The sequence below is a fragment of the Thalassophryne amazonica genome, chromosome 22 (genome assembly GCF_902500255.1).
Source record: "Thalassophryne amazonica chromosome 22, fThaAma1.1, whole genome shotgun sequence".
In the NCBI taxonomy this organism is placed as follows: Eukaryota; Metazoa; Chordata; class Actinopteri; order Batrachoidiformes; family Batrachoididae; genus Thalassophryne; species Thalassophryne amazonica.
Window position 1 is genome coordinate 801997 of NC_047124.1, and position 288358 is coordinate 1090354.

The 288358-nt window shown below is 42.0% G+C and overlaps 8 protein-coding genes and 2 pseudogenes across 10 annotated transcripts in view; 6 read left to right on the top strand and 4 right to left on the bottom strand.

The window, feature by feature from the left end:
• Nucleotides 1-824: 824 nt before the first annotated feature.
• On the bottom strand, nt 825-21357 carry LOC117503885 (NADH-cytochrome b5 reductase 3-like). Its single transcript, XM_034163171.1, has 9 exons — nt 21282-21357; nt 20956-21078; nt 5955-6027; nt 5752-5858; nt 5536-5665; nt 4234-4317; nt 2979-3064; nt 2797-2896; nt 825-1072 (listed from the first exon to the last, which is right to left on the bottom strand). Exons 1-9 carry the CDS (start codon nt 21300-21302, stop codon nt 900-902), a joined length of 897 nt encoding a protein of 298 aa, XP_034019062.1. The 5' UTR covers nt 21303-21357; the 3' UTR covers nt 825-899.
• An 823-nt stretch (nt 21358-22180) lies between these two features.
• Nucleotides 22181-27404, top strand: LOC117504434 (annotated as a pseudogene).
• A 7636-nt stretch (nt 27405-35040) lies between these two features.
• On the bottom strand, nt 35041-55774 carry LOC117503894 (annotated as a pseudogene).
• Nucleotides 55775-66434: 10660 nt separating this feature from the next.
• On the top strand, nt 66435-133728 carry ntn4 (netrin 4). Its single transcript, XM_034163159.1, has 10 exons — nt 66435-66798; nt 72707-73260; nt 83434-83712; nt 102109-102235; nt 105772-105957; nt 123248-123461; nt 124068-124156; nt 127882-127950; nt 128469-128642; nt 132816-133728. The coding sequence occupies exons 1-10, from the start codon at nt 66753-66755 to the stop codon at nt 132953-132955; spliced, it is 1878 nt and encodes a 625-aa protein (XP_034019050.1). The 5' UTR covers nt 66435-66752; the 3' UTR covers nt 132956-133728.
• Nucleotides 133729-163793: 30065 nt separating this feature from the next.
• Nucleotides 163794-175966, top strand: usp44 (ubiquitin specific peptidase 44). 2 transcript variants are annotated; one of them, XM_034163157.1, is made up of 6 exons: nt 163794-163858; nt 169440-171144; nt 171542-171740; nt 172439-172547; nt 172963-173195; nt 174116-175966. In XM_034163157.1, exons 2-6 carry the CDS (start codon nt 169594-169596, stop codon nt 174217-174219), a joined length of 2196 nt encoding a protein of 731 aa, XP_034019048.1. In that variant the 5' UTR covers nt 163794-163858; nt 169440-169593; the 3' UTR covers nt 174220-175966. The 2 variants fall into 2 exon arrangements, with proteins under 2 accessions (XP_034019048.1, XP_034019047.1); XM_034163156.1 differs by lacking the exon at nt 163794-163858 and having other exon boundaries at nt 169398-171144.
• A 353-nt stretch (nt 175967-176319) lies between these two features.
• Nucleotides 176320-191930, bottom strand: metap2a (methionyl aminopeptidase 2a). The gene is made up of 11 exons (XM_034163165.1): nt 191728-191930; nt 180022-180117; nt 179888-179950; nt 179607-179709; nt 179213-179374; nt 178889-179070; nt 178673-178767; nt 178503-178599; nt 178213-178316; nt 177101-177216; nt 176320-176989 (listed from the first exon to the last, which is right to left on the bottom strand). The coding sequence occupies exons 1-11, from the start codon at nt 191885-191887 to the stop codon at nt 176737-176739; spliced, it is 1431 nt and encodes a 476-aa protein (XP_034019056.1). The 5' UTR covers nt 191888-191930; the 3' UTR covers nt 176320-176736.
• A 13099-nt stretch (nt 191931-205029) lies between these two features.
• Nucleotides 205030-230857, bottom strand: vezt (vezatin, adherens junctions transmembrane protein). Its single transcript, XM_034163155.1, has 12 exons — nt 230726-230857; nt 226451-226588; nt 221358-221447; nt 221013-221197; nt 219509-219793; nt 217828-217972; nt 217412-217561; nt 216242-216594; nt 215896-216089; nt 210215-210318; nt 207502-207709; nt 205030-206539 (listed from the first exon to the last, which is right to left on the bottom strand). Exons 1-12 carry the CDS (start codon nt 230759-230761, stop codon nt 206016-206018), a joined length of 2412 nt encoding a protein of 803 aa, XP_034019046.1. The 5' UTR covers nt 230762-230857; the 3' UTR covers nt 205030-206015.
• Nucleotides 230858-235959: 5102 nt separating this feature from the next.
• fgd6 (FYVE, RhoGEF and PH domain containing 6) lies at nt 235960-272747 on the top strand. 2 transcript variants are annotated; one of them, XM_034163143.1, is made up of 21 exons: nt 235960-236159; nt 238537-240634; nt 248697-248811; nt 253325-253392; nt 253524-253554; nt 257603-257754; nt 257885-258041; nt 259871-259958; nt 260164-260214; nt 260351-260409; nt 260504-260575; nt 261202-261270; nt 261398-261481; nt 265038-265117; nt 265214-265316; nt 269174-269317; nt 269413-269515; nt 270184-270278; nt 270364-270492; nt 270597-270745; nt 270822-272747. In XM_034163143.1, exons 1-21 carry the CDS (start codon nt 236150-236152, stop codon nt 270865-270867), a joined length of 3903 nt encoding a protein of 1300 aa, XP_034019034.1. In that variant the 5' UTR covers nt 235960-236149; the 3' UTR covers nt 270868-272747. The 2 variants fall into 2 exon arrangements, with proteins under 2 accessions (XP_034019034.1, XP_034019036.1); XM_034163145.1 differs by having other exon boundaries at nt 253328-253392.
• Nucleotides 272748-278412: 5665 nt separating this feature from the next.
• Nucleotides 278413-284983, top strand: ndufa12 (NADH:ubiquinone oxidoreductase subunit A12). The gene is made up of 4 exons (XM_034163175.1): nt 278413-278541; nt 283744-283829; nt 284492-284579; nt 284714-284983. The coding sequence occupies exons 1-4, from the start codon at nt 278453-278455 to the stop codon at nt 284892-284894; spliced, it is 444 nt and encodes a 147-aa protein (XP_034019066.1). The 5' UTR covers nt 278413-278452; the 3' UTR covers nt 284895-284983.
• Nucleotides 284984-287278: 2295 nt separating this feature from the next.
• tmcc3 (transmembrane and coiled-coil domain family 3) overlaps nt 287279-288358 on the top strand; it is a 39461-nt gene continuing 38381 nt past the window's right edge. Inside the window, exon 1 of the mRNA XM_034163161.1 lies at nt 287279-287399. Coding sequence (XP_034019052.1) covers nt 287280-287399 — 120 coding nt within the window. The 5' untranslated portion in view covers nt 287279. The remainder of the gene's footprint in view (nt 287400-288358) is intronic.

Genomic DNA, 288358 nt, shown 5'->3' on the forward strand with positions numbered 1-288358 from the left:
GGTTAATTTCCATTATTTAGCCATTTTTAACTAATGCTCTCTGAATAATGTAATGTACAGCATCACTAAATCCTACACATTGTAGCTTTAAGGATTCACAACTTAATTATTTAATCTATTAGTGAGTAAATCTTTTTGACCAAGTCAAATTATTCAAGTGACATTATAATGAATCACTCACAGCCACATTGTTAGTTTCATTCCTAAGAAGTCCATAACTATCCAAAATTCAACCTTTAGAGATGAGAACAGTGGCTTTTTATATATTCAATCGGCTTCCTTTTTACAGCTATACATGTGATAATCAGCACCCTAATTAGACTAATTTAAAGCTTTAAAGGTGCAGCAGTAAGATCCAGTGCTGCTGAAACAAAAAGGGGAAACATTTATGGTGCAGGAGCCATTTTTAATGTTGCATAATCAAATATTTTTTGGCCAGTGTTGACAGACTGAGGGGAAAAAAACACCAACAAATAAAGTCAACACTGAAGAACGTTTGATCATAATAATGATTGTGCATGACGATTTATCAATGGCAGATCAGACTAACGTTGTCAACAATGCAATGATTCTATATAAATGACGCAAACCTTAAAGTGTGCAAAAAAAAAAAAAAAAAAAAAAACTGCATGTGTTAAGGCACTCGGACAAAAGCCAAGTCTTCAGTCAAACTCGGGGTGCTGCGTTCCATTGGCAACAGCGTGAAAACTGTCAGGAATCGAACAGCCAATGAACACATGATGCCAATGACATGAATTGGTCCGTACTGCAGTTCTGCAGTGTGACGACCATCGGAGCATAAATACCAAACGCGTAGTGCAACACCCACTGCAAAAGTGCTTTAAAGCTTCGGGAGTAGGAACGATAAGCGAGCCGCTTGACACCCAAACCTCCATTCCTCAGAAGATGAACCTGCGGCTGCTGGAATGGCCGACTTTGTCCAGGTTGGGGTTGCAAGCAAACTGGATCATGGGTGGAGGGCCGCACATCAGGATGAGGGTGTGGTCACTGGGTGGTGGCAGGTGGTCCCTCACCATGTCTTCACTGATGAAGCCTTGGCTGTACTCCCAGTCTGAAACACATGTCAGCCAGAATTACAATCTCACAGCGAGCCCTGGATCAAAATATGTGAGCAGGGCGTGACTGAAACACACAGCTGATTAGATAGACAGCTGCAAGTGTATCAACGTTTGTGGTCTGTACAGGAGCAGACGGCTCAGCTCACTTTTTCCTCACTACGCTGGCATGAGCAGGACTTTGACAGCAAACGTGTATCTGAGTGAATCAGTTCATCCAGCCATCTTATGCAGACAAGAACTCAAACAGTAAACACCATCATCTGGTATATCTACAACGTAACCAAGACAACCTGCTCTAAATCTGATCATCAACCCAAAAAGCTATTTTCCTTACAGTAGAGAAGATGTATAAAATCTGTGATTGTGCATTTTATGGTAAAAGTACCAAATCTGAGAGACAGACTTAAAAAAAAAAAAATTAAAATTGAGCTTTGTTTTTTTTTTTTTGTCACAAATTAAGTCTCATTTTTTATGGTTCTTTATGGTTATGGTATCCATTACAACCACAATTACAATTTTTGTTGTTTTGTTTTTTCCTTACACTTATCTATTCCCACAGTGGGGCCTGCCATGCCCCCCCCCCCATTTTGTTAAAAAAAATGTTTTTATTAAAATCTAATCACACATAATGAAACAAAGTTGTGCAATATAAATTTTTATTCTTTACTTATCTGACCAAATTAAACATATGGAAATACTTCATCTCAGCATCTGGTGATTAAAGGTCTGCCAGCTGCTGCAGTGACGCCAACTGCTTCTTCAAATTGTGCGACGCGAGTTTTAACCAGAGAGTCTAAGTCAGTGGTCTCCAAACTATTCCAGAAAGGGGGCAGGTTTTCTTTGCAGCCACTGACTCCAGCAGGTGATTTCACTGATTAACATCACTTTGAGCAGATGGGACGAGTTCATCAGTGAAATCACCTGCTGGAGTCAGTGGCTGCAAAGAAAACCTGCACCCTCTCTGCCCTTTCTGGAATAGTTTGGAGACCACTGGTCTAAGTGGTCCAAGTTGATTTGGTCCACTCCAATCATTTATGTCATGATGACACACTAAAATGACTTCAGTTTCTGAACACAAAACCTCAGTGGAGTCAAACCAGCAGCAGTACCAACTTTGAACACTAGGGTGTGCACCAAGTCCACGTGAGGAAGCTCAAAGGGAGGAGCACCCCACTCAGAGTGCCGCTCTCGTTGGAGTGACAACACACAGAACGTGTCTCTTTGTCCCAGACTGATCTCTTTCAGTTCTGACTTTAACACCAAGTTAACCCCCAAGTCTGTCGTCTCCAACTGGAAATGGTCATCAAAACATTCCAATCATATCTTTCTGAACTCTTCAGCATCGAACTCCATTGTGCCAATGTTTACAATGTGCTTGAACAATAACAGGTGAAGTTGCTCATGAAGTTTAAGTTTCTTAAATATTTATTACTGCCGCTCTTAAAACTTCAGTGATCTTTATAATTTTATTACTGGTAAATTTTAGAATTAATGTAGATGAGATATACTCATTATCTCACAATTATCTGGGAACTACTTTTTGTGTAGGAATTCATCAAGCATGTTGGCCGTGGGCACGCACTGACACAGAATCCCCTGTGGAAAGTTGTTCGGCCATAACGAGAACGTCCACTTTTAGCTTGTCATAAGCTAAGATAGTGGCACTTGTGAGAGTGTGAGGGAGGAGACTGGTAAAGGGTTAGTTTGGTGGTGGTACCGTTGGGAGCTTTGTCCAGTGTGAACCACAGCCTGAACCGGTCTGGATTACTGACCAGGATTTCTTCCAGCTCTGGTCGCAGCAGAATGTCTTTCTCAGTCTGTGGACATGCAAATGTGGTTTTACGGTGTGTCCACTGTTCAGGAGCAGATCACAGTAGGAACATCACTTCTGAAACTCACCTGGTTGGCAAAAAGCAGGTGGCACACAGTGGGGTCCTGATGATCCTTCATCACAGCCTGAATGAGCTGGAGCATGGGCGTGATCCCTGACACAGATGACAAACCAACACAAAGCTCAGCCAACCCCACTTATTTAAAAAATAATCATTATCACACCTAGGAAGGAATAAATTATGGTGCATCCACAAACTATTCACAATACTTCACATTTTCCACATGTTATGTTACAGCCTTATTACAGAATGGATACTTTTTTTTTTTTTTTTTTTTTTTTTACTCAGACTTCAACTCACAACACCCCATAATGGCAATGTTTTTTGAGATTTTGCTAATTTATTGAAAATAAAAAAACTAAGAAATCACATGTACATAAGTATTCACAGTCTTTGCCATGAAGCTCAAAATTGAGCTCAGGTGCCTCCTGTTTCCACTGATCATCCTTGAGGTGTTTTTACAGCTTAAATGGAGTCCACCTGGGGTCAATTCAGTTGATTGGACATGATTTGGAAAGACGCACACCTGTCTACATATAAGGTCCTACAGTTGACAGAGCACAAACCAAGCATGAAGTCAAAAGAATTGTCTGTAGACCTCAGACAGGATTGTCTGGAGGCACAAATCTGGGGGAGGAGGCTTCAGGGCAAGATATCTCAGGAGAGACCTGAAAATGTCTGTGCACCAACGCTCTCCAGCCACCCTGATGGAGCTTGAGAGGTGCTGCAAAGAGGAATGGACCAAACTGCCCAAAGATAGGTGCACCAAGCTTGTGGCATCATATTCAAGAAGACTTGAGGCTGGAATTGCTGCCAAAGGGGCATCAACAAAGTACTGAGCAAAGGCTGTGAATATGTATGGACATGTGATTTCTTAGTTTTTATTTTTAACAAATTTGCAAAAATTTCAAAAAACATTTGTCATGTCATTATGGGGTGTTGCAAGTAGAATTTTATCCATTTTGGAATAAGGCTGCAACATAAAATGTGAAAAAAGTGAAGCTTTGTGGATGAACTGTGTATTTAAACTGAAGTACATGATGAGAACTGTTCATTTACTTCAGCTTCACACAAGTTAGAAGCCCCATTTTACCAAAACCACAAGTTTATCTTTGACTCAGACCCTGAAACAAACAGCTTCACCATATTTTTCTTTTTCAACAAGAATATGTCCAACTTGTAGTTTTTAAAATGTTGGTTTTGGTCTAAGTAAGCTGTTGTACAGTAGGATTTGGACTTTGGAGACTGGAACTTTTCCTTACCCGTCCCTCCGGCAATCATTCCCACGTTTGTGGCCTTCTTGATCTCCGCTGGAGACTTTTTGTCAGACTGGATGGCAAACACACCTGTGGACACAGAGCGGCACACGTGACATTAAAACCGTTCAGCAGCCAGGTTGTGTGGCTTCACTACGTAGCTACGAGCTGTAACCAGAGCGCTGCACGCCTGCCAGTCTGTCCTTTGCCATTTTTGACTGATCACAGCTGCTGGTGGTATTCAGACATTCGTACCAACCCCAGTGTGCATCTTATCAACTTTCAGCTTTAGTTCATTTAAGTGTTGAGGAAAAATGCCACACTGGCCATTTAGGAGTTGCAGCCATTTTTTTTTTTTTTTTTTACACACTTAAAACCTAACTTCTTTTTTGGAGCCCATAAGGAATTGTACAAGCTAAATCTAAGTTATTGTTCACAGAAATGATCTCTTCTCCAGCCTGTCTCCTTTAGGTAAGTCAGAGGATTGATACAAGAACATTTGCAAGTCACCAAATGGACTTAATTTCCATAAATCATTAAGAAATGCAAACAGCAGTATGTGCAAGAAGGAGACCAGTGAGGGAAGCCAACAAGACGCATCTGAAGACCGGTTTGAATGGAAGAACTGTGTTTCAACTTTTATCTGTTATGGAACAGAGAAGGTTTTTCTTAAGATTTCAGCTTGTTTGCTAGAAGACACATGGGAGACTCAAATCCAGATTAAATCAGTTTCTTTAACTTATAAGCATGAATCTGACTGAACACACATAGGTGTCCTGAATTTTCCCCTACATATCCACAATTCAATATTTCTTCTGATCACTGACAAGACACCATTGGTGACAACGCATGTTGAGGGCTATGATTGGCTGAACTTAGTAGCATTTATGATCAACTGAGACAATCACATGGCTTTAATGGCAAAAAATAAAAAAAAATGCCAGAAATCTGCCCCCCCAAATGTTCAAAATAAAATGTAATATTTTGCATACTGAAAGTCAAATATGTAGCATTTGTAGCAAATGCTACATATTTCTGAAGGTTAAATTCAAAAAAATCATCACGGCATGCTGAGGGCCAGAAACTACTGGATTAGGAGCCTAGTCTGGCCCTCGAGTCAGCAGACTGTAATATGTTAGAACACTCATGTTAGCCCTACATTAAAAAAAAAAAAAAAAAAAAAAAAAAGCTGAAAATCCCTGAAGTCAGACTTTATACTAATGTTTTGTGAAAAAGAAAAGTTCCCATTTCTGGTTACCAAAGGTTCCTTTCAGCCATCTCTCATAAGCTGCAGTTCATGAAGCTCACCTTTGCCTTTGTATACAAGAAGTCCGCTGGGTCCTCTGAAGTCGACGAGGTCGTTGATCTTCAGGCTCTCCAGGTACTGACTCATCTTTCCACCCTCTGGGAATTTGGAATTGACACCTTTAAAGTAAATCTGAGACAAAGGAGAGACTTCTTTTAAATTAATGCTTTACAAAATATTTAAAAAAAAAAAAAAAAATTGTTGTGTGATGTCTTTACTTTCACCACCAAGTCCACGTAGCCTTTGTCATCGTCGCTGGACACTGGCGTGTACGGACGAACCACCAGCTGTCCATTGATTCTTGCAGACAAATAGATGTGCTGTCCTGAGAAAGAAAAAAAAAAAAAAACAAGACTAACGACAATCTGCAAATGGTTTCCATGAACGCTGAAGGAAACGAGGTGCAGCTGAAGCTGCTCACCGATGGGCAGACCGAGGACGTGCTCCGGGGAAGGCAGAGCAAAGCGGAATCTCCTGGTGTCATGGCTGACAATCTGAAAAAGGAGCAAACATCTGATCTTCACACAAAATCAGTTTTCTGCTTTTTCAGTCCAACAAACTTTGCTCAATTTCCAGAACACAACATTCGTTTAGGACCAAATACGTTTGTCCATCTTGTGCTTTAAGAGAAAATATGTTTGATTCCAGGGATAAAAACAGCACATTTGAAGGTAACGTTTTTATTCTTCTGAGCATACTTCTTTTCTTCGTCTTTCGGCTGTTCCCGTTAGGGGTCGCCACAGCAGATCAATCGTTTCCATCTCACCCTGTCCTCTGTCACACCAACCACCTGCATGTCCTCTCAGCACATCCATGAACCTCCTCTTTGGTCTCCCTCTTCTCCTCCTGCCTGGTGGCTCCATCCTCAGCATCCTTCTCCCTATATACCCTGGGTCCCTCCTCTCCACATGTCCAAACCATCTCAGTCTCACCTCTCTGACTTTGTCTCCAAACCATCCAACCCGGGGCTGTCCCTCTGATATGTTCATTCCTAATCCTGTCCATCCTCGTCACTCCCAAAGAGAATCACAACATCTTCAGCTCCGCCTCCTGTCTTTTTGTTAGTGTCACTGTCTCTAAGGTGTCCAACATAGCTGGTCTCACTACTGTCTTGTAAACTTTCTCCTTCACTCTTGCTGATATTCCTCTGAGCATACAAAGACTAAAAATAACCAACCAGAGTTAGTTCACTGTTTTACCAGCTCACTTCAAAACTATCACAGGACACAAATGACAGTGCAGCAGATAGAGTGTCTACAGAGAAATCCTGCGAACAGTGACACAAAGCACCAAATGCAGTACAAACACTCAGACATTAACCCTTTCGAAAAATCCTGACTGGCCACTTGAATTTTAAATAGGCGGCCAAGTCAGGGGTCTAAATTTACAAATGCTCCAATCATATTGCAAACTATACCACATTATTTGTCTAATCACAAGGACTCCAAAAAGGTACAGTTTGGACTAAAGGCACCTTGATACTTGCATGTATTTATTCCTCGCACTGCAGCAAAATTCGTCCTGCCAATGCAACCCGCTTTGTTCCGCTAGATGCTGCGCTTTGAGCCACTGAACACTGAAATATATAAAATAATTATTTTGTAGCGGACTAATCATTTGCTCTCAGAATTTGGCTGATGAAACCACCTCTAATCACTCCGGAATCACAGAGGAATTATCTACATGATATGGAGAACACATATGGAATCATCTCAAAGAGTAATTATTTGTAAGATTTATATTGTAATGGCTTGGTAAAACAGTTGCATTTTCATTCCTTCTTATGAGTATCAGGAAAATTATGTTTATTGTAGATTTAACTTCTTGTCACAATTGTTCAGATGAGCTGTGATGCGATGCACTGATGCAGTGTTTTTTTTGAATAAATTGCCCAAGTTTACGTGTGGGTCACAAAATTAATGAGTGCCAGAGATTTTGAACATTTCAAAATTCTCTTTGCGCACGCAGCCATGCACAGTTTACTCTCCAGTGCAGGGATCAAATCTGTGCAAGTGTCAAGGCACCTTATCTATGACAATGTTCGAGGGTAAAAACAGCAACAATGGTGACAAAGGTCCACTTCAGCTTGTACAGGGGTCAAGGGTTAAAGTTGCTTCAATTTTGGTTTTAAAAAAATATGATGCAAATTATTGGTTGAGTAAATAGGATTTTAAAAAGGAATAGTTTGCACCATGTGTCACATCTGTCTGTCAGTATCAGCATCACGGGTGAGATTAGTTACATTTCTGTAAGTTTGATACTTTCACAGCACGCTAACGCACTTCGTACGGCCAAGTCCAGGAAGTCTTGATGTAAGACAATTTGCCAGTTTTGAGTTTTCAGTGCCACAGTGGCTGCTGGGTAAGTTCAAAGGTCAATGCATAAACATTGCACATTCCCAGGATCATGGTGGCGAAGTACGGTCAAGTCTGTCTGTAGAATGGGAACGATTCCAGAAGTTTATTCATGCAAGGGGTTTATCAGTGACGGGGAGAGTGGAGGAGCTTCGAGCTCAGTGTGCCGGTAAAACCCACAGAAAAAGAGGAGAACCGACTCCGAGCAGATCAGTTTACTGACAGTCGACAGCGTCGTCTTACTCCGTCCATCCGCCGACGTCCTGAACGGTTCGCTTGGTAGGTTAGTGCACTTATAGTAGAGATGAATCTTATCGCAGGCTGGAACTTCTAATATGTTTTTATTTTCCTTCTGCACGTGTGTCGTGGCTGACGTCACCCAGAAAACTCAACTCGCCAACAAAAATAAAATATTATCATAAATAAAGTTCAGTCATCACTCAGTTGAAGTTAATTCAGAGAAGTTTAACTCTAAACAGACGGCACTGTTAAACCAGTTCAAGTCAAGTTTAAGTTTGCTGGCTGGTGCAAAACTGATGACTGCTTTAAAAAAAAAAAAAAAAAAAAAAAAAATGTAGTAGTGATGCGTGTTCTCAGCAGTGCATCAACTTTATGTTCATCTGTCTCAATATTTTAATTTTGAGTATAAATTTTTTTTAGCCATTATCCCCATTTCCATTTTTATTCACACATTGTGTACATTTGGTCACGCGTTGTCTGACATGCAATGAATGAAGTCAAACAATGTCTTTTATTATAGTATATACTTTTATTTTATTCAGGAGAGGAGAAAGGAATCCATCACTGGCCACCATGTCTGTCCTGAGACATATCATGTCCTCAGTGGACAGGAGACGGACCTGCAGACCAGGCTCCTTACAGACGACAGAGGAGGAAAAGACCAACTCATACTTTGATTCAGAGTGGCTGAAGGACGTGTATTAGCCCTTCTATGAACATACACAGGCTTCCACACAAAGTTTGGGTGTGTGTCATAAAGAAGACGGTGAAGGTTGCCAGTGGCTGCTGCACTTGCTTTGCTTGGATTGTCAGCCAAATGATTAAGAACTGTATTATAGATGCTCATGTACAACTATAATATTGAATTTCAATAATATGAACATTACACATTACAGTGACGGTGTTCTGCTGACCAAGGTCTCATCTGCTCAATCTTCATGCAGATCTCTCCCCCCAGTCACCATATAAATAATAATAATAATAACAACAAAATCTTCTGAAAATTAAATGTTTGACTTTGTGTTTGAGTTGCATTGAAAAGGGGCCCCAAAATATCTCTTGGACTGGAAACCACTGCCCATCACATTCAGTGTGCAAAGTAAGTATGACATATCAAAAAGACAAAACTCTGCGGGATAAGACCATTTTTAATAAATGTATCTTGTAGTTACATTTGAATGAATGAACTATTGGGCACACAGACAACAACAACAATAAAGTCACCAATAAATTTTCTGTTCTATTACTGTAAACTGGCCAATGCCTGTGTAGTGAAACCTGGTCATTTCAAAACTGCAAGGCGAATGTCTTTTAAATAACATTGAAGCAGAGAAAAAAAAATGAGCACTCACAGGGACCAGGAGCGGAGGTGCACGGCTCAAAAACTAAGGCAAAAATATAGCCAGCAACACTCAAATGTCCTTCTTAATAAAGGTTTTAATGACTCACAAGGCGAAAGGATCAGGAGCACACACGCGTCTTCATCAGTGTGTGAGGCCGTTCAGGAAATGACATCTTTTATGGTAACACCAATCAAAAACAGGTGTAGAAACTCCACAAGACATGCAAATGCAGACATTACTAATAATAAACCAAAACATTCAAAAGTGGATAATATAATAATAAGAAGAAGAAGGAATAATAAAAGAAAATAAGTAAGAAAAGCCCACTGTAGAGAAAATACACTACAAAAAAAATTTACAATGCAAAAAAATTTTTTACACTTCAAAAGAAAGAGGGGAAAAAAAACAAAAAAAAAAAAACCCATCCTCAACACGTAAGAGAACCAAAATGAGACCTACCAATATATAAAGGTCTACATCAACAGCTGTGGCTTGTATATACCACATATGGACACCAGTGAAAAAAGGCTCAAACTGAAACTACTGTCCTTAGGGCTACACACTTACAAAAAAAACAGTATATAAAAAGTCATGAACAAATACAAAACATAATCAATAACAATGAAGCTCATAGATAGAACAATACAAAAAAAAAAAAAAATCACATCAATCCTTAACAAAACCAAATAGGCATAGTAAAGGATAAAAACACACCTCAAAAAAAAATATAGTACAAGCCCAAAAAGTAGGCACAAATAGAAAACCTATGACATTACAAACTAAAGCATGGTTTACCATAGACGGTTTTGTCAGCGGGTAGTACGTAGACACCGAAGTTCGCGGTAGGTTCCAGCTGTTTTCGCGGTGGAAAGGGGTGGAGCCATTTCGCCGGCGTTTTGAGCAGCTGTACTAGCGCAAAAACGCGGATAAAACACCGCTAAATCCACCAAATAAGCGCCGTTTTGACGCCGTAGCATCCGGCACACGTCAGTCAACGGGGGTTAATACCCAGTTCTATCCTTTACAATCGCAGGTTAAGACGCGCGTGAGAACGGCGGTGTTCTGCTGCCGCCGATAATGCCCTTGTACCGCTGGATTTATCCAGGCAAATCCTGCGTTACTCCAGGAAATTTTGCATATAGGCACCGCCCCCAGAGTATAATTTGCTGAAGCAGCAGGAAAACATGCCTCTGTCACTGCAGGGGGAGGGAGATCATACTCAGCCTTTTCTTCTCCTTTTCCCCTCCTCACGTGTTGCTCTGTCTCCAACCACAGGGCTACCCTCTGCTTCTGAACCAGACCTCTTGGTAAGTCCTTGCCACTGCCAATTTTCTTTAGGAGACATACTGGCGCTTCTCTGCAAAAATATCTGGAGCTGGCCACAAGTGAGAGGCCTGCATGCAGCGCGCTAGCGTTTTTTTTTATATTGACCGCCGCCTATCGGCCGTTTGGAACACCATTAACTGGGAGGTAGCATTTAGAACAACGTACTGTCCGCTAGCGCCACCATTTTTGTCTGCCTCTGTCGCTGGTTAAAACGCCCTTGAGACGCCGATGTGGGCTCTATCGCCATTTTACACGCCGTTGATTGGGATACAACGCCGGCCGCCAATTACGGCGGTGTAAATTGCGGCACTACAGGAAAGGGGCAGGATGAAACGCGATTAAAAGTATCAAAACGCCGTTGTTTGCGTTGTCCTCCGTCGTCACACACGAATTGTCCCGGAGCGCTCCCGGAATTATTCGACAATTCCCGGTAAAGCCGGAACTAAGCCACGCCCCCTAGTGCCGGCGTTAACAATGGCGTGTGATCCTTAAGACGGCCAAAAACTCTTCCAGGACGCTTCCGGGAGCTCTTACCATCTATGTGTAAACGGGGCTTTAAAGAAAGCAGCCCAACAGTAATTCGTCATTCATTCCCCTCGGAAATTCAGTTTACAGTGTATGTATCCAAAATGCGTCCCGCTGTAATAGAAGCTTCTCCCTATTACCTCCCCATCTAGGGGTTCAACCATTTCTATACCTTGAAATCTGAGAGAACATACATCGTGGCCAGCACTCAAAAAATGTCTCCCCACTGAAGACTTTTCAACTCTGTTCCTAATGTTACTTTTATGTTCCGAGATGCGAGTCTGTACTTCTCTCTTAGTCTTGCCCACATAACACAGGCCCCAAGGGCATTTTAGCAACTAAACAACAAACTTAGTTTTGCAGGAAATCCTGCTCTTCACCAAATATTTACGGTCGGAATGTGGATGTGTAAAGTACGAGGGCTGTCCATAAAGTATAGGTCCTTTTTATTTTTTTCAAAAACTATATGGATTTCATTCATATGTTTTTACGTCAGACATGCTTGAACCCTCGTGCGTATGCGTGAGTTTTTCCACGCCTGTCGGTGACGTCATTCGCCTGTGAGCACTCCTTGTGGGAGGAGTCGTCCAGCCCCTCGTCGGAATTCCTTTGTCTGAGAAGTTGCTGAGAGACTGGCGCTTTGTTTGATCAAAATTTTTTCTAAACCTTTGAGACACATCGAAGTGGACACGGTTCGAAAAATTAAGCTGGTTTTCGGTGAAAATTTTAACGGCTGATGAGAGATTTTGAGGTGATACTGTCGCTTTAAGGACTTTCCCACGGTGCGAGACGTCGTGCAGCGCTCTCAGGCGCCGTCATCAGCCTGTTTTCAAGCTGAAAACCTCCACATTTTCAGGCTCTATTGATCCAGGACGTCGTGAGAGAACAGAGAAGTTTCAGAAGAAGTCGGTTTTCAGCATTTTATCCGGATATTCCACTGTTAAAGGAGATTTTTTTAATGAAAGACGTGCGGGCAGATTGCAGCGTCGGCTCGCAGCCGCTGCGACGCTCCGCCCACAGGAAAAACACCTCTGTTGGAAGCCTTAAGGACAAGTTGGAACATGTCCAGCTGTTAACAATTTCTCATATACTCACTCCACTGAAAGCCATCAAAAGCTGCCTGGATTTTACAAATGGTTATCAACATGGAGGTGTTTTTTCCTGTACCGCCGCACCGCGTCGGCTGCGTCCCGACGCACGGACCCATCCGCACGTCTTTCATTATAAAATCTCCTTTAACAGTGGAATATCCGGATAAAATGCTGAAACCGACTTCTTCTGAAACTTCTCTGTTCTCTCACGACGTCCTGGATCAATAGAGCCTGAAATGTGGAGGTTTCAGCTTGAAACAGGCTGACAACGGCGCCTGAGAGCGCTGCACGACGTCTCACACCGTGGGAAGTCCTTAAAGTGACAGTATCACCTCAAAATCTCTCATCAGCCGTTAAAATTTTCACCGAAAACCAGCTTAACTTTTCGAACCGTGTCCACTTCGATGTGTCTCACAGTTTAGAAAAAATTTTGATCAAACAAAGCGCCAGTCTCTCAGCAACTTCTCAGACAAAGGAATTCCGACGAGGGGCTGGACGACTCCTCCCACAAGGAGTGCTCACAGGCGAATGACATCACCGACAAGCGTGGAAAAACTCACGCATGCGCACGAGGGTTCAAGCATGTCTGACGTAAAAACATATGAATGAAATCCATATAGTTTTTGAAAAAAATAAAAAGGACCTATACTTTGGACAGACCTCGTAGTCTCCCTTAATCATAGCGTACACTGAACACAACCCTGGCAAGGATAATTCCATTAGGCAGTGAAGACAAAAAAAAAATGTTCCGGGTGCATATATGTGTCTGTCTAACAAGCTTGTCTCAGGTTAGGGGCTCTCTTATGGGCAACTATAGGCAACTCTTGAAACAAATGGCCAACTTGTGGACACTTGACAAAATGTACCAATATTTCTTAACACTGTTTTTAAGATCTTGCGTGATATCTGAGAAGTAAGTGGCACAGACCAACCGTGAAGTATTGGATGGACGAGGTTTAGAGTTAAAAGTGACCGTCTGTCAATTTGTTTGACCCTGTGCCGGCAGTCCACCAGTGTCTTTTTGTCATATCCTTTTACTAGAATCTATTATAGAGTTCCTCTGCTGTACATCAAATCTCTCCTCCGTACTAAAATTCTCCTTACTCTCAAAAATTGACTGAAAGGCAGACTCTTTTTAGGCAGATGGATGATAACTGGTGAAATGCAAATAACTATTAGTGAGTCTTTTTCTTATACAGACTGGTACTAAAATAGTCATCTTACACATGTTGTATGTTCTCTCAGATTTCAAGGTATAGAAATGGTTGAACCCCCTAGATGGGGGAGATAACAGGGAGAAGCTTCTATTACAGCGGGAAGCATTTTGGATACATACACTGCAAATGGAATTCCGAGGGGAATGAATGAGGAATTACTGTTGGGGCTGCTTTCTTTAAGTTTGTATGTGTCATAGGTTTTCTATTTGTGCCTACTTTTTTGAGCCTTGTACTTTTAGTTTTTTTTTTTTAGGTGTGTTTTTATCCTTTACTATGCCTATTTGGTTTTGTAAAGGCTTGATGTGTGATTTTTTTGTATATCTGTATTGTTTCTATCTATGAGCTTCATTGTTATTGATATGTTTTTGTATTTGTTCATGAATGTCTTTTTATTTACTGTTTTTTTGTAAGTGTGTAGCCCTAAGGACAGTAGTTTCAGTTTGAGCCTTTTTTCACTGGTGTCCATGTGTGGTATATACAAGCCACAGCTGTTGATGTAGACCTTTATATATTGGTAGGTTTATTTTGGTTCTCTTACGTGTTGAGGATGTTTTTGTTTTGTTTTTTTCTTTTGTAGTGTAAAAAAATTTTTTTGCAGTGTAAATTTTTTTGTAGTGTAATTTTCTCTACCAGTGGGCTTTTCTTATTTTCTTATTATTATTATCCGCTTTGAATGTTTTGGTTCATTATTAGTAATGTCTGCATTTGCATGTTTTGTGGTGTTCTACACCTGTTTTTGATTGGTGTTACCATAAAAGATGTCATTTCCTGAACAGCCGCCTGGGTCCCACCGAATAATGAAGGATGAAGAAGGAGCCACGCATGGGTGTGGAGTGATTATCAAAGAATGACCCACGTTTTTCATCTAACACGTATCCACTACTAAAGTGCCCTCTCTATCAGTGGTGGGCACAGATAACCAAAAAATTAACTTCGATAAAGATAAAACAATAAACCACCCAAAAATTTATCAGAAGTTACAGATAACCGATAAATTCCATATTATCTCTGGCACATTTACAACTACTAGTAAAACAAATTTAATAGCTTCTAATAATATTAAAAATAACAACAGACCCAAACAATAAGACCATACTTTTTTCTTTCAACATTCAGCCCCTGCTGGAAGCTCTTGTTTATTTCAGCCCTCCCAGCACAGAGGCACTCAGAGCAGCCATAAAGCCAGCTCTCTATCAATGACAACCGACAGGTCATTAGAGCCTGGAATGGCTCGTATCAGCCATGCTAAGCCACGCATGAGCCACGCAGTGCTGTGTAGCGTGATGTTATCAAGCTATAAAAACATTAAAAATAGTTTACCTTAAGCTGTTCAAAATATATTCCACATTGAGCAGGAAAGAGAGGGAAAAAAAAAAAGCGTCCAGATGAAACAGTCCTCTGTGATTCCAGAAGTGATTAGAGGTGTTTTCAGCATCCAAGGTTTCCAAGGTGGAACTGTGTGCAAGAGAAGAGCCGCTCCAAAAATAGCCTCTCAGGTCCTGCGTAACTGCCAGGTGCATGGATAATAGGCTTTTAGCAGACTCGTAATCACCACGCAAATGCCTCTAACCCGTCGCAGTAACTCGAACACAAACTGCGCCACGCTGTTGTTGCTAAATTTTGAACATCTTGAAATTAGCGCCACGCTCAGAGAGGAGCCTCGTTAAACTGAAGATAATGCCTCTAAGAGCCACTCTGAGCCACTATACTGCCACGATAGCTCACGAAACAAAAAAAAGGGTGCGTGGCTCCTTCACTCGGTGGGACAGAGGTTTACACACTGATGAAGACCTAGTTGAAACGCGTCTGTGGTCCTGATCCTGTCGCCTTGCCGTGAGTCATTAAAACCTTTATTAAACCACACTTGAGTGTTGCTGGCTATATTTTTACATTGACTTAGTTTTTGAGCTGTGCACTTCCAGTCCTGGTCCCTGTGAGTGCTCGTTTGTTTTCTCTGCTTTGATTGTCACTGAACGTAGCACCACTCTCACTGGCATGTCCAAAATGGCTACATATGAGGATCTTGATAAGCTAACACAGGAGCGGGCTACTACGCTGGCCTTTACAGACACTGTCTCAGAAAGTATTTTGAGTCCGTTTCCTGAGGACATGCTATCTTCCTCCAGCTTTGATGTGGACTCTGCAGCGTTTTTTTTCTCAGCGTTATGAGGATTTGTTGAAAGTGAAGTACGCATACATCTGCATGGCTCGACGTTGGCTCATTACTGGCACAACCAGAGGATTCCCAGAGGCTTGAGAATCCACAAGGAACCAGCGCTTGGCAGAGGTGACAAAGACTTTTGTGCGAAGTGGTGTGAAATCCTTAATAAATGCTCCTTCGACCTCATGCTTCTCATTATGAAATATGCTGACTCTGAACTTTTCTAAGATTCAGACTGATATCGCGGGTTTGTGTGATTGAAATGAACAAGAACTTCGACACGCCCCAGCTAGAAGAGATATTTACAACTTGTTCTGAATCGAGGACTCTTATAAGAAGCAGTTGACAGAGAAAAAAAAAAAAAAAAAAAAAGGGAAAAAATACCGGAGGGATACCATGGACTATAAGAATGGTAAGATCTATCCATGGATGTCTGCAGTTGGCTTCACACAATGGGTAGGGCGCCAACGCCGAGGGCAGTACATGCCTTGCGCCGGTGCTCGACCTCATGGTGGATCCAGCAGTGATACATCTACAGATAACAGCCGCGGTCACCGTTTTTTAGAGAGACATACCGGGAGATATCATACGAGGAGCACTGGTCGAAGCGGCGGACAAGGAGGGGGCTGGAGACGGAACCATCCGCACTTGATACCGGATACCATAGTCCTGAGAGCGGCTTGTCACTGGTCAACTTGTCCAACAGACCCTTATCTGAGGAGGAAGCCTCAGTCTTACAAAAAGGTCTTTCTTTTGTTCCCTTCACAAAAAGCTAAATCTTTGAAACTAGAGTTGAAATGTATACGTTTTTAAGAGTTGTGAAGCTGAAAGCTTTTTTCTACAAGGGGCCGACTCATGCTCCATCTTTCTCACAGAGGTGTAATGTCCAGTCTGTCCAACTCGAATTGTCTTCTGACCCGTCCTCCAGTTATCCTGCTCTGAAAGCGGGACTGAGGGCCAAAAGTACATTTGTTCCTCCTGCGTTGAATCCAGCAGTGGCCACGTTTTGTACACTTATGGAAAAAAGGTGATTGATTTAACTAAAAACGCTAAGAAGCTGCATTCCAATTTAAGCCCACAAGAGCAAGAAGCCTTGCGACGTCTATCTAGTGATACTGATATTGTTATTCGGAATGCGGATAAGGGGGTGCTGTGGTTATTCAGAGTAAAGTCTGTTATAGAAATAAGATTCTTCGGCAACTGAGTGATAATTCTTTTTATGTCCTCTCTCATATGATCCCACTGTTAGATTTCAAGATGAAATTTATTCTTTTCTCAAAAATCAGTGGATGAAAAACTTACCACACTACATTAATTTTCTTTTTCAAAGATATCCAGTGCGTCCTATTTTTTACACTCTTCCTAAGATACATAAGAGTTTGGTTGAACCAGTACCTGGACGTCCCATTGTTGCAGGCAATGACTCTTACAGAGCCTATTTATATTTATCAACATATTAAACAACTGTTTTTTCAGCTACTGTCATTTATTAAAGACACTACTGATTTTCTTAATAATCAGAGGTGATACGAGGTTACAAAAGAGGACTGTCTGCACAATGGACGTAGCCAGTCTGTATACAAATGTACCACATGTTGAAGGGCTACTAGCATTGAAAATTTTCCTTGATACAAGAGAAATCCTGTCCCTCCCACGAACTTCCTTTTGGACATGTCCTGAACTTATTTTGAATAGAAATTATTTCAAATTTGAGGATTCCTATTTTTACAATGTCAAGGTGTTAGTATGGGCAGTGTATGTAGTTCAAATTATGCCAATTTATTTATGGCAAGTTTGAAGAATTTTGTATACAATAATAATCCATTTTAACCGTTTTTGAAGTGTTGGTTTCGCTATATAGATATCTTTTTCATTTTTTTCTGGAACTGTGGCTCAACTTGAGGATTTTAAGGTTTATATTGATTCTAGGATGCCAGGTAGCAGGGGGTGGCCAAGTGGTTAATGGCTTGGTTTCAGTTCAGAAGTTCCTGTTCAAATCCCACCCCTGCCACATTTCTCCATGTAATGTGGAGTGGCGTCGAGGGCATCCGGCGTAAAACTTGTGCCAATTCAACATGCAGATCCCCTTGGATTTGCTGTGGCGACCCCAAGTGCAAACAAGGGAGCAGCTGAAGGACTTACTTTACTTTTACTATTGATTCTAGTGACTACTATCAAGTTTACGCTAGAATTTAGCTCTGATTCTGTTTCTTTTCTTGATGTGAATGTGTAAGGATGACTATTTTAGTACCAGTCTGTATAAGAAAAAGACTGACTAATAGTTATTTGCATTTCACCAGTTATCATCCATCTGGCCTTAAAAAGATCTGCCTTTCAGTCAATTTTTGAGAGTAAGAGAATTTGTAGTACTGAGAGAGTTTGATGTACAGGCAGAGGAACTCTAAATAGATTTCTAGTAAAAGGATATGACAAAAAGACACTGGTGGACTGCTGGCACAGGGTCAAACAAATTGACAGACGGTCACTTTTAACTCCTAAACCTCGTCCATCCAATACTTTCTCAGATATCACGCAAGATCTTAAAACAGTGTTAAGAAATATTGGTACATTTTGTCAAGTGATCCACAAGTTGGCCATTTGTTTCAAGAGTTGCCTATATTTGCCCATAGAGAGCCCCTAACCTGAGACAAGCTTGTTAAGACAGACACATATATGCACCCGAATATTTTTTCTTCACTGCCTAATGGGAATTATCCTTGCCAGGGTTGTGTTCAGTGTAACGCTATGATTAAGGAGACTACTTTACACATCCCATTCCGACCATAAATATTTGGTGAAGAGCAGGATTTCCTGCAAAACTAAGTTTGTTGTTTACTTGCTAAAATGCCCTTGGGGCCTGTGTTATGTGGGCAAGACTAAGAAGAGTACAGACTCGCATCTCGGAACATAAAAGTAACATTAGGAACAGAGCTGAAAGTCTTCAGTGGGGAGACATTTTCTGAGTGCTGGCCACGATGTATGTTCTCTCAGATTTCAAGGTATAGAAATGGTTGAACGCCCTAGATGGGGAGGTAACAGGGAGAAGCTTCTATTACAGCGGGAAGCATTTGGATACATACACTGTAAATGGAATTTCCGAGGGGAATGAAGGAGGCATTACTGTTGGGCTGCTTTCTTTATGTTTGTATGTGTCATAGGTTTTCTATTTGTGCCTACTTTTTTGGGCCTTGTACACATACATACATATAATACATACATACATACATACATATATATATATATAATTATGTACAAGTACATAAGTACATATATATTTTTTTTTTGAGGTGTGTTTTTTATCCTTTACTATGCCTATTTGGTTTTGTAAAGGCTTCATTGTTATTGATATATGTTTTTGTATTTGTTCTTGAATGTCTTTTTATGTACTGTTTTTTTGTAAGTGTGTAGCCCTAAGGACAGTAGTTTCAGTTTGAGCCTTTTTTCACTGGTGTCCATATGTATATACAAGCCACAGCTGTTGATGTAGACCTTTATATTGGTAGGTCTCATTTTGGTTCTCTTACGTGTTGAGGATGGGTTGTGGTTTTTTTCCCCCCTTTCTTTTGAAGTGTAAAAAATTTTTTTGCAGTGTAAATTTTTTGTAGTGTATTTTCCCTACAGTGGGCTTTTTCTTACTTATTTTCTTTTTTATTTCCTTCTTCTCTTATTATTATTATCCGCTTTTGAATGTTTTGGTTTATTATTAGTAATGTCTGCATTTGCATGTCTTGTGGAGTTCTACACCTGTTTTTGATTGGTGTTACCATAAAGACGTCATTTCCTGAACGGCCTCACACACTGATGAAGACCTAGTCGAAACGCGTCTGTGCTCCTGATCCTGTCGCCTTGTGAGTCATTAAAACCTTTATTAAGAAGGACACTTGAGTGTTGCTGGCTATATTTTTACATTTTAAATAACACTGCTCATACTGTTCTTATGAAAAACATATCTACATTTTTTTGGTAACACACATTGTTATTTGTTAATTATTATAGTGGGGGCAGCAAATTGCAAAGTGCTGCACGGACTAACACAGTGTCATCCAGGACTAGAACAAGAGGAACTGGCACCGTGTTTTTAATATGGCAACCCATTTCATCCTCCCAACAGCCCGTTCAACGTGAATCTGGGCATTTGCAATTTTTCTCTCGTCTTTGCAACATCAGCAGCAGTTTGTTGATCAAAGCCTAAGCTGGGAGAAGGGATGTGCAGTTTGGCACGGCGCATAAAAAGTTCACATCATTTCTGGAGGAAAAGTGAAAAACATTAGCCTTTTCTTAACCCTCTTACATTAACCCTACATTTGTGGCCAAGCCCCCCCAAAATCTACCTTTTTGCAGTGTAACTACAGTAAACCCAGGATTGTAAAATTTTTGACCTCTAGTCTAAAAGTGAAAGAAGCTTCTTGTTTCAATGACAATGTTACAAATGTGATTCTTAATGTATTGAGAACAAAATTTATCTTGTCTGCTTTTTTTTTTTTTTTAGATATATTAAATAAGAAAAAAAGTCTACCTTTATGATAACCTAGTATGGTGTGTGCATAAGTGAAAAGCTGATACAAAGAGAAAAATAACAATTAATAACGTTAAACATAATATGCAACAGTTTAACTGTTCTAAGGAGAGTGTGAGAACTACAGACAGTAAAGTGTTCACAGTCTGATCATTTTGCTGCTTTGTTTCCTAACCCTGGAAGTGTCTCGTCATAGAACAGAGCCGACGTGGTCCAACTACTGACTTTAGAAATGTTTACATACCGTTTTCTGTCCACACCGGGACTTCTCTCGGCTCTTTAAGCTGTTATGTTGCTCAAAAACAGTCTTATCAACGTGAATGGCGGTCTGTTTAAATGCACTGACCTTTGAACCGGAAGTGTTATGAGCTCTGTGCACATGCGCACTGAGAAACTCGAAAGTGGCTGATGTCACACCCCTCCAAGTCGTCACTCATCTCTCAAGTGCTACAATCAGAGCAATGACGCGGCACTACAGCTGCTGGTTTCCAGAACCAAATACCCCAAAATCTTGTCAGCGCAATAACTTCTTTCCTGAATGGCTAACTGCCACCAAAGTTGACATGTGTGTTAGGCACAGTGACCCCAGAAAACTGTTGATTTTAAAAGCCAGACTGCGCCACGGTTGGAAGCAGACAGTCGGTCTCACCTGTTTGTCAATGAGGCGCAGCGCGTACTTGATGTTGGGGTCTTGCAGGGTGATGGCAGGTCTCCTCTTGGAGAAGAGCCTGAAGAAGAAGTTGATGATGCTGTCCAAGCCGCCTCGGATCAGCTGTGGACCAGAGCACAGCTCAGTGAGCGAACATTAGCCTCCGTAGGGCCTCGGCGGGGCGTTGTCTGCCTGGACACGGAGAGCCGCCGTGACTCTCCGTGTCCTGCCTGTTAGCTTTGCTAACAAGCGAGAATGAACTAACACACAAAAAGCGGCTAAAGTAAAAATAATTAAATAAATAAAAATCTTAAAGTTATACTTACGCCAATGATGTAAGACAGCATGTTTAACCCGTTCAGATAACTGGAAAGTTGTTAGTTAAAGCAGAGAATCACCGAGGATGGGTGTGGTATTTTGTACTGGAGACCCTCCTGTCCTGTGCGCCAATAGCATTTCTTGTATATTCGTTTTGTGAATTGTTCTGTAATTTGTGTCTGTATCATGGCCCAAGCAGAGGGTCACCCCTCTGAGTCTAATCTGCTTGAGGTTTCTTCCTCAGAGGGAGTTTTTCCCTTACTACTGCTCTGGGGGTTAGTAAAGTTAGACCTTACTTGTGTGAAGCATCTTGAGGCACCTCTGTTGTGATTTGGCGCTATATAAATGAAAATAATTTGAAATTGAAGAAACTGTTTAAAATGGCTCACCCACGTGTCTACTGTAGTTCTGATTTTGTTTAATTGATATGACACTAATAATGTGAAATCCTCCCAAGCTAAACAATTTCAGTTTCAAGTCTTCTCACGTGCAGAATCTTTGGTTTGAATATATGCACCCATGTTTCAACAAAAATGTAGTATGCACAGAATATTGTCTTGTAGCAGTGTGTGTGTAATGCACTACTGGGATAAGTGGGGCTGTGAGCATGTGTCCATGTATGAAAACAGTGTTTATGTTTAATCTGCTGTCCTATTTAAAACATTCACATCCTCTGCATGTTATCTGATTCTGACAAGAAAAAGTTAACACAAGAAAACTCATATGACCCAGATTTCTTTGAAAATAAAAAGCACTTCCTCTCTAGTTCCTCACCACATTCAAACTTTGTAGTGATGTCATTATTTCCCCAATTTATCACATGCGACCGTAACAAGTTTTTTTTTTTTTTTTTCTTTCTTTCCCCGCCATCTCTGGATTTTAATTCTCAGTTTGTGTCCAGAACAACATGACACCAGCAGCAGTGTCGCAGTGGACCAATCACAGAGTGATGGAGTGGCTCCGCTCCGTGGATCTGGCAGAATACGCGCCCAACCTGAGGGGCAGCGGCGTGCATGGGGGCTGATGGTGAGAGGCTTCAGACTCTGGAACCTCATAATGGTGACAAAATGAAAAGAACACAGAGTTCCTCAAACATGTTTCAGTCCTACGCCAGCAAGATGTTGGCTGCAGGTTATGTTTTCACTCGTCTGTTTTTGAACAGCCTGGAACCCACAATTCTTCATATGTTGTTAGAATTATTTATTTTTTACAGAGGATTCATATCCTGATAGACAAGAACTAATTCAATTTTCAAGGTCAAAGGTCAAAGTCAGGAAAAAATCAAGAAAAATGGGAAAAATCCCTATTTGAGTCATGTAGGATGGTATCCTTTATCAACCAACAGTCTGATCCAGATTCCAGTTTTTGTGGCCATTTAAATGGAACACTGAAAACCCCATTTAATGTATATTTTACATTATCTTAATCAAACGTGCTTCAGTCACTCTCATATTTGAAATTGAGGTGCAGACTGACACTCACTGTCACCTGACAGTTTCATCTGGATTAGGCAGGTGGAGATTAATCGATACGAATCGGTATCTAGATACAGACGTGCGATCCAAGTGCATCAGTTCATTTGATGGGTTGAATCATGTTGCATCACTCGCTGCCTGCTTGCGTTGATTTTTTTCCTCTTTCCCCGATGCACATTGAATGCACCATAGACGGAAGCTAGAAAGCACATTTCTAGGACATCGGAAGCCTTGTTGCTTAATGATGTCCTTATCGACCCTGCAGTTTGGGACAACGGAGTGGCCGTTGTTTTTGAGGGTGTTAATCGGGAAATTAGCATTTCTCTATGTTGATTGCAGACTGCAGTGGGGTTGCTGAAGCAACGAAGCAGCACTTCAACCCGCTGTTTGCTGGTTCTCTGCATCGCTTCCAGCAGCAGGTCTTCATGAACCCTTCTCAAAGCCATTTAAAGATGTCAATCATGAGTCAGCTTTGTGTGGATTAAAGTCACCAACTGGGACTCTTGTTGCGGGCAAGAAATGAGAACCGTCCTCTGTTCCACACCAGAGTTTTACGCGATGGTTCTGGTTCTCTGGTGTGAGCACCGTGTGAGGAGTTCAGCCTGAAGTTGTCCATCAGGTGAAGGAAATAATCATAATTATTATTATTTTGTGGCACTAAGTGCACAGCTCCAAAGAGCCACGCAGATTTCAGACTGAAATCAACCACCGTTTTAAATCAAATGACACCTCTTTCCAAACGGTATAATACAAACTACAGCCAACCAAAACCGGGTTTTTTGTCCACAAAATGAGACTTCCTGCTTTTTTTTTTTTTATGAATTACATCCTGACGTGCAGCGCAGCCGGCTGTAAGAGCTCAGCTCAGAGTTTATGGTTACATTTGTGTCATAAATGTCTGAAAGGAAATGCTTTAAACAGAAATTACAGATTTTATTAATTTTTATTTATGTAAAAAAAATCGATCCAGTGACCAATTTCATATTTATTTACTTTAAGACTATAAAATATTAGACATAGAAAACCTGTAAAGCCTACTTTTAGTACATAGAAAATTCACAAGAGGTATCCATAAGGGAATTGATTTTGCTCAAATCTTATCAATACCTATCATTAATCATATCGCACCAAATCTCATTGTGAGGAATTGAATTGCCATCAGATGCATATCAAATCGGGAACAGGGGTGAACCTTACCGTCAGTATCGTACTGCTGGTAGTGAATCGAGGTGTGCATCGAATCGTTGTCAGTGATGAGACTCTCATGACTCATCTGGATCTGATCTGGATTGTGTGGACATTTGACTTTAATATTAAAAAGCCCATTTGGTGTACATCTTTCATTACATCGCAATCAAAAGGGTCTCAATCACTCATTTTTCTATTATCCATTTACCTACAACACCAAAATTGGACAAAGGTTCCAATTTTATTAGTCAGAAATGAAGTGCCAATAAGCAGTGACAAACTGTGCACAGCAGAGATGACCAATGTTCTGCGAAAATTATCTGAATAACAAATCAGAAACCAAAGAGGTTGGGGGGGGGAAACAAAACCTGACAACACCACAAAAACAATTGAAGTGCATGACCTAAATACATCCTCCTGACTTTTGATCACATGTAATTTAGCTTATGAAAAGTCTGTTCTAACAGGACTTTGAGCTTGAAAATATTTACAAGGCAAAAATGTGTGGAACTGGAAACTAGTGTTGGTGGGAGGTTGGTGCTCTGACCGTGGTCCTGTAGTTTAATTATACATTCCCTTTTCTCAACTCTGTTCTGAAGGTGTTGGAACCTCGCTTCAATGTCGAGTCATTTGCCCTTCTGCTCAACATCCCTCCAAGTAAAACCCTGTTGAGACGCCACTTGGCCACACACTTCCACCTGCTTATTGGCACTGAGGCCCAGCGCCTCAAACAGGACTGTCTGGAAAATCCTGACTACACCGTCCTTACTGCCACTGCCAAGGTCAAGGTAACAGCCCGACCACCAAATGACAACCACAATGTGTGCAAGGACATTTTGCAAATACTTTGAGACCGTAAATCCTGATTTATGCTTCAGCAATGCCGCAGGGCTGTTGATACGCAATGATGTTGACATGGACATGACCCTTTCAAAGTTCTCTGTCATGTTAGTGGGTGTCAATGCAACTTACCGCCAGAATACTAGGGGGCATGACATAGCGAACAAGGCAGAAGTTTCTTTCCGCCTGCACCGTCACTGGTTCTGGTTGTTTTTGGTAAACCCCCCCTTTTTTTTTTTTCTTCTGGACTAATTTGTCCCTCAATGAGCTCCACTTCTTACGCAATCATCAACCTCCATACCAGCGTTGCGTGCAATTTCCATGTACTGCAGGTCATTTGAGCGTCTGTAGTTTTTTGACTCTGTTGTAAAGTTGCTCATATTTGCGGACTTCTCTGCCAAACATTCCTCTATTTGATCCATGATTGAAATGTAATCGGCATGCGCATTGCAAAAACCTTTAATTATGATGGGAGAGTCAGGAGTGAAAGCAGAAGTGACAAACCGCAGCTTTTGTGGTCTCTGTCGTTTCAACGTGTAGAGTAAGTGCACCCGTAAGCCCACTTTAAACTTTGATGTCAACTTACAAAAAAAGGAAAATATATATTTTGCCATCCATTACTTCATCCAATCAATGGTTTGTTACTTCTATGATATTTTTATGGCATACAGATCACATTTTCCGTTGTTGACTTGGCCCCACCCCAAAGTACACAGGCTCAGGACCCCTGACTAGAAGACACCCACAAACTTTTGTTTTGGTGTTTTGGAACTTGTCATTCATTTTCAGCAAATTTCAGCCACATCTTTGGTAAATACATTATGTCAAGTAAAAGGTAAATGTACTAATTTTGATTTCTAGATAAATAGTATTTTGCCAAATTCTATGATTTCCCTTCAAATGGAAAGATGAGTTTTATGAGCGAGCAAACATAGCTGATGTCATGCTAACACGCCTAGCCCTGTTAATGCTACTCTGCTACAAGAACTAAGGTTGTCAGCTACATCAGATATATTCTGATACATGATCCTTTCTCATTTGTCATATTGTATCACATGTTGGAGACAAGCTGGACAAATGGGCATGAAACCACTGGAATCTCTGAAGAAACAAACCACTGCAGGATTTGTAGAAAAGCGTCATCTGCTGAGCTTTGAGAATTTAAACTGTTTTCTAATGTGTCTTACTTTTAAGATTTAAATGGCTCGGCTCCTTCCCCATGACATCAGTTTATTAATCCTCTTCAGCCCAAGTAAAATTATAATTTTTTTTTTTTTTTTTTTTTTTACACATTTTACAAACTTCATGTCTTGACAGTAGCAAGGCTCCCATTTTGACTTAAATGGGAATTAGTAATTAGATATGCGTACAGTTTGTCCACAGTAGGTTCTGTGATGAATGATACGTGCACAGCTTAATCATCGGTTTTATCAGAAAAGTTGGGAGGGAGGGGATTTTTGTCCGGAGCAGTCCATAAACTCTACCAGAATATCTTCAGTAAGAGCCTGTTCTGTGTGTTTTGGTCAGTCAGCTTTCTCTGTAAAAGTCTCGACTCAGTGGAACCAACGCTCTCCCTGACAGCATTAGGAACTCTGATTCTACTGGAAGCTTCAAGAACAAACTCAAAAATGTACTCGGACACTCAACTCTGTAACCAATGGTATCAGAACGTCATGTTAAATACGTCGGTGTGGGTGAACTTTGAGATAATGTTTTTGTTCCTTATGTTTTAATTGTGACCTGCTAAGGGACTGCAGGTGTAAATTAGCTTTAAGATAACTCTGGTACGATGCATCAAATGAAAACATTTGTTTTTTTTATTGTACATGGTCCCTTTACAATTAAACAAATAGGAGGAGGCGTCGTAAGCTCTTATGTCTGTCACACTACATTGAAGGCAGGTTTTATGATTTCAGTTTTAATCTGTTTTATTTGCTGTGTCTGTCTGTGTGTCATCCCTCGTTTCTCTGCAGAAAGATTTCCCAGCAGGGACAAAGTGGATTTGATTTGATTTTGTGGTGGAATTTCTGGGCTCCTGAATAAATGCGTTTGTTCTCCTTCAGCCAAGACGTCTTTCGTTTGGTGGATTCGGGACTCTTCGCCGGAAACGCCAGGAGATGGTGAAGAATATGTCTGCCCCATGAATGTGGAGATGCCACAGAGCTGCAGCGCCCGGATCAACAAGGATGATATGGATCACCTGGAGCAGGTAGGAGGGAGGGAGGGGAAACTGATTCCTGACCATGTCATCACATGAAGGTTGTTTCTTGAACGGTGGTGCGATTAGGTTGAGGTGTAACCTTGGACTTGTCTTTCGTCCAACAGTTTGATGGTTTTTCATCTGTTTGTTGCAGATGGAAGACTCTGAAGGGACAGTCAGACAGATTGGAGCATTTTCTGAAGGCATCAACAACTTAACAGTGAGATAAATCCCCCCCACAGAACATATTTGTGTGGTCCCCCAAAAAAACCGTTTCTGTCCTGTTCCAGAGCATGCTGAAGGATGACCAGTTTTTTCAGGAGATTCCAATCGGTCCTGCAGAGGTCAGCATGGCACAAACTGAAGACCACTAACATCTCAATCTCCAGATGGAGAAAAAATAATAATCCCTTTGGCTCCGTGTCAGCGCTGTCACCAATGTGACTTTCAGTTTGCATCAGTCTGGATGTGCAGCCGTCACCTCAAATATATTTATTGAAGCTGCCCAAAACTTAATGCATGAACTGAGATATTTTTGCTTTCTGCATGTTTATTTTATTGTTTGGAGAATAATTTGAAGGTCTGCATCTTGTAGCGGCACAGAGATTCTGCTGTTGCAGCCTTTAGGAAGGTCAAACCTTTTAAGGCCGTATGAATCATGCTGACATTTCAGAGTTTATTTCTGTTACAGGGGAGTATTCACAGTATACTACACTCAAACTGTACTACCAAACACTTTGTGCCTTCAGTTAGGCTTTTGTGGTACATAGTTTGGATTTTCTTTTCATATTGATACCAAAGAATGTCTCACTCTCTATATTTTTTTTTTCATCTTTTACCAAATACTTTAGACTGTTTTTTTTTAATGCACCAGTATCAATAATTAAAAATTATTCTGAAAGCCTAAAATTTAGTGTGTGTGATTTAGGGGCGTTATTAGCATGAATAGAATGCAGCATTCATAATGTGTTCATTAGTGTAGAATTACTGACAAAAGCTCTTCAGATCACCATGGGTCGCACCGTTTTTTTTCTTTATTACCAGCTCTTAGTGTACTTTATTAATCTGCATTTATTCGTTTATTATTAGCTTGTTTAGTGCTTTGATTCCTGGGAAAGTCTGTCATCACTTACTGACTGCAGGATTTTTCATTACCTAAAGCCTCGGTCCCATGGAGTGAAGAAGGAGCCACGCACCCTGTTTTTTTTTTTGTTTGTTTGTTTCGTGAGCTATCGTGGTAGTATAGTGGCTCAGAGTGGCTCTTAGAGGCATTATCTTCAGTTAACGAGGGCTCCTCTCTCTGAGCGTGGCGCTAATTTCAAGATGTTCAAAATTTAGCAACAACAGCGTGGGCGCAGTTTGTGTTACTGCGACGGCTTAGAGGCATTTGCGTGGTGCTTACGAGTCTGCAAAAAGTCCATTATCTGTACGCCTGGCACCTTTGCAGGACCTGAGAGGCTATTTTTGGAGTGGCTCCTCCTCTTGCGCACACAATTGCACCTGCTCTGTGCGCTGGACTCTATATTTGTAGTGGATTAATCATTTTCTGCCAAACCTTGGATGGTGAAAACACTTCTAATCACTTCTGGCATCACAGAGGACTGTTTCATCTGGAACACTTTTTTTCCTCTTTCCTGCTCCATGTGGGATGTATTTTGAGCAGCGTAAGGTAATTATTTTTAATGTTTTTTATAGCTTGATAAAACAGTTCCTTGCTATAAAAGTATGTCTGTAGTTGATTTAATATCTTGTTAATGGATCACTGTGTGTGGCGCACTGAGGCAGGACCTGAGAGGCTATTTTTGGAGCGGTTCTCCTCTTTGCACACCAAATTCCACCTGCTCTGTGCGCTGGACTCTATATAAAATAATTATTTTGTAGCGGATTAATCATTTTCTGTCAAACCTGGATGCCGAAATACCTGTAATCACTTCTGGAATAAATGTATCACATGAGCTCCGCTGTGTGCGCGCACTGAGGCAGTGACTCATCATCACGCTTCAAACGAGCATTTAGGCAGAACGCCAGCTCACAAAAGAATGATATTTCAGTCAATATTGGACGAACACAAAATTTGGGTGACTGCGTGAAAGTGGATGTGTGTTTAAAGCCATGGAAGATAACTCCAGTGGAGCAGCTAGAGCTGTGCGGCAACACAGGTGGAGAGCGTGCAAAAGAGCGATTTTGAAGACATAACACAACACAAAGTTTAAAAGTTGTATCATCGTGACTTGTAAGCTGCGGAAGAAATAAAGAAATATATATATTGAAAATGATCCACAGGTGTATATAATAAAACGGCCACCTCATTCTGTATGCAGAACGGCACTGCGGGCAAAAGAGCGCTTTTGCAGAAATAAACAGACGAACAACAAGTCAAAAATGGATTCACGTTGTAAAAATGATTGTTTAAAGCCAGGAAAAAATAAAGCCAGCAAGCCACGGATGGAACGGAAGCCAGAAAGAGCAGAGAGGCGGCTGTCCATGAAAGGACAACAGCAGCGCGCGTGCAAAAGAGCGATTTTGCAGAAATAAACGGACAAAGTTTTGTGTGTTTAAAGCCGCAAAAAAAAAAAAAAAAAAAGCCAGAGAGCCGCGGAGCCAGCGAGGAGCACAGAGGCGGCTCTCCAGGAACCCGTGGTTCGGGTCTAGCTGGTCTGGTGCATTACAAGGGGACAGCAGCCTGGCGCACAGCGCACAACCTGTGGAACTGTGATGGAGTATCTATTTTTGGACTGCGTTAAAAAAAAGGGACATCTTTAAATGCTGCTGTGAATCTGTGAATTGAAAACTCACACTTTGAAGGGACCAGGTGTGGGAGGGCTGGAGGTTTGGACCAAACTCATGCCTAAACGTGCGCCAACATGGCGTTATCATGGCGCTATCATGGCACTACGTGGCTTAGTGTGGCTGATGCGAGCCATTCAAGACTGTAATGACAGGTGGTCATGGCTCACTAGAGGCTGCTACGCGGCACATGCGGGGTACAGAGAGGCACACAGTGGCACCTTCATAGTGGATACGTGTTAAGATGAAAACGTCATTCTTGAAATAATCACCCCACACCCATGCGTGGCTCCTTCTTTGGCCTTTATTATTCGGTGGGACTGAGGCTTAAGTCACACTAGGGCTGGGTGATATGCCTTAAAATTCATATCACAATACAAATTGAATCCCTTCACGGTAACTGTATATATCACGATATAATGTAAGTGTAAAGGCTATAATGAGCAGCCCATTCTCTGGCCTGTTAGACATGTATTTTTGTGCACTGGAATCATCTCATTTCGCCATTCCTGCTTCTGTCCAGCAGGAACCATTGTTAGTCTGCTTTTGATGATGTTTGCTGCAGAAAGACCTCAGAGATGCCACCACATGGGTTGATGATCCTGAGTGGCTCATGTCGGGGGGGGTCCACCAATGATAGAGCAGGAGGCGTGGGTTTTATTTCTCTGCTCTCCTGCCCCGAGACGGAGCTCTCAGCTCAGCTGAATGAGGAAATGTGAGGACCGTTTACTGCAGCTTTCTGCAAATATGTGCACCAAATATGACCATAAAATTCACAAAAAAAATTGCGGAAATTATTAATCATAATTTAGGTTATACGACCCCTGGCAAAAATGATGGAATCACCGTCCTCGGAGGATGTTCATTCAGTTGTTTAATTTTGTAGAAAAAAAGCAGATCACAGACATGACACAAAACTAAAGTCATTTCAAATGGCAACTTTCTGGCTTTAAGAAACACTATAAGAAATCAGGAAAAATAATTGTGGCAGTCAGTAACGGTTACTTTTTTAGACCAAGCAGAGGGAAAAAAATATGGAATCACTCAATTCTGAGGAAAAATGGAATCATGAAAAACAAAAGAATGCTCCAACACATCACAAGTATTTTGTTGCACCACCTCTGGCTTTTATAACAGCTTGCAGTCTCTGAGGCATGGACTTAATGAGTGACAAACAGTACTCTTCATCAATCTGGCTCCAACTTTCTCTGATTGCTGTTGCCAGATCAGCTTTGCAGGTTGGAGCCTTGTCATGGACCATTTTCTTCAACTTCCACCAAAGATTTTCAATTTGATTAAGATCTGGACTATTTGCAGGCCATGACATTGACCCTTTGTGTCTTTGTGCAAGGAATGTTTTCACAGTTTTTGCTCTATGGCAAGATGCATTATCATCTTGAAAAATGATTTCATCATCCCCAAACATCCTTTCAATTGATGGGATAAGAAAAGTGTCCAAATATCAACGTAAACTTGTGCATTTATTGATGATGTAATGACAGCCATCTCCCCACTGCCTCTACCTGACATGCAGCCCCATATCATCAATGACTGCAGAAATTTACATGTTCTCTTCAGGCAGTCATCTTTATAAATCTCATTGGAACGGCACCAAACAAAGTTCCAGCATCATCACCTTGCCCAATGCAGATTCAAGATTCATCACTGAATATGACTTTCATCCAGTCATCCACAGTCCACGATTGCTTTTCCTTAGCCCATTGTAACCTTGTTTTTTTTTTCTGTTTAGGTGTTAATGGTGCCTTCCTTTTAAATTTTCTGTATGTAAATCCCATTTCCTTTAGGCGGTTTCTTACAGTTCGGTCATAGACGTTGACTCCAGTTTCCTCCCATTCGTTCCTCATTTGTTTTGTTGTGCATTTTCGATTTTGAGACATATTGCTTTAAGTTTTCTGTCTTGACGTTTTGATGTCTTCCTTGGTCTACCAGTATGTTTGCCTTTAACAACCTTCCCATGTTTGTATTTGGTCCAGAGTTTAGACACAGCTGACTGTGAACAACCAACATCTTTTGCAACATTGCGTGATGATTTACCCTCTTTTAAGAGTTTGATAATCCTCTCTCGTGTTGGAGCCATGATTCATGTCAGTCCACTTGGTGCAACAGCTCTCCAAGGTGTGCTCACTCCTTTTTAGATGCAGACTAACGAGCAGATCTGATATGATGCAGGTGTTAGTTTTGGGGATGAAAATTTACAGGGTGATTCCATAATTTATTCCTCAGAATTGAGTGATTCCATATTTTTTCCCCTCTGCTTGGTCTAAAAAAGTAACCATTACTGACTACCACAATTTTTTTTTTCTTGATTTCTTATAGTGTTTCTTAAAGCATTTGAAATGACTTTAGTTTTGTGTCATGTCTGTGATCTGCGTTTTTTTCTGCAAAATTAAACAACTGAATGAACATCCTCCGAGGCCGGTGATTCCATAAGTATTGCCAGGGGTTGTAGTAGGCCTATTAACGTAATTTAAAAACTCGTATAAAGCTCAGGTGTGCACTTTTAAAACAGACTGAGTCTGAATTTAATGGGACAATTGCTTAATTTTGTCATGTGACTTTTACGTGACCAAGTTCAGTCGGCCAACTCCAGTTAAAATAGCGTTTAATTTTACACTCTTACAAGGAGAGGTTTTAATCTGCAGACAGCATTTTCCAGTCGTTCAGAGTCACTGAGGAAGATACCATGATGTCATCGACAAACACTACCGTGATTGATCAGTGGAGGCTAAATCTCTACCATCAGCCAAATTTATACCGTGAACTAGATAAACCAGAGGAAAATCAGTATTTGAACACACTGTGGTTTTGCAGGTTCTCCCACTTAGAAATCATGGAGGGATCTGAAATTTTCATCTTAGGTGCATGTCCACTGTGAGAGACAATCTTAAAAAAAAAAAAAAAATCCAGAAATCACAATGTATGATTTTTTAAAAAATAATTTATTTGTATGTTACTGCTGCAAATAAGTATTTGACCACCTACCAACCAGCAAGAATTCTGTCTCTCACAGACCTGTTAATTTTTCTTTAAGAAGCCCTCTTATTCTGCACTCTTTACCTGTATTAATTGCACCTGTTTGAACTTGTTGCCTGTATAAGAGACACCTGTTCACACAATCAATCACACTCCAACCTGTCCACCATAGCCAAGACCAAAGAGCTGTCTAAGGACACCAGGGACAAAGCTGTAGACCTGCACAAGGCTGGGATGGACTACAGGACAACAGGCAAGCAGCTTGGTAGAAGACAACATCTGTTATGATTATTTATTAGAAAGTGAAGAAACACAAGATGACTCTCAATCTCCCTCGGTCTGGGATTCCATGCAAGATCTCACTTTGTGGGTAAGGATGATTCTGAGAAAGCTCAGAACTACACAGGAGGACCTGGTCAATGACCTGAAGAGAGCTGGGACCACAGTCACAAAGATTACATTAGTAACACATGATGCTGTCATGGTTTAAAATCCTGCAGGGCAGCAAGGTCCCCCTGCTCAAGCCAGCACATGTCCAGGCCCGTTTGAAGTTCACCAGTGACCATCTGGATGATCCAGAGGAGGCATGGGAGAAGGTCGTGGTCAGATGAGACCAGAATAGAGCTTTTTGGAATCAACTCCACTTACCATGTTTAGAGGATGAGAACATCCCCAAGAAAACCATCCCAACCGTGAAGCATGGAGGTGGAAACATCATACTCTAGGGGTGCTCTTCTGCAAAGGGGACAGGACGACTGCACCGTATTTAAGGGAGGATGGATGGGGTCATGTATTGAGAGATTCTGGCAAACAACCTCCTTCCCTCAGTAAGAGCATTGAAGCTGGGTCATGGCTGGGTCTTCAGCATGACAGTGACCCCAAACACACAGCCAGGCCAACTAAGAGGGGCTCCGTAAGAAGCATTTCAAGGTCCTGGAGTGGCCTGGCCAGTCTCCAGACCTGAACTCAATAGAAAATCTTTGGAGGGAGCTGAAACTCCAAACCTGAAAGATCTAGAGAAGATCTGTATGGAGGAGTGGACCAAAATCCCTGCTGCACTGTGTGAAAACCTGGTGAAGAACTACAGGAAACGTCTGACCTCTGTAATTGCAAACAAAGGCTACTGTACCAAATAACACTGATTTTCACAGGTGTTCAAATATTTATTTGCAGCAGTAACATACAAATAAATTATTAAAAAAAAATCATACATTGTGATTTCCAGATTTTTTTTTTTTTTTAGATTATGTCTCTCGCAGTGGACATGAACCTAAGATGAAAATGATGATTTCTAAGTGGGAGAACTTGCAAAACCGCAGGGTGTTCAAATACTTATTTTCCTCACTGTATGTTTATACCCCCTCCTCCCAAACACACACTTGTGGCTTTTTCTAAATCTGAGTGTTACCATTTTGGGTTTAGGATTTTCTACAGACCTGTTCTTAAAATTTCAGCTTGTTCTGGTTAATTTCCATTATTTAGCCATTTTTAACTAATGCTCTCTGAATAATGTAATGTACAGCATCACTAAATCCTACACATTGTAGCTTTAAGGATTCACAACTTAATTATTTAATCTATTAGTGAGTAAATCTTTTTGACCAAGTCAAATTATTCAAGTGACATTATAATGAATCACTCACAGCCACATTGTTAGTTTCATTCCTAAGAAGTCCATAACTATCCAAAATTCAACCTTTAGAGATGAGAACAGTGGCTTTTTATATATTCAATCGGCTTCCTTTTTACAGCTATACATGTGATAATCAGCACCCTAATTAGACTAATTTAAAGCTTTAAAGGTGCAGCAGTAAGATCCAGTGCTGCTGAAACAAAAAGGGGAAACATTTATGGTGCAGGAGCCATTTTTAATGTTGCATAATCAAATATTTTTTGGCCAGTGTTGACAGACTGAGGGGAAAAAAACACCAACAAATAAAGTCAACACTGAAGAACGTTTGATCATAATAATGATTGTGCATGACGATTTATCAATGGCAGATCAGACTAACGTTGTCAACAATGCAATGATTCTATATAAATGACGCAAACCTTAAAGTGTGCAAAAAAAAAAAAAAAAAAAACTGCATGTGTTAAGGCACTCGGACAAAAGCCAAGTCTTCAGTCAAACTCGGGGTGCTGCGTTCCATTGGCAACAGCGTGAAAACTGTCAGGAATCGAACAGCCAATGAACACATGATGCCAATGACATGAATTGGTCCGTACTGCAGTTCTGCAGTGTGACGACCATCGGAGCATAAATACCAAACGCGTAGTGCAACACCCACTGCAAAAGTGCTTTAAAGCTTCGGGAGTAGGAACGATAAGCGAGCCGCTTGACACCCAAACCTCCATTCCTCAGAAGATGAACCTGCGGCTGCTGGAATGGCCGACTTTGTCCAGGTTGGGGTTGCAAGCAAACTGGATCATGGGTGGAGGGCCGCAACATCAGGATGAGGGTGTGGTCACTGGGTGGTGGCAGGTGGTCCCTCACCATGTCTTCACTGATGAAGCCTTGGCTGTACTCCCAGTCTGAAACACATGTCAGCCAGAATTACAATCTCACAGCGAGCCCTGGATCAAAATATGTGAGCAGGGCGTGACTGAAACACACAGCTGATTAGATAGACAGCTGCAAGTGTATCAACGTTTGTGGTCTGTACAGGAGCAGACGGCTCAGCTCACTTTTTCCTCACTACGCTGGCATGAGCAGGACTTTGACAGCAAACGTGTATCTGAGTGAATCAGTTCATCCAGCCATCTTATGCAGACAAGAAACTCAAACAGTAAACACCATCATCTGGTATATCTACAACGTAACCAAGACAACCTGCTCTAAATCTGATCATCAACCCAAAAGCTATTTTCCTTACAGTAGAGAAGATGTATAAAATCTGTGATTGTGCATTTTATGGTAAAAGTACCAAATCTGAGAGACAGACTTAAAAAAAAAAAAAATTAAAATTGAGCTTTGTTTTTTTTTTTTTGTCACAAATTAAGTCTCATTTTTTTATGGTTCTTTATGGTTATGGTATCCATTACAACCACAATTACAATTTTTGTTGTTTTGTTTTTTCCTTACACTTATCTATTCCCACAGTGGGGCCTTGCCATGCCCCCCCCCCACCCCTGTCGCCCCCCCCCATTTTGTTAAAAAAAATGTTTTTATTAAAATCTAATCACACATAATGAAAACAAAGTTGTGCAATATAAATTTTTATTCTTTACTTATCTGACCAAATTAAACATATGGAAATACTTCATCTCAGCAATCTGGTGATTAAAGGTCTGCCAGCTGCTGCAGTGACGCCAACCTGCTTCTTCAAATTGTGCGACGCGAGTTTTAACCAGAGAGTCTAAGTCAGTGGTCTCCAAACTATTCCAGAAAGGGGGCAGGTTTTCTTTGCAGCCACTGACTCCAGCAGGTGATTTCACTGATTAACACACTTTGAGCAGATGGGACGAGTTCATCAGTGAAATCACCTGCTGGAGTCAGTGGCTGCAAAGAAAACCTGCACCCTCTCTGCCCTTTCTGGAATAGTTTGGAGACCACTGGTCTAAGTGGTCCAAGTTGATTTGGTCCACTCCAATCATTTATGTCATGATGACACACTAAAATGACTTCAGTTTCTGAACACAAACCTCAGTGGAGTCAAACCAGCAGCAGTACCAACTTTGAACACTAGGGTGTGCACCAAGTCCACGTGAGGAAGCTCAAAGGGAGGAGCACCCCACTCAGAGTGCCGCTCTCGTTGGAGTGACAACACACAGAACGTGTCTCTTTGTCCCAGACTGATCTCTTTTCAGTTCTGACTTTAAACACCAAGTTAACCCCCAAGTCTGTCGTCTCCAACTGGAAATGGTCATCAAAACATTCCAATCATATCTTTCTGAACTCTTCCAAGCATCGAACTCCATTGTGCCAATGTTACAATGTGCTTGAACAATAACAGGTGAAGTTGCTCATGAAGTTTAAGTTTCTTAAATATTTATTACTGCCGCTCTTAAAACTTCAGTGATCTTTATAATTTTATTACTGGTAAATTTTAGAATTAATGTAGATGAGATATACTCATTATCTCACAAATTATCTTATCTGGGAACTACTTTTTGTGTAGGAATTCATCAAGCATGTTGGCCGTGGGCACGCACTGACACAGAATCCCCTGTGGAAAGTTGTTCGGCCATAACGAGAACGTCCACTTTTAGCTTGTCATAAGCTAAGATAGTGGCACTTGTGAGAGTGTGAGGGAGGAGACTGGTAAAGGGTTAGTTTGGTGGTGGTACCGTTGGGAGCTTTGTCCAGTGTGAACCACAGCCTGAACCGGTCTGGATTACTGACCAGGATTTCTTCCAGCTCTGGTCGCAGCAGAATGTCTTTCTCAGTCTGTGGACATGCAAATGTGGTTTTACGGTGTGTCCACTGTTCAGGAGCAGATCACAGTAGGAACATCACTTCTTGAAAACTCACCTGTGTTGGCAAAAAGCAGGTTGGCACACAGTGGGGTCCTGATGATCCTTCATCACAGCCCTGAATGAGCTGGAGCATGGGCGTGATCCTGACACAGATGACAAACCAACACAAAGCTCAGCCAACCCCACTTATTTAAAAATAATCATTATCACACCTAGGAAGGAATAAATTATGGTGCATCCACAACTATTCACAATACTTCACATTTTCCACATGTTATGTTACAGCCTATTACAGAATGGATACTTTTTTTTTTTTTTTTTTTTTTTTTTTTTTTTTTACTCAGACTTCAACTCACAACACCCCCATAATGGCAATGTTTTTTGAGATTTTGCTAATTTATTGAAAATAAAAAAACTAAGAAATCACATGTACATAAGTATTCACAGTCTTTGCCATGAAGCTCAAAATTGAGCTCAGGTGCCTCCTGTTTCCACTGATCATCCTTGAGGTGTTTTTACAGCTTAAATGGAGTCCACCTGGGGTCAATTCAGTTGATTGGACATGATTTGGAAAGACGCACACCTGTCTACATATAAGGTCTACAGTTGACAGAGCACAAACCAAGCATGAAGTCAAAAGAATTGTCTGTAGACCTCAGACAGGATTGTCTGGAGGCACAAAATCTGGGGGAGGAGGCTTCAGGGCAAGATATCTCAGGAGAGACCTGAAAATGTTGTGCACCACGCTCTCCAGCCACCCTGAGGAGCTTGAGAGGTGCTGCAAAGAGGAATGGACCAAACTGCCCAAAGATAGTTTGCACCAAGCTTGTGGCATCATATTCAAGAAGACTTGAGGCTGGAATTGCTGCCAAAGGGGCATCACAAAGTACTGCGCAACATGCTGTGAATCTGTATGGACATGTGATTTCCTTAGTGTTGTTATTTTTAACAAATTTGCAAAAATTCAAAAAACCATTGTCCTGTCATATGGGGTGTTGCAAGTAGAATTTTATTCCATTTTGGAATAAAGGCTGCAACATAAATGTTGAAAAAGTGAAGCTTTGTGGATGAACTGTGTATTTAAACTGAAGTACATGATGAGAACTGTTCATTTACTTCAGCTTCACACAAGTTAGAAGCCCCATTTTACCAAAACCACAAGTTTATCTTTGACTCAGACCCTGAAACAAACAGCTTCACCATATTTTTCTTTTTCAACAAGAATATGTCCAACTTGTAGTTTTTAAAATGTTGGTTTTGGTCTAAGTAAGCTGTTGTACAGTAGGATTTGGACTTTGGAGACTGGAACTTTTCCTTACCCGTCCCTCCGGCAATCATTCCCACGTTTGTGGCCTTCTTGATCTCCGCTGGAGACTTTTGTCAGACTGGATGGCAAACACACCTGTGGACACAGAGCGGCACACGTGACATTAAAACCGTTCAGCAGCCAGGTTGTGTGGCTTCACTACGTAGCTACGAGCTGTAACCAGAGCGCTGCACGCCTGCCAGTCTGTCCTTTGCCATTTTTGACTGATCACAGCTGCTGGTGGTATTCAGACATTCGTACCAACCCCAGTGTGCATCTTATCAACTTTCAGCTTTAGTTCATTTAAGTGTTGAGGAAAAATGCCACACTGGCCATTTAGGAGTTGCAGCCATTTTTTTTTTTTTTTTTACACACTTAAAACCTAACTTCTTTTTTGGAGCCCATAAGGAATTGTACAAGCTAAATCTAAGTTATTGTTCACAGAAATGATCTCTTCTCCAGCCTGTCTCCTTTAGGTAAGTCAGAGGATTGATACAAGAACATTTGCAAGTCACCAAATGGACTTAATTTCCATAAATCATTAAGAAATGCAAACAGCAGTATGTGCAAGAAGGAGACCAGTGAGGGAAGCCAACAAGACGCATCTGAAGACCGGTTTGAATGGAAGAACTGTGTTTCAACTTTTATCTGTTATGGAACAGAGAAGGTTTTTCTTAAGATTTCAGCTTGTTTGCTAGAAGACACATGGGAGACTCAAATCCAGATTAAATCAGTTTCTTTAACTTATAAGCATGAATCTGACTGAATCACACATAGGTGTCCTGAATTTTCCCCTACATATTCCACAATTCAATATTTTCTTCTGATCACGACACGGACACCATTGGTCGACAACGCATGTTGACGGGCCCTTATGATTGGCTGAACTTAGTAGCATTTATGATCAACTGAGACATCCCATGGCTTTAATGGCAAAAAAATTAAAAAAAAATGCCCGAATCTGCCCCCCCCCCAAATGTTCAAAAAAAAGTGTAAATCTTTTGCATTACTGGAAGTCAAATATGTAGCATTGTAGCAAATGGATCACTTTCTGAAGGTTAATTCAAAAAATCATCACGGCATGCTGAGGGCCAGAAACTACTGGGTATTAGAGCCTAGTCTGGCCCTCGAGTCAGCAGACTGTAATATGTTAGAACATCATGTTAGCCCTACATTAAAAAAAAAAAAAAAAACCAAAAAAAAGCTGAACAATCCCTGAAGTCAGAAGTTTATACTAATGTTTTTGTGAAAAAGAAAAGTTCCCATTTCTGGTTACCAAAGGTTCCTTTCAGCCATCTCTCATAAGCTGCAGTTCATGAAGCTCACCTTTGCCTTTGTATACAAGAAGTCCGCTGGGTCCTCTGAAGTCGACGAGGTCGTTGATCTTCAGGCTCTCCAGGTACTGACTCATCTTTCCACCCTCTGGGAATTTGGAATTGACACCTTTAAAGTAAATCTGAGACAAAGGAGAGACTTCTTTTAAATTAATGCTTTACAAAATATTTAAAAAAAAAAAAAAAATTGTTGTGTGATGTCTTTACTTTCACCACCAAGTCCACGTAGCCTTTGTCATCGTCGCTGGACACTGGCGTGTACGGACGAACCACCAGCTGTCCATTGATTCTTGCAGACAAATAGATGTGCTGTCCTGAGAAAGAAAAAAAAAAAACAAGACTAACGACAATCTGCAAATGGTTTCCATGAACGCTGAAGGAAACGAGGTGCAGCTGAAGCTGCTCACCGATGGGCAGACCGAGGACGTGCTCCAGGGAAGGCAGAGCAAAGCGGAATCTCCTGGTGTCATGGCTGACAATCTGAAAAAGGAGCAAACATCTGATCTTCACACAAAATCAGTTTTCTTTTTCAGTCCAACAAACTTTGCTCAATTTCCAGAACACAACATTCGTTTAGGACCAAATACGTTTGTCCATCTTGTGCTTTAAGAGAAAATATGTTTGATTCCAGGGATAAAAACAGCACATTTGAAGGTAACGTTTTTATTCTTCTGAGCATACTTCTTTTCTTCGTCTTTCGGCTGTTCCCGTTAGGGGTCGCCACAGCAGATCAATCGTTTCCATCTCACCCTGTCCTCTGTCACACCAACCACCTGCATGTCCTCTCAGCACATCCATGAACCTCCTCTTTGGTCTCCCTCTTCTCCTCCTGCCTGGTGGCTCCATCTCAGCATCCTTCTCCCTATATACCCTGGGTCCTCCCTCTCACCATGTCCAAACCATCCTCAGTCTCACCTCTCTGACTTTGGCTCCAAACCATCCAACCCGGGCTGTCCCTCTGATATGTTCATTCCTAATCCTGTCCATCCTCGTCACTCCCAAAGAGAATCACAACATCTTCAGATCCGCCTCCTGTCTTTTTGTTAGTGTCACTGTCCTCTAAGGTGTCCAACATAGCTGGTCTCACTACTGTCTTGTAAACTTCTCCTTCACTCTTGCTGATATTCCTCTGAGCATACAAAGACTAAAAATAACCAACAGAGTTAGTTCACTGTTTTACCAGCTCCCTTCAAAAACTATCACAGGACACACAATGACAGTGCAGCAGATAGAGTGTCTACAGAGAAATCCTGCGAACAGTGACACAAAGCACCACATGCAGGATCAAACACTCCAGACATTAACCCTTTCGAAAAATCCTGACTGGCCACTTGAATTTTAAATAGGCGGCAAGTCAGGGGTCTAAATTTACAAATGCTCCAATCATATTGCAAACTATACCACATTATTTGTCTAATCACAAGGACTCCAAAAAGGTACAGTTTGGACTAAAGGCACCTTGATACTTGCATGTATTTATTCCTCGCACTGCAGCAAAATTCGTCCTGCCAATGCAACCCGCTTTGTTCCGCTAGATGCTGCGCTTTGAGCCACTGAACACTGAAATATATAAAATAATTATTTTGTAGCGGACTAATCATTTGCTCTCAGAATTTGGCTGATGAAACCACCTCTAATCACTCCGGAATCACAGAGGAATTATCTACATGATATGGAGAACACATATGGAATCATCTCAAAGAGTAATTATTTGTAAGATTTATATTGTAATGGCTTGGTAAAACAGTTGCATTTTCATTCCTTCTTATGAGTATCAGGAAAATTATGTTTATTGTAGATTTAACTTCTTGTCACAATTGTTCAGATGAGCTGTGATGCGATGCACTGATGCAGTGTTTTTTTTGAATAAATTGCCCAAGTTTACGTGTGGGTCACAAAATTAATGAGTGCCAGAGATTTTGAACATTTCAAAATTCTCTTTGCGCACGCAGCCATGCACAGTTTACTCTCCAGTGCAGGGATCAAATCTGTGCAAGTGTCAAGGCACCTTATCTATGACAATGTTCGAGGGTAAAAACAGCAACAATGGTGACAAAGGTCCACTTCAGCTTGTACAGGGGTCAAGGGTTAAAGTTGCTTCAATTTTGGTTTTAAAAAAATATGATGCAAATTATTGGTTGAGTAAATAGGATTTTAAAAAGGAATAGTTTGCACCATGTGTCACATCTGTCTGTCAGTATCAGCATCACGGGTGAGATTAGTTACATTTCTGTAAGTTTGATACTTTCACAGCACGCTAACGCACTTCGTACGGCCAAGTCCAGGAAGTCTTGATGTAAGACAATTTGCCAGTTTTGAGTTTTCAGTGCCACAGTGGCTGCTGGGTAAGTTCAAAGGTCAATGCATAAACATTGCACATTCCCAGGATCATGGTGGCGAAGTACGGTCAAGTCTGTCTGTAGAATGGGAACGATTCCAGAAGTTTATTCATGCAAGGGGTTTATCAGTGACGGGGAGAGTGGAGGAGCTTCGAGCTTCAGTGTGCCGGTAAAACCCACAGAAAAAGAGGAGAACCGACTCCGAGCAGATCAGTTTACTGACAGTCGACAGCGTCGTCTTACTCCGTCCATCCGCCGACGTCCTGAACGGTTCGCTTGGTAGGTTAGTGCACTTATAGTAGAGATGAATCTTATCGCAGGCTGGAACTTCTAATATGTTTTTATTTTCCTTCTGCACGTGTGTCGTGGCTGACGTCACCCAGAAAACTCAACTCGCCAACAAAAATAAAAATATTATCATAAATAAAGTTCAGTCATCACTCCAGTTGAAGTTAATTCAGAGAAGTTTAACTCTAAACAGACGGCACTGTTAAACCAGTTCAAGTCAAGTTTAAGTTTGCTGGCTGGTGCAAAACTGATGACTGCTTTAAAAAAAAAAAAAAAAAAAAAAAAAAAAATGTAGTAGTGATGCGTGTTCTCAGCAGTGCATCAACTTTATGTTCATCTGTCTCAATATTTTAATTTTGAGTATAAATTTTTTTTTAGCCATTATCCCCATTTCCATTTTTATTCACACATTGTGTACATTTGGTCACGCGTTGTCTGACATGCAATGAATGAAGTCAAACAATGTCTTTTATTATAGTATATACTTTTATTTTATTCAGGAGAGGAGAAAGGAATCCATCACTGGCCACCATGTCTGTCCTGAGACATATCATGTCCTCAGTGGACAGGAGACGGACCTGCAGACAGGCTCCTTACAGACGACAGAGGAGGAAAAGACAACTCATACTTTGATTCAGAGTGGCTGAAGGACGTGTATTAGCCCTTCTATGAACATACACAGGCTTCCACACAAAGTTTGGGTGTGTGTCATAAAGAAGACGGTGAAGGTTGCCAGTGGCTGCTGCACTTGCTTTGCTTGGATTGTCAGCCAAATGATTAAGAACTGTATTATAGATGCTCATGTACAACTATAATATTGAATTTCAATAATATGAACATTACACATTACAGTGACGGTGTTCTGCTGACCAAGGTCTCATCTGCTCAATCTTCATGCAGATCTCTCCCCCCAGTCACCATATAAATAATAATAATAACAACAAAATCTTCTGAAAATTAAATGTTTGACTTTGTGTTTGAGTTGCATTGAAAAGGGGCCCCAAAATATCTCTTGGACTGGAAACCACTGCCCATCACATTCAGTGTGCAAAGTAAGTATGACATATCAAAAAGACAAAACTCTGCGGGATAAGACCATTTTTAATAAATGTATCTTGTAGTTACATTTGAATGAATGAACTGATTTGGCACACAGACAACAACAACAATAAAGTCACCAATAAATTTTCTGTTCTATTACTGTAAACTGGCCAATGCCTGTGTAGTGAAACCTGGTCATTTCAAAACTGCAAGGCTGAATGTCTTTTAAATAACATTGAAGCAGAGAAAAAAAATGAGCACTCACAGGGACCAGGAGCGGAGGTGCACGGCTCAAAAACTAAGGCAAAAATATAGCCAGCAACACTCAAATGTCCTTCTTAATAAAGGTTTTAATGACTCACAAGGCGAAAGGATCAGGAGCACACACGCGTCTTCATCAGTGTGTGAGGCCGTTCAGGAAATGACATCTTTTATGGTAACACCAATCAAAAACAGGTGTAGAACTCCACAAGACATGCAAATGCAGACATTACTAATAATAAACCAAAACATTCAAAAGTGGATAATAATAATAATAAGAAGAAGAAGGAAATAATAAAAAGAAAATAAGTAAGAAAAAGCCCACTGTAGAGAAAATACACTACAAAAAAAATTTACAATGCAAAAAAATTTTTTACACTTCAAAAGAAAGAGGGGAAAAAAAACAAAAAAAAAAAACCCATCCTCAACACGTAAGAGAACCAAAATGAGACCTACCAATATATAAAGGTCTACATCAACAGCTGTGGCTTGTATATACCACATATGGACACCAGTGAAAAAAGGCTCAAACTGAAACTACTGTCCTTAGGGCTACACACTTACAAAAAAACAGTATATAAAAAGTCATGAACAAATACAAAAACATATATCAATAACAATGAAGCTCATAGATAGAAACAATACAAAAAAAAAAAAAATCACATCAATCCTTAACAAAACCAAATAGGCATAGTAAAGGATAAAAAACACACCTCAAAAAAAATATAAGTACAAGGCCCAAAAAAGTAGGCACAAATAGAAAACCTATGACATACAAACTAAAGCATGGTTTACACATAGACGGTTTTGTCAGCGGGTAGTACGTAGACCGAAGTTCGCGGTAGTTCCAGCTGTTTTCGCGGTGGAAAGGGGTGGAGCATTTCGCCGGCGTTTTGAGCACTGTACTAGCCGCAAAAACGCGGATAAAACACCGCTAAATCCACCAAATAAAGCGCCGTTTTGACGCCGTAGCATCCGGCACACGTCAGTCAACGGGGGTTAATACCCAGTTCTATCCTTTACAATCGCAGGTTAAGACGCGCGTGAGAACGGCGGTGTTCTGCTGCCGCCGATAATGCCCTGTGTACCGCTGGATTTATCCAGGCAAATCCTGCGTTACTCCAGGAAATTTTGCATATAGGCACCGCCCCCAGAGTATAATTTGCTGAAGCAGCAGGAAAACATGCCTCTGTCACTGCAGGGGGAGGGAGATCATACTCAGCCTTTTCTTCTCCTTTTCCCCTCCTCAACGTGTTGCTCTGTCTCCACCACAGGGCTACCCTCTGCTTCTGAACCAGACCTCTTGGTAAGTCCTTGCCACTGCCAATTTTCTTTTAGGAGACATACTGGCGCTTCTCTGCAAAAATATCTGGAGCTGGCCACAAGTGAGAGGCCTGCATGCAGCGCGCTAGCGTTTTTTTTATATTGACCGCCGCCTATCGGCCGTTTGGAACACCATTAACTGGGAGGTAGCATTTAGAACAACGTACTGTCCGCTAGCGCCACCATTTTGTCTGCCTCTGTCGCTGGTTAAACGCCCTTGAGAACGCCGATGTGGGCTCTATCGCCATTTTACACGCCGTTGATTAGGGATACAACGCCGGCCGCCAATTACGGCGGTGTAAATTGCGGCACTACAGGAAGGGGCAGGATGAAACGGCGATTAAAAAGTATCAAACGCCGTTGTTTGCGTTGTCTCCGTCGTCACACGAATTGTCCAGGAGCGCTCCCGGAATTATTCGACAATTCCCGGTAAAGCCGGAACTAAGCCACGCCCCCTAGTGCCGGCGTTAACAATGGCGTGTGATCCTTAAGACGGCCAAAAACTCTTCCAGGACGCTTCCGGGAGCTCTTACCATCTATGTGTAAACGGGGCTTTAAAGAAAGCAGCCCAACAGTAATTCGTCATTCATTCCCTCGAAATTCAGTTTACAGTGTATGTATCCAAAATGCGTCCCGCTGTAATAGAAGCTTCTCCTATTACCTCCCCATCTAGGGGGTTCAACCATTTCTATACCTTGAAATCTGAGAGAACATACATCGTGGCCAGCACTCAAAAAATGTCTCCCCACTGAAGACTTTTCAACTCTGTTCCTAATGTTACTTTTATGTTCCGAGATGCGAGTCTGTACTTCTCTCTTAGTCTTGCCCACATAACACAGGCCCCAAGGGCATTGTAGCAACTAACAACAAACTTAGTTTTGCAGGAAATCCTGCTCTTCACCAAATATTTACGGTCGGGAATGTGGATGTGTAAAGTACGAGGGCTGTCCATAAAGTATAGGTCCTTTTTATTTTTTTCAAAAACTATATGGATTTCATTCATATGTTTTTACGTCAGACATGCTTGAACCCTCGTGCGTATGCGTGAGTTTTTCCACGCCTGTCGGTGACGTCATTCGCCTGTGAGCACTCCTTGTGGGAGGAGTCGTCCACCCCTCGTCGGAATTCCTTTGTCTGAGAAGTGCTGAGAGACTGGCGCTTTGTTTGATCAAATTTTTTCTAAAACCTTTGAGACACATCGAAGTGGACACGGTTCGAAAAATTAAGCTGGTTTTCGGTGAAAATTTTAACGGCTGATGAGAGATTTTGAGGTGATACTGTCGCTTTAAGGACTTCCCACGGTGCGAGACGTCGTGCAGCGCTCTCAGGCGCCGTCATCAGCCTGTTTCAAGCTGAAAACCTCCACATTTCAGGCTCTATTGATCCAGGACGTCGTGAGAGAACAGAGAAGTTTCAGAAGAAGGTCGGTTTCAGCATTTTATCCGGATATTCCACTGTTAAAAGGAGATTTTTTTTATGAAAGACGTGCGGGCAGATTGCAGCGTCCGGCTCGCAGCCGCTGCGACGCTCCGCCACAGGAAAAACACCTCTGTTGGAAGCCTAAGGACAAGTTGGAACATGTCCAGCTGTTAAACAATTTCTCATATACTCACTCCACTGAAAGCCATCAAAAGCTGCCTGGATTTTACAAATGGTTATCAACATGGAGGTGTTTTTCCTGTGCCGCCGCTCCGCCCCGCGTCGGCTGCGTCCCGCGCACGGACCCATCCGCACGTCTTTCATTATTAAAATCTCCTTTAAACAGTGGAATATCCGGATAAAATGCTGAAAACCGACTTCTTCTGAAACTTCTCTGTTCTCTCACGACGCCTGGATCAATAGAGCCTGAAATGTGGAGGTTTTCAGCTTGAAACAGGCTGACAAACGGCGCCTGAGAGCGCTGCACGACGTCTCACACCGTGGGAAGTCCTTAAAGTGACAAGTATCACCTCAAAATCTCTCATCAGCCGTTAAAATTTTCACCGAAAACCAGCTTAACTTTTCGAACCGTGTCCACTTCGATGTGTCTCACAGGTTTAGAAAAAATTTTGATCAAACAAAGCGCCAGTCTCTCAGCAACTTCTCAGACAAAGGAATTCCGACGAGGGGCTGGACGACTCCTCCCACAAGGAGTGCTCACAGGCGAATGACATCACCGACAAGCGTGGAAAAACTCACGCATGCGCACGAGGGTTCAAGCATGTCTGACGTAAAAACATATGAATGAAATCCATATAGTTTTTGAAAAAAAATAAAAAGGACCTATACTTTATGGACAGACCTCGTAGTCTCTCCCTAAATCATAGCGTTACACTGAACACAACCCTGGCAAGGATAATTCCCATTAGGCAGTGAAGACAAAAAAAAAAAATGTTCCGGGTGCATATATGTGTCTGTCTTAACAAGCTTGTCTCAGGTAGGGGCTCTCTTATGGGCAAATATAGGCAACTCTTGAAACAAATGGCCAACTTGTGGATCACTTGACAAAATGTACCAATATTTCTTAACACTGTTTTTAAGATCTTGCGTGATATCTGAGAAAGTAGTGGCACAGACCAACCGTGAAGTATTGGATGGACGAGGTTTAGGAGTTAAAAGTGACCGTCTGTCAATTTGTTTGACCCTGTGCCGGCAGTCCACCAGTGTCTTTTTGTCATATCCTTTTACTAGAAATCTATTATAGAGTTCCTCTGCCTGTACATCAAATCTCTCCTCAGTACTACAAATTCTCCTTACTCTCAAAAATTGACTGAAAGGCAGACTCTTTTTAAGGCCAGATGGATGATAACTGGTGAAATGCAAATAACTATTAGTGAGTCTTTTTCTTATACAGACTGGTACTAAAATAGTCATCCTTACACATGTTGTATGTTCTCTCAGATTTCAAGGTATAGAAATGGTTGAACCCCCTAGATGGGGAGATAACAGGGAGAAGCTTCTATTACAGCGGGAAGCATTTTGGATACATACACTGCAAATGGAATTTCCGAGGGGAATGAATGAGGAATTACTGTTGGGCTGCTTTCTTTAAGTTTGTATGTGTCACTAGGTTTTCTATTTGTGCCTACTTTTTGAGCCTTGTACTTTTAGTTTTTTTTTTAGGTGTTGTTTTTATCCTTTACTATGCCTATTTGGTTTTGTAAAGGCTTGATGTGTGATTTTTTGTATATCTGTATTGTTTCTATCTATGAGCTTCATGTTATGATATGTTTTTGTATTTGTTCATGAATGTCTTTTATTTACTGTTTTTTTGTAAGTGTGTAGCCCTAAGGACAGTAGTTTCAGTTTGAGCCTTTTTTCACTGGTGTCCATGTGTGGTATATACAAGCCACAGATGTTGATGTAGACCTTATATATTGGTAGGTTTATTTTGGTTCTCTTACGTGTTGAGGATGTGTTTTGTTTTGTTTGTTTTCTTTTGTAGTGTAAAAAATTTTTTTGCAGTGTAAATTTTTTTGTAGTGTATTTTCTCTACAGTGGGCTTTTTCTTATTTTCTTATTATTATTATCCGCTTTTGAATGTTTTGGTTCATTATTAGTAATGTCTGCATTTGCATGTTTTGTGGTGTTCTACACCTGTTTTTGATTGGTGTTACCATAAAAGATGTCATTTCCTGAACAGCCGCCTGGGTCCCACCGAATAATGAAGGATGAAGAAGGAGCCACGCATGGGTGTGGAGTGATTATTCAAAGAATGACCCACGTTTTCATCTAACACGTATCCACTACTAAAGTGCCTCTCTATCAGTGGTGGGCACAGATAACCAAAAAATTAACTTCGATAAAGATAAAACAATAAACCACCCAAAAATTTATCAGAAGTTACAGATAACCGATAAATTCCAATATTATCTCTGGCACATTTACAACTACTAGTAAAACAAATTTAATAGCTTCTAATAATATTAAAAATAACAACAGACCCAAACAATAAGACCATACTTTTTTCTTTCAACATTCAGCCCCTGCTGGAAGCTCTTGTTTATTTCAGCCCTCCCAGCACAGAGGCACTCAGAGCAGCCATAAAGCCAGCTCTCTATCAATGACAACCGACAGGTCATTAGAGCCTGGAATGGCTCGTATCAGCCATGCTAAGCCACGCATGAGCCACGCAGTGCTGTGTAGCGTGATGTTATCAAGCTATAAAAACATTAAAAATAGTTACCTTAAGCTGTTCAAAATATATTCCACATTGAGCAGGAAAGAGAGGGAAAAAAAAAAAGCGTCCAGATGAAACAGTCCTCTGTGATTCCAGAAGTGATTAGAGGTGTTTTCAGCATCCAAGGTTTCCAAGGTGGAACTGTGTGCAAGAGAAGAGCCGCTCCAAAAATAGCCTCTCAGGTCCTGCGTAACTGCCAGGTGCATGGATAATAGGCTTTTAGCAGACTCGTAATCACCACGCAAATGCCTCTAACCCGTCGCAGTAACTCGAACACAAACTGCGCCACGCTGTTGTTGCTAAATTTTGAACATCTTGAAATTAGCGCCACGCTCAGAGAGGAGCCTCGTTAACTGAAGATAATGCCTCTAAGAGCCACTCTGAGCCACTATACTGCCACGATAGCTCACGAAACAAAAAAAAGGGTGCGTGGCTCCTTCACTCGGTGGGACAGAGGTTTACACACTGATGAAGACCTAGTTGAAACGCGTCTGTGGTCCTGATCCTGTCGCCTTGCCGTGAGTCATTAAAACCTTTATTAACAACACTTGAGTGTTGCTGGCTATATTTTTACATTGACTTAGTTTTTGAGCTGTGCACTTCCAGTCCTGGTCCCTGTGAGTGCTCGTTTGTTTTCTCTGCTTTGATTGTCACTGAACGTAGCACCACTCTCACTGGCATGTCCAAAATGGCTACATATGAGGATCTTGATAAGCTAACACAGGAGCGGGCTACTACGCTGGCCTTTACAGACACTGTCTCAGAAAGTATTTTGAGTCCGTTTCCTGAGGACATGCTATCTTCCTCCAGCTTTGATGTGGACTCTGCAGCGTTTTTTTTCTCAGCGTTATGAGGATTTGTTGAAAAGTGAAGTACGCATACATCTGCATGGCTCGACGTTGGCTCATTACTGGCACAACCAGAGGATTCCCAGAGGCTTGAGAATCCACAAGGAACCAGCGCTTGGCAGAGGTGACAAAGACTTTTGTGCGAAGTGGTGTGAAATCCTTAATAAATGCTCCTTCGACCTCATGCTTCTCATTATGAAATATGCTGACTCTGAACTTTCTAAGATTCAGACTGATATCGCGGGTTTGTGTGATGAAATGAACAAGAACTTCGACACGCCCCAGCTAGAAGAGATATTTACAACTTGTTCTGAATCGAGAGACTCTTATAAGAAGCAGTTGACAGAGAAAAAAAAAAAAAAAAAAAAGGAAAAATACCGGAGGGATACCATGGACTATAAGAATGGTAAGATCTATCCATGGATGTCTGCAGTTGGCTTCACACAATGGGTAGGGCGCCAACGCCGAGGGCAGTACATGCCTTGCGCCGGTGCTCGACCTCATGGGGGATCCAGCAGTGATACATCTACAGATAACAGCCGCGGTCACCGTTTTTTAGAGAGACATACCGGGAGATATCATACGAGGAGCACTGGTCGAAGCGGCGGACAAGGAGGGGCGGGAGACGGAACCATCCGCACTTGATACCGGATACCATAGTCCTGGAGAGCGGCTTGTCACTGGTCAACTTGTCCAACAGACCCTTATCTGAGGAGGAAGCCTCAGTCTTACAAAAAGGTCTTTCTTTTGTTCCTTCACAAAAAGCTAAATCTTTTGAAACTAGAGTTGAAATGTATACGTTTTTAAGAGTTGTGAAGCTGAAAGCTTTTTTCTACAAGGGGCCGACTCATGCTCCATCTTTCTCACAGAGGTGTAATGTCCAGTCTGTCCAACTCGAATTGTCTTCTGACCCGTCCTCCAGTTATCCTGCTCTGAAAGCGGGACTGAGGGCCAAAAGTACATTTGTTCCTCCTGCGTTGAATCCAGCAGTGGCCACGTTTTGTACACTTATGGAAAAAGAGGTGATTGATTTAACTAAAAACGCTAAGAAGCTGCATTCCAATTTAAGCCCACAAGAGCAAGAAGCCTTGCGACGTCTATCTAGTGATACTGATATTGTTATTCGGAATGCGGATAAGGGGGGTGCTGTGGTTATTCAGAGTAAAGTCTGTTATAGAAATAAGATTCTTCGGCAACTGAGTGATAATTCTTTTTATGTCCTCTCTCATATGATCCCACTGTTAGATTTCAAGATGAAATTTATTCTTTTCTCAAAAATCAGTGGATGAAAAACTTACCACACTACATTAATTTTCTTTTTCAAAGATATCCAGTGCGTCCTATTTTTTACACTCTTCCTAAGATACATAAGAGTTTGGTTGAACCAGTACCTGGACGTCCCATTGTTGCAGGCAATGACTCTTACAGAGCCTATTTATATTTATCAACATATTAAACAACTGTTTTTTCAGCTACTGTCATTTATTAAAGACACTACTGATTTTCTTAATAAATCAGAGGTGATACAGAGTGTTACAAAAGAGGACTGTCTGCACAATGGACGTAGCCAGTCTGTATACAAATGTACCACATGTTGAAGGGCTACTAGCATTGAAAATTTTCCTTGATACAAGAGATAATCCTGTCCCTCCCACGAACTTCCTTTTGGACATGTCTGAACTTATTTTGAATAGAAATTATTTCAAATTTGAGGATTCCTATTTTTTACAATGTCAAGGTGTTAGTATGGGCAGTGTATGTAGTTCAAATTATGCCAATTTATTTATGGGCAAGTTTGAAGAAGATTTTGTATACAATAATAATCCATTTTTACCGTTTTTGAAGTGTTGGTTTCGCTATATAGATATCTTTTTCATTTTTTTCTGGAACTGTGGCTCAACTTGAGGATTTTAAGGTTTATATTGATTCTAGGATGCCAGGTAGCAGGGGTGGTGGCCAAGTGGTTAATGCGCTTGGTTTCAGTTCAGAAGGTTCCTGGTTCAAATCCCACCCCTGCCACATTTCTCCATGTAATGTGGAGTGGCGTCAGGAAGGGCATCCGGCGTAAAACTTGTGCCAATTCAACATGCAGATCCACCTTGGATTTGCTGTGGCGACCCCAAGTGCAAACAAGGGAGCAGCTGAAGGGACTTACTTTACTTTTACTATTGATTCTAGGATGACTACTATCAAGTTTACGCTAGAATTTAGCTCTGATTCTGTTTCTTTTCTTGATGTGAATGTGTAAGGATGACTATTTTAGTACCAGTCTGTATAAGAAAAAGACTGACTAATAGTTATTTGCATTTCACCAGTTATCATCCATCTGGCCTTAAAAAGAGTCTGCCTTTCAGTCAATTTTTGAGAGTAAGGAGAATTTGTAGTACTGAGGAGAGATTTGATGTACAGGCAGAGGAACTCTATAATAGATTTCTAGTAAAAGGATATGACAAAAAGACACTGGTGGACTGCTGGCACAGGGTCAAACAAATTGACAGACGGTCACTTTTAACTCCTAAACCTCGTCCATCCAATACTTTCTCAGATATCACGCAAGATCTTAAAAACAGTGTTAAGAAATATTGGTACATTTTGTCAAGTGATCCACAAGTTGGCCATTTGTTTCAAGAGTTGCCTATATTTGCCCATAAGAGAGCCCCTAACCTGAGACAAGCTTGTTAAGACAGACACATATATGCACCCGGAATATTTTTTGTCTTCACTGCCTAATGGGAATTATCCTTGCCAGGGTTGTGTTCAGTGTAACGCTATGATTAAGGGAGACTACTTTACACATCCACATTCCGACCATAAATATTTGGTGAAGAGCAGGATTTCCTGCAAAACTAAGTTTGTTGTTTACTTGCTAAAATGCCCTTGGGGCCTGTGTTATGTGGGCAAGACTAAGAGAGAAGTACAGACTCGCATCTCGGAACATAAAAGTAACATTAGGAACAGAGCTGAAAAGTCTTCAGTGGGGAGACATTTTCTGAGTGCTGGCCACGATGTATGTTCTCTCAGATTTCAAGGTATAGAAATGGTTGAACGCCCTAGATGGGGAGGTAACAGGGAGAAGCTTCTATTACAGCGGGAAGCATTTTGGATACATACACTGTAAATGGAATTTCCGAGGGGAATGAAGGAGGCATTACTGTTGGGCTGCTTTCTTTATGTTTGTATGTGTCATAGGTTTTCTATTTGTGCCTACTTTTTTGGGCCTTGTACACATACATACATATATACATACATACATACATATATATATATATATATATATATGTATGTACAAGTACATAAGTACATATATATTTTTTTTTTTGAGGTGTGTTTTTTATCCTTTACTATGCCTATTTGGTTTTGTAAAGGCTTCATTGTTATTGATATATGTTTTTGTATTTGTTCTTGAATGTCTTTTTATGTACTGTTTTTTTGTAAGTGTGTAGCCCTAAGGACAGTAGTTTCAGTTTGAGCCTTTTTTCACTGGTGTCCATATGTGGTATATACAAGCCACAGCTGTTGATGTAGACCTTTATATATTGGTAGGTCTCATTTTGGTTCTCTTACGTGTTGAGGATGGGTTGTGGTTTTTTTCCCCCCTTTCTTTTGAAGTGTAAAAAATTTTTTTGCAGTGTAAATTTTTTTGTAGTGTATTTTCCCTACAGTGGGCTTTTTCTTACTTATTTTCTTTTTATTATTTCCTTCTTCTTCTTATTATTATTATCCGCTTTTGAATGTTTTGGTTTATTATTAGTAATGTCTGCATTTGCATGTCTTGTGGAGTTCTACACCTGTTTTTGATTGGTGTTACCATAAAAGACGTCATTTCCTGAACGGCCTCACACACTGATGAAGACCTAGTCGAAACGCGTCTGTGCTCCTGATCCTGTCGCCTTGTGAGTCATTAAAACCTTTATTAAGAAGGACACTTGAGTGTTGCTGGCTATATTTTTACATTTTAAATAACACTGCTCATACTGTTCTTATGAAAAACATATCTACATTTTTTTGGTAACACACATTGTTATTTGTTAATTATTATAGTGGGGGCAGCAAATTGCAAAGTGCTGCACGGACTAACACAGTGTCATCCAGGACTAGAACAAGAGGAACTGGCACCGTGTTTTTAATATGGCAACCCATTTCATCCTCCCAACAGCCCGTTCAACGTGAATCTGGGCATTTGCAATTTTTCTCGTCTTTGCAACATCAGCAGCAGTTTGTTGATCAAAGCCTAAGCTGGGAGAAGGGATGTGCAGTTTGGCACGGCGCATAAAAAGTTCACATCATTTCTGGAGGAAAAAGTGAAAAACATTAGCCTTTTCTTAACCCTCTTACATTAACCCTACATTTGTGGCCAAGCCCCCCCAAAATCTACCTTTTTGCAGTGTAACTACAGTAAACACCAGGATTGTAAAATTTTTGACCTCTAGTCTAAAAGTGAAAGAAGCTTCTTGTTTCAATGACAATGTTACAAATGTGATTCTTAATGTATTGAGAACAAAATTTATCTTGTCTGCTTTTTTTTTTTTTTTAGATATATTAAAATAAGAAAAAAAAGTCTACCTTTATGATAACCTAGTATGGTGTGTGCATAAGTGAAAAGCTGATACAAAGAGAAAAATAACAATTAATAACGTTAAACATAAATATATGCAACAGTTTAACTGTTCTAAGGAGAGTGTGAGAACTACAGACAGTAAAGTGTTCACAGTCTGATCATTTTGCTGCTTTGTTTCCTAACCCTGGAAGTGTCTCGTCATAGAACAGAGCCGACGTGGTCCAACTACTGACTTTAGAAATGTTTACATACCGTTTTCTGTCCACACCGGGACTTCTCTCGGCTCTTTAAGCTGTTATGTTGCTTCAAAAACAGTCTTATCAACGTGAATGGCGGTCTGTTTAAATGCACTGACCTTTGAACCGGAAGTGTTATGAGCTCTGTGCACATGCGCACTGAGAAACTCGAAAGTGGCTGATGTCACACCCCTCCAAGTCGTCACTCATCTTCTCAAGTGCTACAATCAGAGCAATGACGGCGGCACTACAGCTGCTGGTTTCCAGAACCAAATACCCCAAAATCTTGTCAGCGCAATAACTTCTTTCCTGAATGGCTAACTGCCACCAAAGTTGACATGTGTGTTAGGCACAGTGACCCCAGAAAACTGTTGATTTTAAAAGCCAGACTGCGCCACGGTTGGAAGCAGACAGTCGGTCTCACCTGTTTGTCAATGAGGCGCAGCGCGTACTTGATGTTGGGGTCTTGCAGGGTGATGGCAGGTCTCCTCTTGGAGAAGAGGAGCCTGAAGAAGAAGTTGATGATGCTGTCCAAGCCGCCTCGGATCAGCTGTGGACCAGAGCACAGCTCAGTGAGCGAACATTAGCCTCCGTAGGGCCTCGGCGGGGCGTTGTCTGCCTGGACACGGAGAGCCGCCGTGACTCTCCGTGTCCTGCCTGTTAGCTTTGCTAACAAGCGAGAATGAACTAACACACAAAAAGCGGCTAAAGTAAAAAATAATTAAATAAATAAAAATCTTAAAGTTATACTTACGCCAATGATGTAAGACAGCATGTTTAACCCGTTCAGATAACTGGAAAGTTGTTAGTTAAAGCAGAGAATCACCGAGCGCAAGACTCACGAAGAACTTCACTGCCGAAGATAGCCGAACGGACAGATCACGTGACAAGCTGAACCGAACTGATGACGACACGTCTTGCGTTCCGCCCCTTTAAAGCGACAGTGACTCTCTTGTCTTTGCTGTGTTCCAGAAGTTAAATATATAAAACCACAACAACCTGATACAGGTAAAGGCACATTTGTGGGTAAGATTAAAGTGTAGGTGACACAATATGTCATGTATTTTTGAGTATTTAAGACTAAAATTAAACAACAGTTTTAAAATTCATCCTTTTCCTGGTGCACACTTACTGAAGAGATAAATATTCGGATTTTGAACTGTGCACTGCTAAAAACCAGGAACTTCCGGGCGACTTCTGACATTGGAGAAGACGGAGGAAGTGACATCAGCACGAGAACCATTATCTTAATAGTCCTATTAATTTATGGATTAATTTATGGATTTTACAGGCTACTGACAGCCCCGTTTCCACCGAGTGGTTCGGGTCGGTGCTGCACGGTGTCATATGTGTCAGAACAATTCATTCTCACAGGCAGAATTCTTTTGAATGGCAGGTGGAAGACATATATTGATGAGCGTGAACGCACAGTGTCTGTGGCGTCTCCACTCGACACAGAGGCAAAAACTGAGGATTTTATTTTAATAATTTTATTTTATTTTATTGTTTTGTGGATCATGGTAAATGGACTGCATTTATATGGCACTTTTCCATCTGCATCAGACGCTCAAAGTGCTTTACAATAATGCCTCACATTCACCCTGTTGTCAGCCATACAAGGTACTCAATACACACCGAGAGCAACTAGGGCATTAAGGACCTTGCCCAAGGGCCCTTAGTGATTTTCTGGTCAGGCTGGGATTTGAACCAAGCATCTCAAGCCCAACACTGAACCATCAGACACCACCTCCCCAATCATGGGATAATTTCGTCGCATGCAGACTGAGATGTTATGTAGATGAGGGACTGTGTGTCTTTCAGCTTGAGACGCAAAGCGGACCCGTGGTGGAAGAGGTCCACTCACAGCAGAGACTCGATCCATCAGCCGCACACACAATCAACAGATTACTCCTGTAGCTGACCGTGCCAGTCCCGGATCAGTACAGCAGAGACTCAACCCATCGGATAAGTTTTCATCAGACTGAAGATGATCTCATTGAAACGGACAGGTAAGACGATATTATTTACTCCTTGTGTGAATGGTTTTAATATTTAATAATAATGTGTTACACTACTAACGTACAGTACACTAACTGTATTCAAGAAGGAAACAAGATTTATTTAAAAAATAGCTGATATTTTCAGTGTTGTGTGGGCCGCTGAAGAGGAGGTACTGCTGGCCCACCACCATCAGATGGCGCCCTGCTTGAAGTGCAGGCTTCAAGCACGAGAGGGCGTCATAACAACCGGGAGTGACAGCTGTCACTCATCCACATCACCACCACCATAAAGGCCGGACTGCAACTCCACCTCCCTGCCGAGAAATCAGCTACCTTGGAGGGAATTTCTCTGCTGTATTTAACGCTGACTTATAGTCTGAACTTCTTTGCAGCCATTTTCCTGTGGTGTTGCCTTATCTGTGGGATTGGCGTTTGGTGTGATCAGCGACGGCTTTGCTTCACACCCCAACCAGATAAGTGGTTAGACAGGAGCTGCACGAGTGTGTGATTGGAGGTGGAGGTGCTCCCTCCCAAAAGAACACAGACTGTGGGATTACTGAGTGTGCGAACTCACACTCATCAATACTGTTTCTGTTCTCTGCCAGCAGTACCAGGTCTGACAGCTGGAGACGGTGGCCACCTGGGGCTCCAGGACTTGGCGGCTCCAGTGTTCTTCAGATCTGTTGGCGTTGAAGGCCGTGTGGGATCCGCCTCGGTTCAGGACGGACGTCTCCTATCCTCAAGCCTGCCCACACGTAACTCAACATTTAATTGTCTGTGGTACCAAAACTGTATTTGTCTGTATTCCGTTGTGCACTTCACAACATTAAATTGTTACTGTTTAGCTTATCCATTGCCTGTTCATTTAACGCCCCCTGTTGTGGGTCCGTGTTCCTACACCTTCACAACATTCAGTCCCTTTTCAGGTACATACACTTCAGATTTGAAATGCATGTACCTGTTTCTAAGAAAAAACCATAAATAAAAATCCACACTTCTTCATCACTTTTTTTTCTGATGTCACAGATAGCACTATGTAACAAATTTTTATTTTTGTTTTGTTCCTGGGTACACAGTGTGTTTTCTTAACCTGTTGTGCCTTAAATAAATAGAAAATAGCTGTTATTCCACAGAAACTTTGCTTCTGTGATCAGGACAATGATATTTTGAAATTTGTCTGTTTTCAAGAATATTCTCGATTCGCCTTCACTACTACTGAGTAGTCTTCTAGAATATTCTTGAACTGCTAGAACTGCCCAGAATTTTCTAGAAGTTTCCAGAATTATCTAGAAATTTCAAGAAACATTTAGAAGTTTCTAGAACGTAAAAAAAAAATCAAAGTTTGTGCTGAATGTAGTCATTTTTCCATAGACTTTAGACATAAGCAGTTTAAATATAACACTTAGAAGCCAGGAACAAAAATTGTGTTACATAGTGTAGTAAAACAAAATATTTTTTAATCAGTTGATTATGACCAAAGAGCTGGCAAAAAAAAATCATCACCTGCATGCTGAAATTGCCTACATTATTTATTTTAGAATCACCACTGTGTGTTCTGAACTCTCCAGTATCATCACTGTTGTTAGACTGAAGGTTTCTTCTCCCTCATTGTGGTCTAAATAAGGCTCTAAGCCATCAGGCTGTGTGTGTCCCCCACAGCTTCTTCAGACTGGACTGAAAAAAAAAAAAATCCTCCAAAAACAGCTCGACCTCCGCCGTGTTTAAAGTTGATTTGGGCTTGAACCAGCAGGTTCGTTCTGGTGATGACGTAGAAACATGAGGGCTGAAACAGAGCGCAGGCTTCAGACAGCTGGAGTTTATCCTTCACCTGCGCACTTTCATCAACTTTTATTGTTCGGGATTTTTTTTAATATCAACATTTCATAATTTTTTTTTGCTGTCACCTACACTTTAAAGTTATGAAAAACAAATATTAATATTAAGGTTGTGAAAAACAAGTCCATGAACATTTACAAGGTCATTTTTTATTTGTTATCATGTGTATATATCAAGTAGTTTTCATCATTTCCATACTTCGACTTGACCACTAGGTGTCGGTAAAGTCACTGCTTGTTACTTCATTGTCCCCAAAATCAAGACTAAACAAATGCATGGGTCAAAGTTTTGGAAAAGGGTGGTCCTGTCCAGGGTGTACCCCCCTCCCCCCACCCTGTGACTGCTGGGATAGGCTCCAGCCCCCGTTAAAGATGACTGAATTTTTACACAGTAAACGTGACAATTAAAGGTCATGGGGGGCAGAGCCTATCCCAGCAGTCATAGGGCGTGAGGCAGGGTTCACCTTGGACAGGACACCAGTCTGTCACAGGGACACAGAGAGACAAACAAACACATACATACCTACAGACGATTTAAAGTTCCCAATCCACTTAACCTGCATGTCTTTGAATGTGGGAGGAACCCACACAAACACGGGGAGAACATACAGACACTCCACACAAAAAGGTGGGTGGGAATCAAACCCATGACCTTCTTGCTGTGAGGCAACAGTACTAACCACCAAGCCACCATGCTTGGTAAAATGAAAAATGAAAAATAAAATAAAATTAAGATAGGGGAGAAGAAATACTACAAAAAAGCTAGTAGTGCGTAATCAAAAAATATCATCAGGAAGAGTAACAGGAAGACAGAGGAAGGGAAGGAGAGGAACAGTAGTAAATAAAAATGGTAAATGGGCTGCATTTATATAGCACTTTTCCATCTGGATCAGAAGCTCAAAGCACTTACAATGATGCCTCGCATTCACCCATTTACACACCAATGTCAGGGTGCTGCCATGCAAGGTACTCACTACACACCGGAAGCAACTAGGGGATTAAGGACCTTGCCCAAGGGCCCTTAGTGATTTTCCATTAAGGGTGGGGTAAACCCCACCAGTATGTCTGGTATTTATATTTGTGTATTTCTATTCATATTTGCAACTTTGTTTTTTGTTTGTTTGTTTGTGCCGCAACCAAGATAAAAAAACGTGCTCCAGGAGTACGGGGTCCTTTGTTAAGGGCTATCCGGTCCCTGTACGACCACAGCAGGAGTTTGGTTCGCACTGCCGGTAGTAAGTCAAGCCTGTTTCCAGTGCACGTTGGCCTCCGCCAGGGCTGCCCTTTGTCACCGGTTCTGTTCATTACCTTTATGGACAGAATTTCTAGGTGCAGCCAAGGTGTAGAGGGGATCCGGTTTGGAAACCACAGAATTTCATCTCTGCTGTTTGCAGATAATGTGGTCCTGTTGGCTTCGTCAAACCAGGACCGTCAGTGTGCACTGGGGCAGTTTGCAGCCGAGTGTGAAGCGTCCAGGATGAAGATCAGCACCTCCAAATCCGAGGCCATGGTTCTCGACCGGAAAAAGGTGCCTTGCCCTCTTCAGGTCGGTGGTGTGTCCTTGCCTCAGGTGAAGGAGTTTAAGTATCTCGGGGTCTTGTTCATGAGTGAGGGACGGATCGGTGCAGCGTCTGCAGTGATGCGGTCGCTGTATCGGACCGTCGTGGTGACGAGAGAGCTGAGCAGGGGGGCAAAGCTCTCGATTTACTGATCGATCTACGTTCCGACCCTCACCTATGGTCATGAGATTTGGCTCATGACTGAAAGAACAAGATCGCAAGTACAAGCGGCCGAGATGAGTTTCCTCTGCAGGGTGGCTGGGCGCTCCCTTAGAGATAGGATGAGGAGCTCGGTTACTCGGGAGGAGCTCGGAGTCGAGCCGCTGCTCCTCCACATCGAAAGGAGTCAGTTGAGGTGGCTCGGGCATCTTTTCAGGATGCCCCCTGGATGCCTCGCTGGAGAGGGGTTCTGGGCACGTCCCAGCCCCCAGAAAGACCCAGATCACACTGGAGGGATTACGTCTCAGCTGGCTTGGGAATGCCTTGGGGTTCCCCCGGAGGAGCTGGGGGAGGTGTGTGTAGATTGGGAGGTCTGGGCGGTTTTGCTTGAGCTGCTGCCCCCGCGACCCGACCTAGGATAAGTGGAAGAGGATGGATGGATGGATGGATGGATGGATGGATGGATGGATGGATGGATGGATGGATGGATGGATGGATGGATGGATGTTTGTTTTGTTTTGTTTTTTTACTTTCACTTTTGATACTCTGTGTGCTTCTTACCCTATGTGCTGCTATACAATGCTGCTGGAACCTCAATTTCCCTGAGGGAGTCTTCCCAAGGAATCAAAGTTATATCTAATCTAAGATAATTAAGATATCAAGAGAAAGGACTCTCATCTCCCTTTACTGACACCAAGTTGTTAAACTGAAGAAGTATGGAAAATTTTTAAGTTGTACTTAGATAATATTGACTACACTATGTTGAGTCTGATGAAATAGGTTTGAGGTTCGGGTTGAAATAGGCTTGAGGTCCGGGTTGAAATAGGTTTGAGGTCCACGCTGAAATACTTTTGAGGTTCGGGTTGAAATAGGTTTGAGGTTCGGGTTGAAATAGGTTTGAGGTTCGGGTTGAAATAGGCTTGAGGTTCGGGTTGAAATAGATTTGAGGTCCGCATTGAAATAGGTTTGAGGTTTTCATTGAAATAGGTTTGAGGTCCGCATTGAAATAAATTTGAGGTCTTCATTGAAATAGGTTTGAGGTCCGCATTGAAATAAATTTGAGGTCTTCAGTGAAATAGGTTTGAGGTCCGCATTGAAATAAATTTGAGGTCTTCATTGAAATACTTTTGACGTTCGGGTTGAAATAGATTTGAGGTTCGGCTTGAAATAGGTTTGAGGTCCATGTTGAAATAGGTTTGCGGTCCATGTTGAAATAGGTTTGCGGTCCATGTTGAAATAGGTTTGCGGTCCGGGTTGAAATAGATTTGAGGTCCATGTTGAAATAGGTTTGCGGTCCGGGTTGAAATAGGTTTGAGGTCCGCATTGGAATAGGCTTGAGGTTCGGGTTGAAATAGGTTTGAGGTTCAGGTTGTAATAGATTTGAGGTCTTCATTGAAATAGGTTTGAGGTTTGCATTGAAATAGATTTGAGGTCTTCATTGAAATAGGTTTGAGGTCTACGCTGAAATACTTTTGACGTTCGGGTTGAAATAGGTTTGAGGTTCGGGTTGAAATAGATTTGAGGTTCAGGTTGAAATAGATTTGAGGTTCGGGTTGTAATAGATTTGAGGTCTTCATTGAAATAGGTTTGAGGTTCACATTGAAATAAATTTGAGGTCTTCATTGAAATAGGTTTGAGGTTCACATTGAAATAGGTTTGAGGTTTGGGTTGAAATAGGTTTGAGGTTTGGGTTGAAATAGGTTTGAGGTTCAGGTTGAAATAGGTTTGAGGTTCACATTGAAATAAATTTGAGGTCTTCATTGAAATAGGTTTGAGGTTCACATTGAAATAGGTTTGAGGTTTGGGTTGAAATAGGTTTGAGGTTTGGGTTGAAATAGGTTTGAGGTTCAGATTGAAATAGGATTGAGGTTCGTTTTGGAGTTGTTAGTTTGCACTGTCTGTGTCCTTCTACTTCCCTCTTGTCATCACTTGAATGTTATTTTCTTTGGGGGGGTATAAATTGTACTTTTTGTGTCTTGTACAGTGTCAGCTGTCAAATATATGCAGTGAGTCCTCAAAACCCTTCGATGTGAACCTGACCAAATGTCCTTGTTTGAAGTAGGAGCTAAACATGAACTCTGGTCCTGTCTTTCTGTCCGGGCAGCTCTTTCTCTCCAGGCGCAAACATTCAGAAGATTTCACTCATTTTTTTGTGCTGAAGTGTTCATCTGTTACTGAAGTGTCTGACAAGTTCAAACCTGATATTTTGAATAAAAACACCATCTAACTTCCTACAGTAAAAGGGCTGGGTTCTGGCACAAATTCCTGAGAAATTGCACTGGAGCTTTGTGTGCATGTTTGGAATCCTGCTTCCCTTACATCAGAGTCTATTTTCTTCACCTGCATCTGTGGAATGAACTCATCCATCAGTCAGTGTGTGTGTGTGTGTGTGTGTGTGTGTGTGTGTGTGTGTGTGTGTGTGTGTGTGTGTGTGTGTGTGTGTGTGTGTGTGTGTGTGTGTGTGTGTGTGTGTTAGCCACAGCGTGATGACAGTGGCTGTGTGGGAGGGAGCATGTTAACCGGACAAACATATGTCAGTGCATCCATGCAAACACACGTTTGGCTCTTACTGTAAATGATTGGTGAGTCTGTCTGCGTGTAACTCATTTTTTAAAAAAAACTGTTCTGCAGAATAACAGGAACATTATATACAGGTTTGAGTGAAAGCTGTGGGGCTATGAAACCAGACCAGTCAGAGAATGGTGATGATCTCTATTTTCTTGTGGTGTCATCATGAGGCTAGGGAACATACTGGGGTAGGAGTTACACTCGTGCACAGTGATAGTGCATGCAGGGGTTTTACTCTCAGCACTTTTCGTCCATCTGTCTGCCTGTGAGCAAAATAGCTCCAAGTGTTTTGATCCAATTTGGTCTAAATTTGGTGAAACGACTGAAGGTCCACAACGTGACTATGAGAAAAATCTGTTAATGGTGGAAGTCAAGTCAAGTCTGAGAACATGTGATGGTGCTGTACTTTGCTGCATCCACACCACCACAGAGCTGCCCTGGGTCCTGGATAGTAACCACCCAGGCAGACAACCAATCCATTCCCACATCTCTAAAATAACCATCTGTTTGCCGGAGCCTGGTGAAATGTTGACATCCCTTTGGCCTTCTCCAGCTACCGAGATCCTCAAAACTCAAAACGTCTTAGCTGACCTTAACCCTCCCTTAGAATACAAGTCATCCTCCTCATCCTAGTCTCTCTCAGTAACCACTCGTTTGATACAAAGTCATTCAGCACCAGGACCCAAAAGACTTGGACCTTTGTTCATCTGCAACGATATCAGCATCGATAAATCACCTTTGATCTCATGACTCCTTAAGCTCTTCCCAGGCACTTTTCGATCTCAACGGCTTCGCACCAGAGACATGTATGTCAAGGCTGAGATAAGTGAACGTCTCTAGACGTTCAGCTCCTTCACCACATGCAGAGGCACGTGATGAGGTCAAAATATTTGCTAGATGTTTATGTATTGAATGACTGTTTTGAGGGATTTGTTAAAGATTCACTTATGTGGTCATATGTTTCCTTTCTAGTGGTCAGATAACCTTTGACCTTGGAAGGTCCCAGTAGTGGCCTGTATTGTAGAGGTCTGTTCCAGTCAGACCAGTCCAGTGCTCAACAGCTCTTTGATGTCTGCAGCAGTTTCTCTAACAGAGCCAAGCAGACACCGGCTGAGCCTGAGGAACGGCAGTGCACGGGACTCGTCAACCCAACAGCTGGATGCGAGCTCCACAGAAAGAACCCAAAACAAGGTGCCAGTGTGTTTAAGAGGCTAGAGCGTCCACTACACCTCTGACAGAGGTCAAAGTTCCTGATAACAGAGCAAGCAGGTGAGAGGCTCACTGCTCATTTGGCACAGGTCAGAAGCACAGAAAGCAGGTCATGGTCCAATTACACAGCAGGTGGAAGAGCCAAAGCCCAGCTGGGCTCTGTGGAACTTGACCCAAATGGGCTGAAGCAGAAAGAAATGTTTTTCCAAGTCCCCCAACAAAGATTCATTTCTTGAATCATTTGGTGAGCTGCAACACAGTGTGTCAGGTGTTAAGATTCAGAACATGAAGGTGGTGCTGGGTTCATGTTTCACATATCTGGTTATCCCCTTCCTGTCTTCTTTTCAGGGGCCATTGTTGAGCATGTGGACAGGAAAGCAGGAATTAAAAAGCCTCACATATTTCATCGGTTCTCTACGGACACAGACATTGTTGTGGATAATGACCTCAAATGGCCGCTCCGTGCGTCATCATAGTCAACTTGTCCAAAGCCAGTTAGTCAGAAATGGGTCTATGCACAGTATTCATGTGGTGCATCAGCTGTTCTGGAGACACCACGTGGTCTGTGACTAAAGGTTTTCAGTGTGTGTAGAGGCCATGACCCAAACTGATGACCTTTAACGGTGTCACGTTGTGCAGTGTCACACTGACACTTCCTTCCACAGTTCTTCATCCATCCCCTGGAACAAGCTTGTTTTATACTTTTGTGTCACACCTAATACAAGTCCAGATGTGGCTTCCTGCTCTCAGACACATCAACTGAGCTGGTCTCTGTTCTCGGGTCAGCGGTCAATGTCTAGTGTGTACAGCAACATGTTTAAAACAGACTCCAGTTTCAATCAAACAGTGGCTCACATTCTACTAACACAGGCCATGTCAAGGTCAAAGGCCAAGGTCAAATCTGGGGTCATCGTACACCGTCCAATGCGACTGACAATTTGATATGGCGCAGATTTGGTCAGCATGTGTTTATGCAGATGAGGACTCTGGAAGAATGTTCCTGAACAGTGTTTGCCGTCTGTCAATTCAGTTCAATTTATTCATTTTATATAGCGCCAAATCACAACAGTCGCCTGAAGGCGCTTCACACAAAACAATTCAAAAAACAAAATAAAATGAATTAAAAGATTTAAAAAGCACAATAAAAAATTAACAAGTAAAAAGCACAGTAACATACTATGTCAGTATGCTGCCATATGAAAGGGAAAATAAGTGCGTCTTAAGTGTGGACTTGAAAGTCACCACAGAATCTGACTGTTTTATTGATGCAGGGAGATCATTCCACAGAACAGGGGCACGATAAGAGAAAGCTCTGTGACCTGCAAACTTCTTATTCACCTTAGGGACACAAAGTAGTCCTACAGCCTGAGAACACAGAGCCCGGGCCGGTACGTAGGGTTTATTCAAGATTCAAAGATTCAAACATCTTTATTGATCCCTAAAAGGGGCAATTCATTCTTCCCACCCGATTACCTAAAAAAAATACAGCAATTAATCCACAATTATTACTAGTTGAACGTAATAATTTTTCTTCTGTTTGGATCTGAAGGGAATCTGTACATCTTGAAGCCCTTGTTGTGTCTATTTGTGCCTCCAAGTGCACAACAACCCAGCATTTTCAGCAAATAAACAAATAAATAAAATAGCTGGATTTACATGCAGACAGATTAACAGCCAAGGCTATTTTGAACCCAAGATGGGACCACGAGTCACATGACCGATTTTTTTTTTTTTTTTTTTTTTTTGGATTCGTCATGGCTACTCTCTCTAATAAAGGCACTCTACCACAAAGCATTTGTGCTCAGGGCACCCGCATTGCTGGCACCGGCCCTGTCTAGCCTTACTTTCCTGTTCTGGTGCATATTCTCCCCCACAGCTGCAAACAGGTGCCCAGCTGAGCGTGCCATGTGCCCAGTGTTTCACCCAACAGGTGACAGGCACATCTGTGGCACATCTGTGGCACAAAAGCAAAGCTGTGTTTTGAGGATGGTGGCTCTTTAAATCGGATGACACAGCAGATAATAGAATGGATTATTTTTCAGTTCTTGTCTGGGAGACAATAACTCACTCACATCTACTTTCTGGGATATTTTCTTTCTTTTAAAGCTGTCTTCTTGTTTTGACGGTGTTTTACAGTGAAAGCTCCTCGTGGCGGCGCTGCTCAGACACTTTGAATCCTCTCTAGTATCATTTCCGCTGGATTCATGTCTGGACGCCCTGAAGCGCTCAGCGAGCCCCCCGGAGGTCCCGGCTCCTCACGTCGGGAACCCCCGGTGAGAGCAGGAAAACACTCTGGAATGTTCCTTTAAGTGGAGGGGAGGCGGGGCTCGCTGTCACTGCACCTCCGTGGATCCGCGGGGCTTCTTCAGGCTCTCTGACATGAAACCGGACCCAGACGGTCACCTCGCCTCAGATCCGGTTCTCTCTCAGCCTCGAACCGTCCGGGATCGCGGCAAGTGGATTTCAAACCTGCGCACTTTGGTTTTTGACGCGTGAATAATTAGCCCAGTGGATATTTTTAGTTTCCTTTTGGATTACATCCGGAAACCAGGAGCGATGTTCGCGTTAATGCTGCTCAGTCTGACTGTGACGTCACAAACAGGTCAGTGTGCTTTGATTTGATGACAGTTCAGAGAAAGACGTCCTGTTCACACTTATTCTTTTGATTTCTCTGATATGTAGGACAAACGTGTGTATTTTTCCAGCATAAGTGTTGTTATTATTAATCAATAAGTTGAATGTATTTGGTAGATTTTTGCACTGCATTTTGAGATTTATGTGGCCAACTATTCGTAAAATAAATTGAGTAAAAAAACCTGACACATTAATTGATGATAATCAAAGAATAATAAATAAATAATTGATTGACTGATTGATTTGCAACCATAAACTATGCACTTGTGAATGTGTGTAAGCACTTTTGCAGTGTGTGTGTGTGTGTGTGTGTGTGTGTGTGTGTGTGTGTGTGTGTGTGTGTGTGTGTGTGTGTGTGTGTGTGTGTAAAACATAATTTTTTTTTTTGGAATGCTTGTGAGCAACAGTTGGTGTCTGATCCTCACTGTATTTTGGAGATTAGTCTTCATTTATGACATATATTTAAATTAGTTTGAAAATAAGAGGGATGATTTTTTTTAAAGCATTACATATAACTTTTACTTTAAAACATGGTAACAAATGAATTTGTACTTAAGTAAAGGCAGCTGAAGTGCCCTGAATTTTTTTTTTTTTTTTTTTTTTTTTTTTTTTTTTTTTTTTGCATTCATGGATTTGTAAGTTACAACTCAAACTGAATTCAAACCAGATCCAGGATCACATACACATGCACATGTTCTCCTTGAATTGCTGGCTGTCTGAGTGGTGTCCAAAAAATGAGGTGGGCTTCATAGATAATTGGCAAAGCTTCTGGGGAAAACCTGGTCTTGTTAGGAGAGACGGCATCCATCCCACTTTGGATGGAGCAGCTCTCATTTCTAGAAATCTGGCCAATTTTCTTAAATCCTCCAAAACCGTGACTATCCAGGGTTGGGACCAGGAAGCAGAGTTGTAGTCTTACACACCTCTCTGCAGCTTCTCTCCCCCTGCCATCCCCTCATTACCCCATCCCCGTAGAGACGGTGCCTGCTCCCAGACCACCAATAACCAGCAAAAATCTATTTAAGCATAAAAATTCAAAAGGAAAAAATAATATAGCACCTTCAACTGCACCACAGACTAAAACAGTTAAATGTGGTCTATTAAACATTAGGTCTCTCTCTTCTAAGTCCCTGTTAGTAAATGATATAATAATTGATCAACATATTGATTTATTCTGCCTTAGAGAAACCTGGTTACAGCAGGATGAATATGTTAGTTTAAATGACTCAACACCCCCGAGTCACACTAACTGTCAGAATGCTCGTAGCACGGGCCGGGGCGGAGGATTAGCAGCAATCTTCCATTCCAGCTTATTAATTAATCAAAAACCCAGACAGAGCTTTAATTCATTTGAAAGCTTGACTCTTAGTCTTGTCCATCCAAATTTGAAGTCCCAAAAACCAGTTTTATTTGTTATTATCTATCGTCCACCTGGTCGTTACTGTGAGTTTCTCTGTGAATTTTCAGACCTTTTGTCTGACTTAGTGCTTAGCTCAGATAAGATAATTATAGTGGGCGATTTTAACATCCACATAGATGCTGAGAATGACAGCCTCATCACTGCATTTAATCTATTAGACTCAATTGGCTTTGCTCAAAATGTAAATGAGTCCACCCACCACTTTAGTCATATCTTAGATCTTGTTCTGACTTATGGTATGGAAATTGAAGACTTAACAGTATTCCCTGAAAATCCCCTTCTGTCTGATCATTTCTTAATAACATTTACATTTACTCTGATGGACTACCCAGCAGTGGGGAATAAGTTTCATTACACTAGAAGTCTTTCAGAAAGCGCTGTAACTAGGTTTAAGGATACGATTCCTTCTTTATGTTCTCTAATGCCATATACCAACACAGTGCAGAGTACCTACCTAAACTCTGTAAGTGAGATAGAGTATCTCGTCAATAGTTTTACATCCTCGTTGAAGACAACTTTGGATGCTGTAGCTCCTCTGAAAAAGAGAGCTTTAAATCAGAAGTGCCTGACTCTGTGGTATAACTCACAAACTCGCACCTTAAAGCAGATAACCCGTAAGTTGGAGAGGAAATGGCATCTCACTAATTTAGAAGATCTTCACTTAGCCTGGAAAAAGAGTTTGTTGCTCTATAAAAAAGCCCTCCGTAAAGCTAGGACATCTTACTACTCATCACTAATTGAAGAAAATAAGAACAACCCCAGGTTTCTTTTCAGCACTGTAGCCAGGCTGACAAAGAGTCAGAGCTCTATTGAGCTGAGTATTCCTTTAACTTTAACTAGTAATGACTTCATGACTTTCTTTGCTAATAAAATTTTAACTATTAGAGAAAAAATTACTCATAACCATCCCAAAGACGTATCGTTATCTTTGGCTGCTTTCAGTGATGCCGTTATTTGGTTAGACTCTTTCTCTCAGATTGTTCTGTCTGAGTTATTTTCATTAGTTACTTCATCCAAACCGTCAACATGTCTATTAGACCCCATTCCTACCAGGCTGCTCAAGGAAGCCCTACCATTATTTAATGCTTCAATCTTAAATATGATCAGTCTGTCTTTATTAGTTGGCTATGTACCACAGGCTTTTAAGGTGGCAGTAATTAAACCATTACTTAAAAAGCCATCACTTGACCCAGCTATCTTAGCTAATTATAGGCCAATCTCCAACCTTCCTTTTCTCTCAAAAATTCTTGAAAGGGTAGTTGTAAAACAGCTAACTGATCATCTGCAGAGGAATGGTCTATTTGAAGCGTTTCAGTCAGGTTTTAGAATTCATCATAGTACAGATACAGCATTAGTGAAGGTTACAAATGATCTTCTTATGGCCTCAGACAGTGGACTCATCTCTGTACTTGTTCTGTTAGACCTCAGTGCTGCTTTTGATACTGTTGACCATAAAATTTTATTACAGAGATTAGAGCATGCCATAGGTATTAAAGGCACTGCGCTGCGGTGGTTTGAATCATATTTATCTAATAGATTACAATTTGTTCATGTAAATGGGGAATCTTCTTCACAGACTAAGGTTAATTATGGAGTTCCACAAGGTTCTGTGCTAGGACCAATTTTATTCACTTTATACATGCTTCCCTTAGGCAGTATTATTAGACGGTATTGCTTAAATTTTCATTGTTACGCAGATGATACCCAGCTTTATCTATCCATGAAGCCAGAAGACACACATCAATTAGCTAAACTGCAGGATTGTCTTACAGACATAAAGACATGGATGACCTCTAATTTCCTGCTTTTAAATTCAGATAAAACTGAAGTTATTGTACTTGGCCCCACAAATCTTAGAAACATGGTGTCTAACCAGATCCTTACTCTGGATGGCATTACCCTGACCTCTAGTAATACTGTGAGAAATCTTGGAGTCATTTTGATCAGGATATGTCCTTCAATGCGCATATTAAACAAATATGTAGGACTGCTTTTTTGCATTTGCGCAATATCTCTAAAATTAATTCAATTCAATTTTATTTATATAGCACCAAATCACAACAAACAGTTGCCCCAAGGCGCTTTATATTGTAAGGCAAGGCCATACAATAATTACGTAAAAACCCCAAAGGTCAAAACGACCCCCTGTGGGCAAGCACTTGGCGACAGTGGGAAGGAAAAACTCCCTTTTAACAGGAAGAAACCTCCAGCAGAACCAGGCTCAGGGAGGGGCAGTCTTCTGCTGGGACTGGTTGGGGCTGAGGGAGAGAACCAGGAAAAAGAAATGTCCTTGACAGGGACTAGGAGAGTGCATATCTCACCCATATTGGCCTCTCTTCATTGGCTTCCTGTTAATTCTAGAATAGAATTTAAAATTCTTCTTCTTACTTATAAGGTTTTGAATAATCAGGTCCCATCTTATCTTAGGGACCTCATAGTACCATATCACCCCAATAGAGCGCTTCGCTCTCAGACTGCAGGCTTACTTGTAGTTCCTAGGGTTTGTAAGAGTAGAATGGGAGGCAGAGCCTTCAGCTTTCAGGCTCCTCTCCTGTGGAACCAGCTCCCAATTCAGATCAGGGAGACAGACACCCTCTCTACTTTTAAGATTAGGCTTAAAACTTTCCTTTTTGCTAAAGCTTATAGTTAGGGCTGGATCAGGTGACCCTGAACCATCCCTTAGTTATGCTGCTATAGACTTAGACTGCTGGGGGGTTCCCATGATGCACTGAGTGTTTCTTTCTCGTTTTGACCGTTGGGGTTTTTACGTAATTATTGTATAGCCTTGCCTTACAATATAAAGCGCCTTGGGGCAACTGTTTGTTGTGATTTGTCACTGTGTATCTCCGTAGAAACTACCCAAACAATCTTTCATACAAACTGTTTAAAGGGACATTACAGTGTTGTGGTGGAAATTACGGCAATAGTGTGGGACAACTACATTTTGTTTAAAAAATCACAACAGTTGTATGACATTGAATACCCCAGTTATGTTTTGATTATTTTACTGATATTTATTTAGAGATATTTTAAAACATTAGAAAAAACGTTTCTTTACCATTCATTTTTATCATTGAAGATCAAAAGTCTGGGTGTGGGACAAGCACAAAACGGCAATATTTGCATATAATGATGCTGGAAAAAGGTGAAAAAGTCATCATAGACTACTAGAACAAATTTCTTAACACACTTTCATTGTAAAGATAACTATAAAAGTGTGAAATTTCCCCTTTTTTCTGTTTTTCATACAATATGATTAAAGGACATAAGTGCCCGTAGTCTAAGAATCACCTATCAATTCCTGTTCAGCCAAAACAACAACAGAGATGGTTTTCTGTAAGAATCGACACTGTGCAGGTAAAATGTGTTTCTTTCTGTGAGACTGTTGGTGTGGACCCCAAACAGAGCTTCAGGCTCACACGAAACATCCCATCGCAGAGGTTGTATTAGTGCAGGCGCAGGGGGCCGTGCAGCGTCCTTAGAAACTCTGTCAGAGACCAGGCCGGCCACAGGTGCACAACGCCTCCATTATCCCTTTGGCATAACATTTCCCATTCAAAATCACTTGACTCCTGTATACGCACACGTTCACGCATGCGCACACACAATCTATTACTGAAACACCAAAGCCAGAACATATTTTAAACCTCCAAAATCTGGTTACAATGAGAGATGGAATTTATGAGGTCAAAGTGAAACAATGTCTGCTCTCAGGACATTAATATTTGGAGAACACGGTCAATTATGAGACAAATATCACAAAGCGTCAGCTTGGCGAAGAGCTTGGAACCTGTTGTATTTGTGTTATTCCATTTTAAATACTTTTTTTTTTTTTTTACCAAATTATCAACAGCATTCTCCTTTTGAATACTTGCAAATTCTAAAAGTTGATTAATGCAGTAATGTTCAGGCTGATTGTACAGAGCACGTGGAAGGTGTTCACAGCATTTCACTTTTTTGTTGTTACAGCCTTATTCCAAAGGATCAGTGGAAACAGGAGGCACCTGAACTCAAGTTTGTCTCTGAATACTTATGTTCTTAGTTTTGTTGTTTGTTTTTTTATGTTTAATAAACGTGCATCAATCTTAAAAACATTTTTCACATTGTCATTATGGGGTATTGTGTGTAGAATTTTGAGGAAAACAATGAATTTCATCCATTTGGAATAAGGCTGTAACACAACAAAATGTGGAAAAAGTGAAGAGCTGTGAATACTTTCCGGATCTACCAAACATTTGAGCTGTTTCCAATATTTTCATCTACCACACTCATTAGTAAGACACACGTTGTCAAAAATATTTTAACAATATTATTTAAACACAATGATTAATGTTCTCTCAGAGAGCAGAGAGTGAGGAAAGGGTAAAGAGAAACTGAGGCACGTATGGGCTGTAGTGGTTAATACATCTCCTGACATTTGTCCAGTCCACCTGTAAACTTCTGTCTGTCCCTGCAGGCCTGTCAGTGGAGGTGTTTCGTGCAGGTGTGGCCCCTCGTTGCGAGAGCCGGGCCTGTAACCCCCGCATGGGAAACTTGGCCCTGGGCCGTCGGGTTCTCACCCAGACTGTCTGCGGCAACAACAGCACTGAGTTCTACTGCTCATACACTGACTCCTCCTCCAGCGTGGCCTGCAGCGCCATCAAGTGTGCCAAATGCAACGCTGGACTGCCTCTTGTTTCCCACCTGGCCAGCGCAATGTCTGACTCCTCCTTCCGGCACCCCAACACCTGGTGGCAGTCAGCTGAGGGGGTGCAGTCTGAGACAGTGCAGTTGGACCTGGAGGCGCAGTTCTACGTCACACATCTCATTGTCGTCTTTCGCTCACCCCGGCCCGCTGCTATGACCCTGGAGCGCTCGCAGGATTTCGGCCGGACGTGGAAGATGCTGCAGTTCTATGCTAGAAACTGCAGCACCACTTTTGGACTGGAAGAAGGAAGAGCAGGTTCCGGCCATGGTGGTGTGATTTGTACCTCTAAGTACTCGGGGGCTCATCCGTGCACACGTGGAGAGGTGAGGATTACTCTGCATGCTTTTCCAACAAGCACTTAGCAATAAGATAATCATTAGTTGCATCCTGATTTTGTACATTTTACATTAGATTAGATAGAACTTTATTGATCCCTTGGGAAGGCTGCCTCAGGGAAACAGAGGAGGAGTACCAGCAACAGGTGGGATGTTGATTGGACACATGGGCAGTTTTTCCTGCTGAATAGGTAGCAGTAATGACATCATAACATACATGTCATGTATGGTGGGCAAATCACAAGTTCTACCTCTTCGGGACCTACCTGTACTGTCCATGGACTCACACATAAGTTATGTGTGAGTGTGAGCATTGTTTTTGAGTAAAATTTTTACTGGTTTACTGTGCAGTAACAATAAAGGTGATTCTTATTCTGACATAGATTAAAGTCCCAGGACAGACTGCTTTAATTTCAATTAAGAACTCGTTTTTTTTTTCTGTTTCTTCTGTTTGTAAGGGCGTTGTTGTAAATTCTGTAAAAACCTTGTAACTGTTAGAATGGTCTAAGCAGTGGGTCACTCCTCTGGCTCTGGTCTGCTTGAGGTTTCTTCCTCATTTTCACCAGAGGGAGTTTTTCACTGTTGCTCGGGGGGGGTGTTAAGGTTAGCTCTTACTTGTGTGAGGCACCTTGAGGTGGTGGTGTTGTGATTTGGCGCTATATGAATAAATTAAATTGAAATCATGCTCCCAGACAGACATCTAGGCTTTTCAAAAGAAAGCATGAAGATCAATGATAAATGGACTTCATTTATATTGCACTTTTCCGTCTGCATCAGATGCTCAAAGTGCTCTACAATAATGCTTCACATTCACCCCAATGTCAGGCTGCTGCAATACAAGGTGCTTACTACACACCGGGAGCAACAAGGGGATTAAAGACCTTGCCCAAGGGCCCTTAGTGATTTTCCGGTCAGGCTGGGATTTGAACCGAGGATCTTCTGGTCTCAAGCCCAACACCTTAACCACTAGACCATCACCTCCTCTACATAAGATATTAATTTATGTCTCATTTATGTGGCTGCAGATCAAGCCACACAATACAGAAGACCCAAACAGTGACCATGACACACTGAGAAGAGTAGGTGCAGCCAGGTGGGGGTTTGTCTGTGTGCAACTATTTATTAGGTGCTGGGACTGATGCATGGAAACAGTTTATGCTGCGGCACACTCCAGGAATGGTGCTGTTCTGGGCCCACTGCACTTTTCTCACACAGTGTCATATAAAGGTGTGTGTGTGTGTGTCTGTCAGAGACATTAAATGTCTCAGCTGCTCACACAAATTTAAAATGAAGTCAATCCCAGTCCGCACTAAATCCTGTTTGTAAACTGGACAGTGCACGTCCATCTTTGGTATGATGCTGTGTAACGTTCCACTGCTCATCAGAAGCCGATAACTCTGAGTCAGTGTTTCTGACATGCAGTCTAAATGCATTACAGTCCATCTCCTTGGAAACATGGATGTGTATGGCAAAGGAATGTCCAAGGTTGTTTATGCAACATCTTCATCTTCCATTTTCCGAGTTTATGATACACCACCATACTGACAGCAACACTAATATCCACCTCTCGAAGGCAGACCTCATCAGATACATTTATTGTGTAAAACACACCATCGAACACTACATACAAGTCAAAATTAATGAAAAGGGATTTCTGCTTACTTCTCACTGTGACGTCAGATCAGTGAACTCAGTCTACATAGATCTTGCCTGAGGTCCTGACTTGGAATTCCGACGTGATTGGCACTTGATTGACCATTGCACTTTTCTAAGTTCTGATTACAGTGGAATGCAGCATTATTCCCTCCACCAATTTTTCACCAATGTTTTCAGAAAAATATCTCAACATCTTTGTGGCATCATAAGATGTCCAAAATAGATGAACAGACCTCTTAGCTGGCAGTGATCAGCTTTGTGTTGATGTGCACATGCTGTTGTATGTCTTCTTGCCTTTAGAGTTTGCCACTGGGGGCAGTGTTGTGTACAGTAGCCAAAAGTGTAGCAGACTGTTCCTGGAGAGATAATATATGTTAAGAGGATGCCATTACCTGTTTTTCCACCTCTAAATGTAGAATGTCTGAATTTTCTTCATTATTTTGTCATGTTTCAAGCTGTGCCATAGAGATGGTACCCTGTTTTAAGTCGGCAAGTGTGCACGTCAGCGTGCCACATGCTGCCGGTGTTAATGTGCTGACGCGTGCGACAAGGACGTGCATAACAGACTTTTTCTCTTTTACATTGCACTTCCAGTCCACTACTCCTGTCTGGAGTCTGCAGTTTTTACTTTGGCTTCCATAAAAAGCTCTGCCACCTGTGCAGAGCATGAACTTTGACTTCAACTGATGACCCAAAGGTCAGGAGAGGTCGAGTGGTGGTCTGGCCGAGTGCATACAGCCGCAGCTCAGCTGTTCACACGTCCAGAGTGTCTTTTCTTTCTTCCATCCTGTCCATTATTTATTTATTTGTGAACAAAAAGATGCTTTCAAAAATAACTCTTATTTTAGCACCTGTTAGATTATTTATAAATAAAATTTCACATTGTAACATACAGACCTTGTGCACTATTAAGCGGCACTAAAATGACAAAAATGTGCCTGTTATCAGGTCTGGTTAATGGAGAGGGCTGCACACAAATGCTGGACTCGACATCAGAGCTATGTGTGTAAAAACAGTTTACTGAAGCAGTAAACAGGGTCTAGTACACAAAAAGGCAGTCCAACAAGAGCAGAAGCTACATGGAACATCAGGCTTAGGCATGGTCAGTAATACAGGCAGGTGGTCAAAACGAACGAGAGGCAAGCAGGTCGAGAATACACAAAACAGAGCTGGAGAGAAGCCACGAGGTGCATCAATCTGGTGAAGGAGCAGAGCAAAATGAGGAGCTTATATACACCCAGGTGATAAGCTGCAGATTGAGAACAGGTGTGCGTGGAAAGCACCAGAACGAGGGTGTGGCCAGAGGGAGTGAAACGCCCACCACCAAGGATCAAGAGACAGACAAGAGAGACAGTGACAAACTCAAGCAGGAAAAACCCAACAAGAGAATAAGCATATAGGAACAACACAGAACCATGACAAAATTAACCAAAGCATGAAAATAAAACAAAGCAAACACTCACATCCTGATAGTACCCCCTTAAGGGCGACTCCAGACAGCCCAGGAGCGGCAGGATTGGCAGCATGAAAATCATGGATAAGACTGTGGTCCAGGATGAATTGGGAGGGAATCCACGACTGCTCCTCGGGGCAGTACCCCTCCCAGTCAACCAAGTACTAAAACCCATGGCCCCAGTGGCGTGAGGCAAGAAGCCGCTGCACAGAAAAAAGCATTCCCCCTACGCCCCACTGGGGAATGGGCAGAGGACACAAAGAACTAGTCTTAACTAGTTTAACATGACTAACATGAAAAGTGGGGTGAATACGCATGGACCTGGGTAACCGGAGACAAGATTGATGACTTTAGACATGGGAAAGGGTCCCAAAAAACCTGGGAGCAAATTTACGCGGAAGACTACGGAGTGGCAAATGACGGGTGGCCAACCAAACTCTTTGGCCTGCCGTGTAGGCAGGAGCAGAAGACTGCCTACGGTCAGCTGCTAGCTTGTACAGTGCCGAAAATCGCAAAGGGGTCGTCGAGCCCGCTCCAAGGTTCTCTGGCACCTGATGACCAAACTAAGGGCAGATGGAATCGGGAAACCAAACAGTTGTGGTTGAAAACAAAGAGGGCTGATAATTGAAGACTACATGGAATGGGGAATAACTGCATGAAGCAGAGGGCAAACTGTTATGTGCTAATTCTATCCAAGATGGCTGTGATGACCAGGTAGACGGATGTTGTGAGCACGAAATTCTAAGACTCTTTTTCAACTCCTGATTAAAGCATTCAGTCTGACTGTTAGCTTGTGGATGATACCGAGACGTAAGACTGGAGATGGCTCAGAGGAAGCGGCAGAACTCCCTCCAAAATCCAGAGATGAACTTTGGACCCCAGTCGGAGACAATATCCTGAGGGAAACCATAATCTCAGCTAATTCCTTAGCAGAAGGCAACTTACGCAATGGCACAAAATGACACATCTTAGATAAACGGTCGACTACAGTCAGAATAACCACATCAGCTTCCACGAACAAACACGTTTGAGCACGTGCACGTACAGTCAGATAAAAGCATGTGGTCAGCTCCCTGTCCATCTGCAGGGGAGGAAATCTGCTGCTCTGATGGATGTTGGTACTGCTGACTAGACCTCCCCATTTGTGTGTTGCTCTCCTTCCATCTATGCCCATTGTGCCTGTTTACCAGATTACAGTCCACAATCCTTTGATGGAATTAGGCTCCTTCAGACCAGACTTACTTTTAGCCAGAAACAGGAAGGAGGATTACGAGTGGCCACATGCCCCACAGTGAACTCGCTGCCATCTGTGCAATAAACTTAAATATGGAGATCATTTGTGCCGCAAATTGAAACAGGTATTTGATCATTGGTGTAAAGCGTTCTTGCTGTGATGGGATTCCTTTCAACTTTGTCTTTATTTTCCACATTCTCCTTACACAAAATAAATGAGACGGTAGCATTTGTACAATAAATGTCCAACAGGGTCCAAAAATTCTCTCTGTGTAGTTCTTGACAACAGAGGAAAAAGTAACAAGGATATCCTTGCGGTCAAGTTGTCACTGCTTTTCTTGTCTTATGTGCATTTACTGAAGGAAAAAGCTGAAGATGGTTCAAGGCTGACCTGGACAAAAATGCACCCTGTCTACTCAAAACTTTGAGACCTCTTGACTGTTCATCATTAACATGCCAGCTTTTAGGTTCCACACAATAACTAAAGAACTCCTCGTCTCATCAAAGCCATTTCTTGGTGGTGAATTGGGGAGGATGGAGAAAGGATCCTTTTAAAAATAGGGGCGAATACACCATATACCACCTTTAAAGCACCAGTCTTAAACTACAGAAATAATTTCTAGACTTCATTATCATCTCTGCTATAAAAGCAAACACCAAGTTAACACATGAGTGGGGGCATATACATACAACCCCAATTCCAATGAAGTTGGGACATTGTGTAAAATGTAAAAAAAAAAAAAAAAAAAACAGAATACAATGATTTTCAAATCCTCTTCAACCTATATTCAATTGAATACACCACAAAGACAAGATATTTAATGTTCAAACTGATAAACTATTGTTTTTGTGCAAATATTTGCTCATTTTGAAATGGATGCCTGCAACACGTTTCAAAAAAGCTGGGACAGTGGTATGTTTCCTACTGTGTTACATCACCTTTCCTTCTAACAACACTCAATAAGCATTTGGGAACTGAGGACACTAATTGTGAGTGTCATGATTGGGTATAAAAGGAGCATCCCCAAAAGTCTCAGCCATTCAAAAGCAAAGATGGGGTGAGGATCACCACTTTGTGAACAACTGTGTGAAAAAAATAGTCCAACAGTTTAAGAACAATGTTTCTCAATGTTCAATTGCAAGGAATTTAGGGATTCCATCATCTACAGTCCATAATATAATCAGAAGATTCAGACGTCTTTTTCAGGGACGTCCCTGCTTATTTCAGCAAGACAATGCCAAGCCACATTCTGCACGTGTTACAACAGTGTGGCTTCGTAGTAAAAGAATGTGGGTACTAGACTGGCCTGCCTGCAGTCCAGACCTGTCGCCCACTGAAAATGTGTGGCGCATTATGAAGCGCAAAATACGACAACGGAGACACCGGACTGTTGAACAACTGAAGTCGTACATCAAGCAAGAATGGGAAAGAATTCCACCTACAAAGCTTCAACAATTAGTGTCCTGCGCTGTGCAAACCCATCACACCCTCTCACCGCAGGTACCGGCCAAACTCCAGGTGACAGCACAAATGTCTAACACTGCTTGCATGACACTTAGAAAATGTGTGGCCAGTCACTCTCTTGGCACAACAGCAGTCTGCAGACGACCGCTGTCATAGTGGGAGTGAACTTTGTCTAAGTTCCACGTGATTGTGGCGTGCCGTCGGCTCCCCCACAACACATATGTGTGTCGCGCGATCCCGCTCCCCCGCCCCCACCCCTCCAACATGTGCATGCATGTGGTTCACCCCCTGCAGGCGAGGTGCATCTCATCTGATCACAGAGGGACACTTTGGTCTATGCGCTCAATGGACGGGGGCGTGGCAGTTGTTCACATCTCTGGAACTGGACATCAGAGCTGCAGAACACACACCATGTGTTGACGGACACACGCGTATGTGCGTGCTTGCTGTACTCACATCAAAAACATAAAAACATATATCACTTGCGACGGGCTGGAGAGCGCACACACTGACAGGTCCAGCTGGACCGGAGCGTCAGTTTATGTGGACACGCAGCAGGTGATCTGAACGTCACGTTTGTCTGACAGGACAGTGAGCGGCGCACCACAGGACCATATGACAGGCCAACAGTATGACAAATACACCACTTTCAGTCACATATCAGCAGAAATACACCATAGCACACGCTGTTTGGTCAATTATCACAACGGGTTTTTTTTTTTTCTTCTTTTTTTTTGAGAAAATACATTTGTTTGCTTGTTGAATTTAGCCATTTCACACTCTGTTTATAGGACAGTGATTGTGGCACAGTGGTAGAGTTGCTGTCTGGTAATTAGGATGTGTGGGTTCAAATCCTGTGAATGTTGTTTTTTTTGTTTTTTTTTAACTGTGGAGTTCTGTATTGCTTCCTCTTTTATGTATTATTTATATCAACCCAGTGATATTCACTAATTAGACAGCTGGTTTTATTTCATTTTCCTCCAAATCAACAGTGCGATGTGGTGCAGCTCGTTCTATGGAACACAATGCAAGCTGCTGTTCCTGCTCGACAGACACCATCACACACACAAACAGTCGTGCTGGCATCGTACATGCCTGTTCATCAGTGCGATGTTTCGTGGTGCGCTAATTTTGAACTGTTTCGCACTGTTTTACCGTTTTCGTCCACACGTCATCCACACTTCGCACTATGTGTGAAGGGGCAATTAATAAGTGACATAAATATGAGTGTCATCAGCATGTTTGCGAATGCTAACATGAGGTGTAAATGGAACAAACACTCCAAAAAAAAAGGCCTCTTGTGGAATCTGTGTTGTGTTAAGAGTGAACAGCATTGTGTGCTTTGGTGCACATCAGTATATGTCTGTGTGCCAATGAGGGTGCATGTGTGTGCTGGTGTTGCTGTGGTGTCGCTGGGCTGTCACAAGTCTTTTGTCCCTGTCTGAGTTATGTGAAGCTGCATGTCTGTCCCCGTCTTTTCCGGCCCTGCTCTCCGGTGCCCTTCGTCCTATTTGTTGTGTTTTCTTAATTGCACACTACAATGCCTTGACCCTGTGACTTTTTTCATCAACAGAGAAATTAATAGCGTTCCTCCCATCACACTCATAGTCAGTCACCTAGCCAATGAGGGAACAGTGTGAAGTCTTCACTTGCTTGTCGTCCAAATGGTAAAAGGGCTGGGTGTTGATAAGCTTTTCCTTCTGCCTGCACCCTTTGTTTTTTTACAAGAGTTTTTTTGTTAAGTATGTGTGTGTATGTGCGCTGAGTAAAATTCATTCAATTCATTCATTCAAATCTTCCACCACATATACACATACTTTTTCCACCCAGGCAACAGCAACAGTGTGAGTTGCAGTGAGTAGCAGTAGCCATGGTAACGGCAGCAGCGAGAGGACGGTTATAAAGTAATCTAGCCATGGCTGCATGAAATCATCCAGCACCCTCATGGTCACGTGACAACTGTGATGGTGACGCACAAGGTCAACAGTACAAACGTGTTGTTGTGTGGGCCACTGAAAAGGAGGTACTGCTGGCCCACCACCATCAGATGGCGCCCTGCTTGAAGTGCGGGCTTCAAGCACGAGAGGGCGTCATAGCAACCGGGAGTGACAGCTGTCACTCGTCATCAGCACCAGCTGTCACTCATCCACATCACCACCACCATAAAGGCCGGACTGCAACTCCACCTCCCTGCCGAGAAATCAGCTACCTTGGAGGGAATTTCTCTGCTGTATTTAACGCTGACTTATAGTCTGAACTTCTTTGCAGCCATTTTCCTGTGGTGTTGCCTTATCTGTGGGATTGGCGTTTGGTGTGATCAGCGACAGCTTCGCTTCACACCCCAACCAGATAAGTGGTTAGACAGGAGCTGCACGAGTGTGTGATTGGAGGTGGAGGTGCTCCCTCCCAAAAGAACACAGACTGTGGGATTACTGAGTGTGCGAACTCACACTCATCAATACTGTTTCTGTTCTCTGCCAGCAGTACCAGGTCTGACAGCTGGAGATGGTGGCCACCTGGGGCTCCAGGACTTGGCGGCTCCGGTGTTCTTCAGATCCGTTGGCGTTGAGGGCTGTGTGGGATCCGGCTCGGTTCAGGACGGACGTCTCCTATCCTCAAGCCTGCCCACATGTCACTCAACATTTAATTGTCTGTGGTACCAAAACTGTATTTGTCTGTATTCCGTTGTGCACTTCACAACATTAAATAGTTACTGTTTGACTTATCCATTGCCCGTTCATTTAACGCCCCCTGTTGTGGGTCCGTGTTCCTACACCCTCACAACACGTATTGTAACAACATCTAATCACTCAAAAACATGAAGTGGAAGTGCACGGGAGAAACGTTTTCCTTCTCCAATTTTGCAAATTCATTTTTTTTTTGAAAATGCTACACATCCTCATTGTTGAAGTGACGATCCTGGAGATCTTAGACCTTAGGCCATTTCGTTTATCCCCAAATTGCTCCCAGTGTGCAATTGATTGCCTTGTACGGTAACACTCATATCAGTGTGTGTGTGTGTGTGTGTGTGTGTGTGTGTGAAGCATCATTGCAAAGTGGTTTGAGCATCTGCATCAGATGGAAAATCTCTATAGATATACAGTCCATTTACTTCTAGTGGACATGTCGAAGGGAGATAGGGTGAGAAGCTCAGTCATCTTCCATGGAAAAAAAAGACTTTGTGTAGTTCCTCAGTCCAGCCAAAAATCACGTCAGCTTTTCATCTGAATAGTTCTTCATGCATCCAGATGGCTTACAGCAGAGTGGATTTTGTGTGTGTGTGTGTGTGTGTTACAAGAATTAAAAGCATCAGTTAGCTCAATCCAATCATGCCTCGGTAGAGTCGTTGTCCCCCACGCAACCACGTCGGCACTTGTACGTGCGTGTACTACCAAAAAAAGACTGTGTACATCCCCAGTGCAGTGAAAAATTAGTTTAGCTTTTCATTCTTTCTTCCTGCTAACAGCCTCCAGACAGCACAGTGGATTTGTTTTGTGTGTGTTGTGTGCGCAAGCTTTGTGTGTGTGTGTGTGTGTGTGTGTGTGTGTGTGCGCACATGCACGTGTGGGCGCGTGTGTATGTGCATGCATGTGTGCACGCGAGCATGTGCATGTGTAGGTGCGCATGTGTGCATGAGCACGAGTGCGTGTGCATGTGTGCATGGGTGTGTGTGCACGTGTGCAGAGTGCAATGGTACCAAACGTATGGAACCAAATTTGCACTGTAAATGGAACCAAACTGCACTCTAAATGCAGTGCAACACAAATGGGATGAATTAATCCACATCATGTGACATACACAGCACCAATCAAATGACAAGGATACTTCATTGAGCAGTACTAGATGTCAAATACAAGTGACCTAAGTGTCAAGGGTAAGAAATTACTGGGGAAAAAACTTCAAAATTGGCCCAGACAAGCAATAATGGTGGAGAGGTCAGTTTGTTGAAAATCTCCCAATTTGTTAATGGGCTGTTTCAATGATCTGAATTGATCATTTTGGATGTCATGTCAAAAGCTGAAGAGCATGTACCTCAGTCGGATAAGGAGTTCGGCACCCAATATATAGATCTGGGTTTGATTCCCAGTCACACGGTCATGCTTCCTGTCTGTGTCTTTGGACAAAGATGCTTCATCTGCATTGTCCCAGTCCACCCAATACCAGACTTGGCTGGGGAAATAATCTGCGTCAAATTGGCATCCCATCCAGGGGAAGTCATAGATGGATTCCAGGGATACGTAGGGCACCTGGGCCTCAGTGCGTTTATAGGACTTACTGAGCTCAAAAGCTGACACAACCTCTTCAGCTGATCTGCTATGAAATCTAACCATGACTTTATTTCTCTGACTGACAGGTCATCTACCGTACCCTCCCACAGTGGGAGTCCCTGGACCCGTTTGGGGTGGAAGGACAACAGCAGCTCCGAGTAACCAACATCCGAATCCGACTGCTGGAACATCAGTTGTGTCCCTGTCAAGTGAAAGACTCCACCCATGAACATGAAGCTCTCCCCACTCGTCATTTTGCCATCTATGACCTAATAGTGAAAGGAAGCTGTTTCTGTAATGGACATGCCGAGCAATGTGTTCCCACACTGGGATACCGGCCCATCAGAGATCGGACTAACCAAGTGGTAAGATGAGGGCTACATTTTAACATTTTTACATTCTTCATTATGTGTTAAAACATGAATGTATTTACAAAATGAAAGGCATTGGAGGGCTGCTACACACCACACGCGCGCGACACACCACACGCGCGCTACACACCACAATATAAATGTGCAAGTAATCCACATTATATGTGTACACACACTTTCCACAAACAGGCCCACTGGACTCATTTGAAGCTACAATCAGAGGAAAGTGAGCGTGAACAGTGGCAGTTTCCTACAAAGCAAAGACGTTCAGACAAAGAGCAGCGCATAAACACACGGAGCACTCAGTAGAGTTCTGACTTACACATTTGAGGAGTTTTAACCGTTGTAACACCATCCTCTGGTGGCTGACTTGAACTACAAGCACTTTGAGTCAAACCAAAACAAACTGTGCATATTGTACTTGAGGCACCTGCACACTGGACCTTCCCCAGAGGAACATGGCCAAAATACCATAGCTGACATTACCCTGACAGTGCAGTGTAATGCACCTCATCTGAGTTGTTTGGCACATTTCAGCTGTAGCCAAGCATCCTAGTACCAAAGGGATCCAGCCACTGCTGTCGGTCACTGGTCAGCATCCAAGACTCACAACCATAGTCACCCCTGTCCAGAGACAGGACCCTTTTCCAGAGATGAGGCTCTAAATGGATTTTCTCCATTTCTTTCATAGAGCATGTAGCTCAGTGGGAGGAGCCGGGCCACCAATCTGTCGACCTGGGTTCGATTCCTGGTCATACTATGTGTCTATGTCCTATCAATGTATGCCTGTCACCTTCAGCAGAGTTACTCCCTTGACTGCCCAAAAGGGAATTCAGCAGTTTCACAACATGATGTGCCACCTATGGTTTGGTAGAGATAGGCTGTAATGTACAGAGCATCATGGGAAATTATCGATATCAGAAACCCAGAAGTGTCATTTGAACAAATCATGTTGACAGTTTTTATGCAGATTTAAATGGTAAATGGACTGCATTTATATAGCGCTTTTCCATCTGCATCAGATGCTAAAAGTGCTTTACAGTTATGCCTCACATTCACCCCGATGTCAGGGTGCTGCCATACAAGGTGCTCACTACACACCGGGAGCAATAGGGGATTAAAGGCCTTGCCCAAGGGCCCTTAGTGATTTTCCAGTCAGGAGGGGATTTAGAATCTGATCTGATCTGTTTTAGAATCTGCTCCTTTCTCTGCCTCTGACCCAGGCAGCATCTACACATATAGAGTTGGTCCCTGGTCACCAGACTCTGGCTGTCCACTGCCCCTAGTGGTTGGACTGTGTCCAACTGTAATTAGGATGGTTAAATGCAGAGAACAAATTTTGTTGTATGTTTGTATGCACCACAATAAAAGTTCTTTGTCTTCTTCTTCTTATACATTTTCAATCAATTCCACAAAGCTTTTAATGTTATTCCCATTTACAGCACATGTACTCTGTCTACACTCTTTGCAACCCACGCTTAATATCACCGTGGACTCCAGCAGCGACCACTAGTGGCACACTGAATTGTCTGCAGGCTGGAGTCAGGGAGCAGAGACACTAGCAACACAAATGCAATGGATTCACAGAGTAAGACACACTGTGATAAGGCAAAGGGAATTTATGAACTAAAAGAGACCCGTTAAAGCCTCAAGGAGCAATAATCTAACGTCAAAAACACAACGACCTCAATAATAAAATACAACTTAGGAAGGACATCAGAACAAAACCCAAAATAGTCCCAATAAACATGGGACTTTAATACAAGCAAGCCAACATGACAAACAATGTCATAAGTCCAAAAGCTGGCTCAGTGGAAAACAGAAAGTCAATGGAAGGAAATACTTATCTGAGGGAATCACCAAGGACTCGAGGAACAAGGAGTTAACAGGAGCTGACACACAAACAGGAAACAAGCATGAGAGATCAAGGAACCAGGAAACTTTGAATGGTACAGCAACAGGTTACTCACTGAGAAGACCAAAACCACTCCGACAGTGTACTTCAACGAACCCGCCCCGCGCGGAAGACCAAAACCATTCCGACAGTGTACTTCAGCCAACCCGCCCCGCGCGGAAGACCAGAACCACTCCGACAGTGTACTTCAGCCAACCTGCCCCGCGCGGAAGACCAGAACCACTCCGACAGTGTACTTCAATGAACCAGCCCCACTCTGGGAAGTCTGTGCTGCTGTCAGCCACTAGACACCATTTGCTGCTAAACTTTGCTGTGTGCTAAACTTTGTTGTGTGTGCGCGCACATGCACGTCAGCCACTGGCCACCTTTGCTGAAAGTTTGCTGGCAATGGGCCAAGATTTCCCACCATTCATCAGACGCAGCCTTCAGTGAATTTTTTTTTCTTTTTTTTTTTTGGCATGAGAGGGTCTTCACCACAGGCTGTAGTCCTGGCTCCTGTCTGCCCTACACTGTGAAATGCTCCTGGTTCCATGCCGGAGGTGAGATTCATGTTTAATAATGGTGTCATGACCAGGCAATACAGTTCCACATCATACCTCCTACAGAGTTAGATGGTGATCAAGTAATACTATGTATATTACAGCCAAGCCTCTGACGCGTGCAGTGATGCATGACACAGTGGTGGGGCACACCTGCCAGTGGTGTCACAGATATGATGGCCACAATATTTCACATTATTTATGTAGCCTATGGGAAGGAATGGAAATTCATCAGTACTGTAAGGTCTATTATGCATAAACAGCCTGTTCAGATCTGCGGTGGCGTGCGCTGTACGACGCATTGACCTGCAGTGGCACACGGTATTTTCAGTTTGATTGCATGCTATTCAAATCCACTGCACATGATGAATGTGTGCCACATACATGTTATTACATCATATCAACACTTCCTTTGCTCTTCCTGGCTGGGTTCCAGTGGTGGTGGACATACGTGGCACAACATCCATTCCCATATTTTAACACACTTTTGATCAATGGCTCAAGGGGCATTGCAACCCCCTCAACTCCCCCTTAGAGCTCTCACTGGTGGGACACTAAATCTGGTGCTGAGACGTGTGCGCGACTGCAGCTTTTGCTTCAATGCTTAATACAAGAAAAATGTTTACATATATCTCAAAAACGTGATGTGATTGGCCAGTTTTGTTTTTTTGTTTTTGTTTTTTTTTACTGACTTTAGCACTTTGAGATTTACTTAAATGTAAAGTGCAATAAAAAAAATGTATTATTAGTATTAGTATTAAAAAAAACTAACACCAGATTCGGATGAAAAACTCCATGCAAGAAAAATCGTGTTGACCAGTGTGATTTTATTCAGTTGGACTAAATCTACGAAAGAACTCAACAAAGATGAGCAAATCATAGCCTCCTTGGTGGAATAACAGTTAGTTAGAGGCTGAAATGAGCACACTACCAATCAGTTAATAAAACTAAAGTTTGCATATTTTAAAGTGATTTGAAAGAAAAAAAGATGTTTGCTTGCTGATGCTGGTTGCTCTGGAATGAAGCAGCTGAATGCGGTTCTTCAGATCCAAGCGTCTGTGTTCATGCCAACAAATTCCAAGTGGCTCTACTGAGTGTTTTTATCAGGATTTCCTTCTTCTCAGGGGAGAAAATCCCCTCAAACAGAACTGAGACCACGGGACCACGAGCTAATACTCTGAGCTACACTCCAGGATGGCAGAAATAAAACATTGTGCTGAACGCACCGCCGCCCGGCTCATATGAACTTTCAGCAACATCAACTAATTTAATTTAATTTATTAATTTATATAGCACCAAATCACAACAAAGTCACCCCAAGGTGCTTCACATAATTCACAACAACACAAATTAATCTAAATTCAAAATTAAAAGCAAGAAAAGCACAGTTAAAAGATAAAACACAGTAGAATAAAAAGAAATTACAAAGCAAACACAAACAGATTAAAAACTTAATGATAAGACAATCTAAAAAAGTGGGTCTTCAGTCTTGATTTAAACATCTCCACCGTGTCAGACTGCCGAATAACAGCAGGTAGATCATTCCAAAGAGCCGGACCATGGTAGGAAAAGGCTGTATACCCCACAGACTTTTTGTTCATCCTCGGAACACACAGAAGCCCTGCGCCCTGCGAACGCAAAGGCCTCGCAGGTACGTACGGCTTAACCAAGTCCGCCAAGTAGGAAGGCGCCAGTCCATGAACAATTTTATAAACCAACAATAAAACTTTAAAATCCAATCTGGCAGAAACCAGTAGACAATGAAGGGATGCCAGAATGGGAGTAATGTGGTCAAACCTTCTACTTTGTGTCAAAATTCTAGCAGCAGCATTCTGCACCAACTGAAGTCCTCGAATGCTAGACTGTGGCAGACCAGAAAATAAAGCAGTACAATAATCCAATCTAGAAGAGACAAATGCGTGAATCAGAGTCTCAGCATCAGCCATAGACAGGATGGGGCGAATCTTTGCTATATTTCTCAGATGAAAGAAAGCAGTCCTCGTAATGTCCCTAATGTGGAGGTCAAAGGACAACGTAGGATCAAAGATTACCCCAAGGTTCCTCACTTTGTCAGTATGATGTATAACACATGAACCTAGGCTAAGCGCCAGCTGATCAAATTGGTGCCGATGTCTTGCTGGGCCAAGAACCATCATTTCAGTCTTATCAGAGTTCAAAAGTAGAAAGTTGCTAGACATCCAACTTCTCACTGCTGCAAGACAGTCCTGTAAAGATTTTATGTGGACAGGATTTCCAGCAGCTATCGGCATATACAACTGAGTATCATCAGCATAACAATGAAAAGCAACCCCGAAACGCCGCAAAATGTTCCCAAGGGGTGCCATATACAGGGAAAAAAGCAAGGGACCCAGAACGGATCCCTGCGGAACCCCGAACTTCATGCCCTTAAAGTCAGAGGTAGTGTCATTGCACAAAACACAATGGGAACGACCAGACAGATAAGACGTCAGCTCATTCAAGATTTCCGGTTTAAGCAGTAAATCCCTCGGAGGAGCGCCACCTCGGGTCATCGTAGTGCCGCCGCACAGGGGGAGCTCAGTAAACACACACTGAGACCAGGCAAACACACAGAGGTCACACAAGTCTTTTTCCCAGCTCACAGAGGTTTGTTTTGTGTCTCCATTTCGACCCAGAGCCTCCGTTTTTGCAAACCCAAACAAGCCAAGCAGCAGACGGGAGATGAGGGCAGATTACAATCACTCAGCCAGGGAAGGGACGGGCGTCTGTGCGGGTGCTTCACACTGACACACCTCACAGCCGACGCAGAGAGATATCCTACTTCAACCCTGCCGAGTACTGATGGGGCATTTCACAGCCGTTCTTCTCAGTGAACCCTATTTAGAGCATTTTACTCCTTTCTCACCAAAAAGAACTTACTTTTAAGCAAATGGCCAGCTACATTTCAGAAAGAAAAGTGGCAGGACTTTGTAATGTCATTCCTTCTCACAACATTTAAAAGACTTTTTGGAGGAGAGGGTACTCAGCTAGCAAGTATTCCAGGTGACATTTTCCCCCATGCTTTCTGCAAACATGTCTTAAGTTGTGCAATAGTACAGGGTTGCTGTTGTTGCACTTCTCATTTCCAAATGTTCCAAACATTCTCTAATACAGCTAGGTCAGAACTGCGGTAGGACATTCCAGTAGCCTTTCCCTCTTCTTCTGCTGCAGTGTCTCTGTAATGTGTGCAGAATGCGATTTTGCATTGTCTTGTTGAAGAATGCATGGACATCCCTGAAAAGACATTGTCTTGAAGGCAGCACATGTTGCTCTACAATCTCAGTGTACTTTTCTGCATTCATGCTTCATCACAGATTGTAAATTACATTTTACCACTGACACAACTCATCACATAAGGAAGATTTAAACCTTACCCACCCCATGAGCAAGCATATTGCCAACAGCGGCAAAAAAACTTCCTCAGAGGTTTTTGATTATAAAAAGAAACCTCAAGCAGACTGGGCTCACTGGGGGGTAACTATCTGGTTTAGCCATACAAACAACATCAAATTGTCAGAACATACAGTGATATAAATGCTGCAGCTAGAAAACTATACATAGTCCAATTTTCGCAATGAGAGATGGTCTGAAAGGACAGCCTGAAGATGAGGGGCGGAGTACCAGCTGCTCCAATCAGTGACTTGCACCAAAGCCAGATCAAGTGGCTATTCCCCTGTTCAGCTCCATCCCAACTATTGCTTCAAACCCACATCTCCATCCCACAAGCAGGTTTTGGGGTGCAAAAGCTACAACACAAAATTCACACATCCCGTGTTCAAGGGATTCCAACCAATACAGTTGTCATTTTCATGTCAAGCATTCGCATTCTTTAAACACTGAGTGCACTTCACTCTTCTGCGCACCCATTGGCTTTGGTCTTAAAATGAAGTGTGGTCAGGCACAGTGAGTGTGTCAAAGACCATCAAAAACCTAGCAGGCTGACATCGTTAAATAGGTGGCTGCCGCAATTTTGTAGACAGCAAGGCTTAAGCTTTATTGATAACTGGCCTTCGTTCTTGGGCCGCTGTGGCTTGCTGATGCCGGAGAGCATTCACCCTACTAGGGAAGGCGCCGCCATCTTGTCTGCGAACATACATAGAGCTCTACAGGGAGAGTAACATTAGAACTTGACAGCAGGCCACAGAGCAGGTAGTTAGAAACCCTGAAAGGCTTATGACAAATGTGGTTGTGGAATCCATTACCTTAGCGGGGAAATTTGTGCAGAAAAACCACTATGTTGATAATGCAGTTTATCTGCCAGGGAGGGAAGTTCAACAAGTTGAGACTGTGGCCTGTCTCTGTAGATGTGTCCATAAAAATCATAGAGGGATATGCTTTGCAAACTTAATACCATTACTACATTGGATGATGTTGAAATTGAGGATGGCCCGCTGGTTGTTCCAGCAATATCAATGATTTTGTGTCTGCAACCTACAACGCACATGGAATGTCTCAAACCTAAACCTACTTCTAGGCATCTTCTATATGCTACTGTGGAACCACCCCTAAACCCAAACAGTTCAAGTGTCAAACCCACTGAGGTCCTTAGACTGGGTCTCATTAACATAAGATCACTGTCCTCAAAATCATTGTTGGTTGATGATCTAATTATTGATCATCACTTAGATATGATTGGGCTATGTGAAACCTGGCTTAAACCTACAGCTGTCCCCCCCGTGATGTGAAGCAAGGCGGGGGTGTTGCTCTTATTTATAAATCTAGGTTTAACTTATTAGCTGTTGGGGGTCACAAATATAACTTGTTTGAACATCTGATTGTCCACTCTGCTCAGGATATTACACATTGCCAAGATCAGAAGAATAAAAATCAGCCGTATTACTTTGTCACTGTTAGGGTTGGGTATCAAGAACCGGTTCTTTTTGGGTATCGTTAAGAAATTATTCGATCAACCGACATCAATAGCCTTTTTACTTAATGATTCTCTTATTGGTCCTTCAGAGTGGCCATTGTTTTTGGGGTGTTTGTCGGGAAAATGATCATGTCTCTATGTTGATTACCCTGCAGGGTCTGTAATCAACCGTTTCTGCAGCCCAGCTCTTCTATGAAGCTTGAAGCAATGAAGCATTGGTCCTACCCGCTGCTTCGTTGATTCTTTGTTTTATTTTGCTGCATCTTAATTTTTCCCTGTTAAAACCCCAAAGAGTATATGTCTGTGAGTAATATTTACCTTTTTTTATGTTAAACTGACCTGTTATGGTCTTCTGAAACAGTTGATAGATATACAGTGAGGAAAATAAGTATTTGAACACCCTGTGATTTTGCAAGTTCTCCCACTTAGAAATCATGGAGGGGTCTGAAATTTTCATCTTAGGTGCATGTCCACTGTGAGAGACATAATCTAAAAAAATTCCGGAAATCACAATGTATAATTTTTTAATAATTTATTTGTATGTTACTGCTGCAAATAAGTATTTGAACACCTGTGAAAATCAATCAATCAATCAATTTTTTTTATATAGCGCAAAATCACAACAAACAGTTGCCCCAAGGCACTTTATATTGTAAGGCAAGGCCATTCAATAATTATGTAAAACCCCAACGGTCAAAATGACCCCCTGTGAGCAAGCACTTGGCTACAGTGGGAAGGAAAAACTCCCTTTTAACAGGAAGAAACCTCCAGCAGAACCAGGCTCAGGGAGGGGCAGTCCTCTGCTGGGACTGGTTGGGGCTGAGGGAGAGAACCAGGAAAAAGACATGCAGTGGAGGGGAGCAGAGATCGATCACTAATGATTAAATGCAGAGTGGTGCATACAGAGCAAAAAGAGAAAGAAACAGTGCATCATGGGAACCCCCCAGCAGTCTACGTCTATAGCAGCATAACTAAGGGATGGTTCAGGGTCACCTGATCCAGCCCTAACTATAAGCTTTAGCAAAAAGGAAAGTTTTAAGCCTAATCTTAAAGTAGAGAGGGTGTCTGTCTCCCTGATCTGAATTGGGAGCTGGTTCCACAGGAGAGGAGCCTGAAAGCTGAAGGCTCTGCCTCCCATTCTACTCTTACAAACCCTAGGAACTACAAGTAAGCCTGCAGTCTGAGAGCGAAGCGCTCTATTGGGGTGATATGGTACTACGAGATCCCTAAGATAAGATGGGACCTGATTATTCAAAACCTTATAAGTAAGAAGAAGAATTTTAAATTCTATTCTAGAATTAACAGGAAGAAATCAATGTTAATATTTGGTACAGTAGCCTTTGTTTGCAATTACAGAGGTCAGATGTTTCCTGTAGTTTTTCACCAGGTTTTCACACACTGCAGCAGGGATTTTGGTCCACTCCTCCATACAGATCTTCTCTAGATCTTTCAGGTTTGGAGTTTCAGCTCCCTCCAAAGATTTTCTATTGAGTTCAGGTCTGGAGACTGGCCAGGCCACTCCAGGACCTTGAAATGCTTCTTACGGAGCCCCTCCTTAGTTGCCCTGGCTGTGTGTTTGGGGTCATTGTCATGCTGAAGACCCAGCCACGACCCATCTTCAGTGCTCTTACTGAGGGAAGGAGGTTGCCAAAATCTCACAATACATGACCCCATCTATCCTCCCTTCAATACGGTGCAGTCGTCTTGTCCCCTTTGCAGAAGAGCACCCCTAGAGTATGATGTTTCCACCCCCATGCTTCACGGTTGGGATGGTTTTCTTGGGGTTGTTCTCATCCTCTAAACATGGTAAGTGGAGTTGATTCCAAAAAGCTCTATTCTGGTCTCATCTGACTACATGACCTTCTCCCATGCCTCCTCTGGATCATCCAGATGGTCACTGGTGAACTTCAGACGGGCCTGGACGTGTGCTGGCTTGAGCAGGGGGACCTTGCTGCCCTGCAGGATTTTAAACCATGACAGCATCATGTGTTACTAATGTAATCTTTGTGACTGTGGTCCCAGCTCTCTTCAGGTCATTGACCAGGTCCTCCTGTGTAGTTCTGAGCTTTCTCAGAATCATCCTTACCCCACAAAGTGAGATCTTGCATGGAATCCCAGACCGAGGGAGATTGACAGTCATCTTGTGTTTCTTCCACTTTCTAATAAATAATCATAACAGTTGTTGTCTTCTACCAAGCTGCTTGCCTGTTGTCCTGTAGTCCATCCCAGCCTTGTGCAGGTCTACAGTTTTGTCCCTGGTGTCCTTAGACAGCTCTTTGGTCTTGGCTATGGTGGACAGGTTGGAGTGTGATTGATTGAGTGTGTGAACAGGTGTCTTTTATACAGGTAACAAGTTCAAACAGGTGCAATTAATACAGGTAAAGAGTGCAGAATAAGAGGGCCTCTTAAAGAAAAATTAACAGGTCTGTGAGAGACAGAATTCTTGCTGGTTGGTAGGAGGTCAAATATTTATTTGCAGCAGTAACATACAAATAAATTATTTAAAAAAATCATACATTGTGATTTCCGGATTTTTTTTAGATTATGTCTCTCACAGTGGACATGCACCTAAGATGAAAATTTCAGACCCCTCCATGATTTCTAAGTGGGAGAACCTGCAAAATCACAGGGTGTTCAAATACTTATTTTCCTCACTGTATTTTATAACTTAAAAATGGGACCGATGCTAACGCGTTAAAACATGTCTATGACATTTTCAATGTTAAAGTTAGCATTAAGCTGTTCGCATCTCAGCACGTTTGTGTGCATTTGTTTTCTGTATAATAATTAATGGGTCAGCGTTCGTTGTCATTATAGTCAAATGTATTACAAATTGTAATATTTTTTAAATTTATTTTTGTTTATATATTAGTAATTCGTATTAGTACCAACAACAACAGTAATAGTAATAATAGCTAATAATGCTACAGTACAATTTTAGAGAAAGAGACAAAAAGAACCTGATTAACAACACAACAGAAAATATAAAACCAACTAACAATGATCATAAATAAATCTAGAAATAAATATTCCTCCAGAACTATCTGCCAAGTTAGAAAACTGCTGCATCCTAGTAAGAGCAGAATACTACTGGAATGAATCTGAATAAGGAAAGTTGTATTTTTTTTTTTCTCACTAAATGGATGCTGCACTCACTCCAGTTTATCGTCTGGAATAGTCCCAGATTGCATTTCAGAGCTTCTAGAATTCTAACATTTTCCTGCAGGTGGTGTTGGGGGGTAATTTTGGGTTTCAGCTTTTTTTGTTTTTCACCACTTTCATCCCTGAATATGTCAATCGTGAGTCACTTTTGTGCTGATTAAAGTTACTAACTGGGACTTGTGTCTTGTTGCGAGAAAGAAACGAGAATCATCCTCCGTTCTGTTCACACAGCTCCAAACATTGCGCAGCTCTCTGCTGAGTCAAGTTAGAACGATAGAGTCCAGTCGGAATTAATAACTTCAAAGAGAAACGTCATTTAAATCCAGTGGTGGGCACACTTCCGATAATCTGATAACAGATAATTATCAAAGATAATGTTTTCATTATCGGATTAACTTTTTAGATAACTTTAAAAACCCATCATCGGACTAATTATCTTCCGATGAATTGCCGACCGATAACTTTTACACCGATAACGTAGTAACAAAGCTGAACAGTGAAAAACATTTTTAAAACTTAAAAGCAGTTGAGACCTACCTGTTAAAAGTTTCCTAATCAGTATATTGTTCTACCCTCTGCAAACAGAAGAGAGCTGTTTTCAGAAAAAACTACTCTGTCCTCTGTAGGCAAGGAGAACTGGTGACCCAAAAAAAAAAAAATTTTTCTTTAACACCATACTGGTATAACCGCAATATCACCCAAGTCATCCAGAGGCATACATTTTTAACATATTCACTGTGTTTTGTACAGTAACAATACCTCTAACCTTAGTGACATGAAATTTGGGGTTCCACAGGGGTCCATCTTAGGCTCCCTGCTTTTCTCCCTTTATATAGCACCTCTTGGGCATACGGCATTTTGGGATTACCTTTCACTGCCATGCGGATGATACTCAGTTATACATGCTGATAACTGCTGGTAATCTCATCCACATAAAATCTGTAGAAGATTGACTTGCATCAGTGAGAAGTTGGATGTCTAGAAACTTCCTACTTTTAAACTCTGATAAAACTGAAATGATGATTCTTGGTCCAGTGAGACATCGGCATCAATTTGACCAGTTAACGCTTAGCCTAGGACTCATGTGTCATACATCACACTGACAAAGTGAGGAACCTTGGGGTAATTTTTGATCCTACATTGTCCTTTGACCACCACATTAGAGATATTATGAGGACTGCTTTCTTCCACCTGCGAAATATAGTGATGGTTCGTCCCATCCTGTCTATGGCTGATGCTGATACCCTGATTCATGCATTTATCTCTTCTAGATTGGACTACTGCAATGTTCTATGTTCTGGTTTACCGCAGTCCAGCATTAGGGCACTCCAATTGGTTCAAAATGCTGCTGCCAGACTTTTGACACAAAGTAGAAAGTTCGACCACATTACACCCATTTTGGCGTCTCTTCACTGGCTTCCTGAACCAGTGAGATCAGATTTTAAGGTTCTGCTACTAGTCTGTAAAATTGTTCACAGACTACCTAGCTGACCTAATTAAACCTTACGTACCGGCCCGGGCTTTGCGTTCTCAGGGTGCAGGGCTACCTTGTGTTCCTAGGGTGAATAAGAAGTCTGCGGGTCATAGAGGTTTCTCTTATCATGCCCCTGTTCTGTGGAATGATCTCCCTGTGTCAGTTTCTGTGGATACTTTCAAGTCCAGACTTAAGACACACTTGTTTTCCCTTTCATATGGCTAGCATACTGGCATAGTATAGTTCTATGCTTTTTACTCTTTTAAATTAATTTTATTAGTAAACAGTGTGTGCCGTGGCATCCACTAACAGCACTTCCTGTATATTCATTTTGTGAATTGTTCTGTAATTTGTGTCTGTATCATGGCCCAAGCAGAGGGTCACCCCTCTGAGTCTGATCTGCTTGAGGTTTCTTCCTCAGAGTGAATTTTCCTTACCACTGTTGCTCTGGGGGTTAGTAAGGTTAGACCTTACTTGTGTGAAGCACCTTGAGGCAATTCTTTTGTGAGTTGGCGCTATATAAATGAAAAAAAATTGAAAATTGAAATTGACATGTTAAATTTTTCATAAACATTATCGTACATGTGTAGGGACAAAAGGTAATAAATATACTGTTAGCCAAAGTGACAAAAACAAATGTGCAGTGTGTACTCTCTAAAGTACACAACATCCAGCAGTGAAAGTGGTCCTGATAAGTTCACGCCTGTTTTTTCTCAGACAGTTTGGTGTACAGATGAAGAGATTAGATAGTTTTCCTGTGTTTCCCGCATGTGGTTTCAAGCTCCACGATGGTTTTAATCCTTTGTTCCCCGGGCCATTCAGCTTTTTAACTTTTCCCTGAAGGGGCGGGGAAACATGGATTATTGGGTTTGAGTTCCTGACTTTTTAAAATATTTATTTATTTATTTATTAGAATTTTTAATGCATTGAAAATCCTTATTGTGTTTTTAAGATTCATCCCTATAGACCTATAGTATGGACACACTGACCCACCCTTTGCACTGCTCCCCTACTGGTGCACTTACAGTGACTGAACGGGGACTGTACCCTCACCATGAATGTCCATTCTATTGGTGTTTGTGCTTTGTCCTTGTCCTTGTGTGTGTTGAATGTACTGTATAAAGTACAAGTATGTGTCTTGAGCTACGCGGTGTTTAAATTTCCTTTTGGATCATTAAAGTATCTATCTGTCTATCTCATATCTGTGGTCGTTACACACATATACACACACATGCACGGTTTACTTTTGCAACATGAGTTTTTGTACTATTCAAGTCACATGCACTGAAATGGTGGAATCTGGTCAGAACACAGAGTTTGTATTTAAAACGGAACTTCTTTCAGTAGCTGACTGTTAATTTGTCTGAATCTGTGCCATTCAAGAGCTACACCAGTGTGAGAAATTTGAAGTCTGCCCTGCGTCTACACTGTGCATGGTTGCGTGTGTGCAGCTCTCATCGTGTACATGTTAATTGTCCCGTATCACGGTATAAGAAAGGCCTTCAAATGCCAGCTGTCTGGCACTGGGCCAGTGGCTGCTACCCTTTTCCTCTTCATCTCCTTCCTCCTTTGCATTTTTTCCTCTTGCTGCTTTGTTGTTAGTATTGGGTCTTTTTTTTTTTTTGCTTTCAGATGTGCAGCTCTGTTATGGAATTTAGCGTTCTGGTAAACACTGAAGCAAAGTCCCATCAAGTGAGCCAACCTGCACTTCCACCACTTTAATAGGCTGTTGTTACATTCTCAATGCGCATGCTCACTAGTGTGTAAACCTCGTGTGACTAAAGGCCCTGACACTTGCACGACTTTGATGCACGCACTATCGTGCAGGAGAGTCAATTCGTCGTTAACTGGTGTAGACTGAACGTGAGAGGGGCACACTGCGTGCAATTGTGCAAAGAGAATTTTGAAATGTTTAAAAAATCTTTCGCACATAAATCTCATGCAGCGTGGCACAATCTGCTCACCAACACTACATCCAGCTCGTCAAGTAAAGAAGTGAACAGTGTGAGTGATTGCGTCAGCGCATCGCATCAGAGCGCAGCTCGTCTGAATGGTTATAACAAGATGTTAATCTGTCATAAACATACTTTTACAGCTGCACACAAGAAGGAAAGAATATGCAACTGTTTTACCAAGCCATGACAATATAAACATGACAAATAATTACCTTTTTAGACGGCTCCAAATGCTTTCTCCACATCTTTCAGCGATGGCTGAATGACTGGAGTGGTCCTCTGTGATTCAGGAAGCGATTAGAGCCTTTTTCAACAGCCAACTCACAGAGAAAATGATGAATCCGCTACGAAATAATTATTTTACAGACGCAGCATCCAGCGCACAGCGTGTGGCAGCGGTGGAACAAAGCACAGCGTCCAGCTGGGAACACAAAGGGTGAGATCGTCACGACGATGTGCGTGCAAGTGTGCGGATCAAAGTCACGCAAGTGTCAGGAGGCCTTAAGCATGAGCTCCCACCTCCACTTGTGGGGGGGGGGGGGGGCTCTGTTTGCCTATTTGTCCAAAACACGTACGAGTGGCTCTCGCACCATGTTCTACAGAAGCGGTTGCAAAGTACTCAGTGCACATGCGTCAAATAATGTAACAGTGTATTAAAAAGTACCTAATGTCACTATGATTCCAACTTTACATCATACTGTTTCTTGGTTCTGAGAGAGAACCAGATGTTGTCCTTTGAATGTTTTTTTGATCATCCATCCATGCATCTGGATGGATATGACCTTTTCAATGGGGACACCACTGCGGGACAATCAATGTGCGAGACGAGCAAAGCCATTGAAACAATGAAAGTTGTGAGATTTGTTGCAAATATCCTGTTCATTACCCTTTGACAATATCAATCAATCAATCAATCAATCAACTTTTTTCTTATATAGCGCCAAATCACAACAAACAGTTGCCCCAAGGCGCTCCATATTGCAAGGCAAGGCCATACAATAATTATGAAAAACCCCAACGGTCAAAACGACCCCCTATGAGCAAGCACTTGGCAACAGTGGGAAGGAAAAACTCCCTTTAACAGGAAGAAACCTCCAGCAGAACCAGGCTCAGGGAGGGGCAGTCTTCTGCTGAGACTGGTTGGGGCTGAGGGAAAAAACCAGGAAAAAGACATGCTGTGGAGGGGAGCAGAGATCGATCACTAATGATTAAATGCAGAGTGATGCATACGGAGCAAAAAGAGAAAGAAACAGTGCATCATGGGAACCCCCCCACAATCTACGTCTAAAGCAGCATAACCAAGGGATGGTCCAGGGTCACCCGATCAGCCCTAACTATAAGCCTTAGCGAAAAGGAAAGTTTTAAGCCTAATCTTAAAAGTAGAGAGGGTATCTGTCTCCCTGATCTGAATTGGGAGCTGGTTCCACAGGAGAGGAGCCTGAAAGCTGAAGGCTCTGCCTCCCATTCTACTCTTACAAACCCTAGGAACTACAAGTAAGCCCGCAGTCTGAGAACGAAGCGCTCTAATGGGGTAATATGGTACTACGAGGTCCCTAAGATAAGATGGGACCTGATTATTCAAAACCTTATAAGTAAAAAGAAGAATTTTAAATTCTATTCTAGAATTAACAGGAAGCCAATGAAGAGAGGCCAATATGGGTGAGATATGCTCTCTCCTGCTAGTCCCCGTCAGTACTCTAGCTGCAGCATTCTGAACCACTGAAGGCTTTTTAGGGAACTTTTAGGACAACCTGATAATAATGAATTACAATAGTCCAGCCTAGAGGAAATAAATGCATGAATTAGTTTTTCAGCATCACTCTGAGACAAGACCTTTCTGATTTTAGAGATATTGCGTAAATGCAAAAAGGCAGTCCTACATATTTGTTTAATATGCGCTTTGAATGACATATCCTGATCAAAAATGACTCCAAGATTTCTCACAGTATTACTAGAGGTCAGGGTAATGCCATCCAGAGTAAGGATCTGGTTAGACACCATGCTTCTAAGATTTGTGGGGCCAAGTACAATAACTTCAGTTTTATCTGAGTTTAAAAGCAGGAAATTAGAGGTCATCCATGTCTTTATGTCTGTAAGACAATCCTGCAGTTTAGCTAATTGGTGTGTATCCTCTGGCTTCATGGATAGATAAGCTGGGTATCATCTGCGTAACAATGAAAATTTAAGCAATACCGTCTAATAATACTGCCTAAGGGAAGCATGTATAAAGTGAATAAAATTGGTCCTAGCACAGAACCTTGTGGAACTCCATAATTAACTTTAGTCTGTGAAGAAGATTCCCCATTTACATGAACAAACAATATGAGGGCTTATGAATAATTTCAGAATAGATTTTCATCTTAAGTATCCAACCAGCTTAGAGTGCCTCCAGAAAATATTCACAGTGCTTCAATTTTTACAGTTTATGTTATAGCCTTATTCCAAAATGGAGTAAATTCATTTTTTCCTCAAATTTCTACACACAATACCCCATAATGACAATGTGAAAAAGTTTTTCTGAGATTTTGGCAAATTTATTTAACAACAACAACAAAAACTAATAAATCACATGTCCATAAGTATTCACAGTCTTTACATGAAGCTCAAAATTGATCTCAGGTGTCTCCTGTTTCCTCTGATCATCCTTGAGATGTTTCTACAGCTTACTTGGAGTCCACCTGGGGTAAATTCAGTTGATTGGACATGATTTGGAAAGACACAGACCTGTCTACATATAAGGTCCCACAGTTGACAGTCAGAGCACAAACCAAGCATGAAGTCAAAGGAATTGTCTGTAGACCTCTGAGACAGGATTGTCTGGAGCCACAAATCTGGGGAAGGGAACAGAAACATTTCTGTTGTTTTGAAGGTCCCAGTGAGCACAATGGATTCCATCATCTGTAAATGGAAGAAGTTCTGATCCACCAGCACTCTTCCAAGAGCTGACTGCCTGTCTAAACTGAGCGAGAAGGACCTCAGTCAGGGAGGTGACCAAGAACCTGATGATCACTCTGTCAGAGCTCCAGACATTCCTCTGTGGAAAGAAGAGAACCTTCCAGAAGGACAACCATCTCTGCAGCAATCCACCAATCAGGCCTGTATGGTAGAGTGGCCAGATGGAAGCCACTCCTTAGTAAAAGGCACATGGCAGCCCACCTGGAGTTTGACAAAAGGCACCTGAAGGACTCAGACCAGGAGAAACAAAATTCTCTGGTCTGATGAGACAAAGATTGAACTCTTTGGCTTCGTGTTTGGAGGAAACCAGGCACCATCCCTACAGTGAAGCATGGTGGTGGCAGCATCATGCTGTGGGGATGTTTTTCAGCAGCAGGAACTGGGAGACTAGTCAGGATTGAGGGAAAGATGAATGCTGCAATGTACAGAGATATCCTGGATGAAACCTGCTCCAGAGCGCTCTGGACCTCAGACTGGGGCGACGGTTCATCTTTCAACAGGTCAGTGACCCTAAACACACAGCCAAGATACCAAAGGAGTGGCTTCAGGACAACTCTGTGAATGTCCTTGAGTGGTCCAGCCAGAGCCCAGACCTGAATCTGACTGAACATGTCTGGAGAGATCTGAAAATGTCTGTGCACCGACGCTCCCCATCCAACCTGATGGAGCTTGAGAGGTGCTGCAAAGAGGAATGGACCAAACTGTCCAAGATAGGTGCACCAAGCTTGTGGCATCATATTCAAGAAGACTTGCATCAACAAAGTATTGAACAAAGGCTGTGAATACTTATGGACATGTGATTCCTTAGTTGTTATTTTTAATAAATTTGCAAAAAAATAAAAAATAAAAAATTCATGTTGTCATTATGGGGAATTTTGAGTAGAATTTTGAGGGGAGAAAAAATAATTGATTGCATTTTGGAATAAGGCTGTAACATAACAAAATGTGTAAAAAGTAAAGCGCTGTGAATCCATTCCAGAGACACTGTAAATTGCCATGAGACATCACTCACTGTGGGAAACAAAAGCTGGAATTTCTGTACTTTTGTCATCATTTTCTATGTGAGGGTGAGTTGCCCTAAATTACAGTTGCACGGTGAAACGCAAACAAATAACGAGCTTCTTCAGATGCCTTGTCTGTTTCAATCATTATCCAGCATGCATTGCATTCCAGCTCACAGGAATGACAAGGAGACTGTTATTGTGCTGAGGCTGGTGCAGGCTTCCACTCTGCAGCCTTTTCAGACTGCAGGCCTGTTCTCATTTCCTCGTTTCCAGTGATGAAGCCAAACAATAAATCTCCAGTCACTCATTCCAGGCAGCAGAACAAGAAAATGTGAGAGACAAAAAACGAAATGGAGAATGGGTGAAGTCCTCACCTCCAAAGGGAACATTCTGTCCATCACACTGTCCTTTTTGTTTGTCCCATCCACCCATCATCCATCCATCCATCATTTGTCATGTGCTTATTGCTAATGAGCTTTCTGTCTGTCGCTCTGTCAGGTCCATGGGAAGTGCGTGTGCAGACACAACACAGCGGGTCATCACTGTGAGCGCTGCGCTGAACTCTACAATGACCGACCGTGGCAGCCTGCTGATGGCCTGACTGGGGCGCCACACGAGTGTCGGCGTGAGTCAAATATTGATGCTTACAGCTTTTTTCCCCACAACATTAATACTATCAACAGACATTTTCTGAGGGGTTCAGTTTTGTTTTTTTGTTGCTGAGAAGTTGCTGGAGGCAAATTTCAATAATACGAAGTCTGTTAGAAAACTATCCGACCTTTTTATGTTTTTCAAAAACCATATGGATTTGAATCACGTGTGATTGCATCAGCCAAGCTTGAACCTTCGTGCGCATGCGTGAGTTTTTTCACGCCTGTTGGTTGCATCATTCGCCTGTGAGCAGGCTTTTTGTGTGAGCAGTGGTCCACCCCTCTCGTCGGATTTTCATTGTGAGGAAAATGTCTGAACAGCTGGAGCAGCAATGCATCAAATTTTTCCAGAAACTGTAAGACCTCCAGGTGGACACTGTTCGGAAAATTCAGATGGCTTTCAGGGACGATTTTATGGGCATCACAGAGATTAAGGAGCGTTACAACCGGATTAAAGACGGCGTACAGTGGCGGAGGGCGTGCCGTGGTCCGAGTGGCGTTTGACAGGCTGAAACGACCAGATCATTTCCAAAGTGAAGGCTGTGATGATCCTGGATGTCGTCTCACAGGACATGTTGTGACATGCCCAGATCTTCAACAATTTCTCGGATACTCACTCGACTGAAAAGCCACCCAAAGCCGCCTGAATCTTCCAAATGGTGGAAGAGCTGGGCATGTCACAACATGTCCTGTGAGACTTCCAACACGGAGGTGCTTTTTGTTCTGCGCCATTAGCGGGTCCGTCCTGACGCGCGAATTCCTCCGCACGTCTTTCATTACAAAAACTCCTGTAACAGTGGAATGTGCCGAAAAAGTGCTGATGTCCACCTCTCTTGCCATTTCTCTGGTAGTCAGACAACGTCCCGGATCAACACAGCCTTCACTTTGGAAATGATCTGGTTGTTTCAGCCTGTCGATCACGGCGTGCCCTCAGCCGCTGTGGGCCGTCTTTAAACCGGCTGGATCACTCCTTAATCTGTGTAATCCCCATAAAATCGTCGCTGAAAGCCATCTAAATTTTCCAAATGGTGTCCACCTGGAGGTCTCTCACAGTTTCTGGAAAAATTTGATGCAGCAAAGCTCCAAATCGTTCAGACATTTATTCGCAATAAAATCCGACGCGAGGGGTGGACCATTGCTCACACAAAGACTGCTCACAGGCGAATGACGCAACCAACAGGCGTGAAAAAACTCACGCATGTGCACAAAGGTTCAAGCTTGGCTGATGCAATCACACGTGATTCAAATCCATAAGGTTATTGCAAAAAATAAAAAGGTCCGTTACTTTTCTAACAGACCTCGTAAATGTTTAGTCAAGACAGAATGGGGGCAGAGTTTGTGACTTTTCCCCTTGAATTGTGGAGTTCCTCAGGGATGTATTCTGGTCCCTACTCTCTTCAGTGTTTGCCTTGACTGGGTGTTGGGTAGGACTGTAGAATGCAGCAACATAGATTTTTTTTTTTTTTGTCAAAGAAGAAAGGGTTACCGTCCTTAAATTTACAGACTTTTCTGTGATCTTTTTTGCTGTCAATGGATTGCATCGTCTGTCATTATCCTGGATCAAGACTAAGATCAGTAGTAAATGGACTGCATTTACATATATAGTGCTTTTCTATCTGAAGCAGAAGCTGAAAGCACTTTACAGTGATGCCTCACATTCACCCATTCATGCATACACTCTCACACAGAATCAGCGTGTTGCCATGCAAGGCAACTCATCTGCACACTGAGAACAATTTGGGATTAAGGACATTGTCTGAGCATCTTTTCTGATTTTCCAGTATAATGGGGATTTGAACCAGATATCTTCTGGTTACAAGCCAACCTCAAGATCATCATCATACCAAACATGGCAGCCTGCAAAGTCACAGCTGAGATTCACCTCTCTCAGCAGTGACATTCATGTCTCTGGGTACTCAGCCTTTAAGGGTGAGAGATGCCTGGGAAGAACTGTGGGAGTCATGAGATGGCTGGACAGAGGCGTTTAGCGATGGTGATACCTTCACAGGATGCTGAAGGTCCAAGTCTTTAAAGCTGGGCTTACACTGTGCGAGTTTTGGCCCTTTTTCAGCAGATTTTTGACTCGTGTGAGTGTTTTTTGGATCATGCTGAGTTTCAGCTTAATGGCGCGTTCTGCATTGTGTAGTCTACATGGAGTAACAAGCTGCGTTTAACCTCTCACGACCACCTCCCGATCGGCAATCGTATGGTTGGATGAAAATCAAACCTGTTTGATATTCTGGTCGGCCGTCATGAGGGTATCCCGCTGCTGAAGTGCTACAAGCGTCTCTCGTACTGTGCCTGTGCAAAGACCGCAGAGAGCTTAAACAGTGATCATCTCTTTGGGAGAGCAGCTTCTGTTTCTTTTTCCCTTCTTTCTTCAACTCATGTACTCTGGTATTGTTTTTTTTGTTCAAACTTTGATGTCTCCCATCGAGAGTTTTTGTAAAAATAAGAAATGTAAATAAAGTTTGAAAAAAAGCTTCCGTTTACGTTTTGCTTCTGGAAACACGAGTCCCACGTGTGGTTTTTGAACATACAATGTGAGCAGTCAGATCGTATCAGAGCATCGGGCCGTACAGTGTGAGAACATAAATCATGTCCTCTGAACTTTTACACCGTGTGGTTTTGTCGTACAGTTTGACGTGGAGCCGCGTACGACGATTGAAAATATGGTAGAGTGTCTGCCCAGCTTTAGGTACTGGTGCTTCATGTCTCACTGTATGGCTGTGCGATTTACACACTAACCACTAACCTAATAACTGGACATTGTTGGTACCAGGTCTCTTGGAGGATCCTTAGGGACCGTTTGAAAAACTTTGTGACAAATGAGCAGTTACATACATTATGAGACTCAGATGAGCAGTATCACTGTGAGGGCTATGACATGTTTGCCACGTGGCGCTCTTCTCTGGGTGTGAACCAGTGCACAGGTGCTTCAGCACTGAGGACCCCATAAACTGGAAAAGGCCAAAGAGATGCTCATGCATCACCTGGCTGTGATAAATAGATGGCTGCTTTCAGGCCATGGGGATGCACCTGTTGTCTGTCTGGGTGGTTGCCATCCAGGAAACAGGACAGTTCTGTAGCATGGTGGATGCAGCAACGTGTGGTACCAGTGCATGCTTCCAGACCTGATCTGACCCTAGACATGCCAGCCTAAAAAATAATAAAGAGAAAAGTAACTTTTTGTCTCAAGTTTAAGATCCAACTCTTAAAATAGTTACAAAAGAAAGCTAATGCTAGTGCTAATGCAGCAAGGCAAAATGCAGGACATGTCCACTCCAGCAGTGCAGGAGGTCGATGATTTGCATTAATTTATGGACGTGTGCAGTTCCTGAACTGCTTCCACGAAGTGACCACTTTTAATTTCTACAAAACACGCCAGCAGGTGATTTCACTGACAAAGTCTTTCTTAACCCTCTTGTCCACGTTTTGGAGCCATTTGAAGACCACAAACATAAATACTTGTCAAATGTGCTGATATATCCATTTTTTCTCTCCAACCCAGAGTGTAAGTGTAATGGACACGCACACAGCTGTCATTTTGATTGGTCAGCGTGGCGGGAGTCCGGACAGCGAACCGGAGGCATGTGTGACTGTTTGCACAACACCGAAGGACGCCAGTGTCAGAACTGCAAGGCCGGCTTCTACAGAGATCCACACCGACCCCAAACGGCCCCAGACTCCTGCAAACGTACGACTCACAACTCTTCCACTCACAAACTTGTTTGGTCGTAGTTTAAGGCTAAAAATTTTAACATAAGATACTTATGGCATTGACCACTGGTTCATAGTAGCGGACATAAATGAGGCAAGTTGTGCCAAAATCAACTATGTCAACATCTGAAAGAGGGTTGTTGTACCTTCACACGTCTGTTTGTCGGTAGTCCTGTGACCTTTATCACGGTATATAATTGATGCTGTCACTCTGTCCTTTCAAAAATTTTGTGTGTATAAATCAGTCTAAGATAGCTGAGTACATAGATACGAGGTCTCTTAGATAATAAACTGACCCTTTTATTTTTTTATTTTAACTATATGGATTTGATTGACGTGCGATTACACCAATCATGCTTGAACCCTCGTGCGCATGCGTGAGTTTTTTCACGCGTCGGTGACATCATTTCCCTGTGAGCAGGCCTTGAGTGAGATGTGGTCCCGCCCTCTCGGCTGAATTCCTTTGATTCACACGCTGCTCGAGACGGCGCGCGTTGCTTTATCAAAATTTTTTCTGGACCTGTGAGGAATATCTGAGTGGACACTATTCGAGAAATTAAGCTGGTTTTCGGTGAAAAGTTTATCGGCTGATGAGAGATTATGGGGTGTTTCTGTCGGTGTAAGGACTTCCCACAGAGCGGGACGTCCTGCAGTGCTTCCAGGTGCCGTCGTCGGCCTGTTTCGACCTGAAGACATCCTAATTTAAGGCTTAATTTACCCAGGACGTCGTGAGAGAACAGAGAAGATTCAGAAGAGGCCGGCATGAGGACTTTATGCGGACATTCCACTGTTTAAGGACATTTTGTAATGAAAGACATGCGCACAAATTCGCCAAGTCGTTTCAGTGACGATTCGACGAATCTGTGTGCGCCGCGACAGGAAAAACACCTCCGTGTTGAAAACCATTTGTAAAATTCAGGCGGCTTTTGATGGCTTTCAACAAGTGAGTAACTGAGAAATTGTTTAACAGCTTGGGCATGTTCCAACTTGCCCGTTAAGGTTTCCAACACGGAGGTGTTTTTCCTGTCGCGACCCCCCGCGGTCGGGTCCGGCCCGACATGCGACTCTGCCCACACGTTCTTTCATTACAAAATGTCCGTTAACAATGGAATGTCCGAATAAACTCCTCATGCCGACTTCTTCTGAAAGTTCTCTGACGACTTACTGGGTCAACAGAGCCTGAAATGTGGAAGTTTTCAACTTGAAACGGTGAGATGCTGCCGCCTCGAAGCGCAGATCGCCATCAGGCGCTGTGGGCCGTCCTTACGGCGACACTAACAGACCAAAATCTCTCATCAGCCGTTAAAATTTTTACCGAAAACCAGCTGAATTTATCGAATGGTGTCCACTCAGTTGTGCCTTACAGTTTTGAAAAAATTTTGATCAAACAAAGCAGCAGTCTCTGAGCCATTCCTAAACAATGAAAAAACGACGAGAGGGTGGGCCACTCCTCACTCAAAGACTGCCCACAGTCCGACAGGCGTGAAAAAACTCTCGCATGCCCACGAGGGTTCAAGCATGTCTGATGTAATCACACGTGATTCAAATCCATATGGTTTTTGAAAAAAATAATAAGGTCAGATACTTTTCTAACAGACCTCGTAGTCTGCTCTATGTAGAGCAGGCAGCTGAGTGGAGAAGGAGCTGACCTGCCAAAATGTAGACCTGGGTTCAAACCCAGCTTATGCAAATGGAAACCATCCAGGCAGATAACCAGGTCATTCCCTTGTCTCAAAAGTAACCACCTAACTGCCACAACCAGGTTAAAGATGGCTGTCACCTTGGCCTTTTCCAGTGACTGCGTCTGGGTCACATTGAGGCACCTGCGTGCTGGATCATGCCCAGAGAAACATGCCACATGACCAAAATGATCCCGCTGACATTCCCTCACACTGTAGGTGGTACTCCTCATCTGAGTCTCCCAAATACAACCCCAATTCCAATGAAGTTGGGACGTTGTGAAAAATGTAAATAAAAACAGAATACAATGATTTTCAAATCCTCTTCAACCTATATTCAATTGAATACACCACAAAGACACGATATTTAATGTTCAAACTGATAAACTTGATTGTTTTTGTGCAAATATTTGCTCATTTTGAAATGGATGCCTGCAACAGGTTTCAAAAAGCGGGACAGTGGTATGTTTCCCACTGTGTTACATCACCTTTCCTTCTAACAACACTCAATAAGCGTTTCAGAACTGAAGACACTAATTGTGAGCATCATGATTGGATATAAAAGGAGGATCTCCAAAAGTCTCAGCTGTTCACAAGCAAAGATGGGGTGAGGATCACCACTTTGTGAGCAACTGCATGAAAAAATAGACCAACAGTTTAAGAACAATGTTTCTCAATATTCAGTTGCAAGGAATTTAGGGATTCCATCATCTACGGTCCATAATATAATCAGAAGATTCAGAGAATCTGGAGAACTTTCTACACGTAAGCAGCAAGGCCGAAAATCAACATTGAATGCCCGTGACCTTCGATCCCTCAGGCGGCACTGCATTAAAAACCGACATCATTGTGTAAAGGATCTTACTGCGTGGGCTCAGGAACACTTCAGAAACCATTGTCAGTTAACACAGTTCATCACTACATCTACAAGTGCAAGTTAAAACTCTACCATGCAAAGTGAAAGCCAAACATCAACACATCCAGAAACGCCGCCGCCTTCTCTGGGCCCGAGCTCATTTGAAATGGACAGACACAAAGTGGAAAAGTGTGCTGTGGTCTGATGAGTCCACATTTCAAATTGTTTTTGGAAATCATGGACGTCGTGTCCTCTGGACAAAAGAGGAAAAAGATCATCCAGATTGTTACCAGCGCAAAAAAAAAGCCAGCATCTGTGATGGTATGGGGGTGTGTTAGTGCCCATGACATGGACAACTTACACATCTGTGATGGTATGGGGGTGTGTTAGTGCCCATGACATGGACAACTTACACATCTGTGATGGTATGGGGGTGTGTTAGTGCCCATGGCATGGACAACTTACACATCTGTGATGGTATGGGGGTGTGTTAGTGCCCATGGCATGGACAACTTACACATCTGTGATGGCACCATCAATGCTGAAAGGTACATCCAGGTTTTGGAACAACACATGTTGCCATCCAAGCAACGTCTTTTTCAGGGACGTCCCTGCTTATTTCAGCAAGACAATGCCAAGCCACATTCTCCACGTTACAACAGCGTGGTTTCATAGTAAAAGAGTGCGGGTACTAGACTGGCCTGCCTGCAGTCCAGACCTGTCGCTCATTGAAAATGTGATGTAACACAGTGGGAAACATACCACTGTCCCAGCTTTTTTGAAACATGTTGCAGGCATCCATTTCAAAATGAGCAAATATTTGCACAAAAACAATAAAGTTTATCAGTTTGAACATTAAATATCTTGTCTTTGTGGTGTATTCAATTGAATATAGGTTGAAGAGGATTTGCAAATCATTGTATTGTTTTTATTTACATTTTACACAACGTCCCAACTTCATTGGAATTGAGGTTGTAAAACCAGTCATTTGACAGAGTCATTCTAGTGGTACCCAAGGATTCCCTGAAGAGACCTAGTACCGAAGACATCCAGTCATCACCTTAGGTCAGGGGTTAGTGTCTTACAGCCATTCAGGAAGCCCCAGGACCCTAAAGACTAGGATATTCTACAGAGATATTGACAAACACCTCTGTCCACATCCTCATGACTCCATAAGCTCTTCCCAAGCATTTATCAATCTAAAAGTCAGAGGATCCAGAGACATACAGTAGTGTTCAGAATAATAGTAGTGCTATGTGACTAAAATGTTTAATCCAGGTTTTGAGTATATTTCTTATTGTTACATGGGAAACAAGGTACCAGTAGATTCAGTAGATTCTCACTAATCCAACAAGACCAAGCATTCATGATATGCACACTCTTAAGGCTATGAAATTGGGCTGTTAGTAAAAAAAAAAAGTAGAAAAGGGGGTGTTCACAATAATAGTAGCATCTGCTGTTGACGCTACAAACTGCTTGTTTAGCAATCCTGTGAATCACTAAACTAGTATTTAGTTGTATAACCACAGTTTTTCATGATTTCTTCACATCTGTGAGGCATTAATTTTGTTGGTTTGGAACCAAGATTTTGCTGGTTTACTAGTGTGCTTGGGGTCATTGTCTTGTTGAAACACCCATTTCAAGGGCATGTCCTCTTCAGCATAAGGAAACATGACCTCTTCAAGTATTTTGACATATCCAAACTGATCCATGATACCTGGTATGTGATATATAGGCCCAACACCATAGTAGGAGAAACATGCCCATATCATGATGCTTGCACCACCATGCTTCACTGTCTTCACTGTGAACTGTGGCTTGAATTCAGAGTTTGGGGGTCGTCTCACAAACTGTCTGCGGCCCTTGGACCCAAAAAGAACAATTTTATTCTCATCAGTCCACAAAATATTCCTCCATTTCTCTTAGGCCAGTTGATGTGTTCTTTGGCAAATTGTAACCTCTTCTGCACGTCTTTTATTTAACAGAGGGACTTTGCGGGGGATTCTTGCAAATAAATTAGCTTCACACAGGCGTCTTCTAACTGTCACAGCACTTACAGGTAACTCCAGACTGTCTTTGATCATCCTGGAGCTGATCAATGGGTGAGCCTTTGCCATTCTGGTTATTCTTCTATCCATTTTGATGGTTGTTTTCCGTTTTCTTCTATGTGTCTCTGGTTTTTTTGTCCATTTTAAAGTATTGGAGATCATTGTAGATGATCAGCCTATAATTTTTTGCACCTGCGTATAAGTTTTCCCCTCTCCAATCAACTTTTTAATCAAACTACGCTGTTCTTCTGAACAATATCTTGAACGTCCCATTTTCCTCAGGCTTTTAAAGAGAAAAGAATGTTCAACAGGTGCTGGCTTCATCCTTAAATAGGGGACACCTGATTCACACCTGTTTGTTCCACAAAACTGACAAACTCACTGACTGAATGCCACACTACTATTACTGTGAACACCCTCTTTTCTACTTTTTTTTACTAACAGCCCAATTTCATAGCCTTAAGAGTGTGTATATCATGAATGCTTGGTCTTGTTGGATTTGTGAGAATCTACTGAATCTACTGGTACCTTGTTTCCCATGTAACAATAAGAAATATACTCAAAACCTGGATTAATATTTTAGTCACATAACACTACTACAACCCCTGGCAATAATTATAGAATCACCAGCCTCGGAGGATGTTAATTCAGTTGTTTAATTTTGTAGAAAAAAAGCAGATCACAGACATGACACAAAACTAAAGTCATTTCAAATGGCAACTTTCTGGCTTTAAGAAACACTATAAGAAATCAGGAAAAAAAAAATGTGGCAGTCAGTAACAGTTACTTTTTTAGACCAAGCAGAGGGAAATCAAAAATTCTTGAAAGGGTAGTTGTAAAACAGCTAACTGATCATCTGCAGAGGAATGGTCTATTTGAAGAGTTTCAGTCAGGTTTTAGAATTCATCATAGTACAGAAACAGCATTAGTGAAGGTTACAAATGATCTTCTTATGGCCTCGGACAGTGGACTCATCTCTGTGCTTGTTCTGTTAGACCTCAGTGCTGCTTTTGATACTGTTGACCATAAAATTTATTACAGAGATTAGAGCATGCCATAGGTATTAAAGGCACTGCGCTGCGGTGGTTTGAATCATATTTGTCTAATAGATTACAATTTGTTCATGTAAATGGGGAATCTTCTTCACAGACTAAAGTTAATTATGGAGTTCCACAAGGTTCTGTGCTAGGACCAATTTTATTCACTTTATACATGCTTCCCTTAGGCAGTATTATTAGACGGCATTGCTTAAATTTTCATTGTTACGCAGATGATACCCAGCTTTATCTATCCATGAAGCCAGAGGACACACACCAATTAGCTAAACTGCAGGATTGTCTTACAGACATAAAGACATGGATGACCTCTAATTTCCTGCTTTTAAACTCAGATAAAACTGAAGTTATTGTACTTGGCCCCACAAATCTTAGAAGCATGGTGTCTAACCAGATCCTTACTCTGGATGGCATTACCCTGACCTCTAGTAATACTGTGAGAAATCTTGGAGTCATTTTTGATCAGGATATGTCATTCAAAGCGCATATTAAACAAATATGTAGGACTGCTTTTTTGCATTTACGCAATATCTCTAAAATCAGAAAGGTCTTGTCTCAGAGTGATGCTGAAAAACTAATTCCTGCATTTATTTCCTCTAGGCTGGACTATTGTAATTCATTATTATCAGGTTGTCCTAAAAGTTCCCTGAAAAGCCTTCAGTTAATTCAAAATGCTGCAGCTAGAGTACTGACGGGGACTAGAAGGAGAGAGCATATCTCACCCATATTGGCCTCTCTTCATTGGCTTCCTGTTAATTCTAGAATATAATTTAAAATTCTTCTTTTTACTTATAAGGTTTTGAACAATCAGGTCCCATCTATCTTAGGGACCTCGTAGTACCATATCACCCCAATAGAGCGCTTCGCTCTCAGACTGCAGGCTTACTTGTAGTTCCTAGGGTTTGTAAGAGTAGAATGGGAGGCAGAGCCTTCAGCTTTCAGGCTCCTCTCCTGTGGAACCAGCTCCCAATTCAGATCAGGGAGACAGACACCCTCTCTACTTTTAAGATTAGGCTTAAAACTTTCCTTTTTGCTAAAGCTTATAGTTAGGGCTGGATCAGGTGACCCTGAACCATCCCTTAGTTATGCTGCTATAGACTAGACTGCTGGGGGGTTCCCATGATGCACTGTTTCTTTCTCTTTTTGCTCTGTATGCACCACTCTGCATTTAATCATTAGTGATTGATCTCTGCTCCCCTCCACAGCATGTCTTTTTCCTGGTTCTCTCCCTCAGCCCCAACCAGTCCCAGCAGAAGACTGCCCCTCCCTGAGCCTGGTTCTGCTGGAGGTTTCTTCCTGTTAAAAGGGAGTTTTTCCTTCCCACTGTAGCCAAGTGCTTGCTCACAGGGGGTCATTTTGACCGTTGGGGTTTTACATAATTATTGTATGGCTTTTGCCTTACAATATAAAGCACCTTGGGGCAACTGTTTGTTGTGGTTTGGCGCTATATAAAAAAATTGATTGATTGATTGATATAGAGACACTTCTAATGGCCAGGTCCAGGAAGTCCTTGAAAGTCCGGATCTTAGTCTTGATCTAGGATAGTTGCAAACCCAGAGGCTCCTCATCTCTGAAAAAAGACTAAACAGAAGAGCACCAAGGGTCTTGTATTTGGAGGGTGGTGACTGGTGTGCATCTGAAGGATCGTCGACTCCACGGTGGTGCCCAAGTACAAACGTGAAGAATCTGGAAAATCCTTCACCTGAGCAAGGATGACCATCAAACTGATTTATTGATTAACTGGTTTGTTATTCAGTGGGGAATAACCATCATCTCTCTCCTCGGGGTCTAATATTTTGTCATTAGCCTATTTGACCCATAATTGTTCAAATAGCAGTAGCGTTAGATTTTAGGACTTTTATGGGAATATAGATCATGTGACAACGTAGGACTTTGATTTTTGACAAACTGATACCCTGAAGGCAAAAGCACATGTCAAACATGCTGTAAAATGTCATTCAAAAGTGTAATTAGTCACAGCAATGTTGACAAAGTGCTGCTGATGTGAATCATAACCTTGTGCACGTCACACTGGCAGTCTCATCCTTATGAGGAATGCTGGGAACTGGATCACAAGCCGGGACTTGTTGGATACCGTCAGTCTCTGAGGGCCACCTGATTTTTTTAGGAGTGTAAAAGACTCAGACATCTCGCGCTTCATCCGAGCTTACGCCATCCATGGTGGCATAGTGACGGTTTGACTCGAACACGCCGATTGTCCATTTCATTTTTCAGCTGTGACTCAGAACAGAAGCATCTTCAGACCGTCTCGTGTGAGGGTGCGCGTGTGGGCGGGTTGCGTGGTGTGCTGCCCTCTGGCGATAAGACAAGTCTTAAGTAAACATGAGATAGTCGGTAAACAGAGTGACGGCTACATTCTCCCTCTGATTATCTGTCAGATTTGAACCAATCAGCACCATCCTGCTGGTTTGCCGGACTCATGAATGCTGGAGTAAGTTCTTGTGTATCTAAAACAACCATCAGATTAAAAACACCAGGGTGTCAGCGTTTGCTCCCTAAGTACAGTTTTATCACTAGCAGATGACGTTTTGTGCATTTTTAACTCAGCCGTTGTTTCCACCCATGAATGTTTGTTGGATTGTTAGCAGGTTATTATTCTTTCTGTGCACACTGTCTGTGCATTTGTGAACAAAATAACTCAATGAGATTTGATTGGATTTGAACCAACATTGGTGGAATGATTGGGAGTCAGCCAAGGACAATCTGGTTAAGCGTCAAGGTCAAAATATGGGCCCAGTACCATTTAGATATATGGGGAGCTTTGGAACATCTATTCTGAGGAACTGCTTAAAGACCCACTTATGGTGACTATTATTTTTAATATTTGGATGACCCTGAAAGGTCAAACACAACATCATAACTGCTTAACTCTGTTTAGTCCATAGGCCAAACAGGTTTTCAGTACCACTAAAGCTGACGAAACAACACTTACAATCCAGTCTCAGTGTACCTTGAAAAAAATGTATAGTGGCCATCTCAGAGTGGCAGCTGAAACCAGGTAGGAGCCAATGAAGGAATACACAGTGGTCAACATTTAAAATGCTCCAATTATATTGAAAAGTATACCACATTATTTATTTTCTAAGATTCTAAAAGGTATACACTCACCGGCCACTTTATTAGGTACACCTTGTACAAGGTTGGACCCACTTTTGCCTTCAGAATTGCCTTCATTCTTGGTGGCATAGATTCAACAAGGTGTTGGAAACATTCCTCAGAGATGTTAGTCCATACTGACATAATGACATCACACACCAGTCTGACCATCATCCTCTGAACTCTGACATCAACAAGGCATTTTTATCCACACAGCTGCCACTCACTGGATATCTTCTCTTCTTCAGTTCATTCTCTGTAAACCCTAGAAATGGTTGTGGACCAGCAGTTTCTGAAATACTCAGACCAGCCTGTCTGTCACCAACAACCATGACCGTGTTCAAAGTCACCACTATTTGTGTTAACAAGCAATTGAACAGGCGTACCTAATAAAATGGCCGGTGAGTATAGTTTGGACTGTCCGTGAATGAATGGAGTTATTGAGTCAAAACAGGAAAAAATTGTGACAAAGGTCAATATCACTTTGTACAGGGGTCAAAAGGTAAAGTTATTCCAATTGGTAAAAAAGTGATACAAATTATTGGTGAGTCAATAGGATGAATAAATGGAACAGATCTGACCATAGTGAATGTTGGTCTCCAAAGCAAAGGTCAAACAAGGTGTGACTTGGATTCTATGACACATTTGATCCCATAAGGTGATAACTAAGCGAGCATGACCATAGACTGAACAGACTGTCTGCAGGATTCTGCATCGTAGTACAGAACCAGGTTGGGATCCAGATCAGTTTTGCACCTGTCAAACTTACCTGTCGGGGAGCTGAAGGGCTAGTGATCCAAACTGACAGGTGATTGACAGAAGGACGTGCTCGGAGAACCTGCAGACGAAGGTGCAGGTTGTAAAATCTTGCTGCAGCTGGTCACTGACAGTGGAGGAATTTCCCACCGTGGCAAGGACCATTTTTTTCATTCCAGACGCTCCAGACGCTGAGGGGCCTTAGAAAGAAAATACTCTCCTCCAGAGCCACGCACGCTCAGGCACTGAAACACTTCAAGCAGGGAAAGTTACACTGTGCACGTGTGTGTGTGTTTGTTTAGTGCACTGGGGTTTTTGGTGGCTGTTCAGGCAGGTCATAAAGTCTTCAGCTGACATTGTAAACTGAACATCAGATGCTCATAAATTCTCACACTGATCTGCAAACACACGTTTATCAAACACTTGCTGTGTAACTGACTGTTAATTATCAATGTGAGGAGGCTGCTCGCTGAACAACAGCAGGCATGTGGCCACTGAAAGGAAGCAGAAAGCACTCACAGAGTGCACACCTCCGCCAACACCAGGTAAAAAATGTTGTGTGCTGAAACTGCATCCATCCCTTCTTGACACTGATCTCAAACTGGTGGTTGAGGGGCCAGATAAGCCTGTGGTGTAAGGGCCTGTGGCACAGCACAAGCCATGAAAGAAGAGGCTTTGATTCAATGACCATGGAATTCCTTGAAATGAAAGAATAAGAAAAAAAAAAACCTGTAAGATAATTGGGGAAAATATGTAAAATTATAGATTTTTAATGTATTCATGTTATTTCTTTTCCCTGCCATGTCCCAAGACTAGAACTTGAACTGACTGAGGTATTTTTTCCACTGAGTGCACAAGCGGCCACGACTCGAGCTGAGTCTGAGACCACGACTCTGACATACATATCTGTGTCCAAGTCTGCAAATGTCACAGCTTTCTGATTTTTAATTGATGTTTTATATCATCCTCTTGGGTGCGTCTGAGCGCTCACACTGATGTAACAGCATCATTACTGTTTAATCTGTCACATTCCGGCTCCTTTGTGGCTCGGCAGCTGAGGCGGTGTCCGCAGCAGACGTGTCAAAGTGACCTGACAGCTTGGCAGAATTTCACCTGTTATCTCTCCTGACAGCCTGTTCTCTCTACGGACACAAAGTGATCCTCAGTTGTTTCTTCAGCGCACGCTTTTGTTCAGTGACACAAATTAGAAACAAATGTGATGTGTATGATATACTATAATGTAAATGGATTATATAGACATATAGAGCTTTCATGGTCAAAGCGCTTTACAGTGGTGCCTCACATTCACCCATTCACACACACTGATGTCAGGGTTCTGCCATGTAAGGCGCTCACCACACACCAGAGGCAACTTGGTGATTAAGGAAGGACTTTGCTTAAGGTCCCTGAGTGTGTGTGTGTGTGTATATATACACACACACACACACACACACACACACACACAAAACCCCCTCTACACACGTAACCTCTCCCACAAACACGCCACCCATAATATCCTTTTGGGGAGCACGCGTGGCCCCTTGTTCAGTCAGACAGCGTTGCGTACAGTCATCTGTGTTTCCAGAAGGTAGAAAGCAGTGAAATCAGTCACCTCCACATAAAGACGATGGCGTATTTGCCACCACTTATCTGGTGCCAGGTCATTTTGTCAATGAGGTCAGCCAAACATCCTCTACCCTAGATACATCTTGAGTTCTCTTGAGGGATCCCAAGGTCTTGTGAGGCCAGATAGAATATTTAATCCTTCCAATGTATATCTATGTAGGGAACAGATACCTCCATAGGGAGGATTCTAACCATACCACCTCAGCTGATTCCTTTTCAAAGTTCTGCACTGAGCTCCTTCTGGACATCAGAACTCCTCACCCTCTTTCTAAGGGTGTGTCCAGCCACCCTATGAAGGGTGCCCTGGTATTTCTTCCAAGGTCTCATCACTTGTTTCCGGTTGCGATGCCATTGGACAATTTTGGCCAAAAGCTGAAATATTCATGAAAGCAAAGCCTAAATCAAAAAACCCATTAAGTCCAAAGATCTTTCTGATCTGAGAGTTTGTCAACTTGTACCATGTAATTTAGAACATGCTGACAAGTATTTCAGCACCCCTCAGTTGTTCTGTTTGTCTGCTGTTGGAGCCAGAACTTGGAATACAAAGGCCTCTCTCATGTTCTTATCTTGCGCGCACACACACACGTTTCACCTTCGCTCATGTAATTGTGTGCTGATAGTGTGTTCTTTAAACAACCTCCAAACACACACACACACACACACACACACACACACACACACACACACACACACACACACACACAGGAACACAAACACATCCCCACCCACTTTCCCACTGGCAGTCCCAGAAAGTGACACTTGTGTATCCTGAGATCCAGAGCCCTGCAGGAGGTGTCGGGCCTCCCTCATAAATCTGTCCCTGTCTCTGGGCCAGACAGAGAGGAAGGAGAAGGGGGAGCTGTGGGGACAGAGACCATGAGGACTTGTTTGGATCCATCTGTTTGCTGCTTCATGATGTTTTGAGCTCTCCTGGCGGTAAATAACTCTGGTTATTCATCTGTCTCTCACTCTGTCCCATCACCTGCATTTTATTAGCTGTGTTTGATTATTGGCCCAGAGAAACTGAATGATTTTACCACTACAAGTAACAATATCACACCAAATCTTGCAACATTCTACAGTAATAACAACATGGCTGTGGTCAGTGAAAGTTCTCACTTATCCAAGTAGAACATGCACCATACCTCCACACCTATCAAAAAAAGCATCATGAAGAACCACTGCGGCTCATCATATACTAAAAAATAATGACAAACACTTCCACTTCTGTGGAAAAGAAACCAACCGGTGACGGCGTCCTGTCGCAAGCAGTGTTGCCAAAGTAACTTTGAAAAGTTACTTTATTAGTAATTTTATTAGCAGCTGCCAACAAGTTGTCCATGGAAGTGGACATCAAACCTGCTTTCCTTTTCAAGACGTCAGCCGTGAGGCAAATGTCTTGAAAAGGAAAGCAGGTTTGAATTATGGGTGTGATTTATAAATCAAAGTAATCCAGATAGAATAACTACATTAATGTAAACTCTCAAAATCTACAAAGTGAATATAAAACGCATATCTGTTAATTTTAAAGTAATGCACTAATTCTGAAGATTTGAACATTAACACACAGATGCTCAAAGGGATTGTGGGTACACTGAGCCTCCGCTCAGACTGATTGGTTGACTAATTCATTCTGTATAAAAACCAACACAAGTTAATGTAACATGTGTTTGGTGTTTACAAATAAATGTGCTTTTGTGAAATATGTCATTTTTTTCAATTGTAAAAAAAAAAAAGAAAAAAAGGCATTTGCAAAACTGAAAAGTCTGTTAAGTTGTGATTCAGGTCACCAACCATGTGATATAACTGGGGTCAAAATGGATAGAACACTGCAATCTACTGACGCCCAGTTATATCACACTGTTGTTGACCTGAATCACAATTTATTATTTTTTATTATCATTTTTTTTTACAAATGAAAAAAATGACATATTTTACAAAAGCACATTTATTTGTAATCACAAGCTTCCTCCCCTCCCAGCAGATCCAACTCACCACCAGGTGGTGATCGGTTGACAGCTCAGCCCCTCTCTTCACCCAAGTGTCCGAGACAGGTGGCCAAAGGTCAGATAATACGACTACAAAGTTGATCATCGACCTCCGGCTTAGGGTGTCCTGGTGCCACGTGCACTTATGGACACCCTTGTGCTCGAACATGGTGTTCGTGATGGCCTCGGACAGTGGACTCATCTCTGTGCTTGTTCTGTTAGACCTCAGTGCTGCTTTTGATACTGTTGAACATAAAATTTTATTACAGAGATTAGAGCATGCCATAGGTATTAAAGGCACTGCGCTGCGGTGGTTTGAATCATATTTATCTAATAGATTACAATTTGTTCATGTAAATGGGGAATCTTCTTCACAGACTAAGGTTAATTATGGAGTTCCACAAGGTTCTGTGCTAGGACCAATTTTATTCACTTTATACATGCTTCCCTTAGGCAGTATTATTAGATGGCATTGCTTAAATTTTCATTGTTACGCAGATGATACCCAGCTTTATCTATCCATGAAGCCAGAGGACACACACCAATTAGCTAAACTGCAGGAATGTCTTACAGACATAAAGACATGGATGACCTCTAATTTCCTGCTTTTAAACTCAGATAAAACTGAAGTTATTGTACTTGGCCCCACAAATCTTAGAAACATGGTGTCTAACCAGATCCTTACTCTGGATGGCATTACCCTGACCTCTAGTAATACTGTGAGAAATCTTGGAGTCATTTTTGATCAGGATATGTCATTCAATGCGCATATTGAGCAAATATGTAGGACTGCTTTTTTGCATTTGCGCAATATCTCTAAAATTAGAAAGGTCTTGTCTCAGAGTGATGCTGAAAAACTAATTCATGCATTTATTTCCTCTAGGCTGGACTATTGTAATTCATTATTATCAGGTTGTCCTAAAAGTTCCCTGAAAAGCCTTCAGTTAATTCAAAATGCTGCAGCTAGAGTACTGACGGGGACCCATATCACCCCAATAGAGCGCTTCGCTCTCAGACTGCAGGCTTACTTATAGTTCCTAGGGTTTGTAAGAGTAGAATGGGAGGCAGAGCCTTCAGCTTTCAGGCTCCTCTCCTGTGGAACCAGCTCCCAATTCAGATCAGGGAGACAGACACCCTCTCTACTTTTAAGATTAGGCTTAAACTTTCCTAAAGCTTATAGTTAGGGCTGGATCAGGTGACCCTGAACCATCCCTTAGTTATGCTGCTATAGACGTAGACTGCTGGGGGGTTCCCATGATGCACTGTTTCTTTCTCTTTTTGCTCTGTATGCACCACTCTGCATTTAATCATTAGTGATTGATCTCTGCTCCCCTCCACAGCATGTCTTTTTCCTGGTTCTCTCCCTCAGCCCCAACCAGTCCCAGCAGAAGACTGCCCCTCCCTGAGCCTGGTTCTGCTGGAGGTTTCTTCCTGTTAAAAGGGAGTTTTTCCTTCCCACTGTAGCCAAGTGCTTGCTCACAGGGGGTCGTTTTGACCGTTGGGGTTTTACATAATTATTGTATGGCTTTGCCTTACAATATAAAGCGCCTTGGGGCAACTGTTTGTTGTGATTTGGCGCTATATAAAAAAAAATTGATTTCATTTCATTTGAATATATATTTATAATACTATATATATATATATATATTATAAATAATTACCTTTCAGACAATTCCAAATGTGTTCTCCACCACATGAAGTGCATGACTGAAGCTACAGCAGCAGATAATTTCTCTGATTCTGGGAGTGATGAGAGATGGTTTCATCAGACAAGTTCTGACAGCAAATGCACCACTGGCTACAAAGTGAATGTTTTATATAGTGTGGCTTCAAGCAGGACAAAGCAGGACGCACTGGCATGACAACTGCACAGCAGTGCAAGGATCAAATTTGTACAAGTATCAAGGTTGCGTGCGCAAAGCCCTGTGGTGCACATACAACCCCTGGCAAAAATGATGGAATCACTGGTCTCAGACGATGTTCATTCAGTTGTTTAATTTTGTAGAAAAAAAGCAGATCACAGACATGACACAAAACTAAAGTCATTTCAAATGGCAACTTTCTGGCTTTAAGAAACACTAAGAAATCAAGGAAAAAAAATTGTGGCAGTCAGTAACGGTTACTTTTTTAAACCAAGCAGAGGGAAAAAATATGGAATCACTCAATTCTGAGGAATAAATGATGGAATCATGAAAAACAAAAGAACGCTAACGAGCAGATCTGATTTGATGCAGGTGTTAGTTTTGGGGATGAAAATTTACAGGGTGATTCCATAATTATTGCCAGGGGTTGTAGTCATAATCCCACAGATGGTAGCTTTGCACCATTGGCTCCTCAGCCAAGCACATACAGCAAATTGTGAAGAAATTCATATTTTGCAACTAACATTTTGTGAGACCTGCATTCATGTTTTGGGAGATTTTTTCAGTATTCATGTTTTGCTATTCACGGTTTGCGGATAATTCACGATTTGTCACCGATTCACATTTTTGGGGTTAACAACCAACACAAATACAGGGAGAACATGCAAAAAGGCCACAACCTTCTGGCTGTGAGGCATCAGTGCTAACCACTAAGCCACCGTGTTGCCTGCATGAATTCAGTTAATGCTAATGAAAAATTCCAGTTTTTAATCAACTTTAAGTCTGTCTGTATTTGGACGGCTTCACCATTTTTGCAATTTTGCCTCTATACACCACAATAGAGCAGAAATTTAAAAAACACTGAAAAATTGCTTGACCATGCAAGAAGCAGACTTATGAGGGAAGCCAACAAAACAACCATGACAGCTGTGAAGGAGTTGTGGGTTTCTGTGGCTGTGACTGGAGAAACTGTACAACGTGCCACTTTTGTCTGTTGCATTGCCAGTTATACAGCTTAATGGGGGAATGGAACAGGGAAGGATTTTCTTAAAAAGAAGACATGAAATTTCAGCTGCAGTTTGCCAGACATCAAGTGGGAGACTGGAGCCTAGATTTGATCTGTTTCATAGTATTAAGATACTTGTCTGTTCCACTACCTAATCAAATCAATTTTATTTATATAGCGCCAAATCACAACAGTCAGTCGCCCCAAGGCGCTTTATACTGTAAGGCAAAAGCCATACAATAATTACAGAAAAACCCCAACGGACAGTGGGAAGGAAAAACTCCCTTTTAACAGGAAGAAACCTCCAGCAGAACCAGGCTCAGGGAGGGGCAGTCTTCTGCTGGGACTGGTTGGGGCTGAGGGAGAGAACCAGGAAAAAGATGGAAGACATAATGAAGATGGAACACTGGTGGTACAACACACAACAGTGCACAATGAACACTTTTTCAAATCACAGACACAGAAGTCTGAAAGTCCTTCTTGATGGCTTCCCTCACTTGTCTCCTTGCATGGCCACACAGTTTTCCTGGCCCTCCATACAGCTGTACCATAACATTTCTTCAAAACTGATGTAAATGAAGTCCAAGACATATTGAGTGGCCAGTAAATGTTCATGTTTTCATCCCCTGACCCACATAAAGAAACTTGGGTGTGACTGTGTGTAGTCAGAGTAGTCCTTAGGTCCTGTTTTATGGGCTGTGAATATGGAGGGAAGGCGTATAAAACTGGCTGTAATTTCGTTATTCTTAAACCCCTTCAGTGCACATCAGTGTACAGAATGACATCGCTGCCCAAATACTTATGGAACTGCTCTGAAAACCACGACAGGAATTCAGTTTCTTTTTGGTATTTGTTTTTCATCTGTCTTCCATGTTTGCTGTCAAAAATAAGATGAATGTTGTGTTTGTTAAATGATACTGTGCTGAGCCAGCTGTGTGTCAGATTTCCTCCTCTCCTCCCGTGTTTCCTTTGACTCATTCAAACAAATGGAAACTAATCTCTGGTGAAACCAGATTTCCCCAAAAGCCCCTCGTGCCTTCAAGTGAATAACAAGGAAACGCTCCCTGCCTGAATCGTGATCTTGTTCTCTTTTAATATCTATACAAACACTCTTTTCTGAAGGGGGATTTTTACATCTGTCAGAGAGTCATCTTCAGATTTCTTGCTAAATTCATTTCAAAGGTGGATGCTGTTTGTTTTTCTTATCCTGTTTGTATCAAAATAACAGTAATTTTCTATGTATTATAATTTTGCTTTTCTGTTTTCTCTCCCAGCATGCAACTGCCACCCCTTGGGCTCCATGCCTTTCCACCTGGCTGACAGCTCACCTTGTGACCCGTCCAATGGAAACTGCGTTTGTAAGCCGGGAGTAGGCGGAGCCCACTGCGACAGGTGCATGGTGGGATACTGGGACTTCCACGACTATGGTTGCCGTCCATGTGACTGTGCAGCTGACTGTGATCCTTTCACTGGAGACTGCATGTTTGGGTGAGTGAAAAATATTAGCAGACATGAAAAAATATATTATACCTTCATTAATGGTAAATGACCACCAGGAAGAGATATTGCTTCATTTCAAGAACCTTGAGTATAGGCTGCTGTGGGACACCATCAGCAATGACCAACCTGTTGCTTATATTAGTAGATCAAGCACAATAAACAAAATGTACATGATACAATGTGTTTTCGACCTTGGCAAAGGTTAGCGTTAGGGCTGGGTTAAAAACTGAGAATGAGAGCAGAAATGAGAGACAGAAATTGAAATGTAGGCAGAAAGAAACCAAAAGAAGAATGTGAGAAACACAGCGGGACAACAAAAGAATTAGGGAAAAGAAAAATGAGAAAGACCTAAAAAGAACTGGAGAGACAGACAACGCAAACAAGAAAATGACATCAAGAGGGCAAACGGTGGATCTCAGTCACAGAGAGGGAGGGGCTAGGAGGGGCGTGGCCTGACACGCCTTCCTCAGCTCCAACATGAGCAGAGTAAAAATAAAAATACTTTATCAAGTCATGTGCCTGACACTCCCAGTGATTTAGTGAACACTGCAGATTATTTGTCATGATTTTGAAATATATGAAGTGTTTGTGCAGCTCTGACCTTTACAACTTGGAGGGAAACTCCAGCCACCCGGTCCAGATCTTCAGAGCCGAAGAGCTCTTCTCAGCCCTCCATTATTCAGGTGAGATCATGTTGCGGACACACAAATTTGCAGTGTTCCCAAAAAACCTGAGAGTTAAGATGCAGCTTTAGGGTTAGGGATAGGTTCAAATTTAGGTTGGGGTAAGAGCTGATGTGAGCTGCTGAGTCTGGTCTAGTTGTGGAGTTTGAGCCTGTTTCAGAACCCCAGCAGTTAGGAATTCTGCCAGTTAACCCATTTTATGGAAACCTGGGAGAATGGTTGGGCATGGGTGAAGGAAGAACACATGAGATTTTGGTGCAGATCTGGATGAAGGTCCATCTCAAAGGACAAAAATCACAATCAAAAGTGGATTAAGTGGATTAATTAAGGATCAAAGTTCAGTGATTTAGATCAAAGAGCAACAGCAGCAGTTCACCAGTTTTCTGTTACAATGTGAAGTCAGGAATTCCTTTTTTAAGCAAACAAGTCACAGTTATACAATTCAAACGTACCACAGTGCTGCTGTTTCACCTGTTCTTTAAACCAGATATTTGACATTTTTTAAACAGCTCCTGATGTATGTTGGCACAATTACACTACCCACTGGGCGCCTGTACTGGAGCTCTCTGATGTAGATGTCTGGGATAATTACAACCCCAATTCCATTGAAGTTGGACGTTGTGTAAAATGTAAATAAAAACAGAATCCAATGATTTTCAAATCCTCTTCAACCTGTATTCAACTGAATACACCACAAAGACAAGATATTTAATAAAGAAGAAATAACTGGTCCAGCAGTTTCTTCTTATTTCTTCTTTTTTACAAATTAGTCCTGCCTGGTTGCACCAGATTTGTTTGTGCTGTGCAGAAGCACGGTGAACTCTTTGTTTTTGCTTTACAAGATATTTAATGTTCAAACTGATAAACTTGATTGTTTTTGTGCAAATATTTGCTCATTTTGAAATGGATGCCTGCAACATGTTTCACAAAAGCTGGGACAGTGGTATGTTTCCCACTGTGTTACATCACCTTTCCTTCTAACAACACTCAATAAGCGTTTGGGAACTGAGGACACTAATTGTTGAAGCTTTGTAGGTGGAATTCTTTCCCATTCTTGCTTGATGTACAACTTCAGTTGTTCAACAGTTCGGGGTCTCCGTTGTTGTATTTTGCGCTTCATAATGCGCCGCACATTTTCCATGGGTGACAGATCTGGACTGCAGGCAGGCCAGTCTAGTACCCGCACTTTTTTACTATGAAGTCACGCTGTTGTAACACGTGCAGAATGTGGCTTGGCATTGTCTTGCTGAAATAAGCAGGGACGTCCCTGAAAAAGACGTTGCTAGGATGGCAGCATGTGTTGCTCCAAAACCTGGATGTACCTTTCAACATCGATGGTGCCATCACAGATGTATAAGTTGTCCATGCCATGGGCACTAACACACCCCCATACCATCACAGATGCTGGCTTTTGAACTTTGCGCTGGTAACAATCTAGATGGTCTTTTTCCTCTTTTGTCCAGAGGACACGACGTCTATGATTTCCAAAAACAATTTGAAATGTGGACTCATCAGACCACAGCACACTTTTCCACTTTGCGTGTGTCCATTTCAAATGAGCTCGGGCCCAGAGAAGGCGGCGGCGTTTCTGGATGTTGTTGATGTTTGACTTTCACTTTGTATGGTAGAGTTTTAACTTGCACTTGTAGATGTAGCGACGAACTGTGTTAACTGACAATGGTTTTCTGAAGTGTTCCTGAGCCCACGCGGTAAGATCATTTACACAGTGATGTCGGTTTTTAATGCAGTGTCACCTGAGGGATTGAAGGTCACGGGCATTCAATGTTGGTTTTCGGCCTTGCTGCTTACGTGTAGAAAGTTCTCCAGATTCTCTGAATCTTCTGATTATATTATGGACTGTAGATGATGGAATCCCTAAATTCCTTGCAACTGAACATTGAGAAACATTGTTCGTCAACTGTTGGACTATTTTTCACGCAGTTGTTCACAAAGTGGTGATCCTCACCCCATCTTTGCTTGTGAATGGCTGAGCCTTTTGGGGATGCTCCTTTTATACCCAATCATGACACTCACCTGTTTCCAATTAGGTGTTCTTTGAGCATTCATCAATTTCAATTTATTATTTCAATTTATTAATTTATACAGCACCAACTCACAACAAAGTCGCCCCAAGGCGCTTCACACAATTCACAACACAAATTAATCTAAAATCAAAATTAAAAGCAAGAAAAGCACAATAAAAAGATAAACTACAGTAGAATAAAAAGAAATTATAAAGCAAACACAAACAGATTAAATTAATGATAAGACAGTCTAAAAAAGTGGGTCTTCAGTCTTGATTTAAAAGTCTCCACTGTGTCAGACTGCCGAATAATAGCAGGTAGATTGTTCCAAAGAGTCGGACCACGGTAGGAGAAGGCTCTATACCCCACAGACTTCTTGTTCATCCTCGGAACACACAGAAGCCCTGCACCCTGCAGTCAACTTTCCCTGTCTTTTGTTGCCCCGTTCCAACTTTTTTGAAACATGTTGCAGGCATCCATTTCAAAATGAGCAAATATTTGCACAAAAACAAAGTTTATCAGTTTGAACATTAAATATCTTGTCTTTGTGGTGTATTCAATTGAATATAGGTTGAAGAGGATTTGCAAATCATTGTATTCTGTTTTTATTTACATTTTACACAACGTCCCAACTTCATTGGAATTGGGGTTGTATGTCAAATGCTGAAATGTAATCGACAAAGAGCTTCCTCACGTACTTGTTCTAGGCGGTTTGGGGCAGTATGAAGAGATATGGAGATGGCATCATCCCTCGATTTGTTCGCTCTGTAAGCAAACTGGCAAGGGTCCAGGGTCGCCGGGAGACTGGTTTTGATCTACTTTAATAAGAGCCTCTCAAAGCACTTCATAATCACAAGTCTATAGTCATTCAGACTGCTGGGAGAGGGCTTCTTTGGGACCGCAATGTCTTCAAGCAGGACGGAATGACGGCATGGGCGAGGGATAGGTTGCAAATGTTGGTGAATGCAGCAGCAAGCTGGTCAACACATTCTTTACTGACCAATATCAATATTAGGGTGAAAAGTCAATAATTACAATCAAACATGAGGATTAAATATTAAAGTTCAGTAGTCAGGAACAGCAGGCAGCAATCAGGGCCAGTGAACAGGATCAAAGGTCCAGATCAAAGACCAGAAGTAAGTATTAAAAGTCTGGTACATGGCATCTGGATCAGGATCAAAGAACAGTAATCAAGGTAAAATGCAGTCTACTGAGTGCCATTCTAGTATGTAATAAAGAGTTATGTGCAGTGTAGCAGGATTAATTCATTCGACTGTAACAAAGAGCACATCAAAGCATGAAAAGTTAATGGACTGCATTTATATAGCAGTCCATTAAAAGTCGACACAGGTGATGCCGTGTACCTCTGCATGTTGAGAGATGACTTTAGAAACAAGTACGGCGTCATTTTAGAGTCAGGTTGGTTCTTTACTTCATTTATTGTTCTCTGACCCCCAGTTTGGGAATGACTGGACGGGGGCCGTGTGTTCCATCACTGAGCATCCCAGAAGGACACATGAAGGAGACTGTGTGTGCGTGCATGTGTAGTTGCCAAATGCTTCCCCACACACACTATCATGTAACTGCAGCTTCCATAAGCACATTCCTCACGGCGAGTGCATTCTTAGAACGCCACATATGAACCCACACGCGCGCCTCAGGTTCCAAACGTTAACCTGCAGCCGTGTCTGTCCCCTGCAGAGAAGTGCGAGTGCAAAGAACAGGCCTTGACCAACAGTAAACTCTTCTGCACCATGAACTATGCATACGGTAAGAACTCATCTCTCATCAGCTCGCTTCTGCTGCAGCAGTTTTCACAAAACTTGCACACATTACTGAAGAGGTTCTGATGAAGGTGTGGCCTAATTGTCAGCCTCATTTACCCAACAGTTTCATCAGAACTGTCATCTGGAATCAGACAGGTTCTCATCCTAACGTGTTAACATAATGATGCCAAGCAGACATGATCGGGGCTAGTTCCTATCTGGTCCATGTGTCTGAATGCTCGTGGTTCTTGTGATCTTTAATTACAACAGTGCAAAATGGCTGTAGTTGAAAGTGCAAAATCTGACTTAAGAAAAAAATCATCTGTGTAATGTGAGGGAAAAAAGATAAGATCGGGACCACTTCAGCTTGAAATGCAAACGCAGCCCCTGTCAGATAAACTCCTGCAAAACACGGGTTAGCATCACCCTCATCCTAAAGTTTAAATCTGAGATGAAGCTGCTCGTCAGTTTAACACGTATTTGCTGCAGGCAGCTTATCGTCTTCCTCTTTAATTCACTTAGTGCTGAAGGTGAAGGTGCTGTCAGCCCACGATAAGGGCTCCCACGCTGAGGTGGAGGCCAAAGTTCAAAAGATCCTCAGTCACAACACCAAGGTGAAGCTGCAGCAGGGTCAGGTCACCCTTTACCCAGAATCTTGGACCGCACGAGGCTGCACCTGCCCCATCCTCAACCCAGGTCAGATACATACACTACAATGGTCTTGCTGCTTCCCAGTACCCTCGGGGGTTGAGGTGCCTAAATCCAGTTTTAACTGTGCTTTATGTTTAAAACACTCTTTCATGAGAAATTGCTGTTCAGGGCCCAGTTTTAAGAAGTAGTACCAACGGGGACAGACTGAGAATGACACTAAGGCTTAGTACTCAAGCTTCAAAGACTAAAAATGGCGGAGTGCTATAGGAACAGATGAGGCAAGTCAGACCCGTTTAATGCTACTCCAAAGGTTTAAAATTTAGACCACCTATTTGAGGCGGTTTAAGCCTGTTTGTCCTGGTATCCAAAAGAGCAGCAGTTGTTGTGCTTCAAAACATAGACAGGAGGCGACATACACTGAGGAAAATCAGTATTTGAACACACTGTGGTTTTGCAGGTTCTCCCACTTAGAAATCATGGAGGGGTCTTAAATTTTCATCTTAGGTGCATGTCCACTGTGAGAGACATAATCTAAAAAAAAAAAAATCCAGAAATCACAATGTATGATTTTTAAAAAAAATAATTTATTTGTATGTTACTGCTGCAAATAAGTATTTGACCACCTACCAACCAGCAAGAATTCTGTCTCTCACAGACCTGTTAATTTTTCTTTAAGAAGCCCTCTTATTCTGCACTCTTTATCTGTATTAATTGCACCTGTTTGAACTTGTTACCTGTATAAAAGACACCTGTTCACACACTCAATCAATCACACTCCAACCTGTCCACCATAGCCAAGACCAAAGAGCTGTCTAAGGACACCAGGGACAAAACTGTAGACCTGCACAAGGCTGGGATGGACTACAGGACAACAGGCAAGCAGCTTGGTAGAAGACAACAACTGTTATGATTATTTATTAGAAAGTGGAAGAAACACAAGATGACTGTCAATCTCCCTCGGTCTGGAATTCCATGCAAGATCTCACTTTGTGGGGTAAGGATGATTCTGAGAAAGCTCAGAACTACACAGGAGGACCTGGTCAATGACCTGAAGAGAGCTGGGACCACAGTCACAAAGATTACATTAGTAACACATGATGCTGTCATGGTTTAAAATCCTGCAGGGCAGCAAGGTCCCCCTGCTCAAGCCAGCACATGTCCAGGCCCATTTGAAGTTCACCAGTGACCATCTGGATGATCCAGAGGAGGCATGGGAGAAGGTCATGTGGTCAGATGAGACCAAAATAGAGTTTTTTGGAATCAACTCCACTTACCATGTTTAGAGGATGAGAACAACCCCAAGAAAACCATCCCAACCGTGAAGCATGGGGGTGGAAACATCATACTCTGGGGGTGCTCTTCTGCAAAGGGGACAGGACGACTGCACCGTATTGAAGGGAGGATGGATGGGGTCATGTATTGTGAGATTTTGACAAACAACCTCCTTCCCTCAGTAAGAGCATTGAAGATGGGTCATGCCTGGGTCTTCAGCATGACAGTGACCCCAAACACACAGCCAGGGTAACTAAGGAGGGCCTCCGTAAGAAGCATTTCAAGGTCCTGGAGTGGCCTGGCCAGTCTCCAGACCTGAACTCAATAGAAAATCTTTGGAGGGAGCTGAAACTCCAAACCTGAAAGATCTGGAGAAGATCTGTATGGAGGAGTGGACCAAAATCCCTGCTGCAGTGTGTGAAAACCTGGTGAAGAACTACAGGAAATGTTTGACCTCTGTAATTGCAAACAAAGGTTACTGTAGCAAATATTAACATTGATTTTCACAGGTGTTCAAATACTTATTTTATGCAATAAATGCAAATGAATTATTTAAAAATTATACAATGTGATTTACTGGATTTTTTTTTTTTTTTTGATTCTCTCTCACAGTTGAAGTGAACCTACGATAAAAATTACAGACTTCTCCATTCTTTGTAGGTGGGAAAACCTGCAAAACTGACGGGGTCAAATACTTATTTTCCTCACTGTATAGGGATCCCCCCCCCCCCCCAAATTCCTCACATCTGTGATAGTTTGTCTGATTTTGATTGAAAAAATTCTTTGAATCATATCAACCCAGGTACCAATCTAAAAATGTGTGGTTCACAGCGAAATGATTCCTGTTTCCATCTTCAAAACTGCCATGCAGTTTTCTGGTGGGTGAAGATAAGGAAATCGCAATAAAAACTTTAGTTTTGGGGTCTTGAACTTCACACCATAGTGTAGAGAGTTCCTTACAGTATCCTCTAAGTACCACAAACAAGAATCTCGCAGTATTTAGTTTAACACAGTAAAATTTTAACCAAAGAATATACGTAGAACTGACCTTGATTTTGCGTTTCTCTTACAAACTACATTTCCTGAGGAGAGTGTATGTTTTGACATTGATAAAAATTTCGTCTCTCTTCCTTTCATATCATTTCCCAGCACAACCACTCAAAGAGAGGTTCACATGCACAGAATATGCACTGACAGATGCAAAAATATCAAGCATGTGCAAAGGACAAGAACATTCAAGAACAACTAGTTCATACACAACTTTAGTTGAGAAGGTCCTTAATCCCCTAGTTGCTCCCGGTGTGTAGTGAGCGCCTTGTATGGCAGCAGCCTGACATCGGGGTGAATGTGAGGCATTATTGTAAAGTGCTTTGAGCGTCTGATGCAGATGGAAAAGCGCGATATAAATGCAGTCCATTTATCATTTAACTTGCCTAATGGCCCAGTCACACGGCACTTAATGAAGGGCAACGAAGCTCTAACAAAACAAGAAATCTGGACTTTCATTGACTTTCGTTGGCATCATATAACGTTTGCCCAGCTTTGTTCCTCGTCAGGATTTAAACTGTTGAAAAATTTGAACGAAGGACAACGAAAACGTCAATTAGTCCGTGTTACATTTTGCTGTCGTTCTTGACATTTTTTAATTGTTTGCTTAGTTTTTGTAACATTAGTGTTTAGTTTGACTTCGTTCGACCAGCTGAATGTTTACACACAGTGCAGAAGCCGTTTCTGAGCGCTGCTGCTGACGCTGCGTTCATGTACCGTCGGAAATTACAGGGCAAACTCAGCCTGCTTGCTTGAATTTTTTTATCTGGGTGGGGGGTCAGTTTCAATGGGCTCAGGCACCTTATATAGGGGTTGAATTAATCTTTTGTGTGGATACAATTAATTATTTTGCCACAAGCAACTGCTGACTTTGAAACAACAAAAAAGATGTGTAAATTCCAACGGTACTTGAACGCAGCGACAGCGACAGCTGCAGCTCCTGCATGCACTTATTATTTTTTATTAAATATAACAATATGTGTGTAGGAATGACAGTCCAGCCCTTCTGTACATGTGGCAACAGGTAGATGATTCAGATGATTATACAAAGAGCTTTTCTGAAGGAAGAATTCACGTTGTGGATCAGCTGCAGCTGGTGGAAATAACCGCACGAGTCAATGCGTGTTCACATGGACAGATCAATTTACTGCTCTGATATATTCAATCATCTTTACACTTATATTTATTCCCCGTTTTAACAGTTTTCTGTTATAAATCAATATATATGGCTTAGTAACGTAATACAGTGATACAGCAGTGACCACAGCACACCAGAGGGTTTTTTTTTTTTTTTGTTAACTGGAGCAAGATTTAGCACCCAGCGTGTCGTCAGACAGTGTGGATTCTGATGATGAAGGGGATGATCCCTCTTTTGTTCTGGATGAGGAACCAGAGCAGGTGGGTCCACCAACGTGCGCACAGATCTCCACAGCTTCTGTTTGCAGTTTCTCCAGGACTCAGGCGCTATGAGCTCCGTCCCAGCACCGAGTCCTGGAACTCAGAGATGCAGACACACACTTGCTTCAGTTTTGTTTAGTTCCTCTTTTGTCCCTTTTGTGCTCTTTCTTCACAGGCTATTTGGTGATAAAGCTCTTTTGTCCACCTTTTCTCAATGAATTGTGACTTTTTTTTACTTTTTTCCCTTCGTTCAGGAATCGTCATGTGCTGTGTGACTGGGCCATTAGTCAGACTTTTGTGTGGAACCTGAAAACCGCTCCTAGCATAATTACTTTTTGCTACCTTTATCCACTGGCCTAGTGAGTCTAGAACTATGACTTAACCCAAGACTGTTTAGTACCACCACAAAAGAAACTGGGCCCTGGTCAGTGGTGTGGGACTAATTCTTCTTCTTCTTCTTCTTCTTCTTCTTTGTGGTTGACCTTTGCCTTCATCTCTTAGGGGTAGAGTACCTGGTGGCTGGACACTCGGACCGTAAACAGAGTCGGCTCTTGGTCAACATGAAGAGCTTCGTGAAGCCTTGGAGAGCCAGTTTGGGACGGAAAGTCCTCATGCTCCTCAAGAAAGACTGCAACTGGTAGAGAGCCAGTGAAAACTCTTGAGGACAGATGGACATGTGGACTGAGACTGTGCCTTCTTGTCTTCCAGATGTGGAATGTTGTGCAGCACACACCGGTGGGGGGGGTGGGGGGGGGGGGTGGGGACAAGTTTTAGGGAGATGGCTGAAAGCCATCTTTGCTCTCTTGTCCAATGAAAGCATAAGGCTACTGGCGGACTGCCTCAGAGATGAAGATCTTGCATGAGTAGACATTCTGCGCCGTGGCTGAGCGCTCTCTATTTTGGGTTTCTGAACGCCCCCCTGGACCCGTTGACACACTGAAACCCAGCGGACTCGGTCTCTTCCTCTCTGCAGCACTTTAGCCTAAAATGGACTGGTGTTCTGAGAGAATGTGGACACACGGAGAGAGGCAGAGATACAGCATGTGACCCCTGACGCGGACGATGGACAGAGCACGTCTATTCTCTGTGTGGACACGTACAGAGGCTGAAGCATCCCCAGTGATACCGAATAAGCCATACAAGCCACTGCAGGCGGTCAGATCTCAGCCAGTCCAGGGTGTCGGTGTTGAATTGGGGTTTGGCATTTCACCCCAACGTGAATGTACAGTATTTGCCTGTTCTGAAAATGTGCAGTTGTGTAAGAGCGAACGTTTGAATTCAGAGGTATTTCTGAGCACGGTCCAGCTCTGTTTGTTTTTGTCTACCAGTGGTTTTGTACACACTGAAAATATTTCCACGTATACACATAATGACTTCTCCTCATATGAATTCACTAAATCACTCTTATTCTTTTCTTTGTGCTCTTGTACAGTGTCATTTGTATGAATCAATCCGAATATTATTGCTTGTTTCTTCTTCACTTTTTTTCTAACTTTGTCTTAAGGAGGCAATAATACCCACGGCGATGACGCGGGCAAAGTCAGACAGGTATAAATCTGATCTTTGACCCCACTGACCTTAGGGCCCTGTCCCACTGGCGTTTAGGAGGATTTGCAGATGGAATGCGCACAAAAGTGACCCACATCTGCCAAACAACCACAATAACCGTGTAACATTCCTGTATGAGTCGGCCGCCATCTGAACACGTCTGTGATCATCCGCAGAGGCACGCATGAGATCCGCATCACTGCCTGATCACATACTGAAGACATACGCAGGACATACACAACCAACGCGCCGCATATCCCCTGTCATCCGCTGATATCCGCAACCGACAGGTTTGCGCGGCTTGGCGGCGGACCGGGACAGCATGCAAAACAGATATGACGCGTGCCCAGCACGGCCACATCACGGTCGCAAATGGTATGTCGCGCATGCAGACAGAGTGGGCACGGATGAAGAGAGTGCATCACAGACACTGTGCCCCTCATGGGGGCGCCTCCGCGGTCGCCTTCGCTTCTGTTCCCTGTTATATCTGCTTTTCTTCCTCATGTATTCGCTGATCCACCCCGGGATATTTGTCATTTCCACCCACCTTTGTTGCGGACGCTCAGCTTTTGTCTCCTCATTTCATGTGCAAATCCTCCTAAACGCCAGTGGGACAGGGCCCTAAACCCAAATGATTCAACTTTGGCTGATTACCAGGGCAAATCCAGAATCCACCTACATGTGTACCACATTTGGTTTAAATCAGGTTGAAAATCTAATTCCTTGACCTTGACCTGCATAACAAGATTATCTGACGTGTGCCAACAAAAACACAGACATGTCCTTGACCTCACTGATTGACTTTGGCACATTTCACCCCCCATGAGCAATACGTGGGTCAAATGTGGTGCAAATTATAGTAAAAATTCAAATGTTCAACCTTTGACCCCAGTGATGGTCTTTTGGCAAATTTGAACTCGCCTGGGCAATTCAGGAACCCACCTCCGATGTGTGCTACATTTGCTGGAGGTGAAATTTTGCCCTTTGACCCCAATGACTTTGAACAACAACCAAAAAAAGAGAGAGTTTTTGAAAGGCAGTTCTGGGGTTGACCTTCAAACACAAAGCAATTTAATGGAAACCAGCCACAGAACCTGAACACACGACATCTTACTCACAACACACTGGTCAACACAATGTTTCCTACATGGAGTTTTTCAGTGGATTTTGGGTCATTTGGGGGCGCTGAATCCCAGTTTGGTGTTAGTTTTTGCCCATCACTTCACGTTTTTGAGATATGAAAACATCTTTCTCGTATCAAGCATTGAACAAAAGTTGCAGTCTCACACGCCTCTTCAGCGCCATAAACAATATTAAGGCTCTTTGTTCACATTTCCTGAACCTGGTTTAAATACGATGCTTTTGAAGCTGCTTTTGTGTGATTAACGGCCTCAAACTTGTGAGTGAATGAGCAACTTTTGCATAATCCAACAATAGGGAACATGCAGACTGCAAAAAACGTGATGTGATAGAGGAAATGTGAGCTCAGATTCAGATTCAACACCCCAAAATTACCCTGAATCAGTTCTCAAAGTCCAAGCAAGAAAATATTTATTTTTTTATTGACCAGTGTTATGTATTATTAAAGGTGTGTTCAGATGATGTTCTGGGTTCCAACTGCATGTTTTTATAAGCCAACACCTGTTGTTGCCGCTACACTGTATGGCAACAACAGTACGCGCGCTCTGATTGGCCGATTTCCGGTCTGATATTTTCCCATATCAGACCGTTACCATGACAATCGGTCCGGATCGTGTATCAGATTTGCGAATTTGTTTACCATTTTCACAGCGTGAAATAAAACAAAACAAAAAGCAAACAAAGCAATGATGAGCGACGAAGAGGACCATCCCCCAAGTGAATCTGATTACACTAACAAATTGGAGGAATTAACAGCAAATGAGCTCAAAGTGGACAAACAAGATGAAAACACAGCTCCCAACAACAGCCATATAATAAACTAATGATTAACCTCGCTTGTGCGGTTAATAATCCTTTATTATATTTTGTTTCCCTGCCCAGTTTGCCAGAATTGTCTCAGGTACGGCTGTTGGTTGCGTTTATAAAATTCACTTATTCCCCAGCAACACACCAAATCCACAATGGAGGTCAGGTCTAAGGTGTCGCATGTTTCTGCAAACATGTTTCATGTGTTTGGGGTGCAACTGGTGACCAGGGATGCAGATCTGCAGTGCCTCCTTATCTCCTCAATGTAACCATCTATCCGCGAGGAAAATGTACCACACGTGTCACAGCTAATGCACCGTCAAGATGCACACAACAGGCTTGTGCAAGGACTCTTCAAAGGGACCTGGTACTAAAGATCCAGTCATCGTCTTAGTGACTCTGGAGACTTGGACCTTTGTCCTGCTGCAACCTCAAGCTCTTCCCACTCATCTTGTCTGATCATCTGTGTTCACTGGAAAACACCAGTTGAGGATTTCACTCAGAAAGAACAACCTTGCAGTTAGACATTTGTGTATGATTAACTTCAAACAGGCGACCTACAAGAAGTTGAGCCCTCTGTTCCTTTGTTAGAGTCACCGTCCACGTGCAGCCGACGCCTCTTTGTTCATGAAACCTTGTTGCAAATCTGAATTATTCCCAATAAATCAACACCACAGCTGCTAGAATGGCTCAGGCTCCGGAATACCTCACATAAATCAGACGGAAATGTCCTCATCACGCTGCGTTCCTATGCACACGCCTCCCATCACGCTGTGTGTCAGCCATCACTGACACAAACCAAAACATGCGTACGTTCACACAGAACAGACAGGCGGCGGTGGGGTTTGGGTTTAGACCGAGTGCCTTCTACACCCCTTCTCACTTGCTCGCTGTGGTGCAGTTGGCTGAGAGCCGTGGACACATTCCTAGCATGTCATGCTGCACTATGTGGCAGACGGGGTCAAAGGTCACTCACCTGTCTGCTGTTCTCACCCCAATCAAGCTTCTGTCCTGATTCACGAGGATTTGGGTTGTGCTCAACCCAGACAGGGTGGAAAGGGTGAATGAGTATATACGGAAAGAGGAATGTGACTCGAACGCCAAGGAATGGTGCTTTTTTTCTGTGGTGGGAACCGGCCTTGAAGCGCAGACGCAACAGGGAAGCGCTAACACACACAGCTGAACTGTGGACCCGTCTCTGGCTCTCGCTCGCTCATTGTCCCCACGCTGACTGGCCTTTCTCAGCCTGTGATGGAGATGTCCTGTAGGGGGTCGCATGCTGTGGGAAACGGGCTGATGAATGAGTATTTGGCATGCTTGCACACATGCATACTTTGCGCCGGTATAGTTTGTGATGGTATGAATGTGTGCGAGCCTGTATGAACACAATGGTCCGTTTGTGTCGCTATAGAACAGAGTTATGGCCTTTGTCCCATCAGCAGTGTTACTATTGGCCCAAAGTGTGTGGCAGATCCTGCAGGCTCACAATAACCCACCACCCCCACACACACCCGTCCCTCCGCTCTGGGGGAGTCACAATGCTCCTCTTCGGCAGCGGCCGTCACCCTGACACGGACGCCCTGGCTGTCGGACAACAGCCATCAGCCAGAGGTCCTGAGGAGGGCAGAGGTGGGAAAAGATAACCAGTGTGATGATCAATTAATTCTTTCAATATTTTATTCAGTTCTGTTATTAAAGCCAGTTAAAGGCTAAAACATTCGGTTGGAGGATTTTGACATTTCTGTGGCACTGCACCTTATTCTAGAATAATGTTGAACTGAGGGGCCCTATCTTCCACCTGGTCCAAAGTGGCACATGGCACAAGTGTAATTACCAATTTCCAAATTACATAGTTGTCATTCCCATGTTGTTTAAAGCTAAAATTCTCTCCACGGCACAGCCACTATTTCTGGACAGTCACTCAGTCGCCTGACATTTTATTTGTGAGGAAGACTGCTTTAATTGTACTGGTCCAATTGTCACCAAAGTTAGTATGTGCATTATGCCTACGGACCTCAAGAAGCCTACACAGTAAAATAACCAGTGTTAGTTTTATACTGGTGATTTTAAAGTGTATTGACTTTGACATCAATAGGTCAGAGTTCAAGGTTAATGGGATGTACTTTGTAAAAATATTTTGAGCGTAACAATTTCTTACCTAATTGCCTGATTGTCACCAAACTTGGTATGTGTGTTAGGCATGGTGACCTCAAGATGCGTATTGATTTTGGAGTTAAAAGGATAAAGGTCAGAAATCACCAAACTGTCTTCTTTCAGCTGCTCCTGTTAGGGGGCGCCACAGCAGATCATCCGTCTCCATCTCACCCTGTCCTCTGTGTCTTCCTCTGTCTCACCAACCACCTGCATGTCCTCCCTCAGCACATCCATAAACCTCCTCTTTGTCCTCCCTCTTCTCCTCCTGCCTGGTGGCTCCATCCTCAGCATCCTTCTCCCTATATACCCTGGGTCCCTCCTCTGCACGTCTGAACCATCTCAGTCTCTCCTCTCTGACTTTGTCTCCAAACCGTCCCACCTGAGCTGTCCCTCTGATGTGTTCATTCCTAATCCTGTCCATCATCGTCACTCCCAAAGAGAATCACAACATCTTTAGCTCCGCCTCCTGTCTTTGTGTTTGGTGAATCTAACTTAAAGACAGGAGGCCATACAACATAGCTGGTCTCACTACCATCACACTGGTGTCGCTTCTGCACACGGAAACACATTTTTTACTTTGTAAGGGCCCCTTCACACATAGTGCGAATTTGGTCAAATTGCGCATTAAGTGCGCACAAAGCAGGAATTGTATGCAAACCATGTAATTTCGTAACTGCCTCTAATGCTTCGTACACCTATTGCTACAACTATATGCGCACACCAGCGGCTAAAAGACAGAGTGTGCACTCTGTGACCCCATCAAACCCTCTCACGGCAGGTGTCGGCCAAATCCCAGGTAACACACACGAACATCTAACACCGCTCGCATGGCACTTAGAAAATGTGTGGCCATTCACACTCTTGGCATGACAGCAGACTGCAGACAATCACTGTTGTACTCGCAGTGAAATCTGTATAAGTGCCCCATGAGTGTGGCTTTGTGTTTGCGCTGAACTGACAGGAGGTGTGGCTATGACAGAAGTGGCTGTGGAGATCTGTCATTCTGGGCATCCCAGCTGGGCAGTACTGTGTTTGGATGGACATGGACTAACAACTGACTACTGTGATGTGCGTGTGTCTGTTTGCTGTCATCAACTGGACATAAATAAAAACATATGTCACTGTGCCGATGGGCTGCAGCAAGCGAGCATGCATGTGAACGGCACACACATGGACAGGCTGCCCCTGGGTTGAAACAGATGGTCAGATCATAACACGCAGCAGGCAATCTGACTGTCACATCACACAAGTGAACTCTGTTTTACATGACCCGGTATCCTGCGGCGCACCATCCACAAGACGTGTCGGCAAGACACACGCGGGCTGGCAGGACAAGCGCCAGCAGATGTGGACATGAATGAGACAAGCGAATTGCTTCTCATTCATGTCATTTGACTGTACATTAGTGACCATAGGTCATCACCAGAGGAACAGACAGATCATACTTGTATTGCTCACTTGATGAGAGGGATTTAATACAATGAATTGACTATAGCAAATTGACTGATTTATGAGAAATTTCAAATTTTCCGCTCACCCAGATTTGGCCCTGAAAGTGCTCACCTATAGGATTCAAAAAGTGTCAATTACAGAAATATAAGGAAATATGCCACAGAACAAACAGTGGTTTTTGAAGGTCACTGGCCCCCCGTATGAGGAATCACACTCACTTTTTGTGTCTCCCTGTTGAGAATTGAGAACGAATATGTTGAAGTTGGCCATTTATACTATATTATTAATGTAACACAATCTGAGGCCATTTTGACATCAAATTTTGATCTGACCAAAATTCAAGTAAAATTTTGGCTGATGGAAAAACTAATGTTGCCATTCCTAATCAATCTGCTTGAAGGGTATATGGTGAAAATTAGGGTTAGGGTTAGGCTAACCCTAACCCTAACCCTAAGTCAGAGTCGGTCATCCAGCCACGCCTGCAGGATTTTCTTAATTTTAATTGTTTAAATGATTTTCTTTTTTTAATTGTTCAAAGGGACAAAATAAGTAGTAGCAGTGGAGGACACAGGGACAGACTACTTAAAATATTTCTCTATGGTGAATGTGTCAAAGTCATTGTCATTAATCCATCAGGAGTGATTGATTTCTAGAGAACATGAAAAGATAAAGGCAGAGGGAAGGACACTGTCCTGAAGAGACATCTGGAAGACCTGATGTCCTTCACTCAGACTGCAACAAAATTATCTCACCAGTCACGTTGATCCCTTCAAAACCAATCATGCCCTCTCCAGCTTTACTTAACTGCATGCACACACAGAAAAACACACATGTATGTGTGCACGCATGAGGAATGCTCCCTTACCACGAGCACGTCTGAACAGGGACATATTGACACAACTGAGCAATCAAGCAGCCAGTTGCTGCTGATTATTATACAGCCCCGAAACAAAACCAGGACCTGATGTCATCGAGCTGTGACGACCAAATAGACAAATTAAAGTGAAAACAAGCAATACAGCAACCACACACTTAAAAATAAAAGTTATCAGCTCAACGTTTCCAACTGCGTGACACAAAAAGCACAGAGTGCAAATTCCAAGCAGTGAGTTTACGTGTCTGACACCTGTGTTCTCACCTGCCGTGAAACCAGCACTGTGTCCAGGTGCAGTAACGCCACCATAAAACCACTGGAATCACTTCCTCTCGCTGAAATATCAACCACCTTTAACAAAGACTGCAGAGCTGCAGGGGCAAGATACCGTCATCAGCCGCGTGCACACAGTTTCACCAAACCTGGTGTGGATATTACCTGGTCAAAGGTAAAGTCATGGTCAAGGAAACACAGCCCAAAAGAAACATGTTTGCCTTAATATCTCTTCCAGTGCTGCTAGAGATTTGATCTGCGTCACCATGGCGGCCTCCATGAGCGGCCCGCTTCCGTGTAGCCATGAAGTGCTATTCTAAGCTCATGAAAACACATAGATTTTGTTATTATTGTTGTTGTTGTTGTTGTTGCAACTAATACTGACACTCATGAGCAGATGGCTGAGAATGCTATGTTGCATTTCCATGGAGTAAGACAGCTGCCAAAAAGATGTGTGCAGAATTCTAACCATTCATATTCGTAACTCTAATTGCACTGTGAATACAAATTCAAGTTTATGGGTACGAGCAGAAAAGTGTTGAAATGACATCATGTAGGTTACAGGGTCACAGGTGAAAGTAATCAAACCGCAATGTCTCCAAACGTGCATGCGTCAGAACCAACGATGGCAGACAACGATGACAGTGAATCGGGTGGAGCTGCCACCTCAGGTAAACACCCCTAAATCGTGCACACTGTAGCTTTACACGAGTGAAGTGTCGCACAGTGGCACAAAGCTCACTCATGGTACAGGGAGTCCCAAACAGGAAGTGACAAATTTTAATCCACAGTAAAACAGGAAATGTTCACTTGGATTGACAGACAAGATCCCATGGAATCTCACGGGAACTCAGTGGTAAGCTCACACTCAAACAGGAAGTGCCACATTCTCAGTCACAGTGAAACAGGAAAAGTTCAAATGTCAAACACTTCCTGACATGGGTGGAGCTAGAGCGGAGGCCGGGGTTTCACTGGACTCCCCTGAAATCTGACTGGACACAGATGATTGACATGTCACAGCACCACATGTCTGGTTGAAAGAGCTGCATTTTCAAATCAGTGAGTCACATCGACTACTAGGTTCCTCCTGTCCAGTAGTTGGTGCTGTGTACCACAAAAAGTTCTAATCCACCTTAGTAGAAGAAGAAAAATGTTTGCCTCAGATTTGAACTGAACACGTCGTTTGAACTATGGACTTCCAATCACACCAAATTTATATTGGTGAGTAAACGATCATATTTTATGACAGAAATGAGGTCCAGGTTGTTAAAGGCAGCATTTCTCCTTTATTCAGGTTGACTTATATATGCATGTGTAGCCCACGTGTTAAAATGAAATCTCTGTGATATTAAAACCCTTGTTTTAATATAGTTCATTTAATTTTAAAATAAGCAATTCATTTTAAAAAGGCTATTAAAAATCCTTAAAACAGTTCATTTTTATTGTGAAATAAATAAATAAATAATTGAGATTGATTTAAGTGGCTTAAAAAGTGTTCAAAGTGAAGAAAATAAGAGCAAAAGAAAACAGTTACAACCAGTGCTGCATTTTACAAGCTGCTCTGAAGGGCTCAGAGCAGACTTCCTAACTAGCCAATCAGTGAACACTGTGAGCCCCAGGTGATCAGCTGCGTAATTCTACTTCCTTTTTTACGGGCATTTTTCATGCTAGCTGCCTCGTGTGCTGTCCGATTGATACAGAGATTAAATCTGTTGCCATCCACCGGAGCACTGGAAAGACCAGATGATATTTGCCGAACTGGCGAGGTGAAACACTCATTCATAGATTCCCAGCGGTCGGGTTGTTTGGTGACATTCTTAAGAGGTCGTAGCCACGATCCACCTTTGATGGGGTGCCTCCTGCTGAGTCCATGAGAGACGTCCATGTACCAGAACCAGAGGTTGTTCCCCGATTCCAGGATCCACAGGTTCCCAGCGTGAGCTGGGTGGCAAGCCACAGTGAACTATTACTGTTCAACCCCCCCCCCCCCCCCCCCCCCCATGGATTGTGTGGTAGGATAAAACACGCTGACATTGATTGGGAAGATAAGGGCCCCAACTTTACCCTTGGGAACTGAGTTTTTTCTCTCTCTTTTTTTTTTTTTTTTTTTTTGTTTTGCCGGCTTTATTATTTTAGTTTATTATTTTTCATTGAATGTTGTATATATATTAAACTGTTGTATATTTCAATGTTTTATTACTCCTTAACAAGTGGCCATAAACAAAACTCAAGCCATTGTTGCCTGTGTCTTTTGGATATTCAAAAATAAGGGCTCCCACAAGCTTAAAATCTTCTGTTATTGGTCCAGCTATTAATGTTAATGATTACTTACCTGTGCTCTGATTATTACATGATAATTAGGGTTACACATGTTTAAGCTAACAGACAGCAGCTGGTTCATGCTCTGTTGTCTTATTAGTGCAGCAGATAACTGAAACAATACTTCTAATGATGATACAAGCATCAAATTCAGCACAAATACAGCTTAGACACTACACTTAAAAAAAAAAAAAAAGGAAAAATCATTGACTGGCCACTTGAATTTTCAATAGGTGGCCAGATAGGGGTGAATTGAAGAATTACACAGCAGTCAAAATTTAAAAATGCTCCAATCACATTGAAAATTACATCACATTACTTGTCTGATTATAAAGATTCCAACAAGGTATAGTTTGGGCTATCTATGACTGAATGATATAGAGTTATGGGGTAAAAACTGCAAGAATGGTGACAAAGATCAATTTCAGTTTGTAAAGGGGTCACAAGTTAGAGTTGCTCTAATTTTGATTTTCAAAAAAGTGATGCAAATTACTGGTTGAGCTAATAAGATTAATAAATGGAATAGTTTTAAACAGTGCTGAATGCTTGGTCTCCAAAGTAAAGGTCAAACAAGCTCAATGTCCATTGGATTCTATGACATGTGACATATGTTACCTCGTAACATGAACTAAGCATGACACATGATGCAAACTGTTACTTTTTTCCAACTTTCTTTATTGAATTTTTAAGAACAAAACATACAACATGACGAGTCAAGACAAAATAACCATGATTAAAGATGCGATTGTATGTTAATATCACCCTGCCCCCCACCCCCAGAACTCACATAATGACCTAGAAAAATAATTAAATAGAAAGAAAAAAAAACAAACATAAAAAGATAGTTAAGCACATGTAGTCTGCCACCATTTCAGGTAGAAGTGTAATGGTGTCAGTCAACAAAATGCTTTCCAAGTTTCTTTGAATTTGTTGATTGAGACTTTCAAAGAAGATCAAATTTTTTCCAAGTTCAAATTAAACAGGACTTCCTTCACCCATTGATCATGAGATGGAGGGCTGGGCAACTTCCACTTAAGCAAAATAAGTCTACGTGCTAGCAAAGTAGTAAAAGCCAACACTTTGCGTAGGGAGCCAGAGAAACTTACATCAGGAGAAATACCAAAAATAGCTGAAAGTGGATTAGGGGGAACCATTTCCTCATATGTTTGGCTCAGTGTATTAAAAATGTCACACCAGAACTTATTCAATTTAGGGCAGGCCCAAAACATGTGGACATGATTGGCTGGTGATTGTCCACATCTGTTACATGTATCTCTGACTGTTGGGTACATTTTAGCTCATTTTGCATTAGTATAATGGATTCTATAAAATATTTTGCACTGGATCAAGATATGACGAGCGCAAATTGAGGATGAATGTATTAATTTTAGAGCTGAATCCCACTGCTGATCAGTCAGAATTATCTGCAGCTCTTCTTCCCATCCTGTTTTCGTATAGGACATAGACTTAGCTACTGCTTTATCAAGCATTTTGTATAGCATCGAAATGCTTTGAGGTTGTTGTGGGTCTATATCTAAAATAGTGTCCATATAAGTTTCAGGAGGCCGATTTGGGAAATGAGGAAATTGTTTCTTAACAAAATCGCTTGCCTGAAGATAACGGAAAAAATTTGATTTTGGTAGTTCGTATTTAGAAGAAAGGTCAGCAAAGGAGAGAAAAATATCATTCTGGTACAGATCTTTAATCTTTCTAATTCCTTTATCATGCCAAATTTTAAAGGCAACATCAATAACTGAAGGTATAAAATTACATTTTTTTAATAAAGGTGATAATACTGATGGTCCAGCTAATACAAAGTTTTTCCTAAACTGTGCCCAAATGGCTAATGAATCCTTAACTATTGGGTTATGCTCTACAAAAGGAAGAGATGAAGTGAGTACTGATAATAAGGAGTGGTGGCAAGACGCCTTTTCTAATTGTACCCAGGAAGGTAAGTTGAGACAAGTCTGTATATCATCATCATACAGCCAAAATAAAATCTTGTGTATGTTTGCAGCCCAATAATACTGTCTAAAATTAGTAAGACACAGACCACCATCTTCCTTGGAGGATTGAAGAATTGATTTGCGAATTCTAGCCGATTTTCCACTCCACAAGAAATTAGATAATTTTGTCCAGCTTATCGAAAAAAGATTTTGTAAGGACAATAGGAATATGCTGAAACAGATACAAAAATTTAGGAAGGACCTACTAATGAAAATGGTAATAAGGACCACCGAACCAAGTCCTTCTCAACACTTTCCAGAAGAACCAAAAAATTCTGCTTCATCATGACTGATTTGGTGGGGGAGATAAAAATCCCAAGGTATAGAAGACCTGTTTCAACCCATTTAAATGGCACAATTGAATGGGGATGCTGTTTAGCCAGAGAGTTAAGAGGCAGCAGTTCACTTTTTTGGTAGTTGAGCTTGTATCCCGAAAACCTGCTATATTGGTCCAAAATATCAAAGAGTACAGGGAACGATGTAAGAGGATCAGAAATATACAAGAGCAAGTCGTCAGCGTAAAGAGAAACTTTGTGCATTCTTCCCAATCTCGTAATTCCTTTAAATCTTTCCTCTGAACGCAACCATATGGCAAGAGGCTCAATGACGATGGCAAACAAGAGGCGAACGTGTTGTGTGTTGGGGGGTTTGGCTGGACATTTTGGTGTTGTTTTCTTTGCTCTCCAGGTGGTATGCAAACTGGTTTTTGTCTGTGGAGAAGGTGTTGGCAGAAGAGTCCTTCACCCTCATCAGCATTATTGGCTGCACTTGTGGAGGATGTTCACGTGCAGGCCTAATGACTTGCAGCACCTGTGGATGATGCTCACGTGCAAACTTAAAGACTTTCAGCTGAAGCAGATAATGAGATGGCGTTCTGCATTTAAGCCATGAGTGATACGAGCAGAATTGCCGGGAACTCGACCTTGTGACGTTCGTTTGTGAGACGCTGAGGACCGCGCCTGGGTTTGACACATCGTGCCTGTGAAGGAGGACAGGTGAGGGACACATGCTGTCAGCACACATCAGAGGTGATGATTGTCTGAATAAGTGTTAACAGTAATTTGGTATTTTGTTACGCAGTATATTTGAACATTGATGAGAATTGTGCAGTTTGCTTCTCACGGCCGTGGCGTACGGACTGATGATCCTCCACCTGTTGTGAGAAGCTGCTCATTTACATAAAGCTTAAATTCAGACCTGAATGTGTTGCTGATAGTGTGTGCCTTTGAAGGATATTAGTTGTAGCTGTTGACTTACCTCACCTTTTCCATCCTTCACAGAGTCAGTTTGTCGTGTCCACCTGGGGGGTGTTCGGCGGTGAGTCTGGGTCCAGAAGCGCCGAGCTTTGATCCATTTGGGCGCTGGAGAGCGCGCCGTCCTTCACCTCGCCAGACAACCGCACATTTATGTTGTACACAAATTATTGCACAGAAGAGAAATAAATTTGTTTTGTTTTTGGAACCGCTTTCTAGTTATTTAGCGCTGGGTTCAGTCAGACGCAGGTCCGCTCCTCAACCCGTGTCTGCACATAACAGAACGTGGACAGCCTTGCCTAGTGCCCCTTTTGAGCATAAAAGGCGACGACAACAGAACAGAATAGAATAGAATAGAATTTATTATCATTGTACATGACACCAGAAAAAAATACTGTGCATGACAATGAAATTAAAAACAATCTCTTAAACACACAAAGAACAAAGTACTATTTGTACAAACTGAGGCAGATGGAGCAGAATATAAAGGTTTGACCCAAAGGATAAAGTCCTCACCCAAGCCAAATCTACTCATGGCGTCATAGAGGAAGCTCCACTCTACACGGTCAAAGGCTTTCTCCGCGTCAAGAGATAAAATAACTTCTGGAACCGAACTAGAGGATGTGTAAACGATATTTAAAAGACGTCTGGAGTTATGATAGGAGTGCTGCCCTGTCATAAAACCAGTCTGATCTGGCGAGATTATTTGAGGTAATACACGTTGCAGACGCAGCGCTAAAACCTTAGAAAGAATTTTAAAGTCGACATTAAGGAGCGAAATCGGCCTATAGCTGGAACACAACAAGGGATCTTTATCCTGTTTCAAAATTAAAGAGATTGTAGCTTCTGACAAGGTTTTTGGAAGTTGGCGGTCAGAAAAGGCCTCATTATACATTGCTTTTAATACTGGTGCTAAAAGAGCCGAATTGACTTTATAATATTTAGCAGAAAATCCGTCTGGGCCCGGTGACTTGCCAGGACTTACAGTTTTAATAGCTTCCTGTACCTCTGTTATCGTAATAGGCTCACCCAAGCCTTTCATTAACTCCTGATTTATCTGAGGAAATTGTATGCATTGTAAGATTTCATGTGCAGCAGGTGGCGAACTAGAAGTATATAAGTCTGAATAAAAATCAACAAATGCTTGGCTAATATCCTTGGGGCTTGATAAAATGTCACCAGTGATGGATTTCACACCTGGAATTAATTTAGAAGTTGCGTCGGCCCGAGCCTGATACGCAAGAAGTTTGCCAGCTCGAAAAAGCACTGTTTTGTTTTTATTAGCTGAATTTTAGCCGTTGCAGTAGTGGACAAATTTAAGCTAGCCTGAAGTCTTACACGCTCTGTGTATAGATTAGAATTTGGATCGGAAGCATATCTAGTGTCAATATCTTTAATTTTCTCCAACAGGTCTGTGGTGGAAGACTGTTCTTTTTTCCTTGAATTTGAAACAAAACTTATAAGTTGCCCTCTCATATATGCCTTAGAGGTCTCCCATAAAGTTGCTCTAGACACTTCAGGGGAATCGTTCAGCTCAAAAAACAGCAATATCTGGGATCTCAAGAATTTAACATAGTCATCCTTTATCAGCAGGCTAGAGTTAAATCTTCATTGTTTAAGAAAATTACATTGGGTATCCAAAGCCACATTAAAAAAAACTGCAGCATGATCCGATATTGCTATAGCATGATAATCACATGCTTTGATTTTAGAGAGTAACCTAATATCGGTAAGAAAAAAATCGATCCATGTAAAAGAATGATGTGGATGGGAGAAGAAGGAAAATGCTTTAGTGTTAGGATTCCCATGTTGCCATGGGTCCACAATTCCTAAGTGAGTTTTATAAAAATCTAGAATTTTAGCAGATTTGCTCAAGGGAAATGCCTTAGGAGAGGACCTATCCAACAAAGTGTCCTGAACCAGATTAAAATTGCCCCCTATGATAAGATAATATTTTTCCAAATTGGGTAAGGAAGTAAAAAATTTTGATATAAACAATTCATCATCCCAATTTGGCCCATACACGCTCGCCAATGTCACAAGAGAACCTGCAAGTTACCTGAAACAATTGTGAACCGGCCATCCTTGTCTGCAATCACACTATGTTGTTCAAACTAAATGTTTTTACATATAAGTACAGCCGTACCTCTAGCCTTAGCATTAAATTTAGAATGATACACATTACTAACCCAATTTCTCTTAAGTCGCACGATTTCTTTATTACGAAGATATTTCCTGAAGAAAGAGTACATCTCCCTTAAGCTGTTGTAAACAAGTCATTATTTTGTTAACTTTGGTTGCATTACCCAGCCCTCTCACATTCCAAGAAATAAAGTGAACACCACAGTCTGTATTAGACATACCTTAATAAAGATATAGGCAGTAGTTGATTTTGGGTGAAAGAAGGTTGACACTTGAATTCAAGTTGGCTAATGGCTGTGCCAGGCAAAACTGTGAGAGAAAAGAAAAACAAAAACAAAAAAAGACAGAAAACCAACAGGACAACACACAAGTACACAACAAAAAAACCCTAGACCCAGAATCCCTTTGAAAAATAGAACAATTCTCAAATGTCCAATGCACACCAGGCCATAACTTCTTCCCCTCAAGGGTGTCATCATTAAGCCCTTAAAATGGCAGCAAAAGAAAAGAAAAAAAAAAGCGCACAAAAATCTCACTTTTTTAAATATAAAAATATAGTTCAGTAAAAAAGGACAAGTGTAAACAATACGAGAACGTAAAATAAAAGGATAAAGTGACTCAATCGAGGTAGCATTGGCAAGAAAAAAAACCACTATTAGCACTGTATTAAGAAAAGAGAAAAGAATCAGATAACCGTGATACTGATAGTACTAATAATAATAAGCATAAAAATAAACTGCAACCAACATGGTCTATATTACCATAAAGAAGATAATGATAATAACAACAATAACTTTAACAGTTTCAAGTGTACATTAACCAGGAAATGACCAGAGCGAAATAAAAGAGCAAAACTTATAGCGATTAATCATCCAGGGAATGTGAACTCAGAGTCCAGTGCGAGGCGATGTAGTTTCTAGCATCGCTGGGAGATGCTAAGCGCTGCCGGGTCCCTCCATCGGTCATGATGTACAGTTTAGCTGGGTAGCGAAGTTGAGGCTTAAGTCCCAGATTGTACAGGTCCTTCATAACTCCACAATAGGCAGTGCATTGTTCCAGTACTTCAGGACAATAATCCTCACTTTACCTCGCAGCTCTTGGGGTTTACGCACGACTAGCTCACGGGTCTGGTAGCTATGAAAGCAAATAACCACCGCACCGCATTGGGGCCTGGCTTAGCAGGCAGCATGCGGTGGGCCCGGTCCAAAACGGGCAGTTTCCAAAGTGTCAACACCAAAAACATCCTCCAGGAGCTGAGAAAAGAAGGCCATAGGCCTCGGCCACTCCACATTTTCGGGGACCCCTAACAAACGAATGTTATTATGGCGGCTTCTTCCTTCCAAGTCGAATAGCCTAGCTTTTAGCTTGGCATTATCTTCCGCCACTGCAGTTAGCTTCGCAGCTAGGCCTTAGGTTGAAACCGTAACTGCATTTTCCAAAGATTTAATCCGTTGGTCGTGACTATTGATAGTAGATTGAATATTGTCCAACTTTAATTCGAAGCATTCAACTGAAGCATGGAATTCTGCCGAGAGAGAGGCCTTATGCTCTGCTAGCGTAGCCTTTAGCGTGGCAACGATAGACTCGTTAGCTGCTTTTGCTCCTGTTGCCTTTTCCAGCTGGTCATTTTCGAAGTTCAGTAGAGTCAAAAAGTAGTTATCCAACGATGTCCTTATTTTGAAAGTAAGTCGTGAGAAATTTGTAAGGTAGAAGCTATAAAAGGCAGGAGTGCCGAAAAAAGTGACTACTCTGACATGGCATCAACCGGAGGTCCCCCACAAACTGTTACTTTTTAAAACCCAATTAATGCAACCCATAATTTGCATTATTTTTTTATTTTTTTTTACCAAAATTGGAGCAACATTAACTTTTGACCCCTGTACAAACTGAAACTGACCTTTGTCACCATTCTTGCTGCTTTTACCTCATAACTCCAGAACACTCAGTCACAGATTGTCCAAACTATACCTTTTTGGAATCTTTACGATCAGGCAAATAATGTGGTGTAGTTTTCTATATGATTGGAGCATCTTTTAATTTTGACCTCTGTGTAATTCTTCAATTGACCCCTACCTGGCTGCCTACTGAAAAGTCAAGTGGCCAATCAGTTTTTTGTTTTTTTTGTTTTTTAAGAGTTCATGTCTCTGGTATAATTTTTGTGTCAAATATGATGCTTGTATCACCATTTACAGGATTCCACTCTAAATATTCTCTTATCTGCTGCACTATATAGTATGAGATGCTGCTCCTCACTGTTTCTCAATTGTCCTCAAAAGTATTTGAACACTTGGTATTTCACACATTTTAACTTGTTTATTGCATTTCAAATACATTTTTTTTCTAAAATGATCTTCCTTAACTCAAACTGAAAGCAAATCTCTACAACTTGATATAAATTAATTAAAAATCTAAAATCCAGCTTCCTGATGAAGTGGTGTAGAGGAGGATTTTCTTCAAAAGAAGACCTGAAAGTTCAGCTACAATTTGACAGAAAGTACATCTGAGATGAAAGACTAGATTTGATGTTTTGGTGAAAGAAACTTTTGTATTTCTTCATAACTGATGTAAATAAAGTCCAAGACATATTCAGTGACTTGGAAATGTTCATGTTTCCATCCCCTGACTTGTCTAAAGAAAACTGGCAATAAAACTGATTATTATTTACAGGTTTTATCAAGTTTTAGAGATTTGATTTCAGTTTGAGTTTGAGGAAGATCATTTTAGAAATTTTTATTCTTTATTTTTTGTATTTCTTGTATTTAAAATGGCATAATCAAATTAAAATGTGTGAAATTCCAAGTGTTCCAATCCTTTTGGAGGGAACAGTATCCTAACCTTATGATGAGTGTAAAATGAGTGTGAGATTATTACTGTTTGGTTTAAGAAGGTTGAATTTTCACTGTTGCTGCACTTTCATAGTCATATCGTATATCATATTGATATGACAATATTGAGATATGACAATGTGGCCATATTGTACAGCCCTACTGTCAACTCGCTGAAAACTTTGAATATTAATTTACATCTACATTTTAAAAAATGCTTAAAGTGGAGGGGATTTGAGAGGGCTGTAATTAGGGGAGTCAGCTGAAAGGCAAAAAAAGGAAAATGCTTAAAAAGGCGGGGGTTCCCCCCCCAGAAGCTGACAGGTTTTAGCCATGCTAATGCTCCCCTGAAGCATTTACTACAGTAAAAAAAAAAAAAGTCTGAAGGACTTAAATGACATGGTGAGATGCTGAAGAGCTTCGCTCCTTCATGTCCGTGACATGTACAATAGTCACATTTTGCAGCCATTAGAGACAAAACTTCAAGCTGTTAAAATCTTGTCAGTTTTTTTTTAATGACAAACGTATATCAGTGTTTTATCGGGCCGGGACACTGCTAGCTCCTGGGTGGAATTTAATTTACTTTCTGTACCTTGATGACACATATTCTCAGTTCTAAAATAAATAAATTACAACATGGTTTATAAAAACGATATACAGCCTTTGGTTTGTCCAACTGCATTAGCTATTACCGCGGCAACACGTACAAACTAAAAATACCTGACAGAGAAAACCTGGGCTGATGGAAGTTTGACTAAATGAAAATGATTAATGCACATGTAAAGACGGTCCTCACAAGCACAGTAAAATGAGTGTGTGTGTCCGAGAGCGAGTGTAGATGAAAAGAGGACAGTCAACATGTGGGGACATGAAGACAGCAAAGGCCCGGAGACATCCAGCGAGAAAAACATTAATGGTGATTCACAGGCATCACGTGGCCCATCAACACATACCTCCATCTCCCAGTCACCCCCCGACCGACCCCAGCACCCCACGAATCAGTGCATGAGAGGGCTTCTGCACATGGAACTGCTGAGATTACGAGTCCTTCAGGCACAAGTCTCTCAATGAAATCCTGCTCATCCTCACATTCTTTTGCAGTGTTTCACCACATACGTAACTGAAATGAGACGTGATGCTGCAAAATCAGGCAAATTTGACAAAATCTGTTTTTTGAAATATCTTGTATGCTAATAATAAGGGTGATCACGTGATCTCCACTCCTAACTGTTAAGACAGTGAAGGACAAACACTGATAACATGCCTTTAGCATTTGGAATCCAGTTCGAGAGTTGAGAATTCTTACTTTCTGCATCCAGGAAAGGATGAAACCTTGTTTGCCATGAGCCAGAATAAGAGCCCAAGAATTTTATCTTCTCTGATGCTTGAAGTTTCACCTCAGCCTTCAGAGCAAAGAGACAAACCAGAGAAAACCAACATCACCGTTCATTACCAACGAAACACCAGAAACTCACAACAGCCATTTCACCACCAACCAATCAAAAATTCCACAAACACAAGAAAATACAATCAGAATTCAACCAATGGGTTGCCACGGACTTTACATCGAGCGCCTTCTGGTGGCCATTTCTGGCCGATGAAAACATCGCCGAGCTCAATACACTCTCATCTTCAACCGCTTAGTCCAATCAAGGGTCGCGGGGGCTGAAGCCTATCCCAGCAGTCATAGGGCGTGAGGCGGGGCACACCCAGGACAGGACCTAAGGACAATTTAAAGATTCTAATCCACCTAACCCGCAAGTCTTTGGATGTAGGAGGAGGAAACCGGAGTAAAAACACGGAGAGAACATGCAAACTCCACACAGAAAGGCCACAGGTGGGAATTGAACCCATGACCTTCTTGCTGTGAGGCAACAGTGCTAACCACTAAGCCACCGTGCTGCCCAGCTCAATACAAACACATGCAATTTGGTCACTTTTCAAAGGGGTCAGACTCATCAATAAAGACAATTTATTGAACAATGGTTCTTTTCAGGTCAACTTGGTGTATAAATCTCAGTGAGAGCTGTTAGCTAACAGTTAGAAGCAAGTTAGAGACAAAACAAAACCAGCTGATTCCTTCCCACTGTAGCCAAGTGCTTGCTCACAGGGGGTCGTTTTGACCGTTGGGGTTTTACATAATTATTGTATGGCCTTGCCTTACAATATAAAGCGCCTTGGGGCAACTGTTTGTTGTGATTTGGCGCTATATAAAAAAATTGATTGATTGATTGATTGATTCCAATAGACAACGCAGCCCGAGGTGGGTTCCGTCGGGCGGCCAGAGTCACGAAGTACGAATTTTAGGGGTGATACCCCTAAAATGTAAATGCCAAGAAAGAGAGTTCAGCCTAACTCGAACTTGAACACTGCATTATGTGTTAGCCTTATTCCAGTTAGCTAACATTTTTAAATTAACTTTATTCAACAAAATGGCTGATCAACCACAGCGCTGCTGATGAAGCTGAGTGTGAAGGTACCCACTCAACATGACAAACTCAAAGCCTGATTGGTGAAAGAATATGCCAGTCCGCCCGGAGACAGCAGAGGTGGGAATCTGATTGGACAAAATTAAGCTCTCGCCTATATTAACTGTTCTGAAAACAGCACTGCTGCTCAGTGAATGCAGAAATAAAGTAAGTTCATTGACATAAGTCAATAAACACGAAATAAATATTGAAATAATTTGTGAAAACTACATGCAACAAGAATGAAATATTAATTGTGACAAAACATTTTCTCATTCTCATATCTATGCCAGTACAGAATATATTTCAAGCTGTGCTACCAGCCCCAAAACCCACCAAGAAATTGGGCACCTACATTTTTTATCCTCATACAAAATCATAAAATGCTTGATTTCAAAAAATACTGTGCACGTTTTTCACAATAAAAGCATAATTATAATAACGTTTGGAAAATTACACAGAATCAGGTTATTTATTTAGTGACATTATTGCTATTACAATTTTAAAATTGTATTATAGTATCATAATTTTATCTCTATAACTATAAATGTTATATATGTATGTACTGTTGCTAAATTCTACTTTTTAAAACACTGTCGCATCAGTACAGCGTAAAAAGAATATTTCGGCACTCTGTGTAAATGCAACACTCCCCTCTAGTGGCGAATACCGGATATATCTTTTATGACAGGCTTCATATATGTAAGTCCCTTCGGCTGCTCCCTTGTTTGCACTCAGGGTCACTACAGCAAATCCAAGGTGGATCTGCATGTTGAATTGGCACAGGTTTTACGCCGGATGCCCTTCCTGACGCAACTCCACATTACATGGAGAAATGTGGGCTTCATATATATGTACATATATATATATATATATATATATATATATATATATATATATATACACGTATATAAACATTTTTAAAAATAATTTACTTCCCATGTCATAGTGAGGGAGACAGACAGATAGGGAGGTACCAGGTGTGACAGCTGGATAGTGGAAGGAAGACAAGGAGACTTGGTAGTGATGGCAACACGGTGGCTTAGTGGTTAGCACTGTTGCCTCACAGCAAGAAGGTCATGGGTTCGATTCCCACCTGTGGCCTTTCTGTGTGGAGTTTGCATGTTCTCCCCGTGTTTGCGTGGGTTTCCTCTGGGTGCTCTGATTTCCTCCCACATTTAAAGGCAGGTTAAGTATATTGGAACCTTTATAAGTGTCCAGGTCTCCCTTGCAAAAGAGGTCTCGATCTCAGTGAGACTAAGCTGGTAAAATAAAGTTACATTAATTTGCCCTATTGACATTTCAAATCCCACAAAACCTCGTAGAGGTCGCCGTGCTGCGAGATATCAGTAACATTGAGAACTGCATTGAGACGCTCTGATCACGCTGCACTTTAACCGCTGCACACAGACAACAGCATTAACATCGCAACATAAAACTATTTTTATATTGTGCCTAAAACTCTCATGAATATATTCTCTGGGTTTATAGACGTTGTTATAGTGTTTATTTTATGTAAACATGTGAGAATCACAGTCTGTCTCTCCGTTATTTTCAGTGGGAGCTGCTGTGAGCTACAATCACTTCCTGATCATGTCGTTCTGGGGAAAGTGAAGTTTGCTCTTTAACGTCTTGATTGTTGTTCTTTACAACACTGTTTGTCCTCTTTGTTCCAGACTAATATATATATAATATGTATGAAATTCGGTTTGCGTTTATTAAATTCCACGCAGATTAAACGTAGCAGACACTGATTATTTGTTATAATTGTTTTAGCAAGTTTTCAGGGTATCATGCAGCAGTCTCTTATTAACGTGACGAAAAGCAAAAAAATAAATAAATTTTTGTAGAATAATATTCATTTACAACTGTCATCGTGTTGATTCTCTATATGTTGTTTGACTGCAGCAACTCTCTGGCACGCAAGGGATTATGGGATACGTCAATAGGGCCAATGGAACGAAGATGTCCAGGAAAGCATAAGGAGAAAGAGGTTGGCAAAAAAGAATTGGGATAGTCAGAGAAATGAAGAAAGTAGACAGGAGTACAAGGAGATGCAGCATAAGACAAAAGAGAAGTGGCAAAAGCGAAGGAAAAGGCATTTAGTGAGCTGTACAAGATGTTGAACAGTAAGGAAGGAGAAAAGGACTTGCACCGATTGGTCAGACAAAGAGACAGAGTTGGAAAGGATGTGCAGCAAGTTAGTGTGGTAAAAGATACAGATGGTAATGTGCTGACAAGTGAGGAGAGTGTGTTGAGAAGGCAGAGGGAATATTTTGAGGAGCTGATGAAAGAAGAAAATGAGAGAGAGAAAAAGCTGGATGATGTGGAGAGAGTAATTCAGGAAGTACAAGACATTGTAAGGATGAAGTGAGGACGGCAATGAAGAAGATGAAGAGTGGAAAGCCAGTTGGTCCAGATGATATTCCAGTTGAGGCATGGAAATATCTAGAAGAGATGGCAGTGGAGTTTCTAACCAGAGTGTTTAATAAAAATTTTGGAAAGTGAGAGGATGCCTGAGGAGTGGAGACAAAGTGTGCTGGTTCCTATTTTTAAGAACAAGGGTGATGTGCAGAGCTGCAGTAACTACAGAGGCATAAAGTTGATCAGCCACAGCATGAAGTGATGGGAAAGAGTAGTAGAAACTAGGCTCAGAAAACAGGTGAAGATCTGTTAGCAGCAACATGGTTTCATGCTGAGAAAGAGCACTACAGATGCAATGTTTGCTCTGAGAATTCTGATGGAGAACTATAGAGAAGGCCAGAAGGAGTTACATTGTGTGTTTTTATGTATTTAGAAAACACTTATGACAGGGTGCAATGACAAGAGTTGTGGTATTGTATGAGGAAGTCTGGAGTGGCGGAGAAGTATGTGAGGGTAGTGCAGGACATGTACAAGGACAGTGTGACAGCGGTGAGATGCACAGTAGGAATGGCAGACTTGTTCAAAGTGGAGATGAGATTACGCCAAGGATCGGCTCTGAGTCCTTCATTGTTCACAATGGTGACGGACAGGTTGACTGATGAGATCAGACAGGAGTCTCCATGGACTATGATGTATGCAGATGACATTGTGATCTGTAGAGAGAGTAGAGAGAAGGTTGAGTCTAGCCTTGGAGGTAGAGATGTACTCTGGAGAGAAGGAGAATGAAAGTCAGTAGGAGTGAGACTGAGTCCATGTGTGTGAATGAGAGGGAGCCCAGTGGAATAGTGCAGTTACAAGGAGTAAAAGTGGTGAAATTAGAGAAGTTTAAAGTTTAAAGTTTGAGGTCAACTGTCCAAAGTAATGGAGAGTGTGGTAGAGAGGTGAAGAAGAGAGTGCAGGCAGGGTGGAGTGGGTGGAGAAAGGTGGCAGGAGTGATTTGTGACCGAAGAAAATCAGCAAGAGCAAATGGAAAAGTCTACAAGACAGTAATGAGAGCTATGTTGGACGGCTTAGAGATGGTGAAACTAACAAAAAAGACAGGAGGCAGAGCTGAAGATATTGTGGTTCTCTTTGGGGGAAAACCTGGTCTTGTTAGGAGAGACGGCATCCATCCCACTTTGGATGGAGCAGCTCTCATTTCTAGAAATCTGGCCAATTTTCTTAAATCCTCCAAACCGTGACTATCCAGGGTTGGGACCAGGAAGCAGAGTTGTAGTCTTACACACCTCTCTGCAGCTTCTCTCCCCCTGCCATCCCCTCATTACCCCATCCCCGTAGAGACGGTGCCTGCTCCCAGACCACCAATAACCAGCAAAAATCTATTTAAGCATAAAAATTCAAAAAGAAAAAATAATATAGCACCTTCAACTGCACCACAGACTAAAACAGTTAAATGTGGTCTATTAAACATTAGGTCTCTCTCTTCTAAGTCCCTGTTAGTAAATGATATAATAATTGATCAACATATTGATTTATTCTGCCTAACAGAAACCTGGTTACAGCAGGATGAATATGTTAGGTTAAATGAGTCAACACCCCCGAGTCACACTAACTGTCAGAATGCTCGTAGCACGGGCCGGGGCGGAGGATTAGCAGCAATCTTCCATTCCAGCTTATTAATTAATCAAAAACCCAGACAGAGCTTTAATTCATTTGAAAGCTTGACTCTTAGTCTTGTCCATCCAAATTGGAAGTCCCAAAAACCAGTTTTATTTGTTATTATCTATTGTCCACCTGGTTGTTACTGTGAGTTTCTCTGTGAATTTTCAGACCTTTTGTCTGACTTAGTGCTTAGCTCAGATAAGATAATTATAGTGGGCGATTTTAACATCCACACAGATGCTGAGAATAACAGCCTCAACACTGCATTTAATCTATTATTAGACCCAATTGGCTTTGCTCAAAATGTAAATGAGTCCACCCACCACTTTAATCATATCTTAGATCTTGTTCTGACTTATGGTATGGAAATTGAAGACTTAACAGTATTCCCTGAAAACTCCCTTCTGTCTGATCATTTCTTAATAACATTTACATTTACTTTAATGGACTACCCAGCAGTGGGGAATAAGTTTCATTACAGTAGAAGTCTTTCTGTAAGCGCTGTAACTAGGTTTAAGGATATGATTCCTTCTTTATGTTCTCTAATGCCATATACCAACACAGTGCAGAGTAGCTACCTAAACTCTGTAAGTGAGATAGATTATCTCGTCAATAGTTTTACATCCTCACTGAAGACAACTTTGGATGCTGTAGCTCCTCTGAAAAAGAGAGCCTTAAATCAGAAGTGCCTGACTCTGTGGTACAACTCACAAACTCGCAGCTTAAAGCAGATAACCCGTAAGTTGGAGAGGAAATGGCGTCTCGCTAATTTAGAAGATCTTCACTTAGCCTGGAAAAAGAGTCTGTTGCTCTATAAAAAAAGCCCTCCATAAAGCTAGGACATCTTACTACTCATCACTAATTGAAGAAAATAAGAACCCCAGGTTTCTTTTCAGCACTGTAGCCAGGCTGACAAAGAGTCAGAGCTCTATTGAGCTGAGTATTCCTTTAACTTTAACTAGTAATGACTTCATGACTTTCTTTGCTAATAAAATTTTAACTAATAGAGAAAAAATTACTCATAACCATCCCAAAGACATATTGTTATCTTTGGCTGCTTTCAGTGATGCTGGTATTTGGTTAGACTCTTTCTCTCTGATTGTTCTGTCTGAGTTATTTTCATTAGTTACTTCCTCCAAACCATCAACATGTCTATTAGACCCCATTCCTACCAGGCTGCTCAAGGAAGCCCTACCATTAATTAATGCTTCAATCTTAAATATGATCAATCTATCTTTATTAGTTGGCTATGTACCACAAGCTTTTAAGGTGGCAGTAATTAAACCATTACTTAAAAAGCCATCACTTGACCCAGCTATCTTAGCTAATTATAGGCCAATCTCCAGCCTTCCTTTCTCTCAAAAATTCTTGAAAGGGTAGTTGTAAAACAGCTAACTGATCATCTGCAGAGGAACGGTCTATTTGAAGAGTTTCAGTCAGGTTTCAGAATTCATCATAGTACAGAAACAGCATTAGTGAAGGTTACAAATGATCTTCTTATGGCCTCAGACAGTGGACTCATCTCTGTGCTTGTCCTGTTAGTCCTCAGTGCTGCTGAGTGATTACAATTTGTTCATGTAAATGGGGAGTCTTCTTCACAGACTAAGGTTAATTTGTTATGTGTTGGACGCAGCTCGGAGAACCGACCAGCGTTTGAAGGACCCAGTGTGAAATAAGCAGAGCACGGTACAAAGGCTAACTGAATTTAATACATAACAGTGATACAAAAAATAACAAAAGAAAGTGCGGTCTGGCGTGGTGGTGATACGGTGCGCTCCCAGCAGCGCTAACGGTCCGGAGCCAGAAGCTGTTCGGACCCAAGGACCCCGCCGACACCCCCCAGGTGGCCGCAACAAACCGAGTCTGTGAAAGAAGGAACCATTATGTGAGTCCACACTCTACACACAGAGAGAACACTTAAAGGTGTACAAACAGCAAACACTTCCTGGCTTGATTACTAATCAGCTTCCCAACCTGCAGGCATGGAACATCCAGTTCACAAAACTCCACTGCAGTGGAAGCCGATACATGACTAATATACAGCTCAATATAAAAAGGTGTGAGGGACACCACATTTACTGACTGTATAAATGTTAGTCACAAAATCTAACGTACCTCAGGAAGTGTGCTGACGAGCGTGAGACCTCACCCCCTCCTCTTTCACAGACCGTGCATCAAACCCTGGACGTTCTCTGCATCCACTGATGATGAGATGGCTCCCGAGACGACGATCTCACCCGTCTGGTCACAAGGTCGAGTCTCTGGCAAATACACACTGTATACTCCAGTCTTAAATGCCACCATGTTCCAATCCATATAGATGCACCTCAGCTGTGAGTCCTGACGAGCCGCAGGTGATCAGGGTGAGGTCCTGATAACCTCAGCAACACAGCCACTCAGTCCCAAATGCAAGCCACCTGGAAGGAAAAACAAAAGACAGAAACAAAAAGGCAGCCAGGCCCCCCAGCCATACAACATTAATTATGGAGTTCTGTGCTAGGACCAATTTTATTCACTTTATACATGTTTCCCTTAGGCAGTATTATTAGACGGCATTGCTTAAATTTTCATTGTTACGCAGATGATACCCAGCTTTATCTATCCATGAAGCCAGAGGACACACACCAATTAGCTAAACTGCAGGATTGTCTTACAGACATAAAGACATGGATGACCTCTAATTTCCTGCTTTTAAACTCAGATAAAACTTAAGTTATTGTACTTGGCCCCACAAATCTTAGAAACATGGTGTCTAACCAGATCCTTACTCTGGATGGCATTACCCTGACCTCTAGTAATACTGTGAGAAATCTTGGAGTCATTTTTGATCAGGATATGTCCTTCAATGCGCATATTAAACAAATATGTTGGACTGCTTTTTTACATTTGCGCAATATCTCTAAAATTAGAAAGGTCTTGTCTCAGAGTGATGCTGAAAAACTAATTCATGCATTTATTTCCTCTAGGCTGGACTATTGTAATTCATTATTATCAGGTTGTCCTAAAAGTTCCCTGAAAAGCCTTCAGTTAATTCAAAATGCTGCAGCTAGAGTACTGACAGGGACTAGAAGGAGAGAGCATATCTCACCCATATTGGCCTCTCTTCATTGGCTTCCTGTTAATTCTAGAATAGAATTTAAAATTCTTCTTCTTACTTATAAGGTTTTGAATAATCAGGTCCCATCTTATCTTAGGGACCTCATAGTACCATATCACCCCAATAGAGCGCTTCGCTCTCAGACTGCAGGCTTACTTGTAGTTCCTAGGGTTTGTAAGAGTAGAATGCGAGGCAGAGCCTTCAGCTTTCAGGCTCCTCTCCTGTGGAACCAGCTCCCAATTCAGATCAGGGAGACAGACACCCTCTCTACTTTTAAGATTAGGCTTAAAACTTTCCTTTTTGCTAAAGCTTATAGTTAGGGCTGGATCAGGTGACCCTGAACCATCCCTTAGTTATGCTGCTATAGACGTAGACTGCTGGGGGGTTCCCATGATGCACTGTTTCTTTCTCTTTTTGCTCTGTATGCACCACTCTGCATTTAATCATTAGTGATTGATCTCTGCTCCCCTCCACAGCATGTCTTTCTCCTGGTTCTCTCCCTCAGCCCCAACCAGTCCCAGCAGAAGACTGCCCCTCCCTGAGCCTGGTTCTGCTGGAGGTTTCTTCCTGTTAAAAGGGAGTTTTTCCTTCCCACTGTAGCCAAGTGCTTGCTCACAGGGGGTCGTTTTGACCGTTGGGGTTTTTCCGTAATTATTGTATGGCTTTTGCCTTACAATATAAAGTGCCTTGGGGCGACTGTTTGTTGTGATTTGGCCCTATATAAATAAAATTGATTTGATTTGATTTGGGAGTGGACAGGAATAGGAATGAACATATTAGAGGGACAGCTCAGGTGGGATGATTTGGAGACAAAGTCAGAGAGGTGAGACTGAGATAGTTTGGACATGTACAGAGGAGGGACCCAGGGTATATAGGGAGAAGGATGCTGAGGATGGAGTCAGGCAGGAGGAGAAGAGGGAGGCCAAAGAGGAGGTTTATGGATGTGCTGAGAGGGACATAATAATAATAATATTAATTATTTTTAATTTTGTATTTTTTTTTTTTTACTAATAGTATTATTATGGTTTTAATTATTACTATGGATTTTAACTTTTGATGTGTGCTTTTATGTACTATTTGTGTTGTGTGGGCCGCCAGAAGAGGAGGTACTGCTGGCCCACCACCAGAGGGCGCCCTGCCTGAAGTGCGGGCTTCAGGCACAAGAGGGCGCTGCCGCCACGGACACAGCCGGGAGTGACAGCTGTTACTCATTATGTCCTGACAGCTGTCACTCATTCTTCATCATCCCACTCCATAAAACCCAGACGTCATCTCCACCTCATCGCAGAGATATTGTACTTCTTTGGAGGTAATAGACTCAGCCATTTGTGTTTTACAATATAATCTGTATATTGTGAGTGTTTGCAGGAGTACCGGTCCCTCTGTCTGTGGAAGCTGAGTGAGTGCTGGACGGCACTCTTTTCCCCTGAGGAATCACTGCGGTACTCTGCAGAATATTGAGTGAGAGGTGGAGGTGGCATTCCCACCGTTGTTGTTACTGGGTGTACACACACCCACACTTGACTGTCTTTGTTCTTCGCCAGCAGTACCAGATCCGACAGTCGGGGACGGTGATCACCTGGGAATTCGGGACTTGGCGGCTCCAGTATTCACCGGGTTCGGTGGCGGCGGAAATCGTGTGGTTCCGGCTCTTCTCAGGACAGACGTCTTCTATCCTCGAGCCTGCCCACACATCACCTTTGTGGATTGACTGTTATCAGATTCTGAGATTGTCTGTATATTCGTTGTGCACATTCACAACATTAAATTGTTATTTTTTGGCTCATCTATTGACCGTTCATTTGCGCCCCCTGTTGTGGGTCCGTGTCACTACACTTTCACAACAATTTGTACAAATTTTTATCACAATAAAATGTTATAATAATAATAACCTTTATTTAGCCAGGTAGAAACCCACTGAGATCGAAACCTCTTTTACAAGGATGACCTGGCCAAGAAAGGCGGTAGCACACATCATAATGGTTGCAGGTGGTTGGTGAGACAGAGGAACTTGGTGGCTCTCGCTGCCTTTAACGCTGAGATTTATACACCAAGCTGATCTGAAATGAACAATTGTATATTAAATTGACTTTATTAACGAGTCTGTCTCCTTTGAAAAGTGACCAAATTACATGTATTTGTACTAAGCTCGGCTGCAGGGGTGGTGGCCAAGTGGTTAATGCAGGTTCCGGGTTCAAATCCCACCCCTGCCACATTTCTCCATGTAATGTGGAGTTGCGTCAGGAAGGGCATCCGGTGTAAAACTTGTGCCAATTCAACATGCAGATTTGCTGTGGCGACCCCGAGTGCAAACAAGGGAGCAGCCGAAGAGACTTACTTTGTATTGAGCTCGGCTATGTTTTCATCGGCCAAAAATGGCCACCAGAGGGCGCTCGGTGTAAAGTCTTAGTGCCTTGATTAGACAGAACGGCGCCATTTTGGTTCCAACTGCACTGAACTACTGAATGAACCTTTAACCACATACAGCAACACATCCAGGTACAGGTACTATCAGAATAAATATAAAAATAGTTAAGCTATCAAATCTACAATTTATGATGATTTATGTAATTAATTTAAAGCTTGATTTAACTCTGTAACTGGGGGTCATGCAATCACGTGCCTGACAGTTTTAAAGTTCTCCTTCTCTGGATTATGCTTTATTCTGAACTAATATGACCCTCAACGAGCTGTTCTTTCTAAAGTGGGGAAAAAGCTACAAACCGACGGTAGACGAACGTAGACATAAAGAGGAGTAGAACTCGCATTGGTTGCTGAGGCGCAAGAAATGCGGCCGCCATCTTGGAGCAGTCATCGTAGTGATTCTATCACAAGGCACAGTGAAGGTTTGATTTCATAATCTTATTTTATTTTTGAATCTTTCTAACATAAAGCTCCCCAGAAGCCGAAAGGTTTTAGCCATGCTCATGCTCCACCGAAACATTTACTCAAAAAAGTCTGAAGGACCTAAATGGCATAGTGAGATGCTGAAGAACTTCGCTCGTCATGTCCGCGAAATATACATAATAATAATAATACCTCATAAACAACAATGACGTCAGTCGTCGGGGACGCGCCGGACACCACGCGACAAACACGCACGGACAAGATGGCGCTGGTTTTGGAAGGAGAGGAGCTGTTACCGTGAGGAATCGGCTTGGTGTGTTTTCCCCCGTTTTCTTTCCCAAAATAGTGTAAATGTTTAACTATCACTACTGCATTTATTTTGTATTCAAGCCCACCACCAGCACTGGTTTCATGGCCGTGCCAGACGCTTGAAACTGACGTTCGGACAACTTGACGGGATTATCGCAGTTTTTGTTTGCTAAAGCTAGTTCGCCTGCTAAGCTAGTAGTCAATTTAGTACACGTAAAATGTTGACCTTAGAATAAGCGGAGTTTGTATATTTGTGACTTAGTTATAAAGCAAGACATGAGTTGTAATGGTTTTGTACCAACAGTTCAGAATGATTGTTGACGTTCTTTTGATCGCACATACACGCTAGCGGCAGCAGCTAATGCTAGATGTGGGAAGCTTATCTTCGGCTAACACGTCATGTGTCTGCTTTCGCTCGTGTGTCAAGATTGTAGGATGGCAGAACTACTTGATAGTGTGTATTTGTGGCATGTTTTGGTCGAAGTTAACGTCAGTCTTGTATAATATCACCGAAGCGCAGAATGCCAAAAGGACCAAGCCGGCAGAGAGCGAGCCTCCGCCAAGGTCCAAAACTTCTCTGCTGTGCAATTTCCTCAACATAAAGATAACATTGAAAGCAGTGAAACACAAGAAACACAATGTCAGAAGACGTCATTGTACAACCCCTGGCAATAATTATGGAATCACGGGCCTCGGAGGATGTTCATTCATTTGTTTAATTTTGTAGAAAAAAGCAGATCACAGACATGACACAAAACTAAAGTCATTTCAAATGGCAACTTTCTGGCTTTAAGAAACACTGTAAGAAATCAAGAAAAAAAGATTATGGCAGTCAGTAACAGTTACTTTTTTAGACCAAGCAGAGGAAAAAAATATGGAATCACTCAATTCTGAGGAAAAAATTGTGGAATCACCCTGTAAATTTTCATCCTCAAAACTAACACCTGCATCAAATCAGATCTACTCGTTGACATTGACCCTATGCCATGACATTGACCCTACATGTCTTCTTGCAAGGAAAGTTTTCGCAGTTTTTGCTCTATGGCAAGATGCATTATCATCTTGAAAAATGATTTCATCATCCCCAAACATCCTTTCAGTTGTCCAAAATATCAACGTAAACTTGTGCATTTATTGATGATGTAATGACAGCCATCTCCCCAGTGCCTTTACCTGACATGCAGCCCCATATCATCAATGACTGTGGAAATTTACATGTTCTCTTCAGGCAGTCATCTTTATAAATCTCATTGGAACGGCACCAAACAAAAGTTCCAGCATCATCACCTTGCCCAATGCAGATTTGAGATTCATCACTGAATATGACTTTCATCCAGTCATCCACAGTCCACGATTGCTTTTCCTTAGCCCATTGTAACCTTGTTTTTTCTGTTTAGGTGTTAATGATGGCTTTTGTTTAGCTTTTCTGTATGTAAATCCCATTTCCTTTAGGCGGTTTCTTACAGTTTGGTCACAGACGTTGACTCCAGTTTCCTCCCATTCATTCCTCATTTGTTTTGTTGTGCATTTTTCGATTTTTGAGACATATTGCTTTAAGTTTTCTGTCTTGACGCTTTGATGTCTTCCTTGGTCTACCAGTATGTTTGCCTTTAACAACCTTCCCATGTTGTTTGTATTTGGTCCAGAGTTTAGACACAGCTGACTGTGAACAACCAACATCTTTTGCAGCATTGCGTGATGATTTACCCTCTTTTAAGAGTTTGATAATCCTTTCCTTTGTTTCAATTGACATATCTCGTGTTGGAGCCATGATTCATGTCAGTCCACTTGGTGCAACAGCTCTCCAAGGTGTGTTCACTCCTTTTTAGATGCAGACTAATGAGCAGATCTGATATGATGCAGGTGTTAGTTTTGGGGATGAAAATTTACAGGGTGATTCCATAATTTTTTCCTCAGAATTGAGTGATTCCATATTTTTTTCCTCTGCTTGGTCTTAAAAAAGTAACCGTTACTGACTGCCACAATCTTTTTTCTTGATTTCTTATAGTGTTTCTTAAAGCCAGAAAGTTGCCATTTGAAATGACTTTAGTTTTGTGTCATGTCTGTGATCTGCTTTTTTCTACAAAATTAAACAACTGAATGAACATCCTCCGAGGCCAGTGATTCCATAACTTTTGCCAGGGGTTGTAGTGTTTGAATCACACCACCGTCAACAATTCTTGTTGTTTCAACAGACGTGACTGTGTTTAGATGCAGAGGCTCTGCAAAAACACCTTACCAAGCTGAGGTCTGGTAAGCAACTGAAAAGTTCCTGTTCCAGTGTCACGACCGAATATATATAATATTTGGCTATATGCTGAAAGCAGACAACAATTGGACCATGTTATTCACTACAAATGAACTTGGTTATGTGCAAGGACAACATTCGTAATGGGAAACATACTTTTGATGAAGTGACTACTGCAAACTCGGGCTCCTTGGTCATCAGCTGGGTCAGAGTATTTTCATGTGACTTGGATACCTTCTGGTGATCATTCTTAACCACTGTTTTCTCCTTGTAAAATCCTTTGGAATTCTGTCAAACTTCAGGGCTGTTTGTCTGTGTTCCTGTTTGTACATCTGTGGACAATGTACTCCTCCATTGTCCGTTTTGATGTCAGTTGCTAAAATGTGTGCATTCTTGTGTAAAGACTATTGATTATAGCGGTTACAAGTTAGCTGCACAGACAGCCAGGCTACTTTGGGAGCAAGATATCCCCAGAAGTGACGTTGCATTGAATTCTCCTGGAGTGTAGTAGTTAAAGTAGCCCTCTCTGAATCAGAGACCATGCATGTTCAGTTCCTCGTGTAGCCTTCATTTGTTTTGCAGTATTTATTTGAAAGCAAAATGCCTCTTATTGCAGATTCATGACAATGTTTTTTTTACCACTATTAAATACCTTATTTCTTTGATTAAACACACGTGTTCTTTTTTTTCTTCAAACCGTGGTCAGACCCAGCACCTAAGAGGCAGGCCTTTATTTAAGACTGTGATTATTAACAAAATGTTGCTTGCTGCTTGTACTGTAATGCAGTGTTAAGTTTCACACATATCCCTGGGTGTGGCGAAGCAAAGACAATCGCTTTAGATCAGAGCCCTCTGCGTGGCTGCGAACCTTCTCCGAGCCCTGATAAAACGACAGAGACCACAAGGGCTGTGATTGGTAACTTCTCCAGTTTCACTCTTTCCTCTCCTGTCGTATTTAAATTTTTGCAGTGCGCACACTGATTACATTTCGATCATGGATCAAATATGACCAACTTTACACACTGAGTCTAAAAACTACAAAGAGGCTCAAATGACCCGCAGTACATGGAGGAAAATTGTATGTATCGTAACATTGATTTGGAAGTTGATGATTGTATAAAGAAGTGAAGCTCGTTGAGGGATAAATTAATCCAGAAAAGGCCACTGTTCTTGTGGTAAGTTACATTAACCAACATGACGGAAAACTTTAAAAGGGTCACGTGCACATCAACGTCATTGCATGACAGAATTACAGAGTTGTAGAAGCATAAATCAGGCTTTAGGATTTTAAGGATGCCACTCCACAGTGAACGTGAAGAAAAGAGTGATGCAACCAAATGTAATTTTTTTTAATGCACATAATGCTCAGTGCTTATTTAAGGCAGGTGTTTTTTTTGGGGGGGGGGGGGGGGGGGGAGTTAGACTAAGTTTTGACCTGGTTATTTAATGAGGCAGGTCCCGATTCAAGGTCAGGCCTTTAATCAAGGAAATACGTACCTTGTGCCCTACTGCTTGCCCACATCACTTCTGGCACTATATGCAGATAAAAAAGAGCATGATGGGTGATTGAGAGGGTTGTTTTTTTTTTGTTTGTTTTTTTCTTTTCCCCATGTACATCCGCCATCAGTGCATTGTTCCTGCTGCACAACATCCTGTGACAGAACAGAGTAAATTGAGGAGTTTTACATCAGATATCAAGAAACTTGAATTTTGGACAGAAATAAGATGCTGTGCTGGACTGTCAACTAGTTTTTTTTTTGTTTTTTTTTTGTGCTGTTTTGTTTTTAGCTGTGGCACTGCCCCCAGTGGTAAGCTATACTGGATACAATACTGTGTGCATGTCAGTAAACTCCGACTTCACACACACAACATGAAGGCTATGGTTAATGTCACTGACTGTATTAAACATTGTATCTTGGGGTATGGGGGACTGCCTGCTTTGGTGAAATTTGCTGAGTGAGCCCAGATGCTGGTATTCCAGTTACTGTGTAGGAGCTGCTGCCTAAAAGCAACCTTACAAGCTCTTTGACAGACAGCCTTTTTGTTGAGTACTTTCTTGTTGTAACAAGTTTCTTCATGTGCTGATAGTACAGTTAATTTTATGTAATCTCACATTACAGCTGGCCGTTTTTTGGAAATGGCCTCAAACATGAGGCATCCACATAATCCTCTCCCTCCCAACTCTTCTGTACTTTGCTGCATGGTGAAACCGTCTGATAAGACCAATGATTAAGCTGTGCACATATCATTCATCACAGAACCTACTGTGGACAAACTGCATCTGCATAAATTACCGACCAATTCCCATTTAAGTCAGAATGTCAAGACATGAAGTTTGTAAAATGTGTTTAAAATTTTTTTTGTTTTTTTTTGCCTGAGAGGAAGAGATTGTATCTAGGTCTGGGCTCTGGCTGGACCACTCAAGAACATTCACAGAGTTGTTGTGAAGGCACTCCTTTGATATCTTGGCTGTGTGTTTAGGGTCACTGTCCTGCTGAAAGATGAACCGTCGCCCCAGTCTGAGGTCCAGAGCGCTCTGGAGTAGGTTTCATCCAGGATGTCTCTGTACATTGCTGCATTCATCTTTCCCTCAATCCTGACTAGTCTCCCAGTTCCTGCTGCTGAAAAACATCCCCACAGCATGATGCTGCCACCACCATGCTTCACTGTAGGGATGGTGCCTGGTTTCCTCCAAACATGATGCCAAAGAGTTCATTCTTTGTCTCATCAGACCAGAGAATTTTGTTTCTCCTGGTCTGAGAGTCCTTCAGGTGCCTTTTGTCAAACTCCAGGTGGGCTGCCATGTGCCTTTTACTAAGGAGTGGCTTCTGTCTGGTCACTCTACCATACAGGCCTGATTGGTGGATTGCTGCAGAGATGGTTGTCCTTCTGGAAGGTTCTCCTCTCTCCTCTGAGACAGTCCTGTCTTAGAGGTCTACAGACAATTCCTTTGACTTCATGCTTTGTTTGTGCTCTGACCGTCCATTGTGGGACCTTATATGTAGACAGGTGTGTGTCTTTCCAAATTATGTCCAATCAGTTGAATTTACCCCAGGTGGACTTCAACTGTAGAAACATTTCAAGGATGATCAGTGGAAACAGAAGGCACCGGAGCTCAAGTTTGAGCTTCATGGCAAAGAGTGTGAATACTTCATTTTTTGTATTTATTTATTTATCAAATTGCAAAAATCTCAAGTGTTTTTCACATGGTCATTTTTGGGGGGGAAATGAATTTAATAACATAACAAAAAGTGGAAAAAGTGAAGAGCTGTGAAAACTTTCCGGATGCACTGTATGTACATCTTAACTGACTAAATCTGTTCTTTCTTCCCTGTAGATGTCACCATGCCTTGGGTGGCTACTGTTTCTTTGCTCGCCATGGTCACTACGGTGATATGAATCCAGTGTGACACTGAGAGACACACAGACACAAATTCAGAAGGTCATTTATAAGGAGCACAGCCAGCCCGCTCGGCAGGCCGGCTTGTGTAATGGACAGGTGTAAGCATGTGGGGCGGCTGCGGCTGGCCCCAGATCACTCCATCCTCAACCCCCAGAAGTGGCACTGCGTGGACTGCAACACCACAGAGTCTGTTTGGGCTTGTCTAGGATGTGCCCATGTGGCATGCGGGCGCTACATTGAGGAACATGCTCTACAGCACTTTGAGCAGCAGCACCACCCACTGGCCCTGGAGGTTAATGAACTCTACGTTTTTTGCTACTTGTGCGATGACTATGTCTTGAATGACAATGCCACTGGTGACCTGAAGCTGCTTCGTAGTACGCTCAGCGCCATCCAGAGCCAACGTTATGAAGTCACCACTCGTAGTGGTCGCACTCTCCGCTCTGCCAGCACGGCCCCTGATGCCCTCATGCCATCTGGGTCCCGCGAGCTGCAGCTGAGGGATGAGGACAGGATGTTCACTGCCCTTTGGCACCGCCGCAGAGCACTTATGGGACGCATCTTTCGAATCTGGTTTGGAGTGACTGAATGTGGAAAGAAGAGGGAGGAGGAAGAGAGAAAGCGTGAGGAGGAAGAGGAGCAGAAAAGGGAGGCAAGGGAACGGCGGCGAGCTCTAAAGCGGCAGCAGCGGGAGGAAGAGGAGAGCGCCCCTCTCAGGAAGAGTCGACGTTTGCGGCAGAAGACCCAGAGAGATTCAGACACAGCAGTTACTTCAGCTTCTCACAGGACACGTAAAAAGGCAAAAACTTCTATGCCATCTCCCCTCATCCAAAAGCCAAGGACTAGAAGCCCTGCCGGTACCACCCCTAGAAAAAACAGACAACAGAAGGGGGGCCGGCCAACTCCCAAATTCTGTAGCCAAACTTCCACCACCAAATCTCAACTTAGAACTTCTTCAGTGGCCTCTCGCAAGACTCAAACACCTGTTCGCCGGAAGCAGAGTAGCAAAGACAGTGGCTCTCCCTTCAAGCGACGTCCAACTGTCACTCCTGGAGTGACGGGCCTGAGGAATTTGGGTAACACCTGCTATATGAACTCCATCCTGCAAGTACTGAGCCACCTGCACATCTTCAGGGAGTGCTTTCTGCGCCTGGATCTGGCACAGGCACTGGAACTACTTGCCTCTGCTGTCCATGGCCAACTAACAGGAAGAGCTTCGGCCCAGTTCTCCCTGACCCAAAGGAAAGGATTACAAGCCAGCATTGGCTCTGGACCAGGGCTGAGCGGCGGGGCCTCACGGGCAAGCAGCATGGAGCTGATACAACCCAAAGAGCCGAGCTCAAAGCACATCTCTCTCTGTCAAGAGTTGCACACCTTGTTCCAGGTTATGTGGTCTGGCAAGTGGGCGCTGGTATCGCCTTTTGCCATGCTCCATTCAGTGTGGCAGCTGATCCCAGCGTTCCGGGGCTATGCTCAGCAGGATGCTCAGGAGTTCCTGTGCGAGCTCCTCGACAAGGTGCAGCATGAACTGGAGAACACCGGTCAGCACACGAACACAGCAGGAGTCCCGCAAAAACGACTCATCAAGCAGGTGCTCAGCGTGGTCAACACCATCTTTCACGGCCAGCTCCTCAGCCAGGTAGGACCAGCATCCACCTGCAGTGCACACTGGGAAATTCAGCAGCTGCCATCACTCAGTAATGAGATGGATGCAAGTAGTAATGGCCTTTTGTTTATACAATTAATTCATTGTCGATAAAACGTCAAAGTAGTGATTGTAACGCTTCAAGGCCCAAACTGACCTCTTGAAATGTTGTGTGGTGTTTATTCATCACTCCAAAACCATGTTTTTATCCACAAAAGCAGCAAATACATGATAATGATACCACTGAAAGGGCTTTTTTTTAACCTTTCCCTGACCTTTTTAGACCATGTGCAGAGTCCTTGATCCTAAATGCTTTAGGGACAGGTTAGATGGCTTCAGCTGCCTCTTGTGGCCTGTCCGTTGTCCTTATTTTGCTCACCGGTGTGTGCAGGTGACGTGCCTAGCGTGCCACCATCGCTCCAACACTGTGGAGTCTTTCTGGGATCTGTCTCTGGAGTTTCCTGAACGGTATCACAGTAACAGCAGGGAGTCGACCTCACAGGCTTCATGCCATCTGACAGAGATGTTGGCCAAGTTCACAGAGACTGAAGCCCTGGAGGGAAACATCTACGCCTGCACCCAGTGTAACTGTGAGTTACGGTCTGTGCACGTGAACACGTCTGCATTCACTAAGATTTGCACTGAAGTGTATTGACTGACTTGTCAAACCACATACACCTGGTGTGGTGACATTTAAGCGCCTGCAGGGGGCAGTAAAACCAGCGTGTGCTCAGTCAAAGTGGCGTTTGCACTGCAGAGAATCTGAATGCCGGAATCAATGTGGCTAGTTTTTTTTTTTTTTTATTTGTTTTTTATAAGTGATCTATAAAACGGGGGGTGGATTTAATGAGTGCAAGTTAAAGCAACAGTGTGTGTTTGTACCTGGGTTTTTTTTTATTGGTGATCAGTTCCAAAGACAGAGTTGTTTTTTGTTTTTTTTGTTACTTCTCAGTGAGTTGCCACAGCAGATCTGATAGCTGCATGTTGATTTGGCACAAGTTTTACACCAGATGCCCTTCATAACATTACTTGGAGTGGGCACAGGTGGTCTTGAATGGACAACCTTCTGTTTTGGAAGCAGTGCAGTGACCGCTGGTCCACCATGCTGACCAGTGATGCTGCGTGAGGATTTGGGTTTCCATCCCTCCCTGACCAGAGAGATTTTGGTCAGAAACATTTTATTAGATTTATTATTATCTTACTAGAACTGTGAAGAGGTGTGACTTAAAATCTGAACCTTAAAATAAAATGTATGTCTCACAAGATAATCTGCCCTAATTTTTGGCAGCTGCACGTCGGCGGACCTCTTCCAAACCGCTAATCCTGACTGAAGCACAGAAACTGCTGATGGTTCACAAGCTGCCTCAGGTGCTGCGACTTCACCTGAAACGGTTCAGGTATGACAACACCACAAATCAGATGGATGCACCGATTTGGTGTTGCCGAGTGACCCCTGATAGGTTAAGCAAAGAGAGAAAGATGGATGTCTGGACAGACAGATGAAACAGAATTTGAAAAGTGTCTGATGGCATTTTACAGAGTGAAAAATACTGAGCATGAAATCATTCATCTTAGCCCTGTTTGAGAATAGAAGAGTCTCTATTGTTATTGTACGGTGGTGGTGGGGGGTGGGGGTGCTCCCACAGAGATACTGTACACAACAAAAAAGGTGTTCTCTTAAAACAGACATGAAGAGTGAAGGTATAATATACACTGAGGTACTGTGTATGGGAGCAGGTCTGTGTGTGATAAATGTGATTCTTTGAATTAAAAAAAAAAAAAATCTCTCTAAGGAGTTCATCTGCTCCTCAGGTGGTCTGGGAGGAACCACCGGGAGAAGATTGGTGTTCACGTCAGCTTTGACCAGCTCCTCAACATGGAGCCGTACTCCTGCCGAGAGCCTTCACCGAAAGGCGGATCCTGCACCAGTCCCGGCTCACCGCGGCCTAAGCACTTCTTGTACGAACTTTCTGCTGTTGTGATGCATCATGGGAAGGGGTTTGGCTCTGGTCACTACACTGCCTACTGCTACAACACAGAAGGAGGTGAGTGACGGTGAGGAGTGGTCTTTTAAAAAAAAAACAGTCCCCAAAGTTTTTGCATTTCTTCTTACAGTTGAAGCTTTGAGGTGGTAAAATTTCAGGTAATTTAAATGAACAGAATTAAGGGCTTTTAATTCATGTAAAACTGTAGAACAACTTGTTTACTTACTTTATAAGTAAACAAGCTGAGAATTTCCTGCTTGAATTTTCTCCAGAAAGCACAAAAATGGCAGCGTGATAAAACTGCTCTGACTCATTCCATCCTGGCAGCAAACTCTGATTACTGCTGAAACCTCTTCCTTCTGTTTTGAAATTTCTTTGTAATCTGTAAATCTCTACCGTGCCTCAACAATGTGCCCATGCAGATCTGTCAGACTGTGGAGACTTTCAATCTAAACTGAAGACTTTTTTTTTTTTCTTCCCCTGATTTATCACTAGTATTTTATGTTACTGCATGACTTTTTTTTATTCTTTTTACTTGTTTTTAATCTTCTAATTGATTTTATTCTGCTTTTTTAAATTATGTTCTGTGAAGCGCCTTGAGGCGACCTCATGATTTGGCACTATATAAATTAATAAATTTGAATTTCTACTTTTTTAATTCTGCAAACAGGTTGCATAACTTCTGATGATTAATGGAACAGAGCTACTTTCTGTGAACCATGTTTTCAAGCTCCCACAGACACACCCATCGTGCTGCACAAATCTCTGTAAATGTTCCACCGCGACTGAGCTCAGGATGAGTCAAAGGAATCAGGCCGAGCAGCCATCTCATGTTTGAGCTCATTTGTTGACCTCAGATTAAACTAAAAACTGTGAAGTGACACATTTATTGAAGATACACTTGCGGTCTGTAAATGTACCAGTTCAGGGGTCACATCTGGCTGCTGTGTGTGACGTGGTTGTGCGTTTGTCTTCTGCAGGATTCTGGGTTCACTGTAATGACTCTAAGCTGAATGTGTGTTCTGTGGAGGAGGTCTGCCGTGCACAAGCGTACATCCTCTTCTACACACAGTGCGTATCTTAGGACAAAGACTAACTGCTATAGGACCCGCCTCCTTTGCTGCAGCGTGATGACATCAGCACAGCCCCACTTTTTTTTTTTTTTTTTATGTTCCTGGAAGACAGCTCTTGTGAGTATATTTTTCTAAATGAGAAAAAAAAAACCAAGACCTTGTTTTTAATACGGTTTTGCATTACGAGCTCATTGTATAAGGTGTTTATATGTAGTAATTTGTTTGTTTAATGTTTGATCTGTGTAAAGTTATTTTATATAAAGTATAAGCCAGCAGATTTTCGGCTGCGAGGCGACAGCGTGCCGGCCTTCCTGTTTAGCAATTTGATTGTAAATGCTTTTCTTTTAAATCAGTTGAAATGTTTCTCCGTCACTTTACAGTCCACTCAGAACTGGACACAAGGTTGTAAAATGTCATTTATGATCGCCTCTGCTCTCAACAACACAATCCATGAAGTGACCTGAGCAAAGGCTTCTTTTGCACATCGGATATTTTTGTCTGGAAAAGCAGTTTGATTTGATCAGTGATACTGTCTGGGGGGGGATAAGTTTTTTTTTTTTTTTTATTCCAGCCTCTTTTTTATCTGCAGTATAATTAACTTTTATGAGAAATCTCTTCTCTTGAACACAGCTCATCTTTTTGTAAATGAACAGAGCAGTGCTGCTGACATCTCAGATGTCACCACAGCAAGTGTTTTAATTCTCAATAAGTTGTCTCGAAGACATGAGTTCAGTCATTTAGCCCTATAAGCTAAAGTTGGCCTCACACATTAAGACCACACACTGCTGAAGACAACCAACTGGTTTGCCTACTGACAGCTCTTCAGAGGAAGTAGAAGAAGAAAAAGAATGCAGAGTGTATGAAGGGAAAAAAACTGAGTTTCATGTGCTCGGCCGCTGGAACAAGATATTTGGCATTTGATAAATAGGATTTGTGTGTGAGAAACTTTGCTTTGCTCGTGTCACTTCAGCGGCTCAGGTGCACAGACAGTAACGTTCTGGTAGTTATGTGTCAGTCCAACCAGAAGTGCACTCGTGAAGATCTGTATGTTTGTGTGTGAACACTGCCAGCTCTGTGCTCCAGAACGGTTAAACATTCCCCAACAGATGCTAGTGGACTGGAAAAGTGCCCTTTAAAAAAAAAAAATAGTTATTTTCATTCAGAAACCTGCTGCAGATTCAGACCAGCATTTACATTATGAATGTATTATTATACATTGATACTTTTTAATAAACTGTCCAAGCAGCTGATTTTTTACCGATTGTTTAAACGTCACCAGCAGCCTGTTCTGTCCACGTGCGACTGTTCACATTCTGTACATTTGATTTGTGCAGGTTGTACAGATTTATCTACATACTTGAAAATAAATGCTGAATTCACATGTTGAGAGAATTTGGCAGCTGCGTGTAAACTTTTGCAGTTATCACAATTTAAAATGTATTAGTGTAACTTCTACCATACATTAAAAACAAAACTTCTCACTCACATTCAGCAGTTTTCCATTGTCCTGAACATTTTTAACAAATTCTGCTGCACACCAACATGTGAATGCAGTTTTTAGATTTAAATCATGTTCTCCCAAGTTTTAAATGTGAGAGGCTCTTAGAATGTCTGTCATCTTCAGTGTTGTTTAGTTTTACTCCTTCATGGATGTGTGTAAATTTGTGGAAGTTGTACTATGCAAATTGTTACCTCAATTGTTCTAGAGAAAATTACCTCAATAAATGAGAATATTTTTTCATTTTTCTAGAAAGTAAACTGGCACGTGGTTTTTTATGCTTTCCAGGCACTATGGTGTTCTGAACATGTTCAAAATCTGCTCAAAACTATTTCATGCACTTCTGATTTTCTTACAGCTTATTTAATCTTACCTGGGTGAAGATATCTGCATCTTAAATTTAAAAAGTTATTTTTAAACAATTTGACTAGTGATTTCAGTGGGACAAACTGGTTCTGAAACCTCACTCTGGTGGGCATATGTTCAATTCCCAAAGCAGTTTACTTGAGACTGAAAAAGCAACCTTGATCATCACAGAAACATCTGAGGTAGCAGAGCCAGCCGTGAGCAAAAGCATTTTAATCTCTTTAAAGAAAAAAAAAAAAACATTGTAGGGAGTTCAAAATGAAGCCTTTAATTGAGCACAAACAGCAGCAGCCATTCCAAATATATTTTACAATATCAAAAGTGATGCTTGGGGTCCGAGTGCGCAACTCCCTCCTGTGTAGCAACAGAAACCAAACATACAGCTGCAGATACGTCTGTCTGAAGATAGCGCTATTTCTACAGCACCGAGAGCTTGAATGTCTGCAGAGATCAGCCGCGAGTATGTGCTTTGTGCTCGATCTGTGGCGGCTCAGCATAAATATTGGGGTCAAACTGTTTAACAGTTAACTTTTTAACATTTCAAACAACAGAGGGACACAGAGTGTGTGCTTAGAATACCTCTGTGCTTCCTCCCTCTCTTCACTTTCAGGCCGGCTTTCGGCAGCTGATTCTGGTTAACGGGGACAGGGAGCGGAGTGAGGTGTCAGTAGTCGTCTCCCCGGCTCACCACCTCCTTACAGGTTGGCCTGAGCAGGATGGTGTGTTCAAACTGAGCAGTGTAGCAGCCCTTTGTGTCGCAGAGTGGAGGGTAGGGGTCCACAATGCCCAGGTCACACAGGTTCTTCAGGGCCATCAGGTACTTGGTCTCGCCCAGGCGGTCCAGCCAGCGGCGGCAGAAAGCCAGTGTACCAAAGTTCTCATTGATGACGTTCAACAGGTGCTTGGCCCGGGGCAGCCTGCAGACAACGGAAGGAAATCAGATCCTGCCAAGAGAACGTGTGTCCTGCAGACTCGCATCAGGTTCACGGAACGCAAAACGGCGTCTGTGTGCCGGCCGGCGTGCTCACCTGATGGGGACGTGGCCAACGTCAAAGTTTTTCATGTAGTGTGAGCACTCCATGTCGTCGTGGACCACGCCTTTCCCCGTGCTGCCAAACGTCTCAATGGCGTAAACTTCTCCCTCCTGCAATGCAAAAAATCAAGTAGGCCTGAAACAGACTCGTAGACTTTGGCTGCACAGAAAGATCTGAATGGTTTTTTGTTGTTTTTTTTGCCATTTTTATAAACTAGTTTAAACAACTTCAAATCTTAATAAACTGGGTTAAAGCAAAATTTCACATTTTATTAAACAACTTAAAACTACTTCAGACACTTGAATCTGGTTTAAACAGATAAAAACTGGTCTAAACAGCTTCAAATATTGAACCTGATGTTCCATCTTCTAAACAAACAGCAAAAAATGTCTGCAGAGGTCAGCCGTGAGCGCGCGGTTTGTGCTCGACCTCTGGCAGCTCAACATAAACGCTGGGGCCTGTCTGATCTCTGCAGGCAGTTGAGCTCTCAGTGGAGGTGATGGTCTGGTGGTTAAGCATTGGGCTTGAGACCAGAGGATCCAGTCCAACCTGACTGGAAAAAGGCACTAAGGACCCTTGGGCAAGGTCCTTAATACCCTTGTTGCTCCCGGTGTACTGGGCGCCTTGTATAGCAGCACCCTGACATCAGGGTGAATGTGGGGCATTATTGTAAAGCACTTTGAGCGTCTGATGCAGATGGAAAAGCGCTATATAAATGCAGTCTATTTACCAAAAAAAAAATGATTGAAATTTGCTAAATTAAAATGTTCTACACTGAGGATAAAGTGCTTCATTCAACCTGCTACAAAAAAATTACTTGATGGAAATTTGACAAACTGGCTGTCAAAAAAATAGCTGTAACAGTTAAATGTTTAACTCTGTCAAAAAAAAAAAAAAAAATCATGTAAATGTCATTCTTTCTTTTACAACAATCAACATTTCCAACAAGGTGAGTGCAGAAACTGGAATAATAACGTTTCTTGTGGGTTTCTAAAAAGAGCCTGTTCCTCGGTTGGAGACTTTGGGCTGATTATGATTTGATTGTCAAAATAATCTGTAAACTGAATGATCAGTGAGCAGAGGTCCTGTACTTGTACTTAACTCACCTCCATTTTTGTTGCTTCTCCTCCTTTAACGATGGGCACCGTCTTACCAGCGTGTATTCTGTACTGACCAATCGAGTGACCGTTCAGGTTTCGGATCGGCTTCACTGCAACAAAAACAAGTCTACTCTCTGTTTTACATTACTTGAGACAATATATTTGGGTTTTTAATTTTTGGTTGGAACAAAATAAGACCTCATTTTGAGAAATTGCAACACTTTTTAATATAAATTTGACAGTTTTCGCTTCATCGTAGTACACCAGCTGTTGTAGTTCAGCAGCTGCAAACACACCTTGGTACGTTTTGCCATCGAGTTCTACCTCGTAGGACTCCATCACTTCCTGAATGGCCTCGCCGACATCACAAAGACGCACATCGATTCCAGCGTTCTGCACAGAGAAAAGCCTTCAGGTAACTAACAGAGGAATCACACAGTGACGGGTGTGTGTGTGAGAGATGTACTTTGATTCCGGTGTTGGTGGCGTCTCTAACGGCCTCCAGCAGTTTGTCAAACTTTGGGTTAAACGTGACACTGAAGGCACAGTCAATGATTCGCCCTGCAAACACAAAACCACTTTTTTTTTTTTTTAATTAACGCACACAGAAGTGACACTAAAAAAGTTACTTCATGTAAAACTGTGAAGGTGTGTGTGTGTGTGTGAGAGAGACAAGTTGTACCGTTGATGTGCGTGCCGAAGTCGATCTTGCAGACGTCGTCGTACTGCAGGACGGTGGGGTCTCCGGCGTTGGGCGTGTAGTGGGCGGCACAGTGGTTGAGGGAGCAGCCTGTGGGGAAGGCTAAGCCGGCGTTCAGCCCGTTCTCCTTGATCAGTTTCCGTGAACAGGTCTCCAGCCGCTCACTGCACAGAAGACAAACGTGGAATAAATAAAGAGTTCGCCACAGTGCAGCTCCCTGGTGCTCTATTTGATGACATGTTAATCATAGGCGAAGTTTTAAGACATACTGGCACACTGAAGTTCGTTAGAGGACGGCAGCCTCACCAGATTTCAATCATGGTCATGCCGGGTTTGAGGAAGCTGCAGACGTGCTGCCGGACCTGTCGGTGTGCCTCAGCTGCCTGTCTGAAGTCGTTCCACACCTCCTCGTTTGCTTTATCCAGCACCCGCTTCTCCTCACTGGTCATTCGCCACGCCGCACTGCGACTGCGAGCAAGCCAGCAAACTTTACTTACACACAGCAGGAGTTACAGAGTCCTTCAGAGAGGGGGGGGGGGGGGGGGGTGTTACCAATTATAAACCCTTCCGACTTCAAAACGAGCTGCACTTTGGTAATAACAAATTTAAAAAAATCCTTTCTCAGTGATGACATTTTGGCACTTTTTTATGCAACTCTAAATAGTTGTTAGTTGCAGCAGTCACTGTGTGTGTTGCTCACCCATCCTGTAACACTGGATATTCACACTCCTGTCCAATGGGAAACACTCCACTTGGGTATAACTCAGAGATGGGCACAGACGGAGGGTCAGTCTGACTTTTGGCTTTTGGGGAAGAGAAGTAAACAAAATTTGACTCATTCACATGTTAAAGTGACAGTAATTGACCAGAATGTGTGCAGAGAAAATAACTATTTACTCAAATTAATGAAGCAGCTCTGGCTTACAATTGTTGAAAGCCTTTTTTTCTCCAAAGTAGAACTAAAGTTTTGGTGGAACTTACGCCCCTTTTTCTTTTTTTTCTTCTTCTTCCTTTTCCCTGCAGAGTTTTCCCCATCGTCTCCATCTGTGTAAGGACAGATCTGGTTGTTATTCAGAGTATTTGAAACACTGATTTGATCATGTGCTGATCATTACCTTCTTCTGCATCATCTTCCTTCTCTTTGTCCTCTATAGTCTGCTTCTGCAGCTGTTTGGCCACTTCAGGCACTCCGTCCGCCTCCAGCTCATCACCTGCACACATAAACCGGAGACAAACAACAAACTCAGAATCTGATAAGCAAATTAGTGAGCTGGAGCTCAAACATGCTGCATCAACAGCAACGCAAACTGGGCTCAGGAAGTGACTTCAAAACAGTGGCAAAACTGGAAGGGAGGGGTCCAACAGAGCGCAGTACTGAGTGTTTACTCTGGACAGGGGGGGGGTGTCACATGCCAATAATACATTACAATTTAAAAAAATTAAATAAATTAGTTTGGAAATACTCCAGTGAAAAGCTTGAAATATGTTTCTATGCACATCAGACGCTGTTACTCAAAGTGACGTCTTAAGTGATGCCAAGTGAGACATCTTACACAACATTGTTTCCGGGATAACTTTCACAATAAGTGTCACGCTCAAGTTGATTTCATCGGTGTCACGTTTGGTCGACACAGTAAAATGAATCATGGGTAACAATCCTCTCTCAAACCCACGTTGTACTGAGCTGAAGAAAGAAACTTGAATTTACCAGTGCGGTCTGGCAGTGGGCTCGAACCACAACAAAATTCTGGAGATAACAGATAAGCTTGATGTTTACATTGAGAAATGCAGGTGAATTTCAGCACACAGGAAATAAAGGCTTTCTTGTTCAAAGTGACTGGGCCTGTTCCTACGGCAGCCGCTGAACTTGAAGTTCTGTGACTCTGTGCTTGTTGCTGACTCCTCATTAGTATAGTGGTAAGTATCCTCACCTCGCATGCGGGAGATCGGGGTTCGATTCTCTGACGGGGAGAACAAGACTTTTTGTTTATTTACTCCTTTTCATAATCAACCAGCATTTCTTGTTTCAGTTATTCTTTCAGTTTGTCTATCTCTGGAAGATCTAGGTTATTTGGGCTATGGGGAAACATTCATTATTTGTATTATATGAGGCCTAAATAGGCCATAGTCAAGGCAAAGTCCACATGCTATAGACAGCTTCCTTGGAGCAAGTGACAAGGAAGTGGAGTCATTCAGTGAAGCAAAACATATGGAAGCATAAAGAAAGGGTAAATTGAGCCAAAATGCATGAAAAATGGCAAATCATACAGTAAAGTATTTTTCAATGTAACAGGATAAATGATCAATGCCACATGACATACAACCACCAATCAAATGACTAGGGTCTATTTAGGCAATACATAACTGTGAATATTACTGCCTCCTGTTGCTAATGAAGAGTAGGGATGGGTATTGGGAACTGGTTCTTTGCGGGTATCATTAAGAAATGATTAGATTCTCCGACATCAATAGCCTTTTTGCTTAACGATTCTCTTATCCGTCCTTTGGAGTGGCCGTTGTTTTTGGGGTTGTTTGTCAGGAAAATGATAATTTCTCTACATTGATTACAAACCCTGCAGCGGGTTTGTAATCAACTGTTTTTGCAGCGTGGCTTTGCTTTGACCTTGAATCAATTAAGCAGTGCTTCGATCTGATTCGCTGGTTCTCTGTTTTATTTCGCTTTATCTTAATTTTCCCCGCTAAAACCCCAAAGAGCATATGTCTGAGTAATATTTACCTTTTTTATGTTGAACCGACCTGTTATGGTCTTCAGAAACAGTTGATAGATGTATTTTATAACTTAAAAACGGGACCGATGCTAACGTGTTAGCATGTCTATGGCGTTTTCAATGTTAAAGTTAGCATTAAGCCGTTCACATCTCAGCATGTTTGTGTTCATTTGTTTTCTGTATACAACCCCTGGCAAAAATGATGGAATCACCGGTCTCGGAGGATGTTCATTCAGTTGTTTAATTTTGTAGAAAAAAAAGCAGATCACAGACATGACACAAAACTAAAGTCATTTCAAATGGAAACTTTCTGGCTTTAAGAAACACTATAAGAAATCAGGAAAAATAACTGTGGCAGTCAGTAACGGTTACTTTTTTAGACCAAGCAGAGGGAAAAAAATATGGACTCACTCAATTCTGAGGAATAAATGATGGAATCATGAAAAACAAAAGAACGCTCCAACACATCACTAGTATTTTGTTGCACCACCTCTGGCTTTTCTAACAGCTTGCAGTCTCTGAGGCATGGACTTAATGAGTGACAAACAGTACTCTTCATCAATCTGGCTCCAACTTTCTGATTGCTGTTGCCAGATCAGCTTTGCAGGTTGGAGCCTGTCATGGACCATTTTCTTCAACTTCCACCAAAGATTTTCAATTGGATTAAGATCCGGACTATTTGCAGGCCATGACATTGACCCTATGTGTCTTTTTGCAAGGAATGTTTTCACAGTTTTGCTCTATGGCAAGATGCATTATCATCTTGAAAAATGATTTCATCATCCCCAAACATCCTTTCAATTGATGGGATAAGAAAAGTGTCCAAAATATCAACGTAAACTTGTGCATCTATTGATGATGTAATGACAGCCATCTCCCCAGTGCCTTTACCTGACATGCAGCCCCATATCATCAATGACTGTGGAAATTTACGTTCTCTTCAGTCATCTTTATAAATCTCATTGGAACGGCACCAAACAAAAGTTCCAGCATCATCACCTTGTCCAATGCAGAGTCGAGATTCATCACTGAATATGACTTTCATCCAGTCATCCACAGTCCACGACTGCTTTTCCTTAGCCCATTGTAACCTTGTTTTTTTCTGTTTAGGTGTTAATGATGGCTTTTGTTTAGCTTTTCTGTATGTAAATCCCATTTCCTTCAGGCGGTTTCTTACAGTTCGGTCACAGACGTTGACTCCAGTTTCCTCCCATTCCTTCCTCATTTGTTTTGTTGTGCATTTTTTATTTTTCAGACATACTGCTTTAGGTTTTCTGTCTTGACGTTTTGATGTGTTCCTTGGTCTACCAGTATGTTTGCCTTTAACAACCTTCCCATGTTTGTATTTGGTCCAGAGTTTAGACACAGCTGACTGTGAACAACCAACATCTTTTGCAACATTGCGTGATGATTTACCCTCTTTTAAAAGTTTGATAATCCTCTCCTTTGTTTCAATTCACATCTCTCGTGTTGGAGCCATGATTCATGTCAGTCCACTTGGTGCAACAGCTCTCCAAGGTGTGATCACTCCTTTTTAGATGCAGACTAACGAGCAGATCTGATTTGATGCAGGTGTTAGTTTTGGGGATGAAACTTTACAGGGTGATTCCATAATTTATTCCTCAGAATTGAGTGATTCCATATTTTTTTCCCTCTGCTTGGTCTAAAAAAGTAATTGTTACTGACTGCCACAAGTTTTTTTTCCTGATTTCTTATAGTGTTTCTTAAGGCCAGAAAGTTGCCATTTGAAATGACTTTAGTTTTGTGTCATGTCTGTGATCTGCTTTTTTTCTACAAAATTAAACAACTGAATGAACATCCTCCGAGGCCGGTGATTCCATAATTATTGCCAGGGGTTGTAATAATTAATGGGTCACCATTTGTTGTCAAAAGAGTCAAATGTATTACAAATTGTAATATTCTTATTTTTATTTATATATTATTATTATTAATAATAATAGCAGCAACAACAATAATAGCAATAATTAATAATGCTACAATACAATTTTATAGAAAAAGACAAAAGGAACCTGATAAAACAAAACAGAAAAGATAAAACCAACTAACAATGAACATAAATAAATAAATACATAAATACATACAGAAATAAATAAGTGTTTCCTGTGAACACCTAGTGACTCTCACACCTCCATTTCATCCCTGTTTTATTTAAGTTTAATGACAGTTTGTTTCGGTCAAACCATATTTTCAGTTTGTTAATTTCTTCAGGGATTTCCTCCAGAAAAACTAGACTAGAAAACTGCTGCATCCTAGTAAGAGCAGAATACTACTGGAATGAATTTGAATAAGAAAAGTTGTTTTTTTTTCCTCACTAAATGGATGCTGCACTCACTGCAGTTTATTGTCTGGAATAGTCCCAGATTGCATTTCAGAGCTTCTAGAATTCAAACTTTTTCGTGCAGGTGGTGTTGGGGGTAATTTTGGGTTTCAGCTTTTTTTTTTTTGTTGTTTTTCACCACTTTCATCCCTGAATATGTCAATCATGAGTCACTTTTGTGAGGATTAAAGTCACTAACTGGGACTCCTGTCTTGTTGGGAGAAAGAAACGAGAATCATCCTCCGTTCTGTTCACACAGCTCCAAACACTGCGCGGCTCTCTGCCGAGTCAAGTTAGAATGATAGAGTCCAGTCGGAATTAATAAATTCAAAGTGAAACACCGTTAAGTCAAATGACACCTCTTTCCAAATGTTGGAATACAAACATACTGCAATCGAACAAAACGTCTTTTTTTGTCCTCCCAAAATGAGACGGACATCCTGCGCTGACGTGCAGCAGCCGGCTGAGCTCAGCTCAGAGGTACGGAGAGGAATTCATGCCAAAATGTCTGAAAGTAAATGCTTTTGACAAAAACTACAGATTTTATTTATTTTTATTTATGTCCACAGATCAAGGATCCAGTGGCCAATTTGAAAAAGTTATCTTTTATAAAGCTAAACTGATAAACCACCCAAAAATTTATCGGAAGCTACAGATAACCGATAAATTCCAGTTTTGTCTCCGGTACACTTGCAACTACTAACAAGCTGATTTTGAGTTTTAACACCACGATCGCTTCTGGTAACATCAAAGGCAACTACAGACCCAAACAATGCATCAGCACTTTGTCTTTGAGCGTCCTGCCCCCTGCTGGAAGCTCCTGTTTATTACATATCTTACAGCAGTCAAGCAGCTGAGAGGAGCAGTGAAGCACAACTCTCTACTCAACAGTGTTGCCGTGAGGCAGAGGTCTTGGAAAATAAAGCAGTACGGACTTATGGTTTGGTTTATAAATAAAAATTAATACTGATAGGATAACGCCATTAATGTCAATTCTGTCATTTGTACAAAGTTAAAATATAACATATCTTTTAATGTTGAACAATGCACTAAATCTGAAGTTTTGTAACAAACAGACAGATGCCAAAGGGATTATGGGTAAAATCTGCCTCTGCTAACACTGATTGGTTGACTCATTCATTCTATGTAAACCAACACGTTAATGTGAGGTGTGTCGTGTGTTGGTGTTTACAGATAAATGTGCTTTTTTAAAATCTGATATAACCGGTGTCAAAAATAAATAGAACACTGCCATGATCTACTGGTGCCCAGACGCTCATTACTTAAGCTGGGCTTACACTGTGTGAGTATTTTTTGGATCACGCCGAGTTTCAGCTTAATCGCGCGTCCTGCAACGTTTAGTTGAGTAACAAGCTGCATTTAACCCTTTACCTACTGATAAATGGATGATTGGTTATAATTTTTTATTATAGCAATAAAATTAAGAAATAATGTTCTATGTTTGTGTGCTTTGGTACCCTTTTCCAAGAGTACCTGAATTTCAATTATATTACACCTGATTAACTATTTATACACATTATTTGTAAGTTTTAGCATTTAAAATGAGAAAAAACACAAAAACGAACTTGATTTTTTTTGTGAAAAATGATTGTTATGTAAAGGAAATTTGGATTTCACATTTTTAACAGGAAGCTGTAAGTGTTTACAATCAAAATAATTAATTTTGTGTGTCTAGAACTCAGAAACAGTGCAAAAGTAAACATTTTACAAGGTGAAAATATGTAAAAAGTAACCAATTTTAAAGTGCAGAACCAAACAATATGAATAACAACAAAGTGCAAAACAATATATAAATATATCAATTATTATCTGTATTATTAAAATGTGCAATAAATCACTCATTTGATCACTCATTTTGTGCAAAATTATACAATATGAATAAAACAATAAAGTGTCAAACTATATACAAATATATAACCAAGAATCAAAATTAGATCTAAACTCCATCAGTCAGTGTGGTACTGTTTGTAACAGTTTCTGTCTGGCTGAAGATAGAGGCCAATTTTACAAAGTTTGCACATCCAGCAGGTTGACCTCTTGCAAACCTTGCAAGAACGCCGCCCCTTTGTGGATCGCTGGCAAGGTGGGTTTCCACTGCTTGTTGGCACCGGGCAGTGGCTTGTGGCTGATGGAGCCATCACACCCATTGTAAAAATAAGAAATGTAAATAAAGTTTGAAGAAAAAAAAAAAAAGCTTCTGTTTACATTTTGCTTCTGGAAACAAGTCCGACGTGTGCTTTTTGAACCTACAATGTGAGCAATCAGATCACATCAGAGCATCGGGTCGTATAGTGTGAGAACATAAATCGTGTACTCTGAACTTTTACACCGTGCGGTTTTGTCGTAGTTTGAGCTGGAGCCGAGTACAACGATTGAAAATATCGTACAGTGTCTGCCCAGCTTTAGGGCAAATACTGCCATGAACACTACTGGCCAGTAGATGGTGGGACAGACCGCGAAAACTTGCCAAAATAAAATTCCAGATAATCTGTGTCTGCTACATTTAAGATGCGTGGAATTTAATAAACACAAACTGAATTTCAGACATCTTATATATATTACTCTGGAACAAAAACGACAGACTAAATAGCAAACAGGAATCGATTGCAATGATTCCAATTAAAAATAACGGAGAAGCAACATGAGCTCCTTCTGGCATTTTTACATACGAGGTCTATTAGAAAAGTATCCGACCTTATTATTTTTTTCAAAAACCATATGGATTTGAATCACGTGTGATTACATCAGACATGCTTGAACTGTCGTGGGCATGCGAGAGTTTTTTCACGCCTGTCGGTTACGTCATTCGCCTGTGGGCAGTCTTTGAGTGAGGAGTTGCCCACCCTCTCTTCGATTTTTTCATTGTTTAGGAATGGCTCAGAGACTGCTGCTTTGTTTGATCAAAATTTTTTCAAAACTGTAAGGCACAACTGAGTGGACACCATTTGATAAATTCAGCTGGTTTTCGGTAAAAATTTTAACGGCTGATGAGAGATTTTGGTCTGGTAGTGTCGCCGTCAGGACGGCCCACGGCGCCTGATGGCGATCTGCGCTTCGAGGCGGCAACGTCTCGCCGTTTCAAGTTGAAAACTTCCACATTTCAGGCTCTGTTGACCCAGGAAGTCGTCAGAGAACAGAGAACTTTCAGAAGAAGTCGGCATGAGGAGTTTATTCGGACATTCCATTGTTAACGGACATTTTGTAATGAAAGAACGTGCGGGCAGAGTCGCATGTCGGGCCGGACCTGACCGCGGGGGGTCGCGACAGGAAAAACACCTCCGTTGGAAACCTTAACGGGCAAGTTGGAACATGCCCAAGCTGTTAAACAATTTCTCAGTTACTCACTTGTTGAAAGCCGCCTGAATTTTACAAATGGTTTTCAACACGGAGGTGTTTTTCCTGTCGCGGCGCACACAGATTCGCCGAATCGTCACGGAAATGACTCGGCGAATTTGCGCGCACGTCTTTCATTACAAAATGTCCTTAAACAGTGGAATGTCCGCATAAAGTCCTCATGCCGGCCTCTTCTGAATCTTCTCTGTTCTCTCACGACGTCCTGGGTGAATTAAGCCTTAAATTAGGATGTTTTCAGGTCAAAACAGGCCGACGACGGCGCCTGGAAGCGCTGCACGACGTCCCACTCCGTGGGAAGTCGTTACACTTACAGAAACACCCCATAATCTCTCATCAGCCGTTAAACTTTTCACCGAAAACCAGCTTAATTTCTCAAATAGTGTCCACTCAGATATTCCTCACAGGTCCAGAAAATTTTTTGATAAAGCAACGCGCGCCGTCTCGAGCAGTGTGTGAAACAAAGGAATTCAGCCAAGAGGGCGGGACCACATCTCACTCAAGGCCTGCCCACAGGGAAATGACGTCACCGACGAAAAAACTCACGCATGCGCACGAGGGTTCAAGCATGATTGGTGTAATCGCACGTCATTCAAATCCATATAGTTAAAAAAATAATAAAAAGGGTCGGTTTATTATCTAATAGACCTCATAAAACAAACAATAACAATGTCTATAAACCCAGAGAATATATTCATGAGAGTTTTAGGCACAATATACAAAGAGTTTAATGCTGTTGTCCGTGTGAAGCCTGATCAGAGCGTCTCAAATGCATTTTTTTCTGTCGTGAATGTACTGACATCACCCATAATGCACTGCTGGGCAGAGCATGTCCACACTAAAACCTTCAAAATTAGTGCATTACTTTAAAACTAAAACATATATCTGATATTTTCACTTTATAAAACTTCAGACGTGACGTTAATTTAAATAACTTGTCCGAAATTAGTTAGGTTAAAATTTTAACCATAAGTTAAAACTGTATGCCTCTGGATGACTTGGGTGATATTGCCAGCGTATCAGTATGGGGTTAAAAGAAATGAGTTTTTTGTGTGTGACCAGTTCTCCTTTGCCTGTAGAGGACAGAGCGGTTTCTTCTAGAACCAGCTCTCCTCTGTTTATGGAGGATAGAACTGTGCATCTACTACAAAACATTTAACAGGTAGTTACTCACCTGATTTTAGATTTCAGAAATGTTTGTAACTCTTCAGCTTTGTTTACCACATCTGCAAAAATACGTTAGTGGTCTAAAAATTATCAGACCAAAACTTATCGGGGGATAATTAGTCCGATAATGGTTTTCAAAGTTGTCTGAAAAGCTAATCCGATAAAGAAAACATTATCTTCAATAATTAGCGGTTAGCGAATTAGTGGAATTGTGCCTACCACTGATCAATACCCATCCCTAATGAAGAGCCAGTAATATTCACTCAACAGCTTCCTTCTGTCACGCAGGACGATGCTCCTGTGTGAGAGTTTGTCAGACACCAAGTTGTGACTAATCTGATACTGATTAATCTGTTAATTAATCTGACAACAGAGAAGATACAGAAAAAACAGACATACATATCAGGCTCGATTTCATTTATTTCATAACCACCACTGAAAATTATTCAAAAGAAATGTCTTATGTCAGCTTTGATTCAATGTCATTTCGACTATGCCAGCAGCTCCTGGTACTCTGGCCTTACCAAGCCATACAAGAATCATCTTCAAACAACTCAGAATCAAATGATTCATTTTCTTCCAAGTGCTTTCCCTAGAACCCATATAGGGGCACGCTGAATTCAGGCAGAATTGGTTGCTGGTGGAGCTCCATGTCAAACAACTAAAACAAAATAAATAACTTAATAAAAACTTAATTCATAGCATTATTACAATAACTCAGTCTTTAATGTCTTTAGTGTTAATAACCCCCCCTCCCAAACACCCGCACTGGACCCTTGTCCCTGTTTATTCCCCCTGTAAAGGCTTTCAGACATTCCTTATTCATACATACATGAGTGACCTTGTCATGTTCGGTCAATTGAATCCAAAACTACTTTTAAACACAGTACTAACAATTTTTTATTTGATCAGTTTTATCACCAATCACTAAATGCTTTAAATTTCATGTAAGCAGGGCTGGCAGCCAAGTGACTAGTGCACTTGGTTTCAGTACAGAAGGTTCCTGGTTCAAACCCCACCCCTGCCACATTTCTCCATGTAATGTGCAGTTGTGTCAGGAAGGGTATCCGGTGTGAAACTTGTGCCAAATCAACATACAGATCCACTTTGGTGACCCCAAGTGAAAACAAGGAAGCAGCTTGAAAGGACTTACTATGTTGTAATTTTATGTACTTTTTAATGTAGCATCCAATTATTAGGGCCTGAGTAGGCAACGTCCTACGAGGACCCTATTGTAATTGCGCTGTTTATTAGGGCCCGAGTAGGCAACGTCCGCCCTGAATGTCTACATATCTTAAGTTCCCACCTGCGCCATAACGCCCCCCGGTGGTGGCGGGAAATGTCCTATTTGTACTTTAAGAGGTCCTGATGTCACATACTTATTAACCCAATCAACTTCATTCCACTTCTAAAACATGCAGAACAAATTGGTGAATGTAGGCGATGAACGCTGTGAAGTTACGAGTAACGGCGTCCGTGTGGCGGCGTGCCGAATATTGCCCATTAGCCATGAAATTACGTTCTTCCTTTTGATGGCTTTAATTTTGTCACATCATCATGAAAATTGATACACAGGTCAAGCACGATAACCTCTTACAATTAATAGGGGCGTCGCCCATGGGCGGGGCAAAATGCCTCAATAGCGACCCCTTGAAACTTTCAAAAACCCCTCCCCATAGGGTTTTTTTTTTGGAGTAGGGAGATGAAAATTGGTACATGTGTGACTTGCATAGATGTACAAAAGTCTCTTGCACCATGGGTCTACTCCAAACAGGAAGTCGGCCATTTTGAATTTTCTTCTCATTTTGGCGTGATTTCCACATGTTGTATTTGAACGAACTCCTCCTAGGGATTTTGTCCAATGCACTTCAAATTTCTTCCACATCACCCAGAGACAATACTGACCAAAAGTTATCGAAAGCTTTTTTTTTATGTCGAAGGGTGTGGCCGCTATGGCACCACCATTTTGACCCTTTGCCATGGAACATTATACTTAAACAGGTACTGATGTCACATACTTAACACCATCAACTTCCTTCCACTTCTAAAACATGCAGAACAAGTTGGTGAACATAGGCGATGATCGCCGTCAACTTACGAGTAACGGCTTCTGTGTGGTGGCGTACCGAATATCGCCCCTTCGCCCCCTCTTACAATTCATAGGGGCGTCACTCATGGCCGGGGCAAAATGCCTCAATAGCGCCCCCTTCAAACTTTCAAAAACCCCTCCACATACGGGTTTTTTTTTTGGAGTAGGGAGATGAAAATTGGTACATGTGTGACTTGCATAGATGTACAAAAGTCTCTTGCACCATGGGTCTACTCCAAACAGGAAGTTGGCTATTTTGAATTTTCTTGTCATTTTGCCATGATGGAAATCATGGCAATTGTATTTGAACAAACTCCTCCCAGGGATTTTGTCCAATGCACTTCAAATTTATTTAACAGCATCCAGAGAAAATACTAACCAAAAGTTATCGAAAGCTTTTCTCTATGTTGAAGGGTGTGGCTGCTGTGGTGCCGCCATTTTGACCCTTCGCCGTGGAACATCAAGTCATGATAACTCCTTCATGCTTTGCCTGATTGACTTGAAACTTCACATGTATGATGACGGTTGGCTCCTCAACACACCTGGCCCCTCTGTTTACACACTGAGCGCCCCCTAGTGGGTGAACCATCAACATGTCATAACTCCTTCATGCATTGTGTGATTTGCTTGAAATTTGAACTGTGGGATGAGTGGTTGCCCCTGTACGCACATGCCCACATCTGGTCACAAGAGAACATACTGCCCTGGGTAGGCGGTCGCGCGGAACGAGGGCCCGTATATGACTGCTTGCAGTCCTAGTTGTTATTATTATTGTCAGTATTATGAAGTTTATTTTATCTCCATGTTTAGCTATATTTTGTCATTTGATTCTATCAGGACCACAATGAATGGAAATGTGTTTTTCACTTTCTTGTGTTATCCGTGTATTTTAATGCGCATTGTATCTGTATCTTGTGCATTATTTTACTTAACAAAAATCAATCAACAGAACTTTGGCGTAGAGTTAAGAGTAAATCTCGCATCTTAAGCCCGTTTGGTTCCAGAACACCGTGCTTTTATTTTGACGGTGTATTTCCGGTTTCCTCGCAGCTCACTGCGTCGCGTAGACGCGACTAACATTAGCCGCGCTAGCATGCTAGCCAGAAACGAGCTCGGACAGCTGTACCTGCACTCGCAGTCTTGTTCTTCTTTTTCTTTTTCTTCTTCTTTTTGGCTGCCTCCTCCAAAGGTTCTGCCTCTTCTCGGTACTCCGCCTCTCCGTTCAGCTCTCGCTCCTGAGTCTGCTTCGGATCCGCTGTCGGATCCGCAACCACGGCCGCCATCATCTTAGGCGATGCTGGAAAAGGAAGCGCAAAGGACTCTGGGAATTGTGTTTGTATTGCTGCGTTCAGTAGCTCTACGGAAAATTCGAAGAAGCCAGATTTGTTTATTCGCCCCGAACGAACAACCTCATTTTTTGTTCAGTCTTACACAATAACGGGTATGAAACTAAAAGAGGCGACTGTATCTAACACAGCCGCTTCTTAGATGATCACCCTGAACAGCTGTTGTTGAAAATCAGTTTATGCGTGACACATGAAGGCAACAAAAGGTAAAACATGCTGAGTCAGTTGCTGCAGCGAAAGCGTTTATACATATATATATTTTTAAATTTAATTAAAATATCACATATAGCTAGAACCATAAACATTTATATGTTCGTTAATTTTTACATTTCTCCCTACAACGCACTTTGATTATATTTACAGTTTGAGCAAATTTATTTATTGAATTGGTTAAATGAAGCAGGTGAAGTTTTGAAAACTGCTTATGAGGATCAAATCAAAATCTTAAAGAAAAATCGCTTTTGGAAAAAAAAATCACATTATCTGATTTTTTTGTTTCTAATTGATTGAAACAAACTCAAAGGGATTTTCATTGTCTAAATGTTCTGGTATTCGTACCTAACTGGCTGTAAAAGTGATGGAATTATGTTTAAAGAAAGTCATCGGCATTTAGGCGTATCTAACTTCTGTGTATGGTAATGATGTTAAGCTGGAGTCAGTCTGCTCGACACAGCATCGAGCTTTTTGAACCACAAGTGTCAGTGAGCAGCATTTCGAGCACGCCCCCCATCACGTGACCACTGCGAGCGAGACCTCGTTACGTCACACCACGTGTCAAGCTTCGCGGAATATCTGAATAATGTGGGCGTGTCAATACGACCCGCCAAGTATTTAAATGAGATCTGAATCACAGCTCAAACCGTGGGCTTGTGAGAGGAGGAGATTGCCGGCGACACTGTTTTTACCAATTAGCACGTGAATCTGAGCCAAGGAAAGCATTAGTTTCTATTTAGGTCTAGTTTAGAGTTCATTTAGTCTAGTTAGCTACATACACATAGGATCTAACATAGACAGACACACACCAAACACAACATATACAACATTTATTCACACAGTACATCAACACAGGTTATAGGTTCGACTATATATTATAGGTAGATCAGAGACTGAGCTGAGTGACTGAAGAGCTGTGATTTAGTTGAAGTGAAAGGTGTGAGAGAGAGAGTGAGTCGTGGTGAGGAAGGGACATGGAGGAGCCAGTTCCAAAAAGAGCTCAATCAATCTCTTGGGAGCACTTTGATCTAATAAGCCCCAAAAAGGTCAAGTGCTTGATTTGTGCTCAAGAGTTGAGGTACAGTAACAAAACGTCTTCAATGACACCTGAGGTCCAAACATCCCGAGACATCAGTGGCTGTTGCTCCTGAAGCAGGAATCAGGCCATGTAAGCTGTATTTTATTCTTTATCTAAGATTAAAACATAAAAACAGCTCAGCATGTCAGACTGTGTTTCCATTAAAGGCAGACGAGCTGATTGGATGAGGCACTGGTGGACTATGTTGTGGAAGATGCACAACCGTTCAAAATAGTGGAGAGCGAAGACTTCAGGGCTTTACTACAAAGGTTTGACCCAACATATGCCCACCTCCAGAGGAGAAGACCTGCTCAAATACTGGGCCACACGAGTCGCAGTCTATCCCAATTTGCAGAGAATGGCAAATAAATATTTGTCGATGCAGCAACATCAGTGCCTTGTGAGCGGGTCTTCTCCAAAGCTGGAGAGGTGGTGAGGCAGAAGAGGAGCCGATTAATAGTGCAGCAGATAACTGAAACAGTAGTGCAAATGGTGATACAAGCACCAAAATTGACACAAATACTCCTTAGATATTACTCTTTTGAACAAACCGACTGGCCACTTGAATTTTCAATAAGCAGCCAGGTAGGGGTCAATTGAAGAATTACACAGGGGTCAAAATTAAAAATGCTCAAATAATTTTGAAAGCTACACCACATTATTTGTCTGATCGTAAAGATTCCAAAAAGGTATAGTTTGGACTATCTATGACTCAATGTTATGGAGTTATGGGGTAAAAACAGAAAAAATCGTGACAAAGGTCAGTTTCAGTTTGTACAGGGGTCAAAAGTGAAAGGTCCTTCAATTTTGGTAAAAAGTGATGCAAATTATTGGTTGAGTTAATAGGATGGAATAGTTTTGATTGTGTTGAATGTTTGGTCTCCAAAGTAAAGGTCAAACAAGGTCAACGTCCATTGGATTCTTTGACATGTGACATGTTACCTCGTAACATGATAACTAAGCATGATACATGGTCCAAACTATTCCCTTTTAAAACCCTGTTAACTAATAATTTGCATCAAATTGGAGCAACTTTAACTTTTGACCCCTGTACAAACTGAAAGTGACCTTTGTCACCATTTTTGCTGTTTTTAACCCCATAACTCCATAACATTGAGTCATAGATAGTCCAAACTATACCTTTTTGGAATCTTTATGATCCGACAAATAACGTGGTGTCATTTTCAAAATGATTTGAGCATTTATAATCTTGACCCCTGTGTAATTCTTCAATTGACCCCTACCTGACCACCTATTGAAAATTCAAGTGGCCAGTCAGTTTGTTCAAAAGAGTAATATTTAAGGAGTATTTGTGCCAATTTTGGTGCTTGCATCACCATTTGCATGATTTTGCTCTAAATATTCTCTTAGCTGCTGCACTATAAAGTCCAGCACCGTTGAAATTATTCTTTTTTTGAATAAAAATTGTTGAAAGTCGCACAATCATCATCTCCTATCCCCTCTATTCTACTAATTACAGTAACATGAGCACCAGTTGCAGAAGCACACGTCTTTCTCACTTTTCCCGTCACATTTTATCCAAATGTAGTTTGAGGAATGATAACACAAATCTACATATAGTCTACAATAAAGGCTTTCAGAACCATTATGTGTGCATCTGGAGGGACTATTTATTACATTAAGAAAGACACAATAATACATATGACATTTTTTTATTATTATTTTTCAAGAACAAACCACACATCAGTGCAAACATTTGTCAGGACACTCGCTCAAGGTCATTCTCAAAGAAATCCAGCAGATGTCACCCTTCAAACTGTATCAAACGCGTCGAAGCAGTGTGTCGATTTTCAGCCAGTTGTGTTGCAGTGACTCATTGATTCATGAGGCTTCCTAATGGCGACTGCTTTGAGGAATGTCTGCCCTGTGTCTGCCCTGTGTCTGCCCTGTGTCTGCCCTGTGTCTGCCCTGTGTCTGCCCTGTGGCTGCCCTGTGTCTGCCCTGTGTCTGCCCTGTGTCTGCCCTGTGGCTGCCCTGTGTCTGCCCTGTGTCTGCCCTGTGGCTAACCTTCCAAATTACCATCACTAGTGTATGGGTTGGCGTGGACTTTACACCAAGCGCCCTCTGGTGGCCATTTTTGGCTGATGAAAACATTGCCAAGCTCAATACAAATACATGTAATTTGGTCACTTTTCAAAGGGGACAGACTCGTCAATAAAGTCAATTTAATGTACAATGGTTCATTTCAATTCAGCGTGGTGTATAAATGTCGTCGTTTCAGGCAATGAGAGCCACCAGCTGGCTGTTAGAAGCAACTTACAGACAAAACAAAACCCCTGCTTGTTATCATCGGGCGGCCAGTCGCGGAAGTACGAATTCTCGCCTTCGGATTGGCCACTTCGCCGGAAGTGACGTGGCTCCGCGGTAACACATACATACATGTATACATGTATGGCTCATGCATTTCTATTATTTCCAGTTTATATGACAAATATTGCCCTTTGGTGTTAAAAGTTGGAAATAAGCAAAATATTGACAAACCCTGGATCACTAAGGGACTGCAAAACGCATGGAAAAAAAAAACATTTCTATATAAGCAGTTTTAAAGTTAAGAACATTTGATGCTGAGAAAAGATATGACATATGTGTCAAAATAAGATAAAATCTAAGATTAAAAAAAAGAAATATGAAATATGAAAGGCTGTGTGCAACAGAAAAACAGTGCAGTGGGAGGAGTGCAATTAAAAACCAAAGTACACTGTCTAAAGTGACCCGTGATAAGATGATAAAGTGACAGAGTTAAGCTTAAGGTGACTGAGTTATGAGGAGTTCATGAGTCTAACGGCAGAGGGGAAGAAACTGTTGTTATGGCGGGAGGTTCTGGTCCGGATGGACCGTAGCCTCCTGCCCGAGGGGAGTGGTTTGAACAGACCGTGTGCAGGGTGAGAAGGGTCAGCTGTGATCCGACCTGCTCGGCCCAGAGTCCTGGAGACGTGTAGGTCGTGGAGAGATGGAAGGCTACAGCCGATCACCTTCTCAGCAGAGGCCACAATGCGCTGCAGTCTGTGTCTGTCCCTGGCTGTGGCCCCAGCGTACCACACCGTGATGGAGGAGCAGAAGATGGACTCGATGATGGCCGTGTAGAACTGCACCATCAGCTGGACAGGCAGCTTGGCCTTCTTCAGCTGCCGCAGGAAGTACATCCTCTGCTGGGCCTTCTTGATGAGGGAGCTGATGGTTGACTCCCACTTTAGGTCCTGGGTGATGGTGGTGCCGAGGAAGCGGTGACAGACCACAGTGGTGATGGGGCTGTTGGGGAGGGCGGGGGGCTGTGGCTTTCCTGAAGTCCACGATCATCTCCACTATTTTCTGAGCATTGAGCTCCAAGTTGTTGCTGCTGCACCAGGTCACCAGCTGGTCCACCTCCCTCCTGTAGGCAGACTCATCCTCATCCGAAATGAGTCCGATGAGGGTGGTGTCGTCCACAAACTTGATGAGCTTTACGGAGTCGTGGCTGGAGGTGCAGCAGTTAGTGTACAGGGAGAAGAGCAGAGGGGAAAGGACACAGCCCTGTGGAGATCCTGTCCTGAGAACCCGAGTGTTTGAGACATTTTTTCCCAGCCTCACACGCTGACTCCGGTCCGTCAGGAAGACTGTGATCCACCTGCAGGTGGAGTCGGGCACGTGGAGCAGAGAAAGCTTGTCCTGGAGCAAAGCTGGAAGGATGGTGTTGAATGCAGAGCTGAAGTCCACAAACAGGATCCTAGCGTAGGTTCCTGGGGAGTCCAGGTGCTGCAGGATGGAGTGCAGGGCCAGGTTTATGGCGTCATCTACAGACCTGTTGGCTCTGTAGGCAAACTGCAGGGGGTCCAGGAGGGGGTCAGTGATGGACTTCAGGTGGGATAAAACCAGGCATTCGAAGGTCTTCATGACTACAGACGTGAGAGCCACAGGCCTGTAGTCATTAAGTCCAGTGACGCGTGGTTTCTTGGGGACTGGAACTATGATTGAGGACTTGAAACAGACTGGAACATGGCATGACTCCAGGGAGGTGTTGAAGATCCCCGTGAAGACTGGGACCAGCTCATCAGCACAGTGTCTCAGGGTGGCAGGAGAGACACAGTCTGGGCCCGGGGCCTTACGTGGATTCAGCCTTTTGAAATGAAATCAAATGAAATCAAACACATTAATAGGCTTGTAAATACCCATGTAGACACACAATTACACTTGTCTGGTTTGTAAAAACATGTTTGTATGTATAAGCTGAGAAATAAAGGGAGCTTCTCCTTCCTGTTGCAAATACTGTAAAGGTGCAAATATTCGCGTGGGATTTAAACAAGGTTGCCAAATTAAATACCGCTATTTTAATACATAACGTACATATACGTACATATTCATAATGTAAACACGAATATTAATACCGCTAAATACGAGGTCTGTTAGAAAACTATCTGACCTTTTTATTTTTTGCAAAAACTATCTGGATTTGAATCATGTGCGCTTGCATCAGCCAAGCTTGAACCTTCGTGCACATGCGTGAGTTTTTTCACGCCTGTCAGTTGCATCATTCACAACTGACAGGCAGGTATAAAGTTTGAATTAATGTTATCTTGGTTCTTCCTGGGTGGTTCTTATGGCAACTGATCCAGTCCCAAGCAAGGACTATTTGTATATAAAAATGTATTTCCTAAAATGATACATTTTGGGTGTCAAATGAAATTTATGTAGCTTTTTACCCCTCGAAATCCTCAAAAAGCTTCTGCTTCCCCTCGACCCCACCGGGGGCCCTGCGGCCCACTGGACCCCCAACTCAAGGATTTGAACCCCCCCCTTTCACATTCCTATATACGGCCCTGTATCCTACCTTTTTTTTTTTTTTTTTTTACACAGATACTGATACAGTTAAGGAAAAAAAGCTATTGCAGATCACTTTAATGATTACTTTGTAAATGTGGGTAAAAATTTAGCAAATTCAATTGTATTGTCTAAAATGTGCTCTTTGGATTACAGCAAACAATAATATTAATTGTTAATACACTCAAGGGAAAAAAAAATCAACTGAAAGCAATAATTTTGATGTTTTTGATTCAAAATATTATTGATTGTATTGTTATTTGATTCAAAATATTATTGATTGTATTGTTAAACCTTTCACGTTTATCTGTAACTTGTCACTAGTGACTGGGAAATGTCCTTTCTGAATGAATTGAGCTAAAGTGATACTGCAGTTTAAATCTGGTGACAAACATGTCTTTTCAAATTATAGGCCAATCTCACTATTACCACAATTTTCAAAATTGTAAAAGGTATTTGTAAAGAGATTAAATGATTTCATAACTATACATCATATATATAGCATAAGCAATATGGTTTCAGAAAAAAAAATCGCACTACTTCACTAGCTGTAATTGATTTTGTTGAACAGATTACAAATGTAATTGAAAATAAGCAATATACTGTAGGTTTTTTTTTTAAATTTACAGAAACATGATTGGATATCAGTGTGTACATATTGGAGGGACAAACTCTGAATTCATAAGAATTACTTTTGGGGTGCCCCAGGGTTCAGTTCTGGGACCGTTGTCATTTCTTTTATATATTAATGACAAATGTTTAGTTTCCAAGTCCGTCAGTTGTATTTTGTTTGCTGATGATCATATGATGGTGTTTTGTCATGACAGACCTTGGACATGATGGAGAAGGAGCTACAGAAGTTTAAACAATGGTTTGATTCAAACAAATTATCGCTCCACTTTGGTAAACAAAGTGTATCATATTTGTAAACAAGTCCAGGAATTTCTGCAGAAATTTGTCATTAAATGATATTGAAATAATAACGGATGCTAAATTTCTTGGTGTTGTGATTGATGATAAACTGAGCTGGAAAACACATATTAATTCTCTGCGGTGCTGGTATAGCCTTTTGTGTAAAAGTTGCTTCGTCTCACCTATGTAGTGTTCATACAGTTTTCCTGACATCTGATAGAATACACTACATTGCTCTGTTTGTAACTAGGGATCCTGTCCTTAGGGTGAACTAATTTCTGTCTCAAGGTGTTGACTGGTTTAAAGTAAACTGGGATTTTGTGCTGTCTGAAGATCCTCTGTAGTTTTTCCCCTACTCCTGCTAAATAAGGGAGAGACACTCTTCTTCTTGTCTCCGTCTCCTGTCTGTCTGGTCTCTTTGTTTTCTGGGACTTCTGCACTTTGTCCAGGGACCATCGTGGGTACCCACATACTGTGAGGGCTTTCCGTACAAGTTGTTCTTTAGCCCTTCCCTCTGCAGGTGTGGGCACATGTAGGGCTCTGTGTTGAAGAGTCCTGATCACCCCAAGCTTGTGTTCAAGGGGGTGGTTTGAGCCAAAGAGCAGATATTGGTCAGTGTGAGTGGGTTTTCTGTAAACCCCTGTCTGGAGCTGCCTGTTCTCTCCAATCGTAACATCACAGTCCAAGAAAGCTAAATGGTTGTTTCTGGCATCCTCACGTGTGAACTTGATATTGGAATCCACCGAATTGATGTGTTCTGTAAAGTCCTCAACCTCCTGTTGCTTGATTTTAACCCATGTGTCATCAACATATCTGAACCAGTGACTGGGAGAGATGCCCGTGAAAGACGTCAAGGCTGTCTTCTCCACTTGCTCCATGTACAGATTGGCCACGATGGGGGATACCGGAGACCCCATCGCACAACCATGAATCTGCCTGTAGTAATTCCCCCTAAACAGGAAATACGTGGTGTTAAGACAGATCTCCAAGAGTTGGCAGATGTGGTCTGGTGTGAGTTTGGTCCTTTCAGCTAGAGACACATCCTGCAGCAGTCTCTGCCTCACAGCTGAGACGGCCTCAGTGGTGGGGATGCAGGTGAACAACAAAGTCACATCAAATGACACCATAGTTTCATCTGCCTCCAGCTGCAGGTCCTTGATCTTGTTCACAAAATCTTGTGTGTTCTCCACATGGTGGTCTGAGTTATCCACTAGAGGAGCCAAAATCCACTTGAGGTGCTTGGCCAAATTGTACGTGATGGAATCTGTGCTACTTTTTAGCTGAGGAATTTTAGCTGAGGAAGCTTCTGTGATTTGAAGCGAAACGTCCTCACGTCAAGCAACCCAGTCCAGTCGAAGATTCAAGCTTCTCTACTATGTAATTAGGATGGTTAAATGCAGAAGACACATTTCATTGTATGTATGTACAATGACAATAAAGCGTTGTATTCTATTCTAAGGATCCGAAGTACTGCAAAAAGTCGTTTCTGTTAAAGGTGTTAACATCTGGAATAACTGTCCTGACAATATTAAAGTACTTGGTGCTTTAGTTGGTTTTAAAAGGCTTTACAAGAGTAATAAAAATTGTTTGCTGTAGTTTGAAGACTAAGGTTTGTTGATTTTGTTATTGCTTTTGGGTTTGTGTGTTGTGTACCAGTGTCTGTCTGGTTGTGTTTTGTAAATTTGACTTCATTGACTAATTTTGCACACTTATTTGGTATTTGTCGTCATGGGTGTATACATCTATGTATGTGTATATTTGCATTTATTAAATTGTGTTTATGTGTGCATGTATGTATGTGTTTATATTTGGGTAGGATTATTTTGAAAGAATACATGTGGATTACATATACACTCAACAAAAATATAAACGCAACACTTTTGGTTTTGCTCCCATTTTGTATGAGATGAACTCAAAGATCTAAAACTTTTTCCACATACACAATATCACCATTTCCCTCAAATATTGTTCACAAACCAGTCTAAATCTGTGATAGTGAGCACTTCTCCTTTGCTGAGATAATCCATCCCACCTCACAGGTGTGCCATATCAAGATGCTGATTAGACACCATGATTAGTGCACAGGTGTGCCTTAGACTGCCCACAATAAAAGGCCACTCTGAAAGGTGCAGTTTTATCACACAGCACAATGCCACAGATGTCGCAAGATTTGAGGGAGCGTGCAATTGGCATGCTGACAGCAGGAATGTCAACCAGAGCTGTTGCTCGTGTATTGAATGTTCATGTCTCTACCATAAGCCGTCTCCAAAGGCATTTCAGAGAATTTGGCAGTACATCCAACCAGCCTCACAACCGCAGACCACGTGTAACCACACCAGCCCAGGACCTCCACATCCAGCATGTTCACCTCCAAGATCGTCTGAGACCAGCCACTCAGACAGCTGCTGAAACAATCGGTTTGCATAACCAAAGAATTTCTGCACAAACTGTCAGAAACCGTCTCAGGGAAGCTCATCTTCATGCTCGTCGTCCTCATCGGGGTCTCGACCTGACTCCCGTTCGTCGTCGTAACCGACTTGAGTGGGGAAATGCTCACATTCACTGGCGTTTGGCAAGTTGGAGAGGTGTTCTCTTCAACTCTATGCGAAGGAGATGTGTTGCACTGCATGAGGCAAATGGTGGTCACACCAGATACTGACTGGTATCCCCCCCCCCCCAATAAAACAAAACTGCACCTTTCAGAGTGGCCTTTTATTGTGGGCAGTCTAAGGCACACCTGTGCACTAATCATGGTGTCTAATCAGCATCTTGATATGGCACACCTGTGAGGTGGGATGGATTATCTCAGCAAAGGAGAAGTGCTCACTATCACAGATTTAGACTGGTTTGTGAACAATATTTGAGGGAAATGGTGATATTGTGTATGTGGAAAAAGTTTTAGATCTTTGAGTTCATCTCATACAAAATGGGAGCAAAAACAAAAGTGTTGCATTTATATTTTTGTTGAGTGTATGTATGTACATATATTTGGATTACGTACTTGTAATCTGATTACTTTTGGATTACGTTTCAAAGTAGTCCTACCCAACCTTGTATATATACATATATATATATATATATGTGTGTGTGTGAATACATTTTTAGTATAAGGGGTGGGTATTTCTAAGCTTTGCTTCTGCCCTCAACCTTTCAGTTGCTCATTTTCATTGTACAGTTTTTTTTTTTGTTTGTTTATATTATATATACATATACACACACACATATATGGACTGGACAACCCACACTAACCATCTGTACAAGAAGAGACAGAGTAGGCTGGACTTCCTGAGGAGGCTGCAGTCATTTAACATCTGCAGGAAACTCCTGTGGATGTTCTACCAGTCCGTAGTAGCCAGCGTCCTCTTTTACACCGTGCACCCCAGGCAGCACATCCAAGGAGGACACATCCAGGCTGGATAAAGTGATCAGGTGGGCTGGCTCTGTGGTTGGCATGAAGCTGGAGTCTCTGTTGATGGTGGCAGACAACACTGGACAAACTGCTGGACATTACGGACGATGCCAGTCATCCTCTGCACGCCATCATCAGCAACCAGAGGAGCCTCTTCAGCCACAGACTGCTGCTCCCCAAGTGCAGGACCAACAGACTGAAAAACTCCTTTCTCCCTCAGACCATCAGCCTGTACAACTCCTCACTCAGGGGGAGGAGGAGGAACAGGAAGACAGACGATGGGAAGGAGAGCAATAGTAGTAGAAAGTAAAGCAGTAGCGAGCAGTATGTGGGTGATTCTTAGACTACGGGCACTTATGTCCTTTGATCATATTGTATGAAAAACAGAAAAAAGGGGAAATTTCACACTTTTATAGTTATCTTTACAATGAAAGTGTGTTAAGAAATTTGTTCTAGTAGTCTATGATGACTTTTTCACCTTTTTCCAGCATCATTATATGCAAATATTGCCGTTTTGTGTTTGTCCCACACCCAGACTTTTGATCTTCAATGATAAAAATGAATGGTAAAGAAACATTTTTTTCTAATGTTTTAAAATATCTCTGAATAAAATATCAGTAAAATAATCAAAACATAATTTGGGGTATTCAATGTCATACAACTGTTGTGATTTTTTTAAACAAAATGTAGTTGTCCCACACTATTGCCGTAATTTCCACCACAACACTGTAATGTCCCTTTAAACAGTTTGTATGAAAGATTGTTTGGGTAGTTTCTATGGAGATAAACAGTGACATCAAGCACATGTATATAGCACCAAATCACAACAAACAGTTGCCCCAAGGCGCTTTATATTGTAAGGCAATGGTGTGGTGGAAGTTACATTTACAAGGCCAATAGTGCCCATAGTTAAAGAATCACCCATGTCTGGTATTTATATTGTGTATTTTTATTGCAAACTGATTTTTTTTACTTTCACGTTTGATACTGTGTGCTTACCCTGTGTGCTGCTGGCACCTCAATTTCACTGAGGGAGTCTTCCCAAGGAATTAATAAAGTTCTATCTAATCTAAATATACACACACACACACACGTTAACGTAGATCACATTGTTCTCCTCTTCTAGATTAAATTACATCTATAATGTGTGCGTTCAGTCTCTAACCCTGAACTGTTGCAGATGCTCAGGCAGGAGGAGTTTAAAAGGAGAGGCCAGCTGTCAGGGGTCAAATACTGAGCAGGGATGGGATGAAGCAGCCAGCCAATCACAGAGTGAGAACAGGATCACATGAAGCTCACACAGACTGGGGTTTTATTTCACAATGAAGAAAGTACGAGACTTCAGCTTCAGAGGGCCGAGGTGGACCAGAAGGTGGTGAGAGAACAGCAGCGCCAGACCACAGCAGCAAGGGGTGGCTTCTTTTGTTTGTGTTTTTTTTGTTTGTTTGTTTGTTTTGGGGGGGCTTTATATTTTGGGCACAGATTGCCCTCACGTGAGAAAACTCTGACATGACATTTTAAGCCCCAAAACAGCACGGCTCACTAAAGCATCAGTACAGAAATTGTGTCCACAAAGTGTCGAGTCAAAGCCCAACTGTGAAACCTGGAGTCTCACACACCTTTTCAGGGCCGCCAGCCAGGTGGGTTTTTCCTGCAGAGGTTGTGTTCATGAGAAAAGCAGCACTTTTTCTGCAGCTTTACAATGGGACACATTAGTGTCAGATGTCAGTTTTTATAACCACAGGAGGAGGCGGGGCCAATACTGTAAAGAAATTTGTGAAATGTGTTCTGCACATTACATGAAGACAGACCAAGTTTTTTGTGCTTCCAACATTGGCTGTCATTTCCAGAAAAAGACTGAATTTTCAGATTTGGAACAAGGCTCAAAGCCATTTTCTCAGCTGCCTATCGACCTTACAAATCACCTTCTCTGAAAAGCACAAACTCTGGAAATTTTAACTCCCGATATCACACAACAGTTCTGGGGTGTGGGAGTACAACATCACAAAAATGACATTCAAAATAGAAGGCCAAAGTAAAATACATCTGGCAGCAAAATGTTTGATCTGGGATAAGCGGATGAAGATGTATGTATGTATGTTTGGTGGGCCAATTTTAGTTACAGTCTGTGGACCTTGTGAAACTGCCTCACAGGCCAGATCGGAGCCCCGGGACCACCACCTTGAGAACCACTTAAGTAAACACAGGATTTTGAAGCCTGCAGATTGCTCACAGCTATAACAGACGTCACCTGTTACATGTTTAGCTCTACCTAAGGTGAATCAGCTTCAAGTCCAGTCGTGAGCAGAAAGCTGGATTGTGGGACAAAAACAAAAAGCAGCGTGATAACAGCACCACACTTCCTCTTCTTGTGGTATTCTCACTCAGCATATGTAGGCTGTAGAGCTTCTGTTTCAGAGATAGATTAAATATCACACTCCTCCTCAACCAACAATCCTCACTCACCCCCCCAATGAACCCTGCTGATTCATGCAAAAAAAAATACAATAAAATAAAAAATAAAAATAAATTCTTCTCAAAGGACCTGTTGGCTGCTTCCACACGATCAGAGGTCTGAGCTTCTGAAAACATTTTCTTTTAGACAAACCTCTTATATATTTATATATATTTATATATATATATATATATATATAAATCAAGCCTATTTTGATGTGGTTTTAAACCAGTCTAAACCTGCACAACAGCTTAAACTACACTTAATCCATTAAAATACTTAGCTTTAAACAGTGCTGCTTCATAGCAGATTTAAACCAAATATTAACAGTTTAACTGGTTTTTAAAACATCCCAAAGAACAAAAAAACAACTATATTCACAAAACTAGTTTGGACAATTTTGCAAAAATCACCTAAATATCAAGAACTGGATCTCTGAGGCTTGATGAGGATATAAGCGTCTTTTACTGTTATTTTCACATTATAGGCAAAATGTTAGATGTTTTGTTTAAAAACAAAAAAGTTTAAATAACCATATTAGTTAAAGCTCTTGTGATGTAACACACACACACACACACACACACTTTAACACTTGAAATCTTCATGCTTTAAAAAAAAATGGCACTCTGAGGACATAAACCCACCAACAGAAAAATGACGTCTGTGCCAATTCCACAAATCAGACTCAGTTTAGGGTTTTAAAATGTTGGATGTTGTGTCTGACAGGTTCAAGTTCGAGGGCAAGCGATGACTGATGAACAAAATCACGGTCAAAGTGAAACTTTACCAAATGATGAAGATGTCCTGTAATAACACGTTCGGTGTGTGGTCCGTGTCAAACGCACGCTGGACTGGCGGCGCCCACCCGTCTTATCATGTGTGAGCAGCTCAGTTATCGCCGGTTTTCTACTATCGCATTTCTTCAGCTGCTGCGGAGAATCATTTACAGCGGAGCAGCGGGGGAACACGGCCATGCTAACTGCTGACACGCTCGTTTGCCATGACGTCGCGTTTTGCTCATGTGGTTCTGGTACCTGAGTTTTACCAGCAAAACAGCAGTATGAATTGTGGGTAATGTGGACGGATGACTGACAGCTTTGCGGTTTGAAATATTTCACACCATAAACGAGATGCAACAGATCAGTGGATACAACGCGCAGAAAGGGGTCAGACAGTGCGTCTGTGCTCAGTGCTTGCTGAAAGCAGCCGGATTCAGGTTTGAGTCCGACTCAGTGCTTTTTCTGTCGCTCTCCTCCTCTTCGTCTCCGAACGTTTGCTCTTGCATGGCGATGAGTGCATGCGAACGTGCCGCCACCTGGGTGGCGAGAGCCGAGCTGAAGCTGAGCGCCTCTGAGCCATGGATCTCTGTCAGTCTGTCCATCATGGAGACGACTGGGACTCGAGCTTTCAGGAAACAGTCCAGACCGTTCTGCCCCTCCTCCTCCTGTACCCCATCATACTGGTACAGCTCAGCTCCACCTCCTCCCACCGTGGTCAAAGCACCTCCCACCGCCTGCTCCTCCTGCTCCAAACCACAGCTGAACTCCATCAGCAGATCCACAGAGGGGTCAGGTGTCACTCTGCCACCTTTTCCTTCCTCCCACTCTCCATCATTTCCCAGAGTGCACTCCAACAGGTGGTTTCCTTCTTCACCGCCACTTTCTGGTGATGGTTCTGAACTCCCACGGTGAACAGAAGGTGTCACAGCGGCTGTATGAGGACAAAAAGCATATGGTCAGGATGGACTCATACATATTAAATGCCTGATTGGCTACAAGGCAGTGACACATCCAGCCAATGAGAAAACAGGCATCACTCATTTATGACAATCCAGTTTAAAATGAAACAAGTACCTCAAATATACGCAACCACCCAAAAGTCTGGAAAAGGCCCATAAAACGTAACTTTTTCTTCATGAAATCACGTCTCACCATGAGAGGAATAATCTATGATTCAAATTTGTAAAGATTTCATCCAATGCAGAATTATTCACATTTTTTTATGTTGAACTCTAACCTCTAGGATTGTGAAAAGAGGGTCATGCAGGAAAAAAATAATAAATTATGTGGCATATCATATACTGCAATGGGAGAAGCCTGTGATAAAACATTTTCTTGTCTTTCTGCAAATACAGTAGCATTATTTGCAGTTCCTTACAATGCTGAACTTTGACCTCTGTGACCATGAAAAGGATACGAAGTTGAAAAAAAAAAAATCATAATCTAGAATGCATCATTAGAGGAAGCCATGATAAAATTTTGGTGATGTTCTAGAGTAATCACAATCGTTTCAAAATAGCGCCCTCTAGTGGCTAAGATTAGAGGTCAGTAAGGTCATTACATCTGCCAAGTGAGATAACGGTAAAGGAACCTGTAACTAAAGTTATCGCACAGCAAAGGAAGTATTTACAGACAGAAAAACAAATACAGATATCAGTGTGCAATTTTTTTTTATGTATTCTACAATTTTTCAGTCAGTTTAAAATTTAAAACACTTGATTCAAAGACAGGGCACTATTGTGACACCTATAAACATAAACTTAAATTTGTTCCTTCAGCATTATGATTTCTTCTTGCACTGGATATTTGTAGATCAGTTTAAAGAAAACTGCCATTTGTAACAAGCTTCGGTTGGACTTTGTCCACAGAATGATGTCATCAGTTAATTTGGACCTTGGTCGTTGAACAACAGCTGCTTCCGCTTCATCCTTTCCCCCTCTGAGGCACGGAAGCCCAACACAGCTTTCAGCTCCGAGAGGACACGCCCAGACTCCTCCCTCTCCCGCCGGTGGCGTTCCCGTTCATCAGGTGACATCATGTCACACCAAGAACCTTGGCCTTCACCGTCGGAGTCTGAATCGGACACGTAGGCCTCCCACTCCTGGTTCCAGAACAGGACAGAGTGGCTCAGAGAAAAACAGTTCATAGAGCTCAGCATTAAAGACAGTGATAAGTGAGGAAAATAAGTATTTGAACACCCTGCGGTTTTGAAAGTTCTCCCACTTAGAAATCATGGAGGAGTCTGAAATTTTCATCTTAGGTGCATGTCCACTGTGAGAGACATAATCTAAAAAAAAAAAAAAAATCTGGAAATCACAATGTATGATTTTTTAAATAATTTATTTGTATGTTACTGCTGCAAATAAGTATTTGAACACCTGTGAAAATCAATGTTAATATTTGGTACAGTAGCCTTTGTTTGCAATTACAGAGGTCAGATGTTTCCTGTAGTTCACCAGGTTTTCACACAGTACAGCAGGGATTTTGGTCCACTCCTCCATACAGATCTTCTCTAGATCTTTCAGGTTTGGAGTTTCAGCTCCCTCCAAAGATTTTCTATTGAGTTCAGGTCTGGAGACTGGCCAGGCCACTCCAGGACCTTGAAATGCTTCTTACGGAGCCCCTCTTAGTTGGCCTGGCTGTGTGTTTGGGGTCATTGTCATGCTGAAGAACCAGCCATGACCCATCTTCAATGCTCTTACTGAGGGAAGGAGGTTGTTTGCCAAAATCTCACAATACATGACCCCATCCATCCTACCTTCAATACGGTGCAGTCGTCCTGTCCCCTTTGCAGAAGAGCACCCCCAGAGTATGATGTTTCCACCCCCATGCTTCACGGTTGGGATGGTTTTCTTGGGGTTGTTCTCATCCTCTAAACATGGTAAGTGGAGTTGATTCCAAAAAGCTCTATTCTGGTCTCATCTGACCACATGACCTTCTCCCATGCCTCCTAAGGATCATCCAGATGGTCACTGGTGAACTTCAAACGGGCCTGGACATGTGCTGGCTTGAGCAGGGGGACCTTGCTGCCCTGCAGGATTTTAAACCATGACAGCATCATGTGTTACTAATGTAATCTTTGTGACTGTGGTCCCAGCTCTCTCAGGTCATTGACCAGGTCCTCCTGTGTAGTTCTGAGCTTCTCAGAATCATCCTTACCCCACAAAGTGAGATCTTGCATGGAATCCCAGACCGAGGGAGATTGACAGTCATCTTGTGTTTCTTCCACTTTCTAATAAATAATCATAACAGTTGTTGTCTTCTACCAAGCTGCTTGCCTGTTGTCCTGTAGTCCATCCCAGCCTTGTGCAGGTCTACAGTTTTGTCCCTGGTGTCCTAGACAGCTCTTTGGTCTTGGCTATGGTGGACAGGTGGAGTGTGATTGATTGAGTGAACAGGTGTCTTTTATACAGGTAACAAGTTCAAACAGGTGCAACTAATACAGGTAAAGAGTGCAGAATAAGAGGGCTTCTTAAAGAAAAATTAACAGGTCTGTGAGAGAATTCTTGCTGGTTGGTAGGAGGTCAAATACTTATTTGCAGCAGTAACATACAAATAAATTATTTAAAAAAAAATCATACATTGTGATTTCTTGATTTTTTTATTTTTTTTTTTAGATTATGTCTCTCACAGTGGACATGCACCTAAGATGAAAATTTCAGATCCCTCCATGATTTCTAAGTGGGAGAACCTGCAAAATCGCAGGGTGTTCAAATACTTATTTTCCTCACTGTAAATACATAAAACAGCCGGATCCGCTCACGTCGTTCACAGTTTATTGTCAAAGTCTCAGAGTGTAAATTGCAGCACAACATGTGTCCTCCGTGGGCCGACGTGGATCTGGACTTTAACATCAGGTGAAACAATACAGTTTAAACTCAGACGTTGACCCATGGGGGACCACAGGTTCTAGACGTGGCTGTTTTGTACTGTATACGGAGGACGGCTGACTTTTGGGGAAAACCAGTTATGCTACTTTTTTTTTTTTTTTTTTTTTTTACAGTACTGACAGAACAATTCTTAGCTTTTCTGAAAGTCTTTACTGAAGGCTAATCGGTTTTCAGCTGTGTTCAAATTTTTGTTGTTTAAGCATTTCTGGAGCTGCTTAACCAGAACAATCTTCCATGTAAAGAAATGATGAAATATCTGAGGTTTCTGTTGGGACTCAATTCTACTGTTCTGTCCGGAGTGTGAACATGTTTAATTCTGGGTTGGGGTCACTTCCAACAGCAAATGTCCAGATTGAATCTGCTGTCTGGGATGTCAGAAGACAGACAGACTGATGAATTCTGTCAGGTCTGCAGCAACCTCACAGGCTTTTATTTTAAAATACAGGCTCTTATTGTGGAAGTGTGACAAGAAACAGGCTTGTGTGTTTTCAAAATGAATGATTTCTCAAAAGATATTGGTCCAATTACCTTACTGTTTTCATGACTTGAATCCTCATGAAAAAATACACAGGTTTGCCAAAGAACGACAGTGATGCTCCGGATACACAAACCACACAGAGGCCACCGCCCATTTGATTATATGGAATTGCAGCACAGTTGCTGTAGATTAGCACCAGATGAACATCCAGGTGAATCCAGTGGACATTTGATCTTACCAGCTCCTCTGGCACGGGATCTCTGTCAGGATCAAAGGGTAGGATGGAGGAGGAGGAGGAACCTGGGTCCAGGAAGGTCACATGCTCCAGACCCTGAGTGATACCTGCAGTCACAGTGTTGAATGCTATAACAGAAACAACCCCCCCACCCCCCACCACCACCACCACCAAAAAACAAAAAAAAAAAACAGGTTCTCCTCTAGGAAGCTGAAGGAAAACAATTCTTCACTCACTCAACTTCAAGCACTTCTTCCAATTAAAGCCCCTTTCACACCGGCGTAAATGTAGAATTGCGTATGTGGCGTATCGTTCTACGCCACATTAAGCAGCTCTACCCACCCAGTTTAGCAGCTCTACGGTGAGCTTTGCTTTGTACGCAGTAGTATGCTGAGGTCTACAAGCAGAGAACACAAAATATTAAACCTGTTTAATTTTTTTCTGCGTTAGCGCGCTGCTGCAGGGTTCTAGCTAGAATAAAATTTTAGCATAGTGGTAATGTCGAGGGAGCGTAGCGAGCGAGGGGTGCAGAGCTTTGAAAATTTAAGCTAAAAATTGGCCATTCTTGGGGTACCCAAAGGGGAAAATTGTACTTTTTACACTATGTAGTCTTACTGGATAATTTTCTTACCTTTGCATCTTAGCAGTGTGTTACCTCCACAAAGGACTTTGTCAGAAGATATTCAAACTCAGACACAACCAGGAATAGAGATTAAAAAAAAAAATGTTTATTGAAAGATACACAGAACACCATTTGATTTGGTGTTCAAACTCAAAGAAGACTGTACTGACTATAACGCCTTTTTTATACTATATGTTTCATGTTTTGTATGTGATGGTGTCTATTTGGACGTTGGAGTCTGCAATAAAGTTTGATGATGTTTGTCTTCATCTCAAAGCAATTTCTGTCTGCTACTTACACAAAGCTCACATCACAAATGTACACTTCTATGAAGTTGACTGTGTGTTTGCTCTCTCCTGCTCTGAAAGCACTTTTCACAACTCCAGGCTTATTTTACACTCTGAGGAGTGGCTCCTCCCCCTCGCTCCATGATATGGTAAACGTACCACAGTGAAAGAGCTGGCCACAGATGATCCAGTAACATTCACAGCCAAGCTAGTGGAGCAACCCTGTACTCAGACACTTCTTTGTTCGACCATGTGAGATTGTCTGAGAGGCCCTCGGTCTGCTCACTTTTCAGTGACGCTGTGCGTAATGGTGCAGGGCGCATTTGGAGCAAACAGCCAGGGGGCTGTTATTTTCTCATGATCGGTCACGTCCGTTTCCTCGCGATCCCTGCTGGCTTCCTCACCATCAGGCCTGTGGTTTTTCCCCCGATACGGCCCGTCGTCACAACCAGGCTCGCCAGCTTAGTCACCATCAGATTCATTCAGAGTGGGGCTATCGGATTTCCTCTGCAAAACTGGTCTGAAATACAATGCGATACTACACGTGCCTTTGTTGTTTCTACGCTGTTTCGATGCTAGGGATAATACTGACACAGATCACGCAGTAGCCAGAAGACGGTGCGTTACAAGAAGAAAATCGGCAATGCACTCACTTGAGTACCTGATGTGTCGAGGAATAACCCACGCCTACGCTGTATTGAAAATAAGCGTAACGGTCCAAAATTATAGCGTAATGGACCGTAATGCAAGTGTGCACTAGCTAGAACCCTGCGCTGCACGCAGAAAGCACAAAGTTTTAAGCGGGTCTGTGCATGACGCAGTTCAGGTAAGGTGGCGTTTTTTTCTTCGTTTTCGGTGTTTTTGTTGATTTTCGGTTTGTTTGTTTTTTTTATTATTTTGGACTGGTTTTGCGTGTGGTTTTGTGTGTTTTTTGCGGTGGGTTGTGGCGCGGATGGCGTCTGGGCCGCCGCCAGCCCTCTCGCTCCGTCACGGGGTGAGGGTGGTCCCGGACCCGGCTGTGTCTGTGGAGGATATCCTCCTGGCTGTGGGCGAGCAGGTTGGACATGAGAACTTAACGTTTGCGTCCAGGATGAACAGAGCCGTGGTGGTTTTTCTGTCGGAGGAGCGTTTCTCTGCTCAGCTTGTTGAAAGTGGGGTTTATCTGGATGATTCTTACCTCCAGGTTTCTCTTCTCTACACTCCGTCCACAAAAATCATTATTTCCGGGGTTCCTCCGTTTGTTTCAAATGAGGCTCTCAGTCAGGAGCTGCAGAGGTTCGGAAAGTTTGCCAGCGGTTTTAAGACAATCGGACTGGGCTGTAAGAGCGAGAAACTTCACCACGTTCAGTCCTTCCGTCGTCAGGTGTTCATGTTCCTGAACTGTTCCACCCAGACTCTGGACGTGTCCTTCAGAGTCAAACATGAGGACTCTTTTTACATGGTTTATGCCAGTTCAGGAAGCATGAAGTGTTTTGAATGTGGGGACGTCGGTCACAAACGTCTCGCATGTTGGCACAAACGCGATCTTTCTGGGGTGTCGGTATCGGCCGCCCCAGGTCCAGTTCCGGGGACTTTGGCCTCGGGGACCCAGTGTCGGTGTCTGGTCCGGGGGAAGGGCCCAGAGTGCAGGAGGAGGTCGTTTCTCCACAGCAGGGTGTCTCTGAGACTGAAGCTGTCAGTGTAACTGTTGGTCAGCTGACAGAACATTCTGGGTTGGCTGATGCTGGTGACTGACGGTTCTGTGGTCGGTCCAGTTGATGTTTCTGTCTCTCCTGCTGTGGTCGACGCTGATGTTTCTGCTGCGGCTGAGTCCTCGGTCACTGTTGGACAGGGTGAACGGGCTGAAGGGGAGACACCAGTCCCAGCGGACCCCCACTGAGTCAAAGCATTAATGATGATAACATGGATTATGATTCAGATTCCAGCATGTCCACCACCGGTTCCTTCTCTCACAGCAGTGATCTGTACACACTGCAGGACATCAACAGTTTTCTGGACGACTCATTTGGTAAATCAGTGAAAGTTGCAGATTATTATTTTCCCGACAACGTCGGCATACCAGGGATGTGGCTGTTTGAGGAGCCTCTTTTCTTCAATGACTTTGTTTGCTCTCCTGGTTTGTCGTCTGCCACTCTGCGGTCCCGCTTGAGGGTGGCGGGGTGCACCAAATTGGGCCATCTACTGCGCACGTCTGTTGGGAGCCTGGCGGAGTCATCGGGAGTTCGGTCTTCCAGGATGCTGCTCAGGGTGTTGGAGGAGGTTTGTGCTTCCCTGCCAGGGCCCCACAGAGCGTTTGCTGAGAACCGTACTCTGTCTGACCAGTGGGATGATGAATGTGAGTACGTGTTCCCCTCTCTGACTGTCTCGCCTGCTGTGGGGGCGTGGTAGGAGGAGCAGGGGGCTCTCCTGTCTTTCAGGTCACCTGTTTTGGGAGAGTTTGAGAGTATCGGCAAGAAGGCTCTCTATTTTACCTGTGTCAAAGTGTCACGCTTACTCTCTTTGGCAGGGTTGGCGGCGTCGAAGTGGTCAGAGTTTTTTGGTGCCACCTTGTCTCCTGTGGGGTGCTGGCAAAGCCTGTACAAACCCCCAGTCGACAAACGCACGGGGGACCTCCAGTGGAGGATTGTACATGGGCTTCTGGCTACAAACGGGTATCTGGCGCACCTGGATCCAGGGGTTGATGGGGTTTGTCCTTTGTCCATTTAGGGAAACTGTTCACCATGTTTTTGCACAGTGTCACCGCTTATCAGGGCTGTTTGGGTTGTTGGGGAGGTGGTTTCGTGGGTTTGGGTTGTTGTTCACTATGGACTTGTTTATTTTTTGTCCAAAATATCGCGCACAATCCAGGAGGTTGCATGTGTTGATTAACCTGCTTTGTGGACTTGCCAAGTTGGCCAACTGGAAGACTCGGAAAAACTGTTTTAGCTCAGGGGTCAGTGGACCCTGAGTTTATGCTGAAGGGATGCTTGGCAGCCCGGATCAGAGTGGACTTACAGTTTTATGCTCTAACTGATAACATGGACACCTTCAGAGACACATGGTGCATAAATGATGTTCTCTCATCTGTGCAAAACGGGAGCTTGGTGCTCCGTTTCTGATGCCTGTCAAAAAAAAAAAAAAAAAAAGTACGATGGAAGTGATGTAACTCAATTGTTGTGAATAAAGCTGTGTTTTAAAATTCAAAATTCTCCCTCGGTCTCTCTCTCTCTCTCTCTCGGGGGGGGGGGGGCACAGCAGATTCTGATCTTTGTGATCTGTTTCATGCGGACAGACTGTTTCATTCACACATGGATTAAATATTACTTGTTCGCTTCAGTCCAATCCATCATCACAGTCTGAGGAACACTGTATCCACATAAACCTCCTGATTTTGGAAAACAACATCTGAAAATATTTTTAATTCCTGTCATGGCTGGAAACGTAGCATTTTAAAAGAAGTCCCTCTGTGTTTTTTCTGCTCCAGGTGCATTGTCTCAGAGGATGCCAGTGTCACGCTCTGATCACATCTGGTCAGACAGAAGCGCTGTGGTGATTAAACTTTTAAAGCACTCGACCACGATCAGGTCTGATCAAACCTGAATAATGGCAAATGGACTGCATTTATATAGCGCTTTTCCATCTGCATCAGACGCTCAAAGCACTTTTACAATAATGCCTCACATTCACCCCGATGTCAGGCTGCTGCCATAAAAGGCGCCCACTACACACCGGGAGCAATGTAATAAGCACTGTGACTCTTTAAAAGCGCTGTCGCGATCATCAGACCACGTGATCGATCAGTTCCTGAAGCACTGTGATGACTTTTAAAGCGTGGTCGCTGTTGGTGTGATCAGACATCTGATTGTGGTCGACTGGCGCTAAATCATCACAACACGTCAAGATTCAGGTCATCACAGACCTGATTAGATCAGCGGACCTGATCAGGAGGCAACCAGCCCTTTAAAAGTTTAAAGAGCACTTCATTCACGGCAGCGTGTCCCCACACCCAGACTTATCAGCATTCTGTACACAATGAAAATGATCCACCAAGACAAAAAATAAATAAATAAAATCATGTTAAATGACTCTGTTTCTGACTTGCACCACACTGTGCAGTACCGACCTGAACCACTCGGTGGAACACGGGGCTGTCAGCAAAAGCTGGACGTCAAGATGTGACAGCTGCATTAATTTATGACAGCGTTTTCAATAAATGCTTTGACAGAGCAATCATACTCAACAATAAGCTAGTCTAGGAATGCAACCATATGCCATCACACACCAGCCTGCACAGGGAACAGACTCTGAACTTTGTGATCTGATTATTGGTTAGGGTGTGTGTCGGAAAACCTGAGTGCTGTTTACTTTTCATGAACCGTTGTGAGAATGGAGCGCACGTCCACAGAGGCAGAAAATAGCAGCTATGGCTACACACGTGGCAGTAATGCAACTGTAAAAACCTCATGATACAGTCCACTGTTTCCAAGCATGCGATGTGTTCTGCACAGCCGGCAGGAGGGAACCGAAAAAGGGTTGAATAGTGGCAAGGGCTACACGCATACATTAAAAGCAAACATACCCAGCTGCAAGTAAATGTACGAACGCAACAACATGCGATTACACAGGAAAGGAGTACGCGTGCATTTCGCGCATACTCTAAACGCAACACAGTGCAACTCCACGTTTGCGCCGGTGTGAAAGGGGCTTAGGAGTCATGGGGGAGAGGTGGGGTACACTCTGGACAGGCCACCAGTCTATCACAGGGAACTGCATTTTATTGTTTGGAGCTTGCTGACCTGCACAGGTGCCGGCCCGTCTCAACATACGCTCCACCTGGCAGACTGTGTCCTCCCAGCAGCCGGCGCTGGCCTGCATGTGTGGCTGGAGCTGCTGCAGCCGCTCACTGAGGTCCTGGTAGCCCTCAAAGGTCAACTCCATCGGATCTTTGGAGACCATCAGCTTCTCCAGGTCATCCTCCAGGATGATCATCCTGACCATCACAAACAGAAGAGATGCAGGAATGAGGATGCAGAATCACCCAAAGAGCAGAATTCAGCGAGTTTGACATAACATGGACATAGCTGCATAACAGATGAGTGTAGAATAAAGCAGCTTCTGAGTCGAGGGATGTGCGCCTCTCACTCGCTCAGCAAGGCTTTGAGGTGCAGCTGCAGGCTGCGGATGGATGTGTGCAGGGTGTTGAGTTCTCGACACTTCTCCCTGGCTCGTCCCATCCTATCAGAGCACGAAGTCCTCGGCTGGATCTCAAAGTGACGGTGGAAGTTGTAGCTGCGCTGCACTTCACTGAGGCAACCGGCCAGAGCGTGACTGAGGGGTTCCGTTACCGTGGCAATGGACCGGTGCAGTGCAGGCCGAGGAGTCCTGTCTCCTTTGGACTCTGATTCCTCTGGCTCCTCTAATCGGCATGGAGACAGAAGAAGAGCCAGTCGACGGAAACATTCAGAGCTTTGTCCCACCCACAGCTGGAACAGCATCTGCAAGAGAAAGCAGCTGTAAATGTAAGTGTTGTTGTGGATAGTAAAGAAATCATCCTCCACTGAAATGTTTTACTGCAGACATTGTTGATTTTTCAGTTAAACCGAAATCAGCCAAACCTACATTGTGCTATATCACCAAAAACCTACTATACAGTCAATTTTTTCTACCTTTAACAAGCCAGAATATTCAGATATGCCCGCTTGTACATTAGTGGAAGAAACTGTAACTGAGCTGAAAACAAAAATTATGAATAAAATTTAAAAATAAGCAAATGTAAAATACAAATCTCACCCTACTGCTTCATCTCAGGCAGCTTTGATGGCTGCTCCTGTAAGTGAGCTGCGATCTAAATAGCAATACATCATGATCAGGTGCACCAGGCTCTTAAAGGGATCAACATTGCAATTTTTGGCATTGACAGTACAGTATAGGGACAGAAAGCGGGGAAATGGAGAAAGGGGAAGATATGCAGCATGTGGCACACCCTCAGAAATATAAGCTGGCAGATCACACCTTGTGGCATAACATTCACTTTGTCTCCCAAGCCACCCATGCACCCCAATCAGGGTGTTTTTTTTTTTTTTTTTATCTTTTTCTACAAAATTCTGACAAGATTTCCAAACAAATGCAGCATTGTGCTAGTTATCAAAGTGCTACACCAGGATATAGGCCCTCCATTATCCTCATCTTCCTCAAAGGTCTGACACTCAAAGGTAAATAGGTGATTCTGTCATATGGTTTAATACTCCCGCCACGATGAAAACTTTGGAGTACCACTTCCTCCCTTCACTCCAGGAAACCTGGCGACCTTACTTTGAGAGCAGGCAGGCTGTAATCATCGGTTAGCTCCTGGGCCTCTTCATCACCAAGGTGCTCGATTCCCAGGCCGAGCCCCAGCTCCTTCAGCGGCACCGCAGACACATAGTTGGTCACATTGTCAGTCTCAGAGTTCAAAGGGAATGTTGGCAGCAGTTAAGGACACATTATGCTTCTGAGAAATCAATGCGTGTGCCTGCTGAATGGTGCATACATTAAGGACACTTTTCCAGTTGTTGATCCTCTTTTACAGAAAACAGTAACTCACAAATTTATGGATGAATTTGTGCAAATGGTTTTGTAGCTGTAGGTCTCAATAGCACAAAGGATCAATTCTAAAATCATATCAGAGGAGGTCCTGAGATCTCGAAAGCTTCAATCCATACGTGTGGCTCTGCATTTAAAGGATATGCCTTGAGCATGTGACATGTGGCTCTGCGCGTGGCTCTGAAGGCAGAACGAAGCACCCAGTACAAGGCCTTCCTCAGTCCAATCAGCTGGTGGCCACGCGGCACCGCCCCCGGCCCGGCCCTGCTAAAGGAGCTGGCCGCACTCACCCTGTCGAGCAAACTTGACACGTGAAATGTGATACAACTGTGGAAACGTCTCAAAGAGGCAGGGGGACACAGGCAACACTGAACACCACAGTGCTAATGACAACACACAAGACATCTGCACTATGGAACACCTACTTTAGTGAACTACCAGTTTTGACAAACACATGAGATTAGCAGGAAATAACACATGGGATGTCAACTCACACAGCATCTTAAAGGAATGTGAACTACAAAGTTCTTCTGCACACAAAGAGATGGCAATAGTCAAAACAAGGACAATCTTGGGACAAAGTATATATATATATATATATATATATATATATATATATATGCACACACAAGGTTGGGTAGGATTACTTTGAAAGAATACATGTGGATTACATGTATGTATGTACATACATTTGGATTACTTGTAATCTGATTACTTTTGGATTACATTTCAAAGTAATCCTACCCAACCTTGTGTGTGTGTGTGTATATATATATATATATATATATCTACAACTAACAATTATTTTCATAGTTCGTTATTTTTACTATTGGCATATTTTCCAGAATACAAGTTGCACCTTGTTTCTGTATGTTAAACTCACTGTGTAACACAGCGTTTTCCTGGGCATGAGATTAGCAATGGACATGAACTCAGTGTAGCGCATGTGCACAACACAGCATGTGCTGTTACTTAACACAGGGACTTTAAAATTTCAAAAATAAGCAAGATGGACAAATAAATGTGTGTTGGACAACATACTGCATGTTATTTGATGCAGCTTCAACAAAATAAATCATCAGATGGCCACAGATTTCCAGCCCATAACATTGGAAATAGTTTTTTTTTTTGTTTGTTTTTTTTAAATCAGCTCTTTAATTTGGGATTTTTATGCATCCTTTTTTTCCTTTTCTTTTATTGTTGTTTATGCACCAATGACACCATATCAAATTCCTTGTATGTGAGAACCTACTTGGCAATAAATCTGATTCTGATTATGATTGTTGTTGGGTACTTTTATTATCAGCATTTATTATTTTATTGTTGGAATTTATTTTGTTTATCATTTTGATTCCTTGGAAAGCCTTATATAATGTTATTATTAATAAAGAATGTGTGATTTTTCTGTATATATGTTGCACCAGAGTATTAGTCACAGGATCTCCCAAACTAGTAAAAACGAATAAATAAAAATGCAACTGAAGTATTTTGGAAATACAGCAGTCAATGTTTCAGTCTAGTACAAGGCCTCATCTACACAATACTTTACCAAAATCCAAACACTTTAGTTTTTGTTTTTTGTTGGGTTTTTTTTTTTTTTTTGGGGGGGGGGGGGATTTGACAACCATTGCAAACCAGTTTCTGAAATGTAGCCAGTTGGGATTGAGTTTAAAACAATCTTCTTTTTCTTCTGATTAATTATTTTAGTACTGAAAAAATAAAATAAAATCAGACACAAAATAAGGAATGAAGCACGTAAGCAGTCCATGTGTAGATATGAACACATGTACACTGGGCGATAGGTAGAGATTCAACGTGCACACTTACAGTGTGAACCCTCTGGAGATGACCTCTGTCTCCTGGACCAGCCGCAGGGCTTTGCGCGACAGGCTGGTCAGGCTCTTGTCTGTCTGGACGAGAGTCTGAAGTTCCAGGGCTCTGGTGTGGACGGCTCTCTGCACACAGGCTCGCCTCCACAGCATGGCAGCCCTCAGCCCCACCCAGCCCAACAGAGCCAGGCCCCACGGGACTGCAGCCAGCGACCACAGTCCCCCAGAGATGGAGCAAAGACCCAGCAGCACTGCAGCCAGGCCTACCAGTCCGGCCATGTCCCTGGTTGAACAGAATACAGCTCAGCTTTTATTTGAGTTCCAATGAATTAGACCATCAGTACAATGGGCCTCAACAACAACAACAACCACATAAAGAAACATCAATGCTGGGAGATTCAGTGGTGCTGTGACACTGCTATGAAACCCAGCCAGCAATAGAAGAAGACACTTCACTTCCTTTACCGCTGACTAATAAAGTGACGTGCCTGTGCCTGTTTTTCTGTCTGTTTCTGAACATCCACATCCAAACACCACCAACAGATGTATGCAGTGGAAAACGTTCACACCCACTTTCTAATCCTATTGGCTCAACCAATAGTTTGCAACACTTTTACCAAAACTGGTATCCAACGTTATCCAAAGCTGGGTACAATGAGGGCATGCCAAGAAATTGGAGTGATAGAGGAGTGACAGAGTTAATAAATGGAAAAGTTTTGACCGTTGACATATTTGGTCTCCAAAGTAACAGTCAAACAAAGTCAATATCCACTGGACTCTATGAACATATTAACCCCCTAACATGATAACTAAGCATAACAGAAGGTTCAAAGTATTTCCTGTCAACTCAACCAATAATTTGCATCATTTTTCACCAAATTGGAGCAACTTTAACTTTTAACCCCAGTAGAAAGTGAAATTGACCTTTGTCACCATTTTTTGCCATTTTTACCCCATAACATTCAGTCGCCATTTGTGATTGAATGTTACTATTCATTTTTATAATCTTTATGATCAGACAGATAATGTAGTATACTTTTCAATACGATGATTTTTTTCAAATTTGAATCCTGTGTAATCCTTCACTGACCCCTATCTGCCTACAGCTACCACCCTGCAACAATCATCAGAAGAGAGGGACAAAGTCACTGTCAAGTCATTCTCAACTCATGAATCTGCAAGTCCCAAGTCAAGTCTCAAGTCAACTTGCAATCAGTTGGTCATCATTATGACTTAAGACTTGCAGATTCACGATTTGAGAGTGACTTCGTCCCTCCTCTGGTCATCATACACATTTACAGTGGCTTGCAAAAGTATTTGGTTAGTTAGTTAGTTATTTGGTTATTGCAATAACTGATTATTTTTCTATCTATTTAAACCAGGTCCAATTTTATTAATCTGGCTGTTGAAGTTACAACTCAGCTCTGAGGCCACTTGAGGCCATAGGCTCACTTTTTGGTGCATCAATAATGCATTTTTCACTGTGCTTTTTGTAACTGTACCATAATGAGGGGCTGGCGATGAAACCTGGTCTGGGCAGGGCATTCACAAGGCTGGGGGAGCCAGAGGGTGACGAGCTCAGGGTGAGCAAGCTGGGGTCTAACAGCTCGATCAGCTCCACATCCTCCTGCAGCAGCACATCTTGGTCCAGAATGCACCTCACCGAATACTGGCCAAACACACAGTCCTGCACAGTAGGGAAAAGCAACTGAAAATGGGCTGAAAGAGAACAAATGCCTTCAAACATTAAAAAAAAAAAAAAAAAAAAAAAAAACAGCAGCAATATTTCGTTTATCTTTTCAGTTCAGTGTCAACATTCCTTTCCAATTTCCATGATAAAAACTTACCAGCTGTTGCTCCACTTTACAACCTGCAGCCTCCGGGTTCATCAAGCTCCATCGCTGCAAGGTGTTAGCCAGCCTCCATAACCACCCACCCTGCCAATTACACACACACGGTAACACGCAACTACAAACCATAAAGGTTTTTAAATTTTATGGAGGATTTACTGGGTGCTAAAGACTGAAACATGATATTCCAGATTAAAATACTTTCCAATAAACACTAAAATGGTCAAGCATTTGGCTTCCTTTAACATTCAAGCAAAGCATTCATCATAGTGATGAAACTAAAACTCTTGGGGTGATCTCTGATCCACAGTGTCTTGATTTAAAACATTAGAGAGATTACATCAAATGCCTTTCTCCAAAAATTTACTCTAATCAATCCATGAGATAAAACAAAAATAAAATAAAACAAATAACTCAGAAACACCGGTTCAAGCTTATGTTTCATCTATAATTGATTACTGTAATGTTTTCTTTTCTGGCTTTCTACACACACATTTTAGCTTCCTTGAGGTCAGATATTACAGTTCTGCTGTTAATATAAAATTCTGAATGGTTGTGTTCCCTTTTGCATGTAGGGGGTGAGTGACAGAGAGAGAGAGGTCTAGACAGGCCCTCAGGCCAGTGCGTATCTGTGGAAACCGCAAAATGAAGAAAAATAAATACATACATTTTAAAAATAGGCCAGTATCAGGAGATTATTGATCATGACTAAGCAGTGTGTATGTATGCTGACCTTCTTTTATGGCTAAAGCATCATTAGTATAGAGGCTGCCATCATACTGATTACCAACTGGAGACTGGGTTTTACTAAACATTCACAAAATAAATAAATGAACCTCAACCGAAAGTGCAAGTGTGCAAAGAAGACCAGTCTTGGCAATCTCCCTCTGAAAAGTAAATTATATGTTGAATGGTCATTTATAATAATTCTGCATTTTATACAACACTTTTATCCAATGTGCTTTACAATGATGCCTCACATTCACCCACATACTAATGGAAGCATGCTGACATGCTGCACCATGCTCAAATGCACCCCAGGAACAATTTAGTGATTACGTTTCTTCCAGTATTTGGCACAGGTAACCACAAAGTTAGCTTTGATAACAGCTAATCAGCTAACTGAAAAGTTATCTTTTATAAAGCTAAATGATAAACCACCCAAACATTTATCGGAAGCTATGGCTAACCGATAACTGGCAACTTTCAAAATTGAGATTTAACACCATGACCACAAACCCAAACAATGAATCACCACTTCTGTCTTTGTGCGCTCTGCCCCCTGCTGGAAGCTCCTGTTTACTACGTATTTTACTCTACCGCAGCAAAAGAAGCCTGACCACCAGGTTGTCACAAAAAAAAAAAAAAAAAAAAAAAAAAATTATTATTCCTTAACAGGATACAGCAGTTCCGCTGTGAGGCAGCGGTCTTGGAAAATAAAGCAGTTTTGACTTATGTTTTTGACTTGCAAATCAAATTATTATGTAGAGAATAACTACACTAATGACAATTCTGTCATTTGTACAAAGTTAAAATATAACACATAACTTTTAATTTTAAATAATGCACTAATTCTGAAGTTTTGTAACAAACACACAGATGGCAAAGGGAGTATGGGTAAAATAGGCTCCGCTAACACTGATTGGTTGACTCATTCATTCTATGTAAAAACAACACGTTAGTGACGTGTGTGTTGTTTTACATATAAATGTGGTTTTGCAAAATATGCCATTTTTTCATATGAAAAAAAAAAACATTTGCAAAAGCCAAAAGTCAAGTTGTGATTAGGCAACCATCTGATATAACCTGATAATACTGCCATGAACACTACTGGCCAGTAGATGGCAGTAGAGACAGTGAAAACTTGCCAAAACAACTATTCCAAATAATCTGTGTCTGCTATGTTTAATCTGCATGGAATTTAATGAATGTAAACCAAATTTCAGACGTCTTGTATATATATTACTCTGGAACAAAGACAACAAACAGTGTTCTAAAGGACAATAACCAGGACATTATAGAGCAAACAGGAAGCGATTGCAGCTCACACTGTTTCCAATTGAAAATAATGGAGACGCAACCTGAGCTTCTTCTGGCATTTTTACATAACACAATAACAACATCTATAAACCCAGAGAATATATACATGAGAGTTTTAGGCACAATATGCAAAGGGTTTAATGCTGTTGTCCATGTGGTGTTGGGGAAAGTGTAGTGACACGGACCCACAACAGGGGGCGCAAATGAACGGACAATGAAAGAGTCAAATATGAACACTTTACTGTTGTGAATGAGCACAACACAGAGGAATGTGAAATTTTACAGACAGTCAATAACAAGGGTGACGTGTGGGCAGGCTCGAGGATAGAAGACGTCTGTCCTGAGATGAACCGGAACCACACGATTTCCTCCGCCACCGAACCCGGAGAATACTGGAGCCGCCAAGTCCCGAGTCCCCAGGTGGCCACCGTCTTCGAAGGTCGGATCTGGTTACTGCTGCAGGGAGCAGAGACAATAAGATATGGGTGTGTGCACACCCAGTAGCAACAACGGTGGGAATGCCACCTCCACCTCTAACACACACTCGTGCAGCTCCTGTCTACCCACTTATCTGGTAGAGGTGTGCAGCGGAGCCGTTGCTGGACACACCGAACGCCGGTCTCACAGACACGGAACACCACAGGAAAACGGCTGCAAAAAAGAGTTCAGACTGATACCCAGTTCACTTTCAAGGCTGAGAATACTACCTGAACGGTTTGACGATATCTCAGCGATGAGGTGGAGATGACGTCCGGGTTTTATGGAGTGAGATGATGAAGCATGAATGAGTGACAGCTGTCAGGAGATAATGAGTGACAGCTGTCACCCCCGGCTGTGTCCGTGGCGGAAGCGCCCTCTCGTGCCTGAAGCCCGCACTTCAGGCAGGGCGCCCTCTAGTGGTGGGCCAGCAGTACCTCCTCTTCTGGCAGCCCACACAACATGTGGAGCCTGATCAGAACGTCTCAAATGCATTTCTTCTGTCATGAACTTTTACAGTACCCATAATGCACTGTGCACACACCATGCCCACACTAAAACCTTTAAAAGTAGTGTAATACTTTAAAATTAAAACATACAGCTGATATTTTTACTTTATAAAACAGACGTGATGTTAATTTAAATAACTTGTCCAAAATAAGTTAGGTTACAATTTTAACCATAAGTTAAAACTGTATGCCTCTGGATGACTTGAGTGATATTGCTGGCTTGTTAGTAGGGAGTCAAGAGAAATGGTCTCATTTTGTTTGTGTTCTGTGACCAGTTCACCTCTGATTGCAGAGGATAGAGCGGTTTCTCCTGAAACTAGCTCTTCGCTGTTTGTAGAAGATAGAACTGTACGTCTGCTACAAAACATTAACAGGTAGGCTCTAAAATCTTTGATATCAGGCTTTAAAATGTTTATTAACTGTTAAAGCTTTATTCACTAAGCTTGCAATAATATGTTAGCGGTCTAAAAATTATCGGACCAAAATTTATCAGAGGCTAATTGATCCAATGATGGTTTTCAAAGTTATCTGAAAAGCTAATACAATAATGAAAATGTTAGCTTTGATAATTAGCGGTTAGCGGAACTGTGCCCACCACTGGGTTCTTCCCCAAATCAAATGGAGGATCCTCTTGTATTGAGCCCATCACTTTTACAAGTTGAACAACACCCCCCCACTTAAACATCATATACAGTCCCTATTAAAACTACTCACATAAAATCCAAACACAAAAGATCAGCTTTCAAAAACAAAACAATTTCATTGTTCAACTTTAAAAGGAAGACATGACTAGTGAAGCAAGAGACAAAACTGTTGTATGCAGAGTTTCTCCAATCATCAAGACTGAAGCTTGTAGTTCTTTCAGCATCTTGATGGCTTCCCTCACTAGCATCCATCATGCACAGATCCTCTGTTTGTGAGGACAACCTGGTCGACACAGATTTACTGCACCATACTCTTGAAGGTACATGCTACAATTGTGCTAGCTGCTACAGCTGCTGCTCAAAGGCACCGGGGAAGTAGAGAAATCTTGTAATGGCAAGAGCTGGCCTCTGGCGGTGCTGTCAACAAAGCTGGGATCCCAGAGAACAAGGTATTTGCCTTTGCTCCAACTTTGCCTGGCCTTCAGGAACCCGGCTGAGGAATGACGAGCCAAAAGCTTTCCTGTCTCATCCAAATCTCTCATCCTCAAACTGCTTAGAATAACAGCACGCCAGAGAGGAAGCATGACGGGTGTGGAAAGTTCCCGAAGCAAGTCGTTTCCCGTCACAGGAGGATGAAGAGAAGGAAAAGAAACAAGTCATGTGCCGATGAGACTGATGTGACCTGTTAATGCAAGCAGTCTTAAAAGTATTATAAATCACAGCACAAATCCTAAGAGCATGCAAACAGAGCATGTGACCTCTATAGTCACCTTTGGCCGAATATTATTAAATCAGAACTGCTTTCTTTCTAAAAAGAAAGTAAATGCAATAACCTGTATTTGTACATATGGAGGCATATCAGGGATATCTTGTCACACGAACGCAAAGCATAGATGATATCCAGAGAACATCACTGTCTGTGGTTGAGGATGTGCCAATACTAGAACTGGGCAACGATTAAAAATTTTAAATCGCTATTAATCACACCGTTATACGCAAAATCCAAAAATGTCGGCATTAATTAATTAATTAATTAATGTGCTAACGCGATAATAACGCGTTAACTTGCCCAGCCCTAGCCAATACGCATCACCATCTGAGTCAATATTCAGATTATTCTCTGAGTGCACACACTGCCCCTGGTCAAAGACACAGACTGTTCATAATCTGTGTGTCTGTGTACACAACTCAAAAATGACTCTTCTGATGGAGTTGCAAATTTAATCAGCTTGAGTTGCAAAACAATAATTTTTTTGAGACGACCTCACAATAGCCAATCAGAAAATGGATAATTCCTTTTCCCCAGATGCCACCATGGTGACCATGGTGGCTTTGCAAAACATGGCGGCTTAGAATTGGAGTTTTTAATATCTCAGTAGCATTTATGACATTAGTTTCTTAGATAAAGGAGGATACTCACATGATGTTTTTGAGAAAAACTGCCTGCAGAATTCAAGCCTCCTTCTGACTCGCCACCCTCCTCCTCCCGCACAGCCGTTGGACATGCCTCAAAGTCTGTGTGCCCGAGATCATGCAGGTACTGGAAAAGAGGAGAATTCTGTAAAGAGAAAGAAAGATAACAAATAAGACAGCATCAGACGGATGGAGTCGTGGACACATGCTACCTTCTGTACCACTGTCCCAAAATGGTGTATCGAACCCACGCCAGACTTAATGAACTCCCAGATTATGAGTCAGCCTGCGTCCGACATTTTGACTTAATGGAAAATTAAAGCACATGAAAGACAATTTAAAGAAGATTGTGAATGTGGTTCAGCTGGCAGAGTAGGTTGTTCAGAAATCACAAGGTCACTGGATTAATACCTGACTGCTTTTTTTGTATTAAAGACATTACATTATTATGCTCATTTCAGTTGATCTTACACAACTTAAACAAAACAAGGCATCCATAGGATAGCAGTGTCTCGATGCCATCAGCTTGACGTCACTACATCGATGACATCAGAGGTCGAATACTTTTCATAGCCCCAGAGTACAGGCGTCTATGCAGAAAGACTGACTTCAACATCTCATATTAGTTTCTGAGATATGGACATTAATGACCTCTGTTCGGACCTTGACATGGCCTGTGCTGCAAAAGGATGGTCCACTCAAATTATCATTAAGTTTGTATTCAATTAATTGATTCAATTTTATAATAGTGCCAACTCACAACATAAGTTGTCCCAAGGCACTTCAGTTTTATTAAAATTGTTCTTTGCATTTAGAGACACTGCTGTAGAAAGACAGACAGACAGACAGACAGACAGGGTCATTACAGAAGCCTCTTTCTACACAGTTCTGAGGCAATAGGCCGTTTTTACTTTCTCAATGCACATGCTCAGTAGTGTGTGAATCTTACGTAAGCATGAGCTCCCGCCTCCACTGTCGGTATGAATTGCATATTCATCCAAAACGCGTATATGTAGCAGTTCTTGTACGTATCTTGTTCCACAGGGAACTGTTCTACTACGATTGCCCACGATCCAAAAAAGTGCTAAAACAGGATGAAATTACTTAATCCGACTTGTCTCCTAACAAGCTAGTTTATAAAACAAATGTAAAGAACTGCGCCCTCTGCCAGAAGTTCAGCCGTTAACAGTTTTTACTGTTTGCAAATGCCTGAAAAATACTGATTTGATGTTTTCTTTTCATGATGATTGGAGAAGGACACTTTAATGTTTTTTGATGGATGAATAGAACATTGTGTTTTTATAGTGTTCTGTACTCTGCCTGACAACGCTTTGTGATGGAAAAGTCCAGTGTTTTTCCGGCTTTCCTCCCAAAAACAACTACTGTGTGTGTGAAGCACATTTGAATTAAGACATTAAATGTAGTTTCACACAATATATTTTTACTGTTGTAATACTGAATGATTTCATGAATAAAGCTGTGACAAAAACGTGAACAGGATTACAGCTGACGGCACCAATGTTATCTACTAAATATTGTCTTATTGTTCTGACTGTCCCATCTGGGACAAGTTTAAGGAACTTTGTCCACCTTTCTTTGGGCAAGTCACAGGCATTTTTCACACATTGGGTTCTTTCACCCTTGAGATGGATCAGGCAGGGGTCCAGTGTAAAACCTCACATTGCTAAATCACTACGGCATCACAACAAGCACAAAGTCTGCACTAACCTGCAGCTCCCTGGCCAAACATTAGTAAACTATTATTGACAAGAGAGCTTTTCTGCAAAGGCTTTGATCCCAAAGACCAACCTTCTTGGGGTTGCTATGTGTAATGCATATATCACTTTTGATAACAATTGTGCCAGTACAAATGAAGTGATCTTGTTCACAAGTGAAGTGCTGTATGACTGACTGACTGACTGACCCACTGGCTGCGCTGTAGGAAAAACTGGAGCTCCGTGCAGACCGGGTGAGATCACTCACCCGCAGGGTTGGGAGGGTTACTTTAAAAATATATTCTGATACAGTTACTAGTTACCTGATGAAAAATGTAGTCAGTAACGTAATCCAAGTACCATAATATTAAAGTAATGTAATTTGATTACTTTCAATTACTTCTGGATTACTCCAATATCAAATATGCTAATACAGACAAACTAAATATAAATAGTCTTGACCACATAGTACAGTTTATTAAGCAAAAATAAAACTTTCTTTTCCATGGCATACTCTGTTTTACTTCACATTATGAATTAAGAGCACCACAATATTGTTTTAAACACACCCAGTGTTCACCTGCTCAATTTTCAACAAAAAATGCCAAACAAATGAAGGATAATGAAAACTCAGGCGTGTGCGGATGAATTTGTAATTAAAAGTGGCAGAACAATATACAAAACAAAAAAAAAAGTCTGCTACTTGTTCAGTAAATTCGCACCATGTTTAACATATCAGTCCACTTATTGAACTTTCAAAATAAGAACAAAAGCATAATGAAAACCATTAAGTAAATCCTGTCAGTAAGGAGGCGTGATCACCATTTTAATTCCGGGCAAGTTAGTGATTTGCGTGCACAGAATTCAAGAAACAGGTGGAATATGCCAGAAAGCTGCGCATGTTGGCAAAGTCACAAACAGAGGAACAAGGGAGACAAGATTTCCTTCCATAAGTAAGTGGTTTTGGTTCTTCTTGTCACTTTGTCCGTGATATTTGGATGATAAACAGCTGTATGTTTCCTGCCGTACCTGTGTCCCCCGATGACACGGACCATTAACTCTTCACTTATGTCTAGTTGATATTTTCCACTGCTAGACCAATGTCTAGTTAAAATACTTGTCGTTAGTGATTAAAATTGTTCGACAAGACTGGGGATTTTTTTAAATTTGCACCTTAAAATAATGAGATTATAATGACCCGCGCTGTGCCGCTCACAGTCACACCCACACATAGAGACGTGTACACACAGGATAATTGTGTAAAAATATAATTTATATATATATATATATATATATATATATATATATATATATATATATACACACACACACACACATATAAATAAATGTATTGTAATGGTTTTAGGAGCTGTGCTGCATTGAACAGCAGCTGCTGCAGCAGGACGCCTCAGCTCAGCAGCTTGAACAGCGCAGATCCATGTAACTTTCAACACTAATATTTGGGAATGTGTGAGTGTCAGAGTAAGTTTAATACTTTCCTGACATAATTTAATGTCATTTAATTTTACTGGCTCGATATCCAGATCAAAATGGCATTTTAACAGGTATTTTGCGAGCATTTTTCTGAGTGTGTTCAGTCGCGAATCTCCATTGAAAATGCATTAACATCCGGGTACTTCATCAATATTTTGCCGGTTAGGAGACGTCATGTCACTGTCCATGAAGGGACGTTTTCGTTTCAAAGAAAAAAAAACAAAATTATATACAGATATCATAAAATGCATTAAAATTGTAATCCTGCAAACTAATCCCAATTTTTACTAAATATACCTGTAATCTGAATACATCTTTTTTCTGTTACTATAACGGAATACAGTTACCTTTTTTTGGATCCTAATTACGTAATGCCGTTACATGTATTCCGTTACTCCCCAAGCCTGCTCACAAGGTCTGCACACAGATTTCTGTGGCCACTCCAAACAAACAGGCACAGTTGAAATAACAAAACAGAATTAATAGAATAAATCAAGAGAAAGTAATCATTAGTTGCAGGTGTAATTTATGGCCTATTTACATATAAAGAAAAAAAAAAGTAACTGGCCCCCACACTGAACCCTGAGGCACTGTCTTTAGGGCCAGATCGGAAATCAATGTGGGCAGTCATAATGTGCATCCTGACAGTGGATCAAATCAGAAAAGAACTGCTCAGATGTCTGTCATCTTAGCACAACGAATTCTGAAAAAAGCAGTTAGATGAGGGCTTGTTACTCACGCGCATTGTCAGATGAAGTGGCACTACGTGTTGTCATCACGCAGCTAGCTGCTGTGTTTTTTTCCACAGGTCATCCCCACCCACCTATAATCTGCAGCCCACTAAAAGCCGTCTCATGACCACCAAAGCTGCTTACAGCAGAAACATTAAAAACCAACCAAACAAATGTCTGGTGGCCTTGTTTCACTTGTGCAAATTGGCGCTTTTATATTATGAAAAGCTAGCATAGCCACTAGCTCTTTAAGCTTTTAGCTAACAGCTGTTCCACGAGACCTCAGCTAAAAACAACACATAAGTAGCGATAATAAAAACAATAAAACGCCTCATTACAAACCTCAAACACGACATCTTCATCAAGCTCCTCAGTCATTGCTCTCCGCCATTCACTCCCAGCCAGTTCTGCATTCTGAAGCTGGAGACAACAGCAGTTGAAGTGAAGTTGGTCGAGCCGGTTGCTATGCTTCAATTCAAACTACAATTCCCATGAGCAGGTTGCAGATATTTTTTTAATGTAACTTTATTGAAACACAGCAAACAAGCAATGTTCTCGAATCTAGTGATGAAGACCTAGAACTAATTTGCTTAAGTAAATAGACATATGTTACAATAATAATAAGCATAAATACAAATCACACTATAAAATACATGTAAAGACTGTAAACTACCATCATTTGATCACCAAGCAAAAAAGAAGGAATGAAAAACTATATAAAAAATTGAAACATTAAGTTAAAAAAAAACATTATTAACTATCGGCAGCCAAGAACAGAAAAGTCTTCAGATTTAAAAGCCTCAGTCAAATGTAACTGCTTGATTTCAGCCGGGCTAATATTGTGTAGATTTATTTCACATTTATCTGTTGCTTATGTAGAAATCTCTGTGGTTTGATCTGAAATACCTTTGTCACCAGAATCAGAATCAGAATTGCCTTTATTTGCCAAGTATTGCCAAGGAATTTGACTCTGGTTTGAACTGTACTCTCTCTGTACCAGCATGTATAAATATACACTAAATAATTCATAATAAAAATGTGCAAATAAAATATGCAATAAAAAATATGTGCAAATGAGAAAGAGACAAACGGATTGAAGTTGTACATGAGGAATATGAATAGTAATGGTATATGAGTTTTTTGGCAGGTTAACTTGTTTATCAGTGTGACGGCCTGTTGAAAGAAACTGTTCCTGTGTCTGGTTGTTCTGACATACAGAGCTCTGTAACGTCATCCGGGGGGAGTTTAAACAGGGTGTCTCTAGGGTGGGATGGGTCTGCAGAGATGTTACCAGCTTGCTTCCTGGTCCTGCCCCGGTATAAGTCCTCGATGGAGGGCAGGCTGGCTCCGATGTTTTTTTCCTCAGACCTGACAGTTGGTTGAAGTCTGTGCCTGTTGTGTTTGAAGGCAGAGGGAAACTAAACAGAGATGGAGATGCACAGGACAGACTGGATGATGGATGTGTAGAAGATGGTGAGAAGTTCCTGGGGTAAGTTGAACTTCCTGAGCTGTCAGAGGAAGTATATCCTTGCGGTGCCTTTTCCTGATGGAGTCTCTGTGGGAGATCCACTCCAGATCTTGCGAGAAAGTGGATTCCAGGAACCGAAAAGTGTCCACAATAGGCACAGTGTTGTTAAGGATGGGGGGGGGGATAGTGGGTTCCTCCTGAAGACCATTATGATCTCCACAGTCTTGAGCAGGTTCAGCTCCATGTCATTCTGATCACACCAGAGGACCAACTGTTCCACCTGCTGTCTGTGTGCAGCCTCATCACCATCCTGGATGAGTCCAGTGATGGTGGTGTCATCCACAAACTTCATGAGTTTAACAGAGGGGTTCCCTGAGGTAGTCGTTTGTATAGAGGGGGAAGAGCGGTGGGGAGGGCACACACCCCTGAGGGGCACCAGCGCTGATTGTCCTTGTGCAGGATGTGATGCTCCCAAGCCTCACCTGTTGTGTCCTGTCCATCAGGAAGTTGGAGATCCACTGACAGGTGGGAGCTGGCACAGAGAGGTTGGAGAGTTTGACACATACTGATGTTCTGCACAATGAATACATAATAATGAACAGAGTTATTCAGTTACTAAGAGTAAATTTGTTGTACTTATTGTAAACAAACAAACAAAAATGTTCACCATCCGCTGTTTTCTGTTTTTGTACTCTGCCAAAATAATGTCCTTCAGGATAAATAAAGTGTCTCTTATCTTGTAGACACCTTATCTCATACACTCAACAAAAATATAAACGCAACACTTTTGTTTTTGCTCCCATTTTGTATGAGTTGAACTCAAAGATCTAAAACTTTTTCCACATACACAATATCACCATTTCCCTCAAATATTGTTCACAAACCAGTCTAAATCTGTGATAGTGAGCACTTCTCCTTTGCTGAGATAATCCATCCCACCTCACAGGTGTGCCATATCAAGATGCTGATTAGACACCATGATTAGTGCACAGGTGTGCCTTAGACTGCCCACAATAAAAGGCCACTCTGAAAGGTGTAGTTTTGTTTTATTGGGGGGGGATACCAGTCAGTATCTGGTGTGACCACCATTTGCCTCATGCAGTGCAACACATCTCCTTTGCATAGAGTTGATCAGGTTGTCAATTGTGGCCTGTGGAATGTTGGTCCACTCCTCTTCAATGGCTGTGCAAAGTTGCTGGATATTGGCAGGAACTGGTACACGCTGTCGTATACGCCGGTCCAGAGCATCCCAAACATGCTCAATGGGTGACATGTCCGGTGAGTATGCCGGCCATGCAAGAACTGGGACATTTTCAGCTTCCAAGAATTGTTTACAGATCCTTGCAACATGGGGCCGTGCATTATCCTGCTGCAACATGAGGTGATGTTCTTGGATGTATGGCACAACAATGGGCCTCAGGATCTCGTCACAGTATCTCTGTGCATTCAAAATGCCATCAATAAAATGCACCTGTGTTCTTCGTCCATAACAGACGCCTGCCCATACCATAAACCCACCGCCACCATGGGCCACTCGATCCACAACATTTACATCAGAAAACCGCTCACCCACACGACGCCACACACGCTGTCTGCCATCTGCCCTGAACAGTGTGAACCGGGATTCGTCCGTGAAGAGAACGCCTCTCCAACGTGCCAAACGCCAACGAATGTGAGCATTTTCCCACTCAAGTCGGTTACGACGACGAACTGGAGTCAGGTCGAGACCCCGATGAGGACGACGAGCATGCAGATGAGCTTCCCTGAGACGGTTTCTGACAGTTTGTGCAGAAATTCTTTGGTTATGCAAACCGATTGTTTCAGCAGCTGTCCGAGTGGCTGGTCTCAGACGATCTTGGAGGTGAACATGCTGGATGTGGATGTCCTGGGCTGGTGTGGTTACACGTGGTCTGTTGGTTGGATGTACTGCCAAATTCTCTGAAACGCCTTTGGAGACGGCTTATGGTAGAGAAATGAACATTCAATACACGAGCAACAGCTCTGGTTGACATTCCTGCTGTCAGCATGCCAACTGCACGCTCCCTCAAATCCTGCGACATCTGTGGCATTGTGCTGTGTGATAAAACTGCACCTTTCAGAGTGGCCTTTTATTGTGGGCAGTCTAAGGCACACCTGTGCACTAATCATGGTGTCTAATCAGCATCTTGATATGGCACACCTGTGAGGTGGGATGGATTATCTCAGCAAAGGAGAAGTGCTCACTATCACACATTTAGACTGGTTTGTGAACAATATTTGAGGGAAATGGTGATATTGTGTATGTGGAAAAAGTTTTAGATCTTTGAGTTCATCTCATACAAAATGGGAGCAAAACCAAAAGTGTTGCGTTTATATTTTTGTTGAGTGTAATTATGAGATAAGGTGTCTATTGTTTTAATCCAGTGAAAAAATTGTGCTTGGGTGACCTTGTATCAGATTTGTATATTCGCAATACGCGAGCTATCTGCACATGCACAAAAAATAGGAAGTTTGTTCTGTGCTGAATTTACCTTTTATGTGTACAGAAAGAGCTGGTTTTAATTTATGTAAACTTGATTTTAGTCTGTATGCAAAAAGGGTAAAGTCAGTACATAACAAACTCCCTGTTTTTCGCTAATGTGCAGATAGTGAATATAGAAATCTGGTACGGGGGTAATCTCAGTTTGTAACACCTTGTTTCAGACCTCTATAACATATGTGATATGTCACAAGAGTTTTTATGTGGAGTTTATATATATAGATAGATAGATAGATAGATAGATAGATAGATAGATAGATAGATAGATAGATAGATAGATAGATAGATAGATAGATAGATAGATAGACACAGAGAGAGAGACTTAGTGGATAGCACCGTTGCCTCACAGCAAGAAGGTCATGGGATTGATTCTGACCTGTGTTCTTTCTGTGTGGAGTTTGTGTGTTCTTTCCGTGTTTGCGTGGGTTTCCTCCAGGTGCTCCAGCTTCCTCCCACATCCAAAGGACATGCAGGTTAGAAGGACTGGAAACTTTAAACTGTCTGTAGGAGTGAATGTGTTTGCTTGTCTGTGTGTGTCCCTGTGACAGACTGGCGTCCTGTCCCATCTCACGCCCTGTGACTGCTGGGATAGGCTCCAGCCCCTGTGACCCTTAATCGGGGTATAGAAAATGGGTGAATGGGTATTTGGAGAGGGGACTGTGTATCACCTTGGTGTCTGTAGCAGCTGCCCTCTGCGTTGTGTTGTTATGACTCCGCCCATTCGCTCCCCTCGGGACGCAAACTCACGATCTCCAGCATGGGAGTCGGACTCTCTAACCAGAAGGCTAAAACCCAGGGCTCTGGCCTTGTGACCAGAGAATCCTTTTGAGCTGTTGGGAGTGAGGTTTACTAACTACATCTGCACAGCGACACCTGCTGGCCTCCGTTACATATCTATGGGGAGTTTTTTGCTCTAAATTTTAATAATTGTCTTTACACCTGGTAACCTACTGTAAGGTTGCTGAAAATATATATCATATGACCCCTTTAAGTATTATTAAATATTAAGCGTATGCATTAAATAATACATTTTTTAATTATTAGAGTGATAAAACATTATTTTTGTAAATCTCCTGCAGTTTATCAGAAAATCAGGTTGTATTTGATTACGTTTGACACTGAAACGATTTCACAGTTTTTATTGATTGATCACGAACAATTCTATTTGTGTTAAAATTATAAAGACAGAGAAGTGCACTGCCCTCCCTCCCATCAGAGCGCCTCTAGTGGCCATGAGGCTGTAGTCCAACCGCGACAACAGCCAAGCAGCAAGGAAACAGGTTTGTCAAGTTAGCGACAACCAGCCAGTTAACTACTGAAAATGAGTCCATTATACCTTCAAAATAAAAAATCACGAAGTCATTGTGATATAAAAACAAATAATTACAATTAAGTTGAATGTCAATATAAATTTAAATTAACTTTTATGTTCTCACATAGATTTTGAGTTACAAAAAAATTTCAAAAGAGTTTTAAGTCAGTAATATATTTATATTACAAAGTCAGAACCGGTTATATGCTTTTTTATCGTATCTTACTTGACGTGTTTAGGAAAAGCACTGTGGCTGAAAACTTATGGAAAAGTGGGAAAAGTAACAAGCGTAAAAATGTATACGAACATCCTACTGGCAGGATAAAAAATAACACCGGTGATCTGGAGTTTTTTCCCCTGGAGTGATCTTCAAGGCGACGATGGTGTCAAAAAAAGGGAAAACGCAGATTTTCATGGAGATCCATTGAAAGTAAAATAACTCATGGAGAAGGGAGCAAGTCGGGAGTCATGAGCGCAGGTTTGTTTCGTTTGACGAGGGAGCTAGCTTCACTTAGCTTACTGCGGCTAACTAAAGCCAAAAAAAGAGCAAAGTGCTCACTTCGTCCTGTAAAACCCAGAGTTAATTATAAGGGGTTTTTTTTCCTTAGTAAGAGTTCTTAAATACTATAAAGGCGGACAGGCTGTCAGTGCTTTGTAAAAAGTGATAATCCAAATTTCCTTTTTGTGTTTGCTAACAGTGAAACATCCTTTGTCTGAAAACATCTGCCAAACTGAATAACTCCGTTTTTATATGGAATTACGAGCATTGTTTGAAGAAGGTGGTTGTCTAGAAAACAGCTTCCATGAAAATCTAAAATAAAAGCGTTATTGTCTCCCATTTTTTGATTTTTAGATGCAATTTCTTGCATATTAAGGTAAATTCCACTAAAATGCACTTGATCAAGTCATTTCAAGAAAATCAAGCAAAAAAAAAAAAACATCTATAACGGTGCACTTTGTAGCTTTAAGTGTTTTTTAAAGGGTAATTGGTATATGACATGCATGGAGAATGTATTAAATAATAATTAGGGTTTATGGTTATGTTTAGACCTCCAAAAAAAAAAAAAAAAAAAAAAAAAAAAAAAAAAAAATATATATATATATATATATATACCATGAAAACATGTCATTTGGCTGCAAACTGGGATTGTCTGAGGCAGTGTTTTGTGCTTTTTTTTTTTATTCCTATGAATAATTTCCCCTTGAGCATGATACCAGCTAGGCTTGGACTGAGTGATCTTCCCAGACTGAGCAGGATGAATTGGGGATGAAGAGGTTGGAAACATCATCTTGATGACTCCACTTCTCCTGTTGTCAGCCAGCCAGAATTGTCTGCCACTTAAACGGAAAATATGGCCTCCATTCATGGCTTTTCTTTAATTAGTACAAACAAACACTCTTTCAGTTAACCTGTGTTTTGCAAGGGATTCATTATATTCTGTGACATCTTTTACTGATTATATTGTCTTCCCGAAATTCACCAACCCATATCTTTGAAATTAATTTTTAAAAATGCAGCTCTAACATTAATGCAAAATGCATTGTATGTATAGAAATAATTTACATTTTTTTTATATTAGCTTGTGGTTTAAAATAATATGCAATATTAAATTTTACCCTCTGATGCTTTTCATAGACTACTATGTGGAAATGGTGGCATCAAGGTTGGAGACACAGGTTTATGACCGGGGAGTTATGCGTTCAATCCCTGACGACACTGAAAAAAAAATCACTGGTGTCCTTGAGCACCTCTGTGTTGCTCCCAGTGTGCAGATGAGTGTCTTGCAACACTCAGTGTGTGTGTGTCTGTGGATGTGAGGCATCATAGCAAAGCACTTTGATTGTCTACATAAGATGGACAAACTCTGGAGAAATAGTCTGTTTACCATGTGATTGAATAAAAAAATCTTTTCTCACACTCCCCCCTATTTCATCCATGGGCCAAACAGGTTTTTGATACCTCTTAAATGGACAAAACAACACTTACAATCCAACCTCAGTATACCACAGCCTACATGGCCTATGGTGACCTTCCCAGAGTGGCAGCTGTAGCCAAGTAGGGGTCACTGAATAACTCTATATCATTTGATCATAGAGAATCCAAACTACAACTTATTGGAATGTTTATCATTAGATAAATAATGTGGTATAATTTTCTTTGTGATTGAAATATTCTTAAATGTTGACCCCTGTGTCATCCTTCATTGGACTGGACTGCACTGATATAGCGCTTTTTCATCTGAATCAGAAGCTCAAAACACTTTACAGTGATGCCTCACATTAACCCACTCACACACCAATGTCAAGATGTTGCAATGCAAGGTGCTCACTACACACCAGGAGAAACTTGGGGATTTAGGATCTTGGCCAAGGGCCCTTAGTGATTTTCTGGGCTGACAGAGGTTTGAACCGGGGATCCTCTGGTCTCAAGTCCACTGCTCAAGACCATCACTTCCCCATTAACCCTTACCTGACCCTAGCTGCCACCCAGGGGTGGTCATCATACATTTTTGTGGAGGCCATAGTTGACTGATGCTGGATTGTAAGTGTTGTTTAGTCCATTTATATGGCATTGATCAGGTCAAAATGGCTTCGAGCTCATAGACGACCTCTGGTGGTGTGTATTTCTCTTAAGTTCAGGCTCCTCTTCCGAAGGCATGGGAATTTCATATGAAAAAATAGATCAGCTCTCTCATGTGCCTTCTGGCAAACTAGCTGCAATTTCATGTCTTTTTTATTTCATACCATTACAGTTGTCTTTATTTTGATAAGAGGAAAAGTCTTCTAGTGGTGTAGGATGGGTTATTGCCTGCTGACTCTAAATAATCTTTCTCTTCCCTCTTTTCCTTGTGTAGCTGTGAAGAAGCCTCCATTAGCTCCCAAGCCTAAACTCCCTGTTAACACCACCAAAGCCTCTCCCCCACCGATCGCTCCAAAACCAGGACTTCACTCCCAGTCTATCATCATCTCCCAGTCTTTTCCTGGTACTCTGAACAGAATCAAACCAGCTGTTGCCCCCAAACCATGCATCCCCAAATCTGTAGTCTGTTCTCGTCCTGCTTCACCACCTAAACCCAGTGGAGTCTTTATCCATTCTCAGAAACACAAGGAGGGTTTAGATGACAATCACATACTTCTTATTTCCAAAAATGGGATTTTATCTGAAACTAGCAACCATGAATTGGAATACATCATTCCCAGCTGCTCCTGCAGGCTCCAGGACTGTTCCCAGTGTGAGCATTTGGAAAATGGAAATGCAGCTGGGACTGAGAGCGAGTTGCACAAAAACCAGTTGCAGAATGGAATTTCTCCTGAAGGATATGATTTTAGAGGGACACAACCACAGGAAAAAGCAGAAATCCAGGAAGATGGAGCATCTTTAGAGAAGGACAATGGTGAGGAGATAAGTAAAAATTTCAATCCCAAGCCCAGAAACAAACCTCAAAGACAGAGACACTTGGTAACCAAAGAAGCACATAGACCCGATGAGCAGACAGAGTGCAGTTTGGGACAATCTTTTGCTTTTGGTGAACTCGAAGTTGGAGAAAATCATCTGCAAATTGAGGCCCATAATACGGAGTTAAAGGACAACAACTGTAAATCTGTTTGGGATGTTGTAGGAAGCAACATTGTCTCTCCAAATCCGACTGTTCTTGATTTACCATTTACACTTCCATCCCCAGAGTTGTTGAAGGAAGAAAGTGAACGCAGCATAGCCAGTCCTGCCAGGTTATTCCCTGATCTGAAGGTCCCTGCTCCTCCAAGTAAGCCTCTTCCAGTCCCTCACCCACGTAAACTTAAGAAGCCAACTCTTGTGAGGCAGAATGGCGTGGAGGGCGGTGCCTTTGATCTCATACCAGAGGAGCAAAAGAAGAGGCTTGAGACAAGGGATGAGGAGGAGAAACTGAGTGTAGCTGGTCTGTCACTCAGTTTGGACAGTGATGAACTCAAAGATGGTGGAAGTACAAGGCCTCTATCCCAACAAGACATCTGTACAGTAGAGCCCAACACACCTGTTCCCCCTCTTCGGCAGACATCCCTGTCTTCCCATCTCTATAGGACAATCCCTGTGCCCCCTTTACTTGGCAGAGACACCTCCCACTCCTTAGACCTCCTCTCCCAATCTGACCCACTGCACCATGATGGCAAAAAAGAAGGCAAGGTGCACCAAGTGAGAGAGGATGAAGAAGACGGGTACGGTGACTTTGAGCTTTACCCGATTACCCACAGCCTCCCCAAACAGCTCAGACTCGGTTGCCATCCATCCTTGTCCAACACAAAGAAGGCCTTTTCTGCTGAGGATCAGCAATCACCAATGACACCACCTAGAAAGCCTCAGAGACACAGTTTACCAGCTCCCCCTCCCCCCTCCATTATCCCTCCTGCACCTCCACATGGTAACATACCAATGAGGGCGCTACCTGCACCACCCACAGAGAAAACAACTTGGCGCTTTTCCCGGCCCTCCGTGACATTCTTCAGTCGCCAGATGCCCACCAGGAGCAGTGTCCCCCCAAAAAGTCGAGCACCAGTGTTGGGGGGCAAGCAAAGGGCACAATCCTTCTCCGCAGCCGACCTTGCCACCAGATCTGATACGCAAAAGAGGGGTCTGTCTTTTCGGAAGCTTCTGGAGCTCAGGCTGCCTGTCAAGATGCTGCCAAAATTGTTAACCAAAGGAGCGCAGTCTCTGGACTGTACCAGTGTGGAGTCCAACCGGAGAGATAGAAGAATGGAGCGACCCAAAAGCTGCATAGGAGAGTCTGAGTATACTGGAGAAGGAGAGGGATCAGTGGAGTATGAGAACGTTCCACTCTATGAGGAGATTCCAGAATACATGAACCTGCCATTTCATAGTGCGAGGCTGGGGTGGCCACATGATCTGGATTCTCCTGATTCAGATGTTTATGAGGTGCAGGATCCCTATCACAAATGTCATGACCTTGAGTATGAAAGGTGAGGTTTGTAGTTGTACGTTTTTCTTGTTACCTCCTTGATTGAGTTTGCTTTCAGCCATGTTTGTTTGTTTGTTTGTTTCTTTGTTAGCAGTAATACTCAAAATATTTTTAGTCAGTGTTCACAGACCTTTGGAGAGAAAACCCTTATATTTCAGATCTCAGTGTATATTCTGTATCATTTGTATTTTTTGATTACTTGGGATTAAGTTCTTTATCAGATTTCTGCCAAAGTCCATAAAATTTGTGAGCTAAATATTACTGGCTCCACTGCCAGAAGGTGCCCTGCTTCACCTTGTCAGCCATTATGTTTTCTTTGCCGTGAAAACCCACAAGGCTCATGCAAGCTACATATGCAGTGACGTAATAATTCTGCACAGTTTCAGCTGCAACATAAATTCCATTATTGCCTGAAAACAATAACATTTATCATGATGAAGAGAAGCAAGATGTTTTTCTGCTTGTAGTCATCAACGATTTGGCCAACTATTCATTGCTCATGAAGATGTGTGATGTGGTCTTCACCCGTGTGAGTTAGCAACCAATCAGTGTAGAGGTCCACACAGTGTTTTTTTAGGGCTGCTCAGGGGGACATCACCAGGTGCAGGGACTTAACTCTGCCAAAAAAAGCCCCAAAGATCTTCCTGTGCTGGAGATGCATGCAAAGGTGTCTGACTTCCTAAAATACCAAACAAAGCAACATGGATCATTTGGCCAACAGTGTCAGGCTGTGAACCCATACAGTTGCACTGTAAAGTTCCTCATCTGGGAACATCTTTGTGCAGCAGGTTGCACACTTGACCTCGGTAGTTTGGATGTACAACAGTGGGAAAGTTGGCCTTTGAGCACATGGCATTGAATTTGAATAGAGCATTGATGTGCAGCAAGTCGTTCTATTTTCCTGTGGGTTATTTTCAGTGGCCATGGCAGGAAATGTTTGAGAATTGCAAAAACGCCACACACAGCTCTCTAGAACAGGGAAAATAAACCTGCAGCAACCACGAGCTGCTGCCGCCCGCCCTCGCACTCTTCTTAACCTCGGCATTGCATTTTTCCTCCCCTTCATTATGTTAGAGAATTTCTGAAAAGACTTTTTCCTCCTCCAGGTAAATGAATAAGTGAACAAACTATTCATAGTAGCCCATGGGCCAAGCAGGTTTTCGGCACCACTTAAGATGGCAAAACAAAACTTACAATCCAGCCTCAGTATATGAGGAGTGATTGAGAAGTTTTGAACTGGACCCAGAAAAAGTAGGGTGTGGTTCTCCATTTTTTGCATTCTGAGAAACCATCATTGAGTCAAAATTTCACACATTCTCAAGAAATGTTGGTTTTTCAGAATGCAAACATGGAGAACCACGCCCTACTTTTTCTTGGTCCGGCTCAAAGCATCTCAGTCACCCCTTGGACCGTGGCTTACACAAAAATGTATGGTGACCATCCCAGGATGGTAGCTGTGCCCAAGTTGGTGACAATGAAGAAATACACAGGACTCAAAATTTATAAATGCATCAATCATATTTAAAAGTATACCACATTATTTGTCTCATCATAAAGATTCCAAAAATGTACAGTTTGGACTTTCTGTGACTGAATGTTATGGAGTAAAAACAGGAAAAATGGTGACAAACTGACAATTTCAGTTTGTATAGGCGTCAAAAGTTAAAGTTACTCCAATTTTGGTAAAAAGTGATTCAAATTATTGGTTGCCCATCTGTTATGCTTAGTTATCATGTTATTTTGTAGCATACTGTATGTCATAGAATCCAATGGACATGGACCTTGTTTGACCTTTTATATTGAAGACCAAACATTCAACATGGTCAAAACTATTCCATTTATTAATCCTATTGCACCTCCTTGAACTTTTATTTTTCTTTTAATTTGGACAAAACAAAGTCTACCAAGCAAATAAAAGCAAGCAAAACAAGAGCAATCAGAGATATCTGACACCCGCCATGGGGTTGACAAGGATTCAAAATAACAGATATGTGATTCACATTGTGACCCAGATTTTACCTGGATCCGAGTTCCACAACACAATGCAATAACTGCCTACTGATCCAGAACGGTCTGACTGATTTAAGATGCTGCAATCTGATATTTAATTCACAAGCTGAAACAAAATAGTGTCTTGCTAATCTTGGTTTGACATTGTGATGTCGTGTCTTTCTGCTGCAGAACCTGCATGTTGATCCGGATCACTCCCAACATCCAACACTAACAGGGTCTTCCTTTGTGCAGTAGCCACAAGATTCATCAAGCAGATTTGTGATGGTCCTCGAAATGGTGAAAATTTAAGAAATGGTCCAGAATTGGATCTTGATCCCAATCCACTCCAAAATTTAATGGAGTCTTCCATGCCCTAATATCTATCTGTGGTGAAAATTTTGTCTAAATCGGGGGCATGCAGCGAGGGCCAAGACACTGCAGGATTTCCTTGCAACCAAACACCTCAGCAGGTGGATTGCTGATGAGCTTCTCCCCTGAACATAAACATCTGATCATCAATGAAATCATCTGCTGAGGTAATTGGTAGTAAGGAAAACCTGTAGTGTCTCAGCCCTTCGTGGCACACATGATTGCCCGCCCCTGGTCTAAATCCATGCAGTATTTTTGACGTAATCCTTCAAAGCCTGTATAAAGTGCAATCTTGATCCAGAAATCTTGATCAAGAATCCAGATCCAGGTCACCTCCAAAATTTCACGGAGTCTTCCATGGCCTCATCTGTCTATGGTGAAAATTTCATCAAAATCTGTGCAGTAATTTTGACAGAATCCTGCTAAAAGGCAGACAGACAAACGAATGCCAATGATTTTATTATGTCCTAGGCAGACATAATTAGTTTTGTCAACTAAATGCCACAAATTGTGAAATGATTGTGAGTTGAACTGCTGAGGGATCATTAAAAGGTACGGCTAGCACTGTCCCACCAGTTACATCATCATGTTCACCCGATTAAAATTTCATTGAGTCAGTGTTTAGTTTTTTTAGGAAGCAGACTCAACAAGATCAGGAACCCTCCAAATTGGTGTAGTTCCTATTTACACTTTTATGATGGAGGAATGCTAAGTGATGAGGTCAAAGTCCAGTTAACTGGTCCGGTGGTGTGAAATCAGCCATTAAAACTGTAAAAAAGCAGAGTGCGTCTTAATTCTGTCTGGTATGCAGAGTGGTTGGCAGGGTGTTTGTGAGGGATTGTTGGTGTTTTTCAGGCCTGTTAAGATTAGTGGCACTCTGTGCCAGATGGAGCACGATTGAATGCTGAAGTACAGACAAAACAGGAGATTGACAGAAATGGGAAGAAGAGCTGATTGCTTAGAGAGTTTGTGTTTTAGTACGTAAAACAGCTGAGGGATACCTATGAATAGAAGAAAATATGGGAATGTTGACTTTTGCAGATGAGAGTGAAGAATGCAGGTCTTGTGTTTTTCCATTCCAGTGCTTGTCTTAAGCCTAAGGACTCACCCATGTAGTTGAGCCACTGTTGGCGGCCTTATAACTGCATGTCAGCAGCAGCACAAATTATTGTCATTGCTCGTGTATGTGTGTGCAAAATAACTTGGAAAAGGGTGAGCAGAAGTTGGTAGGAACATTCTTTGGATGAGCATGTTCACATTTGAATATCTGAGCAGATCAGATCAAAGGTCAGGTTGGGAGGTCCTGCAACTTATACTCTGGTGCGACTTGTATCCCCAAAAAATCATGAGTTCAATAATAATAATAATAATAATAATAATAATAGTGGTTTGTATAGGCCTTTCCCAGGCCAGGAATCACAGCAGTAAACACAATAAACTCCAATAATAAAAGAAGAAATGCCAGTAATAAAAGTACACAACAGTGCACAAAATTCCAAATTCAAGAGCTGATTTATGGTTGGCGTCATACCTGACCAGTTGTTCTCACTGTGCGTTTTGTACAGTAACACTACCTAACCTCTACTACTCTAACCTTAGTGACATGAAATTTGGGGTTGCACACGGGTCTGTCTTAGGCTCCTGCTTTTCTCCCTTTATATAGCACCCCTTGGGCACATATTGTGGTGTTTTGGGATTACTTTTCACTGCTATACTCAGTTATACATGCCGATAATAATCAGTAATCTCATTCACATAAAATCCTTAGAAGATTGCCCTGCATCAGTGAGAAGTTGGATGTCTAGAAACTTCCTACTTTTAAACCCTGGTAAGACTGAAATGATGGTTCTTGGTCCAGTGAGACATCGGCATCAATTTGATCAGTTAATGCTTAGCCTAGGCTTGCGTGTCATACATCACACTGACAAAGTGAGGAACCTTGGGGTAATTTTTGATCCTACATTGTTCTTTGACCTCCACATTAGAGATATTATGAGGACTGCTTTCTTCCACCTGCGAAATATAGCGATGATTCGTCCCATCCTGTCTATGGCTGATGCTGAGACCCTGATCCATGCATTTATCTCTTCTAGATTGGTCTACTGCAATGTTCTATTTTCTGGTTTACCGCAGTCTAGCATTAGGACTCTCCAATTGGTTCAAAATGCTGCAGCCAGACTTTTGACACGAAGCAGAAAGTTTGACCACATTACACCCATTTTGGCGTCTCTTCACTGGCTTCCTGTCCCAGTGACATCAGATTTTAAGGTTCTGCTACTAACCTATGAAAATGTTCCCCGACTGGCACCTCCCGACTTAATCCTGGTTCACACGGAAAGATAATTAGGCCGATATTGGACCCTCTCTTCCCCTTCCAACAGTCTTAAGGACGCCCCAACAATCATGATGACGCTAAAGATAATCTTATCAGATATTCCTGCAGTGTGTGGTGTGTTCAGAGCGCTCTGATCTGCTCGGAAGGACGTTAGGGGCACTCTGATCGCGAATCGGGGATATTCAACATGTTGGATTGTCTTGGCCTGATATCGCAGCATGTGCTGTGTCCCCCCACCACAAACGTGCACACAGCCTGCAGAATGTGACGTGTAGCCGATCAGAAAGCGAGGTGACGGACGCACGGAGTGGAAAATAAAATCAAAACAGCTGTTCTGACTTACCAGAAAGTCTGGTGGTCGTGCTGTCTCCACTCCTTTAAAGAACTCCTTTTCTTTTCTTTTTGTATAATTTTTTTCCCCTCGGTTTTAAATAGTCCACAAACTATCTCCATCTGTTTACTCTGAAGTCACGTTTAATCTCGAGAGATTTTTCAAGTTTTCCTGTCTGACCTGGGAATGCTCGTGTGTGAAATCTGTTCATGTGTGGTATGTTGACTTCACTGTGTGGCTGAACACTACATACTGTATGACCAAACCTTTTAGATCTATAATTTTTTTTTATCTCCACGTGTGTGGTCTCTCAGGTTTTGGAAACCTACAGATAATTTTAAAATCCTGCCGTGTGAACCAGGCTGGGCCTGGGCTCTGCGTTCTCAGGGTGCAGGACTACTTTGTGTCCCTTAGGTGAATAAGAAGTCTGTGGGTCACAGAGCTTTCGCTTATCGTGCCCCTGTTCTGTAGAATGATCTCCCTGCATCAATAAAACAGTCAGATTCTGTGGAGACTTTTAAGTCCAGACTTAAGACGCACTTATTTTCCCTTTCATATGTCTAGCATACTGGTACAGTTTTGTTTTACACTTTTTACTCTTAATTCATTTTATTAGTAATTGGAGCGTGCTGCGGCCTCAACTTTACCTAAATTCTGGGTCTTTTAGTGAAGTTTAGGGCTAGTGGCCGGCGATCACCTTAGTATTTCTTCTGTTTTTCTTGTTTAATGCTGACAAATTATACAGTATTTGTTGTCTTTCTGATGCCTGATTCTGTTTTTTCTCTCTGTTTGAGGTGCAGCTCCATGTAGAGATGGGTGTGGTGTCTGTTTCTCTAACCCTCCTGTTCTGTGCACTGGCAACATTTCCTCTATATTTGTTTTGTGAATTGTTTTGTAATTTGTGTCTGTATCATAGTCCAAGCAGAGGGTCACCCCTTTGAGTCTGGTCTGCTTGAGGTTTCTTCCTCAAATCATCAGAGGGTGTTTTCTTACCACTGTCGCCTGTATTCTTGCTCTGGGGGTTAGTAAGGTTAGACCTTACTTGTGTGAAATGCCTTGAGGCAACTTTGTTGTGATTTGGTGCTATATAAATGAAAACTAATTGATATTGATTAAAAACTCAGATTGACTCGCATTTTATTGTACTGTTTGTAATGCAGTGGACCAGTAATCTGTGTCCACCCAATGATTTATTTTGCCTGAACTGTCAAAAAAAAATCAAAAAAAAAAAATCCAATTTATTCTCCAACATATTTTGTTTGTCCAGCTTGCTTATTTAGCTTGCTTTTTTAATTTAACTGACCTTGTATTCTACACCGCAAGCTGAAGGCTTCCTGCTTAAATCCACTGTTCTCCATGTTGCTGTGTGCCACCAATCCGAGTCTGTCTGCTGAGTTCTTTTGTCTAAAGTGTGTCAAATAGCTGCTAGTATGTTGTCCATTGCATGTTTATTTGTCCTTCTTGCTTATTTTTGGAATTGAAAAGTCCATATATTAAGTTACAGCACAGGCTGTGGTGTGCACATGTGCTACGCTGAATTCCTGTCTGTTGTTTAACTTCCCCCCTCAGGAAATGCTGTGTTATACTGCATACAGATAAAAACATGGGAATTATACTCCGGTGTGAGTTGTACTTTGAACAATATGGTACACTTTCCAGGACATCTCCACAGCCAACAGGACTGTGTTTTAATCTGGTTTATTTACAGGGGTGCCAATTTCCCACAGATCCACAGTTTCCTGTCTTTTTTTTTTTTTTTTTTTGCCTTGCCTTGCCTTGCCAGGAAATGTTTTTGAGATCAGTATAAATCTGGTGTAAAATTCTGGGGGGCGGGGGGTTGATCTCGTGGCCAATTCCAGCTCCACTTGACACAGCTTGTAGATGAACTACATGCTTCATTTATTTTGGTGAACAGTCCCCTGTATGTCACAAGAGACAAGAGTCTTGATTGGGCCTTTTTCATGGGTGTGTCCTTCTCACACCAAATCAAAGTGCCACTTTGTGTAGCGATCAAGCATCACGTGCATTTGCTGAAAACAACATGAAGAACCCTAAGAAGGTGAAATGTAAACAAATAAAAAATGCACCTAAATCAAGACAGTATGTTTATTAGCCATCAGTGATTGAAGAATAGCAAATCTGTAACAGAACAACGATATATAAACAATATTCATGATATTTTTAGTATTATCATTGCCATGTCCTAAAAATATCATTCTTACTCTGGAATTTGGCCTCAAATATGCCCAGATTTGCTCCTCGAAGCTCCTGTTTTATAAAATTCTCTTGGTGCCTTAGGCGCTACCCCCCACTCCCCCCTCTGCACCTTCCCTTCATGCTGTTGGTGGCATCATCACCCTTCGGGCCATTACAGCTTTTTCCATCATGACCTTTAGGCACCCCTGTATTTACCAATGGAATGATTTTGTGTCAAATGAAATGTTACTTGGGGAGTATCATTTGCGTTGTGAAGAACATTAGTTATGACATTTTGGCCACGTGGCACGTTTGTCTGGGTGCAATCCAGCGCACAGGTCCCTAATTGATGAGGACCCTAACAAATGGAAAAGGCCAAGGACACACCCACTTTTCACCTGACTCCAGTTGATAGATTGCGGTGAGAGACCACTTGTCTGCATTTGTGTTGCCATCCAGCATCCAGTGCATTTCTGTAGTGTAGTGAATGTGTGGCATGTTCTGGACTGACCTGAACTGTATAAATTACAATGTAATACCTGTCATTTTCCTCTGGACTTCATGTGATGTTTAATGGAATTTTATAGGTATCTTGTCTCCCTTGTTTCTCTTAATGTGGGTTCCTAGTGTAGTTTCCCTTTTGGAGAAAGTTGCTGATTGAGTAGTAAAACATCTTGAAGAACAGAAACAGTCCAGTTGGTTTTGACTCAACTCATTCTCTTTAAACTTTATTTCCAGGGAGGAGTTTTCCAACTTCATCCCTGTTTCATTTCTTTGAAAGCCAGCTAAATTCCAACTTGTGTCTTCCTCATATTATTTTGTGTTTGTTTTGGCGAGCAGCAGCTGGTTGCGGCAGGATGTCCACTCTGAGGAAGAGGAGGAGATCCACAGTTCAGATGAAGAAGACAACAGCTCCACATCCAGCAAGGAGCACCTGGACGAGGCAGATCGACAGGTATGCAATTACAAGATCTGTCATTATGAAGCAAGTGAGGTGGTGAAATTAAACTATCATTTATTCATGTTGTACAGACAAGCCAACAGAATTCAAAAACCATTCCAGACATTTTTGATTCTGACAGCACCAAAAATTGTGCCTTGTCCACATCAGGATCTGGATGAGTCTCAAAATCTAATCCATCTTTCCCCAACAGAACCTGAACCCTCCACTAAATTTCAGTGAAATCTGTTTTGAACTTTTTAAGATAATCCACAAAATAATACCCATATAAATGTGGCTTTGCAGAGGTAGACTTTGGTACTTTTGATTTCTCTTAGATCTGTTTCTGTGTTTGAAGGTTGAGGCCTCTTAGAAAACCCTTTATTTCCTGTAACATAAAAATAGATTGCAATGCTAAAATACCCTCGGCCGTATGAGCATGTAATCAATGAAAGAGTGTGTAGAAAGAATGTGACCTTTTGACCCTTTAGAATAGGTCCAGGTTAGCCATCTTTGAACGTGTCCTGGATCTGTGTCCCAAAAATATTCCCTGTGAATTTGAAAACCCTGAAAGTAAAAGGACTGGACTTAAGCTGAGCACAAACAGACAGACAGATGGTTGCAAAGTTGTCGCAATACCTGATGGCCATATTTTGGCTTTGGGTAAATATCAAGGTATTAAAGTGTCTTCATTAACCTTAATGGGGCAGTTTGTTGTGCAGCCAGCAGAGAGAACATATTCATACATACATAGACTTAAATATGACACGAAAACTCACCAGACAGTGGACATAATAATACAACATAAAAAACATGATGCAATAAAAACAACATAAAAATATAGTGCTAAAATACACCTTGGCCGTATGAGCCTTGTGTTCTTTATAATTTGCAGTTCTTCAATTAATTATTAAGATCCTGTTGTCTTGCATACAATTTATACATGTTCAGTGAAGTCCCTCTATTAATCAGTCAATCAAAAACAATATTTACGTTTTAACAGCGTCTCCAGGCGGCTTTGCGTGTGCGTGTACATGAGCTTTTTACAAAAGTGGAAATTATGCGCATTTGCTGGTATTAATGAGACAAATTTAACTCCATTTATTATTATATGGTATGTGATTTTGCCAACTTCTGATTGGCCCATTCGCCACTTTCTGAGCTGTACCACATGCCGAGTTGACCGCTGGTGGAGCCGAGTACACCTCACGTGCAGCGTAGCGCTAGCCAATCAAGCGGCACCTTCTATCGATAACGACCAATCAGATAACGCGATACAACACCTACTTTGGCTCGCTTCGAGTTGCATCGTGTGTCGTCATGACGACGCCGTGTACACAATGCAGTAAAAACTAAGGGCACAGAAAGAAAAAAAACGCTGCTGGCTGCAGTCTTCAGTCTTCTCTCACAAATGTGTTTAAATACAGTCCATAAAAGTCCTGCTCACAGACTGATTGACAGAGACAGGACATGTCCACCTCAAGTATAACTCCAGACATCTCCACATCTCACACGCACATCTTGCGGTCAAAGTAAGAAAGATAAACTATAACAGAACTCAGAGCGCAGACCTGCAGCACAAATATAAAGTAGAAGATAAATCAGAGTGCACAGTCTGTCTGCAGCCAAACTGCACTCTGATTCCTCTGTGCAGAGAACCTGCAGGCTGCGTTCTCACCTGCTCTCTGCCCCCTGCAGCGCGCACCTGACGCAGACATTCCTGTGTCATCATGACACCACAGGAAGCTCGAGGCAGCCCCGGTGTGAAAGGGGCTTCAGAGATTGTGCTCATGAAGTATTTTGGACCTGTTGGTGCTGTATGACAGTAATAATAAAGAGCTGAAACTTGAGATTGATTTTTCAGTTTTAGTATGTTTGACAAACTCCCAATTTTCTTGTTTACCATATAATAAAGCAGTTATAGACTTTTAATTTCAGTGTACCTGTGATTATGCGGACCTGGTCAGGATAATCACGGGTACACCTCATCAAAAGTCTATAATTGTATAGTGTTTCGCAGTTGTGACACTCAACGCCGTCTCGTGGTCTGGACTCACAATAGAGGTTGATTTCAGCAGAGTTCTGGTGTCAGGAGCTCAGCACTCACAGTGTAAACACATCTCGTGAAGTACAGACAATAAGACAACATCGGGGCACACCAGAAGTCCATCACAGGTGCTGCACCTCCTCTAGATAACCCTCTCAACTTGGGGGAGCATATAATCATCATAATCACCCGTGAACTCGCTAAGTTAACACCATCCACATCCTCGCTTTGCCATTGTTTACATGTGCTGTGAGACAGCACAACTCTGCTGGCACTGCGGTGCATTCTGGGAAGCGCAGGCAGCTGCCAGAGACTTTATGGGAAATGCTGAAACACCGAATAGGAAGTTAGCTTTGAGTTAGCAGAAATTAGTGTGCACGCTAACGCCATAGAATGTGTTATCGGGTTACAAAAAAGCGTTTTCAGTTTTAGAAGTGTTTATTTCTCGCTATCTTTTACATAATGTTTGACAAAGAGGATACATTTACACACAACGAAACAGTTTTGCAGCTAGCTACCAGCCTGTGACGTCACCATGCTAATGCCCGCAAAATAAATTCAGAGGTGTTATTAGGTTCCAAAAATGGCGTTTTAGAAGTGTTTATTTCTCGCTAGCTTTTACATCATATATGAGAGACGTGCATATGAACACAAAGCAAAGTGGTTTTGAAGAGACCAGCCACAGATGTCACGGTGTGGCTCTACTCTGATTGGCTGTCATCCCCTGCCACTCAGATTCCAACAGAATGTGACTTTTCAACCTCTTAAAATATGTCAAGGCTAGCCATCTTTGAAATTGTCCAAGGTCTGTATCCCAAGAATGTTCCCTGTGAATTTGAAGACTGTGGCCATAACAGACTGGACTTATGATGAGCACAGACAAACAGGCAGGTGCCAAGTCTTCGTAATACCCGATGGCCGTATGTTGGCCTTGGGTAACAATAAATAGAAGTAGTTAAAAACATTCGTGTGATAGTGTTATCTAGTAACAGTAGGTAAAGAGTTCTCATATCTATTGGTCTTACATCTCTTAGACACAAATCTGTGGCCAAAGGGAAGCAGTTTGGACTCTGTCCGAATGGGGATTATGTTGTGATGATTTAGTCTGTCTGTCTGTCTGTCCGTCCGTCTGTCCCAAAAAGGGTATAAGCCTTCTGAAATCTATTCCTCTCACCCCTTTAGGAGGAATTTTGTGAACTTGATGCAAGTCCTTGTTATAGGTTTGGCAGCACGGTGGATTAGTGGTTAGTACTGTTGTCTCACAGCAAGAAGGTCATGGGTTCGATTCCCAGCTGTGGTCATTCTGTGTGGAGTTTGCATGCTGTCCCCATGTTTGAGTGGGTTTCCTCCGGTTGCTCTGGCTTCTTCCTACATTTAAAGACATGCAGGCTGGATGGATTGGAAACTTTATAATTTCCCAGGTCTCCTTTGTGAAAGAGGTCTCGATCTCAATGGGACTAACCTGGTTAAATAAAGGTTAAAATAAATGAAATAGGTTAGTAATATGCATATTATCATATCGTTGGAGTTGGGCCCATTTTACCAGAGTTATGGCCCTTGATTAGCAAATCTAGACTCCGTCAGTTTCATGAGTTGGTGTCTACGTTCTGAAATCAACTATCATATGCCTTAAAATGTTTTCAGAATGTAGCGAGCACTTGTGCCAAAGCAGCCTTTACCAGCGGAGGACATTGTGCTCTCAGAGCGCTCTCATTTTAATGGTCCGATGTATTTGTGCAAGTGCTGTCTGCACTGAATATTGGACATTATTTCAGTATTTATTTTACATTATTTATTTCTGTTTAGATGTTTTGGAATGCATCCAGTACTTATTAATATTGTTTATAACAACATTTATTAAACTTACTGTAGTCAAATTCCGTTGTCTTTCAAGCACTTATACGTCCGAGTCACGGCCGTCTTTGAGCTCTCATGACATCCTTGGACTGGGTTGACTTGCATCACTTAAGGTTGTGCCAGATTGCTGGTTCACCCACATCATAAACACTTTTCAAGACAAACCGGCTTCTAATTTCATCTGTTGGATAAGAATCATAAGTGATTTTAAAAAAGCAACTAGCTGACAGTGGGTGTGGCCAGCAAACCCAGCTGTGCTGATGGATTCAGGAATAGCTCTCCCAAGGATTCTTTTTCTTTGTCCTCTGTGACTTTTACCATGACCTTATGCTCCTCAAAGTTGCAGCATATCACAGAAATGGCTCAGGACTTTTTTTAGTCAAGCAGGGACGATGCTGCTGTCCAAAATAAGTCAGCGAGAGAACACCCCATTGCCATTCCACAACACACGCGGGCCAGAACGTACGCGAGAAGCTGCTGCTTCTACTCTGTTTTCGGGCACAGTTCTGACTGATCCGTCATCTGGAAGGCTATAGTCGCGGCGTCCAGTGAGCCTGTGAGTGTGCATGTGGTGAGGCCGTGTCTGTCTCCGCTTCTTCTGAAGGTTTGGTTTGCTTTTGTCAGCAGGAGGATGAGATGAAGAGGAAGAAGGTGGTGCACATTGCCCAGGAGATTATGAGCTCTGAAAAAGTGTGAGTAACAATGAACACACATTGAGGAGTGCGGATGCTTTTAAAACACACATACAAACACACACCTACTCCATCGCTTCCTGACATATTTCTGCTTTTTTTCCTTCCTTTTTTTCTTTTTCCTAAATCAGGTTTGTGGATGTCCTGAAGCTTCTACACATAGTAAGTGTCCTGGGGTTTGGCTTATTTAATTAACACTTTTTATTATTGCTGTTTTAGTTTCTGGCTGGTTTTGGAATATAATGAATAAAGATTTTAATCACTAATTAAGCCGCTCGCGGCCTTGTCTCATATCAAACTGACTCCCTCAGAGTTCTATGTCTTGGCTGAATACTTATCCATATTGCTGAGTATGTCAGCATTTTAAAGTCAATGTTTAATCAGCAGTCCATGTCAATCAACCACGTTCCATTTTTCATTAGTCCAAAGTTGTAAGTAAACCTTGAAAAAACTACACTTGACATGATTTTGCCACCTTTTATTAAAAACGCGCTCCCCCAAAACACAGTCACCTTGGTTCAGTGTTTACCTGTGTGACCCCAAGCATAAGGCTAAAGATCTAGAATGGAAATGGCGTAGTTCAAAATTAGAAGTATTCCACCTTGCGTGGCGTGATGCTATCTTAGACTATAAACATGCATTATTGGCTACAAAGTGGACCTATTACTCTGATTTGATCAACAAAAACAAGCATAACTCAAAGTTCTTGTTCGACATGGTGGCAACACTTATTCATGGACAACTACCTGTAGCTAGCCACAGCTTGTAGACTATCTTACTGAGAATAATCTCTTTGAGCCACTGCAGTCTGCTTTTAGAAAATATCACTCCACAGAGACGGCTCTCACTAAAGTGGTGAATGATCTTCTGCTTACAATGGATTCGGACACCACTACGGTTCTGTTGCTGTTAGATCTCAGTGCTGCGTTTGATACAGTGGATCATCATATTCTACTTGATAGGCTGGAAAATCATTTTGGGATTACTGGGCATGCCCTTGCATGGCTGACGTCATACTTGACCAGTTGTTCTCACTGTGTTTTGTTCAGTAACACTACCGCTAACCTTAGTGACATGAAATTTGGGGTTCCACAGGGGTCTGTCTTAGGCCCCCCGCTTTTCTCATCCACATAAAAACCCTCGAAGATTGTCTTGCTTCAGTGAGAAGCTGGATGTCTAGACACTTCCTACTTTTAGACTCTGATAAGACTGAAATGATGGTTCTTGGTCCAGTGAGACATCGGCATCAATTTGACCAGTTAACCCTTAACCTAGGCTCATGTGTCATACATCATCACACTGACAAAGTGAGGAACCTCGTGGTAATTTTTGATCCTACATTGTCCTTTGACCTCCACATTAGAAATATTATCAGGACTGCTTTCTTCCACCTGTGAAATATAGGAAAGATTCGTCCCATCCTGTCTATGGCTGATGATGAGACCCTGATTCATGCGCTTATCTCTTCTACATTGGACTACTGCAATGTTCTATTTTCTGGCTTACGGCAGTCCAGCATTAGGGCTCTGCAATTGGTTCAAAATGCTGCAGCCAGACTTTTGACACGAAGCAGAAAGTTCGACCACATTACACCCATTTTGGCGTCTCTTCACTGGCTTCCTGTCCCAGTGAGATCAGATTTTAAGGTTCTGCTACTAGTCTATAAAATTGTTCACGGACTGGCACCTCCCTACCTAGCTGACCTAATTAACAGAGGTGGGACGAAGTCACCAGCAAGTCACTCACAAGTCATAATGACCACCAATTATTTGCGAGCTGACTTGAGACTTGCCAGGCTCTGCGTTCTCAGGGTACAGGACTACTTTGTGTCCCTAAGGTGAATAAGAAGTCTGTGGGTCATAGAGCTTTCTCTTATCATGCCCCTGTTCTGTGGAATGATCTCCCTGCATCAATAAACAGTCAGATTCTGTGGAGACTTTCAAGTCCAGACTTAAGACGCACTTATTTGCATGTATTAAACGTAATCCATACCCTTATTTGTATTTCATTGTAACTTTTTTGCTCGCAAGCAAGACACTAAAAGGCCAAGGACCACCCAGCTAGCTAGGTAACGTTAGGTTAGCAACACAGACCAGAGAAATAACTGCAAGCTAAAGCCCCTTTCACATTGGCGTATTTGTAGTGCTGCGTATTGCAGCGTTGTTTCATTTAAATATGCCCGAAATACGCGCGTACTCAGCCTTTTTTTGTGTTTGTTTCATACTTGCAGCTGCGTGTGTTCACTTTTTTAATGTGCACACAGTCGCGTGTACCATCCTGGTATTTAAACCCACTTCACTCCTGTCGGCGGTGCCGAACACATCACTGCACCTGGAAAACAGTGGACTGTATCATGAGGTTTTTACAGTTGCATTACTGCCAGGATCAGGGCGTTTGATGAGCGCACCGACATGTAGCAAGTGCGCTTTTATTTTAAAGTCACGGGTTTGATCAGACACACAGAGAGAGAGAGAGACAGAGTGAGAGTGAGGGAGAGCGCACGAGAGAGAGAGCGACCGACCTGCTGTTTCTGTTGTGTTTCTGGATTTCTGAGTTGAGGTTCGATTCCCTGTTCTGAGCACACAGGCGCTGTGGGCTGTGTGATCATGTTCTCATGTTCTCCAGCTGGATTCTCGCACTCAGTTTTTGGTTGTGTACAGAAGCGCAGTGTTGCTCAGACTTGCATGCAGTAATGCTGTGCTGCGCAGACCTGCTTAAAACTGTGTCCAGCGCCCTACACCGAAGAAAATTAAACATGTTTAATTTCTTCTGTCCTACACACGTAGCCCTCAACATACTGCTGCGTAGGAATCAAAAACGTGATGTAGAGCTGCTAAAAGTGGGCGTAGAGCTGCTCAACACTGCGTCAACGATACGCCACAATGAGCAGCTCTACGAATACGCCAATGTGAAAGGGGCTTAACTTGCCCTGTATAGTCCCTGAGGGTAGTTGGTGCTTATCCCCACATTCCATAATGTAAAGTGGATGGAGTCTATGACTCCCCTTGGATGGGATCCCGTTCCATTGCAGGTTACTTCCACCACTCAAGACCAGTCTCCATTTACACCTGGGAGAACTGGGACAGTGCCAGTGAAGTGTCATGTCCAAGAAAACAGACAGGTAGGTAGCATAAGTGGAATTAAACTCAGGTGCATGTATAGGCCACTCCTATCCCGCTGAGATCCACGCACTGTCATATCTAATTAGTGTCATCACCGATGATGCCTCCTCTTACAGCTTGAAGATGTTTCTTGCACATTAAAAACAACAGATGTAAATTTTTCTGATTCATTGCCTCCTAATTGTTTTGGCCGTTCTGTCAGAGGAGTCTGTTGACAAAGCTGCTTTTCCCGAGCAGGTTTTATTTTATTTACTTTTTTTCTTTGGGGAGAATTCAGATGATCCCCACTTGTGTGAAGCACCTTGAGGCAACTTTGTTGTGATTTGGTGCTATATAAATGAAAATAAATTGAAAACGGAATTGAGGCTCTGAATCCACCTGTCTGCTGTAGGTTCAGCTGAACTCATCCTCCTGCAGCTGACGGGGAATGGTAAGGCGTGGAGCTCTGTCCCAGAAAAGAGGTCGGGCTTCGCTGTCCGTGGTCAACCCGGCTGCAAAGCAGCTGCTTCCTCAGTAGTGCAGAGATGACCTCCAGACACACATGCCCCTTCCTCTCTGTGTGTGTGTGTGTGTGTGTGTGTGCGTGCATGCGTGTGCGTGTGTGCAGGAGTTTCCTGTAGGGTTTTGGGCATGTGTCTACATGACTCTGGCAAACGGTCCCTCCCACGTGTTTCTGTCTGTCATGTGCCTAAAGGCGGTTGTTTGAAAGGCTTTCTGGTGAAGAATCTAGTTTGGACTTCACAGCTTGAAAACCACAACACAAAAGAAGTAATTTGATGCCCTAAGTAGTTGACGATTATTTTTTGTTGATTAACTAATCACTTAATTAATTCATTGTTTCAGCTTTACATGCATTGATTTGAATGGTTGGATATGCTATGTGTTCCAGCCCATTTTTTGATCACCAGTTGGATGTTTTTTTTTTTTTTTCTTAACTCCTCAGTGGGTACTGTTGCTTCTTAAGTTGTTTTCTGTGCTTTTCGAGCTGTGGCTGTTGCGCTGTGTTCATGAGGTGTTAAGCAGGTGTGATGGTTCATCCTTAAGACGCCACACCTTGTAAACATTGTTCACCATCTGTGTCTCTGCAGGATTTCCGGGATGCTGTTGCCAAGGCAACTCGCCAGAATGGGAAGCCAGTGGTGGAGGAGCGTGTCCTCAGTCAGATCCTGTATTACCTGCCTCAGCTGTACCAGCTGAACAGAGACCTGCTGAGAGAGCTGGAGGACAGAGTGGCTCACTGGTGCACATTTATGACCACGCTTAAGAAATGTTCACATTGCTGATTTGCACATGTCATCAAGCAACAAAGCAGTCGTTGCCTGACTTGGCTCACGGGCTGAAGGGAAGTGTTTCTGTCTGTCTGAGCACAGGAGCGATCACCAAAGGCTGTCAGACATCTTTGTCCAGAAGGGGCCGTACTTGAAGATGTACTCCACCTACATCCGCCAATTTGACAACAACGTGGCTTTGTTAGATGAACAGTGCAGGAAAAACACAGCCTTCGCCAGTGTTGTTCGAGAATTTGAGGTAGCACCAGAATCTTACTAGATGTTTTATTTGCAGTTTACTGCAGCAGGTTTTTTTTTTTTTTTTTTCAGCAGTGATTGCGCTGTGAAAAATGCTTTTGTTAGATGACAAGATACAGTGGGACAAAAAAAATATTTAGTCAGCCCCTGATTGTGCAACATCTCCTACTTAGAAAGATGAGAGAGGTCTGTGATTTTTGATTATTCGAAATCACGAGTAAGCGCCTTGAGGCGCTTACTTGTGATTTGGCACTATATAAATTAATAAATTATTATTATTATAATTTTCAACTGTGTATAATTTTCAACTATGAGAGACAAAATAAGGGAAAAAAAAATCCAGAAAATCACATTGTAGGATTTTTAAAGAATTTATTTGTAAATTATGGTGGAAAATAAGTATTTGGTCACCCACAAACAAGCAAGATTTCTGGCTCTCACAGACCTGTAACTTCTTCTTTAAGAAGCCCTTCTGTCCTCCACCTGTTATCTGTATAAAAGACACCTGTCCACAGCCTCAAACAGTCAGACTCCAAACTCAACCATGGCCAAGACCAAAGAGCTGTCGAAGGACACCAGGAAGAAAATTGTAGATGTGCACCAGGCTGGGAAGAGTGAATCTACAATAGTCAAGCAGGTTGTTGTGAATAACTCAACTGTGGGAGCAACCATAAAAAAAGACATACAAGACCATTGATAATCTCCCTCGATCTGGGGCTCCATGCAATATGTCATCCCGTGGGATCAAAATGATCATGAGCTACACGGAGGGACCTGATGAATGACCTGCAGAGAGCTGGGACCAAAGTAACAAAGGCTACACACTATGCAGAGAGGGACTCAAATCCTGCAGTGCCAGGCCTGTCCCTCTGCTTAAGCCAGTACGTGTCCAGGGCCATCTGAAGTTTGCCAGAGAGCATGTGGATGATCCAGAAGAGGATTGGGAGAATATCATATGGTCAGATGAAACCAATATAGAACTTTTTAGTAAAAACTCAACTTGTTGTATTTGGAGGAAGAAGAATGCTGAGCTGCATCCCAAGAAGACCATATCTACTGTGAAGCATGGGGGTGGAAACATCATGCAAAGGGGACAGGACGACTGATCCGTGTTAAGGGAAGAATGAACGTGGACATATATCATGAGATTTTAAGCCAAAATCTCCTTCCATCAGTGAGAACATTGAAGATGCAACATGGCTGGGTCTTCCAGCATGACAGTGATCCCAAACACACCGCTCGGGCAACGAAGGAGTGGCTCCGTAAAAAGCATTTCAAGGTCCTGGAGTGGCCAAGCCAGTCTCCAGACCTCAACCCCATAGAAAATTTGTTGGAGTTGAAAGTCCATGTTGCTCAGCGACAGCCCCAAAACATCACTGCTCTAGAGGAGATCTGCATGGAGGAATGGACCAAAATACCAGCTACAGTGTGTGCAAACCTGGTGAAGACTTACAGGAAACGTTTGACCTCTGTCATTGACAACAAAGATTATGTTACAAAGTATTAAGTTGAACTTTTGTTATTGACCAAATACTTATTTCCACCATAATTTACAAATAAATTCTTTAAAAATCCTACAATGTGATTTCTTGGATTTTTTTTCTCATTTTGTCTCTCAGTTGAAGTGTACATATGATGAAAATTACAGACCTCTCTCATCTTTATGAGTAGGAGAACTTACACAATCAGGGACTGACTAAATACTTTTTTACCCCACTGTATATTTGACTTATTTTTCATGCAACAACAACTTATTTTTATTAATTTATTTTTTAATTTTAAAATACTCTAGGTTTTGCCAAGTAACACTGTGTGTATGCGTTGTCTCAGGTGAGTCCGAGATGTGCCAGCCTGGCACTGAAGCACTACCTGCTCAAACCGGTCCAGAGGATCCCTCAGTACCAGCTGCTGCTCACAGGTACAGTCGATCTGTTTCTGTGTTGTTCTGCATCCAGGTGCTCTGTGGAGCCACAGTGCTGTTTTATTGGCAGCATGTGAATCTGGATTAGCTGTTGGTTTTGTGCTGGCACCCTGTGGACAACCATAGCAACAAGAAAATCCTGTGACATCCCTTTCTACATGAGAGTTCTGTTTTGCTTTTAAACCTCTGTATTCTTTTCCAGATTATCTGAAGAACCTGCTGGAGGACTCTGAGGATTATAAAGACACACAAGGTTTGGTCAATAATAAGATGCACAGCGATTTAAAAAAAAAAAAAACACCTGCAGATTTGTGGTTCCAGGTTTCAGTTTGCATCAACGTGCCCAGATATGATAACAGATTTTATTTTTATCGTGGTTACTGGTGCAGCTGCCCTCAGCATCGTGAAGGAAGTTGCCAACCATGCCAATGATATTATGAAGCAAGGGGTAAGACATTAGTCCATTTGAACTTTTTAAAACCTTTACTTAAGCTTTGCAGTTGAATTAGGGTGTTTTTTGACGCTGCTTTTTCTTTTTTTAGGATAACTTTCAGAAGCTGATGCAAATTCAGTACAGTCTCAATGGTCATCATGAGATTGTTCAGCCAGGCAGGGTAAGTCTGCACTTCTTCACAGCTCAGAGAAAGTGTCAGAGTTTCCAGGACCATCAGTCCTTGAACAGTGACAGTTGTTTTGCAGTTGAGCTGTACTTGTGATGTAGACATTCAGTTTGAATTTGAGGTCACATCAGATCTGGGTGCTGCCATTGTGCCCAACGCCACTTACATCTACTACATTACGGGACTGCCTCGGGTCTTAGATGACAACCACCCAGTCAGACAAGCAGACCGTCTCCACCTCTGCAATGTAAACATCTGTCTACTGAAGTAAATAAATGTTTGTTTATTTAGAAATCAAGCACCTACCTGCCTTTACGGTGAAGCTGGCAACAGTGGCAATGTTTCAACTGCTAGGGCACTCAGAGTGCTGCCTCTGCCAACACCATGACCGTTTTCACTACTTACCATGTTAATTATGATTTTATATACCTTCACCGGTGTAATAGCAGCTAGTACCCCAGGAACCAGTGGGGGAGGGGCTTAAAGATTCTCCCAGAGGTCCGCCGAGGTTGCACCTCTGCTGGTCGTCATGGGTTGGTGCAGCTAGTGATCCTCTGGCTTGTTTGAAGTTGTTGCTCAGTGATGCTGATCCTGAGCAAACTAGTCTTTGTTGTCATCAGGTGTTTCTGAAGGAAGGAACTCTGATGAAGCTGTCGAGGAAAGTCATGCAGCCACGGATGTTCTTCCTGGTAAAAACTGTTGACGCTGTTTCACATTCTCTTCTTGACTTTTGACTTTCAAATATTTTGCCACTGTGGATTTTTACATTTCTTGTATCTGTTTGAAAATAAGGTGTTGTGTTATTTGTCTCTTCAGTTTAATGATGCACTCATGTACACCACTCCGGTCCAGTCTGGCCAGTATAAACTCAACTGCATCCTCTCTCTGGCTGGGATGAAGGTTTGAGACACTTAGGACTTGTGTCTATGTGTGTCTTAGTTCAAGAATAGAAACTGTGCTGTACTTTGGGTCTCAAGGACCAGTATTGGGAAACACTGATATACAGTTGTACTCAAATGTTTACATACCCTGGAAGATTTTTTTTTGGGGGGGGGGGGGGGGGGCGGCACACATTTTTTTCAGAGAATATGAATGATGACACAAAAACTTTTTCCCCCCTCATGGTTAGTGGTTGGGTGAAGCCATTTTTTGGCAAAACTGCATTTCATCTTTTTAAATCATAATGACAACAGAAACAACCCAGATGAGCCTGATCAAAAGTTTCCATCCCCCGTTCTTAACGCCGTGTCTTGCCCCCTTTAACAGTCTTTTGGGGTCGTTGTGGACCAGGCTCTCTGATTCTGAAGTTGTCGCTCAGTATGTCTTGGACACCAATTATGTAGAAATACAACACCTGGCAAAAATGATGGAATCACCGGCCTCGGAGGATGTTCATTCAGTTGTTTAATTTTGTATAAAAAAAAAGCAGATCACAGACATGACACAAAACTAAAGTCATTTCAAATGGCAACTTTCTGGCTTTAAGAAACACTATAAGAAATCAGGAAAAAAGTAGTGGCAGTCAGTAACTGTTACTTTTTTAAACCAAGCAGAGGGAAAAAAATATGGACTCACTCAATTCTGAGGAATAAATGATGGAATCATGAAAAACAAAAGAACGCTCCAACACATCACTAGTATTTTGTTGCACCACCTCTGGCTTTTCTAACAGCTTGCAGTCTCTGAGGCATGGACTTAATGAGTGACAAACAGTACTCTTCATCAATATGGCTCCAACTTTCTCTGATTGCTGTTGCCAGATCAGCTTTGCAGGTTGGAGCCTTGTCATGGACCATTTTCTTCAACTTCCACCAAAGATTTTCAATTGGATTAAGATCCAGACTATTTGCAGGCCATGACATTGACCCTATGTGTCTTTTTGCAAGGAATGTTTTCACAGTTTTTGCTCTCTGGCAAGATGCATTATCATACTGAAAAATTATTTCATCGTCCCCAAACATCCTTTCAATTGATGGGATAAGAAAAGTGTCCAAAATATCAACGTAAACTTGTGCATTTATTGATGATGTAATGACAGCCATCTCCCCAGTGCCTTTACCTGACATGCAGCCCCATATCATCAATGACTGTGGAAATTTACATGTTCTCTTCAGGCAGTCATCTTTATAAATCTCATTGGAACGGCACCAAACAAAAGTTCCACCATCATCACCCTGCCCAATGCAGATTCGAGATTCATCACTGAATATGACTTTCATCCAGTCATCCACAGTCCACGATTGCTTTTCCTTAGCCCATTGTAACCTTGTTTTTTTCTGTTTAGGTGTTAATGATGGCTTTCGTTTAGCTTTTCTGTATGTAAATCCCATTTCCTTTAGGCGGTTTCTTACAGTTCGGTCACAGATGTTGACTCCAGTTTCCTCCCATTCGTTCCTCATTTGTTTTGTTGTGCATTTTTCGATTTTTGAGACTTATTGCTTTAAGTTTTCTGTCTTGACGCTTTGATGTCTTCTTGGCCTACCAGTATGTTTGCCTTTAACAACCTTCCCATGTTGTTTGTATTTGGTCCAGAGTTTAGACACAGCTGACTGTGAACAACCAACATCTTTTGCAACATTGCGTGATGATTTACACTCTTTTAAGAGTTTGATAATCCTCTCCTTTGTTTCAATTGACATCTCTCGTGTTGGAGCCATGATTCATGTCAGTCCACTTGGTGCAACAGCTCTCCAAGGTGTGATCACTCCTTTTTAGATGCAGACTAACGAGCAGATCTGATTTGATGCAGGTGTTAGTTTTGGGGATGAAAATTTACAGGGTGATTCCATAATTTTTTCCTCAGAATTGAGTGATTCCATATTTTTTTCCCTCTGCTTGGTCTAAAAAAGTAACCGTTACTGACTGCCACAATTATTTTTTTTCCTGATTTCTTATAGTGTTTCTTAAAGCCAGAAAGTTGCCATTTGAAATGACTTTAGTTTTGTGTCATGTCTGTGATCTGCTTTTTTTCTACAAAATTAAATAACTGAATGAACATCCTCCGAGGCCGGTGATTCCATAATTATTGCCAGGGGTTGTACAAACAGTATGACGCTCTATACTAACTTTATTGTTTTCGTTAGGATTTTCATTTCTTTTTTTATTCTTTTTAATTGGAAAAGTGGGCATGGCTCACAGGATTCAGCCTATCAAGCTGAAATGTTTAAGGATGATGCAGACCAGCTCAAGGTAGGGCCTTAATGAATCTGACATTTTTTGCCTACAGGTCATGCTATAATAAAGAAAAATAACTTTTTGACCAAAACTCCCAACACTGTACATTGTACAGTCAACACTGATACATCGACAGATTATTTGGAGTTTGACAAATATTTTGATATTGGCGACACCCATTTCTGTTTCCCCATTTTTACCCAGTATTGCAAAATATGTAAAACCTAAAAAAAACCTCAGGCCATCACTTCAATCGATGCAAGTGTTACCTAGGAATGAATTGGAGCTGAAAGATGCCAACTTTATAAAGGAGAACAGACAGGAGCAGCTAAAACAGAAAATGTCACATATCTTTGCACCAGTACCTTAGTTTTTTCAACCTTTATTTAACCAGGTTAGTCCCATTGAGATCGAGACCTGGACAATCATAAAGTCTCTAAATCATCTAACCTGGATGTCTTTAAATCAACATGAAACTTGTCACAAAAATACAGACGTACAAGCAAAGGCTGTGTAAGAAATGTGGTAAATGTATGTCAGTAGGGGGCACTATAAATGTAAAAAAAAAAAAAAAAAGACGAAAAAATGTGCACAGAATTGCACAAAATTCACATGGTATGATTTGGAATCTTTTCTGAGTTGAACCCTATAATTTGATGATGACTGCAGATGGTGGGCGTGCCTCATTGTGCAAATGACACTCAAAAAATAGGCCACTAACCCTATGTCGTGGCACGGCGCCTGTCCTAGTCGTCGGTGTTCGTTTATTGCAATATCTCAAAAACTATTTGATGACTTTTTTCTAATTTGGCAAGTGCATAATATGGGTAATTGGTTCGTTTGCAAATGGCAGCTATTTTTATGCTGAAAATAGCCATTTTGAGCACTTAAAGGCAATTTTCTCAAAAACTGATAATTTTTTCTAATTTGTCAAGGGCGTAATATGGGTTGTTGACATATTTCAAGTAAAAAAAATTCTAGTCATAGATTTGTTTATTTGGAAATGGTGGCCATTTGTATGCTGAAAATGGCCATTTGCCTTGGCCTTTAATTGAGCCGGTAACCCGCCGGGTCCTTGGCACTCTAGTTAGAGGAAGAACTCAATCCTTTTCCTGTTAATTACGTAATTTCTTAATGTTAATTTACTGTCTTATTTATTTATAAATTGTTTAGGTTCTTGTTATCATATATACACGCTATTATTATTATCATTATTACTATTATTATTATCTGTGTTATTATTGTTATTATTTTATTATTGCTTCTATTTTGTGTCTACCAGGTGAGTAAGCCGAGCCAGGAGGCCTATCAGAACGAGCTGAACATTGAAAGCGTTGAACGATCTTTTATCCTGTCTGCCAGGTTGGACTCACTTTAACAGTTGTGCACATAATGAACAATCAGTGTATGAGCTCAGTCATTGGTTGCTGAAGTTTCTAATGTATTTTGTGCATTCAGCTCGGCGACAGAGAGAGATGAGTGGCTGGAGGCCATCACCAAGGCCATAGATGACTACACGAAGAAGAAAATAACCTTCATATCCAGCCGCAGTCAGGAGGAGGTAACATCTCTGCTTCCTGTCCATTCACATTAACGCTCCAGTTGAGCACATTTAGTGATTAAAATAACATCAAAGTTCACATTCTGATTTCTCAAACACTGACAAATATATCTTCAATATTATAATAGCCAAGAGGTGTGTGTATGTGTGTGTGTGTGTGTGTCTTTGTGTCTTCGATCACGCAGAAACCAGGGAGAGCTGCTGTTTGGTATGTTTATGTATTTTGGGTCTAGGATGAATGCTGTGAAAATGGAAAGTTGATAGGACAATTTTTTTTTTTTTTTTGAATTTGCATTTTTAGCTAACCAGTAAACAATGGACATTGTGCTGCAATGCACCATGGGAGTTCAGGGTTTTGAAGTTTTAAATGTTGTTACTGTGGTTCATGTTAATTTAACGGTGTTGTTAGTGTTATTGATTTATTGTGGTTTTGTAGTTCATTTGGTTTAGTCAGTTTAGTTAAGTCTTATGTTGCTCTTACCATGAATGACAGTATCATGTTGGTTCCATGAGTAAAATGTTAAGTGATTTTAATGTCTTCTGCCACCATCTTTATTTGTCAAATTAAAAGCGCCTGCTTACAGCAGCTGTGCATGCGTACAACTTCGATCACAGAGAAACTGGGGAGAGCTGACATTTGCCGTTTGGTATATTTATGTATTTTGGGTCAAGGATGAACACAACCAACATGGAACTTTAAAAGGACTAATATTTTTAGAGAAGGTATGGATATTAGCTAACAACACTGAACAATGGACGTTGCCAGCTACTTTTTGGACTCACACGCTATTCCAGTTGGGGGCAGTAAATCATCTTTATATTAAAAGCGTGGATGACACAACAAAGTGAAAACACTTATTTCCATTGTGGTCCATTTAAAAATCAAGTGACAAAATATAAGTTTAAATAAAATAATATTAATAAGAATTATTAATAATAATAATAATGTGCATATGATAACAATAACCTAAACAACTTATAGATACATTAAGACAGTAAATTAACATTAAAAAATACATAATTAACAGGAAATAAAAGGGTTGAGTTCTTCTTCAAAAAAAATCTGAGGTCTAAGGTTCTAAAAACATTCTGGACTCACACACCATTCCAACTCATTAAAAGGAACTTTGCACAATTTATTACCACCCTTGAAAAATGTCAGATACCTATTTTATAAACATGACCCAATTTAGAGCCCGTGAATCCCCACGGACAACACGCTTGTTTGATATTAATTCTGTAAGTCATCATTAAATGTTTCCTCACAACAGACAAATGGATCATTAGTTTTTCATTCCTCAGCACACTTTAAAAAAAAACTCACTTAGTGAACAATCTGTTTTATATTGTGCATCATAATCAAATCTATTTAGCGTTTACATAGTTCTTTATTTAATTTTTCTTGTAGATTTTGTATGTAGAAAGTACAGGGGTGGTGGCCAAGTGGTTAGTGCACTTGGTTTCAGTGCAGAAGGTTCCTGGTTCAAACCCCACTCCTGCCACATTTCTCCATGTAATGTGGAGTTGCACCATGAAGGGCATCCGGCCTAAAACTTGTGCCAAATCAACATGCAGGTCCACCTTGGACCTGCTGCGGCAACCCAGAGTGAAAACGAGGGAGCAGCTGAAGGGTCTCACTTGTAGAAAATAAAGTGGGTTGCTGTTTTATTTCCTCATACATCACGCAGTATTTCCTACATGGACATACAACTGTGCACTGTAGATAAAAAAAAAAAAAACCTTAAAGTCCTAAATGCTTGCCTCTTACGTACTTTTATTTTGATATGTTGTATGAGGTTTCCAACATAATTTCTAATCTGTTATCACGCCCAAAAAGTTTTGGTTTTGAATCCAATTTCAATTGTAGAATTACTTTTCTTATGTAGTGACATTGAGTTTATTGTACTGTTGCTAAAGATTATTCTCCCCACCAAGGAGGTTATGTTTTTGGTCGTGTCCGTTTGTTTGTTGGTTGGTTGGTTGGTTTGTTTGTTAGCAGGGTTACTCAAAAAAATCCTCAACGGATTTCGATTAAATTTTTACCAGGGGTGTATCTTGGCCTAACTTAAAAGTCATTAAATTTTGGTAATGATCTGGAACACGATCTGGATCCAGTAATTTTTTTAAGGATTCTTTATCATTGCAGGATAGGGCCAATTTCAACATTTTTGCATTGAACTTCATGAAGACGGGTCACAAAGGCTGAACAAAAATTAAGTTACAACACAATAATTTAGCATTTGGTTCTCCTCATTGAATAAACTTATTAGACAATAAAAAAAAACCTTGTGTAGTTCATGCAGTTTCTCTTTATAAATACATTTGCTGAAGATCTAAGGGTTTAACCCTTTGGGGCTTGGTCTCAGCCGTCAGATACGACGGCTGAGACCAAGCTTTACTAAATAATAAATAACTTTTTAATGATATGAGATAGAAACTTACTTTTTTTTTTTTTTGCTGAAAAGTTAACTCCGCGGACTTTCAAGCAACCGTCCACCATCTTTGTACTCCTCATAGAAGCTGTGTGATGACATGAGCAATGTGACTGTCCAATCGGAATTGGTTCACCGTCACATGGTTTTCCAAAATCCAATCATAGGGCAGATTCACCTCACGTGACATACCTTACTAGTTGGCCCATTTGAATACTCCCCTGGCTGCTTCAATGCGCCCTGCGCCATTACGCACAGCGAAAGTGAAAGCAGATGGAGAGCCTCTCATACACTCTCACGTGCTCAAACAATGTGTGATTATCGGGATTGCTCGACTAGTTTTCCTGTGAATGTTACTAGATAAGCCTGTGGCAAGCTCTCTCTCTCTCCGGCGTAAAGCACTATTTACCATATCAATGGAGCGAGGGGGAGGGGCCACTCCTCAAACTGAATGAGTCTCGAAGTGTGAAAGCTGCTTTCAGAGCAGGAGAACAAACACACAGTCAGCTTCATAGTAGAAGTTTGTGATGTGACCTTTGTGTAATAGCAGACAGAAATTGCTTTGAGATGAAGACAAACAAAAGGCATAGGCCATTTTGTATATATTGTTCAAGATGTGCATTTGTGTTTATTGTTTGAACCTTTTTGTTGTACAGTCTTTCACACAAGACCTCAAATTACCTTTATAAAGTGTCAAAACAGTTGTTTATTATAGTTTGCTGTGTGTTTTGAATAAATGTGTGTGGAAAATTATTTCCCACTTTACTTTTTCCTTTCTTATTTCTGATTGTAAACCTTTATTACACTTACAAAACACAACTATAGCATATATATTTTGAAAGTACAGGTTGTCCTGAAAAAAAGAGACATAAAACTTGATTGTGAGATGCAGGGAGAGCTGTTAACAATAATAATAATAATAAATCATTTATGCCAGGCGAGTGAACTGTCCAAAAAATGCCCTCGGACCCCAGACGGTTAACCACTGAATTTGAAACATGACGGTAGATGCGTGAAATGACATGGAATAAGTCTCTTTGCCAAAGGGTATTCCATGTGACGTCAGTGACCATATGGCCTTGGCGGAGGTTTGCGCTCTCTGAATGCTTCTAGTTTATTTAGTTTTAGTTGTCAAAGATATTTTGTTTCTACAAATAACTTCCAGTACAGACTATAAAATCTGCAAAGGTCCTTCATAATTCTTAAGAGAACAAAAAACATTTTGGGTCATCAGCAAATTAAATTAGTCTTAGCACACTGCATCTGCTACAGCCCAGTCTTTTCAAAAGACAGTTATGTGACTGAAACATTAACCACACCTTTAAGTCAGTGTTTTTGTAGCTTCCTTAATCCTGAGTCATGATCAATATTATTGAATGTTTTTAATATTATGATCAACAAATCTTCATGTCCTTCCCAATTTAGGCTGATGGTCTCTGTGACAGTGGGGCCCTGTTAGGTTCCAAGGCTCCAATCTGGATCCCAGACCTGCGTGCCACCATGTGCATGATCTGCACCTGTGAGTTCACCCTCACATGGAGGAGACATCACTGTCGCGCGTGTGGAAAGGTCGGTGTCACCCGTGACAGCCAGTTCCAACTACTGGTCGTTTAACGGCTCCTGAAAGAAGCGAGCTGCTCATCACGTACGTCTGTGTGTGACAGGTGGTGTGTCAGGCCTGTTCCGCCAATAAGTACTACCTGGAGTACTTGAAGAACCAGCCAGCACGCGTGTGTGATCACTGCTTCACCAAGCTGCAGGAGAATAGTGAGTGACGGGAGTCCAGCTGTTCCTGGTGCTGGTTCTGGGCTCCACTGTTTGAAGCACGTTTTATACTCCATTAACTGATAAATCACAAATATTTGCTGTTGCCTCTGACTGTTCTTGGTTTTTCATTTTGGTTTCCTTCTGATGCACCGCATCTGCAAGTTCATTAACTCGCCAGAAAGCCTCTCACTTGACCTCAGGGTCTAGATAGCAATATGCCAGATAACACTGTGCTCGGTCCTTAAAGGCATGTTGCAGAAAAAAATCTTCCCAAATATATTTGTCTAATTTCTCATCAGAATATCTGATCGACCCTTAAGGTAAGACAGAATTCCTTAAAAAGTAAAATTTCAGTAATTTTTCAATAATACATCTTAAATATATTCTGTGTCCAAGTCTTGGAAGCATCTTGTTTCAAGTCATATTTCTCAGTTGATTTAAAGTACCATACTGAGCCACAGATGGAAGCTTTTGCGTGTCGCATGATGAAGTGAGTCAAAACAAGCTCTTTGTGCGTTTTGCTGTCAGATTATGTGGTGTGTAACTAGCACAGAGCAGTTGGACACGCCTCCGCATGCACTGGTGACGTGCTCTCTGGATGCTGCGCCGTACGTCGAGGTCCTGTTGCGTCTTACTTTTGGGGTGGTTGTGTATTTTTGTTTTATTAGGTGACCGCTGTGCCTCGGCCTCACTTTCTCCCATCAAATCTGGAGCGTTCCCCTTCACCAGGAAACACAAGAAGATTCCTGCCGCTCTGAAAGAGGTGAGGAACACACAAAAACACACAATCCCATGACCTTGTGGATTTGTCCTCTCTGATTCAGCGGCGTTGTGACGTTTCTGTCCAGGTGTCTGCAAACACAGAGAACTCCTCCATGAGCGGCTACTTAAACAGGTCGAAGGGCAACAAGAAGCCGTGGAAGCGGCTGTGGTTTGTCATTAAGAATAAAGTCCTGTACACCTACGCAGCCAGCGAGGTACTCACACGGTTTTTGTTTTGTTTTGGGTCTTTTGGGGGGGTGGTATTTTGAGCTGCGTTGGCTCTTTTACTTTCGGGGTGATCAGATATTTGTCTGTCCAGGACGTGGCAGCGTTGGAGAGTCAGCCCTTGCTGGGATTTTTCCTCAGAGAGGAGAAGAATGGGCCGGCTCAGAAGCTCCAGTTCAAGTTGTACCACAAAAACACTCTGTTTTACATCTTCAGAGCTGACGACATCCCCACTGCACAGAGGTACACGTCCTCCAAATCACACGCACAGACCCACACTTGATTTTACTCATTTTCTCTTGTGCATTTTTATCTGTAGATGGATTGAAGCTTTCCAAGAGGCGATGATTCTTGAACAGGAATGAACTTTTGTGGAAGTGAAGTCATATCACAGACAACCTTTGACCCCTGAACTCCAGTAGAGGGTCAGCAGCTCAGGAAGGACTCAGCTGAACCCACTGTGGAATGCCACAGACTGTGTTTCTGCTACATCACTTCAGGCTGTGGCTCAGCGTCTCTGGCTGAGATCAGAGCTGATACAGGTCAAAGGTCAAGTCCAGAAGCATGTGCATGGAAGTGTTACAGAATGGTTGTCAGGACCAATCAAAGCTGCCGGGATGCCCTGGAGGTCCAAAGTCTGGCAGCAGCTTTTAAAGACAATCAAATGAAGGAATCGGTTTGGTTTGAACTCGGAAGACAAAACGATCAGCGACTGCAGAGATGGTCATTCCCCAAAAATACAGCAGTGGTTCAGTTAACGATATTTCTACTCAAGAATCAGGGTTCCCAAAAAACATCATGGGTTTAAGATGACCTTTGACCCATTATGTGCCTGTGTGCTGATGATCAGGAGTCTCCAACGTGGCTCCTGGACAGCACCTGTCCTGCACGTTTGTCTACCTGCTCTACTCACAGGTTGCTGGGTTGGTTTTTTTTTGGGGGGGGGGGGGACATTGGACAGAGTCCTTGATCACCAGAAGAGAGTTGTTTAAGTGTTTTAGCTGTGCTCAGTTGTTCAAAAAGATCTCATTTAAAGGTGTCCAGAAATTCAGAAACAGATCATAGTCTCAAAGCAACAGTTTTTATTTTGCCGGCAAAAAGAAGCAAAATTCATAGTCCTCAATAACACTGGAACAGCTTCCATTTGTGCTGGTTTGCCTTCATGTTAAATACTGTGAAGAGGCCGATTCCTCCACCCCAAAGGGATGTCTTTTCTACATACAGCAATAAAAACACCTGTAGATTAAATTATTTTCTGGGAATTACTCAGGTCTGCAGAGTTCAGCTCAGGGTCCTGTCCTGTCCGGGTCCTGGACATTCTTCACTCAGGGTTTTGCAAGTGCACGGCTTCTTTGTTTCTCTTCCTGCTTCGGCCCTCTGTCAGAGCTTTATTTGATTCTGTTCTTTTTAAAAAGCCAAAATCATCATTTTTCACTGGTATGTTTGATTTACATTTTCCTTTAAAAAAAAAAATTTAAGTTCTTTACTTAAATTTTCACCCCAAATTTCAATTTCTTGTCTCATAGCATTTTTAAAAACAGCATACATTTACACAACATATGTTTTTGCATACAGCATTTGAATATATCAGGCATGTTTTTCTAAATGCTGTAAACTACTCTGTGCTGAAAAGAGCATATACCTATCTGTTAAATGTTATCAGTAGCACGCAACATAATCATGTCCTGGCATCTACATGTCATCATAATATGTATGTTGTTAGCACATCGCTTGTTTTTGGTAAAAATGACACCACAGGGGGCTTACTGTCGGTGTTTCTCAGCTCTTCATTTGGTGAACACACCTGCCTGAATTCATTAGCTGTGGGTGGAGCAAAGAAATTAGAAAAGAAGCAGGACTGCTGCTGTCCAGGAGTCGGGCTGGAGATCCCTGCGTGACGTGCTTGATCTGGATCATCATATCCAGAAAAGCAGTCAGTGTTTAGTGGACACCGCCCCCCCAAACACACACACATTTCTACAGTCTGAGTCTGGATCCAACAGACGGTGCAGCACAACAAGCCAGCAAAGACTGTAAAACCAACATAGACTGAGTTTTGACCTCATCCCAGATCAGACTGACCCCTTCTGACACCCCATTGTGTCATTTTTCACATAATTTGGAGCCAACAGCGGCAGGTGTCACAGTCAGAATGGTCCCCCCTAAAAATCAGTCTGCCTGCCTTCACTGCTCATTGGTCATTTCAGACCACAGCAGCACGTCTGAGTCAGAGTCTCTTCACCCAAAGCAATCAGATGGATTAATGGGATTATTAGCCATCGGATGATAACCTCTTAAATCATTCTAAAGACACTTTTAAGCAGAAACAAGGCGAAACTCCGTGACACTTTGAAATGACCAATGTACAGTGAACGCGTCAGCTAGCAGCTCGTGTAGCCGCAGCGCTCTGATTGCTTCATTCGTCCTTTATGATGAAATAATGCTGAATTTATGTGGAAATGATTGTTGTACAAAAGCTTCAGATATCTGTGGCTGAGACAGATGATGACTGGAGGCAGTTTGATGCAGAAACGAGGTGAAAATCAGTGAACCGCGGCTAATGACGCATGCACAGTGAAGGCGGGGCGGACCGATTTTTGGGGAGACCGTTTGGTCAGCGACACCGGCCATCTTCAATAAAGCAATGGTATTTTGTTCAAAGCTCATGTTGGCTGCTTTGTTACCAATGAATCGTCGGCATCACTGAACCAAATATTTGTTGATTGCAGTCATGTTTGGCCTTCACTGTGAAAAAAAGAATGAAGAAGATATTTAAAAATGTCTGTGCTTTGAGTTGATAGCACTCTGCTGCTCAGATTTTATTCATTTTGAGATTTTTAACCCCAGAAATTTCACATATGGGTAAATGAACCTCCTGGAGAAAACTGGAAATGACAGAAAATGTTGATTATTTTAAATGCAATCGGAAATCTCTTTGTAATAAAATCTCTTGTGTCATTGCATTGGCACGTGGGCAATGCAGAGCTTCTGATTTGTGGCGTCTGGGTTAAAGTAAATAGCCTTAATTACCCATAAAACACATGTGCAGCTGAGTTCTGTCTTGTTAAACTTGCTCCCAGGGAAATATTGTGTAAAACAAAAAAAAAGTGAGTTTCACGTATAGAGAGAAAAAAAAAAAACTTGTGACATACTCTGGAAAATATGGTACTTCAAAATGGGCTAGCTTTGATGCTTCAAGAAACATGTTTGATTAAGATGCCATGCACTCCCATTTGGTGCAAATTATTATTTTTTGTTCATGGCATCATTGGGATCGTGAAAAGCCATAATTTAATGATGGAATAGGCATCACTTAGCCAAAATGGTGTGTGTTTTGGTGGGGGGTGGCCATCACAGTCTCCCTGTGGCTCTTGAGATAAATTGCAATAAGCGTTATGACTAAGTTGGGAATCCAGCTGTAGTAGGGTGATTCTTTAACTACGGGCACTATTGGCCTTGTAAATGTAATTTCCACCACACCATTGCCTTACAATATAAAGCGCCTTGGGGCAACTGTTTGTTGTGATTTGGCACTATATACATGTGCTCTGATGTCACTGTTTATCTCCATAGAAACTACCCAAACAATCTTTCATACAAACTTTAAAGGGACATTACAGTGTTGTGGTGGAAATTACGGCAATAGTGTGGGACAACTACATTTTGTTTAGAAAAATCACAACAGTTGTATGACATTGAATACCCCAATTATGTTTTGATTATTTTAAAACATTAGAAAAAATGTTTCTTTACCATTCATTTTTATCATTGAAGATCAAAAGTCTGGGTGTGGGACAAGCACAAAACGGCAATATTTGCATATAATGATGCTGAAAAAAGGTGAAAGAGTCATCATAGACTACTAGAACAAATTTCTTAACACACTTTCATTGTAAAGATAACTATAAAAGTGTGAAATTTCCCCTTTTTTCTGTTTTTCATACAATATGATCAAAGGACATAAGTGCCTGTAGTCTAAGAATCACCCAGTAACTGCTCTCCAGCCAGGACACGCGGGTCTGTTATTTCAAAATGGTGATGATTGAGTTGTTGGTTAGATTGCCAGATGTTGCACTCCTCTTTTGTGGTGCGGGATCCCACATGTCTTACTATTTCAGTGAAGGAATGAAACGGCAGAATAGTTCTCACACATTTATGCCATATTCAGATTTAGTTTTGGTGCAAATGGTTCTGCACCAACCTGGTCTGAAAACACCAAAATCTACAAACAAAGAAAAAACAAAAACTTTTTTTTCTGTAACAGACCTTTTGTATACATGCACTCTATGCAGTCTGTGCTAGACATGATTCTAAACTGTCAGGCAACAGTTTTAATAATAAAAAAGAAAAATTATATGCAATGTGTGTGTGTTTCACTTCCTTTGTGGGACTTGAAAAGGTGAAAAGTGATGATGTCACAGTTGAATGTCGTGTGCACTCAGATGTGCAGCAGCAGTTCAACAGTCTGTCCTATAAATCTGTGGCTTCACTCTGAGACTTTCTCTTTTATTTAGCCATGATCAAAGCACCGCTTTGACTCATCAGGTGTTTTTAGAGATGTGTCAAAAGTTGTGAAATTTTCTGATCTTTAGCCGTCATTTCCCACAGGCATTACCATGCACACGGTTGGATTTAAAGCTGCAATGTGTAAGGTGTAGCATCATCTAGTGGTGAGGTTGCAGATTGCATTATGCTGTCACCAGTCATGATTTTGTCCCCCTGGGTTCCTGCAGACTCATTCAGATTATTACGAACACTATTCATTACTTTAACATTTCCCATAATCCCCCTGGCGGTCCACTGCTCTTCCCAGAATGCACCACGGCACCAGCAGAGTCCCAGTGTCGCCAACTGAATGGTCCCCCCTAAAAATCTGTCTGCCCTGCCTTCACCACGTATGCATCATTAGCTGCAGTTCACCAATTCTCACCTCGTTTCTGCTTCAAACTGCACTCCAGCCATTCTCTATCTCAGCGAGATCTGAAGCTTTTCCACAACAATCATTTCCACATAAATTCAGCATTATTTCATCATAAAAGATGGAGGAAGCGATCAGAGCACTGCAGCCAGATGAGCTGCTGCTGCGTTCACTGTGGCTCTGTCATTTCAAAGCGTCAGTAGTGACTCATCAATTATCGCCTCATTTCTGCTTAAAACTGAAGGCAGGACAAACTGATTTTTAGGGGGGAACCGTTTGGCTCAGACACCGGCGCCTCACAGTCTGTAAACAACGGCTAGCGAGGATGTGGATGGTGTTGATCCAGCAAGTTTGACTATGATGATGACATGTTCACCCAAGTTGAGAGAGTTATCTAGAGGAGGTGTAAGACCTGTGATGGACTTTAGCTGTTCCCTGATGTTGTCTTATTGTGCCTGAAACCGACCTCTGGCGTGAGTCACTGTAAGACGGTGTGAGATTCACAACTGTGAAACAGCAAATATTGAATTTCTACTAACAAACTCCCCTAAAACCTTCACATCTTAATGTTTTAGAGACAACAATGAACCATGTTAAATAAGTAGTCATGTTTTCTGAATTGAATTATCGGGTTCATTCAGAAGGGGTCGCTGTTGTTATTCCGCCTTTCCCGCGCATGCGCACACCGGCGGCGGGCAGAAAACTGGTGAGTCCGAGCAGCTGTGATGAGAAAACACACGGGAAGGTGACGATTCTTGATCCCGAACATCGAAAGCGATATTGTGAGAAATTAAATCTTGGAGACAATGACCGTGAAGGATTTCAAGTTGTTGGAGGCGTACAATTATTTTGTCAGTCGTCATGTGATCACTGTTATCAGCCTGCTGACGTCTGAGATCTTTCTGGTTCCGTCTCTGTGGGCCGAGTGCAGGACGGGCTCTGCAGCTTTTTAAACGCGGTCCAGTAAACACACTCGTGCACAGTCCGGCCGGCGTGCGCGTCGTGCATCAGGCTGCAGTTCTACGCGTGTGCAAGGTTGAAAAAGTGATGGAGAAAAAAAAAAAAAAATCACCACAATGAAGCGGCCGCTTTGATTGTATACAGCTGTGGATCACATGACTTCACCCAAATAAAATAAAACAAACAAACAAAAAGATCCACAAACACAAAATCAGCCTGTGTGTGTTCATACATTTATACATTTTAACAAGCGGAAAGCCACCAGACCAGCTCGAACCGAACCCTGGGTTCCTGGACCGTCTCCTCTGTGTTTCTTCTCGCTGGTTTTTACAGTCGTTTTGACGCCGGTGAGTCCAACTTTACACTTTGTGTTCATCCGTTTGTCTGCAAAATCGCTCTTTTGCACGTTAAACCACCTTAAAAATATCGCAAAATGCCGCCCCTCCCTCTCCCAATCCGACGCAGAGAAGTTGGTCCATGCCTTTATCTCCTCCAGACTGGTCTACTGCAATGCCCTGCTCGTCGGGATCCCTGGCAAAAGTCTACAAAAGCTGCAGCACATTCAGAACTGTGCTGCCTGGGTCCTGACGAGGAGGCGCAAATATGATCACATCACTCCAGTCCTCAGATCCCTTCACTGGCTGCCCATTCAACAAAGAATTCAGTACAAACTCTGTCTCCTTACACACCAATGCATACATGGAACTGCCCCTGCCTACCTCAGTGAACTCCTCATGCCACAAACCGCCTCAAGAACCCTCCGCTCCACCACGTCCACCTACCGCCTGCACCAGCCCAGATCCAAGCTCTCCACCATGGGAGACAGGGCCTTCCAGGCAGTCACCCCACAGCTCTGGAATACCCTTCCAGAGACCCCGAGGGTCCCACAGAGTGTGGGGGCATTTAAAAAAGGCCTCAAGACATTTTTATTTAAAAGGGCCTTTTAAAATGTTAAAATGTTTAAAATGTTATGATTTTATCTGTGTGGTTATGTTTTATGAATATATTTTATTGTTCTTGACCCTGTATATTGTTTGTTTTTAGTCTGTAGCACTTTGAGATTCCACAGAATGTAAAGTGCATTACAAATAAAGTCTATTATTATTATTATTATTATTATTATAAACTGTGTTTGATTTCAAAATGAACCGAAAATCAGATCGTTGTTAGTTTGCATCGCCTAAATGTGGAAAACCACAAGAAAAAAAGGAAAAAATCCAGACAGGGAGGTTTGTTTTTAGGCTGAGACTACGGGTACCGACAGGTTCTAAACACACGGAGGGTGTGTCTTACCGACCAATCAGAATGCGCAAATATGCGGCTAAAGGTCCGGTGTCACGTACAATTCTTTCCGCCTCGCTTAGAAAACAGCGCTTTGAACTCGAGGTGGACGGACGACGAAAGAAGCAAAACACCTTCGCAATTTACGTCGATATTTTGATGAATTTCTTAAATTACAGCAGCTTCATTAAACAAATGAATGATTATCAGCACGACGGCGAGCCTACAGGCTGCCAGTTAGGGTTTCTGAAACAAAGGAGAAAAAAGAAACAGTTCAGCTGAAGCATTAGTGGACGTAAAATATTCTGTCTGTTAAAAGCTTCACCGCTTCTTTCCCACCGGTGTCACGTACGTGAACCTCGGTCCGTACCTTTAGCAGTATATACGGATGTACGTACCCGGAGCCACTTCGTTGTTTTTAACGTGATCCAGGCTGAGCTCATGTGATCCATCGATCGCCGCTACTGGACACAATTCTGAGCCAAACCGCCTCCGATCCTTGAGGCTAAATGCTGCAAAGTGATTTTTTTATTTTATTTTTTCCAAACGCATCCATCTGGATGTGATGTGTTTTGTTTTTTTTTATGTACAGCGCTGATCGGTCAGTGTGTTTATGGATCAACCGACCGACAGTCAGCGGCTGCAGAAGAGCTTTCTGCCTACCGGTGTCGGCCCCGCCCAGCGTGTGACGTCATCGCGATTCCGTCTAATTTCGTCGAACTGAAGTTTTGCAGACGGTTATTACCCGGACATACTTATGGAGCGGGCTGTCGTTAACATACCGTCTAAAGATGGCGGACATCGTACACGTCTTTCGAAGAGCTTTGGGGCAAATCAGAGGTCACGGCGGGCTGCGAGGATTACTCCTTCAGTTCTTCAGGTCAGAATAATCACGGAATTCCAGGGACTGTAATGAATTGTAGAAAATGACTGGAAGAGTCTGTTAATCATCGCTGAGAGCCGCCATTCCGCCTCGAGCTAACGCTAAGCTAACGGCTAATTAAGACAACAAACGCCCAAAGTAACAAAAAAATAAACTGCCCCGAAGACGTCTTCAAATAACCGCTTTACTTGACTCTTCCCAGGTTTTAAACGGTTTGTATTTGGTGTTAAAAGTGACGTCTGTCTTTAAGACCTTTTCAATGTCGTTTTAAGTCATTATAACCACGTATGAAAGAAGAAAAGTGGCAGAAATTAGACTTAATTCCTCCGTCAGTATATGGACTTTGACTCCAGGACAAAGACTCTGAGTAGAGCCGCTGCTTCTTGGGTTTGAAAGGAGCCAGTTGAGGTGATTTGTAATTTGTTCTGTGCTGCCCTCTTGGCCAGGTCACTCTTGAAAAAGAAGTTTTAAACTCAGTGAGTTTTTACCTGGTTAAATGAAGGACATTCATTTAGGCACCTGGTGAGGATGTCCCCTTGTGGTCTCCCTGAGGAGGTCTTAGGCATGTCCAACCAAGAGGATGCCCCGGGGAAGACCCAGGACACATTGGAGGGATTATATTTCCCAGCTGTCTTGGGAACGCCTCGGGATCCCCTGGGAAGAGTTACGGGACTTGGCGGTGGACAGGGAAGTGTGGGATGAGCTGGTTGCTTTGCTGCCACCACGAACTGGACCGAATAAATGAATGAATATAACCACTTATAACCACTGTTTATTGTTACTTAAGAAAAACAGGTTAAACCTCCAGTTTAATGAGATTAAATCTCTTTAAAACTGCTGAAAAAAAATATAATATCTGGAAAGACATTTAAAAACATTTTGAATCAGATTAGCTGTTTCAGGGACTTTTTGACTTCTTGTGTTCATATTCAAAGTAAATAAACATGGAAACCAAGAATTACACTTAACACTAGTGATGGCAATTTCGAAGCCTCATGAACCAATGAGCCACTGCAACACAACTGGCTGAAAATCGATACACTGCTTTGACGCGTTTGATACAGTTTGAAATGTGACATCTGCTGAATTCATAGATGCTTATTCGCCATCTTTGGACGGATTTCCATCTTTTTGCAAAATCTCGCCGTCTAAAAGAACAAGCAAAACATAAATTTTTATTTCCTCAAATCCATGAAATGGTATTTTAGCGGAAAAACTCCAAATCGCTGAGAAATTTATCATAAAATGGTGTGTTCAGGGTTTACACTAGTGCATTGTGGCCCGTTATGCTATAATTTTGTACCGTTACGATTTTCAATACAGCATCTGTAATCAACCGTTTCTGCAGCGCAACTCCAGTTTGAAGTGAGAATCGAAGCAATGCTTCGATTCAATAGCTTGTGGCTCTTTGATTCGCTGCTCTTCAGAAGTGGTAAGTGCGCTTCTTAACCCCCCTGAAAGCCATTAAAATATCATGAGCCATTTTTGTGTGGATTAAAGTCACTAACTGGGACTCTGGTCTTGTTGCAGTCGAGAAACGTGAATCGTCCTCCGTTTTGGCACAGCTTCAAACGCTGCACGGCTCTCTGCCGAGACAGAGTCTGCTCGGAATTAATAACTTCAAAACGAATTGCCGCTTTAAATAAAATGACACCTCTTACAAACGTTGCAATACAGACAATAAGCTACAATTAACTAAAAGGTTTTTTTCCTCCCAAAATGAGACGTGTTGCATTCTTTATAAACCTGACCTGCAGCACAGCTGCAAGAGCTCAGCTCATAGGTATGGAAAGACATTCATGCCTATAATGATGTCTGAAAGGAAATGCTTTTGACAAAAACTAACAGATTTTATTTCTGTTTATGTCCAGAGATCAAGGATCCACCATGTAGAGTTTATGTCCAGAGTTTAAGGATCCAGTAACCAATTTCATATTTATTTACTTTAAGACTCAATAAAATGTTGTTCAATTTTAATTTAATCAGCTTATAAAGCGCCAAATTACAACAAAAGCCGTCTCAAGGTGCCTCACACAGAACAGTTCAACATAAAAAAAAAAAAAAAAAAATGTCAAGTACCTAATTAAAAACAGAAGTAAATGAATAAATCATAAGAAAATAAAAACTACTCATAAGAAAGAGAATAAAAATAGGTTTTAAGTCTTGACTTAAAAATGTCCACGGACTCCAACTGCCTCACTGAGGGCCATGTACTGGTAAACCCAGAATGAGCTCGCCCACTCACAAACTTCCCCAGCCTTCTGGACATGATGAAGGGACTTGGGCTGTCGTACCAGGCTTTTCCCCTTTGGGTACCCCGAGAATGGCCAATTTTTAGCTTGAATTTTCAAAAGCTTCCCCCCTTCTGTAGTCTCCACTACAGTACTACAACTTTTTATTTCTCCCTGTTCAATCCAAAACAATATGCATTGAGAAGAAACCGTTATTGTAGTACACATTCAGGCTCCATGCACATTTTCAAGAGCACAGCACCCCTCCCTGGAAAAACAGTAAAAGAGTTACACAAATGTAACACTTTGTTGTGCATTATTGAAGGAATAATAGTAATCAAGTGGCTTTTGAATGCATGCTATGTCTTGCTGTAGGAGATCACAAGAGGAATCTCAGGTTTATTTATTTTCACTGTCTTTTTGGCACATGGGAAACCCAGCGGTATTAACGAAGTGTGTCGAAATGATAGAAAACCTACAGATTTCTTTTGTTCCTGAATATGAATCTGAATTGGTATAGAATGACTGATTAGATGCCATGTCAGTGTTCAGAGCAGACAAACAGGCTGACTATATATGTATTTACTATAATACTATGTATACATGGTAATGTCATCTGTGATGGCATACAAAAGTCAACTGATCCTTAGCAGAATCTCATCAGTATTATGTTATGTATCTTTATCTACTCTGACAGCAATTATCTAGTCTCTAGTCTGAAGGCATTATGAAGTTAACTAGTTCTTTGAATGTTGAGATTTTAATTGCCTAGTCTTTGATCCCAATCAAAAACAAACTAAATCAATAAAGTTTTTTGCATGAGTTAGCTATATTTGTAAACTGTTGTGTTGTTATAGTCTGTATTTACTCCTACAGAATGGTACAACATGCCATAGTGCATGAGATCACAAGAGAAATTTAACAGCTGTTTCAAGTCCAAATTTAATCCAAATGATACACCAAAATGCACCACAGGGCACATAAATTCTTAAAATTTCCAGGGGGGGGGCAACCCCAGACCCCACCCCACCCCCCCACCTTTCTGCTTCGCTGTGAGTAGTTGCTGTCTTTTAATTTACCAAGACTTTGGATTGCTGTCTTTTTTTCTTTTTTTTTCCATCCTAAGCAGCCATGTGGATTTCTTTGAGAATGACCTTGAGCGAGTGCCCTGACAAATGTTTGCACTGATGTGTGGTTTGTTCTTGAAAAAATAATAATAAAAAAAATGTCATATGTATTATTGTGTCTTTCTTAATGTAATAAATAGTCCCTCCAGATGCACACATAATGGTTCTGAAAGCCTTTATTATAGACTATATGTAGATTTGTGTTATCATTCCTCAAACTACATTTGGATAAAATGTGACAGGAAAAGTGAGAAAGACATGTGCTTCTGCAACTGGTGCTCATGTTACTGTAATTAGTAGAATAGAGGGGATAGGAGACGATGATTGTGCGACTTTCAACAATTTTTATTCAAAAAAAGAATAATTTCAACGGTGCTGGACTTTAATCGGCTCCTCTTCTGCCTCACCACCTCTCCAGCTTTGGAGAAGACCCGCTCACAAGGCACTGATGTTGCTGCATCGACAAATATTTATTTGCCATTCTCTGCAAATTGGGATAGACTGCGACTCGTGTGGCCCAGTATTTGAGCGGGTCTTCTCCTCTGGAGGTGGGCATATGTTGGGTCAAACCTTTGTAGTAAAGCCCTGAAGTCTTCGCTCTCCACTATTTTGAACGGTTGTGCATCTTCCACAACATAGTCCACCAGTGCCTCATCCAATCAGCTCGTCTGCCTTTAATGGAAACACAGTCTGACATGCTGAGCTGTTTTTATGTTTTAATCTTAGATAAAGAATAAAATACAGCTTACATGGCCTGATTCCTGCTTCAGGAGCAACAGCCACTGATGTCTCGGGATGTTTGGACCTCAGGTGTCATTGAAGACGTTTTGTTACTGTACCTCAACTCTTGAGCACAAATCAAGCACTTGACCTTTTTGGGGCTTATTAGATCAAAGTGCTCCCAAGAGATTGATTGAGCTCTTTTTGGAACTGGCTCCTCCATGTCCCTTCCTCACCACGACTCACTCTCTCTCTCACACACACACACACACTCACTCTCCTTTCTCACACCTTTCACTTCAACTAAATCACAGCTCTTCAGTCACTCAGCTCAGTCTCTGATCTACCTATAATATATAGTCGAACCTATAACCTGTGTTGATGTACTGTGTGAATAAATGTTGTATATGTTGTGTTTGGTGTGTGTCTGTCTATGTTAGATCCTATGTGTATGTAGCTAACTAGACTAAATGAACTCTAAACTAGACCTAAATAGAAACTAATGCTTTCCTTGGCTCAGATTCACGTGCTAATTGGTAAAAACAGTGTCGCCGGCAATCTCCTCCTCTCACAAGCCCACGGTTTGAGCTGTGATTCAGATCTCATTTAAATACTTAGTGGGTCGTATTGACACGCCCACATTATTCAGATTTTCCGCAAAGCTCGACACATGGTGTGACGTAACGAGGTCTCGCTCGCAGTGGTCACGTGATGGGGGGCGTGCTCGAAATGCTGCTCACTGACACTTGTGGTTCAAAAAGCTCGATGCTGTGTCGAGCAGACTGACTCCAGCTTAACATCATTACTTAACACCAACATTTTTATGACCTAGTTTACTTTGACTATTTCCATCACGTTTCTGTCTCTTCTTCACTCTGATGACTTTGTCATGTATATTTATCTATTTTTTCTGATTTGTATCCTGTTAACTTCATCACCAATAAGTCTTGGGTTGTTGTTCTGGCAAAGTAAATAACATGATGTCGCCAGTTTGGACTCTGGAAGGTTGTAACAGGTTTTTAATTGTGTTTTTGTCAAACTTGGATCAGTCAGTGAAAATAATGAAGCATCATCTGTTTTGTGCACGTGATATGAGGATTATGATTCCTTCTTTTCTTCAGGGTGAATGATGTGAAGACAGGGACTTTAGTTGGTGTGGACAAATATGGGAACAAATACTATGAAGATACCAAGAACTACTTCTTTGGTGAGTCAAGCAGGCAAAATATGTCTGTTCCACCTGGTGGTTTCAGAGCAGCACCTCTGATACTTCTGAAAGTATGTAGAGCCGTGATCCACATGGAAGTATTGTTCAAAGTTGATGTATTTCACACACACAAAAAAAAACAACCCCAAATTGTAACCTCAAACCATTTAAAATCATTGGTAAGGTTGCTCACAGGCTGAGACATCAGGTTTAGAACCTCATTCTGTGTAGAAATATTGGTCAGATTTAGAAGTGCACAAAATAAATAACATTTAAACAAAAATCTGTTTGTCCTGGTTTGCATGCTGAAAATTACACATCAGGTATGATGGTGTCTTACAGTGACGTTGGCTATAAATTCAGGCTGAACTTTGTATTTAAAACTACTGCAGTCAATGTTTTGTGACGTTAAAATAAAGGTTTTATTGGTAGCACTAACACCTGAAATGATTTCAAATTATTCAGAGCTCACAGTAGTTAATGCACGTCTGATGACACGGTGAGACTTTTCCTCACTCTGGCTTTGACAAAAGTGGAAAAGTTGAAAGTTTTGTTTTTCCTCTGGATGATTTAATGAGAGATGTTCAGATTTGTGGACAAGGTTTTATGCTTGAATTTAGATTCTGGTTGAAGGATGCGACACACATGATTTACTTCTTCAGGTCGGCACCGCTGGGTGATTTACACCACCGAGATGAATGGAAAGAACACCATGTGGAATCTGGATGGCAGCATGGTGCCAGCCGAGTGGTATGACTCCATATCTTACTGTAATGATCATCTCACACACATAACACACAGTGCAGTGAGGTTGATTTGAAAAGGTTCTTAAACATTGTCTGTCCTGCACAATTAAACCGAAGCTCCCTTTGGCCTTGCTTTAGGCATCGCTGGCTGCACGCGATGACAGACGACCCCCCCACCACACACCCTCTTCCACCAAAGAAGTTCTTGGCCGAGGTCCACCAGCTAAATGTGAGCGGCACCCCGCAGCAGTACGTGCCTTACTCCACCACACGCAAGAAGATTCATGAGTGGGTTCCACCCAAAGCTGGAGCTCAGTAACCTCAAGTTATGGTTTAGATTTTTCTCATTCTGTAAGTTGCAGTTTTCTTCCGCCCGTCAGCGCGCGCCCTTAATAAAGTCTCTCTACAGATATTAGTGATGCCCGTGGTCTTTGTTAAAGTGTTACGGCGTCATGATGGTGTATAAAAGCAGCCAGTCTGTGGTTTGACCTGCGTGACCGTGATGCAGAATGTTTGTATGTGGCGCACACACAGTGGAGACCTTTAATAACGTCATTTAAATAATTATGATAACTGATGCCCCAAAAAAATGAGTCAATTGTCCAATTAGTTTTGGTCCCTTAATCCTGTAGCAAGAGCAAATTCAGTGTACATCAAGTGCCCTGTGGCTCGCTATGATGGCCAAGAGGGGGGGGGGGCGATGTTCTCGGTGTGATGTTTTTACTGCTGCATTAAAAAAATAATGAAAATGCTTTTGGCATGAAGCTGAGTCAGTGTTTCCGCAGTCTGCTCTGATACTCACACAGCTCAGAGAGGCTCTTACTCACACACACCAAGGACATGTTGTCCAAATCCTTTGAAATGTTTAAGGTCAATATGCACAAAATCCTTTGGATAATATGGATGAGTGGAACTTAATTTGCTCTCCAGAGCAGCTTTGACATTTCTTGTCTGTCAGTTTGTTTTTTGTTTGTTGGTCGGCGTCTTCATGCTAAAATGTAAATAATGCAGATAAAATGTGATTGTCTGATGGAGCCGAATGGCCTCGTGATGTGAGCTGGGCACCAGACAAACCCTGAAGAGGGTCATACAGGAACACCCACTGCATTTTACAGGGGCAGAGCCGGTGTGTCCTGTGCACAAAAATGTCATTTATTCATAAACTCGTTTTCTTGTGAAGTCCATAAAATGAGGAGTTGAATGTTAAAGTAGATTTAAATAAAATAAGAGTAAAAAGAACTATTGTAGCTCAGAATGGTTAAACATGTGCAAAGTGAGTGTGATTTTTTTTTTTTTTTTTTTTTTTAAGTTACATTTATTTTTGCAAAGACTTCGAAACAAGTTTAATTGCATTTTTTAAAATGGCTGTCATGGAAACTCCCATGAGTAGACTGGCGGGTGAGTCCCAGCAGCTTCTTTTGGGATCCTTTTGTTGTTGCTGTGTTGACTGAACAAATGATGTAAAATAAAGGTGTCCTTGGGTGCGCAGCCTGTAAAATGCAGTGAGCAGATACATAGCTACATAACTCAATAACTGAATAACTTTGTGTCCACACATTAGCAGGTCTGATAAGGAATATCAACAGAATAAAATACGATGAAATTTGATGCACCAGGTCATCTAAAAATACACTTATTTAACCTCTTAAACCCTAGAGTCCCCAAATTTTGGGACTTGCCCTGTTTCGGAACATTTGAACACTCATAACTAACCAATGCTGACACCAACATACACTTATTATACATCAAAATGTCAAGTGAAGTGTCCTCTACAAAAGTATCCACTTCAATCAAATATCAACTAACCACAGCTGAAACGCCAAGCAAATAAAGACATAACTCGGAATTCATTTTTGGGTAGAAAAAAAACTCTCATTTACTCCTACCAAGTATTATTTACTTTCAATTTTTTGCATCCACAACATCACCTAGGACCTGTCTTTTAGCTGATCCAAACATTTGCATTTTTGACCTTGTACAAGCTGAGAAATAAATCATAATGTAGGGTATGTGATTTGGTGAAATAGGCTCTAGGACTTAAGGGGTTAATATCCACCTGCTGGACATCGCCACCTACTGGATGGTTGGTCACTGCTGGAAGGATGGATGATAGAAATTAGGAGCAGGTGTGGCAGAAGATGCATGTAGCTTGAAATGAGCTCGTTTGTTGTTGATTATTATGGTGGTGAAATAAGAAAAAGTGAACGTTTTCAAGGAACTTTGTTGATATCTTTCAGGTGCTTTGATGATGATGTCAAGTTCTGTTTCACTGATGAGAAAAATCCAAGTTTGTGTAAACAATCATCATGCGATGCCAAAATGTTGTGTTCACGTCCCAGGAAAGCTGAGTTTGCTGCAGTTGACAGCTGCAGCAGCTGCTTTCACTGAATCAGCATTCCAACATTCCCACACTCTTTCATCTTTCCCCTGTTCTCTCCATCCATCTGCAGCTCTGCATCCTCTCTTTGATTGGCCGGTCCGGTTGTCATGGTGAGGAGTGCCGGGCTGACGGTTGTTGGCTGATTGGGATCAGAAAAGTCTGCAGTCTGATGACTTTCTGCCTTTTAAGGTGGTGTTTCCCCACCAGAGCAGAAGTCTGGCAGCAGGATAAGGAGGCAGAGTGCATGCTGGGACAGGAGCGTGCACAGGAAGAAGCTGCTTTCATAACAGCGAAACACACACACTCCTCCTGTAGAGGGACGCCATGAGTTCAGAGAGGCTGAACTCTGACGCGGGGTCGGCGGTGCACTTTGACCTCTGGCTCCGAGGGAGAGGAAGCATGAGGAAGCACTTGAGTCCTCCTCCACTCGTCTACGTGACCGAGGTACCATCTGATCCGTCTCTGCTTTACGTCTGTCATTCTTGTTGTTTGCTGTTAATCTGTTTTTCTGTGAAACAACAAACTCGGCTTTCCTGGGACGTGAACACATTTTGGTGTTGCTTGATGATTGTTTACACAAACTTGGATTTTTTTTTCCATCAGTGAAACATGTTTTTTTTTGTTTTGTTTTTTTTGAACTGCTCACTGAACTCAACATCATCATCAGAGCACTTGAAAGATGTCGACAGAGTTCCTCAAGTTTTTCTTATTTCTCAACCATAATAATAAAAAACAGTAAACAAGCTCATTTCAAGCTATGGGCATCTTCAACCACACCTGCTCCTAATTTCTGTCATCCATCCTTCCAGCAGTGACCAACCATCCAGTAGGTGCGTTGTGCAGCAGGTTCCTACCTATGGATATTAAATAAGCAAAATAAAGTGATTTTATTTATGTATTTATTCTGTCTCTAATTGTTATCGCTCTCCTAATGTGCAGATGGAGAAGATGAAGCCATTTAATGTTTGGACGAGATGCAGTCATTCATTTGAATTACATATCTGTTTATCTGCTCACTGCATTTTACAGGGTGTGTGCCCAAGAACACCTTTATTTTACGTTATTGCATCATTTGATTGACAGGTTTGGGGAAAAACTATTTATTTCAGGAGATGATGGTTTCATTTGAAAGCAGGTGACATTTTCAACACGTTGTCCTCTGTACTGGGGTGGATTTAGCTTCGGGGGGGGGGGGGTCTCCCTCCTGAAAATTTAAAACTTCTGTGACTTTCTAATAATTTTTAATGCATAATTTTTCTTTTAAACACTGGAAATTGTTTAATTCTGCATGCAGCAGCGTTCATCATCAGCTTTTTGTTTAAGCAATATTTGATCACATTTAATCAATAGCTTGGGCAGGGGGCTTCCCTCCCACAACCTCCAATCTGGATCCGCCGCTGCTA

What these genes read in the sequence shown, in the direction of transcription:
- LOC117503885 (XM_034163171.1), bottom strand. Translation starts at nt 21,302, where the DNA reads ATGCTGTCTTACATCATTGGC. An exon ending in TCTTGTATACAAAGGCAAAG is followed by an intron (nt 4,318 to 5,535) that starts GTGAGCTTCATG and finishes CTGTGTCCACAG; the next exon opens with GTGTGTTTGCCATCCAGTCT. An exon ending in ACCTGCTTTTTGCCAACCAG is followed by an intron (nt 2,897 to 2,978) that starts GTGAGTTTCAGA and finishes GCATGTCCACAG; the next exon opens with ACTGAGAAAGACATTCTGCT.
- ntn4 (XM_034163159.1), top strand. Translation starts at nt 66,753, where the DNA reads ATGTTCGCGTTAATGCTGCTCAGTCTGACTGTGACGTCACAAACAG. An exon ending in GAGATCGGACTAACCAAGTG is followed by an intron (nt 83,713 to 102,108) that starts GTAAGATGAGGG and finishes TCGCTCTGTCAG; the next exon opens with GTCCATGGGAAGTGCGTGTG. An exon ending in ACTGGAGACTGCATGTTTGG is followed by an intron (nt 123,462 to 124,067) that starts GTGAGTGAAAAA and finishes GTGTTTGTGCAG; the next exon opens with CTCTGACCTTTACAACTTGG.
- ndufa12 (XM_034163175.1), top strand. Translation starts at nt 278,453, where the DNA reads ATGGCGGACATCGTACACGTCTTTCGAAGAGCTTTGGGGCAAATCAGA. An exon ending in TACCAAGAACTACTTCTTTG is followed by an intron (nt 283,830 to 284,491) that starts GTGAGTCAAGCA and finishes TTACTTCTTCAG; the next exon opens with GTCGGCACCGCTGGGTGATT. An exon ending in AGCATGGTGCCAGCCGAGTG is followed by an intron (nt 284,580 to 284,713) that starts GTATGACTCCAT and finishes GCCTTGCTTTAG; the next exon opens with GCATCGCTGGCTGCACGCGA.
- vezt (XM_034163155.1), bottom strand. Translation starts at nt 230,761, where the DNA reads ATGACTGAGGAGCTTGATGAAGATGTCGTGTTTGAG. An exon ending in ATGAAGATGTCGTGTTTGAG is followed by an intron (nt 226,589 to 230,725) that starts GTTTGTAATGAG and finishes TTCTCTTTACAG; the next exon opens with AATTCTCCTCTTTTCCAGTA. An exon ending in ACAGCCTGCCTGCTCTCAAA is followed by an intron (nt 216,595 to 217,411) that starts GTAAGGTCGCCA and finishes TTTCTCTTGCAG; the next exon opens with ATGCTGTTCCAGCTGTGGGT.
- metap2a (XM_034163165.1), bottom strand. Translation starts at nt 191,887, where the DNA reads ATGATGGCGGCCGTGGTTGCGGATCCGACAGCGGATCCGAAGCAGACT. An exon ending in GAAAAAAAAGAAAAAGGGGC is followed by an intron (nt 179,710 to 179,887) that starts GTAAGTTCCACC and finishes CTTCCCCAAAAG; the next exon opens with CCAAAAGTCAGACTGACCCT. An exon ending in TATCCAGTGTTACAGGATGG is followed by an intron (nt 179,375 to 179,606) that starts GTGAGCAACACA and finishes GCTTGCTCGCAG; the next exon opens with TCGCAGTGCGGCGTGGCGAA.
- fgd6 (XM_034163143.1), top strand. An exon ending in TGGACGAGGCAGATCGACAG is followed by an intron (nt 248,812 to 253,324) that starts GTATGCAATTAC and finishes TGCTTTTGTCAG; the next exon opens with CAGGAGGATGAGATGAAGAG. An exon ending in TTCCTGCCGCTCTGAAAGAG is followed by an intron (nt 270,279 to 270,363) that starts GTGAGGAACACA and finishes GTTTCTGTCCAG; the next exon opens with GTGTCTGCAAACACAGAGAA.
- usp44 (XM_034163157.1), top strand. Translation starts at nt 169,594, where the DNA reads ATGGACAGGTGTAAGCATGTGGGGCGGCTGCGGCTGGCCCCAGATCAC. An exon ending in ACGGCCAGCTCCTCAGCCAG is followed by an intron (nt 171,145 to 171,541) that starts GTAGGACCAGCA and finishes CGGTGTGTGCAG; the next exon opens with GTGACGTGCCTAGCGTGCCA. An exon ending in CTGCTACAACACAGAAGGAG is followed by an intron (nt 173,196 to 174,115) that starts GTGAGTGACGGT and finishes TGTCTTCTGCAG; the next exon opens with GATTCTGGGTTCACTGTAAT.